Source organism: Felis catus, chromosome A2 (genome assembly GCF_018350175.1).
Source record: "Felis catus isolate Fca126 chromosome A2, F.catus_Fca126_mat1.0, whole genome shotgun sequence".
Classification (NCBI taxonomy): Eukaryota; Metazoa; Chordata; class Mammalia; order Carnivora; family Felidae; genus Felis; species Felis catus.
In genome coordinates this window covers 3,578,704-3,822,496 of record NC_058369.1, presented here as the reverse complement: position 1 = coordinate 3,822,496, position 243,793 = coordinate 3,578,704, and the positions used below count along the sequence as shown (strand labels likewise).

Sequence of the window (243,793 nt, the reverse complement as noted above, 5' to 3'; positions counted from 1 at the left end):
AGCCACCGCTGCCACCAGCCTGCCCGTGAGTGGAGCCCCACAGACTCTAGGAAGGGGTGTGGGGGGACGCAAGCCGCGGCCAGACGTCGGCCCGGAAGAACCACCCTCCATCAGGAAGCCCGGAGCGGGAGCGAGGGGCCAGGCCGCCCCCCCCCCCCCCCCCCGCCCTCCTGGGGGCCCGCCCCCACCCCGAAATGAAGACACCGCCACGCCAGGGAGCTCTGTTTCGCAGTGCTCACGAGCCTTTAATTCATTATGAACCTAGAGGCAGGGGAAATTAGGCAAAAATACAGCGCATCCTTAATCTTGGGTGGGAGCAAAATCAGGGCGGGTGGCTTTGTTTTTCGTTTTTGTACATAGACACGGGTATACGTTGGTGGGGAAATGTGCGTTTCCCCTTCGCCGAGCCGCGGCCTGTCTGCACGTCGCCCCAGACCCAGACCCAGACCCAGACCCAGACCCAGACCCAGACCCAGACCCAGACTCAGAGAGACCCTGCCTGGGTCTGGCCCACCCCTCCGCCCGAGGGCCAGCCCCCTTCCTCCTGTTCCCTTTACAATATAAATAGCATTTTCAAACTACATATGAACACAGTGCCGGCGCCCCGCGGGGCTGCCGCATGCAGAGGGGGACCCCCACATCCGGCGGGCTCCGCGCGGCACCTCCCGCCCCCGCCCCCTCCAGGGCACCTGCCCCCCGCCCCCACCAACGAAACGCAAGGTTCTCGGCTCATTTACATCTTTTCTGTTCTCCTTATATAGTTCTTTCTGGCCGGGCAGCCAGCAGAACACTCTTTTTAATTTTTTTTTTTTTTTTTTTTTTTACACGAGCAGATTCTGCCGGCAATCCCTGGGCAGGACGGCAGGGGCCGTCGCGGTGGGCGAGGCTCCCCGGGGGCAGGTGGGCGGGGGCCCAAAGGCCCTCACAAGCACGCCTCGCCGCCTCGCCTCGGAAATCCCGGTTCCTCCGGGCTGACATCAGCGTCCCCCAGACGCACAGACCCACGTCTCCCAAGCAAGACGCGGATGCCATTGGCCCCTCGGGGTCCAAGGCAGGCACCCCTGCGCCGGTGGGGCAGCGGCCAGGGCCTGGGGCCACGGGGAACCCCCGGACTTGGGCCACGGGGGTGGGGGTGGGGGCGGGGAGGAGAGCTGGCTGGTTTCACATCCTCCCTCCCCAGACAGCCACGGAGGTCACCCACGCTTGTCGGTGAACAGACGCCCGGCCACACACACGGCCGGGAGGGGGACGCTCTGGGGACACGGAGCCTTTTGCGAACAGCGGAGGCCCCCGGCCGGCCGGCAGTGCAGTCACGAGGGGAAGAAGCAGGAGAGGGAACAAACCAGGAGAGAGCGTGTTTATTTCGCGAAGGCGCGCGTGGACCGGAAAGGGGCTCTGCGACCCCTACAGCTGGTGGTCGCCCCCAGAGGGAGCAGGCAGGGCCGGCCGCCCAGACCTTCGCCAAGTCCCGGGGAGAGGAGGGCCGGGCCGACGCCTGTCACCCTGTCACCGGCACCCTGCCTGGCCTCCCAGGTGCCACCGGGCCTCCCCGCGTGCGGGGCACCTCCCTGCCGCTGGTGCGCAGACAAGTGAGGTTTTAAAACAATGACCAACAAACCAACAAGCCAACAAAAAACCCGAGATGCTTTTATCTCCCTCAGCGTATCTTGGTTCTGGAAAAAAAAAGAACGTGTGTGTTTTGTTTCGTTTCGTGTTTAAAGCCACAAATCTAGAAAACAACTTTGGGGATTTTTTTTCCTTTTCTTTGTTTTCCTTTTTTTCCTCGTGTTTTTTTAAACAACAGGTATTTCTAGAAAGAGCCTCACAAAGGTCGCGTATGTACAGAAGTCACAACCTCCAAGGCTGCTCAGGAGGCAGGCAAAGCAGTAGCACCTTTTCGAGAAGAGCTTACATGGTTTACGAATCTGAGTCGTGGGGGTGGCGCGAGTCCCCGGCCGGCCCCCCCAGAGCCCGCGTGGCCCTGCTCCCTGAGTCCGGGGGCCGCGTGCCGGCGTCCTGCTGGCTCCTGTCGCCGCAGAGCGGGGGCGGCCGCGCAGAGGTAGCCTCTCGGGGGCCGGGGAGGCGAGGACAGGAATTCACAGCAAGCAAACGCCAGGGCCGGCCGCCGCCTGCCTTGCTGGGCCGAGGGGTCGCCGGGCGGCCGGCTGTCCTAGAAGGGGGCCCCGGGCCGGCACTGCGCCCGCAAGAGGCTCTCCATGAACGCTAGGTAGTCCGGGTTCCGTCCTGAGTCCTCGGGGGCGCGTGGGGTGCCCACTCGCGGGCGCTTGGCGGCCTTCACCTCCTCTCCCGAGAAGGTGTTCTCCTGAGGTGCCCCCGTGCTGAGCGACTGCGGGAGACCAGACGGCACGGGGGTTAGCGTGGCGGCGGGGCGCCCCCAAATCCGTCTGTGGGAGCCTGACCCCTACGGTGACGGTATCGGGAGGAGGCCGTGTGAACGGGATCGGGGCCCTTAAACAAAGAGGCCCACGGGAGCTCTCCCTCTCCCTCCTGCCACCAGAAGGGAGGCGTCTGTGACCCGGAGGCCGCTGTCCCCAGCCACCAAATCTGAGCCCACACGTTGGCCTCGGGACCGTGACAGACGACGTCTGTGGTTGAAAATCCCAAGATGCCTCGTCACAGCAGCCCCCCGGGGGGCTCCGCGCGGCACCCGGCTGAAGCACACGCCCGCGGCCTCCAGGCACGGTCCCTCAACCGGTGACCTTCTGGGAGTGACACCGGTCGCCAGGGATGGCTGCCCAGCGTTCCTGCCTCTGCGTGAGCCCCCGATCCCGTGTGCGAGCCATCCAGGCCCCCCTAGTCACGGGCCCCGGGGAGCGGGCGCCCAGAGCCTGGGCTGTCCTCCCAGAGGGTGGCTGGGTGGCCGGGCTCCGTCTGGGCCCCCTGTGCTTCCCGGAGGGATCCTGGGGTCAGGTCGGCCTTGCAACCCACGCCAGCCAGCTCTTACTTTGAGCTCATTCACCGACGGCCACAGGCCCCTGCTCCTCAAAACCTTGCCTTTGCATTAAAGACGGGAGAAACACAAATGCAAAGGGCCCAGGAGAAAAAGCCCCGTCACCATCCCTCGCCTCTGGGACTCATTGTTCCCTTTGAAAAGGCTCTGAGCTCAGGTTTCGTGTTCAGGCGGCCTGCGGCCTGCGCACCGAGCACAATGCCCTCCCCCACCCCCCCAGATTCGCCTCCTCCTGGCTGGGCCGTTCCAGCCCTGCGACGAAGGACGAGGGGGAGGCCAAGGCCGTTTGGACAGGCTGCTTCCACAAGGACCACTAACGGCTTCCGGGGGCCGCGTCCCCACCCTGTTCTGCCACTTACCAGCCGCGACCGGACCCTCTTGGGGAGCTCCTCGTCCAGGGTGAAGATGTCCCCGCGCTTCACCATCAGCTGCGACCCGTCCTCGAACTCCACCTGCAAAGACAGCCGGTTCTCAGCGGCGGCCCTGCCCTGGCGGCCTCCCCGCCCCCACGCATCGAGTAGGGGCACCCAGAGAGGGAGGGGTGAGGGGAGAGATCCAGGTGCTGGCGGAACAGCCAAGGACGAGCGGCCGTCGACTTTGGTGGCTGGCACATGGGTGATTTTCTTCTAAGACTTCAAGCTGCTGAATAACTTCCCTTCCACAATCACGGAAAGAAACTCACAACCACCGCGATTAAAAAACAACGCGGGGCGTGGAACTGTGTGCTAAAAAATGCTTAAAACAGTAAATTTTATGTCTGTAGGCGTACCACACGCGGAGTCAGAAAGACAACTTGGGGGGAAAATACCGGACAAGTGGAGACCCCTCCCCGCTTAAAGGCCTAAGAAGCCCTGAGCGTTTATGTCCCCAGCGGGAGCTGGCCACGGCCCACCCGTGGCTCCGTCCCTGCCCCGGCGAAGCAGGGGCCGGCTCACCTGATAGACGTGGCTCGTCACGGAGGAAATGAACCTGGCCTTGTACATGTTGCCATCCGCCCACCGGAGCTCAACAAACTCGCCCTCGGGTGGGGGTCCCAGCCGGACACAGTCCCTACTCTGCAAGGGAGGAAGGGGGCGGCAAGTGGGGCTTCAGCGCCTCCCACGCCTCCCACTGTCATCTGCCCTGGCCCTCGAGTGTGTGCACAGGAGGGGAGTGGCGTTCCGGGCCTGAACTCTCCCAGCGAGTGCGTGAGCACAGGCGACTCTAGAACTGACTGCTTCCCGCTCGGCGTCTGCACAACCCGGGTGTGGGGGGCCGGGCCCCGGTGCCAGGCTGAGACCGGGTCGAGCAATGTTCCCCGTTGACTCAAGCCAACCCGGTGGTTCCCCCTCCCATTCCCCCACTTTCAAGGGCATACGAAAGCCTTGTCAAGGCTGAGAGAGTTAATTCCTGAAGCCTGTGGTCTGCAGGTGTTGGCAGTAATGCTACCTCCCTTTTTCTATCTACCCCGAGTCAGATAGACACAGACATGGGAATTGTGTTTTGCTAGCAATCTATCAACAAGGTCTTGTGACCCGTTCAGAAAGTTCACAAGGTATACAGAACTAAATGTTTTGGCTGGCAGTGATCATGTGAAACCTGTTTATTCTTAGAATGACCTGATCCATAAGAGTCTTATATTATAAAAGATTGTGTACAGCAACAATAAAGCCGTCACTTGGGCCATCAGCCCAGGGGACCCTCCTGTTCCCAAACTTTCTCTTCTCTCTTTTTTCTTACATTCCCCTACCCTCAGGACCCTGACCTCGGTGATTGTCGCGCCGGTCGCGACACCCGGGGAGCCCTCCTGTGGTGGTGGGGCCAGGGGAGCACCGCAGGGGCCGAGCCGGCTTCCCGAGGACAGCCCCGCCCCCCCCCACGCCCTCCCCCCTCCCCGGGCTTCCCGAGGACAGCCCCGCTCACGGTAATGCTCTCCGGGTACAGGTTGTCGCTGTAGGACCCATCGTCAAAGTTGACTTCGTAGAAGGTCTGCGTGCTGGTGCCGATGACCCGGCAGCGGTAATAGAGCCCGTTGCGGTTCTTGGTGATGACCATCTGGCCCAAGGACACGGCCCTCAGGAACTGGACCTGGGGGCGGCGGGGACAGGGCCGCGTCAGCGCGCAGGCGGCCGGCCGGGGGGGGGGGGGGGGGCGGGAGGGGGCGGGCGGGGCACTCACGGTGTGGCCCCCTGACTTGTGCTTGAAGCAGGTGATGGACACAACGTAGGGCCAGTCGTCAGGCTCCATGAGGACCCCGGCGGCGTGGGCGCAGGTCACGTGGAAGGAGGTGGAACAGTGCTCACAGGAACACTGGATGCAGGCTCCGGACACCTTCTTCATCCGCTTCCGGCAGTACACGCATTTCTGGGGGGACACAGGCCGAGGACATGGGGCTAGGAGGCCCTTTCCGGGACCCCCGGGGCTGTCTCCCGGGAGCGACCCCCCCCAGCCCCAGGGCAGGAACTCAGCAGCCCCCGGGGGCTGGCGTTTGTTGGGGGAAGCACTGTGGGAAAAGCCCTCAGAACTCTGCATGGCCAGGGGTCTTGACCGTGGTGGAGAGCCCCCCAGACCCAGCCAGTGGCTTCCTCCAGAAGCACTTGTGGATTCTCCTCCACCCACTGTCTCTGCACAGCTGCCTGGGACAGGCACTGAAGAGCCACGCACGGGTACGTCCCTCGGCCGGAGCAGGAGCGAGGCGCCCACCCCCGCCGCCCCGCGGACGGACCCTGAACACATGACGCGCAGGGAGGGAGGCAGACACGAGAGGCCACGCGGGATACGAGGCCACGCGAGTGGAACGTCCACAACAGGCTCATCCACGGACGGGAAGGGGGCTCATGGGGGCCGGGGGCTGGGTGGGTTGACAGCTGATGGGGACGGGTTTCTTTCTGGGGAGGTGGAATGTTCTGGAACCACATCATGGTGATGATTGCCTCAATCCGTGAACATACTAAAAGTCACTCAACTGTACTTTAAAATGGGGAATTTCACCTTAATTTTGAATATAAGGCACTGTGGAGCCGCCCCCTCCTCCACCCGGAGGCTCTTCCCCAGGAGGGTCCGCCCCGCAGGCCGGCCCTGCCCCCTCCCCGCCCCGAGGGCGGCCACCGTGAGCATTTCCTACACTTACTAAGTGGGCCTTTATCGCTCCGTAAACCGTAAACCGTGTTCAAAGGCCAGATAAGCCGCGCAGCACAGGGCACAGCAGGAGCACGCCCACCGCCGATCGATGGCAATGAGATCTCATTATTAAACTGTCAATACCTAATCCCGCCAGCCCGCGGGGCCGGCGCACAACCACAGGCGGGGGCGCGTTAACCCTCCAGGACTGGGCCTCCTCCGCAGGGGTGGAAGGCGCAGGGAGCCAGGCCCCCGCCCGCCGGCGGAGGCCCAGGAGGACCCAACAGCTGGGCTGGCACAGCACAACCCATTTCAGCCCGTGGGTGGCGGGGCCCTCATCCTGAGCTCCCGCGTCGCAGAGAATGCAGGCCAGGCCCCCACCGCACTATTTGTCGGAGCCTCCGGTGCTGGGCGTCTGGGTCTCCCTGGGTGGAGGCTGTACGGAGGGGGTGCAGGGAGGGCGGACATCGTGCAGAGCGGTGGTCTGGGGCAGCCGGGGTCACCGATGGGCGTGACGCTGGCCGTGGAGGCTGCTCTTGCCTGCAGACGCCCCCCATCGCCCCGTACCAAGTCCTCTGTGCTCAACCTGCCCCTCACGCCCACCCGTCAACCTGCTCTGGCAAAGGCCCACCCTCCCTCCAGCACCGCCAGACGTCAGCGCCTTCCCTCGAAGCAGGGGTGACGAGAAGGGCAGAGCCCGCTCAAACCGCCTGCCCCCCACCAGCCACGCCCGTACCACCCCCGTAGCTGATCACAAGCTGACTCGCTCGGAGTCTCCACCGGACCGCGAAGTCCCTCCAGGTCCCATCCCAGCCTGGTGACGGGGGTGAGCATGGGCGCAAACCTGGCTAGCCCGGGAGGTGGTCTGGGCTCAGGCCCCCGTAGGCATGGGGCCCGCCCCCACGAGCCAGGGCAGCCCCGGTGCCCGGGGCCAGAGGCCAGGTGGTCATAGGGACAGCCAGATGGACAGATGACCAGGAGTGACCATCCCCGAGCCCGCGGCCAGCACGTGGCCCTGGGAAGGCGGGCGGGTGGCTGGACAAGCAGGAGTTAACTGCCGGCTTCCTCACGAGGCTCCATTAGGCAGTACAAGTGAGCCTCATGTAGAAGGATTTTTAATTCATCGTTACAAGTACTGGTAATGAAGAGGCTGCAAGCTGGAAATGTCAGATGATCCATAAAGCGTCTGGGAGGGAGGATCTATCACGGGCGCCAAGCACGGCACCGTCACGTCCCTGAATAATGAAGCCTTTTAGGCCCGCCGTCCCAGAGGAGCCCCCTGCGGCCACCCGGCCCTTTCCTAATCACCTGTCGGGACTCGGGAGGGGGCAGTGCTGGCTCCGTGACCGAGGCCCCCGCCCTCCCACACGGGCTGCCTCCCGCTGCCCCGTCAACCCGGCCGGGTGGCCCCACAGGACCCCCCGGCAGGCCCAGAGCCCGCTTCCTCTGCCTTCTGCCCCCCTGCGGCCCGGGGGCGGGCAACACGGGTCCCCGGCGAAGCCGCCCGCGAACTCACGGCCACGACGAGCCTGACGGCGGGAGCTTACGCACAGTCAGGCCCCGTGAACGCTCACCACACAGAAGGCCACGGGCGGCCCGGCCGACGGAGGGGAAAGCCGAGGTACAGAGAGGTCAGCGACCTGTCTAGTCACAGGGCTGGCCGGTGGCCTGCTCATCGTCCCGCTCCGTCCGCTGCCCCGCAGGCTCCCCCGGGGGCGACCGTCCTCATTGGTGCGCGGAGGAGGTGTGAGCCCCTCGAGGCCACGGTCCCCCGGAGGACAGCGGAGGATGGCGATGGGGCGCTCCTTGCAGGGACAGCGCGACGCGCGTCAAGAGGGGCCTAGTTACGGGATTCCTGCAACTCGGTAGCAAAAAAGCAATCCGATTCAAAAATGAGCAAAGGACCCGAACAGGTATTTTTCCAAAGCGGACGTCCGGCTGGCCAACAGGTACGTGCAAAGGCGCTCCACATCACTCGTCGTCAGGGAGACGCAAATCGGAACCACGAGATCCCAGCTCACGTCCGTTACAACGGCTCCTCCCGAACGGGTAAGTGTAGGCGCGCAGGCGAAGGGAGCCCTCGTGCGCTGCTGGTGGGAACGCAAACTGGGGCAGCTGCCGTGGAAAACAGTATGGAGGCTCCTCAAAAAATTAAAAGTAGGGGATGCCGGGCGGCTCAGTGTCTTAAGCGTCCGACTTCGGCTCAGGTCAGGATCTCACGGTGCCTGAGTTCGAGCCCCGCCTCGGGCTCCGTGCCGACAGCTCGGAGCGTGGAACCCGCTTCAGAGTCTGTCTCCCTCTTTCTCTGCCCCTCCCACACACTCTCTCAAAAATAAGTAAACGTTAAAAAAATATAACTAAAAAAATTTTTTTTTTCATTAAAAATAGAACCGCCAGGGGTGCCTGGCCGGCTCAGTCAGTAGAGCATCTGACTCCCTGTGTGGGGTTGTTGTGTTCGAGCCCCACGCTGGGTGTAGAGATTACTTAAAACATTAAAAAAAAAAAAAAAAAAAATAGAGCCACCATACGATGCCGTAAATTCCACTACAGGGCTATTTACCCAAAGGCAATGAACACGTGATTTCAGAGGGGTATCTGCACCCCCGTGTTCAGGGCCATGGCCGTGACCCAGAAACAGCCCAGGTGCCCATTAATGGAGGACGGACTGCGGGGATGTGACGTAGCCACAGAGAGAGGCAAATCCTGCCATGTGCAGCCACACAGACAGACCTGGAGAACACTGTGCTCAGTGACAGAAAGCGGACACAGGACACGTCCTGCGTGACCCCACTCGCAAACTCTGACAGGCAGACAGCAGAGCGGTGGTGGCAGGGGCAGGGGAGGGGGGGCGTGTACGTTCGGTGCGTGAAGCTCAGTCCTGCAGGACAAGGGAGCCGTCCGCACCGCCAGACCGTGCACCGGACAGTCTGTCAGGAGCGCAGAGCCCGAGGGAAGGAATCGGAGGAGACGGGGGGCAGGCTGTGCGGCGCCCCCTTGTGCAGGACGGCGAGCACAGGGCTGCAAGATTGTGCAGAGACCGCGTCCCTGCACACAGACCGCAAGCCAGGGGCCTGCCGCGCCTTTAGGAGCAAACAGGTTTGGCCAAGCTGCAATGGGGCGTCTGCGCCCACAGGGCCAGGACCCCAGGGGACGTACCAGCTTCCACCGTTGCTCGGGGATGGCGCTGATGTCCACAGGGTGGCGCTCCATCACGTTCAGGAAGCGCACTTCGGGGACCGCGATGGCACAGATCACGTGGATCCACCTGGTTGCGGGGAGGCTGGGGTCAGGGCGCACAGGCGATCCGCCCCTGCTGGCACGACCGCCGCCCGCCCCTGCGCCCCGCGTGGCCGCCGGCCGGTTGGGGCTTACAGGATCTTCAGGGGCAGTCTGGGCGCGCTCGGTCCTCCTGGCCCCCCACCCCCAGGGGGAGCCCCTCGCCACCCACCTGCGGTCGGTGGTCATCTGCAGGGCTCCGCCCCGGAGGTTACAAAGGCAGCACTCCTGCGGGAACCAGACAGCCCGGTGGTGAGGTGGTGAGGGGGCAGGGCCACCACCTCCCCGCCCTGGGGCCGGTCCCACCCCTGCCCGCAGTCCTGACGTTTCCAACTGGCTAGGCCGCCCAAGGTCACCCTGGGGATCGGGGCCGGGACCGGGTCCCACAGGCCTGGCGGCTTTCAGAGCATCACCCAGCCGCGGGGGTGAGTTACCGCAGTCCAGGCGTGGGCCGTGCACCGGGAACACGTCCAGCCCTCGTTGACCAGCTCGGGGCGGATGCCGTAGCAACCTGCAAACAAGCGAGGGTGGGGGGACCGCTGAGCCGGGCGGCATCTGTCGCCAGGACGCACGCTGCAGCTGATGGGGCCTTCTGGAATTCGGCAGCGGCATTTAGGGCAATTGCTCTCCCCACCCTCCCTCCTGAATCCAGGCCACTGCGCACAGCGGGACGGTCTAGAAATGGCTCGTTTGAAACAAGTAGGGGGAAGGAGAGCGGGGCCCCCTGCTGGGGCTGCTCAGCCGAGAGCGGCCCTCGCTGTCTCCAGTCGCATCTAAAAGGCCCAGGCTCTGCAGGCCAGGGGAGGCTGGGAAGCCTGAAAAGTGACCAAGCAGTTGTACGCAACGCAAAGTGGGCCTCGTGGATGCCGGAGTCCAGACGGCAGAGCGGGGCAGGCCGGGCCCTGTGTTCAGGCAAAATCACTACTCAGGAAGCAGAAGTTGGGAGGCTCTGGGTTACCCAGATGGTTCGCTTAGGACCTTGGCCCTGGTTTAGAAACGGGCAGACAGCAGGGGCGGGGGGTGGGGGTGGGGGGGGTGGAGTCAAGAGGTCACGCCCCAGAGCGAGGGCTCTTCTGCCCTACCCCCGGGGTCGCCATCCGGCAGTACCAGGGGACCTCAGCCACCAGGCCACAGAACTGTAGTCTTCTGCTGTGTCCCCACAGAGGCTCTGAGGGACAACAAAGTGTTCCTCCTGGAGGAAGAGGGGGCCCCACCTCCCTCCAGTGCCTGGTCTCGGGGGGTTATGCTGGGCCTTCTGCCTCCCAGGCTTGTCCCGGAAGCTAGACTCGGGCCCCTCCAGAAGGCGGGCTCAGCCTGGGCCTATGCTCCTAGCAGGAGACAGAACGAACTCTGGGCAGGACTCCGCAGGGCAGGCCCTGAAACGAAACAGCTCCGGAAAAGCTTTCTTCCCTTGCCGGGAGCTCGGGCTCGCGTTTGCTGCCCCTAACACCGGAGAAAGGGGCACACACCCATTTTCTTGTCTCGGACTGAGTCGGGCCCTCAGGGTTCGGGAGGGGGGCCGGTCACCGACGGCAGGGACAGATCAGATCCCCTGGACCATCTCTAGATCTCAGGCCTCAGTGGAACCGTCCGAACTGGCCGGGGGGGAGGCCGCCCCGTGACGCCAGGTCCTGTGGGAAGGCCCGAGACGGCAGCCCAGAGGGAGGGGGCCCGCCGGCTCCGCAGACCTAACTGGGTGGGGGTGGGGACCCAAGCCACAGGTGCCACAGCTGCCCTCCCACGGGCCGCCGTCCGGGCCCAGGACTCACTGGCGTGAACCTGCAGGCAGCACTTGGCGCAGGCGATCAGCAGGCTGGTCCCGTCGTCGCCGATGTAGGAGTTGGCGGGAAGCGGCTCCGTGTTCTCACCGCCGGACGTGAAGCACATCTCGGGGATCAACGGCCGTGTCTTCTGGCCACTTTTGGAAGGGGGAGCCACCGAGGGACCCTCCCCGAGAGAGGCCTGGGGAGCCTCCTTCTCGGTCTGTAGGGACTGCAGGAATAGGTCGCCGCCTTCAGCGGGGAGTCCACACGGGGCAGCACACCGGGCCAGGCGCCGTGGCCCTCCCCGACTCTGCCCCGTGCCCGCGCCTCTCGTGGCCTCGTCCTCCAGACACCCCGCGGGCTGTCCCCCGGAAGCTGCCCTGTCCCCCACCCCTCCCAGCCCTCAACCCTGAGGCAAGAGCCCTCAAGAGGTCCTCCTCAAACACAGTGAGTCCCTGTCCTGCCACCCTCACTCCCCACCCCAGCTGCCCCTCGACTCGTCTACTCCAACCACGCCAGCCTCCGGACTCTGCCTCCAAACCATCCTGCCCCAGGGCCTTTGCGAGCGCCATTCCTGCTGCCAGGAACCTTCAGACTTCCGCTCACTTACGCTTGGGAGCCTAGCCCACCCGCAAGACCGGCGGCCTCCAGCCCTTCACGCCTGCTCTGTCTGTCCACACGGCCCTGTGACCGTGAACCTCTGTGAGGTGTTCCCCCTACTTCTGACATATGTCCCGTAAAGGCTGTAGCCCAGATCCCGTCCCACGAACAGACTGTTACGAAAACACCCTGTCTGTGACACCCCGGCCCAGCAGCCCCCAGCCGGTCTCAGGAGTAGCAGGACTCTGCACTGCTCCTGACCTGGGAGGGAGGAGCCCCGCTGGAGGCACCGTGCCTGGCACAGGCTTTCCTCACCCTCGTGAGACAAGCTAGCCCCGGCCCCCATCTACAAGGGCTCCGACCGGAACCGTGGGCGCAATGAACGTTAGCTACTGGACTGCAGAGTTCCCAGCGCCCCGACAACCAGCGGCGCTGAGAGGGACGCGCCTGGAGAAGTCGTCTATGTCAAGTTCTGCAAACACCGAATCTGTAGAAACAGCGCCCCGGGCAGCGCTGGGCCGCAGGGCCCTTAAGACAAGGGCGCTGCCCTGGGCCCGGGGCCCAGAGCTCGGGTAGCCCGGCTGACTCAAGGGAAGCGCTGGGTGCTAGGCCAGGAGCCAGGGACCCAAAGTCAACTCGGACCGGGTCCCGCCCTCCAGGGACTCCCAGTCCAGGGGCCGATGAACACAGAGAGTGGGAGCGAGGGCGGGTGAGCCTCGGGTGCGGGGTGCCCGGGGACAGCAGGTGCAGGAGGGCTTAGGAAGAGGAAGCAGCTGCGCAGACTCAGGGATGAACAGAAATCTGTCCGGCAAGGCAGGGGGCCGGAGACCTCGGGGGTCAGCTGTGCGCACGGCAGGGGACAGGTGTCACGGCAGAGGAAGGCCGTGCGCGCCCCGTGCAGAGGCTGGTGGAGCTTCCGGCCAGGGAGCCCGTGGCCAGAGTGGCCTCCAGAACGTGCGCCAGGGCCTCAGGCAGGGCTCCTGCCAGGGCCGTCGAGGGAGGAAAGAGCTGGGAGGCAGGTCAGGGTGTGGGGGAGGGGCCACGGGGAGAAACAGCGGTGAAGCAGCAAACAGGGCAGGGCCTGGTGGCCGATGGCTGGGCGATACAGGACAGAGCGGGACCCAGCCAGGAGTGAGTGTAGGGCAGGAGCGTCGGGCTCAGTGGAGACCGCCTGGGGCTCCTCACAGCCCTGCTGGGTGACACGGGGTGTCCTGCCTCTCGGCCTCTCGGCTCAGAGGCCCGACCGGTCAGGGCCCAGCTCCGTGCCGCCCCTGGCCCCTGAGGGACAGCTGAGGCCGGCCACCTGCCGATGGCCACCTGCACGCCCCCCTGCCAGGCCCCGCCCCCTCCACCGGCTGCCCCGTTTTTGCGCCATCGGTCAGTCACTCTCTGGTAAAGCTCAGAGGCCGGGCTCTCCCCTTCTCCCCGCAGCCCTTCCAAGGGCTTCACGCGGCCCCAAATGCCAACGGCTTCTGCCGGTCACTCGGCAGCTGTCCCACACCCCTGTGGGTCGCCCGCTGGGCGGCTCCAAACTGCTCCCACAGCAAGCGGTCCCTTGGTCTCCACCACCGTCCCCCCCCCCCCCCCCCCCCGGAGCTCCCTCACCTGGGTGTAAGGGTAGAAGAGAGTGCAGATGGCGCAGTAGGGCTCGGTCAGGGCGGCCGCCGCGTTGAACTTCCTCTCGGCCTGGAAACCGGCAGCCTTGTTCTTCCACTGCAGGGAGAGCAAAGACCTCAAGGCCTCGGGGCCACTCATGTCCTCCTCCCCGGAGAAAGGGAAGGCTTCTAGAGGAAAACAGGAGGGCGGGAGGGGACGGAGAGAAACCTGGGCATGGCTGGAGGCCCAGAGGAACCCGTCCCCACCCTGCGGGCGCTTCGCTGCGGGGAGCCCCGGGGGGGACCGGCCCCCACTTCCGCGGCCTTGGCGGGTCTGGCGCGGACTCCCCGAGCTCAGCCGCGCCGAGAGAGGCACGCGGTGGGGGGGACCGAGGAAGAGCGGCGTCACTCCCCCGCTCCGGTGACCCCGTGTCACTACCAAGACGGAGGCTGCCAACGGCCGTCCCTCCCACCTCGCCTGTCACCTGTCACGCCTGCTCTCGCTAGCAGCCAGCCACGCCCCAACCCCCCCCCCCCCACGGCCCACTGCCTCGCTTCCTGGGGACCCAGGGCTGAGCCCCCCGATGCTCCACAGGAGCCCTCCCCGAGAAGCGGGTGCTCATTCCCCAGGCCCCAAACCTCACAGCAGCTGGGCCGGCAAGGCATGGTGGGAAGAGAACGCAGACAGGAGTCTGGAGGCCTGGGCCTGGGCCTCGAGCCTCAATGAGAGTGAGGAGGAGGTCAGCGCAGACCCCCAAGATGCACCTGTGGGTCTCCTATGGCCGGGGGCGGGGGGTGGGGGGGCTGGGCCTGACTCACGGGCCAAGACTGCTCTGCCTGGGGACACGGAGACCCCAAGCAGGCACAGGCACCCCGCCGGTGATGAGAGCTGCTGGCCTCCTTCGGTCTCCAAAGAGCCCAGGCCCAGACGGTCTCACAAGAAAGCGCCAGAGGGGCTGGTGGGGGAGGCCTTGGAGGCACTTTCTGGAAAGGTGACGCTACAGTCTTTCAAACAGTAAGGCCACGTCTGGCCCCCCTGTGAGCTTCCCTTGCCCTTGGGGGCCCTGGCCCTGCCGTCCCAGGTGCTTCCAGAGCCCCTCCTCCCCCCGGCCCTCAGATCAGATGGGGAAAGGGACGGAGCCGCCCAGACGACCGGGCACAAATTCCACATAAAGAAAGGCCGACGCTGAGGATGAAAACCTGGCTTAGCGGGATTTCTGCCGGAGGCCTCGACCCTGGCTCTTGGCTCCCCAGGTTTGTTCCAATCTCCCTACAGTGGCCTGGCCACAGGACAGGTCACGGTGCGACTCTGGGGACAGCTGCCCTCCCCACTCCCCCCTCCCCCCCGATGTTGGCGTGGCACTGCTCCTATGGGCACAGCCCTGTGATCGCCTAACGGCAGAGTCATTTCTCAACCCCAGACACTGGCGGGGGGGGGGGGGGTGCGGCCGGCGCGGTGCTCGCTTGCTGGCCTGCTCTGCAAATGTTCTAGAAGCCTACTCTGCACCAGGCATCCGAGCAGACCCTGAGCCCTGAGCCCCTGAGAGGGAGAGGCACGGTCCTTGCCCACCTGGGGGCTGCACGGGGGGCCACGGGAGCGGGGGCAGGGGCGGGGGCAACCCCCCCAGGCCTGGGGGAAGGAGCCTCTGCCAGGAACAGCACCTGCTCGGCTCTGACGAGAGCAGGTGCGCGGCGGGTAAAACCACAGGCAAAACGTGCCACATCAGCAGTAACCCAGCCTCGGCATTCCCAGCACCCGCCACGGGTTCAGCACCACGGGCTCAGCACCACGGGCACGCTCCGTAGGCACTGGCTCCGTGCGCCTTCCCGGCAGAACGCCCCACGGGGCCGGCAGCCCTCAGTTTACAGATGGGGAGACTGAGTTATAGAAACGTTAAAAGTGTGGGCTGTGGTTGGAGCCCCAGGACCTGCGCCCTGCCCCTCCTAGGCCACGTTGTGCGTTTCAGGCCCTGGCCCCGGCACAAAGCGCGCACCCCAAGGTGGGAAACAGCGAACGGGGGTGGCGGCAAGGCCTTGGGGTGGTCAGGCCGGACTGTGGGGAGCACTGCAGGAGGAGCGGGGGCTACTCAGTCCAATATTCCGTGCAGGGGTGGGGGTCTGGGGGCCCGACTTCGGTCGGTGGTGGGGCAGGCAGCGGAGGGAGGCCAGGGCACGGGCCACCGGGGGAACAGGCGCCCTCGCTCACCCTCGTCACTCGAGGCCTCCTGCTTGACCACGGTCAGCGGGGAGCGGGTGGGTGGCTTGCCCAGGGGGTGGCGTCTGCTTTTCTTGATTTCCATCTTCAATTTGGAAAATGTGGACGGTGCCTGGAATGCAGGAGAAGAAGCATCTGGGGAGGGCATGGCTCTGACACCCCGAGCAGAGCCCGGAGTCCCCAGCCGTGGGATCAAGGCCCCAGGAAGGGCTGGCCGGGAGCTACTGTGGTTCCTCTGGGATGCACCGAGGGGGCTGGTTCAGGCGAGCAGGGCCGTGGTGGGAGCACCGGGCAGGTGGGAGCCCCCAGGGACCTCCGCGGACACCCCCCTACCTGCACCTCGCCGGCTCTGCTATCCTCCTCGGGACCCGTCAGCTCCATGGGGGCCGCCTGTTCCTTCCAGGTGGGGCCCCTCTGGGCAAAGTGCTCAAAGGCCTGCTGGCAGGACACGCGGCCCTTGTCACACAGCGTGCTGGGCCGCGGCACCACATACAGCATGGGGATGATGGGGCGTGGCTTCACCTCTGGCTCCTCGCCAGGTGCCTCGGGGGGCACGACGTTGAGAGGCGGTGGGGGGGGGTTCTCCTCGGCTGGTGCGGGGCCCGGGGCCAGCGCTGGGGACTCCAGCAGGGGTGGCAGCCTGGGTGCCTCCTCGGCGGGGAACTGGGCGGGTGGGGGCGGCGGCAGCTGGGGCAAGAGGGCGTGGTGGGGGTGCAGGGGACCATAGCTCTTTTTCTTCCTGTCGCTCTTGGCCTTGGCTGGCCGCAGCTTGCCCCTTCCGTCTTCTGCGGGGAAAGAGGAAGAGACCGGTCGGTGCCGAGGCCAGCAGCCACACACCCTCCTGCGAGCCCCCCAGAGAAGAGCCACATTGTGGTCCGGACTCCTGCAAAGCCGGGGGGGTGGGGGGGACTGCTCCAAATGTCATCAAGGAGCGGGACGGGCGCAAGGCAGTACCCAGCTTTTGTAGATTTCTACACATAAAGCATACGTCCTGTGGAATTTGTTTTAAAGCGAAACCTCAAACCCCAAACCGTGAAAAGTGGTCGCTTGAGCAGAACTGGAGAGCCTGCTGGGCCTGGAGGGCCACCCCCGAGGGCCGGTGCTGGGGGATCTCCGGCAGGTGGCAGGGCAGGGCGGGAGCCAGGCCAGGGGTGTCTTCAGTGGTGTTTTAACTGGGGGCCAGCACATCAGAGAAAACCGAATGGATGAGCAAACGTCTGGTGGAATCACAGTCCCCAAAGATGCCCGCGTCCTGCGAATGTGGAGCCTGACGTGGCGGGAGGCTGCGGAGGAGTTAACGATCGTAGGACAGGAGAAGGTTTGGATGGGCCCAGCGTACTAACGGGGATCCTCAGAAGCCCAGGATCTTTCCCAGCTGTGGCCGGAGGCAGAGGGACCCGCGGAAGAAGGGTCAAAGACACCCTGGCCCGCTGGCTTTGATGATGGAGGAGGGGCCCCAAGCCGAGGATGCGGTGCCTCCAGAAACGGGGAGAGGCAAGGAACAAACACACTCTCCCCCGGAGACCCGGGCAGGGGCCAGCTCTGCCTTGTTTCGGCCCCGTGCGACCCGGGCCAGCTGCTGCCCTCCCGGTGCCAGAACGTACGTGTGAGTCTGAGGTCACAGTCACGGAAGCCACAGGGAACTCTGTAGGTCGTGACCCCCGTGAGGCCTGCCGTGCTCAGGACGAGGCATCGGGGACCCCTGCCCTCAAGGACATAACCAGCCTGGTGGCCCACTGGAGCACGGAGCCCACAGCACAGTGAGCCCTGGAACCCCCGGGCCTTGCCTGCCCCAATGGAGAATGGGCACACGAGCTCAGGCCCTCGTCTGCATGTCCCAGGTCCCCAGGGGCAAGATGTCACACAAGCGGTGACGGCAGAGGCTGCCTGGTCTGCCTAGGCCCGAGGGCCTCCTGGGGAACCCGGGAGGAGCTGGTCGCCCTGCTGAGGGTACTCGTGAGGCCGGGGGTACCTACGGTCTGGGTCTCCCTGAACCGGCCCGGGGACAATAAGGATACACGGGGGGCCAGGCTTCCCTCCCTCTCCAAGAAAGCAGCCACCAAGGTGAAGCACCTGCGTTCTGGTTTGCAACAGGGCCCCGTTTCACCTCTGGCCGCAGAAACCCATCTACGTGACCTTGAAAGAGGTGAGGCTCCCAAGGGGAGGGTATTTCACGTCACCCTTGACCTGTGCCGACCCAGGAAGCCGGCAAGCATGGACGTCCCATCCTGCAGACAGCCAGCCCCAACCGCTGGGACGGAGCCAAACTGCCGACTCGCCCCCCCCCCCCCCCCGGCAACACCCCACGGCCTCTGGGAGTAGTGGAGGCTCCAGGCCAGGCCCCCTCCCCTCTCCTCCCCTCTCCTCCCCACTGCTCCCCATCTGCAGGCCACAGCCCTGCCCTGGCTGCAGGGATGGCCCGAGGCCTGAGCACTCCGAGGGCCGAGGGCCGTGGGACTCCTCCCCCTCCCTGTGCCGCCGCCCCCCCTGCAGGAGCCCCAACTGCTCCCGAGGCCCCCCTCCTGCCTGCGCCTCATGAATAGTTATCTGGCTGAGGAAAGCACATAATAGACGTTCTCTGCTCTGCAGACAAAACCATTTCTCCCCCACAGACGCGGGGCTTGGATGGCTATGAAAGGTCGCCCGTGGAGGTGGGAGAAGCGTCTGGGGTGGAGGCTGGGGGGGAACATGGAGGTGCAGGGAGAGGAGGTGGAGAGACAGTGTGGGAGGGAAGAGGCTCGAGGTGGGGAAGACACGTCGGGGGGGGGGGAGAGGCGTGGGGGGCAAGCCACGTGGCTGGGGGGGGGGCCCGAGCAGGGAGAGACGTGGGGAAGTCGTGGCAGGGGTGGGGAGACGCAGAGGAGGGGACGTGCCGGGGGCAGGGACACACCTGGCGGGAGAGACGTGGTGGGGGGGTGACCCAGGGCCCCAGGGGCGAGCGGCGAGGCAGGTCAGGGCTGCACGCGGCCCTGCTGCTACTGCTGATCTACAGAAAGGGCGACGAGGCTGTCCTCCTTGTGGAAGACGCGCTTTCTGATAAACGGCTCTGTTCTCTAAGGAAGCGCGACACTCCCACCCTGACGGCGCAAACCTACCAAACGGAACCCCAGCCGAGCTCTCCCCAGCCGGAGGACAGTGGGACCCACTTACTGTCTCTTTACTGTCAAGCAAGAGGCCCTACTGTCGAAGAAGAACACGCCGGGCCTCTTCCCATCTTGCGGGCTCTAGGAAACCGAGGGGGGACACACCCAGGGGACCGTTAGGGGACGAGCCAGTGGCCAGGAAGGACACGTGGGTGCTCAGGGCTCTGTCCTTGCCGGGGGGACCGCCGCAGGGCCTCCCCCTGGGGACCCCATCAAGCCCCTCACCTGCCTGGGCCTGAGGGAACCCTGACACGGAGCAGGGGACAGTCACACGGGCGGGGCTGAGGGTCCCGGCCAGGGATCTCCCCCGCCTGTGAGCCTGTCCCCTCCTCCCTCGAGAATGGCAGGGACCGCCCCCCACCACCACCCCAAGCTGAGGACGTCCCAGCACCTCACGGGCCACGGTAAGTCACAGCCAAGAACCCCCCACCTTCAGATCTGAAAGGCCTGCCTGGTTGGGGAGCTCACGGCTGGGGCACCGAAGTTCCCCAAGCGGAGCGCGCCCGAGTTCCAGGCGGGTCTGGGGCCCTGAGCTCAGCGGCGCTGCCCGCTGCCCGAGGAAGGGGGGTGGGGCACCACCAGGGCGGTGCTCCCAGGCTGCTGCCAGCTTTGGGGACCACCCCCAGGCCTGGGAGGGCTGGTCCGGTCCCCAGACTCCACCCTCCTCCTGTGTGGAACCTGAGGCAGGGCACACCCGTGGCACAGACACCTGGCTGGACTGTGCTGGGGGCGGGTGTCCTGTGGGAAGGACACGTGTCCAAGTGCCACTCACGGCCCCTCAGAAACGGGCCTCCACTCACTGCCGGGCGCGGCTGCCTCTGCCGTCCTGCCCTAGCGCCAATCGCACCCGGTCGGGCCACCCCGGGCACCTGCTGCTTCCACGACCGTGGGCCAGCCCTGCCCCTTCCCCGACCCCCTGGGCTGTGAGGCCCTGAGAGGCCAGGCCCCGGGGTCTAGAGCCAGCCTGGCCCTCGGGGTGGGGTCCCTCGCGGCACGCTGTACCCGGGAGGAGGGACAGCTCGATGGTGGGACGGGCGCTGCCCCCGCTGTGAGAAGGCACAGCGGCCATACTAACTAGCCACAGGCGGGGCGAGCTCCCCCAAGAGGACCATGACCCTCCAGGAGGAGGGAGCCCCTGATGGCCCAGCCAACATGGGCTGCCTTCCTACCTCGCTCGTGCTCGGGACCCCCGGGTCCAGGCCCCACAGGGCAAGGCTCTTCCTGCACCGCCTGTCCCGGCCCCTCCCAGCCCTGAGGAGGCTTCCTCCCCGGGACACGGAGTCCCGCCAGCCCTGCTCCTGCGTGCGCAGGGCCCCCTCCTCTCCTGCCCTCCGCCTTCCCCGGGACGTGGACGCGGTGTGTGAGTGACAGCGTTCACTGTTCTCCCTCCGCAAACCCAAAGCAAAATGCCCCACTGCTGGCGAACAGCACGATCCCCAGCACTTACGGCTCTTGGGGACATTAAGCTTGGATATTAAAGGAAGTCTGGAAAGCACTTTAAGATCTTCCACTCGTTCCTACGACGTGCGTTTGCCATCACCCCTGACTGTGAGCACTTGTTTACTCAACGCGTTCAAAGTTTTCTGCTCCAAGGGCTCAGGAGACGCCTCATAGGACGCCTCTGACTGAGGCACAGGGCTCTCGGCCGTGGCGGCCACATCCAGCACCCCAGAGGGACGGCTTCCTCTCCAAAGCGGCCACCCCCTACCAGATCCTCCCTCCTCCCGGCCCTGGCAGGGAGCACGGATGGTGCATCTGGAATTGGGGGGGGGGAGGTGAGCAAACACCACCCCAACTTCCTGGGGTCCACGCACCCCGGGAAGCTGATGGGGTCCCAGGGAAGGAGTGGGGAAGAGGCAGCAGACGCTGGAAGGAGGCTGCACGGCCCTTCTACGTGGCCCACGGTTGGGCTGGGGATTCCACGAGTTACCCCCAGAGGACCCCAGAGCCCCTGCTTTAGGCAGCAGCCGTCTCGGAACAGGAAAGCCAGGGAAGAGCCGGAGACTCACGGGGAAAGCGGACTTGACGGGGCATCTCTTGGCATCTCAAGACCGAGGGAGGCCAGGCCCCAGGCGTCACCGGGATGGGACTGGGCAGGAGCAGCCGAGAGCCAGTGAGACCCCAGGCGGTGGGAGTGGCTGGGATACGTAATCCCCAGGTTAGGACAAAGATCTGTTGAAATTAACTAAATGAAGAAGACAGTCCTTATCCCCTTGCTAAGCAATTAGGGAAACCGTCTCAAGTCGCAGGTGCCTGAGTACATCTGTCTCCCCACAAGGCCCCCCATCCAGCCTCAGGCCAACGGCCCCTCGCGTCTGCTCCGGAGGGAGGAGACGGACCAGCGGACGTGGAGGCAGCTTTGACTCTTCCCAGGAGGCCCCACTGGAACCCTGGTCTCTCCTGACCCTCTGAACTGCTCGGCCAAGGAGCCCCCCATCCAGCCCCAGCTGGACCCGGGAAGCCATCTCCACTCAGGCAAAAAGCCACTTCAAGCTAAAACCCAGTTCCACAGGCAGCTCGTCCCCACGCACTGGCAACTGGCAGGGTGTCTCTCGTTCAACCCCCGACGGCCCTGACGGTGAGTGAGGACCCAGCCACACCAAGGGGGCAACTCGGCCAGAGTCACGGGGGACAGCCGGAGGCAGGGCGAGGGCGGGCCCGGGGCCCCGAATCCCCGCCTCCGTCTCCTCCCACCCGCGTGCTCTGCCCAGAACCCACCCCGCCCCAGGGCGCAACCCTGGGAGGACGGCCCACATCCCCTGCCCAGGCCCAGACCGCAGAGCGCGGCCTGCCCAGCTGGGAACAGACCACTGACTGCTCCGGCCCTTGCCAGCCCCGCCAGGGACACCCCACCCAGTCTCCCAACTCCTCGGGCGGAACCCCAAACCGGCCGTATTCCTGGCTCCCCTCTCACTCTCCCTGCAGACCCACGGCCCCCAGGGTCAGATGCGAACCCCAGAGCCCACGTCTGAGAAATCTTCATCTGCCCAACACGGCCCAGCCTCCGGCCGCCGGCCACCTCTCACGGGACGGGTACTCAGTCACGAGCGTTTGTTCGGTTGCAGCGCACGCGTGACGGGGGTGCAGGGCCTAGAGGACCCCCTGCTGGTGATACCCATGTACCCCGGGGGCCCACCGGCAGGGAGCCCCTTGGGGCAGCCAGGTGCTCTGTTTCCCCGCTGGCTTCAGCCTTGCTTTCTTCCCGTTATGGGCCAAACCGGCTCCCGTGTTCCCGCTGTGAGGTCCTAGCCCTGGCTGGCCCCGGAACGTCAGAACGCGGCCTGACTTGGAACCGTCACTGCAGATGGCGCGAGATGAGGTGCGTCAGGGCGGGCCCTGATCCCACACCACCAGTCTCCGCCAAGGGGTGGGGAAGCGTGGACAGAGACGCGCCCACAGAGACAGAGACGGGGAGAAGGGCAGGAGGACCCGAAGGCGGCGGCCACCGGCCACGGGGCGGGGCCCGGAACAGACTCTCCCTCACAGCCTCAGAAGGAGCCGGCTCCGCCCACACCTCGAACTTGGGCTTCTGGCTTCCGGGGTGCTTCGTCCCGGCAGCGTCGGCGGGCTCACGTTCTCCGTGCACAACGCGCCATCCGGCTCGGCGTGTGCTCCGAACTTGAATTAAACGGGACGCAGTGTGTGACACCCGAGCGACGTCTGAGACTTGCTCCTGGGGCCAGGAGCGGTGGCCTTCCCTTCTGCCACCTGCACGGCCGAGGGGGTGTCCTCGCTCCCGTCCCGTCCGATCGGGCAGCCTGACCTCTGGCGGCCCCTCTCCCTCCGTCTGTGCTTGGGGAGCACCCGGAAACCCTGCGGGGACCCTGAAGGGGCCGCGAGAGCCTGCGTGGCATTTGGAGGAACCCGTGTCGTCGCGTCGGGGAGCTCTCCGGTAAAGGTCTCGTTTTGCCGCTAGGTCTCCTCCAAGGAGCCAACGCGAGGTGGCTGCTGGCATCCCAAGCAGCGTCTTCTGGAGAATCACCTCTCTCCGGCTCACCCGAAGCCTGGCCGGCCCTACGGCTCAGCCGCCGACCCGCTTCCGTGCAGGCGACCGTGCCCACGCCGACAGCGGCGAAGTCGTCCTCCTCTCTAGTCGGGACGCCTGTCCTCGCCCCGCCCCGCCCTTCTGGGCCGTCTAGACCCCCCCCCCCCCCGCCCTGACCGTGAACCTCGAAAGCTGTGCCAGGATGTGTGAGATGCTCCAGCATGGCCTCACCGGACAAACTCCAGTCACACAGGTGCTCTCCAACCGGAGCCCTGACCACCAGCCTGTGTGCGCACGGCGGGGGGGGGGGGGGGGCGCGGGGCTGCCGTGGCCTGTCTGCCAAGCGGCCCCTCGTCCAGGCCCCAGGCTGCGCCCCGGGGCAGCCCCCTTGGATGTCACGTCATCTCTGACACGAGCCACGCGGCATCCCGGCGAGCGTACGAGACGGGCCGAACGGCCAGCCGCCAGGAGGGACACCGCCTGTCCGAGGTGTGCCTCCCCCCCACCCAGGGGGGTCCGCCATCCAGCCCGGCCCGGCCCTTCCTTCGTACCCGGGGAGCACCTGCGATGGGTGCACAGGTGGGCAGCGAAAGCCGTCGGCGGGCGAGCGAAAACGGCCACAAAGCAGCAGCACGGACCACAGCGGGGCGGGGGACCTCTAAAGCGCTCACGTGCCGCCACTCCACGCCGAAAGGGCCTCGGACGGTGTACGGGGCGCGTTTCCGGGACCCCTCCCCAGCACAGCCCCGGGTGCACCCTCACGTCGGAAGCCAGCCGGCCGGGCGAGGGTCCAAACCTGCTGCGCACACGCACGCGTGTCTGGCCGCAAACAGCAAGCTGCCCTCTGACTTGAGGGACAGAGAACACGTCCGTCACGGGCCGAGTGCCTGTGTCCCCCCGGCTGGTGCCCAGGGATGGCATCCGGAGGTGCCGGGGTGATGAGGCCGGGCCCTCGCGAATCGAACCGAGGCTGGAGAGCCCCCGAGTGTACGTTTCTGTGAGACCCCCCGCCCCCCCCTCCCGCCGACTGGGCAACTGGACCGGACCCTCCAGAGCAGGGACTCTGCAGGCACAGCGGATGCTGGCTTTTCCACCAGCCGAGGCTCAGGAAGGAGACCCTCGGCCACAACTGACCTTCTGCGGCCTCGGCCTCCCGGCCCTGCGGTGGCGTCGGCTGGGGCTCCTCCTCTTCCTCCTCGGGGTCGGCCTCCTGTGAGGTCTCCTCCTTCAAGCCGCCAGCCTCCTCCAGGAGGGCGGCCCCGGCGGCCCCCTCCCCTGGGGACTTGGGGTCTTCCGGCTTGGGCTTCTTGGGCTGGCTCCGTTTCCGGTGGGACCTGGGGAGGGACAGTCATCAGCCAGAAGGCCAAGTGACAGGGAGGAGCCCCGTCTGAGCCGCCCCACCACCCAGCTGGCAGAATGGAGCCCCGGACGGCATCCCAGGGGCCGTCACGGGGCCAGCAGAGCTGGCTCAGGGGCAGGTGGGGGGACAGGCCCGGGGGGCCGTGTGGGGCAGAGCGGGTGCTGATGACCGGGGAAGGGGGAGTGGTGGGGGGCAGGGGCAGGGGAGGGGGAGGGGGACAGGCCTGGGGACCACATGGGGCGGAGCGGGTGCTGATGACCGGGAGGGGGGATGGCGGGGGCTGGGGCAGAGCCGCTGTGAGGGGGGGCGGAGGCAGGGTGGCGGTGGAGATGCCTGCGCACAGGGACAGGTGCACTTACGGCGGCCCCGGCCTCCTGGTCTGCTCTTTCTTCCTTTCTAGACTGGCCTTTCTGTCCTCCTCAGTCTTTCTCCAGTGTCTGTTTTCTTTCAGACTAATTTGTCTAGAATGTAAACGTCAGGGAGTTTTTCTCTAGCACCTGTGCTGACTCCCCGGACGCCTCATCTAAGGGCCTGGCTTCGGGCACCAGCCGTCCCCGTCCCCCTGCTCTGTGTCCCTCACTCGAACGAGCTGCGGAGGCCCCTGCTCGCCTGTCCCCAGCCGGCCTCCGGGGCAGGGCCCAGCCTCGCTCGGGGACGCAGCTCTCTGGGGGCGGCCCTCGGCCCCGAGTGAGAAGTCGCCTGAGGCTTAGCTCTGGCTTCTCAGTGCAAACCAGACAGAATCGGTTATAAAGGAAAAAAAGACCGTGACCAGGGTGGGTGGGCCACCACGTCAGAGGCCAGGGCCTCCCTGTCCGGCTCTGGGGACTTTGCAAGGAGGGGAGAGAAGTGGGTTTTAGGCTGACACCAAGGCGTGTGACGGGCCCAGGAGCAGAGGCAGAGGCCGGGGCGTGGAGAAGCCCGCGCCGGGTGGGTCACCGGCGTCCTGCAGGGGTTGAGGGGACAGCCAGCCCTACGGGGTCTCAGACTCAAGGCCTCATCGCCTCCAAGCCTTTCTTCCCCCTCAGTGTCAGCAATGCCGACGGGAGGCTATGGCTGCGGCTTCCCGTCCCCCAGGGGCTCTCGGTCTGGCCCCAGTGAGGTCGGTTTGGACACGGGGTCCTATTGGGGGGGGGGGTCCCTGTAGCGGTCACACCTCCAAGGATCAAGAGGTCACCCAGCAAAGCAGGGCCACCTGACTGGGGCCGGGAGGGGGCCCGGGGAAGCCTTGAGGGCTCCCGATGCCAGAACCCCCACCTCCCACCCAGGGGGTGCCCACCACCGCCCCGCTGTCCCAGGACACGGGCTCCTGACAGCTGCCTCGCCACCTCGCCCCGCGCCTGCGGCCGGGGGGAGGGGGGGCCTCTCCTGACTGTCCCCTAATGCTGACTGCCCTGGTCCTTCCCACTGCTCGGCTGCCTCGCTCGAGAGCCCCAGGCGATGCCAGGCTGACGGGCCCCGGGTGATGTTCGCACGTGAGCCACTCCGATGACCAAAGGCGGGGAGCAGGGAGCATTCCGGGAGAGGGAGCGTCATGGGCGGAGGCATGGCATCACACACATCATGGCGTGCACGGGGCGCTGCGGGGGGTGCGGGGTGGGGTGGGCGAGAGGACACGCGGGCAAGGATCCAGGCAGGAGGGGGCGCGGGAGCCAGGGGGCCGGGGGGGGGGGGGCGGGGAACGCACTCTACCACCACAGAGCCCCTGGGGCCTCCGGGCGGAGCGACTCTGGGAGAGGCGGGCCCAAGCCCCAGGACAGCAGCACGGCCCAGCTGCCACCGGAGGAGGGGCTTCTCTCCAGGCCTGAGGACGCCGCAGGGCAGGGGGCCCACAGGCGAACCCCCACGCTGGCCCCAGGCAGCAGCCAGCGGGAGGGTGTCCTCCCACTGTCAACTCACCTGGCCTCGGTTTCCCGCAGCTGCCCGGCTCCTCGGCTCCCCTCCTACCCACCCCCCCACCCGACCCCGGAACCAGAGGCCGCTCCCGATGCCGCCGGCCACTCCCAGGGCGGACCGGGGGGGGGGGGGGTGGTCCTGTCTGTGCCAGGGAGCCTAGACCTTCCTGGGCCCCCAGAGCATCCTGGACTCAGAGCCCCGGGCGCCCCCAGCCCCCCAAGCACCACTGGGCCTCGGCTAGTGTGGAGACCCCCAGGACGGGTGGCACCAGGCAGACGGGCAGAGGCAGAAGGCCACCCTCTGCGGCGGACTAGGAAAAGCGAGCTGAAGGTCAGCGTGCAAAGACAGCCCTGCTTTGTGAAAACGTCAGTTGGGAGAACTGGTGGCAGCCGGGCGGAGCCACCGGGCACTTCCGAGTCACGCAGTGCGGCCGTCGCAGCGCCCCCCGGGCCAGATCCCCAGATGGGCCGCCTTCCCTGCTTGCAGCGGTTTCTCCCCTACCGCTGCCTGCACGGCCACGCTGCCTGCCAGCAGTCACCCGGGGTGTGGCCATCCTGCCGCCACGTGCCACGTGGTGGAAAGCCTTCCTTCCGTCTTTCTGACTCTGTAGACAGCGTCCGTCCACGAGCGACGCAGCTGCCTGCCGTGTATTCTTTGCTCGCCCCTCCTAGAGTCGGTCATCGGCCCGTCTCAGATGCTTGGCTTTCCAGGCGACCCCAAGCTCCTGGTGTGGCCTCTGACGCAGGGTGTCCCACGCTCCTTGGTGACACCTGGGGGCCTGTCCCCTTGAGACTGCCTTGGACTTGCCTGGGTGGGATCCAGGTCCCTCGATCTGACGACCTTCTTGGTTGATGCCCTTGTTTAGTTGGAGCATATCCTCCAGGAGCTTCCTCAGTAAGGAAGGGAAATTGAGGCTTTAGAGATCTAGAAAGATCTTTATCCCCTTGCATACTGAGTTGGTAATTTTGCTAGGTTTTGTTTTTTGTTTTTTGAGAGAAAGCGCGAGTAGGGGAGGGGCAGAGAGAGAATCCCAAGCAGGCTCCTCACTGGCAGCGCAGCGCCCGACGTGGGGCTTGAAATCACGAACCGCGACATCATGACCTGAGCCGATATCAAGAGTTGGACACTCAACCCACTGAGCCACCCGGGCGCCCCGGCTGGGTACGTACTTTCCGGTTGGAAATTGTTTCCCTTCCAATTTCTGAAGGCCTTGTTCCTTCGTGTGTTGGCTCGTAGCATCATGGGTGCAAAGTCCAATGTCTTTAGGGTCTCTTGTTCTTTACATGGGCCTGGCCGTTCCTTCCAGAAGCTTCTGGGATCTTCTCTTTAACCCAGAGCTGTGAAGCTGCACAGTGACGTGTGCATAGTGTGGGTCATTCTCGTCCTCCGTGCCCGACTCGGAACTCTGCGAACGCAACGCTTGGGTGCCAGGCAATGTTCTTTTCTCTCTGCCCAAAGCTCCTGGCAGAGGCCGGAGCTGCTCAGGGAGCCTCTGCTGTCCGATGCCCCGTCCTCTGCTCGACCCCTCGGCTCTGGGAGACTCCTCAAGCCGACTCCCGGCTCACCTCTCCCTCCGCCCGCCCGCCTGGAGCCAGGTCTTTCTGAGCTGCGGGCTCCTCCTTGCCTGCAGTCGCGCCCGGGAGGGTCAGGTGGCCGGCGGCTCCCCGCTCTTGTCTCTCACTGGAGAGGCCGACTGGCACGCCACCTTCTGCCGACTCTCAACCCGAGCCCCGCGACGCCTCGCACTCGGCCTCCAGCCCACCGGAGTCCCCGGCGTGTCTCCCGGGCCTTTCCAGAGAGCGCCACGAAGGCGGACCCGCTTGCCCACCCTTTCCTTCCTGCCAAAGTCTGTGGGCGCTGCTCAGCAGCCGCCCTCCCTCTGCCGTTCTCGGTCACTCCTCCGGGCTCCCGGCGGTGGTTTCAGGAGAGGGTGGAGGAGAACATGAATTTACCGGCCAGGCCTGACTGGGCGTCCCTGCCGTGGGTTCCTACGAACTGATTACTGGGACCGAGTCCAAATACCTACACTAATATTTTCAATACGGAAGCAGGTTCTTGGGATCGCCGACGGCAGGAGAGGCGGGGTGGGGGTCTCCTCTTGGACCCCCGCCCGTGCAGCAGGCCGGGGGAAGGGCTCCTGGTCTGGTCAACAGAGGGGCCCAGAGCACCCAAGGCGCCAGCTCTCACAGGACCGGCCGCCGCCCAGGGTCTCTACCTCCACAGAGGACCCTCAGGCCACGGCAAGGGCCCCGGGGCCAGCACGGCTGCTGCGTCTGGGCACAGGGGGCTGCGAGCTCTGTGCCCAAGGTCCTTCTCCCCACCGCCTGGCCCCAAGACACTCTCCCCCTTTCCCTCCAGCACTCCACGCCCCCAGAGACAGGCAGGCCTGCGGCACCTAAAGGATCTCACCTTCAAGAAACTAATCGCGCTGTGGGGAAGGTGCATATCACACACCTCCTGGAACACACGGTTGGTGCAGAGCGCTTCTGGAAGCACTCGTCAGAAGTAACAAGGGGCCGAGAGGAAAAGGCAGCGTGTGCACCCGCAGGGGGACCGCTCGTTCGGAACGGGAGGAGGAAGAACACGGAGACGCCGGCCTGGGCTCAGCGCCAGGCTCCACGGGGGCCTGAGGCGCCCAGGCAAGGGTCCTCCCGGTGCTCAGGGACCGGGGGAGGGGGAGGGGGCCTTCCAGCAAGGAGCAGGGAGGTCACGGTTCATGGCGTGTGTCACCGGGCGGGGTGAACTCACACGACCAGAGTTTGGTGTGGAAGATTAACCCACAGGAGGGCGACAAGAGAGGCCCACATCACTCTCCCGGAGAGGGCAACACCTGGCTTCTGCCTGGAGACGACATCTGGGGTGCGCTGTGTGGGTGCTACCTGGAAGGCTGAAAGCCCTAGGGGGCGGCGGCCCGGCTGAGCCGGTCTGAGCAAGGACCACGGACAAGCTGCAGGTGCCAGAGGAGGCGGAGAGGCCGCGTGGGCACTCACGGATGGAGGGGGCAGCGGGCAGGAGGGGGGCGCCCCTGCACCACACCCTTGGGCAGGGGCCCCAGATGGTGTCTGGGGGCACCTGTGGTTGTCACAACCGGGGGTGCTGCTGGGTCGGGGGTGCTCCTTAACCTCAGGATGTGTCCTCCCCAGAGACTGACCTGGCCCCCAGAGTCCCCAGTGTTAAGGGGAGGGGCTCCGGTGTGAGGACAGGGCTGGCATCGCCCCGGGCTTGGGCCGGAGGGTGTTCAGGGGGTGCCATCCCGGCCGGGGCTCAGGGGGGCCGGCACAGCGGGTCGGGGCAGGGCACCAGTGGCCGGGAGAGAGTCACACGGGACTTTAAGTGTCACTGAACTCGGGCCGAGCACAGCGGCGTCCAGCTTGGCCTTGGGTCCCTAGTCAGCCTTTCTGGAGAACGGCCCCCTCAACCCGTGACTTTGAAGAAAGAGAAGGGAATCAGCTGTGTTTTCCATGTTTAAAGGCTTTAAAGACAACTATACCCTTGGGATCACGACTGATTTGTTACTCAGTCTCCCTGCAGGAGTAAAACAGCTCCCCCGGTCCGGTCGGCAGCGAGAAAGGGAGAGGCGCAAGGCAGGAACACTCCAGAAAGGAACAGTGTGGGCACGACACGACACGGGGGCCGACAAGGGGGCCAGGAGGGTGAGGCGGCGGCCGAGGCAGCGGGGCTGCAGGGCGCTTCCTCTGGCACGGAAGGTTCTGGGCTGGCAGCCCGTGGTCCCTCGTCCCGGGCAGGCTCTTCCGACAGCCTCTGATGCCACTCCGTTCCTGGCCGGGCTGCCTCTTTGCCGGCAATCCGCTCTGTTGACCAATTAGCCGGAGCCACAATCAATCAGCCATTATGCAAATGCACGTCTGGCCTGGGGGGCGGCCTCAGCAAGAAGCTGCTCTTGGCAAAGAACGCGGAGAGTGGGGAGAGGCTGACGCCGGAAATCAAAAGGACGGACAACAAAAGAAATCGGAAAAGGGAGACTCACCTTCACAAGGGCTTTCAGGAGCTGCCGGAACATTCTCAGAGAGAGGGGCCCCGGGGTGGGGGAGACACGTAGGGAGGCTGAGTCTGCCCAAGATTCGCGGTTTCACAGACGGACACGTGGGAACAAGGACAGCCCGGTCGGGGGCAGGTTGTGGACCGGCACGGCCACCCGGCCAGGATGGTTTTCCCCAGAAATAGTTCCCAGGACGTCCCCACAGTGTGTGGGAGTGCCAGCGACGGGGCTCCCCCAAGGAAGGATGTGGCCCAGCCTCCCAAGCCCTCAGCGGCCAGGCCCCAGGGAGACACAGTCCGCTGCCAGCCCGGTCAAGATCAAGCCAGAAGGGACCAAGTGGCTGCACTGGAAAAGCCTTGCTCGAGGCACAGATCCGCCAGCCTCCTAGTTTGGTGCCGCTGAGGGTGAAGGAAGTTCAGAGCACAGTGATATGATACTTTGCGGCAGGTGAAAATGATACGAAATTCCAACCTCAGCGTCCGTCGTCCGTCGATAAAGCTTTCCCCGGACACGCCAGGCTCGCTTGTGTATCGAGTGTCTATCGTCTACAGCGGCTTTCGTGGAGTCGAGTGGCCCCGAGAGACCGGCTGGCCCTTCACCACGAGGTCCCGGCTCACAGCCGGGGGCCCAGCAAGCATTTGCTGACTGGTCCGCGGGCACCAAGAAGGAATCCGGCGGAAGGCTGTCTGGGAGCACTCAGACCCGGGGAGCCCGGGTGCTCCCACAGAAAGCAAACGGACCGACGTTCTGGGCACCAGGCCGCTGCCGGGCCCTGCGGCTAGCTGTCTCTGGTTCCTGGCACCACGCTGATTTCCACCTCAGCCCAGACCTGCCCCCCGCGCCCCTACGGCCTCGGCGACACACCAGGAGGACGCTGTCGTCTTGTCCTGTCCTCCCCCACCCAATGCCAGGCAACGGGCCGGGCAGCGACTACCCTGTCCTGGAAGGGTCCACGCGGTAGAGGGGGGCCCTCTGAGCCCAAAAGGGGTGCAAAGAACTCTGCAGTCACTGCTGTCATCGCGAATCCAAACAGCACGTTTCGGCAAGTGCCAGATGAGCACCCACAGACGCAAAAAGCCCAGCCACGCTAGCTGCCGAGAAGGGACCCGCGCAGCGCCCATGCGCAGAAACAGGGCTCTCGCGCCCAGGATTGTCAGGAGAGTGACAGTCCGCACGCGTCCTCCCAGAGAGGAAACTGTGCGGCCCAAGGGCCAAAGGGCTGGCCTTCCGGGAGCTGGAGAACGAGGGGTTGGAGGGAACCTGAGACCCTGACCACACTGACGCCACCTGCCCCAAGGCCCATCGCCTGTGTTTGGGGGAAGTGGAGGCCAGAGAAACACCTGGAGAAAAAACAGGAGGAGGGCAAGAGGGGGGTTGGAAGGAAAAGGAAAGGAGGGGGGAGGTGGGGGAGAAAGGGGAAGATGGGGAAGAGGGGGAGAAGAGGGGAGTGGGGAGGGGGGAGGAGGCGGGGAGGAGGGGGGAGGAGAGAGGGAGGAGGGGGGAGGAGAGAGGGGAGGGAGGAGGGGAGGAGGGAGGGAAGAGGAGGAGGGGGAGGGAAGGGGGGGAGGCGAGGAAGAGGGGAGGGGAGGAAGGGAGGAGGGGAGGAGGGAGGGAGGAGGGAGGGGGGAGAGGGGAGGAGGGAGGGGGGAGAGGGGAGGAGGGAGGGGGGAGAAGGGAGGAGGGGAGGAGGGAGGGAGGAGGGGAGGACGGGAGGAGGAGGGGAGGAGGGGAGGAGGCGGGGAGGAGGGGAGGAGAGAGGGAGGAGGGGAGGAGGCAGGGAGGAGGTGGGGAGGAGGGGGGAGGAGAGAGGGAGGAGGGGAGGAGGCAGGGAGGAGGCGGGGAGGAGGGGGGAGGAGAGAGGGGGGAGGAGAGAGGGGGGAGGAGAGAGGGGGGAGGAGAGAGGGGGGAGGGGGGAGGAGAGAGGGGAGGGAGGAGGGGAGGAGGGAGGGAAGAGGAGGAGGGGGAGGGAAGGGGGGGAGGGGAGGAAGGGAGGAGGGGAGAAGGGAGGGAGGAGGGGAAGAGGGAGGGAGGAGGGGAGGAGGGAGGGAGGAGGGAGGGGGGAGAGGGGAGGAGGGAGGGGGAAGAAGGGAGGAGGGGAGGAGGGGAGGAGGCGGGGAGGAGGGGAGAAGGGAGGGAGGAGGGGAGGAGGCAGGGAGGAGGCGGGGAGGAGGCAGGGAGGAGGCGGGGAGGAGGGGGGAGGAGAGAGGGAGGAGGGGGGAGGAGAGAGGGAGGAGGGGGGAGGAGAGAGGGAGGAGGGGGAGGAGACAGGGAGGAGGGGGAGGAGAGGGGGAGGAGGGGGGAGGAGGGGGGGAGGAGAGGGGGAGGAGGGGGGAGGAGAGGGGGAGGAGGGGGAGGAGAGGGGGAGGAGAGAGGGAGGAGGGGGGAGGGGGGAGGAGGGGGGAGGGGGGAGGAGGGGGGGAGGGGGGAGGAGGGGAGGAGGGGAGGAGGGGGGAGGAGGGGAGGAGGGGGGAGGAGGGAGGGAGGAGGGAGGGAGGGGTGGAGGAGGGAGGGAGGAGGGGAGGAGGGGGGAGGAGGGGAGGAGGGGGGAGGAGGGGAGGAGGGGAGGAGGGGGGAGGAGGGGAGGAGGGGGGGAGGAGGGGAGGAGGGGGGAGGAGGGGAGGAGGGGGGAGGAGGGGAGGAGGGGGGGAGGAGGGGAGGAGGGAGGGAGGAGGGGAGGAGGGGGAGGAGGGAGGAGGGGGAGGAGGGGAGGAGGGGGGAGGAGGGGAGGAGGGGGGAGGAGAGGAGGAGGGGGGAGGAGAGGAGGAGGGGGAGGAGGGGAGGAGGAGGGAGGAGGGGAGGAGGAGGGAGGAGGGGAAGAGGGAGGAGGGGAGGAGGGAGGTCAGGGACAGCCTGCGGCCAGCAGCCCGGTAAAGAGTGAGAATGGGAGTCACTTACAGTCATCACCAGAGCCAGGCAGGTGCAGCGGCTCGGGCCGCCGGGTGACTCACCTGCGCAGGAGCTTGGCCTTGAGTGAGGCCCGGGAGGCGCTCCAGGTGCTCAGCTCGGGGCTGCTCAGGGCTGTGGGCCGGGTGTGGTCCAGCACCGTGAGGTCCTTGCCTTGCTTCCACAGCTCGTACCGCTCTGGCTGCAGGATGCGCACGAAGACGTCCATGGAGATCTTGACCATGTCCTTCCGGCACGTGCACTGTTGGGGAGCGGGGAGGGAAGACCCGCTGAGCCCGTGGCCAGCGAGCTCAACAAAGGCGGGGTGACAACGGCCTGGGCCCTCTCCTCTCTAGAACTGCTACCTTCAGACACGAGATGGTACCTTTCTGTCCCGGGCGGAAGCCGTGCCCTCCAGTGCGAGCCCCTGGCCCGCCCCCGTGGGGTCACAGCCACCGCCCAGCACACGGTCCAGGGACAGGACAGCAGACCCTTTGTGGGGGCCTCGGGGTCAGCAGGCGTAGAGACGCAGCTAAGGAGCCTGAGGCCACGGGGGTCCACTTTCCGGCCGCCCAGGTGTCGGCTTTAAGCAAAATCTCCCTCCTGTCGGACACACGAGCCCCCAAGTGGGTAAAAATGCACAAGAAATGCTTCCTAACAGCAGCAACGCCAAAGGTTACGAAGGAAGAGGGAAGAGCTGTCAGCCCCAAAAGGCCGAGAGCAAAAAAGGAAACACAAGTGGTTCCGAGCAGGTACAGGGTGCCCAAGGACGCACACAGGCCGGTCCCGATCCCTGCCTCGTGGGTTTGGGGAGAGGAAGCCAGGACCCGGAGGCTCAGCAGCCGGCCCCGGGGTGGCGAGAACTCGGACACAGAGCACCGGCTGAGGAAGGGGGCTGGCACGGTGTGCCGGGCGGCCTGGAGGAACGCTGCCTGGGCTGGAGTGTCCTTTGTGTCTGGGAGCTTCGACCGCTGGGGCAAACGAGTGTGGCAAAGACAGGCTGAAATGGCGTCCCTTTTGCCCCCTCCTCTGCTGTCTAGACCCGTCCCTCTTGGGCCCTGAACGACTCCCACAGGCCACATGTTCCTGGAGCCTCTCTCTCCTCCAGGTCACCGCATAAGCCCTGGGGCTGGGCACCGTGGGGGAGGCACGCAGGTGTCCCGGGGACACTTAACACCTCGGGGAGTCATTGGCCAGAAAAGCCAGCCGAAGATTCTGGAAGCTGGGCTCTGCCCAGTGAGCCAATGACCCTCCTCAGTCAGCAGAGGAGGAACCCAGGCAGCCCTGGTCTCCTACTTACCTGCGGGATGAGACCGAGATGGGGCTGGAAAATCATCCTACTGGCACAAGGGAGAGAAACAGAGGGGACACTGGTCTAGGGCAGAGCTGGCAGAGGGCCAGGCAGTGAGCATCTTCAGCTTTGTGGACTGCCCCGTCTCCGCCACAACCTCTCAACTCTGCTGCTGGAGCTCAGGAGCGTCACAGATGAGCACGTAAGCGAACAGAGGTGGCTTCACACCAATAAAACTCGATTTAGGAAAACAGGCGAAGGGCCGGGTGTGGCACAGGCCCTGGTGTGCGGCCCGCTAGTCTAGACTCTGAAGATGAACCAGCCCCCGCAGCAGGCAGCCTAGGGCACCTCGGGGAGTGGGGGGGGACGTGACCCTGGGGTGCTGCACTTGCAGCCACCCTTCGGGGACACACGTGCCCAGGGACACCTGCACATCCACCGCAGCCCCTGTGGCTCGGACTCTGAACTCCTGCCCCTTTCTGCCCCCTGTCAAATGAATGGGCTTAGGAGAAGCCCGTTTCCGAAACCGTGGCTTAAAACCTATTTCCATTTTAAACACACGTCTCGCCCTCCCTTTACAACCGTGTCGCCGTCACCGCCGCTTTCTCAATGGAAACGACAGCGAGAAGGAAGGGAGCCTGCTGCCTCCCCTTCCAAGGGTCCTCGATCTGCCCCGGAAGCAGGGAACGTGGAGGACCCCCGATCTGAGGTGGGCGCCGTGGGGCTGCAGGAGGGGCTCCGGGAAACTTCCAGAGGAATCTCCTGCGGACCCAGGCCCCACCCCCCACTCCTCCCGGGGCTGGAACCGGGAGCTCGGACTCGGGGACAGCGATAACCTCGCCACGCTGAGCAGGAGGGACCATTTGTGGACAAGCGATTCCCAGCAAATGCAATTCATTTAATGAAAAATTGTGCAGGAGAGAAGGGCTGGCGGTATAATTTGGCTTCGCAGTGGCGGGAGCACAGATGGTGCCCGTGTTTCAGATTCCTGGCCCGGCCACAGCCTCCCCAGAGTCACCATCAACAGCAGCTTAAGGGATTTGTATCGAGTGGCTTTGCAATCGCTTCTCCTTAAGTAATTAGAAAAAGCACCTGTGTGCAGCACGGAGGGGGACACGTGGATGTGCTCCACGGAGCACTGCCTGGCGGCCTGGAGTCCGGCCCGCTTCTGGCCACGGTGGGGCTGGTCACCGGCGGGGGCGGAGAGCGGAGCAGACGGGCACCCGGGGAGGGGATGACAGCCGCTGGGATTCAGGACACGGCCACGTCACCTCCACGGCGGAACAGCCGGGCTCGGGAGCAGGTGCCACGGACCCACGGGCTCCCGTCGGCCCACCACACAGGGAGACAAGGCTGCTAAGGCCAACGAAGGGACCTCAGCTCTCCCTCATAAGCGACTTCCTGGGGCTGAACGTGCCAGCCCCCCAACGGCCCCCGTGGGACCATCACACACCGCTGTTTCGTTGTGGCCAGCGGGGAGCACGCGCAGAGGCTTGGCGTTGCCGGGGTGACCCGGGAGGCGGCTGGGGCAGGAGCTTCGGGCAGCCTCTGAGCAGGGCCCGGGGCGGGAGGCCCGGAGCAAACGGCCCTATTCGTTTTCGTCCTCCCCCTCCGGCCCCCATCCCTCCCCCAAACCCTCTGGGACACGCGTTTTCAAGGATCTGCTGGAGTCACTCAAGCTGACGGTCTCTGCTGCTCTCGCGTCAGCTCCCTAAGTTAGCGGCCCCCCGTCGGCGCCGGCGACAGAGAGAGCGTGCTTGCTGTCACACGGCTGTCACGGGCTGGCCGTGTCGTTAGTTTCCGATGAGAAATGGGGCGCCGATGCGGGGGAGGAGGTCTGAGGGGCCCCCTCCGGGTCCGAGGCCCCCGCCCCAGGGCCTCCCGTACCACGGTCAGGGCCCACAGCCCCCAGCCCCCAGAACCGGGCGTGGAAGGGCTCTGCACGGAGCGGGGCTCAGTCACTAGCACGCTGAGTGGCACCTGTTCTGCCCTAATCAGCCAAGGCAGGTGGCTGGGGATTGCATCAGTGCCAGGCGGGGCCACCTGGGATCCGAGGAGGAAGCGAAGGCAAGAGGCGGGAATTGGGGTGGGGGAGGCGGGGAGAGGCTCACTGTGGCACGGGGTCCCCCCCACTGCCAGCCTCCACCAACGGTCTGTTCCCAGACAGCTGCCTGACCTGCAGATCCCCGCCCTGGACCTGCCTGCCTTGGGGTCGGCCTCCCGTCCACGCGCAGGCTGCCGCGCCTCGCCCCGATCCTGGGCTCCCTGCCCCGCGCTGGGCCCGGCACCCGTGGCTTCGGCCTGTGCCCTCATACCCTCCATCGGCCCGCGGGCAGCCAAGAGGCACAGTGTGGGCCGGGGCAGGGTGGACACCGCCCACACCCGCGGGCGGAACCTGGTTCCCTGACGACGCCTCACATCGAGAGGGGCCCGACAGCCTGCCTCCCAGAGCCGGGTTGTAGCTCATTCACGCGGTACGTGCGGTGGCCCTCCCGCAACGCGGGCAAAACGCGTGCTGCGAAACGACAGCAGAGGAGAGACAGTGCCCCCCCCCTCGCAAAACCAGAACCCCTCCGAGGACAGGCCTGCCCAGCCTGCCCCGACCAAGGCCAGGCTGGTGGGGACAGCAGCCGCCAGCCCCACCCCTACCCCGAGGGATCTCACCCAAGGAAGTGAGAAATCCAGACAGAGCCGGCTCGATCCAGAACTGTAAGCAGGCTGGTCAACAGTCCTGGGCAACGAGATAGGTCCGCCCGTCGGGCCGGGACACCATTTAAGTGGCAGAACCATCCTCAGGAGAGGTCCGTCATCTCAAGAGTCACGCTACGCGCCATCCCAAGTACACTGAAGCCGCCATCACGACCAAAAATCTTCAGAACAAGCCAAGGACGTTCGTCAAACACCTACCGGGGCCCTTTCAACCGTGGGGCCCAACGACCCGCCGACCAAGCTGCTTAGTTTCCTAAATCTCTTTATTGGGCAGGAGTGTCCCTTGAGGCGAGGGTGGGCAAACGCAGGCCCCCACCTGAGCATGAATAAGGTTTTCCTGGCACGCGGCCGCGGCCACGGCTGTGCGGGCGCTCCGACGGCAGGGTGGGGCCGTCCCACACAGACCGCGTGGGGCCCTTTACAGAAAGCGTGCGGTCCCTCGATGTGGGGGGCAGGGCGACCTTTATAGGTAGCCTGAGGCCGAAGGACCCGCGGGGGAGCCACCACAGACTCCGTGCTATGGACGGAGTTGTGTCCCCCCCGCCCCCGCCCCGAGTTCCCGTGTTGAAGCCCCAACCCCTAACGCGACTGCAAGCAGAGACGGGGACGTCAGCAGGTAACTACAGTGAAACGGAGTCCCCCACTCCCCGCCCCGTCCTGTCCCCACCTCCTCCACGCGAGGGTCCGGCGAGAAGGCAGCCGTCCACAATCTGCCAGACGGCTCTCACCCGAGCCCAGCCTCGCTGGTCCCTGGTCTCAGACGTCCAGTCTCCCCAAGTGTGGGGAACCCGTTCCCACTGTTTATAACCTCCCCCCCGCCCCGCCCACGGTACTTCATTACAGCAGCTGGAGCCGACCAAGACGGACGTCCTCGTGAGGACTTACTGCGGTCCTGGTCTTCATACCCAGGAGAGCAGGCTGCACACCCCTTCCATCTGCTTCCGGAATCCAGCTCTCGCCGGGTGCCAGGAAGCGTCCGGAGCCTGGCGCGCAGAGGCCCGGCCTCAGGCTCCGTCTTCTCTGGGCCCCCTGCCCTCCATATCTGCCGCCCGAGCTGGCCATTCACCGGGGAAACATAGCCGCCAGAGCCCGAAAGGGCCTCGGAGGGCCTGGCAGGACCCACCCCGTCGGGGCGGGTCTCTCTCCTCTCCTCTGGGGTGGTGGGCGTGCGGGTGGGGTTTTGTTCCCGAATCAGTCCCAAGGTGCCACACCTACCAGCAGAGACATCACACGAGGCCCAAGTCGCGGGAGTGGCTTCCCCAAGGGACTCCCGTCACCCGGGGCTGGCGGCAAGCCGCCTGCAGCCTTCAGAACAGCTGACCCGGTGTGGACCTGTGCTTTACGGGCCTTTAACTTCCTAAGGCTTTAGGATGTTTAAAAAGAGAGGCACCAAGGTTCGAATCTGCAACACAAGCCATCAGAAGAACCCAGAGCAAAAGGGTCTCGGACTCGCAGCTCAGAGAGAGCCCTGTCTCCTGCGTGCCGACTACTGTGTGCTCTGAGCTACAGGGACGAAGTGGTCAGGTGTCGCCGCCCGCTAGTACCTGCCCTCAGCAGCTCTGGCTACGATGCGGAGGGGATAAAAACGCGTGAGGAGACAGGTGCACAGAGGGCACAGCAGGGCCCCATCCACCCTCCCTGGTCGCTGGGAGCACTCACCTACTGTGCCCTCTCCTCGTCCGGCCCCTCCACATAAGCACCCTGGGGGAGGGCCAGGCCGCGATGCCTCTGCGCCCACCCGGGGACTGAGTCTCACGGACATCTCGCCAAGGTCCCCGAGAGCACCGGTGGGGGAGGGGAGAGGGTGGGGGGAGAGGAGAGAGAGAAGGCAGGAGGGCTGGGGGCAGCAGGAGCCCAGCCAGGGCCCCAGCTGGTCCCCAGACACAGTGCCCCCGACACGGAGCCTTCTGTCCCATAAGCACAGGCCTCTGTCACCCCAGGGGATGACTTCTGTCACAGAAGGCCGGGGATCTTGAGAGCACCAGCCAGAGGCTCAACAAGAAGCACTCTTGTCACTTCCAGATGACAAATGACAAGAGTCACGACCGTGGAGTTCAGGGGCCCCGGGCCTAATCTGAGCACCGAGCCCGGAGCAGGGAGGCTGTCACCCCAGGCTGGAAGCCTGACACATCAAACAGCCCGACGTTCACGCGTAGGTCTCCCAGGATCTGCTGCGGGGTCGAGGAAAATGAGAAAACAGGACAGGGAGGAGGCCTGCCGCCGCTTATCAGAGCAGGGGCCACAAGCGGGGACGAACAGGCTTCTTCTCCCCAGAGCGTGACAAAATAGAAACTGGCATATCGTCAGGCTCAGCGCGGGTGGCCCTCGGGGCCCAGCAGCACTCGGCTCCACCCAGCACTGTGTGGGCCGGGGAGGACAGGGGACAGGCCCCTGGCACTCAGGGCACGTGGCGGCAGGGACTCCCAGAACCACCGCCAACACGAGACCCTGATGATAACCGAGCTCTACAACCTTGACGCCGGGTCTCCCTCTCTGGGCCATAAAGCGGAGTAAACTCAACCTTTTCACGGGAATGAACGTTAACGCCCGACACGACTTAGAGGATCTCATGACGTGGCCCTCCCGACGGCCTTCGCCAGAGCGCACAGAATGCTGCCCAGCCACGTGGGAGGGCGGGTTCAGGTCTGAGTCAGCAGGTGGCAGGCGGCCAGCGACCCGTGGCTGCTCTGGGACTGGGCGCCACACAGGCCCCCCCCCCGGCTCCCCATCACCGCCAAGGACACAGCCGGCTAGGGAGCGCGCTGGAGTCTGTGCGGCCGGGTGCAGGGTCTCCTCTGCAAGCATTTTGCCAACTGGAGAGAAAGCGTCAGCCCGCAGGCCCAGAAGTACACCCCTACATCTTCCTCGGGAGGCTGGCGCCACATCTGGGCCACAGAGACGGGGAGGGGGCAGAATGTCATTACAGCAAACCCTTCTGGGGGGAGGCCGGCCGCGCGCCGCAGGGCTGTCAGATGAGCTGACGCATGCAGGGCCCCCGGCCCGGGCTGGCAGGGCAGTCGGCGCATTTCCGCTCCTGGAGCGAGACCCCCGCCTACTCCTCCCGCCCCTCCCGCGCCGCTCATCTGTCAGGAGCCGGGCCGCCCAACTGTTTCTCTGCATCTGAGTCCCACCATCCGAGGACTCACCCTTTCCCAGCCACACCGATCCCGCGCAGAATGACCGAAAGCAAGCAAACCGCTGTGCTTCTGTAAAGTGCAGTAAAAACACCAAAAGCGAGACCTTCCTCGGACGCTGTTTTTGCAAAAGGAGAGCTCCCTCCTGTGCTGACTCCACCAGCGGCCCCGCCACACGCCTCCGCAGCCTGTCCTCAGTGACCTCAAAGCCACTGTGGCTCCTGGCCCGCGGGAGCCCCGGGGTCCGCACCCCCCTCCGCCTCTAAGCCCGGGCCACGCGTCGCCGGTCTCCGTGGGCCGGGCTCCAGACGCGACCTCCCAACGCTGCTTCCGAGGGCTCCACCGGGAGCAAACACACAAAACTCGTGCGCGGAGCTTGGCCGCTCCCGACGGACACGGGGCCCTGAATGCCTGCAATTGGAAGGGCCGGGGACCCGCCGTGTCCGGGTTGTTTCCAATCTTCTCCGTACTTAAGAATCCCCATATGCTGGGGAGGCTGGGGGGCTCCGTCGGTTACGCGTCCGACTTTAGCTCAGGTCATGATCTCACGGCTCTTGAGTTTGAGCCCCGTGTCGGGCTCTGTGAGGACAGTTCGGAGCCTGGAGCCTGCTTCGGATTCTCTACCCCTCGCCTGCTCTGTCTCTGTCTCTCTCTCTCTCAAAAATAAGTAAACGCTAAAAAACCCCAGAATCGGCCCCTTAAAAAGAAAAAGAATCCCCTGCGTACTAAACTAATGGGATGACAGCGTGAGTGACCGTGGAGTTCACTTCCCTCAGCTGACTCTGCTAACGGAAACCACCTCCATGTGATCCCACTCTTCTCGTCCGGCTCTCCTTACCCCACGTGTGCGCAAGTCCACGTTCTTTAAGAGGCGGATTCTGACTGATTTTTAACGTGTCTTTATTTTTGAGACACAGAGAGACAGAGAACGAGCAGGGGAGGGGCAGAGAAAGAGAGGGAGACACAGAATCCGAAGCGGGCTCCAGAGCCCGACGCGGGGCTCGAACCCACGGACCGCGAGATCACGACCCGAGCCGAAGTCGGCCGCCCGACCGACGGAGCCCCCCAGGCGCCCCGATGCAGATTCCGATTTAAACCGACCGCTCAGCACGCCCCTCCTGGCCCTCCCACCACAGAACGTTTCGGCTTGTCCCCAGGCAGCAGGGAGGTCACGGAAGAGGGTCACCTGCGGGGATGGACGTCCCTGACAACACGTGAGACCAAAGTCACCACCACACTAATACGGGAACGTCCGTTTTGCAGAGGAGGGGAAACGGGGACTGAGGCTGCCACGGCCAGGGCACGAGGCCGGCAGGCGCCCAGGTCCCCTGAGGACCTCCCCGCTGAGCGGGAAGACCATGCTGGCGGAAGTCGGGCGGGGGAGGGCCTGGGGGGGGCACTTGGCGCAGGCTCGCGGGGCTGCACACGCTCCATTCGGACCCGAGGGTCCCGCCCCAGGCCGACAGGGCTGGTAGCCTCAGGGGAGGGCCTGCGTTAGGACCCCAGCTCCTCTGGCCCCCCAGCTGCCCCATTCGCTCCCAGCATCCCCGGCCCGCCTCGCGCTCCGATCTGTGCTGGGCCCCCGGTGGCACGACCACGGCCACAGAAAAGGTGGACACGTCACGGCAGGGCCGCCAGCAATCAGAACGCCGGGCGCCCTCGTTGGGGGCTCCAGCGGTGGGCGGTCTGGGCCGGGGCTGCCCCAGGACACCCGGGCGGCCCTGGAAATGACCGGGGTGCGCGAGACAGTAACGAGGCCGGGCCGCCTCAGGGCCTGACGAGTCCCGTTTGCCGCGTTTCCCCCAATTTAAATAGCACTGAGCTTTAATCGGAGGCCATCTCTTCTGAAAAACTGAACAGACATTAGAGTCCGCTCGTGCGAAAGAGCCAAATGGGACAGAGAGGACGCGCTGCCGGCCTAGAGGGGAAAATTATTAAACACGGTTCGATGAAATCATCGACCCAAACAGCATGCGTGCACCGGGACCCTCGCACTTTCCCGCCACAGGAGCAGGAGCGGCACCAGCTCCCGGGCCTCCCGACGTCAGGAACTGGGGCGGAGCTTCGCCAGGGCCCGGCGGGCGGGTCAGCAGCCAACGGCCACAGACAGACCAGCGGCCCGCACGGTCCCTGGCGCGCACGAGGACGGGGCACCCTCGGAAGCAGCAAACCCCAGGTGGTGAGGCCGGGCCAGCGAGGGCCGTCTTCCGGCCGACGGCTCCCCGTCCCTGCAGAGCCGGGTGCCCGAACCCGCACGCCGCCTCCGCCCTCTGCCCTCTGCCCTCTGCCCGGCCAGGCGAGGGCCAGGCACGCACCTTCCAGAGCACTCGGGCTACTAGGCACTTGGGCCCACAAAGCGTTAAACGCCCACCGACGGGGGCAGAAACCCAGCCACGGAGCCCACATCTGCTCGCGATGGCTCACAGACGCCGCGGCCCCCTGTTTCTGATGTAATTACCAGCGCTGCAGCGAGAGACATAACAAACCAGTTCATTAGGAAATCCACTGGAAGCTCTCAGAAGCGCTTCATAAACAAAACAATTAGGTGCACGGCTCCCGGGGCTCCCCTCGGTCCTCGACCGGGGGCTGCTTCCCGCACGCCCCACAGCCAGCCGGGCCGGCAAGGTCGCTGGCCTTGGACCCAGCACAACGCGGCCCCGGCGAGGCCGGGGCTACAGTGGCACACCTCCTCCCCTTTCTCTATAAAGGAAACCTCACCTGTCGCTGTCCTCTCTGGGGCCCACCTGGGTGACCTTGGCCCACCAGGACGGCCGGGAGAGTCTTCCTGTCTGTCTGCAGCCCGGGCCCTCCCGTCTCCCACTCCAGCCTGCTAATGCCAACGACCAACACGGTGATACTAACAGACTGGGCGCTCGGTGCCAGGCATGCTTCCCAGAACACTCCCACCACACTGACAAAGGCCACGGAGGACACCATATGCGGTCGAATCTGAAACGAGACGACCGAGAGGCCTGGGGGCCGTCCCGAGCTACCGCGCGACTCTAACACCCAGAACTTCTGCACCGGGAAGAGGAGAGAGTGACAGGAAGCTCCGGGGAAAGAGCGAGGGAAACACGTATCTCACAGAGCACTTTTCCGCGAGCCCTGCGCACCTGCCCGTCTGGGGCCATAAATCACAGGGGCAGCGAGGCGCAGAAGGCCAGGTGCCCGGCCCCACCTCCAGCCCGGGCGGGTCGCGGCAGCCCGCTCCGGCCCTCTTCCTCACGCCCCCGCCCTCACCCCGGCCCTGCCTCCGGCCACCTCCCCTCGGGCTCCCGGATAACCGCTGCAGCCGACCGCGTGCTCCCCACACAGAAGGCACCCGAGCCACGCAAGGTGGCTCACGGCTGACGGTAATGCAGACAAAGGCGTCCCCGGCCGGGGCTTCAGAAGAGGCCCCTCCCCCTGTACGCAGTGCATCTGGGAGCCCGGGGGCCCTCTCCCCTCTTCCACACTCCACAGAAGCCGCTCCCCGCTAGATGCTTCTGGGGGGAGCCGACAGTTCCCGGGGAAGCTGAGCTCTCGGCAGGCGGGTGGCCCAGACAGCTGGCGGAGACCCAGTTCAGCGCACCCAGGCTCCCGGCCGTTCAAAACGGGTTCTAAATCTCTCTCGCTCTGTTTCATCTGAAGTCAACTTGTGCACCTGCCTCGTGGGGCGGTCTGCGATGCCGGCACCACCTCAGTGGGGGAGAGAGCCCCTTGCCAGGCCTCGCCCAGTGCCGCCCACCGCGGGGGGAGTTGGGGCCGCGCTGAGCTAATCCAACGTGGCGTGCGGCCCCGTGGGGCTAATTCGAGCTCAGGCCTAGAAGGGCTGGTGCGGGCGCGTTGATCTTCTCCGAGTGAAGCTGGCGCACCCCTCTGATCTCCCCCGACAGCAATCCCACTACAAAGCCTGCCCGTCTGAGCACGTGCCCAGGGAATTCCGTCCTTAGAAATGGAGCACAGGCCTCGGGAGGCGACTCTGCCGCCCCCGCCGAGCCCCGGACCCCAGCCAGGAGGAGGCCACCAGCCTGTAGAGACGCCCTCGGGTGGGGAGGGGGTCCCTCAACAGGCGCACGCCTCCAAGCGGGGGGAGGGAGACGGGAAGGGAGTGGGCGTTCTGGGCCCGGCCCGCTTGCTGCCGTGACCTTGGCAAAGTCACTTCACCTCTCTGGTCCTCGCGAGGTCGCGAGGTTCAGAGTCACCTTGAGGCAGGGTGGTGCCATCGGTAAAGCTGGAGATGGAGACAGAAAAGAAGAGAGACGGAAGGAAAGGAGAGACAGGGCTACCTCCGAGGAGGGGTCCGGCCGAGGAAGGGCAGGGCTCAAAACAGACGCGGCAAGGGCTGCGTGTGACCCGGGAAGGGGGGGGTGCGGGGGGGACAGGCCCCCCACTCACTCCGCGCGCAGGCCCCGTAGTGTCCCGGGGTCCCCGGGGCCCCCCGCCCACCTGTCACCCTCTCCCTGTAGGTGCAGCTCCCTCCGGGACCCTCAGCACAGCAGCGCTCAGGATGCCGACTCTGGCACGTACCCTTCCCCGCTCCCCTTGCTTCGGGTCTGGCAGGGGAGAGAGGAAGCTGGGGCTCGAGCGACCCAGTTTGGCGTCTAATTCCCGTTTATGAAACAAACCAAGAGAACCACCGGGAACACGACGACAAACAGCCCAACCTTTCCCCTCCAGCGGCTGCAGGGCATTTACGGAGGAAGCACCCAGGAAAGGCAAGACCACTCCCCCCTCCCCTGGAAAGCTATGCTTGTTTTTCCAAAAAAAAAATAGTTGTAAAAAAAAGAAGGAAGGAAGGAAGGAAGGAAGGAAGGAAGGAAGGAAGGAAGGAAGGAAGGAAGGAAGGAGAAACACGTTGAGAGCGTACGTTTTCGAGGAAGGAAGGAAGGAAGGAAGGAAGGAAGGAAGGAAGGAAGGAAGGAAGGAACACGTTGAGAGCGTACGTTTTCGAGGGACCCAAACTCCACCACGTCGAGCTAACATCTAGCAACGTTCGGGCAACCCCCGCCCCCACCCCGCCCATCCATCCATAGAGCGGGGTTACGAATGTTTCCCTCAAAGTGCCCGGCCCGTCCTTCCGCCTCGCCGGGGCAGGTGGAGCGGGCAGGAAGTCCCCCCAGCCCTGTCCCTGTCATCGCTGCTCCCTCCTCGGAGTCCCGGCCCTGACCCTCAGGGACTCAGCGGTCTCCGCTCGTCCTGGCCCCCCAGCTGCGTTCTCCTTAATTACACAAAACCCTGGCCCCTCGTTGCTGGCAGTGCGGTGGGTGGGGGCCACCCCCTCTACCCTCCGGCCCAGAAGGAGGCCCCGTCCTGCGCCCGTGAGGCCGGAAGCCAGGGAAGCGAGGGGCCTCGGTGACGGGGCTGCGCGATCCACAAGCCGGCAGGAGGGTGGGACACAGAGGCAGGCGGCGTCTTCCTGCCCGTCCCCCCGACAGCGCGGGCCCGGGAGGGTCCCGGCAGCCCTCGCGGCTCTCCTCCTGGAGGCCGATGGGTGGAAAACGTTAGCGCCGGCCAAGCGGCTCAGGAAGGAAGACCACGGAGGACGGCAGACACCGAAACACCACGTCGACTCGAAGCTGGACCTTGGCCGCGAGGCCCGGGGGAGCTCCCTCCTAGAGCTCTCTGGCAAGAGGCGGCAAAGCCTGGGCTCCCTCTGGGGTTTTCCCGCCCGGAGGAACCTGGGAGCCCGTCTGGCCCGCGGGGGCCGACCAGCACCCGAGGCCTGGGCCTCCTGCTCCGCCACGGAGGTCCGGTCAGTGACGCTCTTCGGAGGACATCTCCCCGTGCCCACCAGCCCCCTCCCCGGCCCATCCAGAAGCTCTTGGGGCAGCCGCCGCGGTGCTGGGTGTGGAGCTCAGGGCGGGGAGGCCAGCCTGCTTGAGAGGGGAGCCCCTCTGACGCCAGAGACCCTGGGGGCTGGGAAAGGGCGCAGGAGGCAACGGGTCAGCCCTGACCGGCCGGAGCCGGCGCTGGCAGGAAAGGCTAGGGCCCGCCCGCACCATCGATCCTCGAGACCAGGGACAGCTCACTCCTCTTCAACGGCCGGGAGGCGACGGCCTTCAGTTCTGCAGGCCAGGTGGTCTCGGTCACAACTGCCCAACTCCGCCGTCACAGACGGAAGCAGCCAGAGACAGCGTGCCAACGAATGGGCGTGGCTGGGTGCCAATAAAACTTTATTTATAAACCGGAAATCTGGGTTTCACCGAACCGGTGTGCTGTATGTTCTTCTTGTGACTTTTTTTGTTTTTTGGGTTTGTTGTTTGTTTGTTTTTTTTTTGCACGACTCTCTAGAAAAATGTAAAAAACCGTTCTCAGGTTGCAGACCACGCAAAAACAGCCTGCCAAATTTGGCCTGTGGGCCCGGGTTTGCAGACCCCTCTTCTAGAAGGAGAAAGCACACGAATTCCTGACATTGACAGAGGCCAGCCAACCCCGAGAGCTGGGCTTCTCGTGCACCAGCACGGAGGGAGCCTGGGAGAAGAGGAACAACCTGAGAACCGAGTAAAAAGTCTCTAAAGTCTGGAAAATGGAAACGCTTCTCCCTGGGGTCTGAGGAAGGTGTTGGAAGGAACTGGCCCAAGCAGAGATGGGGGTGGGCAGCTCAGGCCGGCAGGGAGAAGCCCTGGCTGAGGAAAATCGTGCTAGAACCCTCCCCCAGCCCCACGCTCCATTCCCTAAAGCGCGGCCAAGGACGTAGCAGGTCCCCGGGAACCATCTGACCCGAACAACCTCCCTGCCCCTCCCAGGTCCTGCCTCGGACATGCCTCGGCGGTCATCCGTACGGCCAGCCGCCTCTCCTGCCTGGACTGGACTCTACGGGGCCGCGAGGCTTGCAGGAGGCCGAAACCGCCGCCCCCATCCCCTGGCCGGGAGCTGACGTCCCGGACCGCAGGGCCTGCCGCGCCACGGCCAAGGGCCGCTCCCGGCGGAACCCCCCCCCCCCTCCACCGCCGCCGCCTTCCCGCCACAGGACCGGGCAGCTGGGGTGGCCCCACGAGGGAGCCCGGCACGGGGCCCGGCCGCCCACCCGAACCCCGGCTTGCGCGGAGCACCGCGCTCCACTTGTTCGGTAATTTCACGCTACGCCGCCCGGCAATGTAAGCGTGGAGGCCCAATCTAAGACGGCACTTCCCAAACGTCAGTTGTTTGTGAACACACGGCTGAACCCGAGATTGCTTTTCATATCCGGGCAGTCCCTGCCGGCCCCACTGCGGCTTCGGCTCTGACAGCGCCTCCAGGACAAGCCTGCGATCTCGTCCAGACCTTACGACTCAGTCGCGGCTCACGCCGCGGCAGGGGCTCTGCGCACGGGCCCCTGGAATTCTCCGAGCTTCCTCTCACCACCCACAGCGGCCTGCGGTCGTCCACGCAGAACCACACCCCCACACGGGACGTTCGATGGCTCCTTTACACGTCTCCTCTTTGAGCGAAGCCAGTGTCTCTGCCAGAGACACCCTCCCCCGCCGCTAAAAATCCCGACGCTTAAACCCCCAGAGCGCCTCTCCAGCCTCCTTCCAACAAAGCCCGCGTCCTTTTCTAAACCGCACTCCAACAGCGGAGCCAGAGACACGGGTGGTTAGAAGAATAAAGGTTAGCCAGTTCGTCGAGGCCCGAGCTGCCCGCCAGAAATAGAACGCCAGCCACCTGTGCGATCTTCGTGTGTCTGGTCTCCACGGTCAAACGGTAAAGAGGAACAGGTGACGTTCACTTTAACATTTCGTTTCGCCCAATCTATCTGAAAACACAGCCTACATAAGCAGCACTACCAAGTACTTGGGCAACATCTCACGCCCCTTGTTACGCAGAACCTCGGACAGCGTGCGTGTTACACTCTCAGCTCGCGGCCACGACACCCACACGCGGCCAGCCGCCACGCACTCATCACCACCGGGTCCCCACTTCTGGATCTGGTGGGAGACGCACCGTCTGCCCTGGTCCCGGGCCCTGACTCAGAAGCAGCCAAAAGCAATTCCTCGGGGGAGCCCCCAGCCTCCCACTAGGGAGCCTGGCGGGATGTACCCCATTTTCACACCGCATTGGCCTCGCCGGAGGGGGCTCTCCTGTGCCGGGTGCCCCCAGCACTAGGGAGCCATGAGTAACCGGGTCCGTCTGCAGTGGGCAGAGGCCGGAGGGGCCAAAACCCTGGGCCAAAGCCCGAGCCCAGCCTGACGGGAAGACTGCCATCTTGTGCTGAGGCCGGGACAGGGGCCTCGGGCCTCGGTGGCAGTCCTGGGAGGAAGGCCCTTGGTCCAAGCAGCTGTGCGCCCACCACCAGCCCCTCCTTGCTGCCTCCTAGGCTCCAACCCCCCACTAACTAGGGGTCTGGACTAGGGGTCTGGGATGTGTACGTCCCGTCGCCGGGCCCCCAGAGCCGTCTCGGGCTCCAGAGGGAGCCAAGGGAGCGAGTGGAGTGAGGGAGGCAGGTAGACACGAGCCCACCTGTGCCCAGCAGCTCCCAGGAACCTGCCACCCTTTGAGCTGTCAATGAAAACCACACAGACGGGTACGTGTGGAGCCAAGGGCATTTGGGAACAAGAACTCAGTTCAGATGCAAATCTGTCGGCCAGTAACCGGCCCTCTTACAACAGAGCAGGAAATTCCCGGGAGGAGAATCAGAGAAGTGTTCCTGTCCCCCGGTGACCTCCATGCACAGCCCAGACCACCAGGAAGTCCTCGGGCCCAGACAGTAGAGTCTGCCAGGAGGAAAAGCCCTCGGCCACAGGTCCCAGGCTCCAGGCTCCAGGCGGACACCCACCCACCCGCCCACCTGCCCCCTGCCGCCTCCCTGTCCGTTCCAGGCGAGGAACGTGCTGGGGAGGAGTTCCCGAAGGATCCCGGAAACAGACCCGGACGGAGACGCCAGGCCCCCGCCGAGTAGAAACAGAGGCTGCAGGGGCCCCGGTCCGAGGGGGCAGGCTGAGGGGGGCCGACCGCCACGTGGGCCCTGTCGCGGGGCCTGTGGGCACTTACCTGAGTGGCCACCTTGCCGTAATCGATCCACCGCAGGGTGGCGAAGTTCGTAGATTCCGCGCAGTTGAACCCGTGATTGAACCCGGCGTGGTAGCCGTAGGGGAACGTGATCATGAACTCCCCGGCCTCCTGCGTGATCTGAGGGGGGAAAGGGACAGGTGAGTGGGGAGCCAGCAGCTGAGGGGCGAGGCCAAGTGAGGAATGCCATTCGCTGCTCGGCTCACCTACCAGAAGCAACGCTGGCCCAGGCCAGGCTGGTGGCCAAGGCCACCAGGAGCCACCGCCAAGTACAGCAGGGGCACGTGGGATCAAGGACTTCCCAGCAAGCGCCAGGGAGCCCCGATGTCGGGAGCGAGTGGAGGTCTGCCCGGGGGAGGGTAGCCCCACTGCACGGGCCCCAGCAGATCTCCCACACGGTTTATACAGCAGGCATGGCCGTGGCCAGCAGGAGAGCTCTGCCGTGGCCCGCCGCGCACCGGAGCCCAGGGTGACGTACCCCAAGGTGACAGGCGCTCTGTTTTTTGCGGGGCGGACGCCTGGGGGGCTCAGTCGGTTGAGTGTCCGACTCTTGGTTTCAGCTCAGGTCATGATCTCAAGGTCCGCGGGATCGAGCCCTGTGCTGGGCTCTGTGCTGACAGCGTGGACCCTGCCTGGGATTCTTTCTCCCTCCCTCTCTCTCTGCCCCTCCCCCACTAGCACTCTCTCTCAAAATAAATAAAGAGTCTTAAAAAAAAAAAAAAGACACCCTCTAGACACACGGGGCTATTCAATGCTCTGCCTCTGGGCGCTCTCGGCTGCAGGGACGGAAGGGTTCTCCTGGTCTGGAGGTAGGTGGCCGTGTCCCGTCTGCCGTCCACGTTCTGATACAGCATCGGGGGCTGGTGAGGAGGTGCAGACAGCACTGGCCGCAGCCGCAGAACCCTTCGGGCACAGGACAGGGCGTGCTCAAAGTGCAGGGTCTTTCTAGCCCTTGTGAGGAAAAAACATTCGTGGAAAATGACCCGAGTCTTCTGGCCGTCGTAAGACAGGGTCCGTCCCTCACATCCCGGGAGGTGGCTCCTTCCCAGTGAGAAACATGTTATATAACACGTTATAAGCATGTCGTAAGGACACAACGTCAAGGTCGGAACTCTGTCACATGAGCTGACGTTTCTAGACTATTCAAACGGTCTGATCCGATCTCTCAAACAGACCCCAAACCAAGGAGCTGGGTGTGAGTGACGGGGGAGAGGGCCCACAATGAGCCCAGACAGGCTTCTGGAACCTCCACTCCCAGGCCTGGAGGAAAAAGGTGGGGGCTGCAGCCGCACCCCTGGCCCCACTCCGTGAGTACTATTCTCTCTCACTGTCCCGGAACACGACAGGCGGGGCTGGTGGCCCAATCCACGGATGTGGAAACCGAGGCTGGAGGCGAGGGAGTGACAATGTAGGGTCCGAGTGGTTACAGGTCATCTGGAGTTCTGAGTAACCAGCGTCCCACACAGGAACGGACTACGCCGGGCAGCCCCCTACCGCCCGCGATCCCCAACCTGGGAGATGTGCCTCTGTTACCGGGGGGTACGTCTCTTTCTAGGGTTTCATTCAACGGCCTCGCTCGGACTGCGCTCCTGTGTCTGATTCTGTCCTCGGTGCGTCTTCGAGGCCCTCGGACCCCTCCCGGTCCCCAAGGGTATTCCGTCGTGTGGCCGCGTCACTGTCTGCTCATCGGCTCCCCTTCCTGGGCTGTTTCTGGTGCGGGGCTCTGGCGAGTACGGCTGCAGCGGGCGCTGTGCTCCAGGCTGCGCACACGGACAGACGGACAGACGTGTGCTTGTGTTCCTGCGGGGTCTCCGGGGGGCAGGAGGTGGAGGTTCCCAGGCAGCTGCCCGGCGGGTTTTCTGCAGCGGCCGCCCGTTCTGCGTCCCTGCTGCCGGTGGTGGGAGTGTGGATTTTCGCCGCGCCTGCGGGTGGGCCTCAGTATCTCCCGGCTTCGATCGCCTCTCCCCGAGGTGGACGGGTGCGTCTGTCCCCTTCTGCAAAGTGTCTCCTTCTGCCCCCACTTACCCGGCTGTTCATCTTTCTACTGTGGCTTTGGAGGAGTGCTCAAGCTTGCTAATCTTTATTTATTCCTCCAGAGAGATGAATAGTAAAACTTGCTGGATTCATTTAAGTAGCCCATAAGAAGTCGAACCCTGAGGGGGTGGGGGCAGGCAGGAGATGGGGGGCGGGAGACTTCCAGAAGCCAACCACAGCGTCAAAAATCAATCAAAGCCGACACAGCCTGGAGAAAAGCCAGTCCTTAAGAACACGAAGATATTTTTCTTTTCAAGTAATGAATTGCACCAATCAAGGGAAGTCAGTGTGCATTAAGTTATATTTTTAAATTCCTGTCCAAGTGACAGGCGTGTGGGGGATGGAGCGCACAGACGGCGGGAGACGGGGGCGGAGAGAGAACACCCAGGGTCCCCAGGGCCCCAGCAACCCCCGTCCACAGCAAGGATTCTCTGGGCTGGCTCCTGTCACAGGATCGCGTGAAACGGGTTGCAAATAAAATCATAATGTAGAATTTTTTTTTTTCTTTTACAATGTGATTACTGATTTTCTTATCGTTTTTGAGCTGACCTTGGACGGCACCATCCCCCTCTTCCTCCAAGCGTCCCCGCCTGCTCTCCTCCCTCCCTCCGGCAGGAGGCATGGGGCCTGGCACAGGCTGGGAGCCCCATGGGGGGGGGCTCACTGCAGGGTCCCTGGGAGGCGGGGCTCTGGGAGCCCGGTGCGGGCAGGTGCCTCGGGCAGACTTTAGAGCCCGCTCTCCCTGCCGACCCCTCCACGGACCACGGCCCAGAACAGATGCGCTCCGTGAGGATGGCAAGGAAATTATGTTCCTGTCGCCCAACTCTACATCCTGGCGGCTTCATCTCGAGCCCGCAGTGTCTGTCCTCCATGTCGCAGCCGTCAACGTTATCCCGACGATAAATTAGAAGGCACTGGGGATGATGGATGCAAGCCGTGAAGGGAATGCCAGCCCCAGACGCCAGTCATGGAGAAAGCCTCAATTCAGCTGCTTCCTCGAGCTCTCGCAGAATAAATGAGGAAGTCCGTGGCAGATCACAGAAATACACACTTTTAATTATTAAAAAGCTCTGCTATTGATCTTTTTCTTCCAGAAGTAAATACCATTACGAAGATTTATAAGCGGAGGGCGGGAGGCCCTCCCCCCCAGGGCTGCCAGGAATTCAGATGAGGACCGGGACGGGGCCTTCATCCGGAGCCCGACGCCGCTCCCTGCTGGCCCGGCCGCGGCCTCCGCCCCGCAGGCCCCGCAGACGGCCGGGCAGGGGTGAGGGGAGCTGGGGCCTCTGAGGCCAGCGGCCCCGCCTTCCGTTCACAAAGTGCAGTGCCCACGTGGGCAGCGACGCGGGAGACGGGAGGGTGCCCCCGCCAGCCCAGCCCTCCGACCGGCAACTCCCTCTAGGAAGCGGCGCCCGGGAGGACGTTCTGCACAGACCGCGGGAAAGCACACCCTTCTCGCTTCCGCCAGCAAGGCTGTGTCCGTTCTCCCGGCAGCCGGGGCGCTGGAACCAGGAGGGGAGGAGCGGAAGGCACGGAAGCCCTGCGTCTCTCACAGCAGAACGTCCCGCTGTCTGATGGACGGGCCCGACAGTGAGAGCGAATTCCCGACCTGAGCACCACGGCTACAGGCGGTTTGATTGAAATGTCAGAAGCGATTTCCGACTCGCTGACACTCGCGGCAAGAAGGCAGCGCGAGGGTCCCGATCGCACAACTTGCCCCCGCGCCTGACAAACGCTCTCGTAGGGAGGCCTTCAGGAATCAGACCCTCGGGAGCCTCTTCCTCTCCGGCTGGCCCTCGGTGCCCAGCCCAGAGGCTGCCCGGAAGGTTGCAGGCACGTCCCCCTGGGGGAGCCGGGCCTGGCCGATCCTGGCCGATCCCGTCGGATCCTGTCCACGAGGCCTGTCTGTGGGGAAGCGCCCCACCCCCGGGCAGAGCCCCGGACAAAGGCCCAGCCTCCCCCTTCCCCCACCCCTCCCCCGCAGGGTCCCCGCCAGCCACCCAGATTCCCCAGCCTCAGGCCTCATGCATCACAGGCTTTCCCGGACGAGCGGAGCGGCCCCTGGAGCAGTAAATTGACTGAGTTCACAGTCTTCGTGCTGCGGGAGAGCCAGATAGATCATTTCCAAACAGGTATTCCTTCTCTCAAAGGATGTCTGCAGTGGGCCACGGGGTGGGGCCAGAGATCGGGGCCAAGTCGGGGCGTCTGGGGGCGCGGAGAGGCCTGCCCGGTTCTCCGGGGGCTTCCTGGGAAGCTGGCAGGAGCCGCCCCTCCCCTGCCACCCTGACCCTGCAGGGCCCTGCTGGCAGCTGCCAGCCCCACCAGACAAGGGACTGGGTCTGCGAGGGGCTGGGAGGCAAGGCGAGGCCCCACTCGACTCCCCCCTCTTCTATCCTCACCCCCCACCACAGCCCAGCCCAGCCAACCCACTCTCCTCTGGCTTGCCAGTGCTCTAGAACCTTCTTGAGGGGTGAGAAGCCAGTTTCCCGGGACGTTGGTGGTTCCCTGGGCCACAGCCCCAGCAGCACCTACGTACCCGGCTGAACGGGATCCCGTACTTCTTGAGGATGATGGGCGAGATGAGGGTCATCTTGTGCCGCAGGAAGGCGTCACAGCCCTGGGAGCTCCCGGGGAAGAACCCTAGAGCAGAAAAGATGGGTTGTCAGCCTGACGGGTGGCGCTGGGAAGGCCTCTCTGTGGGCGGCGCCTTCCCCCAATCAGGCACGGGGTGTGGTGCCCCCCGGCTCCGAGGGAATGAAACGCACAGGACCTCGTCGCAAAGCCATGTGCTCTGCTGGTGGCCGGGAAGGCAGCCCCTCAGACCCCCAGTCAGCGAGCCCGGAGCCCAGCTGTGCAACACAGTGCGCCCCCCCAAGTCACAGATGGGGTGCGGGCCTCCCCCCTGAGCACCCCCCCAAATAAAACCCGTGCCGCATCGCACGGGCGCAGTCGCTCAGCCAGTGCGTTGGTGTAGCCGGGGAGATGGGACGCGGGAAGGACGCGCTCACACCGGAAGTCACGGGCCGTGCCCCCCACAAAGCAAGTCACGGACAAAGAGGCAGGAAGGCCTCAGCGCGGGCACGGGCTCTGCCTGGGCTCTTCGCACACACGGTCCCCACGGCAGGCGAGGAGACAGAGGCTCCAGCTGCCGACTGGCCCTCTGAGGCCCTCAGTCTGGCGGGCAAAGGGCCGAACAACCCGACCCGGCCTGCGGCTGCATCCACCCCTGACCGTCTGTGACACACAAGGGGGTCTGAGTTCCCGCCCGGGGACGCTTTCTGTCTCCCCGAATGCCACACGACCGGTTTAAAACAACGTGTGCGGGGGCGCCTGGGCGGCTCCGTCGGTCAACCACCCGACGACTCTTGGTTTCCGCTCAGGCCACGATCTCCCGGTTTATTAGTTTGAGCCCCGCGTCAGGCTCCGTGCCGACAGCGCAAAGCCTGCTGGGGACTCTCTCTCTCTCTCCTTCTCTCTCGGCCCCTCCAACCCCTTCTCAAAATAAATAAACTTAAGAACACATAAACCGACGTTTGTAAACGTACAGAAGTCAGACTGTCAGTTCCACTTGCTCAGAAACCGTGTTTAACACAGTTCGGAGACCTTTCCAAGTCACCAGTGGACCCAAATCAGTGACACGTAGGTCTAGCAGTTAAAGAAAAGCCGGCCCCGGGATCCCATGCAAAGGTCCTGGGCCTCTCACCCAAACCACGACCGATAGACGGCACAGTCTCGGTGAGGTGCAGGACGGGTTCTCAAGGTCCGCTCCCTCCAGGACTGTCCCCCAGGCACAGCCGGCCCGCCCAGGGATCCTGCCGGGAGCCGACCCAGACCTCGGGCCCCCGGCCTCCAGGCCAGCGCACGTCCCCATGGGTCGCCGAAGAGGGCACACTCCCACGTGCGTGCGTGCTGTGAGCCAGCGCTCGGCCCCACCCCCACCACCCACACACACCTGCTGGGGCAGGAGGGCTTCCAAGTGACAGAGTCACAGTGTCGGGGGTGGGGGGTGGGGCGCCCGCCAGCCAGGACACGACTGCCAGGTTCTGGAAAGTGCGAGGGATTACTGAATCCAGCAACTTTCCTCTGTGCTAAAAGCGTTTCAATTAGAGTTATGGCCCCTGCCGCCCGGCCCGCGGCCTCTCTGCAGTTCTTTTTAATGCACAGTTTAAGTGGCTCTCATTAAAGCTCTAATAAAGGCGCACATTTTAAGTGATTAGCACCAATAACGCGCCAACACATTAATGCTCTCTCCGTGGGCTCCACGACTCTCCCAGCGAGCCCATTTGGAGCTCGGCTATTCATTTTCCATATTCATCGCAAACTCATTCCATCCATCTCAATAATGGAGCCTGTGACGCGCGCCCCCAAAAAACTTTGGAAGGGACACCGAGGAGGGCAGTGACTCACTTGCCCTAGAACCTCTCCCGCCCTCCCTCTGCGGAGGGGCGCAGGGGAAGCGCGAAGCCAGCCCTCCCCCAGGCCAGACCAGTCCACACCGGTCACAAAGCAACGTGGGGAGGCTCCCAGAGGCCTCCGGCTCCTGGCCGACCTGTCCCAGCCACTGTGCCTCCCGCACGCCCCGAGACAGGTTCCCGGGCAGCAGGGCCCCGGCGCGAGAAGGACGTGGGGAGCCGGCCGGGCTCCAGGGAGAGTGGCCATGGTCCCACGGGATCCCGTGTCTAGCTTTTCTGGGGGGCGTTCAGATCACCCAAAACTTGTCTAGTGGAAAAGGCACAGAGAGGAAGAAGGGGCCGGGCATGACTGCAGAATCCAGCAGAAAACCGGGCCGGGCTGTGGTCACCGGAGGCCGCCCGTGCGGATCGCTCCGTGGCGGCTTCTTCCATGGCTGTGTAGGTGTGGGAGGCCCCACGGTGGCCCCCCGAGATGTCTACGTCCTGCTCCCCAGCACCTGTGACTATGTCGCCTTCCGCGTGGCAGGGGCTCCACAGAAGGGATCATGTGCAGGCGCCCAGGATGGGGGCGACCCCCGGGTCACCACAGGGTCTCCACGGGAGGGAGGCAGAGGGAGGCCCTGACCGCAGAGGGGAGAGCACGTGACCACAGACAGGGACACGGGCTGACGCCGGCGTCTCTGGAGGCAGGAGCCCGGGCAGCCCAAGCCCGAGACCCGGGTCAGACAGACCCCTGAGCCCCAAACGTGAGGGAGTAACTGTGTGCGTTTAACTAGGGCTGTTTTAGAGCGATTCCAGGTTCACAGCAAAGCTGAGAGAATCGTGCTGCTTGGAGCCACTGACTCGGGAGTGATTTGTCACAACAGCAACGGCAGAGGAAAATGAGAAAGACATTTCTCGACTTGTATTTTCCAATTAGTATTTGTGTTTCCAACTTATGTTTAAAACAGTGCGCGGGGAAAGCCTTTCCATTTGGGTGTCACCTGAGATGTTACGAAGGAAGAGAAATCGCTCTTTGCCGGGGCGGTAACTGGCATTTCTAGGGTGACAAGCGTGTTCCCGACAGCAGGCTCCAGCCCGGGAAGGCCGGGTCCGGGTCTCCAACGGAAACGTGAGCCTGGCTGCACGCTCGGCCGCGGGGCCGGCCTCACTCCCGGGACAAGCCTGCCTGTGTCCTCGTCCTCGGGGGAAAGCGTGCAGCAGGCGTTTGCTGAACAGACGTGCGGCTCCGGGCGCGGCCAGCTCTCAGAAGTTCTCGGAAACAGCGACCGTTTCCGTCTCCCAAGCCAAACGGGGCAGGGGAAGAGGGTGGCGGGCACTCTCTGAGGGAGGCAAGAGGAGGGGTCAAAGGACCCAGCAGGAAGTTGGGGAGGCTGTGCCAATGCTGAGCGATGGCTTCTGGAAGATTCCCCTGGCTGCCAGGGGAGGGCGGGCAGGCTGCTGCCACAGCCACCCAGAGGGACGGCCCCGCACCGTCCCGAGGGGGCTCCTGAACCACAGGGCCATCACCCCACCCGCCCCGACTACTGGGTGCTGCCTGCCGGCGAGGCCCAGACGCTTTGGGCCAACGGGGTCTGCTAACGTCCTCGGAGGCACTCAGGGCCACCCGACGTGAGAACAGAGCAGGGCGCCGTGACGGGGAGCAGCGAGAAACCTCACCAGCCCCTTTGTCGCAGTGGCCGGGGGCCTCAGCGTCACCCAGCCCGGTGTCTGGCTTGTCTCCAAGGATCCCGTGTCCCGAGGGCCTGCCTTTACCCCGAGGCGCCAGTGCCCTCCCTCTGGACACAGCTGGGGACTCACCGTGACAAATCCCGTCCTCCCAGGAGGCCCCCTCGGGCCCAGGCCAGCACACGCAGGCGGACACCCTCACGGTCACCATGCGGCTGCGGGGCACAGGGCAGGGGCTCCTAACTGGACGTCTCACTTTCCAGACTGAACACAGACCCGAAGGCCCAGAGGAGGGCGCGATGTAGTACCAGGCGCCGGGGGGGGGGGGGACGAAAGACCACGGCCGCCCTCCCTGGCCCGCGGGAGCCTGCAGTCACGTCCCGCAGCTCCGTGCTAACACGCCGGGAAAGAGCGCTCCGAGCAATGGCATCTGCGCGTCACTCACAGAGCGACAAACCCCAGCGCGGGGTCTGTGGTCACGAGAGGGAAAGGGAATGGAAAACCAGACAGGGACACCTTATAGCACGCCAGCCCCCCAGAGATGGACACTCACACAAGGAGCGCGACCCGAGACGCTGGGGCCAGCCCCCACCCCCGCCCCACCCCCGCCCTCGGCCCAGGTCCCCGCCCGCGGGCGCAGACACCTACCGATGGCCAGCCGCTCCAGGCGTTTGCCGTGCTCCGGTGGGATGGCGTACCTACGAGAGAAGGGAGGCACGTCAGAGGCGAGGTCACGGGCCACCGTGACGGGCGTTTGAGGGACCTGGGGCTGCGGCCACGGCCTCGGGGAGACATGCGGGCCGTGCACAGAGCAGAACCGGGTGCGGTGAGAAGGGTGAAGAGCAGCAGGGAGGGTGCCGGGGGAGGGACCCACACGGAAGCGAGGAGGGGTGGGGCGGGAGGGCCCCTCCACGGCGGTGACGGCACCCGCCCCACGCCGGCACTGGTCAGAGCCACCAAAGCCTCCACGAGGCTCAGAGAGCGGAACACGAGAAAGCAAGCAGGGGGCCTGAGGGGGGAACAGGAAGGTCCCCAGCCTCCCTCTGTCGCCTCCCTGCCTCCCGCTCCCCCAGCCCCGGGACCAGGAGCCGACGGGGAAGGAGCTTCAGGAATGAGACTCCGTTTGTCACCACTTGTAAGTTTTAGCTTCACACGTTCTACGTTTGAAAGATTGCCGAGTCCCCGTCATAAACAAGAAAGACGTGAGGTGCAAGTTTGCCAACAGATGAAACGAGAGTGACACCCGCTAATGCTGTGTGCGGAGGCTGGCGCGGGGGGCCCGCCTGGGACCCGTTCCCGGCAGGCAGCGGCCACGGGGGGGGGGGGGGGGGCGCCCCCGGCGGGGGTGCGAGAAGCCCGCCCCAGCTGACACAGCACCCTGGCCACCCCGGCAAGACGAAAAGCTCCGTGTTCAACAGAGGCAGGCAGAACCGGGACGTCGGTCCTTCGCGGCACAAAAGTGCTGAGCACAGGCCGTCTGTCCGTCCCGCGGAGGAGGAGGCGGGGAGCACATGAGTCCCCAGGACAGGACAGTGGCGACCCCGCCCCCAGGGGTCACGGGGCCACGTCTGGGGACATCCGTGGTTGTCACACTGGGGGGGGGGGGCTCCTAGCATTGAGCGTGGGGGGGGCCAGGGATCCCACTCAGCGCGCCCAGTGCCCGGGACGCCCTGGGGACAACAACCCGCCCCGTGTCCACAGTACCGAGGGGAGAGACGCTGCGTCCGCACGCCTCACGTTCTAGAACGAGTCGGATGTGGGGGGCGCAGGGCGCGGCACGCCCTCCACCTGCACAGTGGGGGACGCAGGATGGGAACAACACAGGACACAGAAGCCGGCCCGGACTCCGTGGCGGGCTAAGTCCACTCCGACCGAGACATTTATTATTGCTTTTTAACAAAATAAAAAGGGGCGGGGGTAGGAGATAACGCCGTCTCTGATCCGATGGGCAAAAATAATCAATTTCTGGGCACGGCGCACGGCCCTTGCGGAGACAGCACAGGACCTGCAATTCTGCTGCTGCTGCTGCTGGAGAACTTTCCACGGTCTGGACACAGATGAGGTGACTCTTTTGGAAACAGCCTCGTATCACGTACACAAAGATGATAAAAGTTAATCCCAATCCAAAGCACCTTTGTGGGATTAACGTCCCCCCCAAACCAGGAAATGAAACATTCCGGTCCTTCTGGGAACTTGCCGGAGGACGGGAGGAACTAATTTATGACTCCAAGGCTGTGATGATTAATGCAATATCCCCAGTCTACAATGCCGCTTTCACTTAATTACCGCCTGTAATTGGGAGTTGTAAAGATAAGATTAATTGAATCTGGTGGATGTTAAAAGTTTAATACATGGGAACGTGGCTCCTCTGTTATCGGAAAGTACAGACCGCAAGACGCTGGGCTGAGCACTGAGAAGCGCAGCCCCTGGAGGGATTAGAAAGGACTGGCGGACGGGAAGCCGACAGCCTCGGGGACTTCTGGACTCCAGTGGCCAAGGGAGAGCTGCCCTCCCGCCGCCTGGAACAACGCACGACAGCCTCAGCATGCTGAGAAGGCCCGGCGCCAGCGACGCGCGCCCCCCGCACACCCTCAGGGGCTCGGCAAGACGCAAGCCTCAGATTTTGAGGGGAGACGAGCAGAACTGGGGTGTGGGTGCTTTACGACACACGGCTCTGAGCGAGGGGCGGGTGCGCGTCTGTTAAAACACACTGGGGCCTTCCGACGGCCGGGAGGATCCCGGCACTGTGGGCGGCAGGGTCCCCCGGAGCCCTCTCTCCATGCCAGCGCCCTGGGGAGCCCTCCACGGTGGGGGCCCAGGTGAGCTGGCTACAGACCTGGCCTCCCAACAGCAACGGTCACGTGTCCCCAGAGGGAAGCCCCCAGGCCCCACGGGGCCCCCAGAGCAGAGCCGTGTCACCCTCGTCACGGCCACGTGCGGGGGCCTCGCTGCCCCTCGGCCCGGCTCTGGGAGGGAAAGGAGGAGGGAAGAAACACAGCTATCTGGGTTGAGCGTGTTTGTTCGCTAACCCCCGAGGCAGGAGCATCTGTCTGGCCATTAGCGAGCGAGTTCTCGGGGCCATAAAACAGAGTCGGTTTTATTGGTCACCAACATGGGGGCAGTTTGTCTCGCTCCCCAGGACCTCCGTCCCCATCACAAGGTCAAACTTCACGGCCAGCAGCAATCCACTCTGCCGGCCTGCAAGCCCAGTGGCCAGTCTCTGGACGCGGCGGCCCGTCGCCCGGTGGCAAAGCGTTCCTGCACGGTGTCCTCAGACAGACAGCCTCCCCGGGCCCAGTCCAGTCCGGGTGGCCAGCTGTAGGGCCCGGAGGGTGCGAGGCCCAGGGGCACACCTGTCATGGTGGAAGAATCTGGAGAAGCCGGGATCAAACATGGGGGCAGAGCAATCCCCAGAACCCAGTGAGGTGGGAGGGGGCGAGCCGACTGGGGCCCGGCGAGCAGAACCAGACACGGGGAGTGCGGGGGCCAGGGGAGCCCCGGGGAAGGCCGCAGGAGGTACGGCGGCCCGCGTGGGGTCGCTCGGGCGCCTCTGGCTGCAGCCCCCGTTTGCCTGGGACGGTCTGGCAGCGGCCGTGGGCCTGTCTGAGGGGGGCGTTGGCCGAGCCTCGGGCCCACGGTGAGTCCTGCACCTCAGGTCGGCCAGGCAGGCATCTGGAACTTTCTCCACAGTGTCCCACGGGGTGTTTTTATCTCCGTGTTTCCCCAGCCCTACCCCCTCCACACACTGTCTCTGCTCTGGAACCTTCCCCACAAAGTCCTCCCAGACAACACTAAACCGGAAAGTCACGGAAAAGTCGGTGCTGTCGGAGCGGTATCCCTGGCAACCACCCCAGGTGACCCTGCAGCAGGACTCGACAGGCTCCATAACTCCAGGCTTAATGCCGCAGAATTACCGAGAAGGCCGAATTCAGGCCTCGTTTGCCAGACGCCCTTTTCGGAGAGGCAGCCGTCTGCAAACATCAGGGGCTTCGGTGGGAAAAGAAGACATTTCTAGACTAGGAAAAAGGCACGCGGGAGAGACCAGGGCCCCGGGAACCAGGCCCCCAGGTGAGGAGGGAAGACGCGTGATGTGCAACGGTTGAAAGGCCATTACAGTCCCGCCGTTTCACGGTTCAAACAACCGACCAAACAGAAGGAACACACTTCAGGCACGATGGTGAGGGGCCAGCCCGACGTCCAGAGAGCGAGTTTCAGAAGGAAGCGATGCCCGGGTCCGAGGAGGGGCGGGATGGGTCACTCTGGGAAGGCGGGCGTCCCCCAGCCTTCCCGGGGTTTCCTGGTCCTCCGTTTACCCTTTGAGGTGCTTGTGGACAACGCACCCCCGTCAATCACGGCCGCCCCAAAAGGCCAAGCTGAAACCCACAAACCTGCCCACGGGGCTGGGTCCAGGGCGGTGAGCAGTCACATCCAGGACCCACAGCCTGGTGTTGGGGAGGATCTGACCCGTCTACAGGGGGGTCAGGAACACGCGTGCTGGAGAGGGGCAGCACGCGGCTCAGTGCTCTTGTTCTGACGGTGAGGCCAGAGGACAGGATGTCTTGCCAGCCCCACCGAGGCCAGGCCGGGTCCAAGGCGGGACACCGCACGGCCCCAGACGTCAGGAGGCTTCTGCCGGCACAGGTCACGACAGACTCCGTCGGCCTGATAAAGACACTCCAGGGCTTGTGACACTGGGCAGGCCGGGGGTGCTGGGGCGGGCAGAGGCCTCCGCCTGGCAGCCAGGCAGCTCTCGGGGCCAGACAGAGCTGGGCAATTAAAAGGCGATGTGTCCTCCGCGGGCAGGCCCGCCGGCCGGCCCAGGGACAGGCCGCTTCCATTTTACTGACTCACCGGCCCGGGAACGTCTTCCTGTCCGCCGCGGAGGATGCTATTAATAGTGTCATTTTCTTGGTGTTTTGTTTATTCCCCTGGAATGGCTTGATGGATGTGAATAATTATCAGACTATAAAAGCCAGCAAATGTGCTATTTTCTATCGCTCTAAATCATCAAACAAATAAAGTGTGAAACAGCATTTTTGAATATAATTTTCCCCTCTAATGGCTTAGAATTATCATCAAGAACAATGAAAATAAATAAGCAAATGCCTTGTGAGTTAAAAATTAAACGAGCGTGTCACGAAGAGGAACACAGACTGTCTTGGAGAGCGGGGACCTGTTCGGGAGCCATTAGTTACGATGAGGACGAGTAGCAGGGCTCTGGGCCGTGCAGGCCCCTCCGGCCAGAGAGGCGAGCGCCTGCGCCCGCCCGCCAGCCACCCCTCATCTCCTCGAACACGCCGGCTGCCCCGGGCCGCGGGGGCTGTTACAGGTGGACAGGGGTCCCTTGCCAGGAGGGCAGCATTTCCACGGTAACGAGGCAACTCCCAGCATGCTCTCCTGCAAGGATAAAAGGCTCACTGGGCCCGAGGCTCTCAAGTCCCCGGCCGCCCTTCCCTCCAGGCCCCTCAGCACCTGCTGGGGGCCCCCGTGCTGCCCGCAGCCGTCCGGCTCTGGAGTCAGCACATGCGACGCCGTGATGCTTTCTTTCTTCCCCAAGACTCTGGTGACTGTGCCGGTGACGAGCGCCCAGCCTGACAGCTTCCACTGCGCGAGGCTCCCGGCCATTAGGTGCCGTGACGAGAAAGCTCGTCTCCCCACCCTCCTCCCTCGCTGTTGAAGAACGTGTGCCCAGAGCGGGGGTCCAGCCAGGAGCCCTTTGGAAATGTCAGCTCGGCCTGACGCGTGTTGGAGGGTGAGGAAGTTAATTTCACAGTGTGTGCACAAGGCCTGGGGAGACAGGCCCCTGGCCGTTTAACATGCCATAATTATGGAAACAGAAACAAGAAGGCAGGGGCCACTAGAAGTGCTGAGACCGCGTGTCAAGTCGGAGGCCACCTGGCACGAGCGAGCCGTCCACACAAGCCCCGGAGGCCGCGGCGGCTCCAAATGCCAGCAGCCCTGCTAGGGCCCCGCGTGCCGGGCGTGTGGAAAGGCCATCGTTACTGCCGTCCTCACACACAAAGGCCCGTCTTGGCCCACAGCCCGCGCCCTCTCTGGCCACACGTTGGCCGGGCAGTTCCAGTATACCGCCCCGCACTCTGGGCAGGCCGAGCAGAACGACCCGGTCACACAACGGGCTTCCCCACAAGCCTCCCGGCCGATGGGGCACCGTCTTTGAGCTGGTTAGTGGAACAGGAGGGCCCAGACAAACACAGTCATGGTGGTCACCCCTCATCTGACGTCCAAGCGCATCAGGTGACTTCTGTGTCTAGTATGTCACGTGCGGCACGTAAGTTATGCCTCGATACAGCTATTAACAATGCCCCAGCCCTGTGGACATGGGAGTGGTGAGTCCCAGTCCCCGCCCCAGTTTCTGGGCTCAGGACCACAGATGCATTTGGCTCTTCAGGGCCTTCTGGGCCCAGAACCAAAGCATCCAACAGGGTAAGATGAGCCCGTCTCAGAGGAACCAGAAGCCTACAGACACCACCTCTGGAAAAGGCACCAGGCCCTGACAGCTTTACTGAGAGCCTCACAAAACTTCCACACTAAAGGGCCAGTGCTCACCTACACTTACGGTTACCAAGCAAACAGGAAGTTCAGATGGCACGTAACTCCTCCTATGAATCCAGCATGTTTTCGAAAGAAAGAATGAATGGGGAATGCAGTCACCGACACAGGACAGAGACACACAGGAAAATGACAGGCCGGTGTCAGATAGCTGCCAAGTCCTAGGTAAGGTATTAGAAAATCAGACACAGAAGCGTATTAAGAGACTAACCTTTTACCCCAAGGCTTGCAAAAACAACCCAACAAATAAAAATCTACGTAAAATTCCAAAGCATTCAGTATGAAAGCTCTTAGCCAGCTAGGATTAAGAGGGACCTCCCCATGGTCACAGTGCGCGACGAGGCAGGAGAGGCATTCCGGAAAGGGCAAGCTGTCCATTCCCACAGCAGACGCCAGCCGATGCCGTAGGTCAAGAGAAAGACGCAAGCACAGTAAACAGAAGGCAAGAGACAAACTCTTTTCTCTGAAACAACACGGTCTTCTCCCTGGGAGAGCGGAGAGCAGCTGGTGAACGACGGAGTGAGGCGGTCCAGCCAGGGAGCAGAATGAACGCTCAGCGTGAGGACAGCCAGCCGTCGTCCGCACCAGAAAGGCATTCGCAGCGCGTCGTGAAACCCACCAGGTACACCCTGCCCCTTGTCTGTGGTCCCGAGGCAGGAGCTCCCCCCCCCCCCCCCCGCCACGGAGGAGGCTGAACGCAAACCCAGGTGAGTGCTCACCACTGACGGACTCGCAGAGTCTGACCCAGGGGAGCCGACGCGCATCTCTGCGAAGCTGGCGCTGCGGGGTAATGGGACCGCTCGCAGCCTCCGTCCGGGGCAGGAGAGCCACAAACACCCATCAGGATGCTCCCTCACCTGCGAGCTAGTCCCTCAGTAAATGAGGTAAGAGACCACTCTGTGGTCCGACAGCACCGACTGACTTCGCGACACAAGCGTGGCGGGGTCGCTACGCCGGGTGGGAGCAAGGTGGCCTTATCGTGATGGTTGGAATGTGAAAACAGCATTAATGACAGTCACGCCAGAGGCACCCGGGAGGCTCAGTCAGCTAAGCGTCCGACTCCTGGTTTCGGCTCAGGTCACGATCTCACGGTTCGTGGGATCGAGCCCCACGTCGGGCTCTGTGCCGACAGCGTGGAGCCTGCGTGGATTCTCTCTCTCCCTCTGTCTGTTCCTCCCCTCCCCTGGTCACTCGCTCCCTCTCGCGCGCGCTCTCTCTCTCTTTCTCTCAAAATAAATTAATTAATTAAAAAAAAAAATAGTCACTCCAGATGGCAGGGGTCACCCCACACATCAGTCTAGAGAAATAAAAGACGTTAGAAAAAGCACTCGGCACGGGGCGCCTGGGTGGCTCAGTCGGTTGAGCGTCCGACTTCGGCTCAGGTCATGATCTCACAGTCTGTGGGTTTGAGCCCCGCGTCGGGCTCTGTGCTGACAGCTCAGAGCCTGGAGCCTGCTTCCAATCCTGTGTCTCCCTCTCTCTCTGCCCCTCCCCCAGTCTCACTTTGTCTCACTCTGTCTCTCAAAAATAAATAAATATTTTAAAAAATTAAAAAAAAAAAAAAGCACTCGGCAGACAGACTTGCCCTTAAAACAGGCGGAAGACGTGCAAAGGGCCTTTAGGGACGGATAGCCTGGGGTCCCCGTGCCTGCTAGGATGGGAGGGAGACGCCCTGGTAGCGGCCCAGGCTACCTGGACGGGGACACTGGTTGCAGGGGGCTGACGCAGGGACGGAGGGGCACGAGGACCCTGTCCCGGACCCCCAGGACAGAAAGGGTACACGTGCAATCCAGGCCCGGGGGGGCTCCCGTGCAGCCCCAGCTGGTCTCCGCTGCACCAGGGAGCTCAGCCCGGACTGCGCAGCCCCTCCCTGAGCGAGCGGCTGGAACTGTCCCATCTCGACTTCCAAGGAGCCCCGTTCGGCAGCGAGGCAGCCTCCCTCATTTGTCCTGGCGCCGCAGCCCCTTTGTAGGACGAGCACAAACACATGCCGGGGAGATAGGATCAGCAGAGGACCAGGGTGGCTTGTTCCCAGGAAAGAACCTCATTGAGTCACGGTGGGTTTATCTTTAATGGATCGTTTTACGGGACAAAAGGCGATGGAACTCGGTACCTGGCGCGAGCAGTGTCAAGGATTTCAAATAATGACGTTTTTATTGAGACGCACGCAGGAGACAGAGAAAACAGGGCGTCTCCGATGGGATGCCCGCGGTGCCGATGCGGGAGACAAGGGTGTGCTGCAGGCGGGAGGGCTCGCCGAGGCCTCTCCCGGGGCCGTGGGCCCCCAGATGCTCCCAGCCCACCCCGGGGGAGCCAGGGAAGCCGAGACCCCGGCCGGCTCACACACGGCCGGCCCGCGTTAACCAGGGAACCGACTTCCGAGGCGAGTGGTGTCGAGCCTGCCGTTAAATGCTGAAGTGGAGGCATCTGATCCCAAGCCCTGGTTCGTTTTAGGCCCGGGAATTATTTTTGTCGTATGACGGGACTGAAACTGCCAAGGCACGTGCGTGTTTTTGATGTTTTAAGGGGGTGGGGGGCTTCTCAGGTGAGGCTCTGAACGGCAGGCCGGAGAGTGGAGCCCAGAAGGGAGACTGAGGTGTGGGGACGCGGGGCCAACGCAGAGCACCCCCGGCTTCCCCTCGGAGCACCGCTCTGAACGTCCGCTTGTAAAGCGAGCCGAGCAGGAGGTGGCCTCCCGCTGCACCCACACCCACGGCTCCCAAACTCCTCTGGCCGGAGGCGCGTCGGCAGTGGGGAGGCCCCCCAACGTGCTGGTGTTTGCGCACGGGCGGTTTGAAGCGAGGGAACAAGGACAGGACGCGGAGGGACGCGGCCGAGGGGAATGAGGCCGATGTCGGCCGCCCCGGCCCCGTACCGGCACGAGCCCAGGACGCGGCGACAAGCTGGGTCGGACCTGGGAAGGTGGCTGGGAGTCTGGCTCTCTCCACGGGCCGCGAGCAGCCGGGACATCATCAACGCGGGGAGGCTGAGGTCTGTCGAAGTGATTTCCGACGCCCTGGACGTGTGTGCCTTCGTCAAACACACACCCGCAGACGGCGGGGCCCCTGGTGACCGCAGGACGGGCCACAGGGGGCCCTGAGCTCCCCACCTCCTGCTGCCGTGCCGGGAAGGGGGAGCGCGCTCCTAGCCGGAGTTTTGAGCAAAGTTGACAAAGACTCTCTCTCTCCTTGCCCGCAGATCTGCAGGACTCTCCCTTTCAGAGGAGCTGAAATCGCCCACTGCAACCCTGCTGGCACGACAGAAATTTGCCCTGGAAACCAGCCCCCGTGTGCAGACCCCGAATCCCTGATGGCTCGTCTAGCTAACAGGCGGGGAAAGCGAATCCTGGCCAGGAAGGCGTCCCCCCTCCCGCCCCGGTGGGGGACGGGACCCCGCCCACAGTCACAGGCTCAGTGGGCTCCTGATCCGAACACCGCGCGGTGGGCGGCGCTCAGCGACGACAGTTTGAAGAGAAGAACCGACGGTTTCCTGGAGTGGTGGGCAGAGAGGGGACTCACCTGGCGCTCCGGCCCGGGAGCCGGAACTCGGGCCGCCTACGCCACAAACCCCGCCTCCCTCAACACAAGCCGGCCGCTGCTGTTTGCGACTCTGAACAAAAGACTCTGAAGTGAGTGAAGGCCCATCTGCTCCTGCCAGACCAAGCCAGTGGGGACGTGGGACAGGCCAGCGACGTCTGGGCCCTCGAGCGGCCGGCAGACAGAAGACGGGGACACCCAGTGGGGACACCTGCCGGCCCAAAGCCCCCACGTCGCGGCCTGGGCCTGCCCCCCAGCTGATGCATCCTCTGGGCCAGAGGAACCTTGCTGGGATGTGGCTGCCCGGACGAACCCTCTCGCCCGCCTGCCCTCGAGCCCCACGCCCCTGGCCCGGCCGCCCGGCCGCCCGCCCGCCCTCCAGCGGGGCCCTCTCCACGGGCTGCCGGGCTGCGTCTCTTCCTACGGGCCTCAGCCCTCAGTCATGCGGACTTCCTGCTACCACCGCGCCTGGCCCTGCTCTGGGGGCATGGGGCCACGCCATCAGCTCCTGTCCTGACGGGTGGCGTCGATCCCGGGTTCATGCTGGACCCAGCGCGGGCACTCGGTGAGGACGTGAACTGACTCATCTAGCCCTCTCCCTTCCCCGCCGTCCTCCCCCAGACCACCCCCCCCCCTTCCCCACCGGACAGGGACCTGAACGATGTTTCTCAGGCTTCCCAGCCGAAAATGCAGCCACGTGACCAGGCGCCAGCCAGTGAGACGGGAGAAGCCGTGCATCCTGTGGCCACCCATCGACGTTTCTGGAATACACCCCCCACACCCTCACAGCCCACCCGGACAGCTGCGTGACCTCTGCGGAAGCCACGCGTCGGCCAGCCTGCGTCCCCGCCATCCTGTCTCCGTCTCCCACGGGAACCTGACAGGTTCCGCTTCGGCTCAGGTGGATTCAGTGACAGTGCTGGGGACTCCGTCAGAGTCCTTCCCCTCCCACACCTTCAGGTCCAGGCCACCTTCGCCACCCGGGACACACCCCGTCCCCAAGGCCGAGCGACCGCCCGGCCACCTGCTCCCAGAACCCGCCACCCCTCCCGATTCTCAGGGAGACGCTCTGAGGGGCGAGGGGAGCAGCGGTGAGGAAAGGGGGCTCGACCACAGCCCCTCCATCTGGGAGCTCCGCGGCCCTGAGCTGGGGCCCGGCCAGCCTGGGCCTCACCCGCGAGGAGGGCAGCTCAGGGCTGCAGCGAGACGGGCAGGCTCTCGGAGCGCAGCCTGGCACACGGGAAGCATCGCCCACGGCCGCTGCTGTCGGGATGCACCCAGGACGTCCTCGTGTGCAGTCACGGACACCGTGCCCAGGCATCAGGTAACAACACTAACGCGGCGGGTGCAGCTGGCCAGGGCGGAAACAGCCCCAACGCCCGTCGACAGCGAACCGATGGACGGACAGACAGGTGGAGGCGGAGTCCCACAGCAGATAAAAACGAATAAGCCACCGGTTCACGTAACGGGGGTGTCTTCCCCACAAACCCCGAGCACAAACACAAGGACAAATAGGTCCATCTGTGTGGAGTTCAAATCCAGCCAACACCCGGCACGCTGCCCGGGGCCACAGACACACATAGGGAAAGGATCCGCCAGGTCGGGAGGAGGACGGTCCTGAGGGCAGTCATCCGCTCTGGATGGGGAGGGGGCTGCAAAGGGTGGGGTAGGGGGTGGGCAGCGGGGGGGAGGTTACACAGGGGCAGGCCGCACAGTCATTCGGTACACAGCACGTAAATACGCATCTTCGGGTCGCATACACATTTTGCACGCTTTTGTACCGCATTATATCTCACAACAAATTCTTTATAGCAGACGCGGTTCTCAGATGCCCCTAAGTCTTCTGGCCCCTGCTTGCAATGAATTGCCTTTGGTCCTTGTGTGCCAGATTTTTGCTGTTCTAATTAAGGTCCCACATCAGGACACCCTAAAACAGGGAGATTACCTTGGGTGGGCCTGACCTAAGCAGGTGAGCCCTCACAAGGGGCAGGGCCCTTCTTCAGGAGAGGATCCCATGCTAGCCTGAAGATGGGGGCCGGGGGTTGGGGGGGGACACATGGCAAGTTCTGAGTGACCTCTAGATGCCGACAGCCCAGAGCTAGGACTCCAGCCTCTGTGACCTTGAACCAAGGACCCAGCTGGCCCACAGAACCTACAGAACCGTGAGCAAATCAGTGCAGGCCATGAGCCCACTCGTGCAGCAACAGAAAACCAAAGCCACCTCGACTTGAGGGAAGGAGGGAAAAGAGAGATGAAAACCCCCCGACAGGAGTGTGCCAAGATGCTCACGTCCGTCCACTGCGTGCACGGGGCACGAGGCTGTTCCGCTCACTCTTCCCTTTTTTTTTTTTTTTTAATTGTTTTTAACGTTTATTTATTTCTTAGAGACAGAGGGAGACAGAGCGTGGGCAGGGGAGGATCAGAGAGAGAGGGAGACACAGAATCCCAAGCAGCTCCAGGCTCCGAGCCGTCAGCACAGAGCCTGACACGGGGCTCGAACTCACTGGCGGCAAGATCACGACCCGAGCTGAAGTCTGCCGCCCAACCAACTGAGCCACCCAGGCGCCCCCTCATTCCCTTTTCCGATATTGGAAACTTCCTCCCTCCCTGCGTCCCTCCTTCCTTCTTCCTTCCAAGAGTACACTTCAGATAGGACATCATGGGAACAGGGAAGGGAGGGCACTTACACCGGAGACACTGGACAGCCCACCTCAGCCAGGGGACCAAGGCCAACACCGCGGTGACAGCGCGCACCCCCGGGGTGGTGTCAGGGGGAGGGCGCTTCACTCGGGGGGTCCTCCTCCCTAAACCCATCGCCCCAGTCTCACTACGAGAAAAGCCGCAGACACACCCAAGGAAGGGCCTTCTAGAAAACCCTGCCCGGGGCCTCCTCGAAACTGTCACAGGGCACCAAAACCGAGGGAAGTCGGAGAAGCCTCCACAGCCCAGAGGAGCCCAAGGAGACGGGCCGAGTCCACGTCACGTGGGCGCCTGGGACGCTTAGGACCTAAGCGTGGGCTTTACTTATGAAGAACGGATCAACGTTGGTCCATTAACCGTGACCAATGCTCCAGCCTGACGGGAGGTCCCAGCGGGGGAACAGCGCGGGGCGGGGGGAGCGCTTGGACTTTCTCCTCGGTGTCTCCATAAAACCGGAACGGTTCTAAAAGCTGGTCTTTTTCTAACAAAATATGCCGCCGAAAGAGGAAAACAGGCAGAGAGCGCCCCGCAGTGGCACGTTCGCCCAGGGGCGGGGGCTCCGACACGGGGCCTCCCGCCGCCCCCACCAGGGGCCCCATTCCGCAACGTCGCCCGCTGCCCAGGGGCTCGCGGCGATGCGTCAGGCCGTCCGCGGAACCGGCAGAGCCCCCGCTGGCTCTCACCGGCTTTTCGAGGAGAGCGTGTGGCGAGATTTTTCCTTCGCGGAAGGCCGACCCTCCTCTGCTTCGCGCGACGTTAAAATCGCCGCGCGATCCCTGCGCAACGCCGACTGTGCCCGTCCCCGCCGGCGGGCCGCGAGACGCAGGGGCCGGGCCGCGGGCGTGGGTCCCGCCGAAGGCCGAGCGCAGCCCCAGGGAGGGCGCCCCGAAACGCGCCGGGCCTCCCGCGGCCCCTGGTCCAGCCCGAGCGACACGCTGTCAGGTGCTGCCGGAGCCGCGACAGGCCGTGAGGCTTCAGGGCGAGTGAGGCTGCGAGGAGGAAGCGAGTCGGACAAACGCTGCGCCGTGGGAGTCGCAGTGCGCTGCGCCACGCCGGGCAAACTCCTCCCGAAGCGCCCCCGGTACTCGCTGTGGTCGTCAACAGCGGGCTCCTGTCCTCGCAGCCTGACGCCACCCGGCGCCCCGGCTTGAGACGCACGGCTCTCCGCGGCCTCAGGGGTCAACGTGCCGACGCCGAGATCAGCTCTCGTTTTAGGTTCGCCGCACACCCGGGCGAACAGAAAGCCTGGGCCGGCGGCGTCGGACGAAAGCGTGGTTCTGACCGAGCTGGGCCGAGGGCTCCCTAAAGCCGGGGCGGGGACCCAGGCGGGGCCTAACACGGCTCTCCTCCCACAAGCTCTCCCTCGCACAGGCCCTCCTGGTCATGGGGCCAAACCACCGGTCCCAACGCCATGCCGGCGGCCTGATGCCAGGCTCCAGCCGAGACCCCCCTCCCCGTGGCTGTGGGTGAGGTGGCCCTTAGTGACCTCCTGGGGCGCCAGGTCCTCCGGCCACACGCACACACATCTGCACGCCCTAGGGTGACCGGACACGGCAGGCTGCCCACTCGGGGGGGGGGGGGTCCGGGAGGCAGGACTTTCAGCTCTGAAGCCGACCACACACGCATGCATCGTGCAAGGACACAGAGGGCACACGGCTCAGGCACAAACGGAACGAAGGGCGATCAGTGCCGTTGCCCTGGTCGTGGTCACCATTCAAGGAGGAGCTTCCAGAAGGGGGACCAAGAAGGCTCTCCCCGCCTGCCCAAGGCCCCGTGCCTCCAACAGGGAAGCCGAGGGCCGCGGCAAGCCCCGTGAGAGGCAGCAGAGGTTCTGACCCAGAACCCACGGGCCGGGAAGACGGGCCTCAGTTGGTCCCACTCAGCACTCTCGGGGCCTCACTCGGCCACCTGGGACAGCAGCCACGTTCTGGCAGAAGGGGGCCCCGTCGTGAAACTTCCCCAGTGGCCTGTTTGGGGCAAGGCCGTGTGGGCCACGGACGGACTCCGGCTGCAGACCCGGGCCGCGCTGCATCAGATTTAGGCATGCTGGGGGGGTAGCCGCTCCCCACCCCGGCATGCTGACGCGCTCAGGGACCCGCCCGCCACCTCGTCTATTACCTTTTCATCAACGGGGCTCTGACGCCTCCAGCCTCGGTGGGGATCTGCTCTCCGGGGACCTTCCTGCCCTAAAACCCTCCTTCCGTGCCTGTTTCTGTCACTCTCACACACGCGGGACCCGGGGCTAGGGAAAGAGGAGCCTGGCGGGCTCCCCAGCTGCTAACAAGGCACAGACAGAGCTGCCTTCCTTCCGGCATCCTGGTGGCTCTTTTCCATCCAGCCCCCCCTCCCCCTGCCCTGCACCGCGTCACACCTAGCTGCCCGTGGGGGGAGGGGGGAGGGGCTACGTCCCCAGATGCCCAAATGGGGGTTTGGCCCCGGGTGAGGGAGGGGGGACGGAGAGCATCTATTTCACTTCTGCTACGCGTCCGGGTGACAGGACACAGCGTCGGGAAGCGGAGTTATTAAAACCAATCTGCGAAGCCGTCAGGCTCCTACCAATTTCCATCCACGTTGGCGGCAGGCCGAGCCCTCCCTGCCACCACGGAGCCTCTCGCGGGCCAGAGCCAGGCGGCTGGGAGGAGTTACTCCTGTTGCCGGATGAGGGCTGCGCCCGAGTCAGGGAACGGGGACCCCCGGTCCCCACTGAGCCAGGCTCTCAGAAGCCATGAAGTCTCTAAGGCCCCTCCAGGCGCCCCCCCGCCCCCCCAGGGGCCAGCACTCTCCACCACCGGCCACTGCTGCCCACGGCAGCTTCCTGAGGCTCCATCAACCACCCCACGCCCCCAACTTCCCAGTCCCGCTCCCTGGGGACCAGGCAGGGGGCACACTGGCCGGGCACCGTGGTCCAGCAGCGCCACCTGCAGCCAGGTCCGGGGACAGCCGGGAGGGAGGCAGGGAGGCACACAGCCAGAGGGCAAGGGAGCAGCCCAGCGGCGCCCTTCCCCCAAGAGCCTTGCCCCGCCTCCCTGGGCCACAGAGCCACCAACCTGGGACCCCGCACCTCCGCCCGGCCTCTCACCCAAGCTGCAGCCACAGAGCAGGTAACGTGGAAGCCGACCCGCACCCGCGCCCACAATGCCCTCCCCCCCTTGTGCCCCCTCGTGCAGGGAGCACGTGTCCTCAAATGCACACACGTGCCCACACTCACGCACGAACGCGCACGCGGGCAGCCACAGCCGTGCCCGCTGGGACCCGAGCTTCCCCGTGGCAGAAGGAGAGCTGCCCAGTCCCTCTCCTGAGAAATCTCCCTGAGGGAAAATCCCAGAGGAAAACTCTAGGGGCAGCTGCTCAACAGGAAACATTCTCAGCGCGCCGGTGCCCCGCTCACTCGGGCTTCTGGAAGGTCAGAGAAGAAGTGGAGTTCTGGCCCCGCCCCCCCCCTCCCCACACGCTACTTAGAAGGATCCACTCGTTGCCCCCGGGGCCGTGCACGAGCCAGCGGGCTCCGTGCCCTTTGCGGGAGCACAATCCGAGGGACCCTCTCCCCAGCCCCGGGGCAGGGAGGCCGCACGGGCGCACGTACACGTGCACGAGAGAACGCGTGTGCGCACAGCACGTGCGTGTGCAGACGTGCGTGAAGGCGACACGCGTGCGGCTCTGAGGACGCGTGCTCCCCGCCGGGGCGCGTCAGGACGACCCGAAAGACCGCATCCCAGGCAAAGAGAGCAGGAGGGAGGCGCTGGGGAAGCAGCTGGGAAACTGCGGCAGCGCCCCGCGCGCTCGGGGGAGGCTGCTGAGTCACGGGCCTGAAGGCCACGGTCGGGGCCCAAACACTGGGGCCAACGCTAGCTGTCCCCGCCCAGGGGCCCTGAGTAGGCCTCTGGGAGGCACATCCTCCACCTACTCTCCCCCCCCCCCCCCCCCCCCGCCCCACGGGCGCAGGGGAGCGGCGGGAGGCAGTGCTGTCGGAAACGCTGTGCCCTGCGCGGGCCTGCATCTGCGAAACAGAAACGGGCCAGCTGGGTGTATCACAGGGCCCCTCCCGCAAGCCGATGAGCCTCGGGACCCACAGGGGCCAGATCATTCGGGGAATGGCTGCGGGGGCCCATCTGGTGCAGGGGCCCCGGGACAGGCCGTGGGACGTCACCTCCAGCTAAACGGCCACCAGGGGCTCCGGGAAGCCCGGGTCCAGGGCAGGCGTCCGGCTCCCCTCTCTGGACACCGAGCACCCCGGGCCGCCCCACCCCCCGGGCACGGGCCGCGCCACCCGAATCGGGGCCGAATGGCCCAGCCGTCCCCCGCGGGCTCGTGCCCACCCCTCCTGGCCTCACTGACTGACCGGGCCCCGGGGAGGCCGGCGGGCGGGAGGGGGTTGAAAGTGCCGGGTCTATTTAAATCCCATCTCAAAAGGGGTTTTGAAGCACTCGAACGCGGCGGATGTTCTCAGCCCTCTGCCTGCCGGCACTACCTAACGCCGGCCTCTTGAAGCAATTCCGTGCTTTTACCGACACCAGGCTGTTCCCGCCGCTGTGACACACAAATCACTACCGAAGTAGCAACAGACCCAGAAAGGCCTCGTAAGACGCCGTAAACCTGAGGACGGCGACACTTACAAGAGATGCCACCGGAATACTCAGAAACGGTTGCAATTAAGCTGCTGCTGACGCGAGCGGGGCGGCTCAATCAGGGAGACAGGTGCTTGGGAGCCACGTGCCAGGGAGCAGCCCCCGCCCCCCACTCCCCACCACCCTCGTGCTCCGGGCAGGGGCGCCGCCCTCCTGGGGGCCGATGGGCTCCGTGACCACCAGCCCGGGGACCAGAGGCACGGCGCCCACCCCCCGGCGGGCTGGTGTCTGGGGTGGCCTAGAGGAATCTCGCCGGGAAGACCGGTTCCCATGGGGGCCGCGCCGCACTCCCAAGAGGCTAAGGGGCCACCGTGGCCCCAACACCGAGCCCCTTCTCTGTGCCAGGCTCCGGCTGGGGGGCTAGGGACCCAGAGGAGACAGAGGGCCCTGCCCTCACGGGGTCCCCCATCTGGCGGGGAGATGCACCGGCAGACGTAGCTGGTATGAGTGTGGGGCGCCCTGCCGGCATCTGGGGCCGGCACCCTGGTCTTGGGGGGAGGGCGGGAAGGCTGCCAGCATGGTGACTGAGCAGAGCTGCCCCGGCTGGGGGAGCAGGGAGCTTGGCAGAGGACGGGGCGCGGGAGCCGGCTCCCACACGGCCCGCCAGCCACGCCTAGTCAGCACGAGGGACCTCCACGTGCAATCTATCCCCCTTCAGGACCAGGACCAAGACCAAGGTCAAGCTGCCTTCTGGAACATTCTTTCCCTGAGATAAACTCCTGCTGTGCCCAATGCCTGCCTCGCCGACTGCTGCCTAGGGCTGTCAGGACTGGGTTGTGGCGAAGGGGTGGCAACGGGGCGGGGAGGGGCTGGGGGGGTGGACAGCAGGGGATGGAATGCTGGGCTGTGGCCTGGAGAACACCAAGCCGCTAGAGACAGGGGGCGAGCGTGCAGGGCCGGGTGTCCGTCAGTCCTGCCTGTCAGCTGCCCATCGGCCGGGGGCTGCTACCCTCCATGTTCCAGGGCCGGCTCCCACCCACCGACAGCTCGCGGAGCCCCCTCGTCTCCCTCGAAGCCAGCCCCCGCCTCTCGAGAGTGGCCCGGCCCAGCCGCCTCCCCGGGCTCCCCCGGCCACTTCCCAAGTCAACCGCCCTGTGACCCGCGCTGCCCACCCCACGCTTCGCCCCACGTCAGGCAAGGCCACCCCATCCTCAGGCAGGGCCACGGCTCAGCGCTCAACCTGCCTCTGGCCGGCTCGTGCCAGGACTCAGCAGTGGCTCCTTTTATTGGTCTTGTTCTGGGCTTTAAGGGCTTTTTTCTCCCTTTCCGATCCCTCTCTCTAGTAGCCCCGGACCAAAACCCAGGCGTCTGCTGGGGGGCTGAGCATTCCCACTGCCCACCCCGCAGTCCTCGCTCTCCTCCTGCTGCTGGTCCCAGGGGGCCTCTGGGGCGCTCAGGGCCGGGGTCCGGGAGTCCATAAAAAGGATGAAAGAACCTGGGAAATTTCCACGGCGGGAAGCGGCAGCCAGTGCGGAAGGGTGGGGGCGCCATCTAGTGGCGCTTGGGGGAGCCACGCGGGGTCAGGACCGAGACGCCCCCCCCCCCCCCCCCCCGCCCCCGCAGCGCCTGGAACCATCGTGTCAGCGAGCCGGGCGGCGGCACACACACACTCATACGCCACAAATACACGACCGCACACTTACACGTACACACGCTCACACACGGAACTCATGCACACGCACGTACACACCCATGCTCACGCACACGTATGCTCGTGTACCTTCACACACAAACACGTACGTACAAACACACTGATACACTTTCACGTACACGTACGCACGCTCACAAACACCACTCGCACATCCTCACACTCACATGCGAACACACACACGTACACGCGCACACAGCCCCAGCCTGTGGATCTGTACGGGGAGCCAGAAGGCTGCTCGTCTGCACTCAGCCTGCCACGGCCCACGCGGAGGACGCCGGCCGCCGGGCAGAGGCTCTGGGGAAGGAGCACCTCACGCCCCACGCCGCGGTGGGGGCAGAGGGCAGCCCCTCTCCACAGGGGGGCCTCCACGGGGGGGGGGGGGTTGGAGGGGAGGAGACGAGGTAACCCCCTGGGCAGCCCAGGGGTGACCCCGCCCTCCAGGAAATGCCTCCACTAACACGCTCAGGACCACGCGGGGTGTGAGATCCAGGCCTTTGTGAAATGGACATCACCAACCCCACCCATCTCTCTGCAAGTTTTCCCTGAAAGGTAAACGCCTCCCAGCTAGAGGCTGCAATGCTCAACAGCGGATTCGAAGCCACGGAATGCCACAGACATAAATGGATCGAAAACGAGAAGCCCGTGGAGTCATAACAGGATCCCAGCAAATCCCCGAGGTAACACAATGCAGCACGAGGCACAGGTCAGAGGGCCCGTGGCCCACAGGACGGCGGCCCCGAAGATGTCCGCGCCTTAATCACCACAACTGCGCGCAGGTCGCCTCACACAGGACAGGGACTCGGCAGACGGGATTAAGTCGAGGCCCCAGAGGCGGGGGTGACCCTGAGTTCCCAGGGGGCCAGCGTCCTCACGAGTCCTCACGGGACGGAGGCAGAGGGTCAGAGGCAGACAGACGGGCAGACCCCACGCTGCTGGCCGTGAGGACAGAGGAGGGGCTGCGGGGCCAGGGATCGGTGCCACCAGAAGCCGGCAGAGGCGGGAGACGGGCCTCCCTGGGGCACGGGTGTGGGAACCGCCCTGCCCACGCCTGGGTGTAGCCCGGTGAGACCAGGGTCACACTCCCGGCCTCCAAAAGTGTCAGAGAACACACGTGTGTCGTGATAAGCTCCTAGCGGTCATCGGTTAGAGCCGCCCCGGGAAACTCACACAGAGCCCAGGCCACGTTCAGCCCTAACGCTTCCTCATCCTTCCCTGTCGGGGCAGGAGCCCACGGCCGGACAGCACGGCCGGGGCTCCACCGTGCCAGCCTCAGAGGTCAGGAGAGGGTGGTCACACGGCCAACACCTGGACCGGGAGGCCTGGCCTCCCCCCTGGGGCCTCCTGCCAGAGTCTGAGCCTTCTGCTCAGAGCGCCTGCGCCCGCCCGCCTTGGCAAGGGCTCTGGGGCATCCCTGACACTTAAAAGGACCGGGGGTGGCCTCCCCCCATGCCTCTGGGCACAGGCCCAGCCGCTCAGGGCTCAGCTGTCAGCTGGGACACCAGGTTAAGGGGTACCTCGGCCAGGGTCTGCCTGGGTCCCCAGCCGGGCTGTGCACCCCCCCTCCCACCCCTGCCGTCTCCACACACAAAAGCACTCGGCTGAGCTCCCGAGTGCCACGCTCTGCTCCCGGGGGGGGGCTCCCCCACCCTCCGCCCCCAGCTCCCTCTGAGCTGTGATGATTACTGTAACAGAATAACAGAACCTTCTGAGACAGCTGGGAAGAGGCAGGGAGGTGCAAAGCCCGGCTCAGAAATCTCTGCTGGAAACAGCAGTGAACAAAGACAGCCTTGCACAGAAGGCGGCTCCGGCTGTCCTGCAACAGAGGCTGTGGGTGCGAAGGGGGCGCTCGGCTCGGAGATTCCGGAACACGGGTCGCGCTGGATATTCGGCCCAGCCTGCAGGGCCCACGGCCCACAGAGTGGCCCGCGGGTCGCACGCCCACACCGGCCCGGCAAACCAGTGGGTGCACCGCGCCCCTGACCGCAGGGGGCCTGGAGCCGCTGTGGGGAGGCCAGGGGAGGCTCAGTGCTCACAGCCGCCCACCCCAGGCCCGCGGCCCCAGGGAGAGCCCCCAGCACAGCAGACACTTCGCAGATGCCGCCCCCATGGTCTCCACGGGTAGCAAACCACAGGCTCGGGGGGGGGGGGGGGAGCAGGAAGCTCGTTTCTGGGGACACACATCCCCTCGTCACCGACCGAGACTGTCCCTGGAGCCAACAGGGCCAGACGCCCCTCAGCTTCCGCCTGCCCGGCCATGGGCCCAGCCGTGTCCCCGACGGGTCGTCCAAAGGCACCCCCGCCCCGTGTGCCCCGGACGAGCCGATCCGCAGCCCCTCCCGCGGCCCCGGCCGCCATGGACGCTCACCAGGACTTGGGCTCCCCGAAGTGCAGGTAGTTGATGCTGTAAAGGTCCATGTCCTCCGTGTGCCAGGCGAAGGTGGTCTTCCACATGCCGAAGTACAGGTAGGGGGTGTTGACGCCCTCGATGATGGTGCCGCACTCGCGCTCCACCATGTCCAGGATGGTCCGCAGGCTCCCGATGTTCCACTGGGCCACGTCCTGCGGGCGACCCGCGCGCGGTTGAGCGTGCGGTTGGCGGCCAGCCACCCCCGGGCCCCGGCCACCCCCAGACGCCGGCGGCAGCACAGGGAGGCTACGGTGTGGCCCCGCAGAGGGCCCGAGCGCCAGCGGTGGGCCCTGAACCCGCCCCAGGGTCTGCAACCCCCCTGAGACACCGGCCCCAGGCCAGGGAGTCAGGCAGGACTTTCTCCGGATTCCACACTGAGCTGTGCGTTAATCATGGGAGGCAACGGAGCGCCTGAGCGGCTCAGTCGGTTGAGCGTCTGACTTCAGCTCAGGTCATGATCTCACGGTTTGTGGGTTCGAGCCCCACATCGGGCTCTGTGCTGACAGCTCAGAGCCTGGAGTCTGCTTTGGATTCTGTGTCTGCCTCTCTCTATGCCCCTTCCTGCGCTCTGTCTGTGTGTCTCTCTCTCTCAAAAATAAACATTAAAAATATTTTTAAAAAAAAATCATGGGAGGTGAAAGCCGTGCTGAGAATAGACACTTCTCCAAAGAAGACATCCAAATTGTGAACACACACGTGAAAAAACACTCAATGTCACTCATCAGGGAAATACAATCAAAACCACAAAGAGATACCACCTCACACCTGTCAGAATGGCTAAAATCAACAACTCAGGCAACAACAGATGCTGGCGAAGATGCGGAGAGAGAGGTTCTCTTTTGCATTGTTGGTGGCAATGCAAGCTGGTGCAGCCACTCTGGAAACCAGTCTGGAGGTTCCTCAAAAAACTAAAAATAGAACTACCCTACGACCCAGCAATCGCACTTCTAGGCATTTACCCACGGGATACAGGGGTGCTGTTTCGAAGGGACACATGCTCCCCATGTTTATAAACATCAACAACAGCCAAACAAAGAGCCCAAATGTCCATCGATGGATGAACGGACAAAGAAGACGTGGCACACACACACGCGCGCACACACACACACAGAATGGAATACTACTCAGCAATCAAAAAGAATGAATTCTTGCCATTTGCAACAATGTGGATGCAACCAGAGAGTATTATGCAAAGTAAAATTAGAGAAACACAAATATCATATGACCTCACTCATATAAGGAATATAAGATACCAAACAGATAAACCTAAGGCAAGGGAAGCAAAAATAATATTAAAACAGGGAGGGGCACAAAACATAAGAGACTCTTAAATATACAGAACTGAGGGCTGCTGGAGGGGTCGTGGGCAGGGGGATGGGCTAAATGGATGAGGGGCATTAAGGAAGACGCTTGTTGGCATGAGCACTGGGTGTTATACGTAGAGGACGAATCACGGGATTCTACTCCTGAAACCGTTACTGCGCTATATGCTAAGTAACTTGGACGTAAATGTAAAAAATAATAATGGTAATTTTTTTTAAGTGTGTGTGTGTCCCACAGGGCCCCTGGGATCCCCGTCCTCCGGCCCTCGCCACACCCAAGGGTGCACGCAACTCTGCCCTCAGGCCTGGCCACGTGGCCTCACAAGCTTCCCAATGCTTTGGGGTCTGGGCCAAGTGGATGAGCTCAGGGTCCCAGGGAGAGGGACCCTCCTTGTCCAGGACTCCCCTGCCACAGGACCAGCCACTGGATGTGGGAAACCGAGGTCCAAGAAGGGGGAACCAGGACCAGGAGCAAGCTCGGTCCCTGACCTCCCAGGGCGAGGGCCTCTCCCTCAGGTTCCCAGGGGTGAGCTCACTTCCAGCCTGACATGCCCTTGGTGCCCAGCTTGGGAGAGCAGACCCACCCACGCTGCACAGTGGGACCCTCTAGCTGGAAGGCCAGCGGGCCACAGGTCAGACAGGCTCCCCAAGGCGGGCAGACTGCTGGGACCCACCCAACAGTCACACCTCTTGGGAACCACAAGTCACGGCCTGTCCTGATGGGTTCGGGGGCGGGGGGGTCCTGGCCCTTCTCAGGAGGGGGCTTTACTCCCACCCACGCCAGCTGGGACCCCAGCCCAGATCTCAGGGGGCACCCCCAGCTGCCGTCACGAGGAGCACGGCTGAGCGGATAAAGTGTGTTCCAGCAAGAAGGAACCTTCACAGTGACGATCTGGGGCGGGGGCAGACATGGCAGCTGAGGGGCCACCCAGGGCAGAGCACACCCAGGGGAGAGTCAGGCTCAGGAGCTTGGACATCAACCCCAGTAGATCCTTCCCAGGGTTACCGGAGGTCCCATAAGTGTTAATGAACTGTCCCCTAGAAAAGGGTGGGTCCCACTCAAACCCCCGCGTGCTGAACAGCAGCACCTCTGCAGGGCCTCTGCACCACGTCTCCACCAATGCCTGGTCTACACCCCTGGACGGGCAAGGCCAGCATCAGGTCCGAGGGCTGAGGAGCCAGCAGAGGCCCCTCCGTTGCCCCAGGCACCCCCAGGGTCCTCCCAGCCCGGCACGGGGGCTGGAACATCCCCAGGTTTCCCGGATGATGGAGCGCTAGGAATTCAAGAGGGAAACCACGAGAGTAACTGGGGATTAGGAGGCCCCCGGCAGAAGGAAGGAAATGCTCCGTGTGGCCTCCGGGAGACCACTCTGTGGCGGGGCTGCTTTGGTCCAGCTGCAGGGACAGGGTGAACGATCAGGGCAGGAGGGGCTGACGACTTCATAGGAAAGGTTCTGCAAATCAGAACGCGCCTGGATTCCTTCTTTCCTCCCCCCGCCCCCCAAAGACTTGGCATGTGGACGTGCACGGAGCCCGGAGAGAAAGCCCAGCTGAGCTTGCCGGGGCGTCTTAGCGCCCACGTTTCAAGATCGAGTCCCATGCGTGCGCCTCTCCCTCCACGGTTCAGGAGGACACGGTGTCCGTCACGCCCGCGGAGCGTCTCGGGGGCCCCAGTACTCACGTCATCGTACAGGGAGCCGCTGATGTCGGCCCCGTAGATGGGGGAGACGAAGGTGAGGTTCTTCCAGTACTTGCGCTCCAGATCGTCGAAGTCCTGGTGCCGCGGGGTGCAATACCTGTGGGAGGAGCAGCGCCCTGAACGTGGCCGTGGGGCCCACCCCCATCCCCGGGGCGTGGAGAACACGGGCGCGGCCCCATGGCCGCGGGAGGCTGAGCGCATAAGGGATGGGGCTGCCCCGCCTGGGACGCCCCCCGCTCGTCGTCCCGCCCCGTCAACCACCCGGGACAGCAGGGGCTCGGAGGGTCCTCTCGATCCTCAACTCTGCAATTACGAGAGGCCAGGCCGGGAGGCCGGCGGCGCTGTGTGGGGGCCGCAGGAGGAGGCGGCCGCCGCCCTGCCCTCGAGGGCCGCTTGGGCTGGGGAGCAGAGAGACCGCCCTCGGAAACGGAAACGGAAACGCACAAAGCGCGCAGGGAGCGAGGGAGGGGACGCAGTGCAGGTGTGCGTGCGTGTGCCGTGGACGCCACAAGTGCAGGGCCGGGGCCACGGAGGCCCCTCGAGGTGTGTGGCTCCCCCTCGGAGGCCGGGCGTCGGGGGCCCGTCCCCACAGCGGCCTCAGCCCCAGCCGCGTACTTCTCACTGTTGGCCAGGCGGCGGTACTCCCCGACCGTCATGGCCTTCTTCTGGATGTTGTACTGTGTGAAGAGGCCCGACTGGCCCGTCACCACCTGCTGGATGGGGGCCGGGATGACCACGTCGTCGATGTCATCGTACGTCTGCCTCGGCTTCCACTCCTTTGGGGGGATGATCTGCAAGACGGAGAGGGGCGACTCAGCGGCGCCTGGGACGCAGGGCCCTGCCCGGGAGACCAGCGGCGGCCCCCTGGGGGCGTGTCCGGGCCGCACGCCTCAGGGCACCCGGAACCTTCTACGCGCTTCATCAAACTCCCAGGTGGTCTGTGCGGGGCCGCGGGCACTACGGCCCCGGCCTCCCGACACTGCCCGTCAGGCCCCCTGCAGCTCGGAACCAGCCGGGCCAGGACCCCGGAAGACATAAGGAGACTGGAGAGAGGCGACAAGGCCCACGTGCAAAGACACAGAAGAGTGAGTGAGGCGCCGAAGGCAGGAGGATGACGATGACACAAATCCGGGGGGACGAGACCTGGGAGGGCCGCCTCAGGAAAAGCACGCGCACTGCAGCTCTGGGCCAAGCCCTCGCCGCCCTTCTCCGGGAGGGACACGAGGGCTGCGGGAAGTGTCGCCCCAGGCGGAAGGGGGGCCAGGTCTGTGCTGAGCTTGCTCCTGGACCTCCTCCTACCCCTCCTGGGCCCGGCGAGGCCTCCGGGCCGGGCAGGGGCCTCCTGGGTGCCAGGCGCACTTCTGTGAAGGCCCCTGTCCTGGGCAGGTGTTTGTAAATGACAAATCTCCTTCCCAGGCACCCAGCGGGCTACCCAACAGCTCTGGGAAAAGAACTAAACCAACCTGCCTTCAGTGCGCCAGCCAAGACCTCCGGGGAGGCCCGAGCCTCACCCAGCTGAGGGCCGGGGAGGACCATCGCCACACCGATGCTGAGTTTGCGGACGGCTTCCAGAACGGCTGCAGTTCACTCACCATCCCCAAGGACTCCCCTATACACGTCGGTGTTAGAAAACGTTTTGCGTGGCAACGAAAACACTTACTCTCCAGTCACCTATTAACAGCAGAAAGGCTCACCTCCACCGTCCGCACTGCTGGAGTTATTGACAGACCGAGAGTAAATAACAACAGCCATTAGAAGAAGGCAATGGGTCCCGCCCAGGGGGATCCTGCCCCCAAGTGACATTGGGCGATTTCTGGGGACACCCATGGCCGTCACGACCTCCTGGTGTGGATGCAGGGTGCTGCTTAGGTCCCGGAAGTGCCCAGGACGCCCCCGGAGGGAATGACCCACCTCGAGGTCTGCAGTGCCCAAGCTGGGAACCCTGATTTTCATTAAATAGGGACACGGCTGCTCAATCGAGGCCTCTTCTGGGGACGTCCCCCCTCCTACTCTGTGCCCAGAGTTGCGGTAAGTGCCCTGGGTGCCCATGCCTGGTGTGAGGACTCATGACAACGGGGTGTGGGGCTCAGCCTGCCAGTCCGTGGTTTTCTTAGATTTCAAGTGAAAAATCAGACGAGTCAGGTGATGACGAGTAGCTAACACGCTGGAGGCTGGAAATGCCACAAATACAAACGGAAGGGCCTGTGGTTCGGGCACCCGAGACGCTCTCCCGGAGAACAGGTCCTGTGATGAAGGGCTGTGAGCCTGAGTGGCTCTTGAACCATGGAGGTTGCGCCTCCTCTTATAAAGAAGCCTGGACTTACTTCCTCCTGCGGGAAAAGGGCCCTGGATCTGGTCCAAAATGTGTTCACCGAGGGGAATTGGGGAGTCTACCCACTCAGTTCCTTTGGAGGAAGCCAGTCTGTCAATTAAGGCTCTAAAATGAACCAAACGCGGGGCTCCTGGGTGGCTCAGTCGGTTAGGGGTCCAACTCTGGCTCAGGTCACGATCTCGCGGTTCGTGGGTTCGGGCCCCGCGTCGGGCTCTGTGCTGACAGCTCGGAGCCTGGAGCCTGCTTCCGATTCTGTGTCTCCCGCTCTCTCTCTGCCCCCCACCCCCACTTGTGCTCTGTCTCTCTCTACTAAAAATAAATAAATATAAAAAAAAAATTAAAATGAACCAAATGCATCACTCCCAAATTTTCGACTGCCGTGGAAAACATCAGGAAACCAGAGAGGGATGCTTCGGGCCCTCATGAGCTACACTGGCCTGGCCACACACTAAGAAGGTTCTGGAAAAGGCATGTGACGGAGCGGGCCCAACGTGCTGTGGCCTGACGTCCTCAGATCTCTGTGAGACCAGGGTCTGAAAGGAGGCTCCCGGGAGCAAAACGGCTCGCGGGTATCGTGTGCCAAAACGGGAGCACCCTGGCTCCTCCCCTCGGTGCCTGGCGGGCCAGCGGACGGACCCCTCCTCGAAGCTCCTGAGGCCGAGCCGCAGCCGAGGCCGAGAGGGACAGAAAGGCCACGCTCCCCAGATGAACGAGGCAGTGCCAGGGTGGCTCGGGGTGTCTGGGCAGCTGGGGCAGAAGGTGCATGGCGGGGGGAGCCCCCATAAGAGGAAACGAAGTGAGGGGCCAGCCTCTGCCCCGACCCCTTGCGTTCCCACAGCCATTTTGCGGGCTGCGGGCCTGGGTGGAGGAGCCACCGGACCGTAGGGACAGTCCCCAGGGGTGCGCCCAAGAGCGGAAGCCCCTGCCCCCTCCCACAGGACCCGACACTATGCCCCGCCCTCATGCCGCACCCTGGTCCCCCCGCCCCTCACTCCCCAAGGAGCCCGGGGAGGCCCCGCGCTGGCCTGAGAGGGCAGGGGCCCAGCTGGGCACTGGCCCCAGAGCACAGAGCAGCCAGGGAACGTGACAGGGGCACCCCGACAGTCCCAGAGCCTCTTCTGGTCCTGGGCCCGGGCTCCAGCTGTATCTACTGAACGTACACCTCCAGCCCGTTCCCCCGGGCCCTACAGAGCCTTGCGGGAGAAACAGATACAGCTCTGATGAAACAGAAACGTCCCGGCACCCCACACGGACAACAGAGAAGGGCGGTCAAGGCCGATGCGACCAGGGTGAGGGGACACAGGCATCAGCGGAACGCTCTCAGGCCAGGAGGACACCAGGTCCCTTCTCCAAAGAGGCCAGCAGCCAACTGGGGTGCCCGGGGGGCTCAGTCAGCTAAGCACCCGACTCTTGATTTCAGCTCATGTCATGATCTCACGGGTCGTGAGTTCGAGCCCCACGTCGGGCTCTGTGCTGACCGTGTGAGCCTGCTCGGGATTCTCTCTTTCTCTCTCTGACCCTCCCTGGATCACACTCTATCTCAAAAATAAAATAAACGGACAGTAAAAAACAACAACAACAACAAAAAGCCAGCAGCCCTGAGAGCCTAGGTAGGGCCCCCCTGTGAAAGAAGAAGGGGTTGCCCCAGGACGCCTCCCTGTCCCCGCCTGTCCCCACGGAGTGGCAGGGAGGCCCCTGAGGGACTCGAGGCCCCGGCACGCGGTCCCTGGCAGGCAGGCAGGCGGCAGGGGCGCGTGTGCACGTGTGGAGGGCGCGACTCTGCCGCCGTCTCTCAGGACGTGCCCGGGTCCGCCCCACGCTGCCCTCACCTCCCCGCACGCGTAGGTGACCACCCGTCAGAGAAAGCGGCAAACAAACTCCCTGAAAGGAGCACGGAACACAGAAGGCAGAGGGAAAACGGACTCGAGAAACACCTGCCTCGCGAGACAGCCGGTCCCAACAGTTTCCTTCCGTCTAAATCAGCAAAAACGGACCCCACCGGTACGTGAGCTTACCACAGGGTCCCGGGGTACCAGGGCACAAAGGGGAAGCTCGGGGGCCGAGGAGTCAAGAGCGAAGGAAGGCAGAGGCGCAGACACGGTCCACACGGCGGACACAGAGCCCGCAGCCGCCACGGCACCAGGCACAGAAAGCTCAGGAAGTATCCAGGCCAGGAAAGCGGAGCCCGAGACAGCGAGGCAGAAGGAACAAGCAGGGATGACAGCTGCGGAGGCCTGACGGGGCTCCGGGCAGAGCTGTGCCGGACGGCACCTCGCCACGCCTCCCAGCACGAGGGACACCTTGAACCAGAAGGGCTGCCGTCCCAGGAAAGCACACGTAGGCCAAGGACAGGGGCAAGGCAGAGGAGGCCCACGCCCACCGCCCGGGGCGCCTCGATGGGGCAGAGCAGGCAAGAAACCGTCCCCTGACGGTGGCCCGCTGGCCAGAAGGCCCCCGGAACCTGCGAGAACCCAGGACCCAGGGTTTCCGGCTGAAGGAGGCGACAGGGAGAAGCGAAGCTAACGGGACAGCAGGGGCTCGGTCCCCAACGCGGAGGAAACGCCGTGTCCACACCGTCTCGCGTACGGTGAACAAAATCAAGAAGGGGGGCGGGAAGGAGACGCGGCGAGCCCGCTGCCCTCCGCGCGTCCTTAGGCTGAGATCCAAGGTGCGACCCTCACCACGAGAGGGACCGACACTCGCAACAAAGCCACCCAGAACCAGGCAGGGGCGGGAAGGCGAAGGCATCACTCTCCTCGCCGCGGCCAGGGGGCAGCACACCCTGGGCCAAATCCCGCCCGCCGCCTGCTTTCGCACAGCCGGAGAATCAAGAATGCTGACCGTTTCTTGTTGGGGTTTCTTCACTTTTAAATGGAAAAAATAACAAAAGAAGAAGATTTCAGGACAAGTGAAAATTCCACGGCCTTCCCGTTTCAGTGCCCCCAAGGACCGTTTTTACTGGCACGTGGCCACGCCTCTCGGTTTACAGGTTCCCAAGGCGACAGAGCCGGGTGATGGGACAGACACTGCCCACCCCGCCACAAGGCTGCCCCACCACCTGGCTCTCTGTGGAGAAGGTTTACAGACCCCTGGGTTGCAAGAACAGAGAAGCAGGTGTCCTAGATGGAGAGGCAGTCGTACGGGCAGCGACGAGAACTGCAGGCAGACGGGTTACAAATCCTCCAAACTACCGGGTGACACGAACACGAAGAAACCATGGTTTTTATGGTAGAAACACAACGCAGACCGTCCTTGTGTGTTTGCGTCCCACACGCCCACACACGTACGTGCGCGGCGTGACCTGCGCGGAAAGGGACGCGGCGCCCAGCACCGGCTCTCGTCGCCCGCCCTCGGCCAAGCGCCACCGCCCCCGGGGCTCGTCCCCGCCACCGGGTCCCACAGGGACAGGGGCTGCGGAACTCATTTGTGACGCCGGGCCCACAGGAAGAACTCCGTAACGTCGGCTGAAAATGAGGTCAGAGCGGCCCCGCGAACCCACGAATGGGTGCCCGTCGCCCCCGGACACGGTCACGCCAGACCCGGGGCCGCGGGGCACACACGGGGCCGAGGCTGGTGGAAAGCGGCGCCGGGCCCAGGGCGTCACCCACCTTGGCCAGGCCCGCCCGGTGGGCTCCCTGGGACTCGATGTAGGCCACGTATTTGTTGAAGTCCTTAAATTCTTCCATGGTCGGGCGGAACGTCATGATTTTACAGCTCGGGTTCTGGGCCCCGTGATCCTCAGACCCCATGGCTGCAGCTGAGGGACCGTCACACCTGCGAGGGAAGCACAAGAGAGCGTGAGCGTGTCAGTGCCGCCACCGTTCCCAACACGCTAAAGATACCGCGGCCCCGGGAAGACAAAGGCAGGGCCCGCGCAGCGAGGCCAGGGCCAGAGAGGAGCCTGGGAACAGACTCCATCTCCACACTGGCACAAAAAATCAAAATGACTTCAACTAATTAAAAACAGAGGCGCCCTAGTTCTCAAAGCCAACGCACCACTGGCGGCCAGAGCACTAATTTCAAAGCAAGGGCCCCGAGAGAGCAAGGCTGCCCTTCTGGGGGATTTTGGATCCGGGTTCGCCAGCATCAGCTTCGAATCCACGCGTCTACCTCGGAGCCGATACCCACGCCCGTGGCAGCCGCGGCAGCGGCCCTCGGAGGTGAGTGAGGCCGTGTGCGCGTGTGCCCTTCGCGGTGTGCACCCCCGAGCCAGCAGGAGAACCCCTCCCCTGGGCGGCCCCACTGTGAGCGGCGCACGGAACACTCGAGCGTTCCAGGGGTTAAGGGGACCCAGCGAGGCAGTCGGTGGCCCATCCCAAGCAGGGAGGGGCTTGGTGACAGACTCTGGGGAACGGTCCCTATTGTCAGATTAAGTTCTCCAAACTTGAGGGACAAAGACCAGCCTCCCTCCAGGATCTGAGAAAGGTCGGAACCCAAGTGCACACAGACCTGAGAACTTGGAAAGCAATTAGCCAGACCCCCCACGTAAGGGGGGCAATGAGAAAGAGGGGCAGGAAGCCCGCCGGTCCTGGAAGGACGCGACGCAGCCTCCCCAAAGGCACTCCCCTCCGCAGGCACTAGAGGGCAGCACGAGCCCAGGAATCTCTGCTCGGCCATCGGAACCGGCTGGGTTAGGTTCTGGGGCCCTGAGCACCCCTTCCAGGCCCCTGAGGGTCCTGTCACGTGGCGGGGCGGGGGGGGGGGGAGGTCATCACTGTCGCCCTGCGTGCATAGCAAGGTCCAAAGCTTTTCCCTGAGGGGCGGCCACAAAGCTGAAGTGTGCATGGCAGGCCACAGACACCTGTGACAATAGGGGACAGCCGTCCTGGGTGGGATCACAGGGAACCACCATGAAAACGCGGCTGTACAAAGGGAGAGGGGTTGTCACCAACATTCCTCCAGGGCAGCTATAGGGCTCCGGCCACAGCCGGGCTGCCCGCCCAGGAGACCGCCCCCTGGAGCCCTGAGCAGCCCCATCCCGGGGACTGAGCGGCACGCAACCCCAACCCAGCCCAGTCGCCTGCAGCCAGGGCCTGGGACCCGAATCCCCACCCAACCCCCCCCCTCCCCTCCAGCCCAGAGGCCACGGTGCAGGGCTCGCTTACGCTTACGACTTCTGTTGCTGCACAGAAGCATAGGGTGTGTCTGTCCTGCGGGAGCCCGTGGCCCTGGGGGTGGGGGGGGGGGTTGGGGAGACCTTGACCGGACCCTCTTGGAGCGTCGGCACGGACTGAGCTGTGCAGGGAGCCGCAGAACGGGAGAGTGAGGAGACCGCCCTGTGCGGGGACCTCACCCGAGACACCAGCTCTAACACCACGAGGACAGGCTGCAGCTGAGGCTCATGGGCCTTTGCCCTCAGCCCACAGGCCGCTCCCCACCCTGCCGCCCCCCACCCATCTCCCACCCCCTCAGCCCACGCCCTGCCACCCCCACCGCGTGGCGCAGTGAGACCAGGGGATCCCGCCGACCACCCAGCTTGTACGGATAAGCAGCCCCGCCCCCCGCTGGACACGACCACCCGGCCACGGCCGCGGGTCCTGAGCCCCCAGCCCGCCGTGGACAGGGCCCAGGCTGGCTGCCAGCGGGCACATCAGCACCCAACAGTCCCCAGCCCTGCCGTTCGTGACGGACGTGGGTGACCCATCCGCTCCACACACTAAACTCGTTTTTCGTCGTTCACCGAGGCCACACGCAGGTAGGTGGCAGGGCCCGGGTTCCCACACCCGGCAGCTCCCGCTGGTGGCTTGGTCGGTGCTGGCCGGCAGCTCCTCTTCCTGCCGGGCCGGCTCACGGGTGGCCTGCGGGGGTGGGCGCACCGGTCACCGCCAGCCGTGTCCCCTCCAGCGGAGGCCGCCTCCGGCCTCGTCCGCCAGCCGGCACCGACGGTGGGAGAGGACACCGGGCGGTACGCCCGCCATCTCGCCGCGACCGGCCTGCCCCGGGCAGAGCGGGGGCCGCCTCGGGTCCTGCCCGCACGAGCTCCCTCGCGCTTCGGAAATCACGACGCGGAGACGAGCTTCCCGTCCGGGAGGCGGAAAAAGCAGGTGACAAGACGGCAGGCGGGTTTCCGGCACGCCCTACTCCAACCACCACCGTCCTCTCGATTCAGCTCGGCGGTGGGTTCCGTGTGATTTTTCTTCTGTGTTATTTGTGCCTTTCGAAATGAAGGTTTTGAGTGGGTAAATATAAAGAGGAAAATTAACACGGCCTCTAATCCCAACACTCCGTACCCTTGACACGTTCTTTGAAGGCGGGCAAATAAAAATCATACGTGTACGTACTTACGAAACGGAAAAGGAATCTCACCGAACGGCAGCCCTGGGCCAACCTTCCAGTTTATTGGAAACCTGGGCCGGGGGGGAGGGGGAAGGACCACCCCGAGGGAACTTGCAGAACGGTCCAGAAAGAGCGGTGGACTCTTTACAAGTCGGCGCCAAGCCGAAAAGCAGGCACACTGACAATGAAATACTAAAAAGACACAGCCCAGTAAAAAAGTGCACGAAGGACATTTCTTCAAAGAAAATACACGCACAGCCAACGATCCCATGAAACGCTGCTCAGCATGATTAGCCATCAGGGAAACGTAAACCAAAACCACAGCGAGACATGCTACACCCCCACCAGGACGGCCGTGAGAAAAAGGACGGACGATAACAAGCGTTGGCAAGGGGGTGGACAAGGCAGAACTCCGACACACGGCTGGTGGGAACGGAAAGCGGGGCAGCCGCCGTGGAAAAGTCCGGCGGTTCCTCAACAAGTGACACGTAGAATTTCCCAGGTGACCCAGCAATTCTGCTCGTAGTCGTATGCCCAGGGGACGGGAAAACGTGTGTCCACACAAAAACTCTTACACCCGTGTTCAGAACAGCGTTACTCACAATGGCCAGAAGGTGGAAACCACACAAGTGCCCGCTGACCGTTGCACAGACACGCACAACGTGTCCCCCGCGCACAGCACGTCCCTCGGCCGCGAGCAGGAGCGACGCGCCGACGCCCAGTGCTCCGCGGACGGACCCCGAACACACGACGCTCAGGGAGGGAACCGCCGGTCATGAGAGGCCACGCGGGGTGTGAGTCCACATGCGTGAAACGTCCAGAACAGGCTCCTCCACGGATAGGGAGCAGATTAATGGGTTTCGGGGGCCCGTGGAGGGGGTGGGGTGACTGCTGATGGGGATGGGGCTTCTTTTCTGGGGCGATGGAATGTTCTGGAATTATTGTGGCCTGGTGATGGTCCCACAACTCTGAATACGGTAGAAACCATGGGACTGTATGCTCTAAGTGGGTGCGCTTTATGTGTGAATTACGGCTCAGTGAGGCTGTTACTACCCCCCACTAAAAATAAAGTAGAGGCGAGCGGAGGGTGGCAAGAAGGGAAGGGGAGGAAAGCTCTGCCCTTGGAGAAACCACTGCAACGGGCTCAGAGACGCCGGCGTGCCGTGACGGAGGAGCCAGGCTTCGGGAAGACGTCCGGGGACCGGTGCGGAAATCCGGACAAGGGCTGGATGTCAGGGAACAGCGGTTCGTCTGGGGGTGCGGTCATGATGTCGGTGACACTTCAAGACGCTTTGTTAAAATCAAACAGGCGTGGCAAGCGCCACCGCTCGCTGCCCGCCGGGCCCTTCTCACGCTGTTTCCCGTCAGGGCTCACACACCTGCCTTGCTGGCCTGGGCCGCGGCCGGGCACGCCCCTCGATGGGGACCCCCTTGTCCCGGTCTCCCGTGCCGGGACGCGGAAGGCCGTTCCTCTGGGGGACACGGGGCAGGGAGGGGATCTGACTTTCAGCCGTCTTCGGATTTGCTTCCCTTCCATGCTCACAAAACCACACAAAACTTCGCATGCTCATCAGCTCCGAAGGCACGAAGCTGGCACGTTTCCACTCACTCTGTACGGCCCTCACGGACGCGGCCCGGGGCCACCCGCCTGCCGCTGGGGCCCGGGCGCCGGGCATCCTCCTTGGCCGACCGGGGAACAGGTGGTTTTAGGCCCTGGAGCTGGAAGTGGCCGAGTCGGGGACAGACAGACAACAGCACAGACTGGTGAGCGAGGACTCTGAAGACAAAGCCAGCGTGTGACAGGACAGCACCGGGAGGCGGGGGTCTGTCTGGCCAAAACCGAATGTCCAATTCGATCAGGGTGCAAATCACACGGAGGTCAGGGGCGAGAGAAAATTCCAGGCAGAGGGAAGAATCTTGGCGATCGCAGGGAAAAGGTGAGTGGACGGCGAGCCGGGAGGGCCACGTGGTGGGGCACGTGCTACGTTGGGTTGACCGGGACGCCCCTGGGAGTTTAGGGCAGGGGCACTAAGGGGTTAAAGACCCCATTAACATCCTGAGAAAGCCCTCTCTGGCCGTGGGAAATGGACTACAGCCAAGGCCGGCCTCGTGGGCTCAAGACCCGGGCAGTCACCCCTGGCCCGGGTTTAACACTCGGCCGTTGCCCGCTTGAAATTATTCCATTTTACCTTTTTTTTTAAATTTTTTTTTCAACGTTTATTTATTTTTGGGACAGAGAGAGACAGAGCATGAACGGGGGAGGGGCAGAGAGAGAGGGAGACACAGAATCGGAAACAGACTCCAGGCTCTGAGCCATCAGCCCAGAGCCCGACGCGGGGCTCGAACTCCCGGACCGCGAGATCGTGACCTGGCTGAAGTTAGACGCTTAACCGACTGCGCCACCCAGGCACCCCAATTTTACATTTTTTTAAAGTTTACTTATTGAGAGAGAGAGAGAGAGAGAGAGAGAGAGAGGAAGAGAGAGAATCCCAAGCCGGCCCTGCCACCATCAGCCCGATGTGGGGCTCAAACTCATAAACGGTGAGATGGTGACCCGAGCTGAGATCAAGAGTCAGATGCTTAACTGACTGAGCCACCCAAGTGCCCGAAATTCTTCCATTTTAGACCGAGAGGCCTAAGGGTCTCACTTCGTCCTGGGCCCGACAGGCACTACAGTCAGGCCTGGCTGCAGGGGGCCAGCGTGGAAGCCGGCAGACAAGGCAGAGCCAGGGACAACAGTAGAGTCGAGGGGGCTGGATGATTTCAAGGGCAGAGGCAAGGGTGGGGAAGGAGGAACCAAGGGCAGGGAAGACCACTGGCCCGGCCGGCAGAAGGTGGGGGGGTGAGGCAGGTGGGAGAGGTTTGGGTAAGATTGTGGTGGGCAGCAGAATGCCCCCCAAACGGCCACGTCCTAGTCCCCGGGACCAGGACTGTGTCCCCTTCCACCACAAAAGGGACACTACAGAGCCTGACCTGGGGATGATCCTGGATCCTCATGAGAGAAGAGACAATGCAGGGGCAGAGGCTGCATGGATCCAAAGAAGGGCCCGCGCCAGGGAAAGCACCCAGTCCTCCGAAGCTGAACAAGATCAAGAAAATCACTTCCGGGGGCGGAGGGGGCAGTGGGTATCTGGGTGGCTCAGTAGGTTAAGCGTCCGACTTCGGCTCAGGTCATGATCTCACAGTCCGTGAGTTCGAGCCCTGCATCGGGCCCTGTGCTGACAGCTCGGAGCCTGGAGCCTGCTTCAAATTCTGTGTCTCCCTCTCTGTCTGCCCCTCCCCTGCTCACACTCTGTCTCTCCCTCTCTCTCAAAAATAATCTTGGGGCGCCAGTCGGTTAAGCGTCCGACTTCAGCCAGGTCACGATCTCGCGGCCCGTGAGTTCGAGCCCCGCGTCGGGCTCTGGGCTGATGGCTCAGAGCCTGGAGCCTGCTTCCGATTCTGTGTCTCCCTCTCTGTCTGCCCCTCCCCCGTTCATGCTCTGTCTCTCTCTGTCCCAGAAATAAATAAACGTTGAAAAAAAAAATTAAAAAAAACAAAATAAAATAAAAAATAATCTTAAAAAAAATTAAAGTTTATAGCAGCGCTTTCAACAATAGCCAGATTATGCAAAGAGCCTAAATGTCCATCAACTGACGAACGGATAAGGAAGATGTGGTTTACAGATATACCGGAATACTACTTGGCAATGAGAAAGAACGAAATCCTGCCATTTGCAGCAACGTGGATGGAACCGGAGGGTATTATGCTGAGTGAGATAAGTCGGTCCGGAAAGGACAGATACCATATGTTTTCACTCCTATGTGGATCTTGAGAAACTTGACAGAAGACCATGGGGGAGGGGAGGGGAGGGGAAAAAATAGGTACAAACAGAGAGGGAGGGAGGCAGACCGTTAGAGACGCTTAAATACAGAGAACCGAGGGTTGACGGGGTGGGGGGAGGGGAGGGTGGGTGGTGGGCATGGAGGAGGGCACCTGTTGGGATGAGCCCTGGGTGTTGCTGTATGGAAACCAATTTGACAGCAAGTATTTTCATTAAAAAAAGAAAAAAAAAAAAGAATCGTTCCCTTAAAAATTAATTAATTAAAGTACATTAAAATAAGTTTTTAAAAAAACAGGAAAGAAAATCACTTCTGCCCCGACGTCTCCCGAAGGAGCCACCTGCCGATGCCTTGATTTCTGCCTGTGAGACTCACCCAGAAGTGTGGCCTCCCAGGCGTGGGAGAGAATCAAGTCACCGCGAATCCCTCAGGATTTCCACTCGTGTGACACCCCCACCCCCCGTGAGGCTCCCTCGGCTGTGGGAGCCACGGCCGCCTCACAGGAGGGACACCCTGGAACCCCCGTCCCCTCCGCCCGTCCAAGCACAGCCCGACTTCTGGCCGCACGCTCAGCAGGCAGGGGGCGCCCGCCTCCCGTCCCGGCGGCCCCCCCAGACCCGAGCCAGGCCCCGCCACCCGTGCAGAGGCAGGGCGACACCGTGAAGCCAGAGCCAGCCGGGCTGCGCACCGGGTTTTTTTCCCTAACGGGAAGGGCGGCCCCAAGCCTCCTGGTGGGTTCCCTGGCTGCGACCCGCCTGACCTCTCACAGAAAGGAGAGCGTCCTCACTGCGAGGCCCAGAGCAGAGAGGCACATATGCCGACCATCGCGGGGACACACGCCCCCATGGGCGAATTCCGAGTACGCGAAGTTTATCTCCGTCAAGTTATTAACGTCTTTCAAGTCATTTGCTCGGGACCCCGCGTGCCGCGGGCCTTCCTGGCCTGATGCCCTCCCGGCCACCCGGGCCCAACGATCGCAGTACGTAAGGGCAGCGCCCGGCTGTCGGGGGGCAACCCCAGGTAGCTCCTCCCCACACCCGGAAGAGGAACAAGCATCGTCAGCCCAGGGATGTGTCGCAAGAGGGCGACGTTGGGCAGGGCTGCCCGGGGCTGCCTGTTTGGGTCGGGGCCATTCTCTGAGTCACGGTCACCTGGGCCCGGGGAAGGCCTGGCACCCCACCCGGGGGTCTTTCAACGCAGGGACTCGTGAGCTGTGGGGGGAGACACCGGCCGACCCCGAGGAGTCCTCGGCCTCCACGGGCCCTACACGGCCTGACGCCCTCGTCCGCCCGCAACCCCCACCCCCGCCGCCCCCCCGCCGCCCCCCCCCCGCCCCGCCCCGCCCCAGCTGCCACCTGGTCAGGAGCAGAAGGCTGTCCCCACATCTGGAATCCAGCCCCAGGACAGAAGCCCCCTGGATCCTGATAGAGGGGCGCACTGAGCCCCGGAAGCCTCCCCGCAGAGTGGGAACAAACAGGTGAGGGGTGGGGCCCCCACAGCCAGTGAGCAATCCGCAAACCGGAACCAGAGGGGAGAGGATTGCTCCGGCCCAGGACGCAGCCTCAGGTTTTCTGACTGAAGGGCTCAGAGACTGACCCTAACGGGTTATGAGGTCGGATGGCAGACGTTTTCCAGGATGTGGATGGGGGGAATCTGCACCTCTGAGGTTGTGATACGTAACATGCCCGAAAGTACGTCCTCTGAGCAAATGTGACCTTACGTGAAGGTTAACTGTGAGGAAATATAACCTTGAGAAATACTTAACTACCCTTGTCTTGGGAAGTAGCTGGGGCTCCATGAACATGACGTCTGGAAGTTCCCTGGGAACCCCAGTCCTTCTCGGGGAGGCCCATCCCCCGCCCCAAAGGGGCCTCTCTCCCCCCAACCCCTCACCTCTACCTGCCCCTGCCAGGCTCCGGGCCAGGAGGTCTGGCCAGCGGATGAAACGCCCAGTGACCCCCAGCCAGTCTGCCCCCACCTCGGCACGGCTCCTGCTGGCAGAGGACAGCTCCCGAAAGGGGGCGACGGCAGCCAGGCCCTGGAGCGCGATCGCTCCCCAGGAGGGGCCTCTGCGTCACCAGGACTCGAGGGGGAACCTACCGCAGAGGTGACACAAGAGCCCCCTCAACCCCCCTCATCTGGTCCCCCGTGTGGGCCCGGTGCCGTGTCACTGTGTCCCACAAGCGGCTGCAGAGAGGGCCAGGTGCCTGTTGTGTGTGGTCAGGGTCCGGGAAGGAAGAGAGACTAGAAAGTCCTCCACATCCTCCTCCTCCTCCTCGGGGAGCGTCAACTAGGCCCCAGGTTCTCCGCGAGGCACGGGCACGATCCCTGATCTCACAGAGCCCGCAAGCTGGGGACCCGGCCGACCCCCGTGTCACAGAACCCTCACCCTGCCTGCCCTCGGGCCCACGGCACCACACGTCGGGAGGGCTCTACGTGCGGGCCTCCAGGCAGCAGGAGAGCACTGGCCGGCGGGAGCATGGGGCCCAGGAGGACGGCTGACCAGGGCGGACAGCGGGCAGAAGTGCTGGGCACAGCCCGGGACGACACGGACTCCACAGAGGATGCCAGACTCGATCGGCCTTGGTGCCACAGAACCAGCCCGTCCGAGATGGCCACAGAGACAGAAGGGGACCGAGCAGGCAGAGCGCCTCCCAGAGGCAGGACGCCAGGAGGCCGGGGCGTCCCCTCTGGAGTTCCCTGCCTTCTCCGGCTTCCAGGGGCAGCGCATCCCTGGCCGGCGGCCCGTCCTCTCACAGCCAGCGGCACGGGGTCCGCCCACGGCTCTGCCTCCGGCCCTCCGGCCCCCCTCGTACAACGACCCTGGTGTTGGCACCGGGACCCCAGATAATCCAGTAACGTCTCCCATCTCGGGGGCCTTCAGGTAACCCCGTCTGCCAAGCAAGCCCCTCTTACCACGCGGGGGAGCACACACACTGCCAGGCTCCCGCGAGCGGGCCGCGTGCGCCTTCGGGAGGCACTACTCAGGCCGCTCAGGTGCCGTGTGAAGAGTCCATCGTGCAAAGAAAGAAACAGTCCCCGCGTCCCTCCAACCTGGGCGCTTTCTGCTGTGGGGCACATCTCGGGAAGACCAGCACACCCGCCTACGTTCACCCAGACAGGAGCACAGTTTCTAGAACGTCGGAAACGGGACCGGGCTACCAACGGTGGTCCGCAGGCCCTGTTGTCCCCGAACCTAAGCAGACGTGGACAGCGGCCTGGGGCCACGGAGCAGAAAGAGCCGCCCTTACGCTGCAGGGTTAAGATCCCCGGGGACAGCCAGCGGCGGGGGCCGTGCAGGCGACCCCCGCCGACAACCTCGGCCTGCAAGTTCACGGTGGCGCTAGCGGGCCCGGGTACGGCGGCGGCTGTCCCGAGAGGAGCTCTCGCGCACGGCTGGGGGGGGGGGGGGGGATGGGAAGTGGCACGGCCACTGTGGAATGGGGCGTGGCAGTAACTGAAAAGGTGACGCAAGGGCTGGGACCACGTGACCCAGCAACCCCACGCCCGGTGTCCACCCAAGAAAAACAAAACACACGTCGGCACAGAAACCTGTAGTGAACGTTCACAGCAGCATCGTTTGTAACACCCCCAAAGGGGAAAGAACCAAGATACCCACCGACTGATGAACAGCTACACACGGTGTGTCCCCCACGCGTGGGAACGCGATCCGCCAGGAGCCAGAGCGAGGCGTCCCCCCCGCCCCCGCCGCCCCAAGGACGGACCCCGGACACGCAACGCTCAGGGAGGGAACCAGACCCGAGAGGCCAAGCGGGGTGTGAGTCCGCGTGGGTGAGACGTCCAGAACGGGCCCATCCAGGGACAGGAAGGGGGCTCGTGGGGGCTGGGGGAGGGGGAGGGACAGTGACTGCTTCACGCACGGGTTTACATTATAGGAGGGGTTTCTTTCTGGGGGGATACAACGCCCTAGAATCAGATGGTTGCATAGCTCTGCATACATACTAAAAAATCACTGTACTGGAGCGCCTGGGGGGCTCAGGCGGTTAAGTGTCTGACTTCGGCTCAGGTCATGATCTCAGGTCTCATGGGTTCGAGCCCCATGTCAGGCTCTGTGCTGACGGCTCAGAGCCTGGAGCCTGCTTCGGATGCTGAGTCGCCCCTTCTCTCAGCCACTCCCCCACTCGTGCTCTCTCTCAAAAATAAGTAACATTTAAGGGGCGCCTGGGTGGCGCAGTCGGTTGAGCGTCCGACTTCAGCCAGGTCACGATCTCGCGGTCCGTGAGTTCGAGCCCCGCGTCGGGCTCTGGGCTGATGGCTCAGAGCCTGGAGCCTGTTTCCGATTCTGTGTCTCCGTCTCTCTCTCTGCCCCTCCCCTGTTCATGCTCTGTCTCTCTCTGTCCCAAAAATAAATAAACGTTGAAAAAAAAATTAAAAAAAAAAAAATAAGTAACATTTAAAAACATACAATAAAATTTAAAAATTTAAATAAAAATCCCTGTATCGTACACTTTAAAGGGTGACTGTTATGGTATGCGAATTCTGTCTCCCTAAGGACGAATTTTTGCAGAGCCCAAGGTAGCCTGCTGGGGACCTGCCAGACCACAGGGCACTGGTCTGCTTTCTCTCGAGGATTCTAATCTCCCTGGACGCCCAGGCCTTTCGGAAGAAGGAACCAGGAGTCTAAATTCATGTTTCTCCCTCCGCCAGAGACCCTTTTCAGTCGTGGCGCTCAGTTTCTTCAGCTACAAAATGGGCCGATCGAGGGAGAGGGCAGGTCAGGATGACCGCAGCGAGGGACCACTAAAGGTTAATCTAACCGCACGGAACGAGGTACGCACACAGAACATGCCACACTGATCTGGGTACAAAGAGATGGCCACGTTTTGGAGATCTGGCCGTCTTCCGACAAAGCACAAGCTTTAAGAGTAAAAGCAACGCCCTCGGAGACACAGAGCACATCGTTTCCGAACCCGTCCACGAAGGCCTGGCCCATCCGGCCCCGGGCAAGCGACAAACGAACCCAGACCAAGGCCGACACACCTCTTCTGTACAGGATCACACGGTAAATATTCCCACCTACATCCTCGAGCTCGACTCTCCATCCTCGAGCTCGAGCTGACAGAGGCGATCTGTCCAGGCACGCCGCACTCTGTGTGCCGATAAAACTTTACTTGCAAAAACAGGCAGAGGGCCAGATCGGTCCACCGACCAGTTAGCTGACCCCACCCCCAGACGCCTGAAGTCCACCCCTGAAGCAACAAAACCTTTTCTTCACCTCTCCTACGGGGGACCTGAGTTCCACTGCCCACCTCCCTGATTTCCTAAATCACGACAGGGCAGAAAAAGCCACACTCTAGCCCACGCTTGGCCCAACTGGCTACACGGCCTGGGAGCCCCACACTGGCCACCCCCCTGCCGCCGGTCACCCCTCACAGGCCACACCCACTCTGTAGATGTGAGCCGGGAGATGATGAGGTTGTTCAATCTCTTACGAGCCCACCATTGGCCCACCATCTGAGGCCACCTCTTTCAAACCCTCTGTCCCGGGTTTATTAGAAAAGTACAGGAGGAGGCAGAATGCCCGGAGCGAACACCCGCAGCAGCTGGGCAATGCGATTCTTTTCAAGGTATTTTATCGTATTGTATTCGTAATTTTTTAATGTTTATTTATTTGTTGAGAGAGGGGGAGGAGAGAGACAGACACACAGACAGTGTGAGTGGGGGAGGGGCAGAAAGAGAGGGAGACCCAGAATCGGAAGCAGGCTCCAGGCTCCGAGCTGTCGGCACAGAGCCCGACGTGGGGCTCGAACCCACAAACGGCGAGATCGTGACCTGTGTCAAAGTTGGACACTTAACCGACGGAGCCACCTAGGTATAAAACAGCCCAAAAGGTATTTTAAAGGGGCACCTGGGTAGCTCCGTCGTTAGGCATCTGACTATTGATTTCGGTTCAGCTCATGAGCTCACAGTTTGTGGGATCGAGCCTCATGTCAGGCTCTGTGCTGACAGTGAGGAGCCCGCTTGGGATTCTCTCTCTCCCTCTGTGTCTCGCACACGTAGGTATGTGCACACTCTCTCTCAAAATAAATAAAGAAACTTTTTTTCTAAAAACGGCATTTTAAGGGGCACCTGGGTGGCTCAGTCAGTCAGGTGCCCGACTCTCGATTTCAGCTCAGGGCGTGATCTTGCGGTTGGGGAGTTTGAGCCCCACGTCGGGCTCCGCACGGACAGCACAGATTCTCTCTCTCCTTTTCTCTCTGTCCTTCCCCCCTTCCTCTCTCCCTCTCTCTCAAAAATAAACAAACATTAAAAAAAAGGTATTTTAAAGTAATTCTCCATTTTTAGAGCCCCCCCCCCCTTCTCCACTGTGACTGGTCACCATTTCCTGCAGGGCGTGCTTTGGGGTGAACGTGCCCCTGGACGAGCCAGGTCCTGATCCACACGACGCAGATGGGGCAGCTCAAGCGGGGCGATGCCCGCGTCCCCCGAAATGCGCCATGGCGAGGCACAGCACTGTCACTCGGACGCTGAAGGACGGGAGCGCAAACGTGAGTGCCGGACTAGAGGAGGAGCGGCCAGCAGAGCCACCCCGAGGGTTCTGGGCTCCTCTGCGCAAAGGCTCCCGGGCCCCGGACAGCCCTGAACTCAGGGCCAAACAGCAGCCGCCTTCTCCCAGCGTGCGTGCAGGCCTGACGGGCTGCCCCGGGGGGAGCCGCAGCCTTCAGTGCCTCGCTCTCCTGTGGCCACCTGGGCCTAGGGCCCGAGCACTTACTTCAGAGTCCCGGTCGTACTGGAGAGCCAAGGCCGCGGAGGACAGGTGCCCCGTAGCTGGCAGGGGTTTCTATCAGGTCCCGGCAAGGGTGATGGTTCCTACGGTGCACAAAATAAAAGCACGGTGAACGGATCGCATGCTTCAATCTCAATTCCAGACTCTACTCCTAACAGCTGCGTGTAGCCCAAGGATACTGCCTTTACCCAGACATTTCCAAATCCTTGCCAATTTGCAAGAACAGTAAAATCATAGCTGTAAGCACTTTCCCCATTGAAGTCCTGCAACAACTGCCCGTTTTAGGCTCAGCCCCTAAAAATCAGTAGCTGACGAAGTGAGGACTCCATGAGACAATCAAATTAAACCAAAGGAGCTTCTGGAAACCTTAAGATTCCGGCAGCTCCTCAGAGGTTTATAAGAAGTTCTGCCTCCTCCAAAGCCCCCCAGTCAGAAAGGCACCCCTCCAAGGAGGAGAGTCACAGGGACAACACGTATGTCTGGCGACCAGTGATGACACCCCCGGCAGGCGGAGAGCACAGGCAGAGGACAGGGCAGGGGCTGTACGGGGCCAAGATCCCACGGAGGGCAGGGTCCGAGCCAGTGAATGCGCCGCTGGGCACAGAGACACCCCAACACTATTGAGTGGACACAGGACAAGACTCCCAACCTTCGGTGTAGCCCCGGCACCTTGGACAACCCGGGCTATCAGCTCTCCCGGATGCTCCCACGTTTTCTCTTATTTTTGTCGGGTTTTTTAAATTCTTTTTTTTTTTTTTTTTTTTTTGGGACAGAGAGAGACAGAGCATGAATGGGGGAGGGGCAGAGAGAGAGGGAGACACAGAATCGGAAACAGGCTCCAGGCTCCGAGCCATCAGCCCAGAGCCCGACGCGGGGCTCGAACTCACGGACCGCGAGATCATGACCTGGCTGAAGTCGGACGCTTAACCGACTGCGCCACCCAGGCGCCCCATGGGTTTTTTAAATTCTTGAGCACGACCCCATTAAACAGATCACACGGTCTCTTCCCAGGTCAGACCCCCGGGTTGAAAGCGTCAAGCTGCGGGACTGCCCGACCTCGGGCTGCGCCCCTCTTCTGGGCAAGGTAAATAAAATCCCGAGGCCTCCCCGGCCTGCGCCTGCGCCCCGCACAGCTGCCTCCCCCTCCACAGCCCGGCTAGCACCTGCCGGAGGCAAGGCTCAAGTCTGAGGACCCCGCCCTGGAGGTGTGGCTGGCAGAGCGCAGCCCCCAGGATGTCCACGCCCTCAAGCCCTCATCCCTGCAACCTGAGGCCCGGCTCCCTTCCGCAGCAGAGGGGACTCTGCAGGTTAAGGACCTTCAGGCGGGAAGATGACCCTCGGTCACGGGCGGAGCAGGAGGGTCAGAGAAGGCCACACGACAACAGGAGCAGAGGCCGCACCGTCACACTGGGAAGGAGGAAGGTGGTGCCCCTCGAAGCCGCACAGGCAAAGAACGGACTCCCGCCGGAGCCGCCGGACGGAGCCGGCCCTGCCCACGCCTCGGCGGCAGCCCCGTGAGACCCGTGCCCGCGTCCTGGCCTCCCGATGGGGAGCATCGGTGTGCGCGGTTTTCAGTCACGAAGCGTGGTTCCCCGTTACAGCGGCACAGGGACACTCACACGGTGGCCTCTGTGTGCATTTCCCGCATTTCAGGGGCGTGGAGAGATCTCTTCACTTCCACTGACGGAGCGGACTCTAGGCCGCGAGCTGCTGGCCTCGGGCTTTTTTGCTCCTGTGTCGAGGGGATCACGTGTCTCCCTCCTCGCTCCTGACGGTCTCTGCACAGGCTGTTCCCACGCTGGGCATGGGCCACACCCACCAGCACGTGGTCTGAAAGGCAGAGACCACCAACCGGGGCCCGCGGTTCTCAGCTGGACAGACCCAGCGCTGCCGGGCCACCAAGACCATGGGTCCTACTACCCTCCTGCTCCGGGGGACAACGGCACTGACCCCCGAGCTGGGAGGCCGGGGTCGGGCCCCAGTTCTGTGGCCACAGCCCAAAGACAGCCTCTGTCCACCCTGACCCATGTCCACAGTGACCAAGGGGCCAGGCCCACCCGCCTCCACTGCTCCTTCAGGGGCCGCGTCCCCTACCCCCCCCCCCCCCCGCCCCCACACGGCTGGCCAGCAGCCACCCTGGAGGTGCTGGGATGCCAGAGCCTGGCCTCAGGGCCCTGAAGCGTGGGCCGGGCACAGTGACAGCCTCCCAAACAGGACAGCATGGGAACAGGGAAGGGAGTGAGCTTACAGTGGAGACACCGGACGGCCCACCTCAGCCGGGGGACCAAGGCCAACACCGCGGTGACAGCACGCACCGCCGAGGTGGTGTCAGGGGGAGGGCGCTTCACTCGGGGGGTCCTCCTCCCTAAACCCATCGCCCCAGTCTCACTACGAGAACAGCAGCAGACGCACCCAAGGAAGGGCCTTCTAGAAAACCCCTTGCCCGGGCCTCTCGAAACTGTCACGGAGCATGGAGCTGAACAGAGTGCGGACTTTACTTACTAAGAATGTATCAACATTCGTTCATTAACTGCAACAAATGCTCCAGCCTGAGAGGAGGTCCCAGTGGGGAGACCGTGTGGGGTGCGGGGAGCACTCTCAATTTCTCTGTCCCAGCAAGATGCTTTAAAAAAATAAAGTCTGAGTAACGTTTTTAAAGAAAAACAAAACAGAAAGGCCCGGGCAAGGCAGGCTGGGTTTGATGCTTCCTGTTGCCCAGGCTGGCCCGCCCCAGCCGCTGACCTCACTGTGGGCCCCGGGAAATCTGGGGCGCTAAGAATAGAACCCGGGAGGGGAGTCCGGTTGCAACAAGGTAAGAGCCTGCAGTGGCGACCTGAGACATCAGACATCGATGTCCCTAAAAGGCACCGTCTGACCATCCCTCCTTTAAAAAGGCACAATCTGACCACTGGAAGAGGCTGTTACTCTGACCGCGGGCACGCAGAGGCTGAGGCAGCAGGCTGGGTGGTGTTCGCTTCACGCCCCCACCCCCCCAAAGGGCAGGCAGGCGGGGCCAGGAAGCAGCAAAAGCCAGCTGCACCTCAAGGCTGAGGCATGAGGGACTGCCACCACCTGGTGGCCTCTCTGGGGAACCCCCTGCTTGGCTGGGTAAGGAACCCCTGAGTCCCCTGGTCCTACCAGCTCTCAGCTGTCCAGGGCTGACCCTCAGGGTAGGTCTGGAGGGCTGGCCCACACCAGACCACACTGCCCACTCGTGCCCTGGAGCTGGGCCCGGGTTTTGGGAGGCAGAGCGCTGACTGGGCAGCCTCCGGGCCAGATGGGAAGGGAGCCCTCACCTACTCATTCAGCTACCTGGCCAGGAGGACCGGACGCCCAACTCTGCCTGCTCGTCCACGGCCACAAGCCCCAGGTGGCCCTCCAAAGGGGCCCGGCATCCCCTGCTCTCCACCCAAGCCTACAGGGGCTATTCGTGCCCCTCACAAGGCAGGGAGACCCCCAAAGCCTCAGAAGGTCCACCGACCTGAACACACTATCGTCAGATCAGTATGAACTCCGGCTTTCCGAAAAACGTACATATACAGACAGATGGACGCAGAAATGAACACAGGCGCGCACGGAGGCGTGCGTGGGTTCGGATTCCCATTCCCAAGCTCTGTCGACTGGCAGGAGAGGCCCCGACACCCCCCGACACCCAGCTCACCGTTCTCAAATGCCATTCTCCAACGTGGAGAGGTGTCCTATTCCGGGGCTGAGGCAGGAAATGTACAAGGTGAGCCGCGAGAGCATCTCCAGCGCCTCGGAGGAGCAGGAAGGAAGGCAACCCTCCCTAGAGGGTGTGGTCACGGAGGAAGGACACAGGACCCCAGTCGAGGAGCGCCCAATGGCCAAAGCCAAGGGCCACTGAGGCGACAGAATGGTGACGGTGCCGGACTACAACGCGCAGGACAGAATAAATGCTCCTAACTCTGCACTGGCGCAAAATTCAAAACATAGCACAAAGGAGGCAGAAGGGGCCGCCCTCTTCCACAAAAGAATTCCAATTCACAGACGGAGAAGCAGCCAGAGCCACAGTAAAAACCAGCGCAGGGAGATGCCCGGCAGGTGCCGCAACGGACGGGCACAGGTGTGAGAGGAAACAGGGCGTCGGCACCGTCTCAAAGTCCCGACGGGAAAAGCAGCACCTTTCCCTGCAGACCCCCGGGCGGCGGCACCGCCGTAACCGTGGGACGGGGGCTGACGTCACCCACCGGCAAAGAGACACAGCGGCTGGCGGCACAGAGAACGCAGCCTGTCCCACACCGCGTGACCTGCCTCCGAACCCCAGAGAACACCGGGCACGAGGCACGCTGAGGGACGTCCCGCAGGATCCCCGACCAGCGTTCTCCAAAAGCACCGAGGTCACAAGAGAATCAGCAAAGACGGAAACGGTCCCAGCCCCGAAGAGCCGGAGGTGTGATGGCTGAACGCGGTACAGGGTCCCGGGTGGGGCTCTGGGGCAGAACGGGGACACGCGTGTGACAGCTGGCGGAATCCAAATAAAGGCTGTGGTTTGGTAAATACCCTTGCTCTGTGCTGCCTGCTTCGTGTGGGTTATTCTGCAGTTATGTTCCATGCTAGCAGCGGGGAGGTGGCTGAAAAGTACCCGAGAACTCTCGATGCTGTCTTTGTAACATTTCAATCCGTCTAAAATTGTTTCCAAATAAAAACTCAAAAAAAAAAAAAAAAAAGCCAACCTTTACCTCTGTGCTCTGAAGCTCGCTGCACAGCAGGTTTTAGCTGCAAGAAGAGAGTGGCTGTAAAAAGATCCAGACCGACAAGCGAAGAAAAGCAAGCTGACGCCACACTGCAAGCTAGCTTCAGGACCCACGGAAGACCCAGGCTGCCGAACCCAAGTGTCAGCTCCTCCCTGCCTGCAAGAGGCCAGGAAGCGACACGTCTCATCGATCTTCCCATGCTGGCCAAAGACCCTCTTACTCACAGCCTCGCGCCAAACCCTCCGTATCCTGAGGGGCACTGAAACCCAACCGTGGACGTCGTGATGGCTCAGTCAGGGACGTGGCGGGCGCCCCAGGCTGTGTGGATCCCGACGAAGAAGGGTCTGGTCTCGTTACGTGGAGACGTAAGAACCACATTACCTTCCTTACTGCCCACCCCCAACAGCAGACACAACTCAGGATGACAACACTTACAGTAAACTAGACAGTGTGGCACCAGCACGAGGACGGACACAGAGATCGACACAAGAGATCGACAGTCCAGAAATAAATCCACACTTGTGTCTTAATTGTTTATTTTGCGAGAGAGAGAGAGCGCTCGAGCATGGGCAGGGGAGGGGCAGAGAGAGAGGGGGACAGAGGATCCAAAGCAGGCTCCGGGCGGTCAGCCCAGAGCCCGATGGGGGCTTGAGCGCATAAACCGCGAGATGGTGACCTGAGCCGTCGAGAGGCGGACACTCAACCGACGGAGGCACCCAGCCGCCCCCGGAAATAAATCTGCACTTGTAAAGCCAGCTGATTTTCCCGGAGCTGCAAAGACCAGTCGAAGGGGAAAGAACACTCTTTTCAACAACCGGCCCCCCGTGCGAGAAAGAATGAAGGTGGACCCCTACCTCACACCACATGCAAAACTCACCTCAAAATGGATCCTAGGTCGAAACGCAAGAGCTCAATCTAGAAAACGCTTAGAAGACGACACATGAATTAACCTTTGTGACCACGGATTAGGCAATGGTTTCTAGACGCAACACCAACACCACAGCCACAGAGCAAGGGAGGAAAAAGGAGGCCAAAACCCCAGAGAAAGTGGTAACGGGGCAGTCGGGGCCTGTTCCTGAAATGATGACACTTTTCACACTATGTCCTCTGTGTTCACCAACTTTCTCCCTGGAGAGCATGGTGGTGTCGTGGGGACAACCACAGGCTCCAGAGGCCTGGGTCAAGCTCCAGTCATGTGAGCTGGGGCAAGTTCCTAACTGGGCCTCAGTTTCCTCATCTGTAAAGTGGGGTCACCATGTTAATGCCCTACTCGTGCAGTTGTGGGGGCTTAAATAAGGCAACCGACATAAGCACTTAAAGGAGTCCCCGGCACACTGCAAGCCCTCCACAAATGGCACTTGTTACGGGCTCACTCAGCCTGGGGCACCTGGGTGGCTCAGTTGTTTTTCAGTGTCAACTTCAGCTCAGGTTATAATCTCATGATTTGTGGCTTCGAGCTCCACACTGGGCTTTCTGCTGTCAGTGCTGGATCTCTGCCCCCACTTCTCTCTGCCCCTTCCCTGCTTGTGCTCTCTCTCTCAAAAATAAACATTTTCACAAAATGGTACTTATTTCCAAAAAACCAAAAAGCATCCAACTCTTGATTTCGGCTCAGGGCATGATCTCACTGTCTGGGGTTCGAGCCCCGAGTCAGGCTCTGTGCGGATAATCAGGCTCGAGCCTGCTTGGGACTCTCTCTCTCCCTCTCTCTCTGCCCCTCTCCCATGCGCTCTCGCTCTCTCTCAAAATAAACTTTAAAAAAAGGAAAACAGAGGCTCCCTCGGGGAAAGCGGGCAGATCTGATGACACGTGGGGTGGCACGACACCCTCACCGACCTGTGCTCCTGGTGGCCGTGCGGGGGGGTCTCTGAAGGGGAACCTGGCCACACCTCTTTTTTAGAAAACGCCCACCTCCTACCAACCAGCTGCCTTTACGTTCAGGACACACGGCCTCCCCGTCCGCCCAGACGCCTCTACAGGACCCTCCCCTGCAGGGTCTGGAGCATGAAAGGCGGCCAACACCTTGGCACCTGGGGGGGGGGGGGTGTTGCTAAATACAGACTTCTGAGGGAGCGCCAGGGCCTGGGAAGTTTCTGGCCTGGTGCCCCGAGCTGTGAGATGCCTGGAGGTGATCGGCCCTGTTCTGCGGGACCCACGGCACGCACTTCACATGTTGGAAAGGAGCGAGCGTGCTCGTACGTGTCTTTCTCAACGGTGACCTCCTCCGGCGGCTAGGGGCCACAGATCAGGGAGGGAGACAAGAGTAACATCTCGAAGCACTGGGTAAGGATGGACTTTCAATCAACGGTGCTGGGTCAACTGGGCAGCCCTTTAGGAAAAGGCAGTCAGACTGTACATCCCAATGGATGAGGGGTCTGCACGAAGAGCAGGTGACCACACGAGTGCTGGGAAAAACCACGCGGAGTCCCCCTCCGACTCAGCACCAAAAAGCCTTTCCAATTAGGACTCCAAATCCAGACACGATAGAAAAAGAAAGATCCATAAACTCTACTATATCAAAAATTATTTCAAAACACACATACTGCTTCAGGGCAAATAAACAAAAACAAAAAATCCCCCATTAAAAAGTCAAAACGCATGCTCTCGCTGTGCCCCTAACCCACTCACATTTCGTCTCTGTCTCTCTCAAAAATAAACATTAAAAAAAATTTTTTTTTTTTTTAATTAAAAAGGGGCACCTGAGGGACTCAGTCAGTTAAGCGTCCAACTTTGGCTCAGGTCATGATCTCACGGTTTGTGAGTTCGAGCCCCGTGTCAGGCTCTGTGCTGACAGCTGGGAGCCTGGAGACTGCTTCCGATTCTGTGTCTCCCACTCTCTCTCTGCCCCTCCCCTGATCACGCTCTGTCTCTCTCTCTCAAAAATAAACATTTAAAAAAATTTTTTTAATAAAAAAAATAGACAAAATGCAACTGGTGAAACTCAGAACAAATATTTATAAAAATACCACAAAGGGCTCATGGCTAACCTCCCTAATGTATGTGAGAGTTTTACAAGGGAGGAAAGGCAAGAAATCCCATTTAAAAAGGGGTGGAAGGGGCGCCTGGGTGGCTCAGCTGGTCGAGCATCCGACTTCAGCTCAGACATGATCTCACACTTTATGAGCTCGAGACTCGTGTCGGGCTCTGTGCTGACAGCTCGGAGCCCAGAGCCTGCTTCGGATTCTGTGTCTCCCTCTCTCTCTGCCCCTCCCCCACTCATGCTCTGTCTCCCTCTGTCTCAGAAATGAACAAACATTAAAAATAAATAAAAATTTAAAAAATTTTAAAAAGGGGTTAAAAGTATGAACAGGCAGTTCACAGAAAAGATGTAAAAATGGTCTCTGACATATTAAATACTGTTCAGCCTCCCTCATCATTCCCGAAATGCTAATTAAAACCACACGGCACATCCTGCTGATAAGGCTGGGGGGACCAGACCTGTCATCCCACAGGGCCGATGGGAGTAAACCCATACCACCCTCTGGAAGCGAACTGGGCAGAAGCTGACGAAACACATCTACGCTTCACTTCTGGCCCAGCGATCTCGCTGCTAGAAATTCACCCCGAAGATGCTCTCCCACGAATACAAAAGTACCTACACGCCAGGGCTTTCGCTGCAGCGCCGTTTACAACTGTCAGACACTGGAAACAACCTAAACGCCCAGACACAGGGGAGGCTGAAATAACCGTGCCGCGCCCCACGGTGGACACCATGCGGCTGCGCAGAAGAGGACGTCGCCATGGCCAGGTGAAGAGGCTTCCAGGATACGCCCTTCAGTGAAAAGCGCAGAGTTCAAGTTTACTGTGCGACACTTAATGTGAAAAAGGCGGGGACAGGAGACGACACACACGTCTGCTCTTTTGAGGAGCAGTGGAAGGATAAGCCAGAGACGACTGAGATCATTCCCTGCAAGGAGGGGTGGCATCTGTCTCCAGACGTCTTTCTGCACAGTCCTGCTAATGTCCCGCCTCCTGGATGAATGAATGAGTGAATGAATGAATGAAATCAACAAGAGTTGGGGAGGGGGAGGAATTCTCTAACAAATACTACAAATAAACACAAGCCAGATTTCAGGTAAATAATAGAACCACAGTAAAGAAAAAAGGAAGACTAACCCAGGCCACTTTTAAACACAATTTTGGGGGCGCCTAGGTGGTTCAGTCAAACGTCCAACTATTGGTTTCGGCTCAGGTCACGATCTCGCGGTTCGTGGGTTCGAGCCCCACGTCTGGCTCTGTGCTGACAGCTCGGAGCCTGGAGCCTGCTTCAGATTCTGTGTCTCCCTCTCTCTCTGCCCCTCCCTAGCTTGCACTATGTCTGTCTGTCTGTCTATCTCTCTCTCTCTCTCTCTAAAATAAACAAACATTAAAAAAAAAATTTAAGGGGCGCCTGGGTGGCTCAGTGGGTTAAGTGTCCGACTTCAGCTCAGGTCATAATCTCGCGGTTCATGGGTTCGTGCCCCGCGTCAGGCTCTGTGCTGACGGTGCAGAGCCTGCTTGGGATTTTCTCTCTCTCCCTCTCTCTCTCTGACCCTCCCCACTCGTGCCCTCTCTCTCCCTCTCAAAATAAACAAACATTTTCAAAAAACCACAATTTTGCAACCATATGCCTTGGAAATAAAAGATCCAACAAATTATTAACTTCTACTCCACAGGCTTCTTTTACAGCTGGTGATGAGGCCGAGTTCTTGCTGACAGAGAGGGGGTTATAACATAGGAACGCAGAAGACAGCAAGGAGCCTGCGGGGGGGCACTGGGCGTGGAAATCTCAACGTGAACCCCTGGGCACCGGCGTGCATATGTGCGTATGCCAGAAGCAGAAACATCTGTGTGTGTGATATACGCGCACGTATCACAGGAATGCCGATACTCGCACATGGGTAATCATTCCCAGCTTTGGCCAACGAGAGGGCCGAGAAGCACAGACACCCCATTGACGATGAGCACAGGAAACACCCAGATCTTGGTTTCTGAACGGCACTGTCCACAAGAACAAGGCTCCGTGGAGAAGTGGTCGACCCCAGAGGAGGGGCAGGGAGAGCACAGGACGGGCCTGGGACGCCCACTGCGTCCCAAAGTCAGGAAGCACGCACGGAACGGCGAGGACATGCCAAGGGACACAACGAGCCACCTCGAGGGGCTCTTCCTCCGGATAAATTTGGGACCATAATGACGGCACCGGATCACAACCTACTGGATCGGGTAAGAATCCACGAGCCCACACGGATATAAACAAACAAACGGGGAAGAAGAGACAGCTTGTCCCTACAGCGGAAAACCAATCAACGAATGCAAAAGGAACGATGGAATCGATCCTCCTTTGGCCTGAGTTGACAAGGGCCGCTAAGACCGACAGTGGACGCTGGAGGAGAGGCGTCCACGTGGTCTCAGACTATCTCCCCGCAAGAAACTTACCAAGTGCTAATTGAAAAGTAGTAACTTTAGGACAGAGATCCCTGCTTACCCCAGAGATGGAGGTGAATATCCCCAGACATGGAACACACCGACCCCAGGGGCCTCCGGATACAACGTACAAAGAAGGACAGAAGGTCACTTGTGGGATGTTCCTGCCAAAAGTACGTAACGGGGAGGAAGCGTCAGACAAACCCACATTGAGGGACATCCCACAGAATAACCAGCCTGTCTTCTCCCAAAGGTCAAAGTCATGAACTCCAAACACACTCAGGAACGGTTCCAGGTTAAAGGAAACAAAACCGGTCTGACAACTGAACACGGTGTGGGATCCCAGACTCTCTCTTGAGAATTTCGAGAATTAATTTCCTGATTTTGACAAGTTGTCGGGAAGACAGATTGTCTTGTCTGGAAGAACTGAACACGGAAGTATTTCGAGGTAAAGGGGCATCTCTCTGAAACAGCTCAGGGAAAGTGCAGAGGGAGAGGGAGAGGGAGAGGGAGAGGGAGAGGGAGAGGGAGAGGGAGAGGGAGAGGGAGAGGGGGAGAGAGGGGGGGGAGAGAGAGAGGGAGAGGGAGAGAGAGAGAGAGAGAGAGAGAGAGAGAAGGAACAGAGCAGACGAGTGAAACGTTCACACTCGGGAGAAACGCATCCCGGAATTCTCTGTGTTATTCTTGCAACTTTTCCGTAAATCTGAAAATCTGCCTCTAAAAACGTTCACGGCAAGAATTAAAGAGGAAGCACCCGGGTTGGAAAAGTAACCACAGGCGGGAGTGCTTGGGCAGGAGGCCTGGAGCTGGGAGCGCCGCGGACTCGGCTGCAGGCACCTGCTTCGCACCTGCTTCGCGCATCAGGAGCAAACACGGGGTCTGCCAGCCCACCTACATCTCCACTCGGCTCCACGGGGTCCGGGAAGCAGCGCGGGCAAAGGCCACCTGTCCGCCTGGCCCACGGCCACGGGCAAGGGGCTGGAGCCACGCAGAGAGAGGGCCGGATGCCAGCTTCCTCGGGGACCCCCGAGCAAGCTCCCTGCACAGCCAGAGAGGCCTAGCAGAGGCTCGGAACACCAGCCCTTTCTTTATTCACACGCAGAGGTCTCAGGTGTTCCGTAAGTCACCACGTAAAACCATAATCATTAACCAAACAACCTTCCTAGGTCTCCACAAACGTGCCCTGTGACTGTGCGTGGGCAGCGGGTGGGGCCGGGGCTGGGCCACGCGCCGGTACACGAGTCATGTGCCCAGAGAGGCCCTGCTCCTCCCTTCCGGCCCCGGTGAGCCTGGACAGGTTCGCTGGCCTCCCCGAGCCCCACCCTCCTTCTGGAGTCCGCTCTGGGCCGTCCCTCGGAGCCCACGGTGGGGTGAGATGACAGCAGGGGGGAAGGGCCGACGCAGAGGGCACAGTTAACCCCGGTGCCGGCACGGCTCTAAACGCCTGGCACGTCTGACCGGCCCCGACCCTGGGAAGCAGGTACTGCGACCGCAGCCCATTTCACGGAGGAGGAAACTGAGGCACGGGGCGGCGGAGTGACTGGTCTGAGGCCACGCCGCGAGCAAAAGGGGGGCCGAGCCCACCAGCAGGGAGACGCGTGAAAGCCCCGGCGCTCCGCTGCCCCGTAGCCTCCAGACCGCGGGCCTTCGTGAACGTCCCAAGAGTCCAAGGGGGGAGACGCTGGCCAACGTTTTTATAATCTTAGTGAGGGGCGGGGGGAGGGGGAGACCTCTCCAAGCAGGTCACAAGACCAGGAACTTTAGAGGAAAAGACAAATCTGGCAATAAACTTGCAAAGATTCTATGTACCAACACATCAAAAATAAAGCTGAAAGATAAATGGGAAGCTGAGAAAAAAACAAAAAAAAAAAAATGTGTGACACAAAAGGGTGCTAACAGCCCTAATGCAGGAAAGGTTATTATAAGATGCTTTTCTCAACCGGAGGCGATCCTGCCCCCAGACGACATCTGGGGACATCTGTGGCTGCCACGCTGGGGGGCTCCTGGCATCCAGCGGGTGGGGCCAGGAATGCTGCTCAGACCCCACGGTGCCCGGGACACCCCCTCCCCACCCCACCCGAGAACGGCCCGGTTCAGAGATATCAAACGGTTTGAGAACTCCCGTCGCGAATCAAGAAAAAACACGAGCGCGCCAGTTTAACAGGTGGGCAGCGGCTACGAACCGGTCATTCAAAAAAGAGGCGACTGGGAGGTGACAGATGACAAGGACAGACGGACGCTGGGGCTGCCGTCCGTATGACGAGAACCTCCAGCCACCGTGGGAGCACCAACCCCGACCGCCTTCCTGGGGACAAACGAGCAACCCACCTCGAGATATAAAAGGCGTCCACGCTCCAAGCGCCCGCGCTCACAAGCCCACCTCGAAGAACCAGCAGCCAGGACGCTCACTGCAGCGACGCTTAAAGAGAAAAGAATCCACGGAATCCAAGGAGAAAAGCACGCACGCCCCAACAAAGACGAAGGCGCAGTTGGTCAGGGAAACGGAAAGACGCAGTCCACCGGACACGGCAGTGACCCGGAGAGCCGGGGCCAAGATCCAGGGTGGTAGGATCCGGGGGAATTCGTAACCCACCCAGACTTGTGCCTCCAGCGGGAATACTTGCGCTGACCTTTGTAAGACCGAAGCGTACTCGGAGCCCACGTGCAGAGCTGTGCCTGGGACCCAGAGGACCCCGCCCTCCAGCAGCTCAACCGGCTGCTCCATCCAGGGAGACGAGAACCAAGTCCTGGGAGTAAGCCTTCAGCCAAACCATTAGAGCACCCGCTCTACCTAATTCACATTTAAAGTACCGCGAGTCTGGGGCGCCCGGGTGGCTCAGTCACGGAAGTGTCCCGCTTCGGCTCAGGTCATGATCTCGCGGTTTGTGAGTTCGAGCCCCGCGTCGGGCCCTCTGCTGCCAGCACAGAGCCTGCGTCAGCTTCTCCGTCCCCTCTCTCTCTGCGCCTCCCCTGCTCGCGCACGCTCACTCTCTCTCCCAAAAATACACATTCTGTCGATTTAATTTTTGTGTAAGTTTCTTTCTTTTGAGAGAGGCAGAGAGAGAGAGAGAGAGAGCAGGGGACGAGCCTTGAGAAGGGGGAGAGAGAGCATCCCAGGCAGGCTCCGCAGCGGCAGCGCAGAGCCTGATACGGGGCTCGAACCCGCAAACCGTAAGACCGTGTTCCGAGGCCACACCAAGAGCCGGAGGCCTAACCGACTGAGCCCCCCCCCAGGGGCCTCGGAATTACGCGCTTTCAAAGGGTGAGCGGACGGCCCGGGAATTCTACTTCATAAAGGTGCCGTTTAAAAAACCCAGCACCCTGGAAAATGAACACATCAGAGCTCGCCCACCACTTCGGAGCCCCGCCTGAATGTATCCAGAACGCTGGGACCGCCCGCGTCGCCTGCCGCAGACCGGTCTCCGGGTTCACCGCCGGGCCCGCCTTACACCCAAGACCAGCCTGCCCGCCTGCCTGCCTGCGAGTGGGAGTGACGCGTGACCCAGATCTGGAACCCCGGGACAGCATCAGAGCCACAAACCAGTCAGCTTAGACGGGGCGACGGAGAAGAGGCCAAAACCACAGAGAAGGTGATGACGCAGCGTCGGGGCCTCCCAAGCCCGGGCCGGAGGGGGCAGGACCTCGCGGACACTTTCCCGTGCGACGGTCCCGCGAGGGCTCTGTCACGCTTGTCTCACCGAGGGCGAGGAGGAACGGACGAACGACGGACACCACGCGGGCAGACGGACGGGCACAGGAGCGCCCCTGAGCCCCCCGGGCTCTTTCACGGACCGAGTGAGCTTAATCCTAAGGAAGCTCAGTGCGAAAGAAATCAGCATCGATTTGCTTCAAATCCTACCGGGAATTCTGATAAGACGCATCTGAGAAGAGCGACAGCCAACGGCGGAACATACTTCAAAACGTAAAGTGAGAAAAACCGTTCTGGGCATTAAAACATCACCCTGGAAAACATTCACTTCACGCCAAAGAAGGCAGTAAAGGAGAGGAACCAAAGACGAGACAGAAAACAAAAGGCAGGTAACAGACGGAACTCCAACCACATCAATAATGACACGAAACGTGGATGGATTAGGGGCGCCCGGCGGGCTCCGTCAGGAGGGCGTGTGGCTCTTAACCTCGGGGTTGTGAACTCAAGCCCCACGTTGGGCGGGGAGCCTACTTTAAAAACAGATAGATAGAGGGGACGCCTGGGTGGCTCAGCCAGTCGAACGTCTGACAAGGTAGGCTCAGGTCATGTCACGGTTCGGGAGATCGAGCCCTGCATCAGGCTCTGTGCTGAGAACAAGAAGCCTGCTTGGGATGCTCTCTCTCCCTCTCTCTCTGCCCCTCCCCTGCTCACGCTTTCTCTCTCTCTCTCTCTCTCTCTCTCTCAAAATAAATAAACTTAAAAAAAAAGATAGTTTTAAAAAAAGACGACAGAGAGATGAATGAATGAACGAACGAATGTGGACGGATTAAACAGACACCGTCCTACGGTCAGGAACGAGACAGGGATGTCCACTCTCATCGCTGTGATTCGACGCAGCACTAGAGGCCCAAGCCTCGGCAATCAGACAACAAAAGAGATAAGACGCATCCAAATCAGCAAGGAAGAAGTCAAACTCGCGCTAGCTGCAGATGACACGACGCTCTATAGAAAACCTGAAAGACTCCACCCAAAAACTGCCAGAACTGATACATGAGTTCAGCAAGGTCACAGGATGCAAAATCAACGTACAGAAATCTGTTGCATTTCTATACACCGATGATGAAGCAGCAGGAACGGGAATTAAGCAATAAATCCCATTTACGATTGTGCCAAAAACCGTAAGATATGTAGGAGGAAACCCAACCAACCAACCAACCAACCAACAGGTAAAAGACCTGTGCCCTGAAAACTATAAAACACTGAGGAAAGAAACTGAAGACGACGCAACAGAAATGGAAAGACAGCCCATGCTCATGGGTTGGAAGAATAAATAGCGTTAACATGTCAACACTGCCCAAAGCCATCTACGCATTCACCGCGAGCCCTATCAAAATACCACCGGCGTTCTTCACAGAGCTAGAATAAACAATCCTAGAATTCATACGGGACCACAAAAGACCCCAAATAGCCAAAGCAACCTTGACAGAGCAAAGCAAAGCTGGAGGCATCACCTTTCTGGACTTCAGATAAGAGTGCAGAGCTGTAGTGATCAGAACAGTACGGTTCTGGCATGAAACACTGGGTCAGCGGAACAGAACAGAGAGCCCAGAAACAGACCCACAAACACATGGCCGACTAATCTTCGACAAGGCAGAGAAGAACAGCCAATGGAAAAAAGACAGTCTCTCCAACAAATGGTGTGGGTAAAACTGGGCAACACGCAGAAGAATGAACCCAGACCACTTTCTCACACCAGACACAAAAATAAACTCGACATGGATGACAGACCTAAGCGTAAGACAGGAAGCCATCAAAATCCTCAGGGAGAAAACAGGCAAAAATCTCTTTGACTTTGGCCGCAGCAACTTCTTACTCAACACGTCTCCAGAGGCAAGGGAAACCAAAGCAAAAATGAACTATTTGGGGCCTCGTCGAGATAAAAAGGCGTCTTCACAGCAAAGGGAACAATCAGCAAAACTAAAAGGCAACGGACAGAATGGGAGAAGGTATTTGCAAATGACATATCACATAAAGGGTTAGTATCCAAAATCTATAATGCATTTATTAAACTCAACACCCCAACAATGAAACCAAACTAAAAAACGGGCAGAAAGCATGAACAGACACTTCTCCAAAGAAAGACATCCAGATGGCGAACAGACACCTTAAAAAAGTGCTCAACGTCACTCATCATCAGGGAAATACCAATCAAAACCACAATGAGATACCACCTCACGCCTGTCAGAATGGCTAACGTCAAAAACACAAGAGGGACGCCCGGGTGGATCAGTCGGTTAAGCGTCCGACTTCGGCTCAGGTCCTGATGTCATGGTCCGTGAGTTCGAGCCCCGCATCGGGCTCTGGGCTGGTGGCTCAGAGCCTGGACCCTGCTTCAGATTCTGTGTCTCCTTCTCTCTCTGCCCCTCCCATGCTCATGCTCTGTCTCGCTCTCTCACTAATAAAGAACGTTTAAAAAAAAAAATAAACACAAGAAACAACAGGTATTGGCGAAGATGCAGAGAAAGGGGAGCCCTCGTGCACTGTTGGTGGGAACGCAAACTGGTGCAGCCACTTCGGAAAACAGTGTGGAGGTGCCTCAAAAAGTTAAAAATAGAACCACCCCACGACCCAGCAATTGCACGACTAGGTATTTACCCAAAGAAAACAAAAATGCTAATTCAAAGGGGCACGTGCACCCCGATGTTTATCGCATTAGCTACGACAACCAAACTACGGAAACAGCTCAAGTATCTGTCAACGGATGAACGGACGAACGTGTGGGACATACACGCAATGGAATATTACTGGGTCATAAAAAATCATAAAATCTGGCAACAACATTGGAGCTACGGTGGATTATGCTAAGGGAGATAGGTCAGTCAGAGAAAGACAAATATCGTATGATCTCACCCGTATGTGGAACTTAAGAAACAAAACAAATGAGCAAAGGGGGCAAAAAAAAAAAAGAGAGAGCAGCAGATCAACACAGACTCTTAACGATAGAGAACAAGCTGTCGGTCACCGGGGGCGGGGGGGGGGGGGGGGGGGATTGGGTTCCCAGATTATGGGGATTAAGGGGCGCATCTGTTGTGATGAACCCCAGGTGGTGGTTGGTGTATGGAAGGGTCGAATCACTAAATTCTGAGCCTAAAACCGATATTACACTGGATGTTAACTAACTGGGATTTAAATTAAAACTTAAAAAAAAAAAAACAAAAAAACAAGACCCAACTAGATGCTGTCTATAGAAGACGCTCTTTAAAAAAAATTTTTTTTTCAACGTTTATTTATTTTTGGGACAGAGAGAGACAGAGCATGAACAGGGGAGGGGCAGAGAGAGAGGGAGACACAGAATCGGAAACAGGCTCCAGGCTCTGAGCCATCAGCCCAGAGCCTGACGCGGGGCTCGAACTCCCGGACCGTGAGATCGTGGCCTGGCTGAAGTCGGACGCTTAACCGACTGCGCCACCCAGGCGCCCCAGAAGACGCTCTTTAGATGCGAAGATACTAGTAGGTTGCACATGAACGGATGGAAAATAAAATAGCAACTATAAGGAAACCGGACTGGCTGCCCTCATATCCCCCAAAACAGGCTTTAAAACAAAAATGTTAGAGATGAACGTTTTATAACAATATAACAATTATAAACTCACATGCATCTACTAATAAGACCCAAAGTACACGAAGCGAAAACTGATGGAAAAAAAGGGAGAAACGGAAAATTCAATTAACAGTAGTTGGAGACAGCAATACCCCACTATCAACGATGGATACAACCACCAGGCAGAAACAAGAAAGAAAGAAAACCCTTGAGCAACACTCCAAACCAACAGACGTGTGGAGAGAACCCCACCTAAGAGCAGTAAAACAGACTTTCTTCTCAGTACATGGGAATCATCCTCCAGGACAGACCATATGTTAGGCTATAAAACAAGCCTCATTAAATTAACAGGAATTTCAAATCATACAAAGTAGGTTCTCTGACCACAAGAAAAATTAGAAATCAGTAACGGAAGGAAATTCGGGGATTTACAAATATGTGGAAATTTAAAAGCATACTTTTTTTTCAGCCTGTTTATTTTAAAAAAAATTTTTTTAATGTTTATTTTTTTTTTCAACGTTTATTTATTTTGGGGACAGAGAGAGACAGAGCATGAATGGGGGAGGGGCAGAGAGAGAGGGAGACACAGAATCGGAAACAGGCTCCAGGCTCTAAGCCATCAGCCCAGAGCCCGACGCGGGGCTCGAACTCCCGGACCGCGAGATCGTGACCTGGCTGAAGTCGGACGCTTAACCGACTGCACCACCCAGGCGCCCCTTTAATGTTTATTTTTGAGAGAAAGAGACACAGATCATGAGCAGAGGAGAGGCAGAGAAGGGGAGAAGACACAGAATCAAAAGCAGGCTCCAGGCTCTGAGCTGTCAGCACAGAGCCTGGCGTGGGGCTCGAACCCATGAACCGTGAGATCATGACCTGACCCGAAGTCGGATGCTTAACTGACTGAGCCACCTAGGTACTCCAAGTTTATTTATTTAAGAGAGACAAGAGAGAGCATGAATGGGGGGGGGGGGGGCGAGGGGGGGGGCAGAGCGAGAGACAGAATCTTATGCAGGCTCTGAGCTGTCAGCACAGATCCCGACATGGGGCTTGAACTCCCAGACTGAGACATCATGACCTGATCCAAAGTCAGATGCTTAACCAACTGAGCCACCCAGGCGCCCCCTAAAAATCATACTGTGAAATAACCAATGGGTAAGAAAATATCACAAGCGAAACTAGAAAACAGTTTGAGGTTAATGAAAATTAAGTCACGATAAACCAAAACCTACAGGATGCAGCGAAGCAATACTTAGAGGGACTTCACAGCTGCCTATGTTGGAAGAAGACAGCTCGCAAATCAATAATCTAAACTTCTACCCGAAGGCACTGGAGAGAGAGCAAACTAAATCCAAAGCAATCAATAAGAAGAAAATAATAAAGACCAGAGCAGAAATTAACAGAATAAAAGAAAACCAACCGAAGCCAAGAGTCGTTTCCATGAAAAGATCAACAAAACTAATAAGTCCCTAGGTAGACCGATCAAAGAAAAAAAGGGAGGAAAGATTCAGGCTGCTAAAATCAGGAATGCAAGACACTACCACTATGCACCTTATAGAAATACAGAGGATTATAAAATGACGCAAGGATACCGAACAATAAAAAGCAAAGAGCGACTGATACGGGCGACAAACTAGATGGAGGGACTACAAGCGAACGAAGCCAATCCCCGAAGGCTACGCGTGGTGTCTCATTCCGTAACATCCTCAAAATGACTAGATTATAGAGAACAGAGTGGTTGCGGGGACCTGGGGACGGGAGCGGCCGGTCACCCTGAGGGGGAAGCACAAGGAAACTCGCCCGTGTTGACGGGACAGCTGTGTATCTCGAGTGCGAGGGGGGGTGACGCAAACCCACGCGGGCGACGTCACAAAGACACACCAGCAGGTGAGCGCAAGGATTCCCGGGAAGGCCGGCGATGCTCTGTGCCAATGTCAACCTCCCAGCCTTGATGGCGGACTGCGGTTACGTAAGACGTCACCACTGGGGGAAGACGGGTGAGGAGCACGCAGGACCTGACCTCTTTGTACTATTTCTGCAACTTCTCGGGAGTCTGCAATTCTCGGGCAATACGCAGTTTAAAAAGGTAACGTGGGGAATATTTCACCGTGGAGGTGAGGAAGGGTAGACCGTTACGCGGACTGACGCTTTGGGGGCTGGGTGACGGGTACACACGGTTCTTCACCCTACCCTGTCTCCCTCTGCGTGTGCTCCAAGTCTCCACAATAAAAAGCTTACAAAGATTGAATAAACGGAACCATCCAGACTTACAAACACCCTTCAAGCGGTCCCATCAAGACCGCAGGCCCTCTGGTCTCCTATGCACCCCGCGACAACGGCCAGAGAGGCGACCAGGGCTGCCCCGGTGTCTGCCCATCACAGACCCTAACGAGACAGGGGGCGGTCCGAGTGCCACCTGGAAGGATGACAGCATTCCAAACAGCATCTGAGATTTGCCTAAAAGCACAATCTCTAAAACTGAGCCCTGCCCGGCGCCAGGAGCTTGCTTCCCATACAGAATTTCTCCTTCAGCTGCCGCGAAGTCCCGCGGGGACCGACCCACCCCAAGCCCTCATTCCAGAGCGGAGAGCTGAACGCCTGAGATCGGGGATTCCTGCAAATCCTCAGGAGACCAGATTTCGACGTCCTCACTTCCAGGTGAAACCGATCGGCTCCGACACCAAGGTCCCGACTCTGTAAACGAGAACGTTTAAAAGGGCGAACAACTGGGGCGCCTGGGTGGCTCGGCGGGTCAAGCGACGGTGTGGGCTCAGGTCAGGATCTCACGGTTTGTGAGCCCGAGCCCCGTGCTGGGCTCTGCACAGACAGCACGGAGCCTGCTTGGGATTCTCTCTCCCTGTCTCTCTGCCCGCCCCCCCCCCCAATAAATACACAAACAACCAACAAAAATAAGGAAAAGAGTAAAGGCAAGGAAGACTGGCTGACACAACCAACAGGGTGAGCTCACATGGCCCCACCTTGCCCGGCCGCCCTGGGAGAAGCAAGAACAAGCATCCCCCAGTACCTTCCACACTGGGCCCAGCATCCAGAGACAGGCCCCCTCGCGGAGAACCGTGCCAATCGCCCACGTTCCAACTTCTCCAATCACGACAACGCTCTCAGGTTGTCAACCTAGCATCGTTGGAAGCATGCAAGGAAGAGGGGGCTCAGAGAGGTTGAGCAACTTGCCCCAGGTCACAGAGCCGGGAGGAGTGGTGGGGCCCGGGTTTGAAACCAGCTGTTCCAACCTGGGAGTCAGCACCGGCTCGTCTTTCCCACACATACAATCCCCCAAGTCCAGTCCTGCTGGCCCCCAGCCCAGACCACCTTCTTCTGAGCCGCCGTCATGACCGGCCTGGATGACAGCCGAAGACAGCCCCCAGTCTGTACTCCCACCACCAAGGGGGTCTCTGCAAACACATGAATCTCTTATTTCATCATCACCTCCCCAGGCTTCTCCCTGCCTGGAACGGGGTCCGGCTCACCGCAGCCTAAGCGACACAGCCACTCGCTCTGGCCTCTGCGAACCCCAGCCTTACTGGTCTCCCGCCAGCTCATCACGTTCCAGCTACACGGGATGCCTCCCAATCCTCAAACGTGCCAAGCTCATCTCCGCCTCAGGGCCTTTGCACGTACTATTTGTTCTTCCACTTGGAACTTCTTGTTCCAGGTGTCCTCGTGGTTGGCACCTCCTCGTCATTCAGATCTCCGCCCAAGTGTCATCTCCTGGGAGAGGATTCCTGTCCACCCCTTGTTTTCCCGGTCACAGGGCTCTCACTTCAGCACCCAGGGGCTACTTAGCACCTCGCCTGGCACCTTAAGCTTGGAGATGTCTAATGCTGGGCTCCCAGGCCAGCAGGGCTGTGGTGAGACTCTGTTTTCTTCCACAAAGTGGGGGCTGGTAGAGTCTGCTGGTCGTAAACCCCAAAGTTCCCACTTGGTGGCCAGGGATAAGAGTCCCTGTGCCAAGCACTTTTTTTTTTTTTTTTTGGAATGATTACTTTTGAGAGAGAGAACACTAGCTGGGGGAAGAGACAGAGAGGGCAGAGAGAGAATCCCAAGCAGGCCCTGTGCCATCAGCGCAGAGCCCGATGTGGGACTCAAACCCACGGCTGCGAGATCATGCCCTGAGCCGAAACCAAGAGCTGGAGGCTTAACCGACTGAGCCACCCAGGCGCCCCCAAGCGCTTATTAACGGACATCGCCCCGGTTGCGGCTTGCCGTCCCCTGGTGAGGGGAGCACGCGAGGCTGCCGAGGCCCAGAGAGGCTGTGCTGTTCGCCCCAGGTCAGTGGCAGAGCAGATTTGGGAGCTGGGGTCCCATTCTCAGTGCTGGCTCCACACTCAAACCAAGTCGTGAGGACGAGCTGCTGATCCCCCCAAAAATCCCCCAGAGAGGTCTTCCCGAGTCCCTGTACGTGGAGGCAGCTCCGGGAGCCCTGCCCGGCCCCCCACCCCCACCCCTGTCCAGGCCAGGCTCACCGGAGGGCCAAGCAAGGGAGTGTGTGCACCTCAGGGCGCAAGGCCAGCATTTAAGGCACCAATCAGAGCCGGGGAGCCTTTGATGTCTCGGGGCTGTTCCGCATCCGGGGTGGAAATCCCAAACGCAGACACACGGAGGCAAAGAGCGGAGGGTTCTGGCAGTTTCCAGAGAACCCCCGGCAGGCCCCACTGGCGCTCTCGCCGGCGAGGGGGAGCGCGGGACTCTATCAGGCCCGGTTCACCCGAGCAGCCCAGGGGCCTGGGGCAGCCCCGTCCTCTGGAGCGCCCACTCCGACCTCCCGTCTCCCCGGCGCCGGGGGCCAGGCCCCCGCCCCATCCTGACCACGCTGAGCTCCAGGCCTCCCGGGCAATCAGGCTGTGTGACAGGACCCCTGCCTGCCGGTCACAGGGCCACGTGGCCAGTCCCCAACCAGGGATCCTTGCCTCCCCAGCTACCGCATCGGCCCTCAGGGCAAGGAGCACGTCCCATCGCCCCCAAACCGACCGCTGGACCCCAGGAGCCCACAGACGGACCCTCGCCAAGTCCACACTGACTGAACACACGTGAGATGCTCACAGGAACGCAGAAGGCCTTTCCTGGTTTGGTTTCGTCTCACCGGCACTGCCGATTTTTATATCGTGAGGGTAAGTTACGTTGGTAATGAAGACCCGTCCAGGAGGCTCGTGAGGGAAGCAGCCATCGTGACTTGGCTGACCCCAGAGTCTCCAGACCTTCTTCTGGCTGAAGGCCAAGTTAATTAACACGCAGAGAGCTGGGACTTCAAGGAGCAGGTGCTGGAACCCCAAGGCGGCAGCTCCCGGAAGCGGGTGTCACAGTGGCCGCACCAAGGACGCCTGAGCCAGGGCGGCCGAGGGGCACAATACCCAACGCAGGGCTTTTCACACTCAGAGCTGGTCTGCAAAAGCCACAGGCTCACCCCGAACCCGCCCGCAGGCCCGAGCGGCACCAGCCGGCCGGCTCCAAGTTCACAAAACCCCAGGTTCACCGGAGGAGAAAACCCAATGAGGCATGTGCAACAGGCCACGGGACTCCGAGTTCTGGCCTGGCTGACTCGGGTCCAGCCTCCCCGGGGAACAGCGCCCATGCTTCCTGGCCCCTAAATCCCTGGCCAAACCCTCCCACCTGCCCCATTCAAATAAAGAAGCTCCAGAGGGAGGAAACGCGAACCGATTTTCAAGGTGCCTTCGAATAACCTCGATTGTTTCTTAACTTCTTTCCCAGCACAAATACAGAACAGAGGTGTAAAAACCACGGGCTATTCTGGAATGGAAAGTGGCTTTAGAAACCCTGTAACAGGGGCGTCTGGGGGACTCAGTCGGTTAAGCGTCTGACTTCGGCTCAGGTCATGATCTCGCATTTCACGAGTCCGAGCCCCGCGTCGGGCTCTGTGCTGACAGCTCGGAGCCGGGAGCCCGCTTCCGATTCTGTGTCTCCCTCTCTCTCTCTGCCCCTCCCCACTCCTGCTCACACTCTGTCTCTGTCTCAAAAATAAACACACTTTTAAAAAAAGAAACTTCTGTTCCAACACCTTGATTCACGGCAAGGAAAGACAGCAGCAGAAGCCCAGACAAAAACTGTCACTGAAGGCTCACCCTGGACCAGGTGTGCCTGAAATCGGGACATTTGGGGCCGTCCTCGGCACTGTGGGACACTGAGCAGCATCCCGGATGTCAAGAGCACCCCCACTCACGATGACCACGGAAGTCACCAGGTGCCACCCAGCGTCCCCTGGGGTGGGAACTATTTCCCTAATGGATTTTCACGTATTGACTGCGCGCATCTCAGCTCCCTGGAAGCGGAGACTTTCCCTGTCATCCCCGTTTTGGAGATAAGGGCAGAGACGGAAAACAGCGGTAGGAGCTCAGGTGCGTGGGGAACGAGCCTCCAGCCGTCCGTCCCCCTCGGCCATCCTGCCTTGAGACCTCAGGCCATTTAAGACCGGCCGCAGCTGGGGAAGGCTATTTCCAAGCCATACTCGTACACGCGTCTCTCTCCCGGGTTTTCCCACGGCCAAAGAAGCATTCAAGTTCCTGCAACTCCTTCCCGGAAACGTCTCAAGCTCTAAGTTCACAGCCCCCCAGCATGGCCAGCATCCCTGCCGCAAACGCACAGCCCCGGGCTTAGCCTCCAGGACTCATCAGCCTTCACAGCTGGTACGAGGTTCGGCGCTCCCGTCAAAGATGAAACGTATTGCAAGGTGCACGGGTGGGATCGGGACCCCAGCCCCGGAGCCCAACACCCCAGAGGGAGGGGCAGCACCGCAGGCGGGGACTTCAGCTTTTTCCACTTCCCCACAGCACCCCAATACAGGGCCCTCCGGGGGTCAGCCCTGCCCTCCCCGAGGCAGGCTGTCCTGACCTCCTCCTCCTCCAAATGCTGGCTTGAACCCTACCTCCGTGAAAGGCTCAGGACCTCCCCTGGACTCTCCCCCAAGGGCTCTCCCTTGGCCGCACCCCGCCTGCAGTGGGTCAACGCCCTCCCCTCTCGCCCCTCGGTGGCCAGAGCTGGTTTGTGTTGGATCTGTCTCGTGTCTCCAGCTAGAGGCGGATAGCTCCAGAAATTCTGATGGCCCAGGAAGGGGGACAGGAACGGGAGGCGGATGGAAGGGGCCAGTCTCCGCTAAGCGCCAGGCACCCCCACGGCCGGCTCAGCCCATCCAGGGCCTGGGGTCCCTCCCCAAGGACCGGCCTGGGGGTGGGGGGGACAGCATGGAGCGTGAAATACACAAAGCATGTTGGAGACTCAGTACCAACAAAACAAAACCCAAAGGAGCGTAAGACAACTCGGGGACTGTTTTGATGGCGATTACAGGCTGAAACGTTAACATTCGGGGGACGTCAGGTTCAGCAGAAATACATTAATCAAATTAATTTCATCTGCTTTTTTTACCTTCTACTGTGGCGACGAGAAAAACTCCAGTGACACAAGGGGCTTGCTTTGCGTCTTTACCTGCCGGCACTCCCTTAGGAAAGGCGTCTGCGTCCTTGTTTCCTGCTAAGGGTGTTGTAGCCTCAGCTCCCACATTTAGGTCACCGGTCCTTTCCGAGTTAGCTTCTGTATACGGCATGAGGCGGGGGACCAACTGTGTCACCAGGCACTCGGTTAGCATCCACGCGTGGACCCGTGGGGCGTCTTCCCACGAGCGCCGCACTCGGGACACCCCGGCTCATCCGTATCCTCTGCCAGAGGGACGAAGAGTCACCCACACACGGGCATGTGTCCTGTGCCCACAGGGAAGACGCCGGCCGAGCACACGGGGGGAGGCGGGGGGAGGCGGGGGGAGGCGGGGCTGCCGGCACACCCCTCGTGGCCCTCAGCCCTCCCTGATCTGCCCAGATGCATCTCTGACTCACCCGGTATGGGGGTGCCACTACCCCTCGGGGGCAAGGGGGCATCCGCTTACCTCTTTAACCACGCGGGGTAGGGGACACCCGGGCAGGAGCCGTGGCCCGCGTGCAACTCCACAGCTGGTGAGCTTCACGGGGCTCTGTGAGGGCTGCGGGGACGCTCCAAACCCAGTGACTGCCATCTAAGAGACAACTCCCAACCCCGGCAGGGCTGGGGCCAGGCAGTCCGGGAAAGGGAAGCGGCCCAAGGAGGCAGCTCACTTTTAAAAGGCACTGGCCGGGGGCACCTGGGTGGCTCAGTCGGTTGAGCGCCCGACTTCGGCTCAGGTCATGATCTCACAGCTCGTGAGTTCGAGCCCCACGTCGGGCTCTGTGCTGACAGCTCGGAGCCTGGAGTCTGCTTCGGATTCTGTGTCTCCCTCTCTCTCTGCCCCTCCCCAGCCTGTGCTCTATCTCAAAAATAAGTAAATAAACCTTTAAAAAATAAATAAAGGAAGCTCTCCAGGAGGCCCACTCAGGCCCTGGACGACGCACGGCCAACCGCGTCAGCAGGAACCAGGACACCCGTTCCTGACTCAGGCCATGGAGGATTCCAGGCAGGGAGGTCCCAGACCTGCCGACCAGGAGGTGACCCCACAGAACACAGGATACGGACAAGCCAGGGTGGTGGGGGCCAGGGCCACACGGCTCTGTGCGGCAGACGCGGGGAGGCCCTGCTCTGCACACAGAGCTCCCGCAGGGGACCCCCTGGGCCGGCTTGGGCCGGAGGAAGAGGGCAGACAGGTGAAGACTCATCACGGAGGACAGGAGTCTGGAACCGTGCACGCAAAGGGCGGCCTGAGCACCTCCTCCGGGTGAGCTGGGTCAGCACGCCTGATGTTCTAGAACTCTCTCATCCTCCAAACCTATCCCCAGACCCACAGGCCAAGTCTCCCCGCACAGATGCTCAGTGAGAGAACCAGACACAAAAGGTCACATTTTGTATGATTCCATTTATGTAAAATGCTCAGAACGGACACATCCACAGACAGGATGGGGGTTTGTGGCTGCCCAGGGGGCTGGAGGCAGGGGGGAGCGACTATTTAATAGGCACCGTGTTTCCTTTAGAGATGATAATAATGTTCTGGAATTTGCTGGTTGTGATGGCCGCGCGGCTCTATAAATGCTCTAAAGCCAATGAATTGTTCCCTGAAAAGGAAGAATGTTACGGTATGTGACTATCTGCACAAAAATATATTTAAGGGGCACCTGGCCTGGCTAGGTTGGTAAAACACGCAACTCTTGGTCTTGGGGTCGTGAGTTTGAGCCCCACATTGGGCACGGAGTCTACCTGAAATACGTATATATGTATTTATTATGTATATTGTAGATATTTTTAAAAAGCACCACAGGGCAGGAGTACTTTACGAGGGGCTGCTCTACAAATTCAGGGTCTGGGCATCACACCAGAGCCAGTTGCTGGGGAGCTGTCCCCTGGCCCTCCCTGGTGACCTGAACGGCTCTGGTCTTAGACTCTAAGATCCCTGAGGGCAGAGCTGACCGCCCCCCCTTTCTCTTAGCCCCTCGGATCTTCGGGCAAACACACCCGAGAGGTTCGGGCTTCCCTGCCTCCCCCGTGCTCTTCTCCCTACAGGCCCGCCAGGCCACGGCCCCCAGCGCCCCCCTTTCCTTGCCTGCCGGCTCGCCGTCACCCACGAGGACAAGGCTCAGCTCACATGGTGACTCTTCTGTCACCTCCTTGGCCACCACCCAAGCCAGCAGACGCGGCCCCTGCCCCGTGCTTCCACTGGCCCGGTTTGCATGTTATCTTGGCAGCCCCGGCCCCCTGGCCCCCCGGCCCCTCTGCCTTCCGCCGCGCGCCACGACCCCCGTGGGCAGGAGACGCCGCTCATCCGGCCGCCACGAACACCCGGCCGGGCACAAGCGGGGTTGACGATACTGTCACACGCAACGGACACCGGCAGACGCCCTCAGGTGGAGCCAGGGCCCCCGTGGCCGGGACCGTGAACGCGAGCCACCGGTCAGCAGGCCAGGAGCCACGGGTGAGAGGCCTTCTGTGACTCTCGGTTTCGTACCTTCGCCTCGAGGTCGGCAGACCGCACGGCTTGGGCATTTGCAGAGGCCGCGGGGCGTGTCACCGAGGCCACCGTGCCCACTCTGCCTGTGACCGTCAGCCTCGACCCGACAGCGCCCAGCGGCCGCAGCTCTCTCAGTGGCGGGCGAGCTCCGTCCGTCCGTCCGTCCGTCCATCCAAGCACCCACACTCCCTTCTGCGGGGCCCAGCGAGAGGCGCTCCCTGCGCAGAGTGGCCAGTTTCCCAGTGAACGACACTGCCGGGCCGGGGGCTGCCTCTGGTGCAAGCAGGACACGGCAGACGGGAGCGGCCGAGACCGCTCTGTGGCTTCCACACGCGACCGCCCAGGAAGGCAGCGAGAACGGGACGCCTTCTTTTCCAGAAGGGGTCAGCTGAACGAGCCTCTCCTGACTCCCTACTCTTCCTCGGGGAGGAGGACTTGGAATAACGCGGCGAATCAAGAGTTTAAATTCCAGGGGCTTTACTCACACGCAAGCGAGACACGAGCAATCCTCTCAACTCGTGACCAAGATAATCAGATCCATGCAGCCCGCCGACCTGAGACAGGAAGCCCACTGTGCCGAGGGCCGACGCTGATAGATGGGATTTTGACAGAAACAGGGGCGGGGGGGGGGGGGGGGGAGGGGGTGGACAGCGGGTATCTGATTCGAAGGGGCCAGCGGCAAAATGATGGAATCTTCCGGTCAGGCCGCCCGGCCAGGGTCGCGCTCATTCGGGTGCCCAAGTGGAGACCGCACCAGCCGGCTCCCAGGCCGCCGTCTGAGCTGCCCAGAAACGCCGGGGCGGGCGGCCCATCTCCAACCCCGCTTAGGGGCCGGGGATCCCGGGCCCACCCCTGTCGTCACACCGTCACGGCGCCTGCTGGTGGCTGCAGGCTGGCCCTCGGTCAAACGGGGCCTCGGGGATCCAGCCCCTGGCTTCTTCCGCACAAAGCACATCTTACACGCGTCGTCTCTCTCCACGTCCTCCCCCTGGAGCCCGGAGCGAGCGGCCACGAAGCCACAAAGGCAGGCCCACCTCCGCCCCTACCTGCCCGGAAGGTGCCACCATCCGGGGCGAGAGTCAGGACCGCCCCGCCCAGAGAGCCCCTCTTCACCACTCGCCGTACAGGCCCATCTGAGAAATGCAACTGGGATCGCGGGCCGGCAACCAGGGCCAAATCCTACGCTAGTCCTTGTTCTGCTCTGTACCTGGGGACCCACCCGGGGGGCTTGCTTTCTGACTACTCGCTCTTTGTCCACCGAGCAAGAGCACTCAAGGCCGCCACCCCCTGGAGTCACAGCCCAGAGCCGCAGGACAGCTTTGCGCTCCTCTGCTGCTAAGAGGCACGGCCGGCCGGCCGTGGGGCCAAGGCGGCTTCACACACCCTGTCCGGCAATGCCCTCACTTTCCCCCAGCGCCCTCGCATTCACCAGAACCGCCGACGCAGGGCAAGGAAAGAGGGGACGGAACGAAAGAAGGAAGGGAGAAACGGAGAGGCAGAGGGAAAAGCTTTGGAAAGCCAAGAAGCTCTGAGCAACCCTCTCCAGATTGTTTACTTCCATCAACTAAAGAAGGCATGACTGTAAATTAACGGTACGCTCTCTTGACAAGTCAGAAGGGTCCTGGGAAGTTACCAGATCTGAGACACTGAAGACGTCCTTGGCTCGGGAATCACACGTCAGCCGCTCTGCACACCCAGCAGCCGTGGTCGAAGAGAAAGGCAGGACAAATGCTGCCAGGCGCAGTCCCGCGCCCGACACGTGCCATCTGGCAGCCACCTGGCTGTCCGGGAGCCCCACAAAGCTCAGCGTCCACACCCGTGAAAGCCACCTCTTCAGCGAGTCCCCGTGGAGACCCTGCGGCCGGTGACGATAAAAGCCACCTCCCAGAATGCCTGGGTGGCTCAGTCGGCTACGCAGCCAACGTCGACTCAGGTCACGATCTCACAGTTCGTGAGTTCGAGCCCCCATCGGGCCCTCCGCCGCCAGCACGGAGCCTGCTTCGGATCCTCTGTCCCCCTCTCTCTGCCTCTCCCCGACTTGGGCTCTCTCTCAAAAATAAATAAAAACTTTAAAAAACAAAAACATAAGGCGCCCAGGTGGCTCGGTCGGTTGAGTGTCCGACGTCGGCTCGGGTCATGATCTCACGGTTCGTGGGTTCGAGCCCCGCGTCGGGCTCTGTGCTGACAGCTCAGAGCCTGGAACCTGCTTCGGATTCTGTGTCTCCCTCTCTCTCTCTCTCTGCCCTCCCTCTCTCTCTCTCCCTCTCTCTCTCTCTCTCCTTCTCAAAAATAAACAAAAATTTTTTAAATAAAAATTAAAATAAATAAAAAACAAAAAACAAAAACACAAAACCACCTCCCAGGACTCCACCGCCCCTTCCGACGCAGGCTTACAGATGCTTACAAAACAAAGCGATTGGGAAACGCGTCTTCCTTTTAAACCCTCAGCCTCTGCTAGACCGAAACAAACTCCTTAGGCCGAGAGGGCTCCTTCCCAATCTTCTGAGAATATTTCTTCCCAATTTTCCGGGGTACAGTACAAAAGGGGGGAGCATGAGAGGGTCAGGCATCACAAACAGCAAAGTATTTGCCCCTGTTCACAGCTCCTTTTTTTTCTTCCTTCATTTTGGGGTTGTTTTGGTGGATGAAATGGTAACATTTTCTGTATCTCCAGCAGTGTTAATTTCCCTCGAAACAAACCAGGACCCCCCCCCCCCTTTTTTTAATCTAGAGTGCTTCGATGTAAAAAAGATAGACATTCATTCATTCAACAAAAGGGCGTTCACCGAACACCCACCGTGTGCCAGGCTGCCCTGGGTGCTAGGGAGACACGCGGCAGCCGAGACAGATGTCATTTCTATAGCGTGGACCTCACACGCTGGTGCAGGCGTCCCCAAACCACAGCCCACAGCTCAAGCCCCACTCACTACCTGTTTCTGCACAGCCTCCGAGCAAAGAAAGGTTCTGACATTTTTAAGTGATGAAGTGAGAAAAAAAAAAATCGAAAGAAGAAAAATAGTTCATCACATGCAAAAAGTATGTAAAATTCACAATTCTGTGACCATGAATAAAGTTTTATTGGAAAACAGACACGCTCATTTATTTCCATACTTTCGTGCTACGATGGCAGAGCAGTGGGGACAGAGACCGGCCTGTAAAGCCAACACTATCTACTCTCTGACCCTTCACAAAAGGAGCTTCTGTCCTCTGAACGAGATGGACCATAAACACATAAACAGCTTAATATGTATTTACAGCAGGGCTAAATGCAAAGATGAAAAGGCAGGGCGGGGAGAGAGGGTGGTCGCAAGGGTGAGTTTAGGCAGTGTGGTCAGGGACGGGCTCTGAGCAGAGACCTGAGTGACAAGGAGCCAGCTGGCTAGAAGAGTGCAGGGACAGCAAGTGCAAAGGCCCTGAGGCAGGGAAGCTGGTTAGGACTGAGGGAGCGGGCACGGGAGGGGGAGGAGGAGGGCGGGGAGAAAGGACAGATCCCAGAGGACAGAGCAGGGAGGCCACGGGAAAGGGTCTCGAGTTTTTTCCAGGGACAACAGGAGGCCACCAGAGGGTTCTGAGGAGAGGAAGACCGTTTTTACAGTTTCCAAAAGCTCCCTGAGGGAACAAGACTGAAAAGTGACAGACCAGATGCCAGGGATACCCTCTCTAACCAACGAGACCCTCAAAATCCAATTCGTCCAACAACAGAATCAATTCCTCAATCCACCCCGCCCTTGCTAATGGCGTGACACAAACTTTTCTTGTTAACGTCGTAGTTAAATCCATTTCGTCGTAGATCTGCAACCAGCTTATTAACAGACCCACGACTTTGGGGACATTTCTGTTCAGGAGGAGGCGAGATTAAGGACGTGAGTCACCTTCAAGTCGACTCAGAGAGAACTGTTAAGCAAAGTGACAGGAAGGGGTATGGCGGGGGGCTGGGGGGAGCAGGAGAGGTGAAAGCCTGGGCAGGGCGCCCAGGGGGGCTCGTGACGGGAACAGCCCTTGAAGATCCCTGCACCATGGCGGTGGGGGGGCCTGGGGGAGTCTGTGGGTGTGCGCCTCTCCTGGAGTGGAAGCTACGGGCTGGGAAGGCCAGAGCGACAGTCGGGAAGGACCCGGACAGCCAGGCTGCGTACGGCCGGCACCGTCTACAAACACGGGCCCCTCCCTATTCGAGAACGGAGGGGAGGAGGGGGACAAAGGAAAGCAGAACTTGAGGCAGATCGGGGTCACAACCAAATATCAGGGTTAAAGGCTAAGTGACAGGCTCTCAGGGCGACTGCGTGCCCCAGGGGACATCTGTGGTTGTCACACTGGGGGTGGCTCCTGACATCAAGTGGGTGGGGCCAGGGATGCCGCTCAGCCCCCTACGGTGCCCACCTTGGAGAACAATCCAGCGGAACGGTGACAGGCAGAGGGAGCCCCGGAAAGAAGCAGATGGTTGCAGCAGCCAGAGCTCCTGGTGCCACACGAGACACTCAGTGCCTCTCATCCCCTCCGATCCCCACAATGACCCACGAGGGGCCCTCGCTGTACCCATTTTACAGATGAGAAATGCAAGGCCCAGGGAAGGAAAGTGACTGACTCCAGAGGAGGGATTTGAACCCAGCTCCCTCAGACTCGGAAGCCTCTCTGGGGACAGGAATCCAGAGGCACGGCCAAGAACAGCAGGTCAGAACGGGGTCCCGGTTCGGCACTCTCCTCCGCCGCCCGGCACCCTCAGCCAGAAGCAGAGGCACGGGGGGCGGGGCAGGAAAGAGCTGGGGCACTGAGGCGCCACAGAGCAGCCCCGGGGACAAGTCTCTGGGGCAGAACCAGGAACCCTGGCCGGCCCGGGCTGCGGGTGAGGCATGGTGGGGACCGAGGGGGTTTGCGGGGCCCTCCCAGTCGTGCCCTCTGCCAGGAGTTCATTTGTTCTCCACCCCCGCACCCCCCCCCCCCCCAGCTTGGTTCTTGAGCAAGCGACTGGCCCGAGGTCACACACACAGCTCTGAACCGCACACGCTTCCAGATCCCGGGAAAAAAGCCACCCAGAAAGGCCCGTCAGCCAGCGCCTGGGTCCATGAGCACGCATCCCCTGGTGCTGCCTGTTCCTGAACCAGGCCCCACGGATGGTGGACTTCACACCCCAGGGCGCCCACCTGTCCCTTCCCCCGCTAACACCGAGGCCCCCTGAAGTTAGGAATTCTCCATAACCTGCTCCAGCGCTCAAACGTGCCCACTGTCACAGGTGTCAGATAGAACCCAGGAACAGATGGCCGAGCCCCTCCAGGGGAAGGGGGCGGGGCGCTGGAGGGCAGGGGCGAGAAACCAGCAGAGAAGGCGGCCAAACGAAACGCAGGACCAAGTACAGAGTCGCCAGGGTGGGGGAAAGGGGCATAGTGGGGGGCGGGGGGGGGGTCGCTGTCCACCCCAGAGCCCAGAGGACTCCTGCGGGATGGCACAGGGACAGGGAAACTACAACAAAGGCCGGGCGGGTCCTAAGTGACCCATCAGCAGCACCTTTCGATTCCAGCAGTTAACATTTCCCCAGCAGCCCACCCACAAAGAGGTAAGGATTCGAAAACGCGAGAAAATCAATCGTCCCGACACCCGTGTGTATCTATTTCGGGTCAATGGCTACACGCTCAGGCGAATGGACACACAGCTCACCGGCGGGGACGGACACAGCGCCCGCGTGCATCCGCCACAACACCTGGGCGCTTGTGTGCCACCGCACCCCCGCCACCCCCTTTGCCCCCCAGCGGTGACGTCCCCCAGGGCAGGGCAGTCTGACCTGCACGGTGTCCCCAGCACAAATGGAAGAACACCGGGGTTGGCCAAGCATCCAATCAGAAACCCTCGACTCAGACAATCACAAGTTGACTCCGCGACTTTCCCACTCTGTCCTTCAGGGTTCCAGAAAACAAACTGCAGGGAGGGGAGAGGCCACCCACGGCTCTCCCAGAGGTGGCAAGAAAAGGCTGACCAGCGAGTTGACAATCCCTCCCCAAGCCTCATAAGGAAGCTATTATTTGAGAATCAGGGCAGTCATTAGCTCTCGGATGGCACCGATAAAAGCCCGTAGAGTCGTCTAATGAGCCCGTCTTAGGGGCTTTCTGCCGCCTGGAGACAGCCACGTCGATGGTTGTGCAGAGCCGTGGGGCAGGGCACCCAAGCCTTAAATGCAATCCCAGTATCCTCAGACCCCAAGGCAGAGCCAGCACCCACCGGGACCCAAGGGAGCTCGCTGAATAAACGCCACTGGCAGAAACACACGGAAAAGAACACACAGCGCGCGTGTTACAGGATGACTGGACCCCACGGATTACTGGACCCACCTTCCCGCTAGTTTCCTAACTCGGGAAACAGTTCCCCAGGTGCACCCGAATTAGGAAAACAAAAGCCTCCTCCCCCAACCAAACAGCCGGGGACGCACCAGAGCGCAGTCCAGGCCGCCCGCACCCCCAGAGGGGGGCAGAACAATCTCGTGGAAAGCCTTCCACCGCGCCCAGGTGGACACGCACCCCACGGCACCCGGTGTCATCGCGCCCACCGCGCGCACACCCAGGCCCTCGCACACTGCCGGGCCGGGGCCGGTCCCTTTCAGAACGAAGCCGAGCCCCAGCTCCCACGGGGAAGGGACGAGATGGGACGGCCCAACGGGGTGGCCGCGGGGAGCGACTCCACAGTCTATTTCTACAGAGACGGGGGTCTTCGGGACGACGACGGGGCTCGGAGGGGGAGGCACTGAGGGGACGCGTCCGGAAGCTGCGAGGTGCATACCAAGTGGACACGGTTTTTAATTTAAAAAATCCAGACTGCACGCCTCTCTTCGGGGGCAGGTGTGGAAGCCGCGACGGCGCGGCGGGCCGCCTCGGGGCGGGGGTGGGGGGCAGCGACGGCCACGGCGGGGGGCGCCACCGGGCAGCGCCCCGGCGGCCCCACCGGGGCGCGCAGAGCGGCGGACGCGCAGGCGGGCGCTGGCCGGGGCCTGGGATCGCCGGCGCTCGCGAGCTCTCCGTCTCGGCCTCTCTCCTCATTTTGTTTAATTATCAGGATTGTTGTGAATAATAAAGAGGGGCCCAGCCGGGCAGGGCCGGGCCGGGCCGGGCCACCCACGCTGTCATCTTTTGTGCAGGGCCGGCGGGGACGCCCCGGCCCAGCCCCCGCGCGCCCCCGGCCCCGGCCCGGACGCCCCCGCCTCCCGCCCCCGGGCCCGCCATTGTCCGGCCGCGGCCGCCCCCGCCCGAGGCCCCGCCGGGCGCGCCCCCCCCCCTCCCGGGCCGGGCGGTTAACGCCCCCAACCGCCTCGCGGGCCGGGACAAAGCGCGGCGGCCGCGGCCCGAGCAGGCCGCGCCCGAGGCCTGGGCCTCGAGTCCCGGGCGCCCGCCCGCAGCCCGGGGCGCGGCGCGGGGGCGGCGGCGGCGGCGGCGGCGGCGGCTGCGGCGGGGCCCGAGCTCCGACGCGGCGGCCGCCTCCCCGCGGGCTCACCTGAGGCGGCGCGCGCGGCCCGGTCCGGAGCAGCGGCGCGCGCTCCCCCGCCCTCGGCGTCGCACCCCCAGGCCCCGCTCGGGCCGGGCCCCGCTCGGTCGCTGGCGGCCGAGCCCTCCGCGAGCGCCCCGGGCGGGGCTTATGAGGCCGCGCGCCAGCTCCGCCCTGGCTGCCATTGGGCCCCGAGCCCACGCCCGCGCGCCCATTGGCTGTCGCTGACAGCTCCGCCCCTCCCCTCCGCCGGGCCCATCAACATCGCACGACCCGCCCCCCGCGCGCCTCGATTGGGCGGGTGCAGGCCCCGGCCTCGTCTCCCCATTGGCTGGCCGGACGGGACACGCCGGCGCCCACCCACGTGCCCGCTGACCGGCTCCGTTTTCATTGGAAGCGGCGCACGCCAGTCAAGGCAGCAGCCACCAACCCGACGGTGGCTGGGCCTCGGATTGACAAGGGCGCCTCGGGGACCGCCCAACGACCGCACCGGGGCAAGTGAGCATTGGCTTGCGGGGTGAGCCCGAGGCGCGGACTGGCTGAGGCGAATGCCAATCAGGGCCCGGGCCCCGCCCCGGTTATCAGGCTGCAACTGAGTACGTGAGACCTAGCACAACATCAGCACCAGGCCGGGGTGGCACGGCGACGGGGTTCGAGACTCGCGGCCGGAACTTGGACGCAGAGTTTCCCACTCCTTTAAATCCCGAGGGGGGAGACAGCTCCGGTGCGATCCATGTAACAAAAGAACTGGAGAAATATAGTCAAGCAGCAAGCGCCCCTCCTCTGCCCCCCCTAAAAGCCAAATTTATTTCCATCACAATCAACAAACCTTTGCAAACCCGCAAGGCCCTCGGGGTAGTTAGGTGCGCTTCCCCGAGTTCCCTAACACAAGACAGTCCCTAACACCAAGGTTCGAAGGTCCGCCGGGCTCCACGCCTCAACTGGGACCTCTCTGGGCCTCGGTTACCCCTGTGAAGTCGCTAACGATGGTAACAGCTCCCTCCACCGCCTGCCCCTCCTCCAGGGATGTTGCAAGAATCGAGTGGGACCAGGCACACAGAGGGCTTGCGTGGGTGGCTTCTCATGAGTGGGTTTACCACTGTCATTGCTGTTACCACTTGCGCAGTAGACAGCAGTGGGGCGCGCACGGGGCCGCAGGCAGGCATGCAGATCAGCCGCAGGAGTTTCTCCAGTAACATTGTAAATATTATCCACCCTGGACCCCGGGAGGTCAGGTACTTCATGCAACGCCCTCAGCGGTTACAGGCTGCAGCGCAGGGTGCAGCGCACCTGCAGCGCAGGTGGTGCTCTACACCAGAACTAGGCAGGTAACTTAGGGCACTAGGGAACTAGGCAGGGAACTTAGGGCACGGGGCGCTCTACAGGACTTTCAACCGTGTAGCAGTTTAACAAGAGGTGGGTCTACATGCCCAGCCCTGGATCCATCCCCTACCCACGTTGGTGAGCAAGCTGCAGAATGGTCCAGAACTCTGTATCCAGCAACCGACGTTATGGACACAAACACAGAGACCAGTGTCGTGTGGTTTCTAAGGGCACGCATCCGTGTCAAGGCACACAGAAAGGCCGCCCTGAAATGGAGAAAAGGACACCTTTGGAGAGGGGATAGATCCGCACTGCTGAAAAGAGTAGTCAGTGGGGATGTGAATCTGTTCAGGGAGGTTTTCAATTCTCACGGGACTATATTCATACATTCCTCGTGTAGCTTAAATTTAATTTTAAAGATGCCAAGTAGTAACTGCCCCCAAGGAACTCCCGAACCAGCGGGAAAGACAAACGCATTTGATCATGGCAACACGGCATCCACGATGCAATAATGGAGGGGATCCCCCCCACTCACCACCCCACCCCCCTTATTCTACTTCCAAGTTTATCCTCTAAGACCGTAAATATCAGGTGTTTGGATTTCACAGACTCTGAAATCTTTTTTGTGTTTTTTTTTAATTGGAGCACCTAAATAGGTTGCCAACTTTCTTGTGTCGGGAGACTTTAAAACACCACCTATTATGTAAAAATCTGAAAGACTGTAGAATCCAGATGGGAGGAATATTCTGGGGTTCACCATAACTTTCTGTTTGAAAGTTTGCATAATAAAAGGTTAGGAAAAAAGCATGATCGTTCCCATTTAATTAAAAAAGTGTCCTCTGCAAAGTAGGAAGGAAACACTCAGAATTTTCAAAGGGACAAATTCGCCTGGGGATAAATCACCTGGGTTTTCTCCAAGTCTTTGCAGACAGGTGCGAATCTCAGGCAAGGCTGGTACTGGGAGCCACCCTGGATGTCTCCCTGAACAAGCCAGGGGGCCTTCTGCACCAGCCCCGGGGCTGGGGGGGGGCGCTGAGAGAGAGGGAGACAGAATCCCAAGCAGGCTCCGCAGCATGGAGCGTCACGTGGGGCTCAAACCCATGAACCAGAAGATCGTGACCTGAGCCAAAACCAAGAGTCAGACACCTGACCGACTGAGCCACCCAGGTGGCCCTGGAGGGGGCTCATTTCTAACTGGTCTTCATCTTCCCCAGAAGGGCAAGGTACAGGGCTGGGACTCCCCTCCCACACACAGGCCAGTCTGATGCATAAGTACAGATGGTTGGAAAGGCATCTCCTTTGTGTTTAAAAAAAAAAAAAAATCCCTTTTTAGAAGTACATTCAGAGGAGGAATCCCAACGTTCCATTTCACTCCAAGTATGTATCACTGGACATCCGTGTAGGTTTCACATTTTTGAACACACACACGAATATGCACACGCCAGACCACCGCTCACATCTGTTCGCTTCCTAAGGTGCTAGACAGAGTGGTAACTCGGGAAATGAACGGAAATGAAGAGAAAACCGGCACAAGGCAGTAGGTCTTTTGACTTTTTTTTTTTTTCCGCATATATCCAGTTTTCAAATGTTCCAAAGGGATCACGAGCCGATTTTATAACCCAGGGTAGAAAAAAAGAAGGGAGGTTTACGTTAAAAACTCAGCTAGGGATGCCTGGCTGGCCCGGTCCGTAAAGCATCGGACTCCGTTTCCGCTCAGGTCATGATCTCGAGGTTCGTGGCTTTGAGCCCCAACATCGGGCTCTGTGCGGACAGCTCGGAGCCTGCCTGGGATTCTCTCTCTCTCTCTCTCTCTCTCTCTCTCTCTCTCTTTCGCTCTCTCAAAATAAATAAACTGAGAAAAAAAGTATTAGGAAAAATGAAGTCAACCAGGTGGGGGCAGTCAGTTAAGCGTCTGACTCTTCATCTCAGCTCAGGCCATGGTCTCGTCATTCATGGGTTCGAGCCCGGGTCAGGCTTTGTGCTGACTGCGATGCAAGGCCTGCTTGGGATTCTCTCTCTCCTCTCTCGGCCCCTCCCCTCGCTTTCACGTAAACTTTCTCTCAAAGTGAATAAAAAACTTAAAAAAAGATCACAACAAAGTCAACCGGGTGGATTTAAAAACGGGTGGTTAATCCGTATAATGGAATATTATTCAGCCTTTAAAAGGAGTGAAACAGGGACACGTGTTCCCATGTGAAGACCCCCGAACGCACGACGCTCAGGGGGGAACCAGACACGAGAGGCCACGCGGGGTGTGAGTTCACGCGTGTGAAACGTCCCAAACAGGCTCCTTCACGGATGGGAAGGGGGCTCGTGGGGGCCGGGAGAGGGGGATGGGATTCCTTTTTAGGGTGAGAATGTTCCGGAACTAAAGGTGATGGTCGCGGGACTCTGAACATACTAAAAACGAGTTAACTTTACACTCTAAACGGGTGAACTTGAGGGCAACGCGAAATGTATCTCGATAAAGCGGTTACATAACCATAAAAACCAAAGCAAACCAGGAAAGAAATACGCCTAATATTGTGATCGCTTCTGCCCGGCATTTCCACAGTTTCCTGGGTTTCGCTAATTTTTAACGAGACGTTGTTCGTAACTTTGAAAATGAGAGGAACGTCCAAAAAGCCAACAGTCTCGACAACAAACCCACCTCCGTGTGCTCTGCCCCTGGGGACTGGGGCGCCGGCCTGGGGCACGTCTGGGGCACTTCCTCTGCGCGTTCACAGTTGACATTTGACACACCACGAAAATGACCCATGCAAGAAGTGTTACCACTCGAAGGACTTGAGTATTTCCGCAGAGGAGCACAACCACCAGCAAACCTAGAACATTCCCCTCGCCCCGCGAGGCAGCCCGGCCCCTTTAGCTCTCTGCCCCGCCCCCACCCGGCATGCTTTCAAGGGCACACGTGATGCATCAAGAGGACCAAACGGGGCAGAACGTCTTCCTGGCTATCAAGTCAGAGCCGCCGGCGACAAGGAAAGGTGTGGGGACCAGGTGGACGGAAACTCTTCCCTCTGCAGGATTCAGCTGCGCCCTTCCCTGCAGTTGATGGTTAACCCGTCACCATCCTTGACCTCCAACTTCTGCTGGAGACAAGAGAGCGTGTCAGGCCGTCAGTAGCCCCCTGGCCCGCAGAGACCTCTCTAGGATCATGTGACTTCAGGCCGAGCTCCTAATGGAGGGGGGTGGCTGTCCGTTTCCTCACACGTCAACGGGAACAGTACCACTGACCTCAGGGAGCAGGAAGTGAGCCCTGGTTCCAAGCCGGAAGGCTGGATGTGGCCCCTTGGCTCGGGCTGGTGGGCCCTGTAAAAGTCCCAGCCCAATCACGGCACACCGCCTTGTCGTCAGTCCGTCCTCTCCTCTGGAGGGGACGGATGCCACCTGCCAGGCCCGTCTTCCTGGGGCTTTCGTGAACACAACGCGAAATACGGGGAACCGAAGAGGTCCCCGCCTGGCAGACCACAAAACCATTCGCCGACAGAAGACACAACCCAATGCATCTGTAAAAAGCATTTATTCCAAGAATCTAAAATTTGGACAAAGAATATTGAACTGTTTAGAAAAAGCCTACACAGGATTTCGCTGTTTCTTCCTAATACATTAACAACCTAATAATAAGGAAAAAAGAAAGACTTTTTAAAACGACACCACTCCAGTTTGTCTGCAGTTATGGGATTTAAAATATTCCTGTTCTATTGAGGTAAAAGCTGCAAACTTTGGTAAAGTTAGAAAAATTAACAAATCATTCCAAAAAAATACAAAACCAAAAAACGAAACAAAACAAAACAAAACAAAACCAGAAACACAACCAAACCCTAAGTTATAGTTTTCTTGGTACATATACAATAACTACAAAAAAATTTCATTCAGAAAAAAAGTACTTAAAAAAAATTCCCTCTTAGAATTCTCGATCGGGGAGTTGAAAATTCAGTGGAAAGGATGGACATAAAAGAAGTCTCCCCCAAACACTCACCCGCTATCGGGAAGAACAGGTTAACCACAGTTTTAGGATCTGGTTGGCATTTTCGACAATTCAGTGCTAAAAAGAGAGCCCCACGTTTCCAACAGAAGAAAAGACCCAAAGGCACTTGAACATGGCTTCGAACGTCCGCTTCCGTGGCGCGGCAGACGAGACAGCGGGCACTCGGCCGCCCGCCCAGCCCCGCGTGGAGGTCCGGGGGCGGCGGCTTCGGGGCGACTCCTGTCCGCTCACCCCGGGGGGAGGAGGGCTCTGCGTGGGGCGGCTGCCACGTGAAAGCAAACTTGGGGGATGGCTTCGGGGCCGGAGGGGGCTCCTCGCTTCTTGTCACCCTCCCCGTGGGTGACGGTGGGGCCGGCCACCCCCGGGCCGCCAGCAGGCGCTGCCTTGCTGGCTTCTAGGCGGCAAGACGCGCGGTCAGGGAGATGCGCTCGCTTTCAACTTCCGAGGCCGAAGCCACGCACCTTGAAAAAGATTGTTCTGGGCGGCCGGGCGCCTTCTGGCTCGGCGGCGGCGGGAACTTCTGGGAACTTGGCGCCGGGAACACGAGCAGCCTTCGCGCCAAGGCGTTTTGAATTCCATCTTCGGAAAAAATTGTTTGTGTTTGTTGTTCTGCTGATAAACTGCAGGCTTTGTATTTTTCTAAAACCAAAACACAACACTGAGAAGTCCAACTTTCTTTCCTTCTTTCTTCGAGCCGTAATACAAACTCCGGGAAATGTGTAGGTTAAAACAAAACAAAACAAAACAAAACAAAACCAGGAAGACGAGGCTTTTTAGGGAGTGGAGAAAAAGCTACCTGTTTAAGTTAAGCCCACTAAAAACAAAAGAGGGGGCCAAGACCCCTGTGACACTTTTTTTTTTTTTTTTCCAAAAAAAACCACTACCGGCGAGAAGCGTTTGAGGATCACCGCCCGCTGCCGTAGCCGGGGAAGAGCTGGTTGAGGACGGCCTGTAGCGGCTGGTTCACCTGCATGGCATAGCTCCGGCCCAGGTCGTAGCGGCAGGCCGGGCAGCTGAACACCTGCGCCCGGAAGGATCTGTCCAGGCAATCCTGCAAGACAGAGGGGGGTGAGCGGCCCCGTCCGAGCCAGCCGCCCGCGTCCCCAGGACGGAGCCAGCGACAATCACCGACGTCTCACAGGGTCCGGAGGCCCCTCCTGGCCTCTACCTCTAGCCTGGCCTCCCCGGGGCTCCTCACGGACTCCAAGCTCGTCCCGGCCTCCGGGCCTCGGTACTGAGGTCGCGCTGCCCCTCAGCTCTGTCCTCACGCCTCGCTCGGGCCGCCTCCTCAGAGGGCCCCTCCTTGATGACCCTCGAATGTCAGAAGCGGCCCTCACCCTACCTTTTTTTTTTTTTTTTTTTTTTTTAAGAGAGCACAAGCTGGCGGGGGCAGGGGACGGGCAGAGAGGGGGAGACAGGATCCGAAGTGGGCTCTGCACGGTCGGCACTGAGCCCGATGCTGGGCTCAAACTCACGAACGTGAGATCAGGACCTGAGCTGAAGCCAGACCCTCCCCCCCACCCCCCCGCCATCTTAAAATGGCACCTTCCACCTTCTGGGAATCATCTTCCACGAATGTCCTCGTGGGACACGGACCAGACAGTCCCCACCAGCACCAAGCACAGGACCCCCACGTGTAGTACGTGCTCCATAAACGTGTGCTGGTGGGGAGACAGGGAGGAAGGGAAGGAAGGATCTCTGGCCCTGAGCCAGATTTCCGTCTGGGTTCCAACTCAACCGAGCGACCGCTGGAGAAGAAAGCCGGGTGGGGAGAGCGGAGCAGGGGACCAGCCCGGGAGAGCCAGCCGCCCGCTCTCACAAGCAGAGCCGCCAGGCACCCGGCCGGGACCCCGCACACAGGGATGCGAGCACTGGTGGGCGTGCACCCCTGACGGATGGCGTCGGGCGCCTGGGGGAAAGGACAAACTCGACACAGGAGAAAGCCTGCTGGTGCCACGGCGCATCCGACCGCCGTGCGCAGCCCGTGGCTTCCTGTCTCAGTCGCAAAACTCCCGCATCCTTGCCAGTAAGGTCTACGGCCCTGATTCCGGGGACGAAAAACATGACTAAGATTCGGGTCCACGCTCAAAATTCCGGCTGTGGACTGCTGCGTTGTTCACGACGGCCACAAGATGGAAACACCCCAAGCGTCCATCCACACGCTGGGATATCATCCAGCCTCAGGGAGGAAGGACGTCCCGCCGCCTGCCGCCGCGTGGACGGACCCGGAGGACGCCGTGCGCAGTGACAGGAGCCGGACACAGAAGGACTCGTCCCGCGTGACCCCACGCACAGGGGGTCCCCAGAGGAGTCCCGTCCACGGAGACAGAGAGTGGACGGTGGGAGCCAGGGGAGGGGCAGGGGGCGGGGAGTCCGTGTTTCATGGGGAAAGAGTCTCAGTCTGGGGAGGTGGAAAATTCTGGAGATGGAGGGTGGGGGTGGCTGCATGACAGCGTGGGTGTGCCTGATGTCAGAGAGCTGTGCGCTTGGAGATGGTGAATAAGGCAAGTTTTACAGGGTGGGCATTTTACGACAGTAAGATAATTTTTCAATCAAGTAAAACCAAAGTCAGGGGCACCTGGGTGGCTCAGTCGGTGGACTGACTTTGTGGCTCAGGTCATGATCTCACGGTTTGTAAGTTCAGGCCCCGCCATCGAGCCCACGTTGGATCCGGGGTCTCCCCCCTCGCTGCCCCTCCCCCACTTGCTCACACGCACTCTCTCTCTCTCTAAAACAAGTAGACGTCAAAGAAAACAAAATAAACCAAAATCAGATGCTAGGACGTGGGGGCCAAGGCCGCCTTCCTGTAGCACCCCTCCCCCCCCCCCCGAGGCTGAGTTCTTGCCAGGGATCAGCAGCGGGGACAGACCCACGTGCCAGCAGCCCGTCCGTCCACGGCACCCGCACTGGCTCCACGGCGAGACTCGCTGCCAGACCCCCCACCATCTGCTCCTCTGTGGCCTGACCTGGAGCCCACCACAGCACCTGTCACCTGGAGTCTGAAGGTGTCACTCCATTCCTCTGCACCGAGTCAACTGAGGCTCAGAGGGGCCGGGTGGCTCTCCAAGGCCACACAGCTGGGAGGGGCAGAGCCTTGCTTGGGGCACACGGGGCATCTCTCCCCGGCCACACGGCTGAAGGCACCGATCGGGCCACAAGGCAGGGCAGCGGGGCCCAAGGATGGAAAAGTGAAGGGCCTGACCCGCCACACTGCTTGGCGGTCTGAGCCCCTCCCCTGGCGTGACAGCTAACACTGAGGCCTGCACGGAGATGGCCCGAAGGCGAGAAAGGAGGCCAGCAACTCAGCCAGCCAGGGCAGGGCGCTCGGGAGGCGGGGACAGCCTGTTCTCAAACTGCCTGCCCGCGCCGCACAGAAGTCCCTACCAACCGACTCTGACCAGAAGACGCGGCAGAACAACCACGCTCACCGGTGCACCCCGCACGAGCGAACTCTGCCTCCGGGGGACGCTGGGTGGTGTCGGGGACAGCTGCTGCGGCTGTCAGGACTGGGGGTGCCTCGGGGAACCGAGTGGGCGGGGCCAGGGATGCCGGTAGGCCCCCCCCTCCACAGTGCCTGGGACGCCCCAGCCCACCCTGTCTCGGCCCCTCCCAGGCTCCCCTCCCGCCCACCCTCCTAAGACGGACTACCCTCCGGGCCCACCTCCCACCCCTCGTCCCCTCGAGGCCCCCGCTGCCTGCCCGTCCAGGCTCCTGCCCCTGCCGCTCTGCCTACCTGGGATGCTGCCTCCACTAGGAAGCCCTCCCTCCTGCCCGCCCTTCCCGCCCCGGACCCACAGCCAGGGTGGGGGTTGGGGGAGAATGTTCCAGGGGAGGGGGGACCAGAGAACACTCCCAAGGCAGGCAGGCGAGGGCCTGCTGGAGAGACAGGCACAGGGCCCCTATGGCTTCGGGTCACAGGGAGGTGGGCAGCGGCGGCCTAGGTCCCCGGTTTTACTCTGCAGCACGCCGGAGGCACGGGAGGATGAGGTGCAGGGCAGGGGGGTGACGGGAGCCCGGGACAGAGGCCGGGAGGCCACCTGGACAGCCACGACCAGGCCCTGGGCGGCCTGGGCGCCTGGAGCACTGGCAGCAAAGCCCCCGTGCCAGGGGGTGGCGGCAGGCGCGGGGCAGTGGGAGGTCACGCCGTCCCCTCGGCAGCTTCCGGCCCGGCCCGCGGCCGCCCCTCTCACCTTGCACACGTTGTGCTGACACACGGTCGTGATGGGGCGAAACACCAGCTCTTGGCAGCAGATGCACTGGAACGTCTCCTCCACTTTACTCAGGAACTTCTGGAACTGGAGGAAGGAGAGCGTGTGAGCCGAGCCCACCTCTGAGCGGCACGCCCACCCAGGGCGGAGGCACCTGTTGCCCGCCCCCGGTTAACACAAGAAAACAGCGGCCCGAGAGGCCCCGAGTCCGGGGTGGGCTCGTCAGCGGCTGCTTGGGCGTCGGGGTCCACCGCTGGGGGCCACAGAAGAAGGCCTGTCAACGTGGCGCTCAGAGGCCGGGGGAGGGGGACCAAAGATGGGACAGGCGGGGCCGGGACGCGGCAGCAGAGCTGGGAGGGCGGCGGGCAGCCGGGGAGGGGCTGCCCCGGGACGCTGCAAGGAGAAAGGCGACCGGGAGGACGACACACGGCCGGCTGGGTCACGGCCCCCAAGACGCCACATCTGAATCCCGGGACTTGTGGTGTCACCTCGTGAAGCTAATGGGACTTTGCAGACGGGGTTAAGGACGCTGAGACGGGACACTGCCCCGAGTCATCCAGGTGGCCCCACGTCATCACAAGGGTCCCTGTGAGAGGGAGGCGGAGCCCGGAGCGACGTGCGGGGCCCAAGGATGCGACGCTTGCAGACGCCGGGGAAGCACGGGAAATGGGTCGGGCCCTGGAGCTTCTGGAAGGAGCCGGCCCTGCCCGCACCTGGCTTTGGCCCCTAGGAACTCATCCGAGCTTCTGCCCTCCAGAACTGCGAGAGAATGAGGGTCTGTGTTGCCGTGAGCTCCCAAGTCCGTGGTCATTCATCACGGCTGCCGCAGGAGTCCTGAGCAGGAGCACCGCGGGGGAAGGTCCTCGCGGCCGAGGGACCGTGAGGGCGAAGGCCCCGAGACAGGATGACCGGGACCAAGAGCCGGGGTGGCTCAGTCGGTGAAACACCTGGCTCCCGCTCACAGTCTCACGGTTCGTGAGCTCAACCCCCACATCGAGCTCTGCACTGACAGCGTGCAGCCTGCGTGGGATTCTCTCTTTCACGGTCTCCCTGTCCTTCGTCTGCTCGCTCACTCTCTCCCCAAACAAAGAAACTCAAAAAAGCAAAACAAACGAAAAGAGGACATCAGAGTCGACAGGCAGGCCCTGAGCGTACACAATGGACTCTGGAGAGCGAGGCACGGGCCGCGGTCGGGGGCCACCGGGCTGCTCGCTTTCAGTGACCCGTCCATGTCATTTGCTACACTCAGAGCAGGAGGACCGAAAAAAGACAGGCCTGGTTTGGCGGTTCCTTAGAAAGCCGAGCGCAGACTGACCTGACGATCCGGCGCCTGGGACTACGCCCGAGAGGGGAAAGCTGGGGACGTGCCCCCTCGGCGGGGGCGTATTTGCTTTGCACTGCTGTGTGCAGGGACAGAAGCCAGACACAGAAAGAACGTGCCGCGTGACCCCACGCACAGGGGGTCCCTAGAGGAATCCTGTCCACAGAGACAGAGAATAGATGGTGGGAGCCGGGGGTGGGGGGCGGGGGAGTCAGCACTTCATGGGAACAGAGGCTCAGTCTGGGGAGATGGAAAGTTCTGGAGACGGGTGGCGGGGGCGGCTGCACGACAGCGTGCGCGTGCCTGAGGCCGCTGAGCCGTGCGCTGAACGCGGTGATGATGCTGAACTATCTCTACCCGTCGCGTAAACAAGGGTGAGGGGAGAGGCCGCCCAGGCCGGGCGAGCGGGAGGGCGGTGGGGGTGCGGGGGGGGGGGGGGGGGGCGCTCACCGGCCCGTCTTTGAGCGACTTCAGGATCTCGCTCCACAGCTTAGTGTTGTTCTCGTCCTCCTTGATGAGGCTGCTCTGCTGGGCCGTGAGGCTATAGGGCTCCACCTTGCTTTTCTTAGGTGTCCCTCGCGGGGACCCAGTGCCAGTCTTGCCCCCTGCCGGCACAGAGCGGAGTGGGTGAGGGCGGGCGGCTGAGCGCGCGCGTGGGCGCCGCCCGCGGAGACACCTACCTCCGGACTTGCACTTCCGCTTGCCCTTGCCCTTCTTGGGGGAGGTGAAGCCCCCCTCCTCGTCCTCGTCCTCGTCCTCGTCCTCGTCCTCCTCCTTGGCCTCCCTCTTGCTGTTCTCCTTCTCCTTCTCCCTCCTGGCCCGGGCCTCCAGGTAGCCTTCCGGGTACTGCAAAGGGTCAAGTCGGGCGGTGAGAAGCACAGGGTCCGGGGACCGGGGGCCGCCTCGGCCGGCGCCCTTTCTGCCACCTCACCCCATCGACATTCCGTCCCCGGTCCCCGCTCTGGCCTCCGAGCCTTGGACTCCCTCTCCCGGCTCAGCCTCCAGGGAGCCTCGGGCAAACGCACCTCCAACTGTCCAACTTCTCAGGAATAAGAGGGCTGAGGGAGCAGCGTGGCCCTGACGGGGTGGAGGGGAAGCGGTCGGACGAGGGGACACCTGGAAAACGCTGCGCAGCAGCTCCAGCAAGTGAGCGTCTAATTATCACCCTCGCTATTTACTCTTGTTAAATGTTTATTTCTTTTTGAGAGAAAGAGAGAGAGAGAGAGAGAGAGAGAGAGAGAGAGAGTGCAAGCAAGTGGGAGAGGGACAAAGAGAGAGAGAGCACACGAGCAAGTGGGGGAGGGGCAGAGCAAGGGAGGATTCAAAGCAGGCTCCGCACTGAGGACGCGGGGCTCGAACCCAAGAACCGTGGGATAATGACCCGAACAGAAGTTGGACGCTTGGCCAGCTGAGCCACCCAGGCACCCCTATTTCATTGAGAGGTGGGCAAACTCCTCCCCTCCCCAGGCGCCAGGCAGGATTTCTGCCTTCGGAGCCCCGCTGAGGCCCCGGAACGAAAGGGGGCGCCCCGGGAGAACTTCATTTACAAAGAAGTGGCCTCAAGGCTCTTGCTCGCCAACCCAATTTAGAGGAGTCTGGGGCTCCTCTGGGGTCCGACAGGCATTACTGAGTCAGAACCCCATCTCCGAGGCACCTCCAGTCCTGTGGGACTTTCTGGGGTTTCGTCAAGAGATCGACAAGCCTCTTTGGGAACACAATCGTTAAGTCGTGAATATTCCGGGAGCTGGTGTTCCCGTCGTCCGCTGGCTGTTTCCGTCTCCCGTTCCTTAGCCTCTGAAATTCTCCGAGGTACAAACATCATGTTCAGAAGACGACTCTTTGGTGACCCTCGGCGGGGGGGGGGGGGGGTATCTGATTCTCAGTGGCAATTAAGATTCCTTAAATAGTCCCACACCGACTTATCAGCTGTAGAGACTCGCCGTAATGAACAGAAAAGCCATAATTATGGTGCAGCAAAGGCGCGCCCCGCACCGGGTGAGCCCTGGGAGATGGGATCGGGAGGTGGGCGCCCCGGCTGCTGGGCGGAGGTGAGCGAGTGCTCGGAGGGCGTACCCCTCCCCACGTCACACCGGTTTTGTGGGTTTGCCTGGAGGCACCGTGGAGCCTGGCGAAAAGGAGGAAACCGGATTCCGCGCGGATTTCACACAAACCCCTCCCGGAACACAGCTCTCACAAGGAAGTGTGGTTCTCCACCCTCGAACCACGAACACAAACACCACCCGCCCACCCCCAACATCCACGGGCTGAACGATCCAAAGGGTACAGCCTGCGAGGTGCAACCAGGTGCCCAGAAATCACTTAAGATCACGGGAACCTGGGGCAGCTTCCGGCCGGGAAGGCGGGCCCCCACCGGCCGGGCCCTCGCCGCCCAAACCTCCCTGAGGCAGGCTCTGCCCCGATCCCCAGCGACCGGCCGGGAAGACGAGGCGCGTCGCGGGGCAGCTCCCGGCTCCGCAGGCATCAGGCCAGAGGAGTGCAGAGCGGGGCTCCCAGGCGAGAGACGGCAGGCCCGGCCCGGACGCACCTGCATGGTCAGCCCCAGCTTCTTGATCCGGTCCTTCCCCTCCTTCGTCCAGGGACCGGGTTCCGCATCGTCCCGCCGGAGCAGGTAGCGCCACACCAGGAAGCCGGACTTGCCCTTCTCCGGCCAGTACCTCACGACCTGCGGGCAGCGGCCGGCGTCAGCAACGTGCGGGGTCTGGGGCCGCACGGCCGGCGGGGAGGCAGGGCCGCTCGCGCTCACCTTGTAGATGCCGTCGTACCGGTTCCCCTCGGCGGGAGCGTACTTGCTGTGCTTCCGACCCTTGACGTTCCGCACGACCCGCACCGGCTTCCCCGACCGCCAGTCCTTGGCCTCGGCCCCTTTGCGGTCGTTGATGGGGGCGCTGCAGTTCAGGGCCAGCGCCCTGGGGGGAGAGCGAGGCCCCGTGAGGGAGAGGCCGGCCGGCGTCGCCCCGAAAGAGAGGCTCACGCTCTCGCCGCTAGGGCGCGGGCCCGACCTTCTCTGGAAAGAGGGTGTGGCAGACGGGGGTCAGGTTCAAAAGAGATCAGAGCGGGCTAGTGCGGCCCTGACTGTTCTTATGGGAAAAGGGTACGGGGTGGGGGGGGGTGGGGGGAGTGGTGTCTGGGTGGCTCAGTCGGTTCAGCATCTGACTCTTGGTCTCGGCTCAGATCACGAATGATCTCATGGTTCGCGAGGTCGAGCCCCGGGTCCGGCTCTGGGCTGAGCGCGCAGAGCCCCACTTGGGATTCGGTCTCTCTCTGTCTCTCCGCCCCTCCCCCGCTGGCTGTCTCTCTCAGAATAAGTTTTAAAAGCTTTAAAAACATTAGTTAAAAAAAAAAAAGGAAAAAGGAACGGAGGCACAGCACCCGGGGGAGAAGCCCACGTGAAAGAGGCAAAGGCTGGAGGGACGCACCCAGGAGCCACGGGACGCCAGAGACCGCCGGCGGCTGGAAGAGGCCGGGGGGGGGGGGGGGGGGAGGCGGGGATGCTCCCTCACAGGCTTCACAGGAAGCACGGCCCCGCCGACCCCGGCATTTCAGGGTCTGGGCTCCAGAATTACGCAAGAATGAATTCCTGTTGTTTTATGACAGGAGCAGCCGCAGGACACGAACACAGCACGCGGAGCTGTGCGAAGCCACGTGGGGCTGGGAGGCCTGTCCCACCGAGGGGCACGGAGGCCCCGGGACAGGCAGACCGGGGGTCAGGCTCAGCACAGACGACTGGCAGCGTCTTCGTGGCTCAGAAGGAGAGACGAGACGTGGACACACGCTTCCTGAGGATGACTACAGACGCGTGGGTCCAGCTCTCGTCCCAAAAGTGAGCTCAGGGCAGTCCCCGCATCGTCCAGGCTTTCCTGAACACGGGCCCCCAACAGCCACTGAACCTAAGATACTCCACTAGACAAATAACTGTGTAACAAAGCATGCCACCCCCCCCCCCCCGGTATTTAGTTACTTCTTCTGCGATTTTATTTACTTAAGTTTATTTATCTGAGAGAGAGGGGGAGAGGGGGAGAAAGCGCACACGCACGAGCAGGGGAGGGACAGAGAGGATCCCCAGCAGGCTCCGCATCACCAGCGCAGAGCCCGACTCGGAGCTCAAACCCACCAACCTCGAGATCGTGACCTGAGCTGAAGTTGGATGCTTCATCGAATGAGCCACCCAGGCCCCCTGAATTCTGCGATTTTAGACAACGGTATGATAAATATCACTACGTATAGAGGTGCGGCGGGGAGGGGAGGGGCTCAGTCGGCTAGGTATCTTGACTCTTGATTTCGGCTTAGGTCATGATCTTGCGGTTCGTGAATTCAAGCCCCACATCGGGCTCTTCACTGACATCACGGCGCCTGCTTGGAGTTCTGTCTCCCCCTCTCCACCCCATTCCCACTCATGCACGCGTGCACGCTCTCTCTCCCCAAAAAATAAAACTTTAAAAATAAGATCTTAAAAATATACACAGGTCACTACACATAAGATTTTCATGCTCTCGTGTCTCACAAACACACTTCCAAAGTAGAATTACAGGGTCACGGATAAGAACGTTTTCAAGGCTCTCTATACATACAGATAACTTTCCGAGAAGGTGGCACCCACCTGTGTTTCTTTTTTCTTTTATTTTTGAGAGAGCGCAAGTGAGCGAGGGGCAGAGAGAGAGACAGAGACAGACAGAGAGGGAGGGAAGGAGAATCCCAAAGCAGGGCTTAAGTTCACCCAATATGGGGCTCGAACTCACGAACCCTGAGACCATGACCGGAGCCAAAGTCAGACGCTTAACCAACAGAGCCACCCCAGGCTGCCCCCGCATCTGTATTTCTACCAACGGTGGAACACTAGTCTCGGTCTTGACATTTCTCAGCATTTTAGAGGTTTTGGCCAATTTTACAGGGGAAAAAATAGGAGTTTACCATCGCTTCAATCTGTATTCTCTGATTACCAACACGGAGTAAGCTTTCGCGGTCATTAAGGATGTGCGTTTCCTTTGTGAACGATCCGTGTGTCTTTTGCCATTCCCTATTAGTTGTTCTTATTGATCTGCAACAGCTCTTTATATACGAGAACACAGCCATCACGTACCATGTCCGTAGCAGACTTGTCCCCCAAATAGTCATCTGCCTTTTCACTCTACGTATGGGTTTTATTGATGCAATGTGTAACACTCAGGTCATCGCATCTCTTGTCATTTTCTCGGTTTCGTGATGCTTTTTGTGCTTATAAAATCCGTTGCCAATCTGCAGTGCGGGGCCGGCAATCACTGGCCCGCCACTTGGTTTTGCAAATAAAGTTTTGCTGAAACACAACCGTGCTTATTCATTTACACGGGCTCTGAGGCGGCTTTTGTGTCACAATGGCAGCATTGAATGGTTACAACAGAGACCGTGCGGCCCACAAAGCCACAAATATCCACAATCTGGCCTTTTAGGGAAAAAGTTTGCTTTAACACATCTGAAGGACTTTAGCAAAGGAACGTAAAAAAAAAGGGATGTTCGTCATCCTTACGTTCTACCAGTGTTTCTTTTTTTTAAATGGCAGACTTTTTTTAATGTTTACTTTTGAGAGAGAGAGAGAGAGAGCACACGTGAGCAGGGGAGGGGCAGAGAGAGAGGGAGACAGGACCCGAAGCAGGCTCTGTGCTGACAGCACAGAGCCCGACTGAGGCGGGGCTAGAACTCACGAACCGCGAGATCATGACCTGAGTTGAGGTTGGACGCTTAACCCACTGAGCCACCCAGGCGCCCCTCCACCGCCCTTCTAATGGGACCCTAACTTCCTGGACAGGACACCCCAAAACAGAACCAACCCCACCCCTGTGCAGCTGCCACAGGACGAGGCGGAGGCATGGCTGGAGAAGAAATAACAAAACCCGCTTCGGCAAACCTGTTGGTGTTGGTGAGCTTCTGATCACAAGACTGCTCCGCAGTCCGCTTGTTGCCAGAAAGATCTCGACCACCGCTGCCCGTGTACGTAAAAGAATTCCCGTGGTCCTGAAACAGAGAAGGACAGGCTGAGCCCTCCACACACAGGAGCACAGACTCCACCGAAAACAAACCCACACACGCCCGTCAGGATGTCAACAGAGACACAGAACGTGACAAGTAAGAACGCAAACTGGCACAGCCACGATGGAGAATGGTACGAAGGTTCCTTGAAAAGTTAAAAACAAGACTGCCATACGAAGCGGCAGGTCCCGCTTCTGGGTCTACACCCCAAAGAATTGAAAACAGGGCCTTGAGAAGGTGTTTGCACACTCACGCTCAGGGAAGCATGGTCCACGATAGCTAAACGTGCAAACAACCCCGGCGTCCGTTGGTGGATGAAGGATTAACAGTGTGTCCATCCACACGCCGGAATATGACCCAGCCTCAGAAGGAAGGACGTCCTGCCGCCTGCCACCACGTGGACGGACCCAGAGGACACCGTGCGCAGTGACAGGAGCCAGACAGAGAAGGACACGTCCCGCGTGACCCCACACACAGGGGGTCCCCAGAGGAGTCCCATCCACAGAGTCAGAGAGTGGATGGTGGGAGCCGGCAGGGGGAGTCCGTGCTTCATGGGGACAGAGTCCCAGATTGGGACACGGAAGGATCTGGAGACAGATGGCAGGGGCGGCTGTAGAAAAGCGTGCGTGTGCCTGATGCCGCTGAGCTGTGCGCTTAGAGATGGTGACAATGATGAATTTTATGTGCATTTCCCACAGTTTTGTTTTATAACTCCAGACCATCTCCCCCCCACTCACCACGTCGTCCTCGTATCCGCCGGCCAGGACCAGGGAGTAAGCCCCGTCGTTGCTCCGGCCGTGGATGCCCGCCACGTGAGGTCGATGGACCCCCGACTCGCTGACCTACAACGATCACCGAGAAATAAGTGGAGCCCTCAGGACTGGCTGCGACAGAGACAGTCAACCCCACCGCCCTGGCTCCCTCCCACTTTCAAAGCCAGCGGCGAGACTCTTCTGCCAAAGGCGTCATCACCCCTGTTACGAGAGCCCCTCCCCCAGACACCCCGAGTCTGAGCCACACCCTGGAAGGAACAGGCCTGAAGCCCAGCCCTGCCGCCTTCCCTCGGGGTGGCCCTTGCCCAGGGGCGGGGGCCTCTGAGGCCCCAGAGCCCAGGAAGTCGGGGGTACCTGGACTCTGAACCTCCACATGGTGCCCACGGGGATCCCCGGGATGGGTCCGTAGTGGTTGGACGGGACGATGGTGCACTCCTTGGTACGGCCCACGCAAGCCATGCCCTGTCCGTCCGGAAACAGAGGCAAGAGCAGTTTGAGCGCTGGCGGGCCAGGAAGGGCGGCAGGGGGCGGGGCGCGGGGGCGGGGCGCGGGGGCGGGGCGCGGGGGCGGGGCGCGGGGGCGGGGCGCGGGGGCGGGGCGCGGGGGCGGGGCGCGGGGGCGGGGCGCGGGGGCGGGGCGCGGGGGCGGGGCGCGGGGGCGGGGCCGCCTCACCTTGCCCCAGTCCCGCTGGGAGGAGGACGTGGCCGATGCCATCTTCGCCTTCTTCTTGCTCTCTTTCAGCTTCTCCCCGGCCAGCACCACCTCGCTGGCGTCGTTCCGACACTCGGGGCAATACCTGCGACGGCAGGGGCGTCACCTCCAGCCCGCGCCCGGCCCCTCCCTCGGGCCCCACACCGCAGACACGCCGGCTCCCCGACTCCCTGCCGTCCTGCGCTGGGGGAGGGGGGCGTTTCCATTTCAATGGACGCCGGCGCGTTTAACGAGAAGCCCAGCTCACGCGTGGCGAGCGACCCCACCGGGCAGGGCAAGGCAGGGCGGGAATGTTCCCCTCGCCCCGGAACGTTCTACTGGACGGCAGACGCTCGTCCCTCTCCCACGGGAATTCCCGGGGCCTCCCGACGAGGAGGGCAAATCCGGCTGGGATACGGGACACACACGGGGACGCTCGACGGGCACCTGCTCGCGGCCGCGGACTCGGTTTCCCCACCCCGGCGAGGGCGAGGTGTGCGAACGACAGCCACGAGGAGCGGCGGCAACAAGCCCGAACAGGTTGGGCGAGGGGGAGGGAGGGTCCCCGGCCCGGAGCCGAGCCCGTCGCCACCGCCCCGTCCGCGTCGACGCGGAGCGTGGTGGCCGAGAGGCCGCGCTTCAGACGTGCCGTGACGCCGGCCCTCCCCCCCCCCCCCCAGCCCCGGCCCGCCCGCTCACCACTCGTCCTCCTTGGGGATGCTGCTGAGGGGCGGGCGCAGGCAGTAGGTGTGGAAGGCCATGTCGCACTCGTCGCACATGAGCTGCTTGTCCGGGTCCTGCTTGCCCCCGCACAGGTGGCAGGCGCACACGCGGCAGGCCTTGTTCTCGTCGTCTCTGCAGTGCCTGCAGGAGGGCCCGCTCTTCCCTGCGCACGGGACGGCGGGCTCAGCGCGGGCGGCGCCAGCCGGGCACGGTCGGGACGGGAGCCGCCCCCCCACCCCACGCCCGACGCGGAACACACGGTGGGGCGGGACCCGAACGCACTTCTCATCGGGTTTTCCACCACGGGGCTCCCCTCGCCCGGGCGCTCGATCTTGAACACCTCGTCCACGAAGATGATCCGACAGTCATTGAGAGAATCGTCCCTGTGACGCAGAAGCCGTTAGTTAGACCGTTCCAGCTGGCCGACCCGCCCCGGGGGCCGCGGCGGGGACCCTGCCACCTAACGCGGCTCGCAGAGCGCACGGGCAGCTCTGGTCCGAATGCTACGGGGGCCGCGAGCGCCCACGGAACTCCTCCCCTCGCCAGGTCAAGTCCCACCGGCTCAGAAACCAGACGAAAACGACACGCACACCGGGGTTTCACCACGTGATGCGTCTGAGAGAACAATGTCTAACCTTGCGGCAGGCAAGACCGATGGAATTAGGCATACAAAACCTACAGGTAAAGTCTGATTCAATTTCCTGGTCTCACACTATGAAAACTCTGATAGCTTAAAGGGACCCCCAGTGAGGGGCGCCAGGGTGGTTTAGTTAAGTGTCTGGCTCTTTTATTTTTTTTCCAGAGACAGAGCAGGAGCAGGGGAGGGGCAGAGAGAGGGAGACACAGAATCCGAAGCGGGCTCCAGGCTCTGAGCTGTCAGCACAGAGCCCGAGGCGGGGCTCAAACCCACAAGCTGTGAGATCACGACCTGAGCCAAAGTCGGACGCTCAACCGACTGAGCCCCCCAGGTGCCCCCAAGCGTCCCAGTCTTGATTCCAGCTCATGTCATAATCTCACGGTTCTCGAGATCAAACATCAGCCTCCACGCTCAAAATGAAACAGACATTTAAAAGAAAACAATGACCTCCAGGCATCAATCCAACAACTCCATCAACAACGTCCCCAATGGCAACCGAATGTGGTCACCAACATGGGCCACCTGTGCAATTCTACGTTTGCTAACAACCATCCTGGAAAAGTAAAAACGGATGGAACTCAGGGTGCCTGGGGCCTCAGTTGGTTAAGCATCTGACTTTGGCTCAGGTCAGGAGCCTGTGGTTCAGGAGTTCAAGCCCTGCATCCGGCTCTGTGCCGACAGTACAGAGCCTGCTTGGGATTCTCTCTCTCCCTCTCTCTCCGCCCCTCCCCCACTTGCACTCTTTCTCTCAAAATAATGAATATATAAGCTTTAAACAACAACAACAACAACAACGAACCGGGGGCATCTTGGTGGCTCAGTTGGTTGAGCGTCCAACTTCGGCTCAGGTCATGATCTCGTGGTTCACGAGTTCAAGCCCCACATTGGGCTCCATGCCGACAGCTCAGAGCTGGAGTCTGCTTTGGATTCTGTCTCCCTCTCTCCGCCCCTCCCCCGCTCATGCTCTGTCTCTCTCTCAAAAATAACTAAACATTAAAAACAAAAAAAAAAGCAAGGGGCGCCTGGGTGGCTCAGTCGGTTGAGCCTCTGACTTTGGTTCAGGGCATGATCTCTCTATCCGTGGGTTCAAGCCCCACGTCAGGCTCTGTGCTGACAGATCGGAGCCTGGAGCTGCTTCAGATTCTGTGTCTCCCTCTCTGTCCTTCCCCTGCTCGTACTATCTCTCTCTGTCTCTCAAAAAACGAATCAATGTTAAAAAAAAAACTTTTTTTTTAAAAGCAACAGAATTGATGGGAATGCGTTCCATGTAACCCAACGTACACAGAATATTATTTCAACCCGTGAGGACCGTCGCGGCGCTGTTAACAAGCTCCTTGGTGTTCTTTTCCAGCACAAAGTCCTGACGCCCAGTGTGTGTCTCACACTCCCGGCACGTCTCAGCTCGTGCTGGCCACGTTTTGGTGCTCGACAGCACGAGTGGCCACAGCCACGGCCCTGGGCCACATAGGCCCAGGTCGCCCCACCAGTTCACGGGAAGCCCGGGGGAAAAGGCGCGTAGGAGGTGGCGCTGGGAGATGCGCAAGGCAAAACCCCGCTGCGGGGATGCTTTGGCACAAACAACCCGGCTTCTGCAACAGAGAGCCCGGTCAGGAAAGGGGGACAGCAAAGGACCAGAGACTGAAAGGGAACAGCAGCTTGAACGATACATGGCAACCTAACTGAAGCCCGTGCACGTTACACAGATCCCGACCAAACGGATGGCCGAGGAAAAAAAGGTGACATAACTGGAAGACGAACCAACGACCGAACACGTGACTCAGAAATTAGGACCGGGGCGCTGGGCTGGCTCAGGCGGTGGAGCATGTGACCCTCGATCTTGGGGTCGTGGGCTCGAGCCCCGCATTAGGCATAGAGGCCACTTAACGTGAATCAGTTAAAAAGTGAAAAAAAATTGCGATTCATCTTTGCGTCGTGATGATACTATTACAACTAAGTTTCTTAGGAACAGTCACCTTACAGAAGTAACCCGCAAGAGATGCATGGTTGCGACGGCTCAACGCCTGGGCGTTACCTCACTACGCTGGGGGCAGTGGCATTGTCAGAGGAAGGAAAGTGACAAGAATCCATTGCTAGTGGACACGCCCTCGCACGAAGGCGAAGGAAGTTCCTCCGACAGGTAGGAAATTATACAGGAAGGCATCTGAAGAGCACAAGGAGGAGAGAAAAACAGAAAGGGCACGAGTGTGGGCACATACGCCAGATTGGCCTCCGTGCGCGTCCTCAAGGCCATAGGGGACACAGATCCTGACACCGTCCGCTTCTCGGGGACTATGAAGGGACAGAAACGAAGACAGGTTTCTACTCTTCACCCCAAGTGGCAAGAGTGACCACCAGTATGTCACGTGTTTACAGTGAAATCCAGAGAAACCACTAGGAAAGCCACGCACAGCGATACACTCGGGAGACCACACGCAAATCTGCACAGAATCCTGTAACACGTTTTAAGTGACCCACGGGAAACGGAGGAAACAGAGGGAACAAAGTCCCAGCACAGCATGATTACCGGAAGCGTGAACAGTCTAAACGTGCCAATTAAGAGGCAAGATGGCAAAGTGGATTAAAAAACAACCCAGTTGGGGGCGCCTGGGTGGCTCAGTCGGTTAAGCCTCCGACTTCAGCTCAGGTCACGATCTCGCGGTCCGTGAGTCCGAGCCCCACGTCAGGCTCTGGGCTGATGGCTCAGAGCCTGGAGCCTGCTTCCGATTCTGTGTCTCCCTCTCTCTCTGCCCCTGCCCCGTTCATGCTCTGTCTCTCTCTGTCTCAAAAATAAATAAAACGTTAAAAAAAATTAAAAAAAAAAACAAAAAACCCAGTTGTAACCTGTGTATGGGAACGTCGCTTCCAATTCAACCACATCGGTTGGAAAGTCAAAGGGAAGAAAAGGACACAGCATGCAAATGGTAACTTGCAAAAGCCAAGCAGGTATGTCATACCCTCCCCGCGGAGCCAGGAAAACTAACACAACAGAAAGATCTTTGACCAGGAGGACGGAACTGCCCTAAAGGTGTGTGCACCAGACAAGAGCCTCCCAACTGTGCAAGAGAGGCAGACACGCCCCACAGCGAGAGCAGGCCTTCGGGCCTTCTGGTCGCAGGGCCGCACGGGGCACCTGACAGAGAACCAGACAGACAAGCAGCAAGGATCCGTAGTGAGCACCACCAGAGAACAAACTCTCACAGAGTTAAGCACGACATTCTGCCCACCAACAGAATATGCTTTTTTTTAAGGAACCCCAGAATATTCACCAAGTTAGACCCTCCCTAGCAGGGGCCATAAAACAAACCTCAACATGTTTGGAAGTGAAATCACACAGAGTACGTTCTCTGACCACAATAAAGTCCAGTTAGAAATCAGCAACAGAAGGACAGCTCAAAAGTCTCTGAATACCTGGGAATGAGACTCAATACTTCTAAAGAAGCCAGGAGGCAAAGGGGGAGTCTCAAAGGAAATAAAAAAAAAAAAAAATTGAACGGTGAAGAAAAAGAAAAAATACAACATCGCAAAATATGTGGAAAGCAGTTAAGGCAGTGCTCAGAGGGAAACGTATAGCACTGAGTGCTGATGTCAGGCAAGAAAACGGCTCAGATCAAGGTCACGATCTCGCGGTCTGAGAGTTCGAGCCCCGCATCCGGCTCTGGGCTGATGGCTCAGAGCCTGGAGCCTGTTTCCGATTCTGTGTCTCCCTCTCTCTCTCTGCCCCTCCCCCGTTCATGCTCTGTCTCTCTCTGTCCCAAAAATAAATAAACGTTGAAAAAAAAAATTTAAAAAAAAAAAAAAAAAGAAAACGGCTCAGATCAATAGTGTAAGTTGCTACCTCAAGAAACTAGAAAAGGAAAAGAACCCAAAGAAAGAAGAAGGGAGCAAATTTAAAAGATGAAAGCAGTAATCAATGACATTGGAAACAAGAAAACATAGGGGCGCCCGGGTGGCTCAGTCGGTTAAGCGCCCGACCTCGGCTCAGGTCATGATCTGGGGTGGGTTCAAGCCCCACGTCAGGCTCTGTGCTCACAGCTCAGAGCCTGGAACCTGCTTCTGATTCTGTGTGTGCCTCTCTCTCTGCCCCTCCCCTGCTCGTGCTCCCTCTCCCTCTTTCTCTCTCAAAAACAAACATTAAAAAAAAGGAAACAAGAAAATAGAGACCAGCAATGAAATAACACGCTGGTTCTTTGTTAGCAATGACATAGCTGCAGCCTGGCCTGAGCCCCAGGACCTTGCTCCTAAATGCCAGCATCAGCCTCTGCCCTGGTGTCCCTGCTCCCACACTGCCCCCTACAGTCCATTCCCCTCTCGGCCACCAGAGCTAGGATTCTTTTTTTTTATTTATTTATTTTTTTTTTCAACGTTTATTTATTTTTTTGGGAGACAGAGAGAGACAGAGCATGAACGGGGGAGGGGCAGAGAGAGAGGGAGACACAGAATCGGAAGCAGGCTCCAGGCTCTGAGCCATCAGCCCAGAGCCTGACGCGGGGCTCGAACTCACGGACCGCGAGATCGTGACCTGGCTGAAGTCGGACGCTTAACCGACTGCGCCACCCAGGCGCCCCATGGATTCTTAACTGTAGGTGAAAGTGTGTCGCTCCTGTGCTTAAACGCTCCAATGGCTGGCCGCAACAGACAATGAACACCAGTTCCGTACCTCTCCATGATGCTTGGAGGCTCCCACAGTCTTGGTTCCTCCCACCTTCTTTCCCTCCACTCCACCCCACTGGCTTTCTCCCCAGACTACAAATGCGCCAGGTATGGCCCTGCCCCAGGACCTTTGCACTTGTCGTGCCTGTGCTTAGGACACTGTTACCCAAATACTTGTGTACGTATACATGATACGTATGATGGAATATTATTTCAACCACAAGAAGGAAATCCTGACACCTGCTACAACGTGGATGGACCCGGAGGACACTGTGCGCAGTGACAGAAGCCAGACACGGAAGGACACGTCCTATGTGACCCCACTCACTGGAGGTCCCTAGAAGAGTCCCGTCCACAGAGACAAAGAGTAGATGGTGGGACCCAGGGGTAGGGCAGGGGGCAGGCAGTCAGTGTTTCATGGGGACAGAGTCTCAATTTGGGGAGATGGAAAGTTCTGGAGACAGATGGTGGGAGTAGCTACACAACAGTGTAAGTATGTTTGATGCCCCTGAGCTGTGTGCTTGGGAAGGTTTAACATAGTAAGTTTTCTGTTATATATATTTTCTCTCTCTCTCTCTCTCTCTCTCTCACATACACACACACATACACACACACACACACACACACACACACACACACACACACACACACACACACAGGCAAGGTAGGGTAGGGCTTGGCAAACACTTCCTGCAAAGGGCCAGACGGTAACTATTTTTGGCTTTGCAGGCCACGCACTCTCTTTCCCAACTAATCAACTCTGCCCTTGTGACACCAAAGCAGCCACAGATAACCGTTGAAGAGATGGGCGTGGCTGTGTGCCAATAAAACTTTATTTGCCGAAACAGGCAGACGGCCGGATCTGGTCTGTGGACTGCAGTTTGCCGAGCCCTGATGCGGAGTACATCCCTACGTGCGCTTTGCTTCTGTGCGTGTCTACGCCTGCTTATGCGCAGAATATCCCTGGCAGGTAACAGGAAGACAGGTCTCCAGAAAGGACAAACGGGTGACCAAGGGAAAAAGGGAGAATATTCCTTCGGTACTGTCCGGACTTTGACCCATTTGAGATTATAACTATTCACCAAACTCCAAACAGCACAAAAGAGAGAGAAAGGCAACTTGAAATCTCCACTGTCGGGGCCCGGGGCTCGGAGACGGTCCCCCGAGTGAGCGTGTGGCAGAGACCGAGGGCCTCACCCAGACGGCGCCGGCCGGACAGCCGCAGGGCCCGGCGTGTCACTCACCCGAGCCTGACGTTGGCATACAGCTCCCGTGCCGTCCGCGTCTCACGCTTGCGCAGGATTTCCGCGTCGTACCAGAAGCCACGCTCCTTGGGGTTGTCGGGGTTATAGTTGAGCATGACCACCTGGCCGACCTCTATCTCCTGCCACTGCAGAATGGTTCGGGCACGGGCCCGCACGTCGCGGGGACTCATCTGGACCACTCCATTCTCCGGGTAGCTAGGAGGAAAACCCCATGCTCAGATCCCGGGGGGAACACCCGACTTCACTCCCCGGGGAAGGAGATAGAAGCCGACGCAGAAAAGGCTGTGCCAGCGTGGGTTTGGGTCACCTTGATCACGGTGGCCTGTGAAGTCCCCTCCCCAACAATCTCCTTGGCGGGTATGGAAAATACACAGCCAGAGAAGACACACCCCGATTACAGAAGGTGTTGTGGGTTCAACTGTGTGTCCCCCAAAAAGACATGTGGGAGTACTAATCCCTGGTACCTGGGAAGGGGATCACTTGGAAATAGGGTCTCTGCAGATGTCATCAAGTTAAGAGGAGGTCAACACTGGGGGGGGGGGCCCTAAATGCAATGACCGGTGTCCTTATTAAGAAGAGGAAATACAACACGGGGCGCCTGGGTGGCTCAGTTAAGCGACCAACTTTGGCTCAGGTCATGATCTCACGTTCGTGGGTTCGAGCCCTGCGTCGGGCTCTGTGCTGACAGCTCTGAGCCTGGAGCCTGCTTTGGATTCTGTCTCCCTCCCTCTCTGCCCAACTTCCCCCATCTCCTCAAAAATAAATAAACATTTAAAATTAAAAAAAAAAAATAGGGCGCCTGGGTGGCTCAGTCAGGTAAGCGTCTGACTTTGGCTCAGGTCACGATCTCACGGTTTGTGGGTTCGAGCCCTGCATCGGGCTCTGTGCTGACAGCTAGGAGCCCAGAGCCTCGTTTGGATTCTGTGTCTCCCTCTCTCCCTGCTCCTGTTTCTCTCTCTCTCTCTCTCAAAAATAAACAAACATTAGGGGCGCCTGGGTGGCGCAGTCGGTTAAGCGTCCGACTTCAGCCAGGTCACGATCTCGCGGTCCGTGAGTTCAAGCCCCGCGTCGGGCTCTGGGCTGATGGCCTGGAGCCTGTTTCCGATTCTGTGTCTCCCTCTCTCTCTGCCCCTCCCCTGTTCATGCTCTGTCTCTCTCTGTCCCAAAAATAAATAAACGTTAAAAAAAAAATTTTTTTTTAAATAAACATTTAAAAAAGGGGGGGGAGGGCACCCGGACAGCTCAGTCAGTTAAGCAACCAACTTGGGCTCAGGTCCTGATCTTGTGACTTTTGAGTTCGAACCCCATGTCAAGCTCTGTGCTGACAGCTCAGAGCCTAGAGCCTGCCTGGGATTTTGTGTCTCCCTCTCTCTCCCTGTCTCTCTCTGTCTCTCTCTCTGCCCCTCCCCTGCTCACGCTCTGTCTCCCTGTCTCTCTCAAAACTAAATAAAACATTAAAAAATTAGGGGCGCCTGGGTGGCGCAGTCGGTTAAGCGTCCGGCTTCAGCCAGGTCACGATCTCGCGGTCCGGGAGTTCGAGCCCCGCGTCGGGCTCTGGGCTGATGGCTCAGAGCCTGGAGCCTGTTTCCCATTCTGTGTCTCCCTCTCTCTCTGCCCCTCCCCCGTTCATGCTCTGTCTCTCTCTGTCCCAAAAATAAATAAACGTTGAAAAAAAAAAAAAACTTTTAAAAAAATTAAAAACAGGGGTGCCTGGGTGGCTCCGTCGGTTAAGCGTCCGACTTCCACTCAGGTCATGATCTCACGGTTTTGTGTTCGAGCCCCGCGTTGGGCTCTGTGCTGACAGCTCTCAGCCTGGAGCCTGTTTCGGATTCTGCGTCTCCCTCTCTCTCTGCCCCTGCCCCACTCACATTCTGTCTCTCTCTCTCTCAAAAATAAATAAACATTAAAAAAAAAGAAAAAAACAAAACAAGAAGAAGAGGAACTTTGACAGACAGGAGAGTGACGTGTGAAGACAGAGCCAAAGACTGGAGGGACGCGGACACAGGCCAAGGACTGCCAGCCGCCACCAGGAGCTCTAAGAAGCAAAGAAGGATGCTTCCCTAGAGCCTCCGGAGGGAGCGCCGCCCTGCCGGCCCCGTGATTTTGATTGTGGACTTCTGGAGTCCAGAGCGGGGAGAGCACCAACTTCTGTTACTAGAAGCCACTCAGCAGTGCCACGTACTTTGTTGGGGCAGCACCCCCCGCCCCAGGGCTTACTACAGAGGACATCTGTGGAGGCAAAAGACTGCTGCCTGCCTCCCCGTGCCTCTACCGGGAGGGGTTTATGGAGAGGGGCTTACCTCGTTACAATAGGAAGTCATTATTCCCAACATGCGAGAATATTCTAGCAGCCTCGAATAAGGCATAAAGTAATTGGGCTGAAAGAAACATTCTGCCAACAACGAGGTCACACCTCAGCTGAAGGGGAATCCCTAGATCTATCACGACTGCCCGCAGCACCTCGTGCCCCCTTTTCTCCAGCAAATGTTCGAGAACGAGGGTTGCCCAACTTTCCCCGAGGGTCAGACAGTGAATATTCTAAGGTTTATAACTACCCAACTCTATACAAGCAAAACAGCCACAGCCAATATATAAAGAAACGGGCGTTGATGTGCTCTGATAAAGCCTTCTTCACAAATCCGGGCGGCATAGGGCTGGGGACGCGGCCCGAAGGCCGCAGTGTGTAACCCCCTCCGAGAGGCCGCAGGTCCTGCAGGGACGGACTCCTTCCTCCAACTCTCCCAGTGGTTTTTGCAGAGTGAAGGGAGGATGTGCCAGAAACCGGCAGGGAAGCCGATGGGGCCCCCACATCCCCCCCCCGGAATGTAAACTCCCTGGGGAGGCACACGCCCTCTGTTACGGAAGGAGACGTGTCCCCCAAAGTCCCCAGGTCGGAGCCCTAAGCCCTGATGTGACTGCACGTGGAGGTGGGGTCTCCAGTGAGGGGAGCAGCGTTAAGAGAGGCCATAAAGGTGGGGCTCTAGTCTGACGGGACTGGAGTCCTTCGAGAAGGAGACACCAGGGCTCTCTCTTGGCCCCACAAAGGACCGGCTGCCTGAGGACACAGTGGGAAGGCGGCCATCCAAAAGCCAGGAAGACCCTGCCAGCCCCGTGATCTGGGATCTGCAGCCTCCAGAACTGTGACATGTAGCCGTCCAGCCTGTGCGGTCTTGTGACGACCACTCAAGACACCCAAGGAGCACATCCGAGGTCCTCTCTGTGACAGACAGGGACTCCCCGTGCCTCGCACACAGTAAGCGCTCACTAAGTACTTGTGCACTTCAGTGAGGGACAGACGAGAGACTCGGGAGCCGGTTCATGCAGTGGCGACACAAGGCACGAACAGAATAAAACAGGAAGTGGGGTGGGGGGGCACCTTTCCAACTAGATGACCCGAGGAGGAGGGGGTCCGCCTGGCTGTGGGTCCCCGAGACGTGGCTCCTCGAGGGGTGGCCTCCTGTGTGGTTTGCTGGCGTGGGTGGTGCCAACCTCCAGGCCCCACATACACGGAGCCAACGCCCCGGCCCAGCCACCCTCGGTGCCACTCACTCGTCATATTTGACGTGGTAAATGATGTCGTCTTCGGGCGTCACACTGGAGGTAGAGCTGCAGGGCTCGTCTTGGGAAGGTGCCTTCCTGGTCACCCTGACAACCTGCGCCTCGAACCACGCCCCCATGTTCGTGTCCCGAGCATCCACATACTCGTTGACCTGCCAGGGGCAAGAAACCGAGGACACTAGTCCGATCGGCCACGCTGACCACAGACGCCGCAGTCTCTCGGGCACCCGGGACCTCGGGACCGGGATCAGACCCAAGTGCCCACAACAGGATTCCTTGGCTGCGGCACCGCCGACATTGGGGCCCGGTCGCCCTCCAAGCGGGGGTGTCCCAGGTGCTGTCGGGGACTGAGCAGCATCCCCGGCCCCCCGCCTGTCGATGCCAGGAGCACCCGGAGCGGGGACAGCCACAGACGTCCCCAGGTGTCGCCAAGTGTCCCCTGGGGGCAGAATCGCCTCTGCTTTGCAGTCCCGGGGAGGCCAGAACGCCCGTCTTTCAAGATAAGCTGGGAACCCGGATCTTTATGTGATGCTGGCTGACCTCAAGGGTGGCAGCGAATTCAGGGGTTTTGCGGCCCCTGGGAAGGGCACAGAAGACCCCCGCACAACCCGGACACAACACTCACCACGCAGGATCACAAGGGAATGCTGGAATATTCTGTTCCCACAGGGATGCTCCAGGAGCCCACCCACTGGCGATTTTCACGGCAGGACCGGGGGCCCAGCCCAGGGAATGAGCAGCCTGCCCGCCCTCCTGGGACCGCAGGTGGGCACCTGGGAAGCCAGGGACGATGGAGGGGCGGAGGGGCAGGGGGGCAGGCTGCCCGGCAGCCTGGGGGCGGAGAGACTGGCCGGGCGGGGGGCGGGGAGCACATTCAGCCCCAAACCTTCTGCGCGAGACCCACCTTGTACAGACCCAGCTCCGTCTCGTCCCACACGTCTTCATCCGCTAAGCCCGCCTTCCCGTCCGCCTCCGAGGCCGCCTCGCCGCTATTGGAGGACTTGTCCGACTCGCTCTGGCCCAGGCAGCAGCCAGAATCGGTATCTGACAGTTCAGAGTCCTTCTCCTTGCTGCTGCTGGGGGGGAGCACCAGGCTTTGGCGGACCAGGAGCTGGATGGTGTCGTTCAGGCGGACGTCATAGTCGAAGAGAGTGTGGCCGTCCTCCATCTGCAGAGACACGGAGGCCAAGGTCACTGGCCCGCCAGACACCTGCCCTCGCCCTCCCGGTGCCAGGCAGGACTCCGCCACAAGCACGGTACCACACCTGCCCTCGCGGAGGCCAGGATCTAGCTGAGATTACGGGACGACACGACCTATCAACTCCCGGGGGGTGCACGCTGTCACCCCTTCCCTCGGGGCCCTTACGCCTCCAAAGATATTCCCTGTGTCATACGGCGAACGTTCTGTGAACACACAGCATAACCTCCCATGTCAGGAGAGGTTTTCTTTCTTTTTTTCTGAACGTTTATGTATTATGAGAGAGGGAGCCGGAGAGAGGCAGGGAGAGAGGAGAGAGACTCCCAAGCAGGCTCTGGACCATTAGCGCAGAGCCCAATGCGGGGCTCGAACTCACGAACCGTGAGATCACGACCTGAGCTGAAATCACGAGCCGGACGGTTAACCGACTGAGCCACCCAGGAGCCCCAGGGAGGTTTTCTTAATATTCTGTCTTTCGTAACTTTTATCACAATAAAAACGCGTTACCTTTATCGCTGGTTCTAAACGGAGGGCAATTCTGCCCTCCAGGGAACGCTGGGTGAGGTTCCCTGGCTCAAAAGTGTCTATGGTGTGAAGGCAGAGAAACTCCGCGCTAGTAATTTGGGGGGAAAAATGGGAGCGCAGGCCCTGCCCACACTGGGCAGCGCAGCCACTCCCCGCAGGGAGTGGTCACACGGTCCAAAGCAGGGTGAGCCCCGGTGTCTGCGAGTCACCCCCTCTCTCCCTCCACTCGGCGTGTGTATTTAAACGTGTGCAGCGTCCCAGGACATCAGAAGGTCAGGCCGTTACAGAACGCAGAGACTCCTGGGGGTGAATGGAACCCCCTAACCAAGGGGGTCTCGCTCAGGGTGATCCTGTCCCCAGGGGACACTCGACGAGACCTGGGATCGTTTCGGTTGTCACAACCGGGGTGCTCCCAGCATGAGCGGGCGGGGCCGGGGAGGCCCTCACAACAGGGAGCGACCCAGCCCCCGTGTCCCCGGTGCTGAGGAGACCCCGTCCTAGATGCACCGATGCACACACCCAACAGTCAGCAGTTCCTTTGGAGGCTCTGGCTCTCGCTCGGCCCCTCTGCCCACCGGAGTCCCTGCTAGCAAACCCTCCCTGCCAGCCAACTCCCGTGGGCCACCCTGGGCGCGTCCCGGCAAGGGCGCGTGAAGGAGTTTTACCTTCTGAGCCGCATCCCGGTGGCTCAAAAGGCCAAGGAGTTGTCTTTTGCTAGAAACTGTCCCGGGGCGCTCCGCCAGCTCCCAGCAAGGACCCTCGGTGCATCTAGGTCTATCCCGATGCCCCAAGGCAGGTTTCTGCACTGCGGACACATGGGGCCGGACTGTTCCCTGCAGGACCCTCCTGGGCACCACGGGGGAGCGGCAGTCCCGACCCCGCACGCTCCCTGCCAACCACAGACGTCCCTAGACACCGCCCACCGTCCCCTGAGGGCAGCACTCGCTGGTTCAGAGGCAGTGTCCTAAAGAAGAAGAGGGAGACAAAGGACAGCAGACACGAATCAACTTTCCTTCCTTCCCGATGTGCCGGAAGTGGTGGCTCCAAGGCCAGGTGGCGGGCGATGCCTCACACCAAAGCGCGGCTCAGGGCCCAAAGCCCCTGCTGCGCTGGCTGCTAGTCTTTTCTTTACCGGTCACAGGCCGGAGAATCTGATGAATGATCACCCCGCTCCCCCGGGAGGATGCACCTGGACACATTAACGCCCGCCTGCGGCCACAGGGAATTCCGCGACCCCGCTCCCCCCACCTGTTCACCTGGCACGAGGGTGCAGCCTCCCATGTGCCCAGCCCTGCCCACGTGCCACGGGAAGGCCAGGGTCGGGGAGACATGATGCCGGCCCTCCATCACCGGGCCAGCACAGGACAATGGGTAGAGGGGACACAGATGGGAAGGAAGAGACCAGACCGGTCAACCTGCACACCCATATGCACAGCAGCCAGGCTCACAGCAGCCTAAGGGCGGAAACAACCCAGCGTCCATCAACCTGGGGTGGGGGGGGGGGGCGGATACACACAACGCGTCTGCCGCGCACGAACACGTCACTCGGCAGGAGCGAGGCGCCCACACCCGCTGCCCCGCGGACAGACCCTGAACACCTGATGCTCAGAGAGGGAACCAGAGACGAGAGTCCACACGGGGTGTGAGTCCAGAACAGGCTCTTCCAGGGACAGGAAGGGGACTCCTGGGTGCCAGGGGAGGGGGGAGGGAGCGACAGCTAGTAGGGATGGGGCTTCTTTTTTTTTTTTTTTGGAGGTTTTTTATTTTTGAGAGAAAAAACGAGAATGGGGGGGGGGGCAGAGAGAGGGAGACAGAATCCGAAGCAGGCTCCAGGCTCTGAACTATCAGCACAGAGCCCGACGCGGGGCTCGAACCCACAAACCGTGAGATCATGACCTGAGCGGAAGTCGAATGCCTAACCGACGGAGCCACCCAGGCACCCCAAGGACGGGGCTTCTGTCTGGGGCGATGGAATGTTCTAACCTTGACTGTGGTGACAGATGCACCATGCTGTGAATATAGTCAAAAGCTCTAGACTGTGCACTTTAGGGAGTGAACGGTGTGGTATGTGAATCACATCTCAATAAAGCTGTCTTTTATTTATTTGTGTTTTTTTTAAGGGAGAAAAGGAGTCCAAGAAAGGCGGGTACTGTATGATTCCAGCTCTGGGACATTGTGGAAAAGGCAAAGCCACAGAGACAGCAGGGGCTGGGGGAGGAGGGACTGAGCAGGTGTGGCACCAAGTTCAGTTTCAGGGCAGCGAGGCCCCTCTGATCCACAGTGGCGGGTACGTATCGCCACACGTGTCCAAACCCGCAGAACGCACGCCAGGAAAGAACCCTGACGTCACCCATGCGTTGAACGTAACAGACATGTCACCCTAGCGGGGATGCCGACAGCTGGGGGGGAGGGGAGTGTACGTGGGAGGCAGGGTGTACTAGAAATCTCTGAACCTTCCTTTTAATGGTGCAGAGAACCTAAGATCCAGGTCATGTCCTCACAGCCATGAGATCAAGCCTCATGCTGGGCTCCGGACAAGGGAGAGCCGGTGGGAGAGAGCTGGAACCAGGGAGAGCACAACCGGGCCCCTAGGGTCCACAAGGGGTCAGGAAGCCCTGACCGTGCAGGAGCAAGGACACAGACAGAGGCACAAATAGGGCAGGGAAAGGGGCATTCGGGCTGCGGGCGGGAGGTGGCATAGCGCATAATTCACAAGCTGGTCTGGCTGCTTCCTGAGGCCACTTCTGGAACCTTCCAGCAGGGCCCCCGCAGTCCGCAGGAAGCTTGCGCAAGTATCTGCTGTAAGAGAAGGTATGCGTTGTGTGCCCCTCCCCCTCCACCTTGCCTGCCCAAAGCTGTGCACAAACGTTCTGTTCAGGAACCATGGGGCAGAGAGGCTGGGCCCAGGCCTGCCTCATGCCAACGTGTTCGGCATCAGGTGCTGGAACATTCCACGTTTGGATTCGTTTTCAAGATCCTAAAATTCCAGAGCCTCTGGCCAGCTCAGTGGGTGGAGCGTGCGACTCTTGATCTCAGGGTTGTGAGTTTGAGCCCCACGCTGGATATAGAGATCACTTAAAAATAAAATCTTAAAAAAAGAAAAAAAAGGGGGATCCTAAAGTTCCAGCGGAGGCTGATGGCATGAATAAAAAGTACAAAAGCCGAACGACAGGTGATCTGCACCTCATGGTAGCAGTCCTAACGTTAAAATTAAACTCGAAGTTAACATCTCGTAGAACCAAACTCTGCACTGAAAAATCCCTCGAACTGCCTATTCTAGAACATGTATACATGGTTTGGGGCCGATAACTCCACAAGTGACAATTCAGGTCTAGGCAAAACTACCCACAGTATTTATGTCTGTCTGTCTCTCTCTCTCTCTTTTTTTAGAGGGAGAGAGAGCAAAAGCAAGCCGGACAAAGAGGCTGAGAGGGAGAGAGAGAGAATCTCAAGCAGGCTCCACACTGACAGCACAGAGCCTAACTTGGGGCTCGATCCCACAACCGTGAGAGCAGGACCTAAGCCAACAAGACTCGGACGCCCAGCCAAGCCACCCGGGCGCCACTGTCTTTCTTTTTTAATCCAAGTACGCCTCCTGGACATTTGGAATTTTCGGCCACGCATGCCGTGCAAGGGCGAAATAAACACGTCCACGATTTGACATCTAAACACGCTGGTTCCTGTTGGAAACTGGGATTAAAAACTTGCCACGCCTACCACTGCTGCCCACTCTCTGCCCCCTCGTGACAACCTCAAGGGCTACTTTTCAGGGTGCAGGGTGCTGCCCAGAGGCGCGAGAGGCCAGGAAATACACGCCCCAGGGCTTGACAAGATGTGGTTCTCCAGTCTGCTCGGAGCAGCCATTTCAGCGAGAGGTGGGGCTTACCGTGGGCCTTGAGCCTCATACCAAGAGGGAGGGACCCACAGCTGGACCCACAGCTGGAGGAGGGAAGGGAGCACTGACAGGGCCTGTGGGTGAGCTGGGAGAGGGAGGAAGCAGGAAACTAACCGCTCTGCAGCCCTTCCCGGGGGCGCAGCCCTGGCCCCTCACCTGCCTGCCCTGCTTGGCCTCCGGGCTCTGCAGCAACCCGACATGCAGACAGGACACACGGACAGAGATGGGAGAGAAGAAAACACGTGAAGCCGGAGCCCAGATGCGGCAGAGGGGACGGGGCTCCCCGGTTCAGCGGGGGGAGCAAGGACAGCAGATGAGCACCTCAAGGCCACGCACGACCCCTCCTCATCACCAGTAGCTCCGTGGGCTCTTCAACAGGGTCCAAGGGACTCCTGAGGCCACACAGTTTGCGCACCCCTCCCCGGGAAAACCTCTCTGCAACACGGTGTCCTAGGGGACCTGTTCTAGTACATTCCGCGGCAATGCTGTTCCTGACAGAAACCCTGGACCCCGAATGGAGGCGGGGAGGGGTGTAACTGGCAGGCTACAGCCAGTGTGACAGTCTAGCCTGCACCTGTTTTTGTAAATAAAGTTTTATTGGGCTCCTCCTGAGACACGCCCCTTCATTTGCATACGATCTCCAAGGGCAGGGGTGAGCAGTCCTCACAGAGACAAATATTTACATAAGGGGTTTGCTGACCTGGCTTAGCAGGAATGCCCTCCAGCTGGGAGCTGGGGGGGGGGGGGACCCTGCCTCGAACAGCCTGAAGGGCAGGACTCTGCTGCCCGACTCTGACTCTGCCCTTCAGGAAATCGGGGACAGCGTTCAGGAAGAGCCAATTTGAGCTGGTGGGGTGCGAGGACACGAATGACCCTCGCAAGGCCGTTCTCAGGGCGCCATTCAGACTGATCCTTCAGACTGTCCTTAGCACAGCTTTTGAGGCCCGCGAGGCCGATTTAGCTGTTTTCCTAAAGTAAATTATCTACTAAATCAGTACTTCCCAAGTGGCGGCAAATGCAGGGAACGAGCCGCCCCCCCCCCCCCCACCGGCGTCAGCAAGGCCGAGGGGGAGAAACCCAGAGCCCACGGATTCATTGCACCTTTACCGCTAACTGGCCGGACCTGGCTGTGACCGCCCCGCTTTCTCACCAGGCCGCACAACAGCCACTTCCCTGGGCAGGGAACGTGGGGAGATTATGTGAAGAGCACAGCACTGCACCTGAGCTCAAGTCACCACAAAGGACAGCCATTGTCATTTTCATGGGCAGTCAAAAAAAAAAAAAAAAAAAAAAGGGCGCCAGATGCCTCTCGCCCTTGCCCAGGCTGGGCCTGCCGCCCGAGTCCCTGCCCCCATTCCGCCTTCTTGCATTTCCGCCAATCAAGCGACATAACCGCCAACCTATTCAGCCTAAACAACCCGGCCACGAAACCCTCCCATATCCTGGAGAAAGACTCAACTAGGTTCTGCTTTATCGACTCAATCAACCTCACTGCAGCCCTTGGACTACTACATGTTTCTTTGGGGGGGGGGGGGGTGCGAGGAAGGATTACAAAGACTCTAGAACATTCTGTGAAAACAGCAGTCTTGCCCCCACTGGAAACTGCGCGGCTTTCTATCACCTGTTAGCTTGGTCTGTTTGCAGACTTGACTCACTGAGGTGCTGCTATATAGGCCTTTGTCCCCGTCCTCCCCCCCGCCCCGTCGCTGTCCACACCTCCCGGCAGCCAGGCCAGGGCCTCGCCCTGCATCCTTGGGGAAGTTGCATCACGCTCCAGGCTCGGCTTCCTTATCCGGAAGCCAGAAGTGACGACACATTCCCTCACAAAGCTGCCGAGTGGGGCCCGTCTCTCGTCGCTGACATCCTGAAAATTAAAGGTACAACATACGTGTCTAACGCCCGCAGGTGTTCGTGTTAGCGTCCCGCTTTATAACTGACACAGGAGTTGTAAGGACTTCTGTGTGGATCAGATATCACATTACGAATGAAGGGTGATGGGGGTTTGATTACGTGGGCGTAGACATTTGTCAAAACTGCAAAGGGTCCGTCTGCTTTTGGTGCGTCTATCTCACTGTATACAAATGCCACCTTAAAACACACACACACACACACACACACACACACAACCACACACAAACTGATTTTGAACTCTAATGACAGGCGTGCTCAACTATTTAGAGAGAGCGTGAACTAGCGTCTGCAACCTAGTTTGAAACGAGTTCCAAAACACACAGTGGCTTGGTGGACAGAGAGGAGGGCAGAGCAAACGGCAACAACGCGAATATGGAGACGCAAATGCAGAGAAGCGTCCGTGGGAAGGCCCAGGGGCGGGTGCTTAGGTGTTCATGGCTCATGTGACTTTTCTGCAGGCTTGAAATGTAACAACTGTAACATGCGCCACCTGGGAGAAGCTCACAGCTATTCAGACTTGAGAGGACAGGATCCAGCCCACCTCTGAATTACGCTGTGACCTGTTTCGGAGGTTCTCAGAAACTCCGCTCCACGAAGAGACTGAGTGGCCAACAGAAGTCAGCCTGGATGCCACACAAATGAGCCGTCGTTGGAGGCGGAAGACAGCACCTCGGCAGCGGTCACTCACAGCCCTGCCTTTTTTTCGAAGTCGCAGGCGACCGAACAGCCAAAGCCCCCAGTTCGCGGGACCGGCTTCCCCTCCCCAGGCAGGGCGGGCTAACTCAGATTCTTAAGACATTGAAGTCATCCTGCCTGTCGCAGGAAGGAGGTGAAAGGCCTCCCAAGGGCACCACAAGCCCAAGAGATTAATCATCAGGTCTCATTTCGTGTTAAGCACGCTGGATCCTCCCAGCCCCCAAAAATCCTGGCGGGCCAGGCGCAGTGTTGATTTCTCAATCGAGACACCAGATGGCGGCAGTACCCACTTCAAATGCAACAACAAAGTCAGGCACGCGCACCCCAACTGAAGACTTTTAATCCGGTACAGTCGCTACACCGCTGTCCCTACCGCGCACCCAACTCTGGGATGGCCCCTGCAGATGGGACTGGCGCTTGGTGTCGTGCTATCTTATCCCACGCCCAGGGAAATCCCACTCACAGGACGTGCCATCTCCCCAGAGATAGCGACAAAAACGGAAACCCCCCTGCTGCCCCTGGAGAAAGCGTCCCAAGTGTGGGCAGCTGGGAAAGCAAGGGTGGCCATTTTAAAGGCCACCAGGGGCCCAGGGAGAGAGCGAGAAGAAAGGAGACGGAGAAGCGGGGCCCGCAGACCCGTGGAAAGCACAACGTCCCGCTCGCTCTGCACAGCGGGCCCAGAGCGGCGGAAATTCCTGGCGAGCAAGCGCCATCTCCGGACTCTGAACGAGCGGATCCAAATTTCCAGAAAACAGATTCTGTGGGGTCAAACTCTAAATAGGTACAGGCCGTGGGCCAGCGGCGTGTGTTTCAAAGAAAAAACCTGCTCCCTTCCATCCCAGCGTCTGAGTAAGCGATTCGAGGCTCTTCCTCGAAATTCATCCGTCCTCCATTGGCCACCTCCAACTTCTTTCTCTAGAAATCATTGGGAGGGGAGCTTGAAAAAACCGGGCAGGCAGAGTTAAAAGCCCAAACGCTACGGACTGGAGTGCCAGCTTCCTGCCCGGTATGTCGATCTGCGAGTGGAGCCTTTGTTCCTGGCTCAGGCATTTGAGGTTTCTGTGGAGACGTGAAGCGGGACCGGACGAGGGGCGGGGAGAGTATATGTGCTACGCCTGGACCAGGCAAGAACAAAGGTGCTGGGCGGGCGGCAGCCGGCGGGGCGGGTTTACCTGCTTGCCCCTGTAGAAAAGCCTCTGCAGGCCTGGCTCCACGTGGAACAGCCCCTGGATCTTCCTCCTCAGCTCCTCCACCTTGGTCAGCCTGGACAGCGAGTCCACAGTGTGGGCCACCTTGCCGTCCATGGTGCGAACCTGGATCCACATGGCGTCTGCTGCTGCTGAGGGGGAGAGAGCGGGACCCCTAGGTCAGTTCCGTTGCTGCCGCCACCACCAGACCGTGCCATTCTCAGGTCACCTTGGCCTTTGTCCACCCTGAGGACACTAGGAAACTCCTCGAACGCCCTCCCGGCGCGTGAGTCCCCGAACTAGCCACAGCTGACCAGGGCCCGGCAGAGGAAGTGAAGGAATTAATGCATTAATGACCAGCAAGGGCGGAGAGGTGAGGAGGGAGAGTAAATTAGGGGAAGGCAATCGGCGTCTCGGACCACTCACTCCAACCCACTCCGCCTTTCACACAGGGAAGACAATCATGTCCGGAGCAGGAAGGAGGACACGGCCGAACGGTGAGGGGCCAGGTTCGTTCGTTTATTTCTTCGTTCATTCATTCATTCATTCATTCATTCATTCATTCATTCTCTGAATTAATACTGACGCAAGGGGAAAACCCAAAAGTCCGGCGCGGGTTGGAACTTCAGAAGTCCCAGTAACTCAACTAAGTGTGACCCAAGGGGGACGATCCCCCCCACGCCCAAACCCCCGAGCCCCCGACCCCTGGCGCGCGCGCCCCCCCCCCCCGCCCGCGCGCGTGCGCGCGACGCGGCCGGCCCCGCGGTGGCCATGGCAACCGGCCGCCCCGTCCCGGCCGCCCCCGCGCGCGCCGCGCGACTCACCTCGGCCCCACCGCGGCCCCGCGGGCAGTCTCGCGCTCCCGGCACTCCGACCCACGGACTCTGAGCCTCTCTTATTCTCCCGCCCGTCCGCTCGGGCCACGCCAACTAGCCCACGCCCACCCCCACCGCCGGGACCGGCCGAGGGGCCCCGCGCGCCAAGTCCCGCCCCCCTTCACTTGAGCTGCCTCGCTCATTGGCTCCGCCGCGCCCGGCTGCCCCGCCCCGCTCGCTCCCCATTGGCCCAGGCGCGCCCGGGGAACTAAGGGCGCGCGAAATCGGGCTCGGGCGCGACAATTGAATCGCGGGGCGCCCCGCGCGCAGGCGCGGAGCCTGACATCCTCCCCTGCGGCTCACCAGGCCCTCCCCCACCCAGCGGGCGCGACCCCCGCGGGGCTCTGGGGACGTTCCCCTAGCCCCGGGCAGCGCCCGGGCTGCCAAGGACGACTCCCGAGGGCCGGCGGGGCGGGGGCAGAGCCCGAGACGGCGTGCACAGCAGCCACGCCGCGGGGCACGCGTGCGCCCGTGCTGGCCGCACGTCCCCGGGCCGCTCGGGAAAGTTTTCCAAAGTCTCCGCGCCCGGTGCACCGAGCCCTTCCCCCCACCCCCCGGCCCGGGCTGGCACCCCGATCGGTCCGGAGGCTCACCTCTCCGGCCGCCCCGATCCGCTCTCCTGCTTGCGCGCCTGGCCCGGCTGGGGATGGCGATGGAGACGCGTGTGTGGCCCCGGACCCCGCGCCGACCTGCCCGTAACCCGGAGCGCCCTGGACGGCCACCACTGCCCGCCGCGCTGCCAGCTGCTCTGATTTTTTTTCCCGCGAAAACTCGGCGTTTGGGAGTTGCGGGGCCGCGGGAGGCCGCGCCAGGGGCGGGCGCCTGCCTGGTGATTGGCCGCTGCAGTGGCGGGAAGCGAGAAAGGGGGTGGGGGGCGCCCCCTCCCCGATCCAGCCCCACTCCGCCCAGCCGGCCACGGCCCCGCCCAGCCCTGCGCGCTCTGCTGGGCGCGCCCAGTGTGCAACCCGGCCCGGTGGCGGGAGCTGGGCCCCCCTAACTACGTGCGTCCCTCAGGAGCCCTAGGGAGGGACCCCGGGTAAAGACCCCCTGACCTTTTAATTCCTTTCCCACAGCCCGTCTCCCCGGGCACGGGCACTCACTGACAGTAGGGCAAGGAAGGCCGGAATCAATGTTTAAACACCGCAGTGGGATGTTGGGGCCCCTCTGGAGACCGCCTGCACCCCGATGGCCAGCCTGATCGCCCCAAGCTCTATTTCCTGGCGTCAGGGCCTGCTGGAGCTCCCCACCCGCAGGGCTTGTTTGCTGGGTTTTCCCGCCTCGTTTTCCCGCCTTCTCCGGCTGTCCAGGCGGGCAGGACTGCCCTGCCCCCTCCGCCCTGCCTGCTCTGCTCTGGCCAGTCTTGGCGGGCACACAGTGACCCATGCTGGGCACCTACAAAGCGCCTGGACACGGTGTTCAGAGCTGGGGGGCCCAACAATGGGCAAGGCCGACCCCCGTTGGTGGTCTCCAGACGGGTAAATTCTTGTCTGGAGAGACGGGCAACAAATAAATAAATAAATAAAGCAAGCTAATCATTTCAGATTCTATTTGCAGCAAAGCCAGGACAGTGGCTGGAGAGGCATGTGGGAGTGGGCAGGGAGGACATTCCGGTTGAGGTGGAGAGGTGGCCTCTCTGAACAGATGACATTTGAGCTGCGATCTGAGATAGAAACCAAGGACAGATGGGTCGAGGAGGCACGGCCAAGCTCAGAGGCGGGAAAAGGCTTAGAAAGGTGGGGGGGAGCGTAGCCAAGAGGCCAGCGTAGCTGGGCAGAGAAGGGATGAGGTCAGAGAGGTGTCACCTGGGGCCTCAAGGGCCACCAGGAGGACTTTGGTCTTCGTGTCTTGAGCGGCACGGGAAGGCAGTGAGCAGAGTCCCTTCTGCTGTTGTGTCCCCAGGTGGCAGACAGAATCATGTCCCCCACAAAGATATCCCTGGAGCCGGTGAATACGGTGGCTTCCATGCCAAAAGGAAGTTTGCAGATTAAATTACATTAAAGGCCTTTAGGTGAGGGAGGTTATTCTAGATTGCGCAGGCTGGCCCCAAATCATCGCAAGGGTCCTAATAAGTGAAAGAGAGTGGCAGAAGGGGCCAAGTCAGAGGAGAAGTGACCGGGGAAGGAGAGGTTGGAATGATGAGGTCAACAGGCAAGGAATAGGGCAAGAGTCTCCCCCAGAATCCCAGAACACCTTGATTTTAGCCGAGCATCTCCAAGAGCTGACAAACCGCTTAGGAGACAAGACGGCAACGTCTACAGAAGACATCGTGTAAAATAAAGCAAGACACAGCGAAGACCATGAATGAGGCCTGCCGGAGTCTGCAGAACGGACATTTCCTGGTGCCTCTCGTGCTCCAGCGGCCCTCCCACTCAGGCATCAGCCCACGCGCAGATCAGGCACCAAGAAAACCGTTAGGGGGGCGCAAGGCCTCGGTCTCCTTTTTTGCAAAATCATATATTCTTGAAGGTCATTAAGTCGCTCGACAAACTTTTACTGACACCCCTCTTGTCTGAACCAGGTCTGGAGCCAAGCCGACGTGGGTGGGCACCAAGTTCCTCCCGCCCTGGAGGGACTTTCCCATTCGATGGGGGAGACACGGGTGTAAAGGGAAGTGTCAGATGGGTGAGAGGGTGTTCGTGCAAAGTGGAGCACACAACACTCTAAGCATCTTCGATCGGGACACGCCAGACTTCGTACCCTGGCCATATCCATAATTTTTTTCCGACTGGGGTAAATAGCCATTAAAATGGCAATGGAAGCGGGTGAGCCTAACCAGCGTATGAACCCTGAGAAGCGCACGTACCGCACATGGGGGCCATCTGACAGAGCAGAAAATCCCTTGGGGCTCGTTCCTCGTTCCTCTCCATCTCTAAGCAGAGCTCATGACGTCTACCTTACCGGAGTGTTGTGAGAACTCTTCCCACCCAGGCCTCTGGCCTCCGGACACGATGACAGCCGTTCCCAGCGTGGCAGGAATGTTAGGGTCTGTGGCTGTTTTTGCGTATTCATTTGTTATTCCCTAGGAAAAAGTGGTCAGGTTGTCATTTCCCCAACCAGTGAGGGCTTTGGAATTCCCAAGCCGTCCCACCCCCCCCCCCCAAACAACAGCCTCGTCTCCCCTCCCGGCCACTGGAGGCCCCTTCCCAGAACCCTGGCTGGATGATGTCACAGACAGGTGACCTCACCGCGGCAAAGGAACCGGGGATCTCAGTGTCATGGGGGAGGGGCGAGGATGTTCCTCCACCACCCCAACCCCCCATGTCTGTGGTGAAGTCGATCGAATTAGTGTTGCCCAAGGATGTGGTCTACCCGGCCGGCTCCAGCATAGAAGGGCAGGTGGTTCTAATACTGAACAGCACCCTGGTGAACCCCATAGTGAAGGTGGAGCTCGTGGGAAGGGGTTACGTGGAGTGGAATGAAGAAATCGGGGCGTCCCGTGATTATAGCAGGGATGTTATTTGCAACAACAAGGCCGACTATGTGCACAAGACGAAGACATTCCCAGTAGAGGGTAAGGACCAAGCCAGCGGCCAACTCTAGCCATGATAGGAAGCTGGGTCTGGAAGGTAAACACATGTGTTAGTTGATCAACAAACCCCCAGGGATACCAGACAGGGGCAGAGGCCTGGTTCCTCCCCAGGAGGGAGGCTATGTATAACAATGACCATCAGATACTCACAACACGAAAATAACAAGACAGGAAGAGCCGAGCAGGACCCAGATATTCGAAATGAACTATCAAAGTCGTTCCCCTGGAAAATGCTATCCTTAGCCCCATGACCACTTTGGGAGGCCAGTAAAAAAATCTTTCTTGTGATTTTACAGATAAATCTCCCTCTAGCAGTGAACTCCGAGGAGACAAAGATAAGGAGTCCTATGGTCACCGGGAAAGAGAGAGGGGCAGGGGAGACATTCTAGGGAAAGAATAACTTGGCCCCGACTCCACAAGGTTCAGATCCAAAGTCTGGACAGACACCAGGGAGGCTGAGCTGCCGTGGAGCTACATGTCCTTTCCAAAATGTGTTCACGGGGGTGTTCCCGGGTGTTCCACAACTCTTGGCCAATGCTCAGCTAGACAAAGTTTCATTCTAGAATTTTAAAAGTTTTAGATAGGGAGGTCACAGAGGTCCCTTCAAAGAGGTGACTACTGAGTGATGGGAGGGACACCAGCTGTGCAGATTTCTAGGGGTCGGAATGGTAGGGGCGGGCGCCCGGATGGCTCGGTCAGTTAAGCGTCCGACTTCAGCTCAGGTCACGACCTTGCGGTTCGTGGGTTCGAGCCCCGCATCGGCCTCTGCGCTGACAGCTCAGAGCCTGGAGCCTGCTTTAGATTCTGTGTCTCTTTCTCTCTCTCTGCCCCTCCCCCGCTCACACTCTACTTCTCACTCAAAAAATAAACGAACATTAAAAACATTTTTTTAATTCAAAAAAGGAAACAGAAGGTTCTGGGGCAGGAACGGCCCCATGCCAGGCCTTACTGGCCAGCAGCCGTGTTGCCTCTCCGTGTCTCAGTTAACCTATCTGGAAAATGGGAGCCAGAAAGTCTTGCCTCATAAGATTGTTTTGGGGACTTAGTGACCTAATGGTATACGAAGGGCTTAGACTAGCGTGGGGCACACAGGAAGGGCGTCATAAGTGTCACTTTTTGCAAGCAAACAGTCCGCACCCAGACCTCCCCCAGCGTCAGATACCAGCCTTTCTGATCGCCCAGCATTCCCCCTCCAAAGCATGAGCCCAAGCCTTCAGTGGATTCACTCATTTATTTCACAAACATTTATCGAGCGCCTTCTAGGCACAGCGTTGTGCCCAGTACTGGGGGTGCAGGTAGGCGCTCAAGATGTGTTTGTTGAACTAATGAATGCGTGTCTGAGGGCGGGACCTCCAATTGTGCAGATCCAGAGTAGCGGTGAGCACATCCCCGTGGGTAGCTTGGGGTGACCCACCCCAGCCACATCACCCGCCCGGGGCCATCCCCCTCCAGCCCGGCTGAGGCCTAGGCCTGAGATCTGTAGACCATGCAGAGCCCTAAAAGCACAGAGCTCAGCCTAGCTCGGGGATGGGCGGGCCAGGCCCAGAACAAAGCCCTTGCCAAAATAATAAATAAAAAGTGGGGGGAGGAAAAAAAAAAGATTCTAGAACCTTCTGATGGCATTGGTGTGTTTTGCTTTCAGATAATTGGTTAAGTGCAGGCAGCCACACCTTTGACTTCCATTTCAACTTACCTCCCAGGCTTCCTTCTACCTTCGCCAGCAAAATTGGCCACGTCTCCTACTTCGTGCAAGCCTCCTGCATGGGTCGGGAGCACGTTCTAGCAAAGAAGAGAACGTACTTGTTGATTCAAGGGACTTCAGACCTCCATCAAGAAAACGCACTGCAGGTAGTGATAGGAGAGGAGCAGGGGTCGGACCTGTCCTCAAAGCTCACGGGAGGCAGGGGGAGGTGGGAAGGCAGGGGACAGAGGTGGCCCCCACCAGGAAGAAGGAAAAGGCACGGATGGTTCCCCAGGCCAAGTTCACAAAAGGTGAATCAGAAACCAGGGCAGGCGCAAGGCCGGGGGCTCTCAACCCGGACAATTCTGCCTCCCCAGGGGCACTGGGTGGTGTCCAGGGACATTTGTGGCTGTCACAGCTGGGGGGAGGGGAGCTACAGAGAATGAGTGGTCTCCAATGCCCTTGACCCTGCAACAAGTCAAGACTAAGCAGAGACCTCCCTGTGACCCACGGGTGAAAGAGGTGTCTGGATGCTCGGTGACTCTCCAGGGTCTTTGAGACCTCAGACAGCAGAGATGGTGCCCCCACAAAAAGAGGCATGAAAGAGGGTGGCCTCTGGCCCTGGAAAAGGAAAGGCCATGTGATGTTGGTCTGGCTAAGCAAAGGAGGTTTTCTAGATGGTTCCTGGAGGGCCAGGTGCAGAGAAGTCAAGGTAGAAGTCAAGGTGGGTGGAGTGACGTTGGGCCAAGTAACTTCCCTGGGGACTCCTATCAGATCATGGTGGCTCAGATGGCTGGCGTTTTAGTTTTCGAGATCCAGGTAGGAATCCCAGAGCCCGCCCCCCCCACCTCCATTTCATGTTTCATGTAAATCCCGAACTTCCCACAGTGCCCGGCGCAGGTTGGAGGATGTGCCCCAGAATCTTGTCCCAGCCGCCAACTCCAGTATTGTTATGCGTGTGACAAGAATCACCTGGAGCCCAGCCAACCTCTTGCGATGGTCCTGGAGGGTCTCAGGAAGGGTAGATGCTTGGAGGGGTGGACCAGCCCTGGGATGATCAGGCCTGAGCTCAAGGCCGCTTGACCATCTGCCCCCTGTGTCAGCCCTGAGTGAACTATGGCCCTCCTCTGGCCTTCCCTTTGGAAATGTCGGTGCTGGGTCGGACCCAGCCTGTGATTCCGTTGACAGATATGCTATTAGCTGGGTGGCCTTGGGCAATTAACACCTCCCAGGGGGCCCCCCCAGGGGGGGGATCGGTTGAGCAGCTGACTCTTGATTTCAGCGCAGGTCAGGATCTCTCGAATGTTTGTGAGTTCAGGCTCCGCCTTGGGCTCTGCACTGACAGAGCAGAGCCTGCTTAGGATTCTCTCTCTCTCTCTCTCTCTCTCTCTCTCTCTCTCTCTCTCTCTTTCTCTCCACCCCTCCCCTACTCGCTCTCTGTCTGTCCCTCTCTCTCTCTCAAAAATAAATATTAAAAAACAAAACAAAACAAAACACCCCGGCTCCCGAAGCCGTGACTTGACTATCCTGATCTGCACAATGAGAAGAAGAAAACTACTTCCCTTGACGGGTGCCTGTGAAGACCGCAGAGTGTTCAGCACAAAGTCTGCACACCCAGGAGGTGCCCAGTAAGTGGGAAGATCTAAAATCAAGATCCGAGCAGCAAAGGGAGTTATCACACATGCGTTTTGAGGATATGAAAATACTGGGTTTTTCTGACTACTCAGTACTGTCTTAACCAGACTGGTCAAGGGAGGCCCTTTTGAGGAGGTGACATTTTAGCAGAGAATTGAAAGAGAAGAGGGGGAAAGCCATGTGAACATCTGGGGTAGAGGGTTCCGGGCAGAGGGAGCAGTCCGTGCAAAGGCCCTGGGGCACAAGGCCCACCTCTGATGGAGGTGGGAGCCCTGGTGGGCAGAGGGTCGTCATTTCATTCCCTTCAGCTGCTTTGGGGAGGATAGACAAGAGGGGGCAGGGTGAGGGCAGGAGCTGGGGCACCGGGGCAGAGGTTACCACTCTGGTACAGTGAGCAGTGATGGGGATCAACCAGGTACAGGCAGATTCTTGACCCCAGTCTGCCCTCAGAGCAGCCAGAGGCAGTCAGGTGATGACCTTCCTCTGCCCACGGCCCTCCCCGTCTCCCATCTCATTCAGGGTAAAGGCCAAAGTCCCCGCTGCCCACAAGGCCCTGAGTGACCTGCCCCATCCCTACCCTGCCCTCCCCTCTGCCCTCCCTCCCCTTTGCTCCCTCTGCTCCAGCCAAATGGGCCTCCTTAATGTTCGGCCCACACTCCAGGCCTGGGCCTGCCCCAGGGCCTTTGCACGGGCTGTGCCTTCCGCCTGGAACACTATGATATGATCTTCCTCTCCTTCCTCCTCATCCTTCGGATCTCTGCTCCGAGGCCACGTAGTCACTGAATAAACTGTCGCAACCCCAACAGAGGGCACTTTAGCTGCATCTATCCAAGTGAAAGTGAACATGCACTTTGTCCCAGCCACTGCCCTTCTAGAAATTTCTCCTACTGATATTCTTTCACGCGTGACGTGACCTCCTACAGCAATGTTTTGGTGGCAAAAAAAAAAAAAAAAATTTTGGAATCAGCCTAAATGCTCATTGCTAGGAGAATGAGACCGGCAGGGTGCTGTCCAAGGTACACTCTACGGAAAAGTTAAAGAGAAACAAAGACCGGACAAGGACGTGTCAGTCCCGGGACGGCGTGAGCGCTGAGAAGCTCAGAACCCCGAGCCCCGCGGCAGCGGGTGGTGAGAGCGTGAAATATACTTCCTTGCAGGTGTAGCAAACGACTCTCCGGAAGGAGGCCAGAGAAACTGACAAAACAGCCACTGCCCCCCTGGGAGGGGAGCTGGGGAGGGGGGAGGAGCAGACATTTTCCCCTTCCACTTAAACAAAACAAAACAAAACAGCTTTATTGAGATACACTTCACATACTTTATAATCGCCCTCCTCCAGTGCACAAATTCAATGACTTTTAGTGTGTTCACAAAGTTGTGCAGCCGGCCCTTCTGTCGATTTTAGCACGTTCTATTCACCCCAGAATGAAATCTCACATCCCTTAGCTGTCACCCCTCAAACTCCCCACATCCCCTCCCCCAGCCCCTGGCAACCACTAATCCATCCGCTTCCTCTCTCCCTGGGTTTGCCAGTGCTGGACATTCCATGAAAATGGAATCGTAGGGTCCGGAGCCTTTGTGTGTCAGCTATCTCCCACCCGCTCGCCTTTGTGCCGGCTCCGTCTGTGATGTATCCTTTTTTACGGCTGAATAATATTCCAGGGCACAGATGGGACCCGATTTTGTGTATCCATTCCTGCACTGATGGATACTTGGGTTGTCTCCTCCACCTCTCGGCTGCATAGAGTCAAGGTACTGCACAGGTCGTACAAAGTTTTGCATGTTTCTCTTGGCCTGATACCTCGAGGGGCATTGCTGGGTCAGATGACGAGTCTGTTTCACATTTGAGGAACCGCCAGCCTGTTTTTCCACAGTGGCTGCCCTGTTTTCCCGTTCCCTTTAGCCAGGCTCGAGGGCTCTGATCTCTTCACCTCCTCTCCACTCTTTGTACCTTTAAGAGTCTTGAAAGATGGGACCCCGTTGCCTCTTCCAGGAGTCAGTACCGTTTGGAAAAGGAACTTGTCCCAGAGACATTTCCTAACCACTGACTCTAAGCGAGCCCCCACCCCACCTCTCCTTCACTCCTGCCCCCCCCCCCCGCCATTTTGCATCCCACCACGGCCTCATCGGAAATGACCCGGTTCATTTTCAATGTGCCAGTTATGCGTTCGTCCCCCTCCCCCCCACCAGAGCAGGGACTGGGCTGGTCTTACTTCTTTTTTAGGTTTTTTAAGTTTTGTTTTTTTTTTAATTTAAGTAATCTCTACACCCAACCTGGGGCTCGGACCCACAATCCCAAGATGAAGAGGCACACGCTCCTCTGACTGAGCCAGCCAGGCGCCCTGGGACTAGGCTTGTCTTAACTGCTATGGGTTTTCCTTGAACTTGGCACTAAATCGATGCAAACAAATACTGGTTGGATGAATCCCCCCACCCCCCACCCCCAGAGGCTCACCTATGCCAAAGGAATGCGGGGCTCTAAGACACTCCCAGATCCGGGAAATCCAATGTGGGGCTTGTACCCTCAACATTATTGGGTATCAGAGGGCTTTGGCCACCCTACCTGACCTAGCGTGGGAGGCCACTGGGCCATCGTTGGTACTTCTTGGCCCCTCTCTCAGCCACAGGCCAGAGGTACAGGCTTGGCCTTGAGTTAGGGCAGCCACTTCCTTAACACCTGCAGGGTTCTAACGCATGCGAGGAATTTTCGAATGAATGACTGGAGGGATTTAGAATAAAACTGCCTGCAATTAGCCTCCTGGAGGAGAGGGAGGCGGAGAGGGAGGAGGAGGCAGGGGGTCAGAGGCTGAGGGTAGAGGTGAGGTCACCTGGGGTCAGGGGTCAGCCCTAGGTCTCCAAGGGAAAGCAATCCTATCTGGACCGGTGTTTTCCAAACCTCAGATGGACGCCCATTCATGGGTTGGAAAATCAATTTAATGGGATGGATGCCAGTTCATTTGTATAAAATGCAAGAATACATAAGGCCAAAATGGAAAGTATTAGAAAAAAGCCAACTTGGGGGCTTGCAAACATTGTGTGTGTGTGTGTGTGTGTGTGTGTGTGTGTGTGTGTGTTTTAAATAGAAGAAGAAAACAGAACAGAGAATAAAATAAGTAGAATAGGAAATGAAGAAAATATGGTTGATGGGTGGCGATTAATTTTTTTTTTATGTTTATTTATTTCTGAGGCGGAGAGAGACAGAGCACGAGTTGGGGAGGGTCAGAGACAGAGGGAGACACAGAATCTGAAACAGGCTCCAGGCTCTGAGCTGGCAGCACAGAGCCCGATGCGGGGCTCGAACTCACGGACTGCGAGATCATGACCTGAGCCGAAGTCGGTCGCTCAACCGACTGAGCCACCCAGGAGCCCCAATTAATTTTTTTTTAATGAGAGAATAAGGGCGCCTCGGTGGCTCAGTGGGTTAAGTGTCTGACTCTTGATTTTGGCTCAGGTCATGATCTCACAGTTCGTGAGTTTGAGCCCCACATCACGCTCTTCACTGACAGCGCGGAGCCTGCTTGGGATTGTTTCTCTCTCTGCCCCTCCCCTGCCTGCTCGCTCTCTCTCTTTCTCTCTCAAAAAATTAAAAAAAAAAACCCTCAAATATATACTAAAACATGAAAGAATAGAATAAAATAGGTCAGAAAATATAAATGTGGTGGGTTGTAACAAGCTTTGTTTTTACAACATCAATGTGTTGGACAGAATATAATAGCTTTGAATAGGTAGACTCCAGAATTTACCAGAAAAAAATTAATCTGGTGGGTTACGACCAGCTAATGTTTTATAAATTTTGTTTTTATATGAAGCAAAATAATAGAATAAAGTAAGTCCACTAAGCCTAACGGGAAAATGAATTCAGAAGGTTGCGATGAATATATTTTTTCAATTTTTTAACATTTTCATTTATTTTTGAGAGACAGAGACAGAGGGTGAGCGGGGGAGGGGCAGAGAGAGAGAGGGAGACACAGAATCGGAAGCAGGCTCCAGGCTCTGAGCTGTCGGCACAGAGCCCGACGCGGAGCTCGAACTCACGGACCGCGAGATCACGACCTGAGCCGAAGTCGGACGCTCCACCGACTGAGCCCCCCAGGCGCCCCTGTGACGAACATTTTTAAAGGAATACAGTAAGTAGAATAGAGTAAAACAGAAAATACCAGCAGGCATGTGTCATGGATAAGTATTAGTTCATGACACGATGTCTCTTTCACAGACCTAGACGTAGATGCAAACACAGGTTGTGTTCTCTGTCACGGTATTAAAATCTATGTGTTTGTGACACGCTCTTCCAAAGGAGCCAGCCAGGCGCCCCTGAAATCTACGATTTGACCATGAGTTATGGTTTAAAAAACAAAAGAAGAAGAAGAAAGTATATATGACAGGTACTGTACGTGGCCCACAAAGCCCAAAATATTTGTTACCAGTTGGTGGCGGAGAGCAACTCTCCCGCGTCAGTGCAGGAAGAAAGGTCGTCCGGATGTCTGGATGTTCCTTCTAGCCCTTTTCTGACACCTAACACATAGAAACTATGTAAACATCCATCTTGTAGAGGGGGGCTGCCTGAAGAAATAAACTACAAACTATTTTGCGACACGCTCGGTGGCCATGGTGAAAACAAAGCAGAACAACAGGTGTGTGGATACAAATGCATCTCGAGCCCCGAACGCTGAGCTAGAAAAGCCAGCTGCTGGAGGACGGCTTGATTCATTTAAAGCATTAAACTATGTAACACAGGATTGTATACTTCCCCCACAAGCAGGTGCATTTCTACGTAATATGAAAGTCGAGACGTGAGGGGCACCTGGGTGGCTCGGCTGGTTGAGCATCTGACTCTTGATATCAGCTCAGGTCTTGATTTCAGGGTCGTGAGTTCAAGCCCCGTGCTGGGTATGAAGCCTGCCTAAAAAAAATGGAAGAGAAGAGAAGAGAAGAGAAGAGAAGAGAAGAGAAGAGAAGAGAAGAGAAGAGAAGAGAAGAGAAGAGAAGAAAAAAAAGAAAAGAAAAGAAAACTTCATACGAGAATGACAGATGCCAGTCCGGAAAAGAAGAGGGGAAAATGGGGCAAAGCACCCAGAAGTCACCCAATTTCAGTCAAATCAGTAACGTTTCCTTTCTTCCACTGGTTAGAAGACACATTTGTGCTTGTTACATGATTCTTTCTAAAAAAATACTTTTTAAGTTTATTTATTTATTTTTGAGACAGAGAGAGAGAGAGAGAGAGAGAGAGAGAGAACGCAGGGGAGAGGGAGGGAGAGAATCCCAAGCAGGCTGTGTGCTCTCAGCGCAGAGCCCAGTGCGGGCCTTGAACTCATGAGCCGTGAAATCATGACCTGGGCTGAAACCAAGAGCTGGACACTTAACCAGTTGAACTGCCCAGGCGCCCCGCTATGTGATTCTTTACACACTTTTTTCTGAGACAATAATGTGGCGTAGGTCCCTCCGTGTATGTCGTAGGAGAACAAACGTGTAGGTACAACAAACTGACCACCGTGAAATTCAAGATATTGCCCTTTGCAGGTGGGGTTGCCGCCTGGGCAAGTGTGAGGGACTTTGGGGGAAAACTAGCAAATTCCTTCTTCTTCTTGGAGGGAGGTTACAAGCGAGTTGACTTGATATTAATTCACAGTTGCATATTTGCTTTGTGGGGTGTTCTGTGTCTGAGTTTTTTTTAATCTGCAGATATGGGGCGCCTGGGTAGCTTGGTCGGTTAAGCGCCCGACTTCAGCGCGTTCTCTCTCTGCCCTTCCCCCATTCACACTGTCTCTCTCTCTCTCTCAAAAATGAATAAATGTTTTAAAAAATTAAGATAGGGGCCCCTGGGTGGCTCGGTCGGTTGGGCGTCCGACTTCGGCTCAGGTCATGATCTCACGGTTCGTGGGTTCGAGCCCTGCATTGGGCTCTGTGCTGACAGCTCAGAGCCTGGAGCCTGCTTCAGATTCTGTGTCTCCCTCTCTCTCTCTGCCCCTCCCCCGTTCATGCTCTGTCTCTCTCTGTCTCAAAAATAAAAAATAAACATTAAAAAAATTTTTTTAAATAAAAAAAAATTAAGATAAATAAATAAGTAAATATCCGCTGATATGATAAACCCCCCCATTTCAGGATGAAGAGGGCCAGGGGTGGGAGGATGGCATTGGAGAGGGGCCCATGGGGGCCTTAACTAGAGCTTGGTTTTATTTGTTATTTTATTTATTGGAGTTTATTTGTTTACCTTGAGAGAGACACTGTCAGTGTGGAGCCCGATGCGGGGCCCGAACTCAGGAACCATGAGATCAGGACCCGAGCGAAAATCAAAAGTCGGACACTTAACCGACGGAGCCACCCGGGCACCCCTATTTTTTTTGTTTTAAATTGTGGTAAAATATACATAAAATTTACCACTTAACCATTGGTATCAAATACATTCACATAGTTGTGCGACACTGATATATTTTTAAATTTTTTATTATTTAAGTTTGTTAATTTAGGGGCGCTTGGGGGGCTCAGTCGGTTAAGCGGCTGACTTCGGCTCAGGTCATGATCTCGCAGTCCGTGAGTTCGAGCCCCGCGTCGGGCTCTGTGCTGACAGCTCGGAGCCTGGAGCCTGCTTTGGATTCTGTGTCTCCCTCTCTCTGACCCTCCCCCGCTCATGCTCTGTCTCTCCCTGTCTCAAACATAAATGAACGTTAAAAAAAATTTTTTTTTTAAGTTTGTTAATTTATTTTGAGAGAGAAAGAGTGTGTACTCAAGCAGGAGAGAGAGAGAGAGAGAGAGAGAGAGAGAGAGTTCCAAGCAGGCCCCACACTCAGCACGGAGCCCAACACGGGGCACGAACCCACAAACCGTGAAATCGTGACCTGAGCCGAAATCAAGGGTCAGGTGCTCAACCGACTGAGCCACCCAAGCGCCCCCTGATATTTTATTCCTTAAATGAGCAGCAATCTGGAACAAATCAGGAGAATTTGTAAACGCTGATGAAGCAGGTTGTGGGAACGCGGCAGCGGGGCGACCAGGAGGGCAGCCCTGATGTGTAATGCTTACCAACTTCCCTGGTGAAAATACTTCCATCAGAGCCAGCTTCAAGCGACCAACTCGATGTCACTAATGGGGAGTGGGAGGGACGTTTGCAAGTATTTTTTGCACGATTTTTTTTCTCTCTCTCTGTTTGGTATGCCGAAGGGGAACACACACACACACACACACACACACACACACACACACACACACACTTGTAAAAGTATCAAGTTCCTTTGCAAGAAGATACCGGAAGCCAGCAAAAGTGGAGAGCGATTATTCTAAGCCCACCCCACATCACGTTGAATCCTTTAGAATATTGTTCACAAATAAAAAGGAAAACGTCACCCAAGCCACTCAGTAAATATAATGTGTGACTTTATCTGCAACCCAGCAGCTAAGTTGATAGAATGGCTGCCTTTTGAGGCATTTATTGAAACACGTTACATAATTTCAACTCTACAGTTTTCTTTTCGTAATTCAGAGCCCGGAATATTTTCTCCTAAAGTCTGAACTACTTGGATAAACCCTAGGTCTCTGGCAAGACATCTCCTGTCTTCTAGAAATCCAATGACCAGGGGCGACTGGTTGGCTCAGGTGGTTGAGCACCTGCCTCAGCTCAGGTGATGATCTCACGGTTTGTGACTTCGAGCCCCACATCGAGCTCTCTGCAGTCAGCACGGAGACTGCTTGGGATCCTCTGTCCCCCTCTCTGTGTGCCCCTCCCCTGCTCACATGGGCATGCTCTCTCTCTCTCTCTCTCTCTCAAAAATAAACATTAAAAGAAGAAACAAAGTGGGGCTCCTGGGTGGCTCAGTCGGTTAAGTGTCCGGCTTCAGCTCAGGTCATGCTCTCACAGTTCATGGGTTCGAGCCCCGCGTCAGGCTCTGTGCTGACAGCTCGGAACCTGGAGCCTGCTTCCGATTCTGTGTCTCCCTCTCTCTCTGCTCCTCCCCTGCTCACGCTCTGTCTTCTCTCCCTCTCAAAAATAAATAAACATTAAAAAAGAGAGAAGGAAGGAAGAAAGAAAGAAAGAATCCAAGGTCCAGAGAAGTCAAGCCACTTACTCAGGGTCACACAGCAAGTAAGCAATGGAGGTGGGGGTAAACCAGGGTCTTGTTAATTTCAAAGGCTTCTTTTGCAGAGGAGGAAACTGATAGTCAGAAAGGCAAAGGGAATTGAGTAAAGGAAGCTGGGAGGCGATGCCAGGCTTTTGGCTGCTAAATCCCCAAGGGTCCAGATCCTACCTCGGGGCCTCCTACTTAGGAGAGTCCCAGCGGTTCCAGGCTTGCGGGAGCTATGGTGGAGGAACGTTAGGCAGGCGAGCGGATCCCGTGGCCGTGACCCCTCACGGTTGCCCGTCCTCCCCAATTCCAGAACCCTCTGTTCGTGGAGGCTGAGAAGAAAGTCTCGTACAATTGCTGCATCCAGGGTACCATCCGCCTCCAGATCCAGATGGAAAAGAACACCTTCGCGCCGGGGGAGGGGATTGTCTTCACCGCGGAGATCGGCAACCACACTGGCAAGCGCATCAAGACGGTCGTCTTCGCCCTCTACGCCCACGTGCGGTACGAGGGCTTCACCCCCAAGGCGGAGCGGCGGTCGCGGGAGGACAGCAGCGAGCTGCTCCGGCAGGAGGCCAACACCCAGATCGCGCCCTTCGACACCGCCAAGATCGTCAGCACCCTCAACCTCCCGCAGGTGCTGTCCGTGAGCAGCAGCACCCGGGACGGCGAGATCATGAGCACCCGCTATGAGCTGGTCAGCACGGTCCATCTGCCGTGGTCCCTGACCTGTGTGAAGGCCAAGGTTCCCATCGTCGTCACCGGTGCGCCCGTGGATACCGCCGGCTGCCAGCCGCTGGAGGGGGCAGCGTTACCCGTGAGCCAGGAGTGCCAGAATTAAGCGCCCAAACTTCTAAATATTAAAGGTTTTATTGGACGGTATGAGCAGCCCTTTCTTTGTCTCATAAGACAGGCTTCAGAAGAGTCACGGTGGATGGGGGGGGGGGGCATGCCTGAACCTCCTTCTCACACCGCAGCCACTTAGGTATCGCTTTCTCCCGATGGCCAGGAGAAGACCAGGGGAAGGGACAAGACTTGAGGGCAGTCGTCCCCGCCCCGGTTGGCGCTCCAGACCCATTTCCTTGCTGGGCTCTTAGAGTGCCTCGACCTGGGGTCCGCGGCTGGGGTGGTTCAGCCCTCTGGGCAACCAGCAGTCGTAAGGGCTGTCCCCACGGAGGGGAACAGGGGCTACTCCGAGCATGGCGGGGGGGAATGGGGGCCAGAGATGCGGCTCATTGTCCTGCAATGCCCAGGATGGCCGCACCCCAGAGGATGACCCAGCCCCAACGGTCCACAGTGCCAAGGGGGAGAAACCTTGCGTTCATCATTTGGCTGTAAAATTGAGTTTCATCCGTAGCTCACACTGGACACGAGAATAAATCCCCGATGGGTCAGGCGGTGCAAATCAGGGTGACCCCTCCAGTGTCTGTGAGTTACCTCCTCTCTCCCTCCCGCTTGTTGTGTGTATTTAAATGTTTACTTATTAATTTATTTATTTATTGACAGAGAAAGAGAGAGAGAGAGCAGGGGAGGAGCAGAGAGAGAGGGAGACAGAGTCCCAAGCACGCTCCTCACCGTCAGCACAGAGCCCAATGCGGGGCTCGAACCCACGAACCATGAGATCATGACCTGAGCTGAAACCAAGCGTTGGACACTTTAACCGACTGAGCCACCCAGGTGTCCCTTGAGCCACCCAGGTGCCCCTTGATGCGTGTGTATAAATGTGTGCGGTATCCCAGGACCTCAGCAGGTCAGATGATTATGGGATGCAGAGTCTCCTGGAGGTCAATGGAATCCCCTAACCCAGTGAGTCTCACCCAGCGTGGCTCTGCCCCCAGGGGACACTGGGCGAGGTCTGGGGGCATTTGTGGTTGTCATGACTACGAGTGCTCCCTGCGGCGTTGAGTGGGGGGGGGGGGGTGGTGTCAGGAATGCGGCTCAACATCCCTAGTGAAGGGGGTTGCCCCCACAATCAAGAAAATCTGGCCCCAACAGACTCTTAACTACAGACAAGGGGTGGGGGGATGGGTGAGATAGGTGATGGGGACGAAGGAGTGCGTTTGTCGTGATGAGCACTGGGTGATGTACACGAGTGTGGAATCACTATCCTGTGCACCTGAAACTCATATCACACTGTATGCTAACTAAGTGAAATTTAAATAAAAACTTAAAAAAAAAAAAAAAAAAAAAGAATGATCTGGCCCCAAATGTCAGCCCTGCTGAAGGGGAAAGGCCCTAGGCTGGGGAAATCCATGGGGGCAGGTGGCTGCCAAGTCCCGGGGTTGGGTCTGAGGGCCCCTTACCCAAGTCAGGGCCTGTCCCTCCTACACTCACAGCCTCCTAGGGCTACCCCTCTCAGGGCAGACGTCAAAGTCCTCCGGGCATATGGCCTACACATCGGGCCCATGTCACATCCATGACCATCAGTCACCAGCACCTGACCTCCCCCACATTCTGTCCTCCCTGCAAATAAAACTCCAGGATGCCTCGTTAAATTTGAATTCCAGAAGGACAGTAATATTTTAGCATAAGTACGTCCCATTGCCTTATTTGGGATATACTTAGGCTTAAAAAAAATCATGCGTTGTCTATCTGATATTCCGGTTTAACTGGGTGTCCTGTATCTTATCTGGCAATCTGCTTCCTCAAGCAACCAGGAGATCTGAACACAAGTCAGGCACTTCGGTCCATTGGGTCCCCTTGGCACTCACCCTGGCCCACCAGGCTCCGCGCGGCCAGGAACGAAGGAACGACTTCCCTGATATTACGCCAGATTCTTATTCTTCTCCCCCTTCTCAGATCTCTGGCTTCTGTCTTCTTCAAAGCCACATGATCCATGCCTCCTCTTTCAGGAAGCCTTCCAGACATACCAGGCAGCACCTCTCACCCTCCTCAGGTCCTGAAATACGGGTGACCGTCAAGCGTCATTTCTGCAGACGATAAGTGCAAATAATAACAGAAATGATGGGGATGGGGCGCCTGGGTGGCACAGTCGGTTAAGCGTCCGACTTCAGCCAGGTCACGATCTCGCGGTCCGTGAGTTCGAGCCCCGCCTCAGGCTCTGGGCTGATGGCTCGGAGCCTGGAGCCTGTTTCCGAATCTGTGTCTCCCTCTCTCTCTGCCCCTCGCCCGTTCATGCTCTGTCTCTCTCTGTCCCAAAAATAAATAAACGTTGAAAAAAAAATAAATGATGGGGACAATAATAAGACCCTGGCAAGGACTGGCTCATGTTCCATCAGGGTTGCCTACTTCCTCCTGGGCACATGGCTGGACTACATTTCCCAGTACCCCTTGCAGTTAGGTGTGGCCACGTGATTGGCCTGGCCAATGGGAGGTAAGATGATCATGGCCAATGGCCCTGTGACTGATCTGGTTAAGCGACGGAAGTCACTTCAGGGCCAGATCCACGCTACAAACTTGCCATAAGAACCTTGTTCTCTCTCTCTCCCCTTTTGCCAGCTGCTTGCAGAGGAGTGTTTGGAGGGGAGCTGCCCCAGGACACTTGATTCGCGCTTGATTGGTGCAAACGCAAGGAATAAAACTTTATTGAATAAACAACAAATAACAATAAGTACATAACAAGTTGAAATTTGCTTATTCCAGCCATTGGTGTACCCGAGGATTTCTCCGCGTCTGCTACTCTGATTATTTTTGTAATGTTCAGTTTTTGAGAGTGAGAGAGAGCACAAGCAGGGGAGGTGCAGGGGGGGTGGGGACAGACAATCAGAGGCAGGCTCCGCGCTGTGTCGGCACAGAGCCTGATGCAGGGTTCAAACTCACAAACCCGTGAGATCGTGACCTGAGCCGAGGTCGGCCGCTCCACCGACCGAGCCGCCCAGGCGCCCCTAGTCTACTCTTAACATACAAGTGGCTATATTTATGGAGGCCTTTGGACATTTGGGGGGCATGGGCTCAATGTGGCCACAGCCAAACCTGTCACGTCACCTTCTCCCCACCCTGCACCGCCGGTTCAGTCCTCAGCTCCCACGTCGATGAAGTTACCGGAGTCGCTTCTTCCCCCAAATTCTGTTTGTTTTACTTCTTCACAAATCTGTTAACCTGCCCACTCCTCTCCATCTCCCCTGCCACCACCCGAATCCAGGCCACCATCAGTGCTTACGTGGATGACTGCAGTGGCTGCTTCCCAAGGGGGCGTACGTTCACCTCTGCCGTTTCGTCCATTGTCCACACGGCAGGCAGAGAGAGAGCCTCTCAAAACGGAATTGTGATGACCGGAGAAGCCCCGCCCACATGGCTCTTGGCTGGAGGCTTTAGTTCCTCGCCACCTGGGCTCCTTGGGTGTTCTCAGCTGGCTTCCTCCAGAGCGAGTGATCTGAGAGAGAGCAGGGAGGCCACGGTGACTTTTGTGACCGAGTCTCAGAGTGTTGGACACAATCGCTTCTGCCATATTTTGTTTGTAAGAAACAACTCACTCGGTCCAGCCCACACTCACAGGGAAGAGAATTAGGCTCCACTTTTGTAAAGGAGTGTCGGGGTGCCTGGGGGGCTCAGTCGGTTAAGCATCCGATTTCGGCTCAGGTCATGATCTCGTGGTCCGTGAGTTCGAGCCCCGCGTCGGGCTCTGTGCTGACAGCTCCGAGCCTGGAGCCTGCTTCCGATTCTGTGTCTCCCTCTCTCTCTGACCCCTCACTGCTCATGTCTCTCTCTCTCTCAAAAATAAACATAAAAAAAATTTTTTTTTTAAATAAAGGAGTGTCAAAACATTATGGAGGGGCGCTTGGGTGGCTCAGTTGGCTAAGTGCCTGACTCTATTTCAGCTCAGGTCATGATCTCACGGTTTGTGAGTCTGAATCCCAAGTCGGGCTCCATGCTGACAGTGCGGAGCCTGCTTGGGATTCTCTCTCCCACTCTTTCAAAATAAATAAATAAATAAATAAACTTAAAAAAAGAAAACATTTGTGGATGTTTTTTTGTTTGCTTTTTTTTTTTTTTTTTTTTTTTTACTTTAAACTCTACACCCCACATGGGACCTGAACTCATGACCTGGAGAGGGAGAGTCACATGCTCTACAGCCTGAGCCAGCCAAGCATCCCTTTGGGTGTATTTCTATTTTATTTTTTTTATTTTTTTTTAATGTTTATTTATTATTGAGAGAGAGACACAGAGCATGAGCAGGGGAGGGGTAGAGAGAGGGGGGAGACACAGAATCCAAAGTAGGCTCCAGGCTCTGAGCTGTCAGCACAGAGCCCGACGCGGGGCTCGAACTCACAAACTGAGAGATCATGACCTGAGCCAAAGTCAGTCGCCCAACCAACTGAACCACCCAGGCGCCCCTGGGCGTATTTTTAAAAACCGCATTCCTCTGGGGCGCCTGGGTGGCTCAGCCGGTTAAGTGTCTGACTTCGGCTCAGGTCATGATCTCACAGTTCGTGAGTTCGAGCCCCACGTTGGGCTCTGTGCTGACAGCTCAGAGCCTGGAGCCTGCTTCGGATTCTGTGTCTCCCTCTCTCTCTCTGCCTCTCCCCCACTCGCACTCTCTCTCTCTCTCTCTCAAAAATAAATAAAAACGTTAAAAAAAAATTTTAAAACCACATTCCTCAACCAATCGCTTGACCAATCCCATTGGGTCCACCTTTAATATCCTTCTAGACTCTTCCTCTTTCCATGATCACACCCTGGCACAGCAGCTGGAGGGTCCACCGATGGATGAACTGATAAACAGGTGTGGTCCATTCATACAATGGAATATTACTCAGCCTTAAAGAGAAAGGAAATCCCCATACATGATGCACCATCAATAAACACGGAGAACGTTATGCTAAGTGAAGTAGGTCAATCGAAAAGAACAAGTCCTGGGGCGCCTGGGTGGCTCAGTCAGTTGAGGGTCCAACTTTTGATCTCAGCTCAGGTCTTGATCTCGGGCTTGTGAGTTCGATCCCCGTGCTGGGTTTTGCACGGGGCATGAAGCCTGCTTAAAAATAATGGGACACCTGGGTGGCTCAGTCGGTTAAACGTCTGACTTCAGCTTGGGTCACGATCTCACGCTCCATGGGTTCAAGCCCCGCATCGGGCTCTGTGCTAACAGCTCAGAGCCTGGAGCCTGCTTCGGATTCTGTGTCTCCCTCTCTCTCTGCCTTGCCCCCGCTCACACTTTGTCTCTCTCTCTCAAAAAATAAAATAAACATTAAAAATTTTAAATAATAATACTCAAGCCTTTTTTTTTTTTTTAGGGTTTATTTTTGAGACAGAGAGAGACAGAGAATGAGCAGGGGAGGGGCAGAGAGCGAGGGAGACACAGAATCCGAAACAGGCTCCAAGCTCCGAGCTGTCAGCACAGAGCCCAACGCGGGGCTCGAACCCATGAACTGTGAGATCACAACCTGAGCCGAAGTTGGACGCCCAACCGACTGAGCCCCCCAGGCGCCCCTATAGTACCCAAGCTTTCCATGGTCCTCACTGTGCCCCAGTCACCAAGCCGAGCTGTGGACTGCCTTGCTTAATCCTCTCCATCATCTGTGAATCAGGACAACAGCCGTCAAGGGTCATCACTGCCCCCGTTTCACAGACCAGGCAGCAGAGGCTCAGAGAAGGGCAGGGGGGCGCCCAGGCTCACAAAACCAGGATGAGATCCCCTAACCACCGCTCAGCAGCACGTCGGCTAAGGAGGAAGGGACGCATCTCAGAGATGCAGAGCTGAGGCAGGTCACCGGCCGGCCAGGGGCCCTCAGCATCAGTGAGTGGCCAAGCCGAGATGGGGACCCAGGGTGGTCTGAGCCCGTCCTGGGGGCTGCGGGTGTGAGTCCTCATTTACATCTCCCCTGGGCACCGGCGCCCTTTCCTGTAAAGCTTACAGGGCATCATGGAAGCAGCCAGGAATGGCGGGAGTCTGGGAGTCTGAACCACAGGCTCTCCGGACGTGGGCTTTCTCATCTGTACGATCTGTAAGGAATTATTACACTTAAAATAATGTGACTACTGATGATCGCCATGACGGCTTTTAAATGTGAATTGTTACCACTCACCGTGGCACAACTTGACACGTGGGGCTGGATCACTCTCTGTGGGGGCTTCCCTGGGGACTGTGGGGGCTGGGCAGCATCCCTGGCCCCACCCCCTCCACGCCGGGAGCACCCCGAGTAGGAACAACTCCAAATGTCTCCAGACACCCCAAGTGGAGGCAGAATCCCTGAGAGTTCTGAAGGCAGCATTGCCCCAGGTGGCAAAGCCCCTGTCCGCGTTATAGGGTCGAAGTCTATGTGGAGTTCGTGTATCTGATACCGTCAATGCTAATGAGGTTCCCAGCTCTGCTATTTATATGCTGTGTGACCTTGGCTGAGTCACTTCCGTCTCTGAGCCGCAGTATCCCCACCTGTAAAACTCGAGTTTATCATTCGTCCCTCCTTCCCAAAGGTGCAGGATTAAACAGCCTACGTCTATAAACGCGTCGGCCGAAGTAAGCACTCACCCCCCCCAGATACTGTTGTCACCGCAGCTGGGGGCTTCTGGAAGATTCTGACGCACAATGGCGGCGGGGCTCCTGCCCCCTCCCCGCCGGCCGCCGTCGGCTGCCTCCCCTCTGGGCCCCAGATTCAGGAGACCACACAGGCGGGCGTTGGGAACACTTCCTGTGCGGTGGCCTGTGGTACCCACTGGGACAGGTGGGCCAACGGGAGAACACAGTTGGGACCGCCCCACTTCCTGCCCCGGGGGGAGGTGCTTCTCACGTTCCTTCGCCCCCACCCCCAAAATAACCCCCCCCCACCCCCCAGGAACCCAAGCCACTGCACCAGCTGCAGCCTCCAACTCAGGGGACATAGGACAGGCGGGGCCCGGCAGCTGCCACCATGGAGCCTGCCCCGCTGGGAATGTCCTCCCCCCTGCTGCTGCCACCTCCGGCATTCCGATCCCAAGGGGGTGACCTGGCCTCCCCCGTGTCCAGGACATGTGAGCCCTGAGCGGGCAGGGGGGCTGGGGGGGGGTGTTCTTTTGCCGTCCTGGGTGACAGGAGACCCTCTCTGGCCGGAACCCCCAGATCCCAGGTGCCTCCACTCCTCACCTCAAGGGACTGTTCGAGGGGGAAGGGGCCGGTTGCCAGGACAACGGCCCCCCACCTCTGCCTGTGAACAAAGGGGCAGCCGGGAGAGCCAAGAACAGGGTGTTCTTTCCCCACCAACGTGACTGGCACATCCTGGCAGCCGACGCTTGGCGGGCCAGGCCCTGAGCTGCTGGGCCTGGCCACCCCAGACAAGGCCACTCAGTGTAGGGGCAGCAGGGGGCGGCTGTGGCCCTGGGGATCTAGTTCCTGGTCAACCGCCCCTAGGCCTCTGTCCTTCCGGGACGTTCTGACGAGGAAGTCAGTCCGCTCTGCCTGCAGGACTTCACAGAAAGGCCAGGGGGCCTCAGATGTCTGGCTCTGAGCTGGACGGGCCACCAGAGCTGGGTGGAAAGAGGCCACACGGAGCCCTTCCCTCTGCCGGGACCCCTGGCCTGGCATTCTGGGGCTGGCGGTGCCCAGTGGGACCTGACCGGCCCGGGAGGGGCCGGCCCAGGGGACAGTGGGTCTCAGAGCTGCTCCCCTCCCCCCAAGCCCGTACCTCCGTGCAGGGGACAGCGGGCAGCTGGCGCCATGAGGGCGGGGGGGGGCGGGGACAGGCCAGGGCCTGCATGTTAAAAGACCCCCGGTTTCCCGCGGCGAGCCGGCACAAGGAGACAAAACCTTGCCTTCTGGCCATCGGGCCACAGTTGGTCAGACTGTCCAGCCACTGGCTGGAGCTGCGCCGCTGGGGAAGACGTAGGCAGGTCTGCTGCGGCTGGGGTGTGGCTCCCAGGAAAAATACAGGACGCGCAGCGAAACTAACATTTCTTAGCGTGAGTATGTCCCTTACGATATTGGGGTCATACTTATGCTAAAAACTATTCATTGCGTAATTGTGCTCGATAAATCTGCAACCCACGGGCTCTCAAAGAGGCAAAACTAAACTCACCAACGCCCTCCCAAACTCATTCCTCCGCTGGTCCCAGCCCCGGGGAGGGCCTAGGTGGCCTCCGCCCCCCTGGGTCCCTCGCCACAGGCGCGAGTCAACCTCACCTTCTGAACCATGGCCTGTCCACTCCCTGCCGTGGTCTCTCCCACCTACCCCCACCCTCCCTGCAGGCCTGGTCATGGGCCATCAGCTCCCACCTGCCCTGCCCTCACCCCTGCCTTTCTCTGCCTCTTGAAGACTCCACCCCCCTCCCCAGAGACCTAAACAGGGCCTCCCTCCTCTCAATCCCCCGTTTCAACGATAAAGGCCAAAAGCTTCTGCTTGATGAAGCCCCTTCCTCAGCAGGGCTCCAAGCAACCCCTACTCCTGGTTCCCAGCCCCCTCTCCCAGAAGGTGCCGTGGTTGCCCAAAAGCTTCCTGCTTGTTCAAGACCCCAGCTATGCCCCCACCTGAGTCAGGTGCCCCTCTTCTCCGCCCACAGCCCTCCAGGGCTCCCACCTCCGCCTCTCCCCACCCCACCGGGGTGTAGGCCCAGGTCCTCCCCTAGCCTCCCTGCCTCGTCCCCTCCCTCTCTCCCCCCCTGGATTGCTCTGCTCTGGCCACTTGGGCGGGCCTCCTCGCCCTTCTTCCAACACAGCAGCCCAGTGCTGCCCCAGGACCTTTGCACAGGTATTCCTGTTGCCTGGAGTACACCTCATCCGGACGGCTGTTTTCTGTTTCACCGCTGTTCAGCAAAGCACACAAGAGGTGTTTCATACACACTTCCTGAATGAGTAATTCATCACGGTGCCTGGAATGTCCTCCTGTATTGCCCTTTCCTCCTTTCTATGACTTCCACCTTTTCTGTAAGACTTCCCTCAAGCAGGTGAGCTCGTTTTCCCCTTCCTTATTTCCTTTATCCATAAGGCGGCCCAAAACATTTTCCAATGCTCCCTCCCACCCGCCCTTGCTGACCATGCTTCAGAACCTTCTGTGGCTCCCTAATGTCCTCAGGGCTCCTATCAGCCTGGCCCTGACCGAACTGTTGGACTTGGTCTCTCTTCCCTGACACCCTGCCCCCACCACATTCTACCCTCCAGCCTCTCACTCTGCGCCTTCACACTCTCTGTTCCCTGTGCCTGGAATACCTCTCCAGTGCCTTCACCTGCCTGACGCTGATTCCTCCTCTCTCTCAGGACTCGGCCTAGATGTTACTTCCTCCTGGAGGCCTCCCAGGACCACCCACAGCCTGGGTCCAGCCCTCCTCTGGGCTCCACTGTGCCTGTGTAGCTCCAACGCGGCCCAATCGCCTCTATTTTTAACCCTTGGGCACCAGAGCCAACTTACTCGTCAGACCCAGGAGACCCAGGACCCATGACACTTTTAAGGGCCCGTGGAAATGGTTCTTTTCAACTTATCTTACAATCAGAAGAAAAGAATGAATGCAACACCAGTGCAGTTGTAAAAGGTCATTTGCAATATTTTTTTCATGGAGGGAGGGACTCCAAAGTGCCTTAAGGCTGTGAAAGTCTTTTTTTTTTTTTTAAGTTTATTTATTTTGAGAGAGAGAGAGAAAGAAAGCGTGAGCAGGGGAGAGACGGGCAGAGAGAGAGAGGGAGAGAGAGAAGCCCAAGCAGGATCTGCGCTGTCAGTGCAAAGCCCGATGCGGATGGGGCTCAAACTCATGAACCGCGAGATCAAGACCTGAGCGGAAATCAAGAGTTAGACGCTTAACCCACTGCGCCACTCAAGCGCCCCAGTGCTGTGAAAATCTTAATGCAGCCCTTCTAGTCCCTGGCAAGTGTCTCCCTACTGGGTTACAAGTGCCTTGAAGGCGGTAGAGGCTGAATCCCCAGGGCTGCCGAGCACGAGCCTGGTACACAGCAGGTGCTTAATAATTGTTTGCTGAATGACTGAATATGCAGTGAATCACTAGGTCCTCGCAGCCAGGCCTGACCTGGTTCACACATAATAAGAGATGTTTGATAAATGGATGGATGGATGGATGGACGGAAGGAGGGAAGGGTGAGACTGTGGATGGAGGGGACACCTGGGCCAAGCAGAGACCAATCTGGGACCAGCAGCGCCACCTAGTGGCACAACGCTGGTCTGTCTCTCCTTCCTCTAGACTCGGCGCAAAAGAATGCGAGTTTTCAGAGCTTTGCCTGGAGAAGAGGAAGGGGAAGCCGGGAGGAGGAGGAGGAGGAGGAGGAGGAGGAGGAGGAGGAGGAGGAGGAGGAGGAGGAGGAGGAGGAGGAGGAGGGTACATCGAGATCTCAAACAAATTCCGACTACCCATTTCTGGTTTTTCGACCTGGAACATCACCTCTTTGACCCTCAGCTTCCTCATCCAGAAAATGGGGGAAATTAAAGGCAGGCCTTTGAATAATGTAATAAAATAGCTCAGAAAACAGTATGTTTCTCACCTCCCACCCTGGGAATAATCCTGGACAGGTGTTGCCCTCAAGGCGCCCACCCAGGCGAGGAGGTGACAGAGGGAGGACGTGGCTGGGGCAGAGAGAGGGATGTGAGTTTGGGGGTAGAGTTGTCGGATTTAGCAAAAACAAAAACAGAAAAATAAAAAGGATGCCCAGCTCAGTTTGAATTTCCGGTCAGCAAGGAATCATTTTTGAACGCTGAGTATATCCCAAACAGTGCACGGGATATACTTATACCCCCCAAATGTATTCCTGGTTGGCCAGAAATTCAAATTGAAGTGGACATCCTCTATTTTGTCCGGGAGCCTTCGCCTGGGGGAGACTGAGGAGGTGGGCAGGAAGACTTCCAGGAGGAGGAGGCAGTGGTGCCGAAAAGCGAGCACTAAGCCTCTGGTCGTGTAGCCGCTGCTGGTGGTGCGGTCCCCTCCCCCACCCACATACGCACATGCGCAATGGCCAACGCCCCGGATTGCACTGGCGGAGAGCTGAACGTGGGGGTTGAGCACCACACGAGGGAAGAAGGTGGGCAGGGCTGTTCTCCTTTCCTTCAAAACTTGTGCTACCAGACATTACTCCCAGTGACTCTTGAGCTGTGTGACCTTAGACAACTCACTTAGCCTCTCTGAGCTTTATCCATCCCAGGACTCTTATCCTCCATTACCCTCTCATCAACTTCCTGGCGGGGCCTCCAACTTAGCAAGCATGGTCTGCCTCAGGGCCTTTGAACGTGCTGTTTTCCCGGATCTCTAGGGGGTGTCTCTCCTTTTCTCCCTCGCTTCTGCATTAAGAGGCCAATCTGGGAGGCCTCCCTTGCCCACCTTATTAAAAATCACACCCCCATTCTCCCATCTTCAGTCCTTTGCTTTTCTTAGTAACACCACCACCCGACCTACTATGTATTTCACTCCTTTCTCGTTTATTGTCTGTCTCTGCCACTCTGACAGCGAGTTTTACTCACTGTCCCCAACGCCCAGCACAGCAACTCCAGAAAAATGGCTGAGTGAATGAGTAGGAACGCGAATGGGTAGGGAAAAAAGGCCAGCAGCCGACGTGAAACATGTCACTGTTGTGGCTGCTTGCTTTAATCCTCGTGGGGTCTCAGACTCACTCGAGAATCTGACTAACTGCACTGGGTTACTTAGATGCGAACATTCAGTTTCCTGATGTGCAAAAGCCATATGGCGCTGGTGGCCACCATATTGAATGCCACAGAATTCCAGAGCATTCCCAGCGTCTCAGAAAGCTCTACTGCCTGGTGCTAGTGTGGTCACTGTCGAAAAACCACAGTCCCAGATACCGATTGGTTTTCTTGTTCTTTCGGGGGCTTCAGAGACCCCACCCCACCCCACGTGATGTAGCAAACTTGTGGCTCCTGAGGTGAACACAGCCCCAGTTGGGTTTTGTTTGGTCCAGTGGTTTTTGTAAAAGGCAGAGCACTTTCTTTAGTCTAAAATCTTGGTGGATGTGGGAATCTCTGGGTGGGTGTCCCATAGGGCCACTCTCTGCCATGCTGCCAACGCCTAAGCGGGGGCACTTACTTCCTTCTGGCCCTTGGGGCCACCTGAGTTTGAGACTTTGGTTTATAGACCAAGAGGATAAATGATTGGGGGGTGGGGGGGTGGGGTGCAAACAAATCCAAGTGGTTGCTGCTTTAGGGAGGGGTTGATCCAGGAGTCAGAGATCTGGAAGTTGATCCCTGCACTACCCTTGACCTACCGTCTCTGGGCCTCAGTTTTCTCATCTGTAAGATGGGGATGATAAAGGAACCGCTTGGGAGGATTAAGTGGTACCATGCAGGTCAGGACCGGCAGAAGGCACTCTTTATCTGTTCACCTATGTGGCGAACGCTCTGTTCACATTGCTGGGTCGAGCTTGGCTCCATCACTTTCTCAGGGTTGGGACTCGGTTCCTGACGCGACGGGGCATCAGGCAACGATCTCTGGGGTTCTCACGGCCCCTGGAGAAAAGGGGGGACTGAGGGAGGGGGTGGGGATCCCAGAACCTGGATCGCACCTCCCTGCGCCGAGTTCATAGGATCCCGAGGTCGGGAGGGGCGCCCTTTGCTGGATCAGGCGTCTTCCAAGGGTCGCCCGACTCAGACAGAGGGCGGATCGCGCGCGCGTCCAGCAGAAGTCCGGGCCTTCCCGGACTTCACTTGTGGCTCCAACGTCCCGGACCGAGCGGGGCCGAGGCCTGATGGCGGGCAGCCTCCCGATACGATTGGCTCTCGGGCCCGTCACTCCCGAGCGCCCGCCCCCTTGGGTATAAAAGCCTCCCCAGGGGGTCAGCCCCAGACGGTTTCCGAGCTGGCTGTCGCGCCCTGCACGTCCCGCTGACCGCGGTGAGAGGCGGGGGGCCCCATGGAGGCGGGGGGCGAGGTCCGCCGAGTCCCGGGGCGTCCCAGGGGAGGAAGGAGAGGGAGGACCTTCCTGGGGACTCGGCTGCTGTCTTCGGCCTGGGGAGGGGTCTCCAGCCCTGGCTGAGCTTTCTTGTCTCTTTCAGTGCCCCACCCCCCACCCCCCACTCAAAAAAAATCCAATTTCTGGAACACAGTCAGACTTTCAAACTCTCTCCTCTCAGTTCCTGAGACTTTTTTAGGGGGAGGCAGAAAGAGCCCCTAGAAGTGGCAGTATTAAGGCGGGGGGGGGGCGGTAAAGTCCCCATTATAAAACACGTCCTCTCTAAACAAAAACAAAAACTGTGCTTGCTTTTGCAAACGCAGTTTGGAGGCGAGCAGCGGCAGCCTGTCCTGCACAGGAAATCGTTCCTCCCGGGGCTTTAGGGCGCCCCTACCCCTCCTCCTCCGCCCCGCCCTCCGCCCCCAACCAGGGGACTGTCTTTCTGCCTGGCAAAACCCCCTTTCCAGCAAATGGATTTGCCAACTGGGGGCTTAACTCCTCCCACACCCCGGTTTCTGGTCGCCCAGCTGACCCTGGGGAGCTCGCGGGCGGCCCCCGCCCCCCCCTCCTTTGGGTGGGTGTGGCCAATGGGTTGCTGTAGGCGGCTGGGAAGGCCTACCCATTATCTAAGTCCTTGAGACCTATGTCAGGATTGAGTCCAAGGGCCGGGCCTGGGGCCTCGGTGTCTGGGAACTTTGGAAGTTGTATCTTAGCATGCCCTGGCGGCTGGACGTCTGCGCAACTGCAGCGTTTCAGCTAGCTCTTGTTCTGGCGGCTGGAGCCGGCTGCAGACTGGTTGCAGACCCCGGGGACTTTGCGGGGGCGATGACATCTGCAATGCGCCCCCCGCCCCTTGGTTAAACCCGCGCCAGGAGGGATCGATGGGCAAAGGGAATGGGAGAATGGGCCTCCAAGGTGCCCAGGTGAGCTCAGGCTCCGGGGAAGGTGAGGGAAATCATGGGGCTCGTGATGATCACCAGGAGCAAGTGCACCTGCTGGCCCCACTTCCCAGCTGGGGACCTTGGTAACAAGCAGGAGCTCCTTCCTGACTGGCTTCGCATGTGCGTGAGATGGTTCTGTTTATTGACCACCTACTACGTGCTAGGCGCTGAGCTAAGCGCCACATGTGCAGTCCCTCTGCCGATCTGCAGGGACTCGGAGCTGGGAACGCTTATCCCCATTTTACAGATGGGGCAGGCAAGGCTCTGCCAGAGGGTGCTGCTCTCCCAAGCTCCCACCGCTAGCGAGTTGCAAATTGGACCCCAGAACTGGTGCTCTCGGGACATCCGTTCGCTGGATTGTGCCTGGGGGGACAGGGCAGTGCGGCGGCCCGGTGGCCGGGCCCCCTTCCTCTAGAAGGAAAGACTCAGAGTCAAGGTCAGGGGTTCACAACAGGCTCCTCCCAGAAATACCGGAAGAACCAGCCCCGAAGGCAGGCTCTACCTGAAGGCAGGCTCTACCTTTAGCGCCATTTCGCAGGTGAGGGGGCTGAGGCCAGGGGAGAGGAGGCTCCTTGCTCAACCAAGTATAGCATGGGCACAGCTGGGACTCTTGCCATCTGGGTCTGACACCCACCTGCCCTCGCCTGGCCAGAAAAACGGAGCGCACCTGGGGCTCCCGTCGTACCTTGCGAACGTATGCAGGAGACTCACCTGGGGAGCCTCCCTGGCCCCTCCGGAGCCTGACTTGGTCTGCAGTGGGGGCAGGCACCGTCTCTCGTGTGTGTGCGTGCGTGCGTGTGTGTGTGTATTTTTGAGAGAGCTCGAGTGGGAGGGGGACAGAAGGGGGGACAGAGGATCCGAAGTGGGCTCTGTGCTGACAGATCCCATGAACCCTGAGATCGTGACCTGAGCCACAGTCAGATGCTCAAAGGACTGAGCCACCGAGGGCTCCATATTTTTTTTTTCTTTTTAATGCTTAGCTTTTTTTTTTCTTTTTTTTTTGAACTGGTAATATTACCTACCTGGCTCCAAAGTCAGAGGCCTGCCCCAGCCACCTGATCTTCCCTGAAAGGTGGCCACTGTTAACAGTTTCCTGTGTCTGGAGATTCTGTGCCAGCAGACATCTTTGCCGCCCCACCCCCACCTCTCGTCCCTGAAGGTCTCCGGCCAGTTACACGTAGGTCTCTGTAGCCACTAGCCGGGCTGTGCCCCGTCTTCTCAAGGCCCCTTCTGCTGGGAAACCGGGTTGTTTCCAGTGCCTTGTTGTGGCCGACAACAGGTATACACCTCTGCCCGTGTGGCAGTGCAGGTGTGGGACCAGCCCCTGCAGGTCTCTGGGTCAAGGGGAAGATGGCTGTTGAAAGCAGGTAGCCATCGGCGAATTGCTGTCCACAGAGGTTTTGCACCCCAGGTGCCTCCCCGAAGTGTTGATAAAGTGGAACCCTTGGCGTTGGCCTTGAAGGCGTGGCCCTGGAAACAGCTGCATCAGCAGCACCTGAGAGCTTTTTAGAAGCAGACTCGGGGCCCCACCCCAGCCCTGCTGAACCGGCACCCGCATCTGCGCGGGCCCACGGGTGCAGGTGAAGGATTGGGAGGCAGGGCCCTAAAAAACGGGGGGGAGGGGGGAGGTCGCAGGGCAGATGTGAACCCGGACTTCCTCCTGGGGGGAGGGACAGGGCATGCTGTACCCTGACTGATCCGTGCGTCTGCCACAGTGCCTGTTCCTGAGAAATGTCTGGCAACGGGACAGAAGCCACCGGGACAGAAGCCACCGTCAGCAGCAGCCCGGTGACAGCGGAAGAACCGGTACAGCAGGTGAGGGAGGTGGGGGGGGGGGCCTGCTGGTAGCACGTGGAGGTCAACGGCGATCTTTCTGCGGGTGAGGGTCCCTCACCCTCACCCCGGACACATGTCTCACGGGTGGGGGTGGGGGCAGAACCGGAAACCCCAGAGGCTTGGGGGAGAGCAGGGCTCCGCCCCGAATCGCCCGTCACCCTGGGTTTGCCTGTTCCGGGCATTCCCTATAAATGGAGTCCTGCGATCTGAGACCCCTTCGTGTCTGGCTTCTCCCCCTGAGCATCATGTTTTTGGGGGCGTACCCACATCGTGGGTCGTCCGCGCTTCGTTCTTTTCTTGAAGCCGAGGTAAAACGACACATAACAACGACACAAATACCGTGCTGAATTGTGCGCGGTTCAGCGGCGTTGAGTACATTGGCCACGTGCAACCGCCACCACCATCTAGTTCCGGAAGCTTTTCCTTCCCCCAGGTGGAAACGCCATCCCGGTTACCAGTCATTCCCATTACCTTCCCCTCCTCCCCAGCCCCTGGCCCCCACTAATCTCAGTTTACCTATTCTGGACATTGCAGAGTGAATTTTATAAATTCACTTTTATAAATTCACTCTGCAATGTCCAGAATAGGTAAACTGAGATTTACCTTTTATGGTAAATTTATGGCAAATTTAAGGTAATTTACCTATTACCTGTTATGTTAGGTACCTCATGAGTGAAATCCTGCAGGATTTGTCTTTTCGATTTCCTTCCTTTAAAAACTGTGTGTGTGTGTGTGTGTGTGTGTGTGTGTGTGGAGGGGGGCAGTGTGGCGGGGTCGGGGGAGGTGCAGAGCTAGTCACGGGGCTCCAACTCGCAAACCGCAAGATCATGACCTGAGCCAAAACCGAGTCGGATGCTTAACCTACTGAGCCGCCCCAGGTGCCCTCCTTCCTTTTAAAAAAAAAAATTTTTTTTAATGTTTATTTATTTTTGAGAGAGAGACAGAGTGTGTGAGAGCCGGAAGGGCAGAGAGAGGAGGAGTCACAGAATCCAAAGCAGGCTCCAGGCTCTGAGCTGTCAGCACAGAGCCCATCTCGGGGCTCCAGCTCACGAACTGTGAGATCATGACCTGAGCCAAAATCAAGAGTCAGATGCTTAACCCACTGAGCCACCCAGGCATCCCTGATTTTTTTTTTTTAAGTAAACTCTACTCCAAACACAGAGCTCGAATTCACGACCCCAAGATCAAGAGTCCCATGTTCTCCAGGAGCCAGCCAGGTGCCCTGAGACTATGAATTTTTTAAAACCTACCTTATACCATACTTTTTTTCTTTAATCCACTCACCAAATGATGGACATCTGGGTTGTTTCCACCTAACTTGGCCATCAGGAATGCTGTGAACCTTCATGGGCGAGTCTTGTGTGGATGTGTGAGTCTTGTCCCTGGGGTAGATTCCTAAAAGCAGAGTTGCTGGATTACCCAGGAGATCGGTGATTAAGTCCTTAAGAGACCTCGTGGGTAAACCCTGGAGGCAGACGGTCTAAGGCCCAGAGTGGCCGCTGCCTGGTTTTGTGATCTTGGGTGACTTACTCAACCCCTCCATGCCTCAGTTAACCCTTCTGTAAAATGGAATAACATGCCCCACCTCCCGGGACTGGCGGTTAAGTGCGTTCAAACGCGAGTTCACACGGTGCCTGTGAGTCTTCTGCTGGTGTCTTCACACGAGTGATCTTTGCAACTCCTACTGAACAGGAATGGATGCCCGCCCCCATGTTATGGGTGGGGAAACTGAACCTCTGTCCCAGCAACTCAGTTCTGCTCCCATAGGCTAAGAGCAGCCATATTCAATATGTAAATGAACAGGGGCGTGGCTGTCAATAAAACTTTATTTACAAAACCAGCCGGCAACGGAATATTAGCCACATAAAGGAATGGAGCACAGACACCTGCCACCATGTGGATGGATCGGGAGGATGCTGTGCACAGTGACAGAAGCCAGACAGAAGGCCATGTCCTGTGTGACCCCACTCACGGGGGTCCCTAGAGGAGTCCTGTCACAGAGACAGAGTGTAGATGGTGGGAGCCAGGGCTGGAGGCAGGGAGTCCATATTTCGTGGGGACAGAGCCTCAGTTTGGGGACAAGTTCTGGAGGCGGATGGCTGGGGGTGGCTGCATGACAGTGTGCGTGAGCTTGACGCCACTGAGCTGCGCACTTAGAAACGGTTAAGATGAGGGGCACCTAGTGGCCCAGCCGGTTAAACGTCCAACTCTTGGCTTCAGCTCAGGTCATGATTTCACACTTCGTGGGTTCAAGCCCCACGTCGGCTCCGTGATCACAGTGTGGAGCCTGCTTGGGATTCTCTCTCTCCCTCTCCTCTGCCCCTCTCCTACTCATGTTCTCTCTCTCCTTCTCTCTCTCTCTCTCTCTCAAAATAAACTTTTTTAAAATTAAAAAAAAAAAAAACAAACCCTAACACTGATACATGCTACCATATGGAGCACGGACCTTGAACACACGACGCTCGGGAAGGGAACCAGACATGAGAAGCCCCACGGGGTGGGAGTCCACATGTGTGAAACGCCCAGAACAGGCTCATCGACAGACAGGAAGTGGATTCCTGGGTGCTAGGGTGGGGGGAAACAAGGAGTGACCATTCTGGGAGTGATGACAAAGTTCTAGAATTAGCTGCTATGGTTGTACAACCTTGTGAAAACACTAAAACCCTCAAAATTGTGCTTTTTTTTTTATATATATTTGTTTAAATTGCGCTTTTAAATGGTGGCATTAATGGTGTGTGAAGTACTTCAATAGAGCTGTTAGGAAAAAACAGACAAGAATAAAATCACAGGGCGCCTGGGTGGCTCGGTTAAGCGTCCAATTTCGGGCTCAGGTCATGATCTTGCGGTTCGGGAGTTCAAGCTGCGCCTCAGGCTCTGTGCTGACGGCTCAGACCCTGGAGCCTGCTTCGGATTCTATGTCTCCCTCTCTCTCTCTCTTCCTCCCCTGCTCACACTCTGTCTCTCGGTCTCTCAAAAATAAATAATTAAAAAAAAAATTTTTTTTTTTTAATAAGAAAATCAGGTGTGGGCCCCCCACGGGCTGTAGCTTGCCGACCCCAGCTGCGCAGGGCTCTCGTCTCTGGTCACTGGCCCACAGTGGGTGTCAAGTGCACGTTCAAACAGATGAGGGGGAGGGGCTGCGATAAACGAAGCCCAGAGCAGAAGGAACCCCCAGGCCCCGGCTGGTGCAACCACGTGGCCACAAAGCAAGCGCGGGCCGGGCCGTTTCCTGGCCGGGAGGGAATTCGAAATCGCAGGGCACCCCAAGTCCCAGGCGCGGCCCCCTGAGTTGCCTGTCCCCGTAGCCGAGCGTGGTGGACCGCGTGGCCGGCATGCCCCTCATCAGCTCCACCTGCAACATGGTGTCGGCGGCCTACGCCTCCACCAAGGAGAGCCACCCCCACGTCAAGACCGTCTGCGACGCGGCCGAGAAAGGCGTGAAGACCCTCACGGCGGCCGCCATCAGCGGGGCCCAGCCCCTCCTCTCCAAGCTGGAGCCCCAGAGTAAGCAAAGCCCCGGCGAGCACCGAGCCTACCTCTCGGCTGTTTGGGGGGGGGGGGGGGAGGAGGGGAGCTGCCCCTCCCCGGTCCCGAGGGGCGTGCCCGCGCCCCAGTCTCGATTTCAGTCTCGCCCCGTCTCTTGCAGTCACGTCAGCCAGTGAGTACGCCCACAGGGGGCTGGACAAGCTGGAGGAGAATCTGCCCATCCTGCAGCAGCAGACGGAGAAGGTAACTGGCCTCCACCATCGGGAGCCCCGGGGGGGGCGGGGGCTCAGCCGGGAGGGGGTCCCCCGGGGCACTGAGTGTGGGGTCCCATCTCAGCGAGAACAGACACGCGCGACCACTTCCTCCCCGACCCCTCTTGGGTCTGTCCCCACCACCCTCACTGGAAGAATGCTCTGAACACCAGCCGGCTCTGTTCGACCCCCTCCCCCCCCCCCCACCCTGCGCTGTGCCTCTCACCCTGCCTGGGGCAAAAACCGAGGCCGTCCTTAAGGCCCACGCCGTCCCCCCGCCCCTGCCCTCATTGCCCACCTCCCTTGCCTCACGCCAGCCTCCGTACTCAGGGTTCAGTAACATCAGTACCCGTGCGCACCGGACACGGTGATAGAAACAGAGTGCTTGCCCTTGTGGAACTTTCATGCAGGGGAGAGCCGGGGATGGGGGGAAGCAAATACTGTGAACACCTCCGTCTCCGTCCCACCCCGGGACCTTTGCACGTGCACTTCCTTCTTCACGAACCCGACTCTCAGGCCTCCGTTCTCATCCCACCCCTTCAGAGGCCTTCCCTCCTCTCTTAAAGAAGGTCCTTCTAGCTCAGCTCTGTCCAGAATCGTCTCTGATGTACATGTTCGTTCCCTGCGCCGCGTCCCGTGTGGAAACTACCAGCTGTACGTGGCTGCCGAGCCCTTGGAAGGTTGGCCGGCGTGGCTGCGAAACTCAATGCCTAATTTTAAATGGAAACGGCTGCAGGTGGCCAGCAGCCAGCATCGTTCTGACACACCGGCGCCGCCTTCCTGAGCCCTGAGTCACAACCCGCACAACGAGCTCCTTTAAAAGCCCACGGTTCAGTGGTTCGGGCGTATTCACACCGTGGAGCCGTGGCCACCCATTTTAGAACATTCCATCACCCAGACACCTCACGTCCCTTAGCCGTTACTCTCCTTCCTGCCAAACGCCCCGGCCCCCACGAGCCCCCTCCCCGTCCGTGGATGAGCCCGTTCTGGACGTTTCACACACGGGGACTCACACGCCGCGTGGCCTCTCGTGTCCGGTTCCCTCCCTGAGCGGCGTGGGTTCGGGTCCGCCCGCGGGGGCGGCGGGGGTGGGCGCCTCGCTCCTGCTCGCGGCCGAGGGACGTGCGCGTGCGCGGTGGAGGCACCTGAGGGACGTGCGCATGCGCGGTGGACACGTTCCTCCGTGGACGTGCGCGTGCGCGGTGGACACGTTCCTCCGTGGACGTGCGCGTGCGCGGTGGCCGTGTGCTTATTCCTGCCTCCGCCACGGACACGTAGGTGGTTCCCGCTATTATTAATAATATAGCCAAAAGTATTGGCTATAATAATACTTTAGTTTTTTTTACGACATGAAATTTGTTGTCTTTAACCGTTTCTAAGTGCACAGCTCCGGGGCATCAAGCGCGCTCACATTGTCCTGCAACTCCCCTTGCCCCCCGCCGCCATCCGTCTCTAGAACTTTCCATCTCCCCAAACCGAGACGCTGTCCCCATGAAGCACGGACTCCCCACCCCTGGCTCCCACCATCCACTCGCTGACTCGGTGGACGGGACTCCTCTGGGGACCGCCTGTGCGTGGGGTCACGCAGGATGTGTCCTTCTGTGTCTGGCTTCTGTCCCTGCGCACAGTGGCTTCCGGGTCCATCCACGTGGTGGCAGGTGGTAGGACGTCTTTTTAAGGCCGGACGAGATTCCAGTGTGCAGATGCACCACATTTACTTTTTCACCTGTCAGTGGCTTGCTTCCACCTTTTGGCGATTGTGAGTCACGTGTCCAAGTTGCGTTGGCTTGTAAGTTTGCCGCCCTCTGAACGGCTTTTTAGCTGCCGCTCTGTCTCCCCGAGTGGGGTAAGGGCACAGACTGCTTCTTGCTCTGCCTGGTGCCCATCATATAGCCTGGCACGTAGTGGACGCTCAGTCTCCGCTTTTGCCGTGTGGGACCGTTAACAGGCTGGGCATTGAAGGTGGAAATTGCCCAGTTCACAGAAGAATGGAAAAATATTGGCATGAGCCACCTCCTAAGGGCTGGGCACTCGTGTCCTTCTGTCCTGCTGGTGCCACATGAGGCCAACATTCCTTCCGTTTATAGAAGGGATGAGCTCAGGGTGACATTCTACGAGGCCATCCAACGGAGCCCCTCCCAGCTCTTGACTTAGAGGCACAGCACTGTCCAGACTCCAGGCCTTATGAGGTCACCCCCTAACACACACACACACACACACACACACACACACACACACACACACACCAGGAAATGGCAGCGTTCCCCGTTTCTATGGGATGTGGTGGTGTCCCAGCTGGGGTTTGAACTTGGGCTGGCATGAGCTACGTGACCGCCCCCGTGGGCACCTTTCTCCACCCAAAAGAAGCCAATTCTGAGGACCTAGGTGGCTCAGTCGGTTCAGCGTTCAACTTCAGCTCAGATCATGATCGCACGGTTCGTGAGTTCAAGCCCCATGTTGGGCTCTGTGCCGACAGCTCAGAGCCCGGACCCTGCTTGGGATTCTGTGTCTCCCTCTCTCTCTGACCCTCCCCCACTGGCACTCTGTCTCAAAAACAAGAACTAATTCCCATGGACACGAGAGGTCTAGGTGTCTGGCAGGATGCCAACTTGAAAGAGTGGGAGTGGGAGTGGTTGGTTGTTAACTTTCCCGAGAGTTCTGTGCACATAGATCTGCTTAGATTCCAGAAGATCAACACTCGTTGATCCACAAATGCCCACCGCGTGCTGGACTCGCTTCTCCTCCTGGGATATACGAGCCTGGGGGAGGGGCAGAGAGAGAGAGAGAGAGAGAGAGAGAGAGAGAGAGAGAGAGAGAGACACACAAGCCAAAGCAGGCTCCAAGCTCTGAGCTGTCAGTGCAGAGCCTAACGCAAGGCTCAAACCCACGAACCGTGAGATCGTGACCTGAGCTGAAGTCGGGACACTTCACTGAGCCACCCAGGCGCCCCCTTAATTACCTCTTTAAATAGTCACATCCTGAGGTCTTCGGGATTAGGGTTCACACTGCGGCCCGTAACACTGTGGATGAAGAAACAGAAGCACAGAGAGGTGGAGTGAGTTACCTGAGGCCACACAGCTAGGACCTATCAAACCAGGATTCAACCCAGGCTCTGGAGCTCAGGATCTTCCCTGCCAGACTCAGTGTTGACCCCTGTGCGTTCGCCCAGGAGGGGGCAGTCCTCCCTTTGACCTCCCCGGAGGTTGGGGCGCAGGGGTGGGGGGACCCAGGTATGAAGGGAGGACGGGGGTGCTGATGCCGGCCTGTGTTCCAGGTTCTGGCAGACACCAAGGAGCTGGTCTCGTCCAAGGTCTCGGGGGCCCGAGAAGCCGTGTCCAACACCGTGTCCAGCGCCAAGGACACAGTGGCCACCCGAGTGACGGAGGCGGTCGATGTGACCCGGGGCGCTGTGCGGACTGGTGTGGATGCCACCAAGTCTGTGGTGGCCAGTGGCATCCAGTCGGTCATGGGCTCCCGGGTGGGCCAGGTGGTGCTGAGCGGGGTGGACACGATGCTGGGCAAGTCCGAGGAATGGATGGACAACCACCTGCCCATGACGGACGCTGAGCTCGGTGAGTGCGGCCCTGGGGCCCGGACCCCTCCCCAGACCTCCCCCCTCCTTGCGGCCACCTAGGGTGTGTCCCTCAGTGCCATATCAACCCTGCCGTGTCTCCTTGAACTTGCGGCCACCTGGGCCAGGGCAGTGGCCTCCACCCTGGCCCCCGATGTCTGTTCTCTTTGAAGCAACCACCAGAGGGCCCCCGTGAGCACCGCAGTCAGGTGCTGACCTCTGCCCACAGCCTTTCAGGGCTCCCCCCTCCCCTCATTCATTCCACTCGGGCCATGCTTCCGCCCCAGGGCCCTTGCACCAGCTATCCCCTCTACTGGAAACGTCCTCCCCCTAGACATCGGGAAGGGTAGTTTCTGCAGCTCTGTGCTTCAACGCCACCTTCCCAGTGAAGCCTCTACAGTTGCAGCCTCCCTCGTCCATACTGTGTCCCAAAACCTGCCCCCCACCCCCTCCTCACTGGCCTCTGGGTTTTCTGCCTGGCACTTCTCATCACTTCCACGAAGCAGACGCTTCTGTCTTGGTCTTACTGCTGTGCCCCTTGTCTAGGACGGGGCCTGGTGCTCAGTAGGCGTTCAACCCCAAGCGTAAAATCACTCTCCTCTGTCGCTCCCCTCACCCCCCGCCCCAGGCATTTATCTGTCCATCCAGATGTTCCTTGAGCACCTGCCTCCTGACTGTCTTTCAAGTCCTGGGGGGATACATCAGTGCACAGAATTCTGCCCTCAAGGAACTCACTGTATAAAGTATAAGGAAGTCAGGTCAAAGGAGAGAATTCCAGGGGGAGGGTGGGGTAGATGTTTCTGAGACGGTGAATGGAGGGAGGGAGGGAGGGAGCGAGCTGCATGGCTGTCAGGGCAGAGAGAGGTGTAGAAAACAAAGGTCCTGGGGCAGGACCTGCCTGGTGTGTTAGAGAAACAGGCAGAGTGGGCGAGGGAGAGAGGGGGAGGAGGGGAGGGCCAGGGGAGGGGACAGGGCAGGTCTGCAGGGCCTTTGGGGGCGTGGGGAGGACTTGGGCTTTTCCCCTGGGGAGGTGGGAGTCCTGGCGGGCTGTGGGCAGAGGAAGCGGAACTTGATTGGGTGCTCACGGGCGCCCCCTGGTGGCCGCTGCGGGGAGGACGGACGGGCGGGCGGTGCCGGTGAAGGCAGGAGCCCAGCGGATCCAGGGCAGGACGGAGGGTGCCCTGCTGGTCCCTGGGGGCGTGATGGGGGCTAGGCCAGGCGGGAGCAGGAATGAAGACAGACAAGCGGGGGATGAAACTGTTGAGACAAAGCAGCCGGTCTTATCTGTGGTCCACAGTCCTCTTGTGGTCCTGTCCCCACATTCTGGGGACAGCCATCCTTTGGACATTTGTGTTTTCATTTTTCATCCTTTGCACATTCGTGAAGGACTTTTGCCACACCGCGATGCGGACCCTGGTGCCCACGGCAACGAGGGCCCATGGGGCTGCGTGTAGGTTAGACACCGTGCTCCATCTGACTTTGGCCAGACAGATGTCCTCAGACACTACCCAGCGTCCCCTGTGGGGCAGACTCACCTCCCAGGTGAGACGCCCTCCTTCACCTGTTCTGCAACATTCATGCAAAGGGAATCATGTGGTTCCCTGGTGGGTTAGCACCTCTGTTGACGATTGGAATTGCAAAACGTCACTATTCTAAGTATCTCTTCTTTCTCTGTTAGCTGGGAAACTTCCCTGGGGAAAGTTCTCTGTTGCACTGTTAATCACCCCAGGTACAGCTTGCGGAGGAAACACAGAGCGCGGGGCTAGCTGGTTGGAACGCGCAGACTTACGTGACATATTCGAATGCTACGCATTTGCTTTATCAACATTTCACTTGTCCCATTGCTTTTGGCCAGTTGGAGACCCTCCTCGAGTTGGCTCTGCGTCTCCGTGATCCTCCCTGGGAATCCTCAGTGCAAAGTGGTAGTCGTTGGCTTTCTGGAGAAACTCGATGATTCAGGCGGGCTGGTGATCTTAAGCCCTGAAGCATGTGGTTTGAATGCAGATGTCCTGTGCCCTTTGAGTGTCCAAAACCTGACCTTGAAACTTTTTTTTTCCCATGTTTACTTTTTGAAAAAGAGAGAGCAAGGGAGGGGCAGGGAGAGGGAGACATAGACTCCGAAGCAGGCTCCAGACTCTCAGCTGTCAGCACAGAACCCGACGCGAGGCCTGAACTCACAAACTGTGAGATCGTGACGTGAGTCCAAGTCGGACGCTTAACCGACTGAGCCACCCAGGCGCCCCTGTGACCCTGAACCTCTTGAAGGAAGGGACCTGCCAGCCCATAGTAGGTGCTGAAGTCAGGTAGAGCCAGCCGTGGGAGCAACAGTGTCTGCCGGGAGGAAGGTCTTGAACCAGGCCCGGAGGCCACTGCGGAGAACGGATCCATCTGACCAGCCATGCTTTTTTGTACTTTCTGTCCACCCACTAAGGATGAGGTCACTGTGCACACGGGTGCTCGTGGTACTGGGGTGGCCTGTGGGTGAAGGTAGGAGTTTTGTAGCCACGTGGCGGAACCAGGCATGTGCTCGGGGACTCAGACCATGAAAACAGCCCCCTTTCCTCCCTCTCCTCCTCCCCTCTGCCAAGGGCACCTGCCAGCTGGCTCAGACGTGCTGGGATCCTGCCAGACATCCTGGCCTAAAACAGCAGAGCCACATTCACTTCCAAGGGCAGCGCCCCAGGGCCCCTGGGGGCCACGGAGAAGTTCTGGACTGCAGTAGGGCAGGTTGAGAATGTGGCCAGTGTGGGTTAGTCTTTGCAACCCGCCTTGGCTGGGGGGATGGGAAGGTCTGTTTTTCTCGAAACGCAGGTCGCACGTGTCCCACGTGTATGCTTCCTGTTCTCTCTTTTTTTTTAATGTTTGTTTATTTTAAGGTCGGGGAGGGGGGGCGCAGAGGGAGAAGGGGAGAGAATCCCAAGCAGACCCCACTCTGTCAGTGCAGAGCCCAGCTGGGGGCTTGAACTCACAAACCGTGAGATCATGACCTGGGCCAAAACCAGGAGTCGGCCGCTTAATCGACTGAGCCCGCTCCCCCCCCCCCCCCAGGCACCCCTGCTGTTCATTTTTGAAATGTCATGAAATGACATTCTCCCCAGCCGACTCTATCAGACTACCCCCAACTCCACACCTGGCCCACCACTTGCATTTGTAAATAAAGTTTTATTGGCACACAGCCACGCCCATCTGCGACCGTGTTATCTGAGCCCTTCTGCAGGACAGCTGGAGAGCTGAGTAGGGCCAGTGTAACTGCTTGTGAGGACAAAAATATTGGCCGTCTGGCCCCGTGCCAAAAAGGTTGATCCACCCCTGGGTTAGAGTGTGTTCTTCTGGAATGTTTAGCGTTTGTAGACACCGCTGAAATCCCCCGATCGAAGGCTAACCTTGATTGAGCTGTGGGTCAACAGCAGCCTGTGGGATTTCCTTCCTTTACTTTCTGTCTCTTGTTGATGGAGCAGTGCCTGGCCCGAAGCAGCGGCAAAAACACGTGGCTAAAATGGGGACCTCACTTAACCAGGCTCTCCCTGCCCCACCAGAGGTCATCCGTTGTGTTACCCTGGCCGTGTGTTCGTGCTCCCTGTGCTATTTATTTAACACCCTCCTTTAAATCAGCTTTTCAAGATTCTTGTAGAAAGACTGATGTTATCACTTACTGGAAACAGAAAGCCAAATCATCTGCTATAAACCGCGAGCAAAAATCGCGAAATGCTCACTTGTGCGCCTTTTTTGACGCAAGTAGCTCAGATGCCACAATTCAGGCAGCTCTGACTCGGGTGGCCCTGCAGAAGGGGAAACTGAGGCTGCGTGGCACAGTCACTTTAGAGCAGGGGGTGGTAAACATTTTCTTAACCAGATCGGTAAATATTTTTGGCTTCGTGGGTCAGTCTCTGTTGCAACTACTTACGTCTGTTAGCACAGAAGATAGGTAAATGAACGGCCGTGACCGTGTGCCAATAAAACTTTGTTCCTAGGGACAAGTGGTATTTGGCCCGAGGGCCGGGGTGTGCAGACCCTCGTGCCCTTCCAAGGCCTCTCGATCTTGGGAACCGCGGTTCTCGTCATGCCCATTCTGCAGATGGGGAAAAGCAAGGCGGGGGACCCCTTCGCTCCAAGGCTCCACAGCTTGCGAGGGGCACAACTTGGGCAGGTGCGTGCAGGCCCGAGGGCCGCTCGCCGAAGCCTGAGCGGTACACGCGGCCGGGTCCCGGCCCTCACGGCGCCTCTCCTTCCTTCCTCCCTGCAGCCCGCCTCGCCACGTCCCTGGAGGGCTTCGACATCGCGTCGGTGCAGCAGCAGCGGCAGGAGCAGAGCTACTTCGTGCGTCTGGGCTCCCTCTCGGAGCGGCTGCGCCAGCGGGCCTACGCTCACTCTCTGGGCAAACTGCAGCTGACCCGGCAGCGGGCCCAGGAGGCCCTGCTCCAGCTGGCGCAGGCACTCAGCCTGGTGAGGCCCCGCCCCTGCCCCGGGGCTCCGCCCACAACCCCCCAGCCCCCGCCCACACGCCCCCCCTAGCCCCCGCCCCCGCCACTTTGCGGTCACATCCTGCCCCTTCCTGCCAGGCTTTTTTCTATCTGTTCTCTAAGGAGCTAAATTCCTATTTCTCTCTTTCTCTCTCTCTCTCTCTCTGCTGAGCTTCCTGTACTGAGTGCTAGCTCCTCCCTCTTTTTTTTTTTTTTTTCTTTTTCTGTAGGGAGAGAGGAGGGGAGGGGCAGAGAGAGAATCCCAAGCAGGTTCTGCACTGTCAGCTCAGAGCCACGAACTGAGCTGAAATCAAGAGTCGGACGCTTAACTGACTGAGCCACCCAGGCACCCCCCCCCCCCCCCCGCCTTTTTCTTTAATTAAAAAAAATTTTTTTTCTTTTATTGTTTATTTACTTTTGAGAGAGAAAGGGAGAGAGAAGGAGAGAGAGCATGAGCAGGGGAGGGACAGAGAGGGACAGAGACACAGAATCCCAAGCTGGCTCCAGGCTCTGAGCCGTCAGCACAGGGCCCGATGCGGGGCTTGAACTCACAAACCGCGAGATGACCTGAGCCGAAGTCAGATGCTTAAGCGACTGAGCCACCCAGGCGCCCCTCCTCCCTCTTTTTCTTCAATTTTTGATTGGGGTAAGATTGGCCACTTTTAGCCATTTCCAAGCGCACAGCTCAGCGGCATCAGGCACGCTCACACTGTCGTGCACCCGCCCCTGCCATCCGTCTCCAGAACTTTCCATCTCCCTAGACCGAGACTCTGTCCCCATGAAGCACAGACTCCCCACCCTGGCTCCCACCATCTACTCTCTGACTCGGTGGATGGGACTCCTCTGGGGACCCCCTGTGCCTGGGGTCATGCGGGACGTGTCCTTCTGTGTCTGGCTCCTGTCACCGCGCACGGTGTCCTCCGGGTCCCTCCACGCGGTAGCAGGTGGCAGGACGTCCTGACTTTTTAAGGCTGAATAACATTCCATTGAAACGGTTTTCAAGGCTCTGCTACATTCCGTTGGCCAAAGCCAGTCTCGGGGCCGGGCCCAGTCACAAGGAGCAGCAGACGAAATGGGAGGAGGTGCAGGGAATGTGTGGTCCCTCCCTTTGCAAGCGGCACATATGTGCCCCTGTCGGTGATGAGACCACAGCGGGGAGAGCGTAAGTGAGCACAGTGCCCCGCTTTCCTCCCCTTCACAGACCACCTCCTCCCGGATAAAAGGACGACTCTGTGGGCCTCTCTCCGGACTCCTGCCTCTCCTGGGACGCGTGTGGGGCTCCGCGGGCATTGGCCAGGGGCTGGAGGCAGCCTCTCACTCTCTCTCTCTCTCCCCTCCCCTGCTCCAGATGGAAACCGTCAAGCACGGAGTCGATCAGAAGCTGGTGGACGGTCAGGAGAAACTGCACCAGATGTGGCTCAGCTGGAACCAGAAGGACCTCCGGGGCACCGAGGAGAACCCGGCCAAACCAGAGGTACCAACGTGGGGTGCCTGTGGGATCCTTAGGGCCCTGACTTCCTTCCTTCTCCGCACCTCTGTCGGATGGACCTACCTGCCTGGAAGGCTTTCCACAGCCTCTCCAGCCATTTACCACCTTTAGGACGTGACGCCACCTCTTCCAGGAAGCCCACCTTGATTTCCTCCTTTAGGTGTGGGTGTTGCTTTGAACTGCAGGACACTTGTGACGCCTCTCAACCTGCTGAACTCTAAACCCTGCCGTATTTCCCTTCTCCTGTGTCCCAGCGCCAACGTGTCCACTACGAATGGGGGGCGTCACTCGGCTGTGAGCAGGAGTGAGGCGCCCACACCTGCCGCCCCACGGACGGGCCCTGAACACCCGACGCTCAGGGAGGGAACCAGACACAAGAGGCCCCACGGGGTGTGAGTCCACGTGTGTGAAACGCCCCGAACAGGCTCATCCACAGACGGGAAGGGGTTCAAGGCTGTCAGAGGCTTGGGGAGGGGGTCAGGACGGACTGCTTCATGGGGAGGAGGCTTCTTTGGTGGGTGATGGAATGTTCTGGAGTTCGAGGCAGTGGTTGCACAACCTTGTGAATGGACTGACAACCACGGAACTATATACTTAAAAGGGTGAATTTTCTGGTCCGTGAGTTACATACGTCTCTAAAAGAAATTGAGTTGCTACATAAAGCACATAGTAAACCCTTCAAAAAATGGCATTTGTGAAGATATCACCTGCTGTCTCTGCAGGTGCAAAATTGTTAGCATTCAGACCCAAACCACCTACATCCGCCTCCCTCTCCCTTCTCCCCCACCGCTGACCGTGGCAACCTCGAGATGTGGGTGTTGACTCTGGTCGGCACCTCCCTGTCAGGTTCAAGTCCCGAGCCAGCGCTCTGATGGCGGGTGGAGGGCAAAGTCCTGCCTCCCAGCCTGCTCTCTTCCCCCGCTGTGGTGGGGGTGGGGTGTTAAGGTCCCGATGCACGCATGTACACTTCCGTCTCCCCCACCACATAGCTCCTGCCTGGAAAGTTCTTCCAGACGTCCTCTTTAAAAAAAACCTGAAAAACGTCTTGAGATACAAAAAAAAAAAAAAAAAAAAGCTTTATTGAGATATAATTCACATGCTATACAGTTCACCCATGCGGATGATGCCGTGGTTTTTTCGCGTGTTCACAGGGCTGTGCGAACATCGCCACAGTGCATTTAGAACGTCCCCACCAACCCCAAAGGAGATCTTGTCCCCGTTTTAGCAGACGCTCTTTGTCCCCAGCACCCACGAACCCCCTTCCTGTCTGTGGATGAGCCTGTTCTGGCCGTTTCGCATTCTGTGGGGCCTCCCGTGTCTGGTTCCCTCCCTGAGGGTCGTGTGTTCAGGGTCCGACTGCGGGGCAGCAGGGGTGGGCGCCTCGCTCCCGCTCGAGGCCCGGTGACGTTCCCCTGTGTGGGTTTTGTTTACCCGTTTACAAGTTGATGGGCTTCTGGGTTGTCTCCACTTTTGCCTCCTGTGGATCACGTCCTGTGACCAGCCCCAGCCCGTGTATGGTCGCGTGTCTCCATTTCTCTTGGGTAGATACCTAGAAATGGAACGGATCGCTAGTCCTATGGAAACTCTTAACGTTTTGAGGGACCACTGGACTGTCTTCCGAAGTGACCGTGCTTCTTTTTCACTTTGGGGCCTATGTCACTTGGCTCAAAACTCAAATAGAGCTGGGATCCCAAACCACCGTGCTGGACGGGCTCGCCAAGGAAAGGTTTTCTGGAAGGTGGGCAGGAGAACCCCCACTTTCTCTCCCCGGGCCTTGGATCCCAAAACGTGGTCCTGACTGTCCGCCCCTTCCCAGCAGGTGGAGTCCCAGACGCTTACCATGTTCCGCGACATTGCCCAGCAGCTGCAGAACACCTGTGCCTCGCTGGGGTCCAGCATCCAGGGGCTGCCCTCCCACGTGAAGGACCAGGTTCAGCAGGCTCGCCACCAGGTGGAGGGCCTCCAGGCCACCTTTTCTGGCGTCCATTCCTTCCAGGACCTGTCCAGCACTATCCTGACGCAGAGCCGAGAGCAGGTGGCCAAGGCCCGAGAGGCCCTTGACCACATGGTTGAGTACGTGGCCCAGAACACGCCCATCATGTGGCTGGTGGGACCCTTTGCCCCGGGAGTCGCTGAGAAGGCCCCAGAGGAGAAGAAATAGGACAGTCAGAAGGGGGCTCGAGGGACCTAGTCTTTCCCTGAGGGGTCAGCAGGAGCGCTGGACCCTTCGCCCCCTCGCCTCGCTTGGAACGTGTTTCTTCCCTTCCTCCCGGCCCATCTCAGCTACCACCTCGGGGAGCGCCGCCTCGGAGGAAGCACTGCCTGCCTTCATCAGTCTTTAGGGGGAGGTTTCCAGAAACGGATTTCTTTCTAGGAGGCCCCCAGGCCCCCTCCAAATTTTTTCTTCTTAGAAACAAAGGCTAGGTTTCTTACATCCCACCTGTGCTACATCAAGGCCCCTGGATATCCGCCTTTAGCTAACGGACTTGGACTTCTGGCTTGCGAAGTGGCCCTTCTGGGGTGTGGGGTGGAGGCAGAACCGTTGAGACCCATTCCGGAGCAGACGGGGGGCGGGGGGCCCTGGGGCCTGCCCGGCCGCTCGCGGGTGCCTGGAGTGTCACCGTTGCCTTAATAAATCTCACCTGCAGCCGAGTACAGGCTGTGTGCGCACGCGCATGCGTTCCCAGGAGCTGAGCGACGCGGGGTCCGCGGGTGGCCGCCTCCGCCCGCTTCCCTGCTCTGCTCCCGAGGATGGGAACAGGACAGGGCCAGATCCGGAGTGGGGCTCAGAGCTCTCGTCCAGCCCCTGGGACAGGAGGAGAGCAGGGCGGGAGGATCCTTCACCTCCCCCGCCGCCGCCAGGCCACGCGCTGCGGTGTGGGACGCTTAGGAGACCGAGCCACCCAGGCGCCACTAAAACCTGTCACTTTTTTTAGAGTAGACCTGAACGCTTCTCATCACGAGAAAGAAATCGTAGCTCTGGCAGACATTAACTTCTCGTGCTCATTTTGCAACATACACACCTACCGAATCACTATGTTCCACCCCTACCACGGACACCGTGCTCTATGTCGATTGTGTCTCAATTTTTCAAGAAGGTTGAACACGTTCGGGGGCAATACAAGAAAAAGAACATGCAAGTACAAATTCAGAATTAGACACAACGGGGGCGCCTGGGTGGCTCAGTCGGTTGAGCGCCCGACTTCGGCTCAGGTCATGATCTCTTGATTCGTGAGTTCGAGCCCCGCATCGGGCTCTGTGCTGACCGCTCAGAGCCTGGAGCCTGTTTCGGATTCTGTGTCTCCCTCTCTCTCTGCCTTTCCCCCGCTCATGCTCTCTCTCACTCTCAAACATGAATAAATGTTAAAAAAAAAAAAAAAAAATTAGATACAACAGAAACCCTGCCTCTCAAACTTAATGATGAATACTTCCTACACGCAGCCCCCCGTACAAAGTGATTATAGTACAAGCACAAGCCCTCACCATCCAAAGAGCCGGGTGTTTGCTTGTGTGCTGGCCCGGCCCACGAGCTAAGGACAGTTTACATTTTTCTTTAATTACCTAAGCAAGCTCTACCCCCAACATGGGGCTCCAACCCGTGACCCCAAGAGCACCCCAGGGCCTTACCCCCTGAGCCAGCCAGGCACCCCAGCATAGTTTACATTTTTAAAGCGAACAAAAATAAGCGACAGAGACCCTCTGTGGCCCGCAAAGCCTAAAATATTCACTCTCTGACCCTTTACAGGGGAAGCTTGCCAGGCACAAGCTTGAGACCTTCCTGTTAACGTCTTACTGCTTAGAAGCGTCTCTCCCAGTACTTAAGAGCTGCGATGTGTTTTGCTGCTGTAACTACACATCACTGAGTCCCGCTTACGAGACTAGGCCTGAGGGTGTCGGCACATCTCCAGCAGAGGGTGATGATGGCAGGTTTGGGGGGCGGGGAAGCGAATGATCGGTGCTGGAGCGATGGGTCCAACGTCTGTCCTCAAGCAAGAAGGCGTGAGGAGAGGGATTTAGGGTCTCCAGCCCCACTAGAGAACTAAAACGACCCTGTATGCAAAGGCAGGACAATGTCACCTTCTCCTGGGGGCTCTGGCCTCTGGACAAAGGTTTACAAACCCTTAAGAAAGCCTGGGTGGCTCAGTCGGCTGAGTGTCCAATTTTTTGTTTTGGCTCAGGTCACGAATGCAGGGTCATGGGATCAACCGACATCGGGCTCCGTGCTGAGCCTGCAGCCTCCTTAAGATTCTCCCCCTCTCGCTCTCCGTCTCCGTCTTCTTCCCCCTCCCCTCTTATGCTCTCTAAAAAAAAAACAAAAAAGATTAAAGTCATTTGTGGGGTGCCTGGGTGGCTCCGTTGGTTGAGCACCCGACTCTCGACTTTGGCTCGGGTCATGATCTCACCACCCATGAGTTGGAACCCCACGGCAGGCTCTGCCCTGGTGGTGTGGAGCCTGCTTGGAGTTCTCTCGGTCTCTCTCGTTCTCCCTCTGTCTCTGCCCCTCCCCAGCTCGTGCTCTTTCTCAAAAAATAAACATAAAAAGTCGTTTCTAAAAACAAAAACTGGGGCGCCTGGGTGGCTCAGTCGGTTAAGCGTCCGACTTCGGCTCAGGTCACGATCTCACGGTCCGTGAGTTCAAGCCCCACATCGGGCTTTGTGCTGACAGCTCAGAGCCTGGAGCCCGTTTCAGATTCTGTGTCTCCCTCTCTCTCTGCCCCTCCCCTGTTCATGCTCTGTCTCTCTCTGTCTCAAAAATAAAATAAAATGTTAAAAAAAATTAAAAAAAAAATAAAAAGCAATCTGGGGCATCTCCCCTGTGTTCTATCACTCCTGTTCCTGAGTTTATACCTAAGCTCAGTGTGACCACATGTCCCCACAAAGGCCCCCAAACGTTCATGGCTGCTTTATTCTCTTTTTTAAAAATGTTAATTGAGGAGCCCGGGTGGCTCAGTCGGTTGGGTGTCTGACTTCAGCTCGGGTCACGATCTCACTGGTTCCGCTCTGTGCTGACAGCTCAGAGCCTGGAGCCCGCTTCGGATTCTGTGTCTCCCTCTCTGTCCGCCCCTTCCCCGCTCATGCTCTGTCTCTCCCTCTCAAAAGTAAACATTAAAAAAAAATTCTTAATGTTTATTTTTGAGACAGAGAGAGAGATTGAGATTGAGATTGCAAGCGGGGGAGGGGCAGAAGATAGGGAGAGGGAGAATCCCAGGCAGGCTCCATGCTGTCAGCCCAGAGCCTGACTTGGGGCCTGAACTCACAAACTGTGAGATCATGACCTGAGCTGAGAGCAGGAGTCAGACGCTAAGCCAACTGAGCCTCCCAGGTGACCCTGCTTTATTCTTAATAGCCCCAAACTGAAACAACCCAAGTTTACATCCAAAAGAGAAGAGGCAGATAAATTGGGAGAGACTCAGAATAGCGGAGGAATTGCACTTTGGGATGCGCGAGATAGGACAAATCACAGTCAAGTCCAGAGAAAAAAGGGAGGACTATTGCTTTATAGAAAAAAGGGTGAAATATTATACACAGCAAAGAACAAAGATAAATTACTCATAGTCACAATATGAAAGTTAATAAAGGAGCACCTTGCTGGCTCAGTTAGTGAAGAAAGGTGACTTTTGATCTTGGCGCGGTGAGTTCAAGCCCCACGTTCGGTGTGGAGGTTACTTTAAATTATTGATTAAAAGATTAAAAATAAATTGATTGAAATATTAAAAATAAATCAAGAAACACTTATTTTAAAAAAAAGAAAATAAAGAGGGGCACCTGGGTGGCCCAGTCGGTTGAGCATCTGACTTCGGCTCAGGTCATGATCTCACAGTTTATGAGTTCGAGCCCCACATCGGGCTCTGTGCTGACAGCTCAGAGCCTGGAGCCTGTTTCCGATTCTGTGACTCCCTCTCTCTCTGCCCCTCCCCTGCTCATGCTCTGTCTCTCTCTCTCTCTATCTGTCTCAAAAATAAATAAAACATTTTTTAAAAATTTAAAAAAAGAAAAAGAAAAAAAGAAAATAAAGAGAAACCTCATTTAGAATGGAGTCAGGAAGCCCCGAAAGGGGGAGCTCAGCTCTCACACGTAAACTTCGGGCAGGAGGAAGATTTTCTCCAGACCAGCAACAGCCCAGCCAATGAAAAACCACTGTAACTCAGCCAATAAGAAACCACCACAAGTCAGCCAATGAGAAATCACCATAACTCAGCCAATGAGGAGCCACCATAATCAGCCAATGAGAAACCACCCTCTGCCTGAGCGCTACCTCTCCTGCGGCGGACTTTGCTTCAAAGCAGCTCCTCCCGGCTTCCTCCTTTTTATCTAGAAAGCAACAGTCCTCCCCTTGGTTCTCCGGCCTGGGCTGTGGTTTGCCCTGTCTTGCCCATCCCAAATTGCAATTCCTCCGCCATTCAGAATAAGCTCATTTTGCTGATAAAATAACCGGCTGTTTTATTTTTAAGGTGGAGTGCGTTCACATAGGTGAAGCTCACAGTCACCATGTTGAGCAAAAGAAACCAGACACGAAAGGATCCATACTCGGAGTCCGTTTCGGTGACGTTTCGAACACAAACTCAACTACGGCGACAGCGATCGGAGGAGGATTGCCCGCGGCGCTTGGGGGCATTCCAGGGGTTGGAAGCGACGTGTAGACACACGCCTTGATCTGGGTGTGGGCTGCAGGAAATGGGTACCCATGCAAAAGTCCTCTGAGCTGTCCGTTTAAGATTCACATGCTTTAGGGCCTATGAATTATCCTCCAACACAAATTAAGAAAGAGAAAGTAACATGCAGTGGTGGTGGGGGGAAATGAGCCCTTTCCCTTTCCGGTGGGAGTGTGAACCAGGAGCCTTAATTTGGAGAACAGTCGTGCAGGATTTAGTAAGAATGAAAATGTATATTCTCCACGTCTGAGGAGAAGTCTCAGAAGTTCCCCTTCTCCACAGCTGCCCTAGAGAAACGCTGTCCACTAAGTCCCCGAAGCATCTCCAGGTTACAAGGGGGGGAAACTGAGGCACGTTTCAGAGAGTTCATCCTGGGCTCCATCCCACAGCTACGAAGTGTAAGAGTAAGGATTTGAACCCATTGCGAAGGCAGCCCCGGCCTAGGGTTTACGACCACCACCACAGAAGGTTGCGATGCCTTTTTTCGGGAATAGTGGAAACAAACTGCCTGTCCAATGCCTGGGGACTCAGTAAGTTGTACTACAGTCACGCTTAGTGAGACCATAACACACTTAAAAAGAACAAGGTTGGGGCGCCTGGGTGGCTCGGTCGGTTGAGCGTCCGGCTTCGGCTCAGGGCATGATCTCAAAGTTTGTGGGTTCGAGCCCCGCATCGGGCTCTGTGCTGACAGCTCAGAGCCTGGAGCCTGCTTCCGATTCTGTGTCTCCCTCTCTCTCTGCTCCTCCCCCGCTCATGCTCTGTCTCTCTCTCTCTCTCCCCTTCAAAAATAAATAAAAACATTAAAAAAAAAAAAAAAAAAGGAACAAGGTGGGGCTACCTACACTGGCTCAGAAAACTGCTGGACGGTCTGGCCTGGACTGTAACACTGACAGTGTTTAGTATCTGGCCCTTTAGCAGGAAAACAAAGTTTGCTCACTTCTGGCCGGTGGGAATTAAAAAGGAAACCAAAGAGCATTAAATGTCACATTCATGGATACGTGTCTGTGTGCGCAAAAGTGAAAAACTGAATGGGCACCCCGTGGAGGGCCCCGCCCCCACCAGAGCAGGAGGGAGAGAAATTGGATAGGCACAGGGCACCTCACCTCTTTTATTGAAAAGGGGAGGTGGGCACCTGTACCGGTCTGCAGGTGGTCAGATTTACGCATCTGCAGCTCAGGGTTTCCCCTGGAAGCCTGGATGCTCCGAGCAGGTTACCCTCTCTGAGCCTCAGTTCTCTCACCTGTAAAATGGGCACATTCAAGTCCATCTGGGAGGATTATTTTAAGGCAAGGATCAGATGACCATCAAGAGGTGTTCGATGTGGGGACAGGTACCTAATGAAACTCCAAAAATTGGTAAGAGTGATGGGGGGGGGACCCAAGAGGCATGGAAGATGGGTTTAATGGCCTCTCCACCTCTAGCTGCAGAAGCTCCAAAGGTAGGGACTTCTTCCTTCGTCCCCAATGGATTCCCAGAGCCTAGACATGCCTGGTCCACAGTAGGTGCTCAATAAAATCCCTCCCCCGCCAGAGACTCACGCTAAGCAAGGCACCCTAGGTGGGGAGGAAATAGCATCCGTATAACTTCCCATGACTCTTTACATGCCCCTCCCATGACTCTTTACACGCACTTCGGCCCGGGGTCCACGGACCTCTTCAGAACCCCATGATGGAATTCATGAAGTCACGGAAAAAAAAAATCACAACTTTATTTCCACTGACTTTAACCGATATTCACCATTTCCTCAATTATGAATGAAGGGACCGGCAGGAGCTACGACTTTGTCCCCAATAGAAAACCACAGAGATTTTCATATCAGACTGCGTTGCCGCAAACAACTCGAAATACGGCGCTCATCACCACTGTAAAGTCACTGGGGTTATTGGATCTTGTCAGTTAATGTGGGGGCAAGTAGAAAGGTATAGCCCTAAGCGTGTTTCGGTGGCGTTCTATTTCAAAAGTGTTTTCAAGTGATTATCTTACAAGTATTCAACACAATTTTTTTTTTTTTTTTTTTTTTTTTTTTTTTTTTTTTTTGAGAGAGCAAGAGAGCGTGCGAGCAGGGGAGAGGAGTGGAGGGAGAGACAGACAGACAGACAGGATCTTAAGCAGTCTGCATGCTCAGCGTGGAGCCCAACTCGGGACTCAAGCCCATGACGCTGGCATCACGAACTGAGCGGAAATCAAGAGTAGGAGGTTCAACTGACTGAACCCCCCCCCAGGCACCCCAAACACAATTTTTTTATTTTTTTAATTTATTTTTTAATGTTTATTTACTTTTGAGACAGAGAGACAGGGAGACAGCGCGAGCGCGCGTGCGCAAACGGGGGAGGGGCAGAGAGAGAGGGAGACACAGAGTCTGAATCAGGCTCCAGGCTCCGAGCTGTCAGCACAGAGCCGGACGCCGGTCTCGAACTCACGGACCGTGAGATCATGACCTGAGCCAAAGTCGGGCGCTTAACCAACGGAGCCCCAAACACAGGCGCCCCAAACACAATTTTTTAAATTGTGGTAAAATAGACTTAACATGAAATTTACCATCTGGCCACTCTTAGGTGCACAGCTCAGGGGTATTCAGCACGCTCACGCCGTTGTGCAACCACCCCCGTCTCCAGAACTTTCCATCTTCCCAAACTGAACCTCTGTCCCCATGAAACACTGACTCTCCTCCCCCCCACCCCCCACCCCGCCCCTGGCTCCCACCATCTACTTCCTGTTTCTATAAATTGGACTCCTCTAGGGACTTCCTATGAGTGGAGTCAGACAAGATTTGTCCTTTTGTGTCTGGCTTGTTTCACTGAGCATAATGTCCTCGTGGTCCACCTATGTTGTAGTGTCAGATTTCCTTCTTTTTTAATGCTGAATAATATTCCCGAGTGTGGATGAACCACATTTCCTTTATCCATTTAGTGATAACGGATCACGGAGTTGCTTTCTAAAAATATTTTAGTGAATATTTTTACTTGCAAAACACTCCTTGTAAACCTCTTGTACTTTGTTTTATGTACCTACCGATGGTGTTTTCAGAAGAGGCTCCGAGCGTCTCCACGCTGGCAAAGAAATCTGGTCAGAGGCGTTAGGATTTCCATTGGCCCTTCGTCCATTAAAACAAATAAACAAAAATTATATTTTGCAACTCTGTTGGTATAAAGACGACTATGACCCAGGATGGGACTAAATTCATTGTTTTTGTTTTTGTTTTTCTGATTTTAAAAGAAATGAAAACATTTTCGGCGGGGGGGGGGGGGGTGGTGGCTGAGAGTACGATCGTCCACATCTGAACTCTGCCCAATGGACATGTGGGCGCTGGGTCCGGGACCCCCTCAAAAGGGCTAGGACCCCTTATGAATGTTTAAATAGCGTGTCCGCAGCTTCTAGAAATGCCGTCTGGCTGCTCTTTTCCCAACCACCCGGGATCCCCAACCCCGCCCCCAGGGTGGCCAGGACCCCCTTCCGCCCCATTTCGGGTAGCCCTCCGCCGATATCACTCCAGCCCCCCGTTTGCGGCAGTGGAAAGCGTTACCACTCGCCCAGATGATCCGTTTTTTTGAACCGGGGTTACTTTCTCCCCAGACTGTGGGCGCCCCGAGGGCCAGGCTCTGTCCCTCTCGTGGTCCCCAGCGCCGGCGCCCGGGAGGTGACCAAACTTGCCAAAGGCCGCAGCCCGAGCGGGGGTGGGAGGAGGTGGGGGGCGAGGGGGGGGCGGGACGTCGCTGCGGGATGTCTCGGGGACTTTCCCTGTCCCGCGGGAAAGCGTGACCTCACCTTCCTGCCAGGCTCCCTGCGGGACGCGGAAGGGGCGGGCGGAGGCCAGGGGTGGAGCCGTCTGAGCGCCCTCCGCGCTCCGCCAGTCGTGGGCCCCGTCGCCGGGCCACCAGCCCCCGCGCAGAGGACGGAGCGGGACCCCGGGTAGGTGGCGGGGGGGACCAGGGGCTTAGCGTCGGCGGGGGAGGGCACCCCCGACGCCTGCGGCTCCTCCCCAGGGTTCGCGACCAGCTGCACCCCCCCCCCCAGTTCATGGCGCCCTCGCGCCCCTTCTTCGGCGTCCCCCTCAACGCTCGGCTCCTCTCCCGGGTGGCCCTGGTCCTCCCTGACCCCCTGCTTCCTCCTTACCCCCCCCATTGCTCCTCAGCACCCCAGATCTCTTTCCAGCACCCCGAATTCCTTTCCAACCCCTCGAAGTCCACCCCCCCTCCCGGATCCCTCCCCAACACCCCAATTCCTTCCCAACGCCACCGATCTCTCCCCAACTCTTCTGGACTTCTCCCAACACCCAGCAGTCCTCCAACCCGGATTTCTCCCCAACATCCGGTACCTCTCCCCAACCCCCCCCCCATTCCTCTCCAGCCCCCCACCCCATGTTTCTGATTTCCTCCAGGAGCTTGGAGCCCCCTTCCCCGGTCCCTGTTCTTCCAGCCCCCCAAGCCCCGCCTCTCCCGCTCGCCCCTCGGGCCCCCAGCCCCTTCGGGGCCCTGAAACCACTTTTTCCAGGGGCTCCCGGAACCCCCCTCCCCGGCAGGAGCCTGCTTCCCTCAGCTCGGCCCCCGCACCCCCACCCCTTCCCGTGGGGGACAGGGTTGGTTGGCTGGTCCTCGCCTCCGAGTCCCTGCAAGTCGCGCCCGCCCCCCCCCCCCCCCCCCCCCCCCCCCCCCCCGCCCCATGGCTGCTGGCAACATTCTGATCTGGGTGGCCCCAGAGAGCCTCACGCACGGGGCCTTTTCTTCCCTCTCCCTGTGGCTGAAGTAGGAGGTTGGGAAGGGGCCGCCGCGGGGACAGCCACGCAAGCTGGAGATTGGGGGGGCGGTTGTGTGTGGGGGGGGTGTCGGGGGGGGGTGTCGGGGGGGGGTGGGCCCTAAACCTGCCTGCGCCCGGCTCCTCCTCTGAATAGGGACATGTGTTCATCCTTCAACACACATTTGTGACCAACCTGCCGCGTGCCAGGAGGCCCGGTTCAGGATGCTGGGCACACAGTAGGGGCAAAGCAGGGCCCTCCCGGAGCCCTCCGTCAGGACAAATAAACAAAGCAAGATGATGCTTGCCGAGTGCAGAGAATGCATTTCCAGCAGCTTCTCTGCTGGCCTGGCTTGCGGATTCCTCAGATCCAGGCATGGCAAGGGGCCGGCACATAGTAGGTGCTGCGTGAGTAAGGTCAGGAACCCTGGAGCCAGGCTTCCTGGTTTAAATCCCTGCCCCTTTACTTCCCACTTGTGTGACCCAGGGCAAGCCGCTGTACCTCTCTGTGCCTCCCTTTCTTAACTCGGCAGTCAAAATAGTCCTAACTTACAGGGTTGTCATGGGCTTAATTCGGTGTCTGGTCCATAGTAGCTGCTCAGGAAACACTTGTTAAACGAATACCCCTTCAGTCTCCCGCACATTTTTCAGAGGCAACCTGGATACGTTTTGCCTTCCGTGCCTTGTCGTATTTCTTTTCTTTTTAATAATTTTTTTAAACGTTTATTCATTTTTGAGAGAGAGAGAGAGACAGAGCGCAAGCGGGGGTGGGGCAGAGAGAGAGGGAGACACAGAATCCGAAGCAGGCTCTGAGCTGTCAGCACAGAGCCCGACGCGGGGCTCGAACTCACGGACCGTGAGATCATGACCTGAGCCGAAGTCGGACGCTTAACCGACTGAGCCACCCAGGTGCCCCTATAAATTTTTAAAAAATATTTTATTTATTTTGAAGTGGGGGGGGGGTGGCAAAGAGAGAGAGAATTCCAAGCAGGCTCCAGAGCCCGATGCGGGGCTCCAACTCATGGAACAGTGAGATCATGACCTGAGCCGAAATCCAGATGCCACCCAGGCGCCCCTGTCACATTTCTTAATTAGCCAAAAGGAGTGAGTCGTGCCTCTACTATGCGCCAGTCCTGGTGGAAAGCAGATTAGACTTTTTGTCTTGCTGGGGAGAGGAATGAGTCAGCAGGAAACATTTATTGAGCGCTTACTGTGTGCCAGGTGCTGTTCTGTCCATTCGTTGATTGATTCCGGCAGGATTTATTAAGTACCTACTGTGTGCCAGTCACTAGGTACAGCTGTGTAACAAGACAAACGCACATCCCGGTCTTAGGGGTGCTCACTCCGGTAGGGTGTGGTGCCTGTGCAATAAAGTAGGTAAAATCTATCATGTCAGGTAAGGAGAAGCACAAAGCAGGGGGTGTGGGGGAATGGGCTTCAGTTTTAGGCAGGGTGGCCAAGGGTGACCTTGATGAGGAAGTGACGTGTGAGCCGGAGATCTGAAGGCAGCAAGGGAGCCAGCCATGTGGCTATCTGGGGAAGGGTGTCCTGGGCTGAGGGAACAGCTAATGCAAAGGCCCTGAGGCAGGATCCAGTCTGGCATATTTAAGGAACAGTGTGGCTGGATCTGAGGGAGCAAGGGGGAGTGGAAGGGGGTGAGGTCAGGGAAGGGAAGGGGGAGGGTGGGAACAGGGAGGACTTGACCCAAGGAGTCGTGACTGAGATAACCTCTGATTTCTCCCTCGTAACCACAAAGCAGCTCCTCATTGTGTGTCTAGAACATTCAGGACAAAAGCCCAGGTACCCCCCTTGCCTCCTCCTGCTCCTCTCCCTTTCTCCAAATTATCCACAAACCCAACCATTTCCCCCCACTTCCTTGAGGCCCCCCCCCCCCCCCCCCCCCCCCCCCCCCCCCCCCCCCGCCCAGCGCCCATCATTGCTGGGCTGGGCCAGTGGTCACCTCCCCCCAGGTCCCAGGCTCCTCTCCCTGCTCCCCACAGTCCGTTCTTCCGGAAGCGGCCACTGGAGGGCGCCTGTGAGCTCCTGAGTCAGGCCCCACTCCCCTCTGCCCACAGCCCCCCCCAGAGCTCCCATCTCCCTCAGGGTAAAAGCCCAAGTCCTCCCCGTGGCGTTCAAGGCCCTGCAGGACCCCGCCCCCTTTCCTTCCCTCCCCCTCACACACTCCGCGCCAGCCACACGGGCCTCCTCCCCATTCCTGCAACACGCTGGACTCTGACCTGCCCCCGGACCTTTGCACTTGCGGCTCCTTTTGCCTGAAACCGTCTTCCCCCAGATCGTCACCCGAGTTGCTCTCTCACCTCCTTCAGGTCTCCACCGACATGTCATTTCCCTCCAGAGGTCTCCCTTGCTCTTCAGGCTTCTGGAACCTTTCCCCTGTTCCTCACTGCCGCACCCTGGCGCGTTTTCTTCGCGGCCCGTTCCATGCTCTGCAGCGGGTCACGGTCAGGTTTATTATTGGTCTCCTCCAACGAGACTGTGAGCTCTGCCCGTCTGGGGCTGCAACAGCAGCCCTTTGCCAATACGAGGTGCTCGAGAAAGATTTGTCCAGCGTGTGAAGAGACCTCAGAGACTGCGGGAGAGTCGGGGAGGAGGGGATGGCCAGGAGCCAGATGTGGTTAAAAATGTTTTAAAAAGAGGAAGAGGAACGGGGCGCCTGGTGGTTCGGTCCGTTAAGCACTTCGGCTCAGGTCATGATCTCGCAGTCTGTGGGTTCGAGCCCCGCGTCGGGCTCTGGGCTGATGGCTCGGAGCCTGGGGCCTGTTTCGGATTCTGTGTCTCCCTCTCTCTCTGCCCCCTCCCCCGCTCACACCCTGTCTCTGCTCTCTCAAAAAATCCATAGACATTGATGGGGGGGGGGGGGTGGATCCCGGGAGGCGGGCAGGGTTGGTACAGCCAGAGTCAGGCTCAGGCTGGTGGGTGAGGAGGTAGAGAAGGGTGGGTGGCTGTAGACAGTTGCCGGGAATGCGGGAATGCAGGCCCGGGGCAGTCCTGCCTCGCCGATTCTGAGCCCGACTCAGAGCCTGAGACTTCCGGGGGGGGGGGGGGGGCTTCAGCTCCCGCCACAGCCGTGCCAGGCGCTGTTCCAGACGTTCCGCAGGCGTGAACCCCTTCGGTCCACACCACTAGCAGCGAGGGCTTGTCACTGCACCCATTTCAGAGATGCGGAGATCGAGGCACCCGTAGGCACACGGCCTGCCCAGGGTCCTAGCCTGGAAGTGACAGAACTGAGGTTAGAACCCCAAGGGCAGGGTCCTAGCGACTGCTCCCGCTTGCCCTGGAGGTGACTCCTTCCAGGCGGGCATCACACCAAGGAGGCGGACTTCGGCCCTCACACGAGTGGGGGCCGCTCCACTCTCGGGGACTCCATTGTTGCCAGTGGTGTGGTTCGAGCCCCGCATCGGGCTCGGCGCGTTTGGGACAGAGCCTGCTTCGGATCCTCTGTCCCCCCCCCACCCTCTCTGCCCCTCCCTGGCTCTCTCCCCCCGCCCCAAATAAATTGGAGGGTGCATGTCAGCACATCTGGTTTTTTCCTTGTAAGTTATAAACACAGCTGCTCCCAGGAGTCCTTGGCGAGCGCAGAGAACAGTCGACCTGTGACTCATGGTCACGGCCGTGGAAGGGGCAGATCGGACCGTGTTTCTAGCCGCGGTCTTGATCATTTCAAACAGATTTGACCTACGTGTGTAAGCCGATTTTTTTTTTTTTTTAGTTTTTATTTATTTTTGAGAAAGATACAAAGAGCAAGGAGGAGAAGGGCAGAGAGAGAAGGAGAAACCCAAGCAGGCACCACGCTGTCAGCGCAGAGCCCCAGGCGGGGCTTGAACTCACGAGCCCGTGAGGTCAGGACCTGAGCAGAAATCAAGTCGGTCCTGGGGGTCGGGGCTCCAACACACGGATTTTTCAGGGGGACACAGGTCAGCCGGTCACGGCCATTGAAGCCTGTGTGCTGCATGATGATTATGTGGGTGAGAGAGAGAGAGAGAGAGAGAGAGAGAGGCTTTTGGTCTTAAGGTTACAAACACTGAGGGGCCCCGGGGTGGCTCAGTCGGTTGAGCGTCTGACTTCCGCTCAGGTCGTGATCTCACGGTCCGTGAGTTCGAGCCCCGTGTCGGGCTCTGTGCCCACAGCTCAGAGCCCGGAGCCTGTTTCAGATTCTGTGTCTCCCTCTCTCTCTGCCCCTCCCCAGCTTGTGCCCTGTTTCTCTCTCCCCAAATAAAGATTAAAATAAATACATAAATAAAAGGTTACAGATATTGGGGCCAGTTAGCTGTTCTGCCCGGTCACGTTGGTTGAGTTTGCCCCTCTGAGGAGCGGGGGTGCAAAGTCACATCCCGGTGTCTTGTCAAACGTCTTCTGTAAAGGAGTGTTTTCAGCTCTGCAGCCTCTCAACTCCGTGGCTGTCGTTGGAAGGCGGCCACGCGCTGTGTGTATATCAGTGGGCATGGCTGGGGGCCAAAATACTTTATTTGTTTCAGTAAATAAACTGCCCTCTGGCCTGGGCAGTTACGCACAGTATCATGAGAGCGGTCCCTTTTTTTTTTTTTTTTTTTCCTTCCTTTTTTTAAACTAATCTCTATGCCCAACATCGGGCTTGAACTCACGACCCCTAGATCAAGAGTCGAACACTACCGACTGAGCCGGCCAGGAGCCTCCGTCATCAAGCCAGTCTTGATTTTAAAAATCTGCAGGAGGGTAGGGAGTGAGCTGGGGGGGGGGGGGGGATACCCAGCAACAGTACTGCAGGCAGAGAGCAGCTGGTGCAAAGGTCCTGAGGCAGGACTGTGCCTGGTAAGTTTAACGAACAACAGGAAGATCCGTGGCCTTCGGGGGACCCACTAGATTGGGTGCACCTGGGTGGCTCAGCCGGTTGATTGCCAGACTTCGGCTCAGGCCATGATCTCACGGTTCGTGGGTTCGAGCCCCGCGTCGGGCTCTGTGCTGACAGCTCGGAGCCCGGAGCCTGCTTCGGATTCTGTGTCTCCCTCTCCCCTCTGCCCCCCCACCCCCTTGCTCGCACTCTGTCTGTGTCCCTCTCTCTCTCAAAAGTAAATAAGCATTTAAAAAGTTTTAAAAATATTTGAATTGATTGCCCACTTGACAAAACTTAGCAGTTTCCTGAAACTCTGCATCTGTGGCTTCTTCCCTTGAAGTAATAGCCAGTGTGGCCCTTGGAGTCCTTCCTCCTCGTGGCGGCACACCTAAGACACAGCCACCACATTTAGACAGGTCTAAGGTGGTTCCAACTTCTTTGGTCCCGCCTCCCTCAGTGTGAAAGTTCAAGTCCTCCGGACTACCCGCCAGGTCTCCTCCCCCTCCTCCCTCTCTCCCCCTCCCCCTCACCCACTCAGCCGTGCGGGCCTTCTCCCTCCTCACTGCTCCTCCATCAAGCTGGGCTGGTCCTGCCCCAGGGCCTTTGCATACGTAGTTCCCTCCTCCTGGACCTCTCTTCCCTCAGATGTCCCTATGGGTCACTCTCTCCATTTTTTTTTTTTAATGTTTATTCATTTTTGAAAGACAGAGAGAGACAGCACAAGCAGGGGTGGGGCGGAGAGAGAGCGGGACACACAATCCAAAGCAGACTCCGGGCTCTGAGCTGTCAGCACAGAGCCCGACGCGGGGGCTCGAACCCACGAACCGCGAGATCATGACCTGAGCCGAAATCGGATGCTCGACGGACTGAGCCCCCCGGGCGCCCCTCCCTCTCTCCGTTTTTACGTCCTGTTGAAATCTCTGTCATCGTTGAAGCCTTCTTGATTCACGTTGTTTAAAACTTCAACCACCCACCCCTGACTCATGGGGTTCGAGACCCTCCTTCCCGTCTGCTGTTTCTCCACGGCATTTGTCCCCAGCTGATAGATATGCTGTGAGCGTCCCTCACTTGTGGGTTGTCTGTCCTCCACGCGAGGAAGTCGGCGGCCTTTGGGGGGGTCTGTGCTGTCTCGCCCCCCGCCCCCCAGTCAGCACTTCGGCATGTCAGGCCGCTTCTATTTCTGAAACATTCAGACAGCCACCTGCCTCTACATCCTTCCCCCCAGCGCTGCCCCCTCCACCCCCCTGCCCCTTCTCACCCACTTCTCTTCCACCCTGCTCCCTGCGTCGGCTCAGTCCCGTCCGCCTTGCACCTCTGCCCCCAGTGCTGGCTCTCCCCGTGCCGTCTCCAACCTTTCTGGAGTCTTTGACCTTGGCCTTGGGGCCCCGGAATGGCCTGTATCTACTCAAAATGCACTTAAAAAAAAAAAAAATCCTGAATCGTTTATGTAGTGAGGCCCGTGAAAGTGTCCTCAGCCTCCTGGAATGGATCTGAAGTGGCATTTTTTTTTTCTAAATCTGAATATGACCTGCTTTGAGCAGCCGGTGGCCTAAGTTCCGAGGTTTGGAACAGTGTCCCTAGCATCTGTCGTGCGCACTTGGGAAAGGCCTTTTTCTGTGCCCGTGGTTTCATCCACAACATTGGGACCATAGGAGCTCTGGCCCCATTCATTCATTCATTTATCCCACAAGTATTTGTTAGGTCCCTGCTCCGGGCCACGAGAGTCTCAGCCCCCTCCTCTGGTGCCCCGGGGTCAGGAGACAGGTGACAAACGCGAAAAGTCTAACGCACAAGGCACGTCCACCCGTGACGCACTGTGGGGGAGCAGGTGACGTGGGCGAGACAGACTGGGAAGGACGGGTGTGGATGTGTAGGGCTCCCGAGACGGTGCCATTGGGCCTGAGAGTTGAAGATGACAACAGTGTCGCTCAGGCAAGGGTCTGAGGAAGAGCCAGCTTGGCGTTTTTTTCCTCTTTCCTTCTTTCTGAGAAATAGAAGACGAGTAGCCATAGCCCGGTCACGCGCGGAGCTGGCTCTCAGCAATGGCTAGTGTCTCATCAGCACGGCCCGTATCAGCCGCTGCTGCGTAAATTACCCCGGAACCTCCCGGTTTAAAAACACCAAACACTGGGGCGCCTGGGTGGCTCAGTGGGTTGAGTGCCCGACTCTTGATTTCAGCTCAGGTCGTGGTCCCAGGGTCGTAGGATCGAGCCCCGTCTTGGGCTCTGTGCTGAGTGTGGAGCCTGCTTGAGATTCTCCCCCCCCCCCCCCCCCCCCCTCTGCCCCACTCCCCTGCTTGCCCTCTCTCTCATAAATAAAAAGTGAAAAGGCAACCCATGGGATAGGAGAACATATTTAAAAATAAATAAAAACAACAAACACTTAGCATCTCACACAGAGAGAGACTGGGTGTCCGGAATCTGGAGGAAGGTGAGTTGGGGGCCTCTGGCTGGAGTCTCTCATGAGGTCACGGTCAAGCGGTCGGCTGGGGCCGCCTCATCTGAAGGCTCGACCGGGGCTGGAGTTGCTGGGAGCCCAAGCCGCCCCCCTCACGTGGCTCATGACGGGCGGCCTCGCTTCCTTACCCCCGACGGGGTGCCAGAGAGTGACCAAGCTGGTGTTTTATGTCACTGGTGACAGCCCGTCACTTCTGCCGAGGTCTGTCAGTCACGAAGGTGGATTCTGGGTTACGGCTGGAAGCCCCGCCCTGGGCTGTGAATGCCAGGATGGGGGTCCCTGGGGGCCACCTGGGAGCCTGATCACCTCCCTAGCGAACACGTATGGGATGCCTGCTGACTTCCAGGCATCGGGGCTCGGAACTTTCCGTAAGGCTATGGCAGCACAATGCCCTGAAACGATCCCAGCAGTGGGCTTATTATTATTCCCAACAGGCAGTGGAGTTTTGTGGCTGCACACACGCCTCTGGAGCCACGTTTCATGGCTTCAAGTCCCAGCTCCGTGACCCACCGGCTGTGTGACTTTGGGCAAGGGACCTCATGTCTCTGGACACATTTTGCCATTTGCAGGTGGGGGAAATCGTAGCGTCGCCCTCTCGGGGGACACCAGGCAAGTGTGGGCGGCTCTCGTGTCGCAGAGGAGGAAATGGAGGCAGGGGAGGGGACGCGTCTTTCTCAAGGTCACCCTGGCAGGCGGTGCTGGCACTGAAGGCAGGCAGGTGAGGGCGTCTGGACCCCTCCCAGAGCTGCCCCGTTTCTGACGGTGTCTCTCTCGCCCCACAGGTCGGCCCCAGGGTCCCCCCGTGGGATTGGGGTGAGCACGTCGGGGGACACCCAGCATGCAGGAAGGCAGGTGCTGCGGAACATGCCTCCAGCCTCCAGTGTTGCTGCCCGCGGCTGCACCCACCTGTGCCCATGGCCTGCACGGGCCCGTCGCTCTCCGGCGCCTTCGACATTCTAGGTGCCGCAGGCCAGGACAAGCTCTTGTACCTTAAGCACAAGCTGAAGACGGTCCACCAGGGCTGCCGAGGGGCAGACCTCCTGTACGCCATGGTGCTTCTGAAGCTGGGCCAGGAGACGGAGGCCAGGATCTCCCTGGAAGCTCTGAGGGCGGACGCAGCGGCCCGGCTCGTGGCCCGCCGCTGGGCCGGCGTGGACAGCGCCGAGGCCCCGGAGGAGCCCCCGGACTTGTCCTGGGCCATTGCCCGGGTGTACCACCTGCTCGCCGAGGAGAAGCTGTGCCCGGCCCCTGTGCGGGACCTGGCCTACCAGACAGCCCTCCAGACGTTCAGCTCCAGGGACGACCACCGGCTGGCCGAGCTCCAGGGAGAGGCCCGGGACCGGTGCGGCTGGGGCGTCATCCGGGCTCCCGGGAGCTTCCAGCCCCTTCGCTCCGATCGGGGCTGCCTCCCGCCATCCTCGGTGTCCCCCTCGGGCACCCGCAGCCTTCCCAAGCCCATCGAGGGCCTTTCGGGCTGGAGCAGAGGGTGTTCTCTGAGATCCACCAGCAGCCCCGCCTCCCTCGCCAGCAACCTGGAAATTAGCCAGTCACCCACCGTGCCTCTTCTCAGCCAGCACCGCGGCTGTCGTGCGCCCAGCAAGCTGTGTGAGGAGCCCCGGGCAGGCCCCGGGCCCGAACCTGAACCTGCCCCCACAGGCTGCCAGGAGCCTGAGGAAGTGAGCTGGCCACCATCCGAGGAGTCTGTCAACCCTTCACCTGGGGACACAGCCGGCCCTCCATCGGGGGTGACTGCCGGGCCCCTGCTGGGGGAGACCGCTGGCCCCTCATCGGAGGGCCCCTCTTTGGAGGACCCCTCATCGGGAGAGACTGCCGGCCCCCAGATGGCACCAGACAGCCCGGGCCCTAGACTTCCTGAGGTGGTCCCAGATGCAAGCCCCACTGGCCAGCCCGACGCCCCCAAAGCTCTGGAAAGCGGCACCCGCTACCCGGTGGAGTGCAGCCACGCGCTGGCCGCCCCCGCATCTCTCCCCTTGCCCCCCAAAACCACTTGCCCTGACAAGGACCAGACCCCCCTCTCACTCCCTGTAGAAGATACCGCTTCCCAGAGGACCCCCCCATGCCCCCCCACCCCCTCGGCCCCGAGGACCTCCGCGCCCTGCCCTTCTCCATCCATCCCTCCTTCCGCTTGCTCCGCCGCCTGGAATCCGTGCCCCCCGGCCCCCGAGTTGGAGCCAGAGCAGAAATTCTACAACTTTGTGATCCTGCACGCGGGGGCAGACGAGGACATTGCCCTGCGGGTCCGAGAGAGGCTGGAGAGCCTGGGCGTCCCGGATGGCGCCACCTTCTGCGAGGATTTCCAGGTGCCCGGGCGCGGCCACCTGCGCTGCCTGCAGGACGCCCTCGACCACTCAGCCTTCACCCTCCTGCTGCTTACCCCCAACTTCGACTGCCACCTGGGCCTGCACCAGGCGGGCCAGTCCCTGATGAACAGCCTCACGCGGCACGAGTGTGGGGACTGCGTGATCCCCTTCCTGCCCCTGGAGAGCTCGCTGGAGCAGCTCAGCCCGCACACCTGCAGCCTGCTCACCAGCCTGGTGTGGCTGGACGAGCGCTCCCAGATCTTCGCCAGGAAGGTGGCCAACACCTTCAAGCCGCAGAGGCTGCGAGCCCGCAGGGCCCACTGGAGGAAGGAGCAGGACGTCCGCGCCCTGCAGGAGCAGCGCCAGCAGCTGGAGGGCGAGCGGCAGCGCGTCTCGGCGCTGAACGCCGCCTACTCGGCCTATTTCCAGAGCCACTCGGCCTGGCAGGCGCAGATGGAGACGCTCCGGGTGGCCTTCGGGAGCCACATGCCCTTTGGGACTCCGGGGCCCCTGGGAGCGCCCCCGCCCTTTCCCTCCTGGCCGGGCCACCAGCCGCCGCCGCCCGCGCCCCCGTGGCTGGCCGGCGCCCCGGCACCCGCGCCCGCCTTCCCGCAGCCCCCGGCGCCCCCTCAGAGCCCGGGGCTGCAGCCCCTCATCATCCACCACGCGCAGATGGTGCAGCTGGGCCTCAACAACCACATGTGGAACCAGAGAGGGACCCAGGCGCCCGAGGACAAGACGCAGGGCGCGGAGTGACCGGTGACCCCGGCCTTGGGGACGCCCGCACCGTGCCCGGGGCGGGAGGAGGAGCGCGACGTCGTCTGCAACCTTCAGGACGTCGCTGGGGAGACCTCCGTCTCTCAGGAAATCGTGCAAAATGGGCCCCGGCGACTTTCTGGCGCGCAAGGAGGGGGTGGGTGGGCGCGGAGTTGGTGGTGGCATTTGCGGATTCTCACCCGGGTGCTGGCGGTGGCGGGGAGTGGGCTGGGGGATGTGGGAAGTGTGTTTCGACTTTAATAAATATTTATTGAACGCTTCTCCAGTGCCGTTCCACTCCCCGAGACGTCTAGTGTTCCCCCCAAAAGGGGATTGGAAGGGAGACGCCGGGACCGGAAGTTGCGCTGTTTCTCTCATTTCATTGGGCGGAACGTAGTCACGTGGTCCCTTTGGCTGCAAGGGAAGTTGGGAAATGTAGTCTTCTGCTGGGCAGTGTGCTTTGCTGAAAGTTTTGGTTCCCATATCACAGAATGTGGAGAGAAAAGACACAGGACATTTATTACTTGATTGCTGTAAACCCCCCCCTTTTTTTTTTTTTTTTTTTTGCCTGGGAGGGGTCCTGCCTTGATGCCCCCCAACTACCCCATTCTGGGCTCAGATCCCACCATGCGATCTTAGGCAACAGCCTTGGGCTTGCGGAGCCTCAAGCTCTCATCGGGGAAGGGGGCTTATGATGCCAGTGTTTCAAGGTTGTCCGCAGATCCTTTGCGACACACTCACGCTCCAGGGGCAGTGTGAGTGCTCATTAATGGCAGGCCCGGAGAGGAGGGGGCTAATCTTTTTCAGAGTCACAGACCTTTGGGAAGGAGTAGAATTAACATTCGTGGGTTACTCACATTTACGGATTCCGGAGGCTTTAAAGATCTCAACATATTTTATTTTTTATTGGTATTTATTTGTTTATTTTAATTTTAATTTTTTAATGTTTATTTATTTATTTTTATTTATTTTTATTTTTTTTAAATTTTTTTTTCAACATTTATTTATTTTTGGGACAGAGAGAGACAGAGCATGAACGGGGGAGGAGCAGAGAGAGAGGGAGACACAGAATCGGAAACAGGCTCCAGGCTCTGAGCCATCAGCCCAGAGCCCGACGCGGGGCTCGAACTCACGGACCGCGAGATCGTGACCTGGCTGAAGTCGGACGCTTAACCGACTGCGCCACCCAGGCGCCCCAAATGTTTATTTATTTTTGAGACAGAGCATGAACAGGGGAGGGGCAGAGAGAGAGGGAGACACGGAATCTGAAACAGGCTCCAGGCTCTGAGCTGTCAGCATAGAGCCCGATGTGGGGCTCGAACCCACGAACCTGAACCGTGAGATCATGACCTGAGCCGAAGTTGGACGCCTAACGGACTGAGCCTCCCAGGCGCCCCTATTGGTATTTTTTTTTTAAGTACTCTCTGTGCCCGACTGGGGCTGGAACTCTGGACCCCAACATCAGGAGTCACAGGCTGCACTGACTGAGCCTGCCAGGCGGCCTTGAACCTATTTTGAATCCCCAAAATTGAACGCCCTTGGGGTACAGGCTTACATCATTGGGCTCATCTTACAGAGAAAAAAAAACAGGCTCCAAGAGGTGAATTCTGGTCCCCAAGGTCACACAGGTCAGGAGTGGGGAGATTGTAATTTCCAAGGGAAGGAAAGGCAAATTTGAGCTGGTTAAGCCAGGAAGCTGCTGGCCCCTCCCACCCAACTGCTTCCTGCAAACATGAACTTTGCAAGCCTTTTCCCCCTTTCTTGGGGCCCAGGAGGGCGGGCCTGGCTGACTCACCCAGGCGGTCAGATTCGACTTATTATTTTAGTGGCTGACTCAGATTTCTCCAGGGCCTTCGTAGCACTGACGTCAAACCCGGGGAGGAGCCCCTGAAAGCAGCTTCCAGGGCGCTGCAAGGTGGCGTGGGTTCGTGGACAGACTGTTTCGAATCATCGACGCGGGAGCTAGCTGCAAATAACGGGACAGCTGCAGTGAACAGGCCATTTGGTTCATTCAAGTAACATTTATGGGGTGCCTACTGGGTGCCTGCATTGGAGTGCAGTAGGGGCACTGAATACATCCGTGCAGTCGGAATCGGAGGGGAGGGAGCAGTGAATGAATCATCAAACGAAGCAGAGATAATTTCAGAAAGTGAAGAGACATCAGAAGAAATGAACAGTGACATGGGAGTGTCCCAGGGGGAAACTTTGGACCCAGTGGCCAGTGGGGGTGTAAGGAGCCCGTGTTAGAGCCAAGGCCTGTAGAAAGAGGAGCTGGCCGGGATGAGACGAGTTTGAGGACCAGGTGATTTTTCTGGAAAGAGGACAGAGCTCGTGCAAACGCCCTGGGGTAGAGCCCTGCCTGGCATGTTGGAGGAACAGCGAGAAGGCCTTGTGGCTGGAGCAGAGTGAGCGAGGGGGAGAGAGGGTGGAGAGGAGGAGGGGAGGGGATGCACGGCTTTGTGGGCCT

General features: G+C 59.6%; 4 protein-coding genes and 4 long non-coding RNA genes across 30 annotated transcripts; 4 read left to right on the top strand and 4 right to left on the bottom strand.

Moving 5' to 3' along the window:
- Positions 1–220: 220 nt before the first annotated feature.
- LOC101091764 (E3 ubiquitin-protein ligase UHRF1) lies at positions 221–177,906 on the bottom strand. 16 transcript variants are annotated; one of them, XM_045044236.1, is made up of 40 exons: positions 177,690–177,906; positions 173,997–174,163; positions 165,504–165,767; positions 164,591–164,751; positions 161,021–161,236; positions 154,772–154,872; positions 154,466–154,652; positions 153,749–153,872; positions 153,431–153,538; positions 153,041–153,145; positions 152,182–152,288; positions 149,047–149,209; positions 148,828–148,965; positions 146,963–147,128; positions 146,733–146,887; positions 144,944–145,048; positions 100,674–100,771; positions 87,452–87,617; positions 82,127–82,302; positions 81,494–81,608; positions 78,449–78,642; positions 57,650–57,699; positions 53,458–53,561; positions 48,870–49,007; positions 32,849–33,045; positions 24,367–24,468; positions 23,782–23,981; positions 16,551–16,802; positions 15,853–16,304; positions 15,511–15,631; positions 13,315–13,493; positions 11,116–11,338; positions 9,781–9,857; positions 9,519–9,574; positions 9,227–9,335; positions 5,129–5,314; positions 4,874–5,038; positions 3,907–4,026; positions 3,331–3,423; positions 221–2,347 (listed from the first exon to the last, which is right to left on the bottom strand). In XM_045044236.1, the coding sequence occupies exons 1-40, from the start codon at positions 177,751–177,753 to the stop codon at positions 2,171–2,173; spliced, it is 6,081 nt and encodes a 2,026-aa protein (XP_044900171.1). In that variant the 5' UTR covers positions 177,754–177,906; the 3' UTR covers positions 221–2,170. The 16 variants fall into 16 exon arrangements, 15 of the variants coding, with proteins under 15 accessions (XP_044900171.1, XP_044900167.1, XP_044900169.1 ...); XM_045044232.1 differs by having other exon boundaries at positions 4,874–5,314; positions 15,853–15,957; positions 16,042–16,304; XM_045044234.1 differs by having other exon boundaries at positions 4,874–5,314; positions 15,853–15,954; positions 16,042–16,304.
- On the top strand, positions 97,402–100,805 carry LOC102899064. Of its 3 annotated transcripts, none has more exons than XR_002740699.2 (3): positions 97,402–97,718; positions 98,609–98,963; positions 100,293–100,805. It is a non-coding gene; the product is annotated as an uncharacterized LOC102899064 (long non-coding RNA). The 3 variants fall into 3 exon arrangements; XR_002740698.2 differs by having other exon boundaries at positions 97,402–97,732; XR_006589376.1 differs by lacking the exon at positions 97,402–97,718 and having other exon boundaries at positions 98,346–98,963.
- On the top strand, positions 174,157–190,664 carry ARRDC5 (arrestin domain containing 5). Of its 3 annotated transcripts, none has more exons than XM_019816027.3 (3): positions 174,157–174,508; positions 180,058–180,263; positions 190,096–190,664. In XM_019816027.3, the coding sequence occupies exons 1-3, from the start codon at positions 174,364–174,366 to the stop codon at positions 190,621–190,623; spliced, it is 879 nt and encodes a 292-aa protein (XP_019671586.3). In that variant the 5' UTR covers positions 174,157–174,363; the 3' UTR covers positions 190,624–190,664. The 3 variants fall into 3 exon arrangements, with proteins under 3 accessions (XP_019671586.3, XP_019671582.3, XP_003981807.6); XM_019816023.3 differs by having other exon boundaries at positions 174,157–174,520; XM_003981758.6 differs by lacking the exon at positions 174,157–174,508 and adding an exon at positions 177,944–178,397.
- A 1,608-nt stretch (positions 190,665–192,272) lies between these two features.
- Positions 192,273–194,371, bottom strand: LOC109493814. Its single transcript, XR_002148242.2, has 3 exons — positions 194,236–194,371; positions 193,903–194,115; positions 192,273–192,681 (listed from the first exon to the last, which is right to left on the bottom strand). It is a non-coding gene; the product is annotated as an uncharacterized LOC109493814 (long non-coding RNA).
- Positions 194,372–203,333: 8,962 nt separating this feature from the next.
- On the top strand, positions 203,334–222,247 carry PLIN3 (perilipin 3). Of its 3 annotated transcripts, XM_023250880.2 has the most exons (9): positions 203,367–203,485; positions 205,880–206,064; positions 206,200–206,299; positions 209,626–209,824; positions 209,967–210,049; positions 213,332–213,629; positions 217,872–218,071; positions 219,437–219,562; positions 221,394–222,247. In XM_023250880.2, exons 3-9 carry the CDS (start codon positions 206,216–206,218, stop codon positions 221,736–221,738), a joined length of 1,335 nt encoding a protein of 444 aa, XP_023106648.2. In that variant the 5' UTR covers positions 203,367–203,485; positions 205,880–206,064; positions 206,200–206,215; the 3' UTR covers positions 221,739–222,247. The 3 variants fall into 3 exon arrangements, with proteins under 3 accessions (XP_044900151.1, XP_023106649.2, XP_023106648.2); XM_045044216.1 differs by lacking the exon at positions 205,880–206,064 and having other exon boundaries at positions 203,334–203,485; positions 221,397–222,247; XM_023250881.2 differs by lacking the exon at positions 205,880–206,064 and having other exon boundaries at positions 203,335–203,485.
- On the bottom strand, positions 219,562–221,558 carry LOC111559573. 2 transcript variants are annotated; one of them, XR_006589335.1, is made up of 4 exons: positions 221,417–221,558; positions 221,009–221,126; positions 220,372–220,621; positions 219,562–219,845 (listed from the first exon to the last, which is right to left on the bottom strand). It is a non-coding gene; the product is annotated as an uncharacterized LOC111559573 (long non-coding RNA). The 2 variants fall into 2 exon arrangements; XR_002740697.2 differs by lacking the exon at positions 219,562–219,845 and having other exon boundaries at positions 220,165–220,621.
- A 1,581-nt stretch (positions 222,248–223,828) lies between the features above and the next one.
- LOC102902581 lies at positions 223,829–229,923 on the bottom strand. The gene is made up of 3 exons (XR_439631.5): positions 229,754–229,923; positions 229,243–229,324; positions 223,829–223,878 (listed from the first exon to the last, which is right to left on the bottom strand). It is a non-coding gene; the product is annotated as an uncharacterized LOC102902581 (long non-coding RNA).
- Positions 229,924–229,986: 63 nt separating this feature from the next.
- TICAM1 (toll like receptor adaptor molecule 1) lies at positions 229,987–241,607 on the top strand. The gene is made up of 2 exons (XM_023250878.2): positions 229,987–230,139; positions 239,032–241,607. Exon 2 carries the CDS (start codon positions 239,164–239,166, stop codon positions 241,324–241,326), a length of 2,163 nt encoding a protein of 720 aa, XP_023106646.2. The 5' UTR covers positions 229,987–230,139; positions 239,032–239,163; the 3' UTR covers positions 241,327–241,607.
- Positions 241,608–243,793: the final 2,186 nt, after the last annotated feature.

Bases quoted from the DNA above. Each gene is read 5' to 3' on its own strand.
- LOC101091764 (XM_045044228.1), bottom strand. From the start codon at position 177,753: ATGGAGAGGAACGAGGAACGAGCCCCAAGGGATTTTCTGCTCTGTCAG. The intron at 174,164-177,689 runs GTACGTGCGCTT...TCTCCCCCTCAG, and splicing joins TCAGATGGCCCCCATGTGCG to CAGCAGCAGACGCCATGTGG. The intron at 9,336-9,518 runs GTGGGTGGCGAG...CCCCGCAACCAG, and splicing joins CAGATGACCACCGACCGCAG to GTGGATCCACGTGATCTGTG.
- ARRDC5 (XM_003981758.6), top strand. From the start codon at position 178,046: ATGATGTCACAGACAGGTGACCTCACCGCGGCAAAGGAACCGGGGATC. The intron at 178,398-180,057 runs GTAAGGACCAAG...TTTTGCTTTCAG, and splicing joins GAAGACATTCCCAGTAGAGG to ATAATTGGTTAAGTGCAGGC. The intron at 180,264-190,095 runs GTAGTGATAGGA...CCCCAATTCCAG, and splicing joins ATCAAGAAAACGCACTGCAG to AACCCTCTGTTCGTGGAGGC.
- PLIN3 (XM_023250881.2), top strand. From the start codon at position 206,216: ATGTCTGGCAACGGGACAGAAGCCACCGGGACAGAAGCCACCGTCAGC. The intron at 218,072-219,436 runs GTGAGGCCCCGC...CCCCTGCTCCAG, and splicing joins TGGCGCAGGCACTCAGCCTG to ATGGAAACCGTCAAGCACGG. The intron at 219,563-221,393 runs GTACCAACGTGG...GCCCCTTCCCAG, and splicing joins AGAACCCGGCCAAACCAGAG to CAGGTGGAGTCCCAGACGCT.
- TICAM1 (XM_023250878.2), top strand. From the start codon at position 239,164: ATGGCCTGCACGGGCCCGTCGCTCTCCGGCGCCTTCGACATTCTAGGT.